General features: G+C 44.6%; 3 protein-coding genes across 4 annotated transcripts; 2 read left to right on the forward strand and 1 right to left on the reverse strand.

The window, feature by feature from the left end:
- The first annotated feature begins 4,733 nt into the window (after window positions 1-4,733).
- Window positions 4,734-12,319, forward strand: LOC127932045 (uncharacterized). The gene is made up of 2 exons (XM_052526220.1): window positions 4,734-5,319; window positions 11,815-12,319. The coding sequence occupies exons 1-2, from the start codon at window positions 5,059-5,061 to the stop codon at window positions 12,301-12,303; spliced, it is 750 nt and encodes a 249-aa protein (XP_052382180.1). The 5' UTR covers window positions 4,734-5,058; the 3' UTR covers window positions 12,304-12,319.
- A 561-nt stretch (window positions 12,320-12,880) lies between these two features.
- rsrc1 (arginine/serine-rich coiled-coil 1) lies at window positions 12,881-197,805 on the reverse strand. 2 transcript variants are annotated; one of them, XM_052526197.1, is made up of 10 exons: window positions 197,653-197,804; window positions 196,587-196,776; window positions 190,783-190,905; window positions 171,997-172,185; window positions 127,876-127,912; window positions 94,024-94,075; window positions 41,182-41,250; window positions 17,388-17,494; window positions 15,905-16,021; window positions 12,881-13,358 (listed from the first exon to the last, which is right to left on the reverse strand). In XM_052526197.1, exons 2-10 carry the CDS (start codon window positions 196,760-196,762, stop codon window positions 13,266-13,268), a joined length of 963 nt encoding a protein of 320 aa, XP_052382157.1. In that variant the 5' UTR covers window positions 196,763-196,776; window positions 197,653-197,804; the 3' UTR covers window positions 12,881-13,265. The 2 variants fall into 2 exon arrangements, with proteins under 2 accessions (XP_052382157.1, XP_052382158.1); XM_052526198.1 differs by lacking the exon at window positions 15,905-16,021 and having other exon boundaries at window positions 197,653-197,805.
- Window positions 197,806-201,014: 3,209 nt separating this feature from the next.
- Window positions 201,015-208,874, forward strand: LOC118386631 (short stature homeobox protein 2-like). The gene is made up of 5 exons (XM_035774318.2): window positions 201,015-201,565; window positions 202,916-203,124; window positions 205,390-205,447; window positions 206,162-206,250; window positions 206,785-208,874. The coding sequence occupies exons 1-5, from the start codon at window positions 201,319-201,321 to the stop codon at window positions 207,076-207,078; spliced, it is 897 nt and encodes a 298-aa protein (XP_035630211.1). The 5' UTR covers window positions 201,015-201,318; the 3' UTR covers window positions 207,079-208,874.
- Window positions 208,875-288,358: the final 79,484 nt, after the last annotated feature.

Raw genomic sequence — 288,358 nt, forward strand, 5'->3', positions numbered from 1 at the left:
CCAAACTTTTGACTGGTACTGTATATATATACTTGAGGAAAGTACCTTGCTTGATGGATATAAAATAGGCTACAGCTTTTACAATAAACTGTGTGATGTGAACACATTGGTTGGTGGTAAAATTGCAATAAACGTGAATCCTCTGTTCTCTCCGCGCCCAATGTTTATGTTTACGGGTGTGTCCATAGATGGCCAGAATGAATTTACGAACAATGAAATGTATTACATCAGAATGCCCAATGCTAGAATGTTCCCAATAGATCTACTGGGTATTAGATAGAATGTGGTAACCAATTAGTTGTATAACGATTCAAACACACCGACAGTGTTATTGCGCAAAATAGTACTCAGCATCATGTGGCTATGTGTACAACAAAAGTTCAGCATTCACCTTCTGCTACCATTTCTGTCAAGCCGTCTACGCATACAGTTTGAGGCGTTTACGTGCGATAAATCCAACGTATGCACCACACCAAACGCACTGCTTCTGCAACGCAATGCTGCAAGGTCAACTTTTAATTAGAAATTAATGTAATTCTGGTGTACCAAAATGCAATGACGGTGTGATCGAAGTTTATACCCTCAGACACCTTAATGCATACTTTAAAATTATATTATGGGAGCTAAACATACTGTAATGACCTGACTAGATCATAAAAGAAACAATTGTCCAGACAGAGGCTTGAGTTTACGAATTGACGGTTTATTACACCAACTTTACACAGGCTACTGTTTGGGCCGTAGCACACGCCAAATAGATGACAGATAACCCACAAGCCAATCGTGACCTTCTCTTGTGAAACCCAGACGTAAGAGAGAGAGAACAAAGGCTGAACCTGGTCTTAACTTCCAATGCTCCACCCCCCTGCCCAACCCCCCTCCACGCCACTCCGCCAACCACCAGGATGCCCGGCATCAGAACATTCCAGGCATTCCCGTGATTGGCAGATAGCAGGTTGATTGACAGGTCGGACCCCGCGAACACCGGGTACTGGTCAGTACAACACAACCACCTCCTAGCCTAACACATAACACACAGCTGTCTGTGCGGGTCGCTACAATACATTTTTTTTTAAAAACTTGTCCCTTCAATATATTTTTTTAGAGAGTACTAATGTTACTGTCTTCACTACAACAAAAACATACTTCAATTAATGTCATTTTGTCCTTGAAACATTTCATTGAAATATTGTAGAATTCCATTAATCCCCATGGAGGACTGCTCCTAGTAGGGAGTGCCAATAGGCCAACCGGAGCCTCATAGCCTCTCAATGGCCAATTCATAGCTTCAGCAATCCAGGGTTTGGTTACCTAGGCTACCCTATTGGCTCAGAGCACAAACGTAACCTTTTTAAAAAGCAATAATCTTGTTGTCTGCTTATTTTAGTCAATTCTAAAACTAACATATAAGCAAATCATTAAGTAAGTGTAAAACAGTAGTGGAGAGGGTAGTAAGTTTTAAGTTCCTCGGCGTACACATCACAGACAAACTGAATTGGTCCACCCACACAGACAGCATCGTGAAGAAGGCGCAGCAGCGCCTCTTCAACCTCAGGAGGCTGAAGAAATTTGGCTTGTCACCAAAAGCACTCACAAACTTCTACAGATGCACAATCGAGAGCATCCTGTCGGGCTGTATCACCGCCTGGTACGGCAACTGCTCCGCCCACAACCGTAAGGCTCTCCAGAGGGTAGTGAGGTCTGCACAACGCATCACCGGGGGCAAACTACCTGCCCTCCAGGACACCTACACCACCCGATGTCAGAGGAAGGCCATAAAGATCATCAAGGACAACAACCATCCGAGCCACTTCCTGTTCACCCCGCTATCATCCAGAAGGCGAGGTCAGTACAGGTGCATCAAAGCTGGGACCGAGAGACTGAAAAACAGCTTCTATCTCAAGGCCATCAGACTGTTAAACAGCCAACACTAATATTGAGTGGCTGCTGCCAACAACTCCAGCCACTTTAATAATGGGAATTGATGGGAAATTATGTAAAATATATCACTAGCCACTTTAAACAATGCTACCTAATATAATGTTTACATACCCTACATTATTCATCTCATATGTATAGTATATACTGTACTCTATATCATCTACTGCATCCTTATGTAATACATGTATCACTAGCCACTAACTATGCCACTTTGTTTACATACTCTAGCTAACGCCCACAGATTAGCAGATTAGCATCACTGTAGTGCTATTCACTCAACTGAACGACTTGATTAGTTTAGTGTTAGCTAGCTACATAGCTGTCTTTGTTTCCAAGATAATTGTGTAGTTTAGAGTGTGTAGTCTTGGAGTGATTATCTTAATTCACTGAGGTTCGCTAGCCAGCTATTTGTCGTCCTTAACGTAGGAGACTCTGCTAGCTAGCCAACAGCTAACAGCTAACAGCTAGCCAACGTCACCACACACACGTCTACTGAATCGAATTCAACAACCCGGTCAGGTAGTATCACATTTTCATTTCATTTCATTACAGTACAACGGTTTGATTTGTTTGATCGTAGCTAGCTACATAGCTAGCTACATAGCCGTCTTTGTTTCAAAGATAATTGTGTAGTCTAGAGCGATTTCCTAGGTTAGCTAGCCAGCTATTGTCGTTCTTTTAACGCAACGTAACGTAAACAACACTGCTAGCTAGCCAGCTAGCCCCGAATAGTAGCACTGTAGAAACTATTACACTCAACGGAACGACTTGATTAGTGTAGTGTCAACAACGCAGCTACTGCCAGCTAGCCTACTTCAGCAGTACTGTATCATTTTAATCATTTTAGTCAATAAGATTCTTGCTACGTAAGCTTAACTTTCTGAACATTCGAGACGTGTAGTCCACTTGTCATTCCAATCTCCTTGCATTAGCGTAGCCTCTTCTGTAGCCTGTCAACTATGTGTCTGTCTATCCCTGTTCTCTCCTCTCTGCACAGACCATACAAACGCTCCACACCGCGTGGCCGCGGCCACCCTAATCTGGTGGTCCCAGCGCGTACGACCCACGTGGAGTTCCAGGTCTCCGGTAGCCTCTGGAACTGCCGATCTGCGGCCAACAAGGCAGAGTTCATCTCAGCCTATGCCTCCCTCCAGTCCCTCGACTTCTTGGCACTGACGGAAACATGGATCACCACAGATAACACTGCTACTCCTACTGCTCTCTCCTCGTCCGCCCACGTGTTCTCGCACACCCCGAGAGCTTCTGGTCAGCGGGGTGGTGGCACCGGGATCCTCATCTCTCCCAAGTGGTCTTTCTCTCTTTCTCCCCTTACCCATCTGTCTATCGCCTCCTTTGAATTCCATGCTGTCACAGTTACCAGCCCTTTCAAGCTTAACATCCTTATCATTTATCGCCCTCCAGGTTCCCTTGGAGAGTTCATCAATGAGCTTGATGCCTTGATAAGCTCCTTTCCTGAGGACGGCTCACCTCTCACAGTTCTGGGCGACTTTAACCTCCCCACGTCTACCTTTGACTCATTCCTCTCTGCCTCCTTCTTTCCACTCCTCTCCTCTTTTGACCTCACCCTCTCACCTTCCCCCCCTACTCACAAGGCAGGCAATACGCTTGACCTCATCTTTACTAGATGCTGTTCTTCCACTAACCTCATTGCAACTCCCCTCCAAGTCTCCGACCACTACCTTGTATCCTTTTCCCTCTCGCTCTCATCCAACACTTCCCACACTGCACCGCCGTCCCAACCTTCGCTCTCTCTCCCCCGCTACTCTCTCCTCTTCCATCCTATCATCTCTTCCCTCTGCTCAAACTTTCTCCAACCTATCTCCTGATTCTGCCTCCTCAACCCTCCTCTCCTCCCTTTCTGCATCCTTTGACTCTCTATGTCCCCTATCCTCCAGGCCGGCTCGGTCCTCCCCTCCCGCTCCGTGGCTCGACGACTCATTGCGAGCTCACAGAACAGGGCTCCGGGCAGCCGAGCGGAAATGGAGGAAAACTCGCCTCCCTGCGGACCTGGCATCCTTTCACTCCCTCCTCTCTACATTTTCCTCCTCTGTCTCTGCTGCTAAAGCCACTTTCTACCATTCTAAATTCCAAGCATCTGCCTCTAACCCTAGGAAGCTCTTTGCCACCTTCTCCTCCCTCCTGAATCCCCCCTCCTCCCTCTCTGCAGATGACTTCGTCAACCATTTTGAAAAGAAGGTCGATGACATCCGATCCTCGTTTGCTAAGTCAAACGACACCGCTGGTTCTGCTCACACTGCCCTACCCTATGCTCTGACCTCTTTCTCCCCTCTCTCTCCAGATGAAATCTCGCGTCTTGTGACGGCCGGCCGCCCAACAACCTGCCCGCTTGACCCTATCCCCTCCTCTCTTCTCCAGACCATTTCCGGAGACCTTCTCCCTTACCTCACCTTGCTCATCAACTCATCCCTGACCGCTGGCTACGTCCCTTCCGTCTTCAAGAGAGCGAGAGTTGCACCCCTTCTGAAAAAACCTACACTCGATCCCTCCGATGTCAACAACTACAGACCAGTATCCCTTCTCTCTTTTCTCTCCAAAACTCTTGAGCGTGCCGTCCTTGGCCAGCTCTACCGCTATCTCTCTCAGAATGACCTTCTTGATCCAAATCAGTCAGGTTTCAAGACTAGTCATTCAACTGAGACTGCTCTTCTCTGTATCACGGAGGCGCTCCGCACTGCTAAAGCTAACTCTCTCTCCTCTGCTCTCATCCTTCTAGACCTATCGGCTGCCTTCGATACTGTGAACCATCAGATCCTCCCTCTCCACCCTCTCCGAGTTGGGCATCTCCGGCGCGGCCCACGCTTGGATTGCGTCCTACCTGACAGGTCGCTCCTACCAGGTGGCGTGGCGAGAATCTGTCTCCTCACCACGCGCTCTCACCACTGGTGTCCCCAGGGCTCTGTTCTAGGCCCTCTCTTATTCTCGCTATACACCAAGTCACTTGGCTCTGTCATAACCTCACATGGTCTCTCCTATCATTGCTATGCAGACGACACACAATTAATCTTCTCCTTTCCCCCTTCTGATGACCAGGTGGCGAATCGCATCTCTGCATGTCTGGCAGACATATCAGTGTGGATGACGGATCACCACCTCAAGCTGAACCTCAGCAAGACGGAGCTCCTCTTCCTCCCGGGGAAGGACTGCCCGTTCCATGATCTCGCCATCACGGTTGACAACTCCATTGTGTCCTCCTCCCAGAGCGCTAAGAACCTTGGCGTGATCCTGGACAACACCCTGTCGTTCTCAACTAACATCAAGGCGGTGTCCCGTTCCTGTAGGTTCATGCTCTACAACATCCGCAGAGTACGACCCTGCCTCACACAGGAAGCGGCGCAGGTCCTAATCCAGGCACTTGTCATCTCCCGTCTTGATTACTGCAACTCGCTGTTGGCTGGGCTCCCTGCCTGTGCCATTAAACCCCTACAACTCATCCAGAACGCCGCAGCCCGTCTGGTGTTCAACCTTCCCAAGTTCTCTCACGTCACCCCGCTCCTCCGCTCTCTCCACTGGCTTCCAGTTGAAGCTCGCATCCGCTACAAGACCATGGTGCTTGCCTACGGAGCTGTGAGGGGAACGGCACCTCAGTACCTCCAGGCTCTGATCAGGCCCTACACCCAAACAAGGGCACTGCGTTCATCCACCTCTGGCCTGCTCGCCTCCCTACCACTAAGGAAGTACAGTTCCCGCTCAGCCCAGTCAAAACTGTTCGCTGCTCTGGCCCCCAATGGTGGAACAAACTCCCTCACGACGCCAGGACAGCGGAGTCAATCACCACCTTCCGGAGACACCTGAAACCCCACCTCTTCAAGGAATACCTAGGATAGGGTAAGTAATCCTTCTCACCCCCCCCCCCCTAAAAAGATTTAGATGCACTATTGTAAAGTGGCTGTTCCACTGGATGTCATAAGGTGTATGCACCCATTTGTAAGTCGCTCTGGATAAGAGCGTCTGCTAAATGACTTAAATGTAAAATGTAATACTCATCTCATATGTATATACTGCACTCAATACCATCTACTCTATCTTGCCTATGCCGCTCTGTACCATCACTCATTCATATATCTTTATGTACATATTCTTTATCCCCTTACACTTGTGTCTATAAGGTAGTAGATTTTGAATTGTTAGCTAGATTACTTGTTGGTTATTACCGCATTGTCGGAACTAGAAGCACAAGCATTTCGCTACACTCGCACTAACATCTGCTAACCATGTGTATGTGACAAATAAAATTTGATTTGATTTTATATGGTATCGACACTGAGGCTACTCTCTGATCCCATGTACAGTACCATCTCCTGTTATTGAGCAAGGTACTTAACCCCTCACAAAGTATAATATCTGTTAAGCAACTATATTAAACATACATGGTCAACCCTCAGTCTAGAGAGCTACTGGGTGAGCAGGCTTTTGATAAAGCCCTGCTCAAACACATCAGACTGTTTTATCAAGGTCCGGTTGAGCAGCTAATTTCTAAAATGTGGTTCGTTAGAGAGGGACAGGAATAAAAGCCTGCACACCGATTAGCTCTCCTGGAAGATGGTTGACCACCCTTGATGTAAAACATTGCAACATTCCTTATTATTACGTGAATACCGACTAGGACTGTGTAGGTCTAATACATTTTTATACATACAGTATATCACAAAAGTGAGTACACCCCTCACAGTTTTGTAAATATTTGAGTATATCTTTTCATGTGACAACACTGAAGAAATGACACTTTGCTACAATGTAAAGTAGTGAGTGTACAGTTTGTATAACAGTGTAAATTTGATGTCCCCTTAAAATAACTCAACACACAGCCATTCATGTCTAAACGACTGGCAACAAAAGTGAGTACACCCCTAAGTGAAAATGTCCAAATTGGGCCCAATTAGCCATTTTCCCTACCCGGTGTCATGTGACTCGTTAGTGTTACAAGGTCTTAGGTGTGAATGGGGAGCAGGTGTGTTAAATTTGGTGTCATCGCTCTCACACTCCCTCATACTGACTGGTCACTGGAAGTTCAACATGGCACCTCATGGCAAATAACTCTCTGAGGATCTGAAAAAAATAATTGTTTCTCTTCATAAAGATGGCCTGGGCTATAAGAAGATTGCCAAGACCCTGAAACTGAGCTGCAGCACAGTGGCCAAGACCATACAGCGGTTTAAACTGGACAGGTTCCACTCAGAACAGGCCTCGCCATGGTCAACCAAAGAAGTTGAGTGCACGTGCTCAGCGTCATATCCAGAGGTTGTCTTTGGGAAATAGACGTATGAGTGCTGCCAGCATTGCTGCAGAGGTTGAAGGGGTGGGGGGGTCAGCCTGTCAGTGCTCAGACCATACGCCGTACACTACATCAAATTTGTCTGCATGGCTGTCGCCCCAGAAGGAAGCCTCTTCTAAAGATGATGCACAAGAAAGCCTGCAAACAGTTTGCTGAAGACAAGCAGACTAAGGACATGGATTACTGGAAACACGTCCTGTGGTCTGATGAGACCAAGATAAACTTATTTGGTTCAGATGGTGTCAAGCGTGTGTGGCGGCAACCAGGTGAGAAGTACAAAGACAAGTGTGTCTTGCCTACAGTCAAGCATGGTGGTGGGAGTGTCATGGTCTGGAGCTACAGTTCATTGAGGGAACCATGAATGCCAACATGTACTGTGACATTGAAGCAGAGCATGATCCCCTCCCTTCAGAGACTGGGCCGCAGGGCAGAATTCCAACATGATAACGACCCCAAACACACCTCCAAGACGACCACTGCCTTGCTAAAGAAGCTGAGGGTAAAGGTGATGGACTGGCCAAGCATGTCTCCAGACCTAAACCCTATTGAACATCTGTGGGGCATCCTCATATGGAAGGTGGAGGAGTGCAAGGTCTCTAACATCCACCAGCTCCGTGACGTCGTCATGGAGTGGAAGAGGACTCCAGTGGCAACCTGTGAAGCTCTGGTGAACTCCAAGCCCAAGAGGGTTAAGGTAGTGCTGGAAAATGATGGTGGCCACACAAAATATTGACACTTTGGGCCCAATTTGGACATTTTCACTTAGGGGTGTACTCACTTTTGTTGCCAGCGGTTTAGAAAATGGCTGTGTGTTGAATTATTTTGAGGGGACAGCAAATTTACACTGTTATACAAGCTGTACACTCACTACTTTACATTGTAGAAAAGTGTCATTCCTTCAGTGTTGTCACATGAAAAGATATACTCAAATATTTACAAAAATTTGATGGGTGTACTCACTTTTGTGATATACTGTACATAGTCCGAGTCGATATTCACGCAATAATAAGGAATTCCCTCGACCACAAATTGGGGAAAAGAAAGAAAAAATCCCATTGACCCCCAGTGTAAAAGATCCAACTTTGTTGTCAAATTTTTTGTTATACAGAAATAACAAAACACTCAGAAAAGCTGCTATGTACATGTAACCAGGTCAAAACCCCTGAAAATGTCATCTTGTTTTCAAGCCACAGTAATACACATTTTAGACCAAACCTTCATCAGCCCCCAATGACGATGCATTGAGTAGGTTGCTCAATTGGTAATCAACCCTAAAACGAACCTTCAAAATAATATTGTGACAACGTGCAACCCAGTCTCCTCATAGCCACGCAGCAAAATTTGCCTACATTTAGGTTAGTGTTTATATATGCATTTCACACTATGTTGAGGTAAAAATCGGAGTATAATGCTTGTATGGATGTCAACCAAAACACGTTTATGGCATCTTTACCAATCAACTGCATTACCGTTAAAAATGGCTGAATACCACCACCGACTTCTGTTTGCTAGCTAATGCTAACTGTCGTATATGAACAAGAGATAGCATTAAGCGGTCAGGTCTTAGAAATCTGAAAAGGGACAACTTCTACACGTTATGCAGCGAAAACAGCCAAATATATCTAAATCGGACTTAAGTCACCACATTGTGGACCTGGTACAATAGATCATTTATGACGGATTTTAAGAATATCCACTTGTTAGATCGGATTTGTTGAATATGCGCCAATCTGGCCAATGGGACGTCGCATTCCATTGCCTACTTCACCGCTTCTATCAATGTTTGAACGTTTTCTGATCAGTCTAATTTGCACAGGGTGAGGTGAGGGTTATCGAATCAGGATCAAATCATCTGATCTTCTCGAGCTCATTGATGATAGAATGTTGAAAACGGTGGAGCATTGCAAATGTAAGGAAGTCATCCATAAAGTAAAAAGGCCAAACAAACTTTTCATTACAGAAAGTAATCTCAAAGCCCATAATAAGCAAACAAGCAACACATTTACATTTCAATGATGAGGATGGAGATTTAATGTCTCTAGTTTATCTGGTAACCGAGCTCCTCTTCTGGAGGCAAATTATGAAACAAACTATAAAAGTAAAATAAAACCCCCTACATTAAACCCTGTGCTTCTAATGATTAATAAGCCATGTAGTCAAGTGTTTGTCAGAAGGACTACTGTAGCGCTCATCACACAAAAATCTGAATCCTCCTGCTTGTAGTTGACAAAAATGACCCTTTGTCTAAATGTTTAGTAACAGCTGACTGTAAGAACACCAGGCTCTCTGGGAGTGGGTTTTGCTACCCGACACTCTAGCATGTGGCTGACTGATGTAAGGAGGACCATCTGCTGAGAGTAACCAACAGACCCTTGAAGCTCACCATCAACATACAACACACACACACACACACACACACACACACACAAAATAGACACAGACGTGTAAAATCATACGTGCTCGAGCATACATATGACAGAGAACACACCCACTTGTACTCATGATGCACATAAAAACACAAATACAAGGCCATATAAATAATAATTCATTCAGAAAAAAAGAAAATGGGAACATTTCCAAATAATTTGCCTTTAAAACCTGAGGTATGTTCACGCTCACAGTGACATTTCACTAGTACACGGGCAGCCTGGGAGTACGAGAGCTAACCACGATCCTCCATCTCTTTCCAAGTCTACCATCTGCCCCAGCCCACAAATAGAGCAGCAGTCTGGACCTGGCCATCCCTCAGCCACCCCACTGCCCAGACAGAAATACAGAACGCTGGGCTCTATTTGTGTACTGTGACTCACCTGACTCTCACAGGCGGATAGGTCAGCATTATAAGTCATCAAAGCTCTATTAAGAACAATGAAAATAGGTCTGACACATCTGAGGAAGCTGGACAGCCATCTTATTGTCATAACACATCTCCTGAAGTTTGCTGACGACACAACAGTGGTAGGCCTGATTACCAACAATGACGAGAACTCCTACAGGGAAGAGATGAGGGTCATGGTGCCAGGAAAACAATCTTTAATTCGATGTCAACACTATGAAGGAGCTGATTGTGGACTTCAGGACACAGCAGAGAGAGCATGCCCCCATCCTCATCGACAGGGAGAAGAGAGGGTGGAGAGGGTGAAAAGCTTCAAGTTCCTCGGCACATCACTGACAATCTGAAATGGTCCATGCACACAGACAACATGTTGAAGGCACAATAGTGCCACTTCAACCTCAGGAGGCTGAAGAAATTTGGCTTGGCCCCTAATACCCTGACTACACCACTCGTGTCATGTGCGCAAGCTTTGCAAAATAAATTCAGAAATCTATTTTATTAAATTATTGCACCCACTGCTCGTGCGCGCCAACGAGCGTCTGTGTTGCCAAGGGCTAAAATAGAAGTCAGTTCAGTTTGTGACACAGATCGCCTAGCTCCTCATTGGTTTATAGAAGCAGGTACCCACGTTCCATTTCCTCATAGGTTATGAGGTGACTTGAAAGACAAAGGTGACTGAAAGACAAACGAGGTCGGTGGCGTTAATGCACCTAATTTATGAAAGTTGCCAATCGCAATATAAAGTCTAGAGAAGAAAAGGGGAGGAGAGATGACTAGAAACGATTCAGTTTACCGTTTTATGTGTGGATTAATTGTCAAGAGTGGAAGACCTTGCGCATTTCAGGTAAAATAACAACTCAATGTTTATAATCCCAGGACAAATTAGCTAGCAACAGCAAGCTAAGCTAAATAGGACAAATTAGCTAGCAATTGCCATAAATGTTTAATGCATTCGACCTGTCCCCAAATTTAATGTGATTGGTTCAGAGTTTGTTTTGATATTTTAACCTGTGTGTGGTGATTTCGTGTGGGGGGGGTAAAAATACACTTATGCATGATGGCGCACGTGTGCAGCCGGTTTGGGTTCTGTGTAAGACCCTCACAAATGTCTACAGAAGCACTATTGAGAGCATCCTGTAGGGCTGTATCACCGCCAAACATGGACGACGCTGGGCCAATTGTGCGCCACCCTATGGAACTCCAAATCACGGCCAGTTGTGATACAACCTGGATTCGAACCTGGGTGTCTGTAGTGATGCCTCAAGCATTGAGATGCAGTGCCTGCGCAACTCGGGAGACCCAAAATGTAGGAACCAAAAAAGTGTTAAACATATCAAAATATATTTTATATTTGAGATTCTTCAAAGTAGCCACCCTTTGCCTTGACAGCATTGCACACTCTTGGCATTCTCTCAACCAGCTTCACCTGGAATGCTTTTCCAACCGTCTTGAAGGAGTTCCCACATATGCTGAGCACTTGTTGGCTTCTTATCCTTCACTTTGCGCTCCAACTCATCTCTATTGGGTTGAGGTTGGGTGATTGTGGAGGTCAGGTCATCTGATGAAGCACTCCATCACACTCCTCCTTGGTCAAATAGTCTTTACACAGCCAGGAGGTGTGTTGGGTCATTGTCCTGTTGAAAAACAAATGATAGTCCCACTACGCGACACTACGGACAACATCCGCAGAGTACGACCCTGCCTCACACAGGAAGCGGCGCAGGTCCTAATCCAGGCACTTGTCATCTCCCGTCTGGATTACTGCAACTCGCTGTTGGCTGGGCTCCCTGCCTGTGCCATTAAACTCCTACAACTCATCCAGAACGCCGCAGCCCGTCTGGTGTTCAACCTTCCCAAGTTCTCTCACGTCACCCCGCTCCTCCGCTCTCTCCACTGGCTTCCAGTTGAAGCTCGCATCCGCTACAAGACCATGGTGCTTGCCTACGGAGCTGTGAGGGGAACGGCACCTCAGTACCTCCAGGCTCTGATCAGGCCCTACACCCAAACAAGGGCACTGCGTTCATCCACCTCTGGCCTGCTCGCCTCCCTACCACTAAGGAAGTACAGTTCCCGCTCAGCTCAGTCAAAACTGTTCGCTGCTCTGGCTCCCCAATGGTGGAACAAACTCCCTCACGACGCCAGGACAGCGGAGTCAATCACCACCTTCCGGAGACACCTGAAACCCCACCTCTTTAAGGAATCCCTAGGATAGGATAAAGTAATCCTTCTCCCCCTTAAAAGATTTAGATGCACTATTGTAAAGTGGCTGTTCCACTGGATGTCATAAGGTGAATGCACCAATTTGTAAGTCGCTCTGGATAAGAGCGTCTGCTAAATGACTTAAATGTAATGTAAATGTACGCGCAAACCAGATGGGATGGCGTATCGTTGCAGAATGCTGTGGTAGCCATGCTGATTACCAACTGGTGCCCTTTGCGAGGTATTGGAAAACTTCCGTTGCCTTTGTGGTGGTTTTATATTCACTGTTCGACTGAGGAACCTTACAGATAATTGTATGTGTGCGGTACAGAGATGAGGTAGTCATTCAAAAAGTATGTTAAACACTATTATTGCACACAAAGTCCATGCAACTCATTATGTGAATTGTTAAGCAAACTGGGGTATTATGTATAGGCCAGTGACAACAGAATCTCAATTTAATCCATTTTAAATTAAAAGTGTAACACAAAATGTGGAAAAAGTAAAGGGGTGTGAATACTTTCTGAAGGCACTGTAGCCTGAGAAACATCAGGTTCAAATAGTCTATTAAACAGGAATCAGTCTACTAATCAAGGCTTTTCTTCACCGGGGAGAATATTTATTCAAATTGAACTCAAACACAATTGATCAACGTTTGATACAGACATTTTCTATGTATCATTTCAACTAATTTGGGATACACAAATCAACTAAATATGAATCTTCTGAAAAAGACAGAAGTTTCCTGACAGTCCAGTGAATGAGAGGTTCAATAGACATTTATAAAGGTTTATGTTTAGGAACAGGGAGTTGTTCCTGACTGTATGACCTGACAATGATAGACTAACTAGAGCCAGGTCACACGGTCAGGAAAAACTCCTGTCCCTACTCATGGTGAGGACAGGTGGATTTAGTCCAGGACCAAAGTTTCCTCAGTTCAGACGATTCTATTGGTCCGGGGAGCTGCTGGTCCAATCAGGGCACAGGACTTCCCATGAGCCTCTCCTGGCGGAGGGACATCAGCCTGTTGAGCCACAGCTCCTCGGCCTTCTCCTTGTCCAGGAACAACTAGAGAACACAGAAAGGAGCAAAGGACACTGGTTAGACACATATGGGTATATAACAGAACACACAAACAACCAGACATGAAAGTTATAGGGGTGAGTGACAGGGTCTGGAGAAAAGTGTGTGTGCATTTCTGCATGTGAAAGAATCTGAGGGGAGATGTGTGGTTGAGAAAGTGAGGGATGAGTGGGTGCAACAATCAGATAACCTCTAGCAAGGTGTACATGTGTCTGTGTGTGCTTGCGTGCATGTGTCTGCAATGGGGGGGCATGGGCGTCTGCAATGATCCTGACTGAGCTCACTCTGGTGTGGTGCTCCGTCATACAGTGCCACCTCTTCCCGGCGCTCGGTGTGCATTTTCACACAGGATGTGTCAAAGTGAAGCCCCCCCCCGCAACCGGTCGGGGCAGCACACCTGTCACAATGGTCATGAGCCTGACACACGTGCCCTACTGAACTAACCCAGCATTGACCCCGACCTGGCACATGGCCATAACTTGACCACGAGTCAGCCACAGACCTGTGTTGATTGAAAGGTGCTTCCTTTAGCTTGCCTGACATGGTCCTACGTGGCTCAGTTGGTATGAACATGGCGTTAGCAACAGCAGGGTCGTGGGTCCGAATCCATATGAGGGCTACCCACACAAAAAATATAAGCACTCACTGCTGTAAGTCAACTTGGATGAGTGAGTGTACCAAACATTAGGAACACCTGCTTTTTCAATGACAGACTGACCAGGTGAATGCTATGATCCTTTATTGATGTCACTTGTTAAATCCACTTCAAAACAGTGTAGATGAAGAGGAGATGGGTTAAAGAAGGATTTTTAGGCTTTGAGACAATTGAGACATGGATGTGTGTGCCATTCAGAGGGTGAATGACAAAATACTTAAGTGCCTTTGAATGGGGTATGGTAGTAGGTGTCAGGCGCACTAGTTTGTGTCAAGAACTCAATGCTGCTGGGTTTTTCACACTCAACAGTTTCCCTTGTGTATCAAGAATGGTCCACAAAGGATTCCAGCCAACTTGACAAAACTGTGGGAAGCATTGGAGTCAACATGGACCAGCAACTCGTGTATATGTGGCTTGCACAGCGTAACCAATGGAATAATCCCAAAAGTGCAAACCCCACTCACCAGGAACTTCGGACAGGCTCAATTGAACGCTCAAAGTATTAAAAAAAGAAATCACTTTTTTGAACCCAGGTCAGATTAGCCATGATGGGATACTACTGGGGCTGCATGGCTGTGGTGAGTGACAGAAGTGCCCTCACCGGACAGTTTATTAGGTACGCCACCCTGTCAATGGACCCGTCCTGCCCGGTACAGGTTGTAGAATCCATGGCGCAAAGAATTCGGGCTATTCGAGGCCATGGGGGGTTCGGGTGTACCTAATAAACTGTCCAGAAATGTGTGTCTCTAGTATATGTATTATGTATGGATTATTGTCTAGAATGGATAATTTATTTTCCCCGTTGAGTATCATGTGCAGTACACTAAGAAGTAGGAACACAAAATTCCGGTATCTTTTCCAAAATTCCCTGGTTATCCAAAATCTTTGTTAGAATTTTGAAACCCTACCAAGAGGCCTACATTCTCTGCCTTGATAAGAACATTTGTCAAGGGAACCATATGATTACAACCTGGTCACACAATTCACTTAAGGCAAATGTAAGTGCAGGTTTCTATTTTTTGTTTTCTACAATTTGGAGGTTAAAGACACCCTAAAGATCCACAGCAGCCTTTCACAGAGCACGGGCCCGCCTGACAAAGAAAAACCCCTTCAAAAGACAGATCACCTCCATCTCTTCATATCCATTGTCTCTGTGTGTATATAATGACGTTTGATTTATCCAACGTGAGTCTGATAGCTTAGGAGAGCTAAATATGCAGTTTCTGGTGTGTAATGGCCTTGTAAATCACTCATTTCTCACCTTAAACACGACGACACACACACACACACACACACACGGCCTAAACCACAGTATGGGGTGTACACCGTTCGCTGTGTGTTATCTAGGGTTCGACACGATGACTAGATCAGCCCCCCCCACTCCCATGGCCCAGGTTCTGGGGAGTCGCAGCAGTAACGAGTTTGAGATGACAGTATCTACAGTAGGGGTAATGGGGAATCATTATTCCTGATTGGCTCTCCCCCGCCTGGGGCATATTGCTGCCATAGATCAGGCTGTCGTGAGCTTGATCTGTATGTGTCAGGGCTAACTCACTTTCCCCCGCGGCGAGATAAATGACTCCACACAGCTCTTCCAAGGAGGGGGGGTAGGGTCTAAAGTTAGGCTTAATTTCCTATTCTAAGGCCTGACTCTGTGTGGATGGAAATGTTTGATCGTCATGGGGTAGGTGTGTGTGTGTGTGTGAGTGAAAGATTCTTAGGGGACATGTGTGGGTGATAAGTGGGCCCAACACCGTGAGACAATCTCTGCAATACTCCAGTAACCTTTCATATTCCTCGGTGTGTGTGTGTGTGTGTGTGCATTTGTGTATCCCAATCAGAAAAGAGTGTGTGTGTGTGATAGGGGAGAACTTACACTGGGGTGTGCTAGCGTGTCGCTGTCGTTGTAGCGGATTGTGGTAGGTAGAGAGCTCACGTCTGTTAGGAGCAGAGGTGGGTCGTCCGGTTCCTGCTCGACTTTCACTGATTCGGTCTAAAAACACATACAGAATGCCAGTTGATCTAACATTACACAAGGGCTGCAAACTTCCCAGGTTCTCCAGATATCCTGGTTAGGTGATTCTACACTTCCTGCTTATTCCCTCCTAATTCCAGGAATCGTCTAGTCGGCATTTCTGGAAAACCTAGGCATTTTGGGAAAGTAACCAGAATTTTGGAATTCTACATCACACCAAGTCAGATTACACATATCAATCACATGGTATAGTAGTGTAATATCCCATTTATTCATCACCTCAAATTGTCTGACAAGAACAACAAATGTGCTGCTTGCACAAACAAGCTAGAACACCACTAGTGCAGAGCAATGACAAATCCAGCAGATGCCGTGTTCGTGTTTGGCCAGAAGATGGCAGTGGGAGTATAGGTCTGAAGTACTAACTGGGTCTTCTGAGCTGTGTGTGTGTGAGCGCAACCATGTTTAACACATTCACTTCCTGCAGCTGGGAGGGACACCGTTTATCTTTGGTGTGAATAAATAAAAACCAAAACTGAGGAGAGTGTATGTGCATGCATGTGGAGCCTGATGGAAAGGGTTTAGAACTTGACTTACACCCTGTATCCTCATTATTTTATTAGGGCCTCTATTTGAAGATGCCGGGTGTACATCGGTGGCTAATTGAGTGCTAACTGGAGAGGGCTGCAGGTGTTTGGCCCCTGGGAGCCTCCGGTTACGGACTGTGCTTCTGAGCTGAGGACCCTTAACTACAAGAAGTATCTCAATTACATTTAAACTTTGGTCATTTAGCACACGCTCTTATCCAGAGCGACTTACAATCAGTGCATTCAACTACACTATCGCCTCCCTTTGCCTATCACACCACTTACACGGGCCAGGTAGAGCCGTGATGAGTGAACGAGAGAGAGAGATAAAGAAAGAAAGAGCAACAGCACAGAGTGGTAGACACAGGTCCCGGTCCCAGTGCCTGGTGTAATCTATCAACCAGCTCCACTTGGACTGTCACCTTTAGTCCTAACCCTCCCAGGATCGGCAATGATTGCCAACAAATCTAATATCCTCCACGTTTTCTCAGGCAGGAGCATTTCAATAATGACTTCTGTGCTTCTGCCGCTGTGTCTGTGGAGACAGAGAGAGAGTGCGAGGGACAGAGGCCCGCCGCAGTGGCTTTTGTGGTGGCCGAGCAGATAAAAAAAAAAATACAGTCCCGGCAGGCCCCCTCTCTCCTCCTGAACAAACGGATGGAGCAAACGGCATTGAATGGGAATGGTTTAATTTGGGTCCGGGAGCCGCCCTCGGACAGATGGAATAAAAACTGGAGGGGGGAGGAAAAAAATCAAATAAGAGAGTGAAAGAAGTGAAGGAGAAAGAGAAAACGCACCTTGACACTGTCTCGGGATGATTTGAAAGCCTGGGGAACAAAGGATTCGCTCTCAATGGCCTCAATGTCCTTTATCCTTCGCACTTGCTCCGCCAGCGACGTCCCCTCTGGAAACAGAAACACAGAAAGAGAGCGCGAGAGAAAGGAGGAAGAGGTTAGCAGTGTTAGGGGGGGAGAGGTCACACACACTGGGATTTGTTAGTCGCCCTCGAGTCACGTTGACACAGCAGGGACATCAGGGGAAGTGAACCAATTACATTTAGGATGCTTGACTCCAGGTTGATGTCCAGGTTCTCTGGTAGTAATGCTCTTTGGCACCTGCTAAGAAATCTCTGATGTGACCAAATCTCTGTATTATTTTAAAGGAGAGATTAGATAGGGGGTCTTGACAGGGGTCAGGGCTGGGGCCTACCTCCATGAAACAAGACAAACAAACAAACAACAGAGAAGGTTGATCTGTCCCAAATGGCACCCTATTGCCTATATTGTGCACTACTTTGACCAGAGCCCTATGTGCCAAAATTAGTGCATTTGGGATGTACCTGAGGATCACAGTATATTTAGGAAAACTATAATTGTGATATATTGGATGATCAGTCATTGCCTCAAAAGCCCTGTCTATGAAATTAAGAGTAGTTTCATTTCACCAGGCTCATCCCTCAGCTGTTTACCAAAACAGAGGTGGGGTATCCTCTATGTTATTGTTTCAACTGTTGATTCCCCTTTAAGCAAATCTCAGTGAGCACAGCCGATTCTCTTACAATGAAACTATTTAAAGTGTGAAAAAATCTAAATAAATCAAAATGTTACGCATCAAATTAAAAAGACATAGGCGGAAGGCACATTTTTGATTTATGAACGTGTGTCTGGAGCTGTAAGAGTCTGAACAATACTTTTCTTCTTTCGCCTGTCAATCTCTCCACCAATCAGTCAATATTCATCCATCGCTTACCTATCCTTTCATCCTCCCCTGCACACTTCCATCTATCTAGCTGTCAATCTGAGAGACACTCCTGTCTGAGTTCCATGTAGGAGAGAGAGGTGCACAGAGAGAGACCTCCAGTGAGTCTGCATATGCTTCAACAACAGAAGCTGTGACTACAGTACCTGGTAGGGAAATTAAAGAGTTTCAATTCACAGGTGTGGGCTGTAATGGCTCACAATGAAAAACACAGATGCGTAAAATTGAGTGCGCACAAGAACACACACACATACACGGACAAATACACACACTCACACCGAAGACGCGCCATTTTGAGCTAATGACAGGAATTAAAATGCATCCATTAACTGTCACAGAGAAATTGTCACAACAGATCTTTCTGGGGAGCGTGTTTAATGAATAGATTCATATTTCATTTGGTAAATGTGAGCGGCACAGTAACACACACACACACGTCTTAATTTTTGCCTCAGTTCACACTGCAGGCACGCACGCGTGCACACACACACAGTGAGGTAAAAGTAACAAAATAGGAGTACATAATGTTGTTCAAACAAACTTTTTTTCCATTTATATTTACTGGGATAATTGGACAACTGACTGACAACTGGAATTAAGCCTCCCATCCATGAAAGTATGTCTTGTTACGTGACGAGAAGAAGAGAAAGAAAAATAGATGTGGCGTCTCCAAAAATAGTTATTACCATGAATGTGCAGCAAGAGGGAGAACGGGAGCGCCGGCCCAATATCCTCCTGAAGACTGTGGCCTGTCCTTCACATGACAGCCACAGCATCATCAGGAGTATTGTGCGCATATGTGTGTGTCCAAGTTTGAAGGAGAGACAAATCCGTCAACTGGTCACCATGAATCCCGTTTATTCAATCAGTGATCGATGAATTCACCCTTTGCACTCTGAGGTAAGAGTCTTAATAAAGGACACACACACACCATAGCCCCCCCCCACCCTATCTGCCCAGATATATCAATGACAGCCCGTCGAGCAGGTGACAGAGTGGATGGACGAGGCCCACGGAATCCATTAAAGCCTCATACTTTTTGACAAACACATTATTGGTAGATAAAATGACTTCCATATGCGGTTTGACAGATGTCAGTGGGGAAAGATATGTATTTCATCGAAAAATTAAAAATAATGGACTTTGAGAGAGAAGGCCGGGACCAGATACAGACCAGACAAAAATCAATACCCGCGCAGGCCGAGCAGCGGAGTGGAGAGCAGAGGGGTCAAAGTTAATATTGAATATTGACACATTATCCGGCTAATTAATTTAGCGGCATGACTCAATTGTCCCCACATTACTGGCAGGGCTCGTCTGTCGGCGATGAGAGAAAGACAGAGAGAAGCGCGTAGGGGGACATAAAGAGACAGGAAAAGACTAGAAAGAATGCCTTCAATGTACAGCATGTTAACGACAGCTCAATATTTTCATTCAACTGCAGTATGATTCTCCATACAGTTATCCATCCAAAAATGGCTGTAAACAGTGAAGTAGGCCTTTAAATGGTTTTATGACCATTATGAGTGACCTGTTGGGGGTGTCAAACCAGAATGATCAATACACTAGACCATATTGAGAGTCCTTACATTTTTCATCCTTGTCTTCACTGGTTATAATGAGCTTAATAATGGTTAGTGATTGATCTGCCTCTTAGGCTGTGTGTGTATGTGCATGTGTGTGTGTTAAGTGTGTGGGACGGGCAGAAAACACTTGCAAACTCATTACCAAAATTAGTCCAACAGCATCCTGATGAGCAACCTGGAATCAATAGCGTATTGTGCCCTCAAAATAGCTGTTTGTCTACTTCATTGATTAAGAAGGTGGAGAGGAGAGAAAATCAGTAACACCAATGAAAGAAAGCAGATTTCCTGAGCCATCCGGGACAGAAAGTGTGTGTGTGTGTGCGTCAGAGAGGGAAAGAGAGAGAGAGGGAGAGCAAGATGTCGTTTCTGCTGCAGTGACAGAATCCAAACAGAGGATAGCGCTGTTTTACTCCAGATTTTTACAGTGCCAGACCGTTTGTCAAGCCTTGTGTCAATCAGTAACAGCGAGAGCAGAATATATTGCTGCTAATGATTAATTCCAGTAATTGAGCGCATACCTCGCAAGCTAAATTACGACGGCACTCATTTTGCCCGAGCAAATAAATAAGAGAAATGAACTGTACGTTGTGTAGAGGTCGGTCACAAATTAAAAGTACATTCAAAAAGGTGCTTTGGAGTTATATTTGCGGTAAAACAAGCAAAGACCACCCTAATGGTGACATTAAAATAAGAAATAAAAAATGTGAGTGGGTTAAAACGGCAAACAAATGTGACTACTGTTGACATGGCGGATGTAGTTGGACAGAGTAGAGCTGGCTTCGGTTGGGATGGCTGGCGCTACCACAGGGAATGATCCTACGTGGTCCTGTCGGTCCAGAGCAAGACCCCTGTTGTTTCATAAAATAACACTGCATTAACACAAACACCATTAAAGAAATTGCATGTGCAGTACATATGGCAAAAGACAGCAGACAGAAACACACAACCTCCCTCATCAGTGTCCCGACTCCAGTGAGTACCAGAGTCCCCCCCTCTTATCACTGCAGTAAAATATGTAATTCAATGCTCAATTTAGGGGAATCGCCTCGCATTCCATTTTTTGTTGTTGCTCGCTAATTGATAGAAATTAAGGCATTAATCAAGCCACTAGCCATCAGTCAAGCTGCGGAAGATGAATACAAACTTTCATAATAACCACCTTCCCCATTTTAGGGCTCATTATCATACATTTTTAATGCAATTATGCTATTCTTTTACACTGAGCTCATAAATTACCCGCTCTTTTGTTGCCGGCTTGGCCTAGTAAAATCTAAAGTAATGCTTTGTAGTCTGATCTTTAAGGCAATTACTGGCTTCTTCAGTCTTTCATCTCCCTGCATTTCCAATAACCCTCGCCTCCAATGATTTATCCCTGCCACAACACACACACGTGCAGATGTACACACACAGTCATGCACATGCACACAGAGAGACATACACAGATACTGTACACACACTTTTACTCACCTCTGTTTACCATCTTCCTTACCGGTACGCCAGGGTAACAGAGCAACCGGAGCAGCTATGTTCCTATTGGTGGATCCCCTGTGGGTCTTGGCCTACCTGTGGGTTGCTCTTGTTGTTTGCGTAACCTCGCGCTAAGCTAAGTACACTGAACACACGGTTCACTTGGCATCAAACGGTTCGTTTCATTCAGCGCTAGGGGGCATTGAGGTGATACTGTAGCACTTCCTTAGGCATCAAAGTGTTCCTTCTTGAGGCCTAAGCATGTTGTTTAATACATGACTGGATCTGGGATTACATCCAAACCAAATTGGATGAACACTGATCTTCTCAGTCCGAAAACATCCAAGTTATCACTAAACCCAAAAATCCACGTTCAACCCAAATGTCCGATTATTGAAATAAAGCAACCAGGCCAACTGTACAATTTTCATATATCTGCCCGAACTCTGAGTTTATGCATGAAGATACATATCAATTCAATAGAATCTTAAAATCCATTAACCAGCATTCACCCTTAAAAGACACATTTTTAATCTATCCATCTGGCCCTGTCTGTTTGGGAGTGTCCCCCAAAGTGAACCCCCAGTGATTTAGCTTAACTCTTCATCAGTGTAAACCAAAGCCATTGTGTGTGTGTGTGTGTGTTAGTAATGTGTGTGCACACACGCACACGTGAGTGCTACCTGCAGGTATTTATCTCCTCACAGATGACTCAGTAAATCTTAAAACACATTCTTAGCCAGCCCATCGCTGCCCAGAGAAAAAGAAAAAACAGAAACAAAGGCTGGGTTATTAAAAATGTGTCTGGCCCGGTGGTCAGGTAATAGTTCTGGACTGCATTGATTACGACGCGCTGACAGCTTCTGATGCTAGCCCTGAAAATGCATCAAGTGCGTAATGAGGAGCTATTAGGCCCATCGATTTGCTGATTTCAATTGATAGCTACCAGGCCAAAGCGGCACGTCAATATTTGCATAACTAATACCCTGCTGCCTGTCTGCTGCTCCCGGCCTTGACAAATGAGATCTCAATGAGGGGAGGAGAGGGAGTTGGATAGAGAAAGCGAGAGAGAGAGAGAGAGCAAGGGAAAAAAGGCAGTGGTAAGCAAGAGAAATGGGAGAGAAACAGAAAGAGTAACACAAAGAAAATAACATCAGATGGGTAAATAACAGCAGATAAAAACCAGTGCAAGTTGACTCAACCCATCATTATATGAACCACATAGAGATGATTTGACTATCATTGCATTCCAAGAACCATCATTGGCAAGAGAGGGGTATGTGTGCAAGCTGTCCCATAATAGTGATAGAGAGGGATCACCCATACACTTGATAACCCAACTCAGGGGGGAGAAATAATAAGACAGATATTGTGATGTGTTGAGCTGTGATATGTGCTATGTTGAGCTGTACTGTGATCGGATTTGTTTGTGTTGTTATATGCTCTTATGTGATGTGTACTGTTTTGCTGTGTTGTCTGACAAGTTGTCTTACGTTGCCGAGCTGTGCTGTTACGTTGAACTGTTGTGTTGTGACAAAGCATGCTGCCGTGGGGTGCTGTTGTGTGATGTTACATTCTGCTTTGTGATGTGTTATGTTGAAGTGTTGTGATCTACAGTGCTGCTGTGCTATGCATGCTAACACATCATGCTGGCCCCTGTGGCTGGGGGTTTTGGGGGCTCACACCAGGGAGACACAGTGGCAGCCTGGGCCAGATGTCCAAGGGAGGGAGGGGACCGCCCAGTACCACAGCAGGTGGCCCGAGCTGTTCTAATGATGCTGCCACAGCCGCATCGCAGGGTCCCCATGGGACCACACACACACAGCTCCTTATCAACCAAGCATCCCCTCCTCCTCAAAATATACACGTCCCATCAATACTTAAGCGACGCGTGCCGAGCTCCCATGATCCTAACATCCTTATCACTGTGTCAATTGCCCTCGGTGGACCCTCTCCTTGATCACTGTCATTTTCAGTGTGACCCCTGAAGTCGCTTGTCACAACACTAATGTCCCACATACACCAATCATGACCACCGACCTCTGTGTAAATCTGGGAGCCCCACTAGCAACTCAGGGGATCCCTCTATACTAAACCCAATGCTCACTCTAAATGCTCACCTATCACAATACTTTAAACTGAACAGCAACAGAAAGACTATGACAGCCCTCTCCTGAGCCCTGAGTTTAACCTGAAGCACAAATGTGTTTAAATGACATTGCTATTAACACAATCTCGTCTTTTCAAATGTTTTTTATGTGTAGCCTACATTTTCAGTAGGGTTTAAGATGGATGGATGTACAGATGGTTGAAGGTTGGAAGGATAGACAGACGGAGAGATAGATGAAGGTTGGATGGATGATCTCCGGCCCAGAATAGTTCCTGAGTACGTGACCCCATATTGACAGCCAGTGTCCTAGTCAGAGTAGCTGAGGACAGACACCTTGTGCGTCCTAGCCTCGCCGATGTTTCCTAGAGAGATAAGCATCATCTCCACTCTTCACTCAATAAAGGGACCAATAATGAATGAATTACCCTAACACAGAGCCTAATGACAGGCAGACACCGCCACCACGCGCCCAGCACCTCCTATCTCCTCCAACATCTCTATTTCTAATTTCCCATCATCCCTCTCTCTCCTCAATCAACCCCTATAATCAGTGGGGTGACACTCCACACCTGTCTGCAGTCTGTTATGGCTATAGACCTTGGGATCAGATAGATAAAGAATGATGCCATGTCACGCACACACACATTTTCACACTCACTCTTTTGCATAGAAATAAGAATTAATATTAAAGGCGTCTCCATTCAAGACAATGGTGGCATGATGGGTGTACTGGCAGCCATTTTGAGGGTACCCATGCCAGGAAGTAAAAGCAGGAACTGTACCCTTCAATCTGTGCTGTGATTTGTCGAGTTAGTATTATTTGAATGAACATTCTATATTACTATGGGAATCCAGCATCAGTTGATAAAACATTGCTAAATACCGTGGAAATTATTGCATTACAATACCAGGCAGCCATTGTGAGTGTACCCACGAGTTTATCAGTCAATTGCCACAGTCAGAGATTCCAAGTCCATTCTTTTCATTCTTATTTCTATGCTTTTTTGGGTAAATTAATAGAGTGGAGGACATTTGATAACGCAACACCTATTATTTGTTTCAATGTGAATTCCCCATTAGCTGTGACTTTAGCGATAGCTTCTCTTTCTGGGACCCACACAAAACACAACAATCAAACATACAGTCGTGGCCAAAAGTTTTGAGAATGACACAAATATTAATTTCCACAAAGTTTGCTGCTTCAGTGTCTTTAGATATTTTTGTCAGATGTTACTATGGAATATTGAAGTATAATTACAAGCATTTCATAAGTGCCAAAGGCTTTTATTGACAATTACATGACGTTGATGCAAAGAGTCAATATTTGCAGTGTTGACCCTTCTTTTTCAAGACCTCTGCAATCCACCCTGGCATGCTGTCAATTAACTTCTGGGCCACATCCTGACTGATGGCAGCCCATTCTTGCATAATCAATGCTAGGAGTTTGTCAGAATTTGTGGGTTTTTGTTTGTCCACCCCCCTCTTGAGGATTGACCACAAGTTCTCAATGGGATTAATGTCTGGGGAGTTTCCTGGCCATGGACCCAAAATATTGATGTTTTGTTCCCCGAGCCCCTTACTTATCACTTTTGCCTTATGGCATCATGCTGGAAAAGGCATTGTTCATCACCAAACTGTTCCTGGATGGTTGGGAGAAGTTGCTCTCTGAGGATGTGTTGGTACCATGCTGTGTTCTTAGGCAAAATTGTGAGTGAGCCCACTCCCTTTGCTAAGAAGCAACTCCACACATGAATGGTCTCAGGAGGCTTTACTGTTAGCATGACACAGGACTAATGGTAGCGCTCACCTTGTCTTCTCCGGACAAGCTTTTTTCCAGATGCCCCAAACAATCGGAAAGGGGATTCATCAGAGAAGATGACTTTACCCCAGTCCTCAGAAGTCCAATCCCTGTACCTTTTGCAGAATATCAGTCTGTCCCTGATGTTTTTCCTGGAGAGAAGTGGCTTCTTTGCTGCCCTTCTTGACACCAGGCCATCCCCCAAAAGTCTTTGCCTCACTGTGCGTGCAGATGACTCACACCTGCCTGCTGCCATTCCTGAGCAAGCTCTGTACTGGTGTTGCCTCGATCCCCCAGCTGAATCAACTTTAGGAGATGGTCCTGGTGCTTGCTGGACTTTCTTGGGTGCCCTGAAGCCTTCTTCACAACAATTGAACTGCTCTCCTTGAAGTTCTTGATGATCCGATAAATGGTTGATTTAGGTGCAATCTTACTGGCAGCAATATCCTTGCCTGTGAAGCCGTTTTTGTGCAAAGCAATGATGACGGCACACGTTTCCTTGCTGGTAACCATGGTTGACAGAGGAAGAACAATGATTCCAAGCACCACCCTCCCTTTGAAGCTTCCAGTCTGTTATTCGAACTCAATCAGCATGACAGAGTGATCTCCAGCCTTGTCCTCATCAACACTCACACCTGTGTTAACGAGAGAATCACTGACATGTCAGCTGGTCCTTTTGTGGCAGGTTTGAAATGCAGTGGAAATGTTTTTTGGGGATTCAGTTCATTTGCATGGCAAAGAGGGACTTTGCAATTAATCTGATCACTCTTCATAACATTCTGGAGTATATGCAAATTGCCATCATACAAACTGAGGCTGCAGACTTTGTGAAAATTAATATTTGTGTCATTCTCAAAACTTTTGGCCATGACTGTACACATAGGCAGAAACAGCACAAGGAGACAGACAGCAATACCTATATTTATCAGGTTATTAAAGATGTGAAATACAAATTCAAAATGTCCTATTTTCACAACACATTCAAATGGCAGTGCTAGAGTCACAAGAGACCGCATTACAGTGCTCCCAGGCTGTGTCCCAAATGACACCATGCCCTATATTGTACTTCTTAGGACCAGAGCCCTATGGATAGTGCAATAAATACAAATAGGTTGTTATTTAAGACGCAGCCCTAATACTTGAGCCATAAGCCTTCTATTTACCATGAAAGGAAGAGGGTTTTCAGATCTGTCCACTTACCCTGCCCAGTGCACTGTCAAGCTGGGTGGGTGTTTAGATGGGGGGGGAAGGAGGGTGGGATATGTGGGTGAGGGGTGCAGACTGCACTGTGGGTTAACTAAAGACAGGTGTGTGTGTGTCCGTGTGTTTGTGTGACTCCCTGTCTGTGTGTGTAAGGTGAGGGTGTCAGCAGACAGCCAGTGTCTGTGCTGTATCACGGTGTGCCACTAAAATGTGAAGCTTTCACAGGCTGAACCGTGACGTCTTCAAGACCAGACCCTCTCTGTGTGTATGAGTGTGTTTTAGTGCATGTGCATTATGAGGGAGTGCAATACTAAAATATTATTTTATTGTAATGTTCAAACATGATTATCTTGCTTAATGGCTGATTCAAATGCATGTTTCAACCGCAGTCCAGCTTTAATCGAAACATGGAGTAATACCCTTTATGAGAAATAAGATACAATTTACCAGTATATTTAATTGATAAAGTTATTTGAACACTATGAGTGTGTAAGTGTGCACTGCTAGCGTGTGAGTATGTGTGTATGCAAGTGTGTGTGTATGTGTGTGTGTGTGTGTGTGTGTGTGTGTGTGTGTGTGTGTGTGTGTGTGTGTGTGTGTGTGTGTGTGTGTGTGTGTGTGTGTGTGTGTGTGTGTGTGTGTGTGTGTGTGTGTGTGTGTGTGTGTGTGTGTGTGTGTGTGTGAGAGAGAGTGAGTGATTTGGAGGGGGTGCAGTGCTCTTCACTCTCATCCTGGTCTGGTCAGCATGTCTGCTCAGCATGTCTTAAGAACAGATCCGGTAATTAAAGAAACACCTGGACAACTAATTACTTAATTGGAGCACGGTCTTTAAAATGAAAATGATGTAATCAAGAATCCAGGAAAACAACATACACACACAAACAACACTGGTGACCTACAGCCTTGTTGACGTCTAACTCCCCCCACCCCATAATTGATTTCCTTTCTCTATTTTCACCCGTTTTCCTCCCTCTCTCCCTCTCCAAACCTGAGGCGGCTCTGGCTGGTTCTATGTAGCCAGATTCAGGATCTGCTTTGGACCATCTCAACTAGCGAAAGGTCATGGCCATGATGAGGGGTGTGTGTGGGTCCTGGGTGGGGGGCTGGTAATTAAACATGTGCCACTCCCTCCCAACCCCTCTTAGCCTAATAAACTTAAGACGGTTAATTGATTACCTTACCGGCATCACCCTGCACTTTACCTTAATGAAGTAGGACTTACGACAGAAACACAGAAAAACACTGACCTCATGACGCATTCAAGCAACTGGGCTTTAGGAATGATAAGTTCCTTTTTCAGTGGTAAAAAGGGTCCATTTTCAAATGACAATTGAATTGTCATTCGAAGCAAGTACGTGTCCCACTGACTAGACCAAACTGTTACCTGAACAACCTAACCGGATTGTGAACCTAAGCCTATTGTGAATATAGATGATACTCAACTAACTACTGTGCCTGTGTGATTGTTTGTGTGCGTGCAAGTCGTTTGTAAATCATTTTCATTTCAGATTTTAAAATAAATAAATAAGTTTAAAATATTAAACTCTTCAATATCTAAAGTGAAACAACCTCTGGATGGAATGACAAACATAAAACTGAGGTTCCCTTCTCGCTGCTTTCGATGAGAAAACTGACAGAAGAGTGACAGAACACATCATATTAGCCCAGTCACTCATTCACACCCTCCCTCCCTAGCCAGGTCTGGGGGTGGACCCGGGCCCTGGCCCTGCGAAGTCCTGGCTGTGAACCTTCCCCTCTACATGTCACCCAATCACAGCCGTAGTGGTCTGCTCTACCACCCCCAGTCCTAGTCCCCCACAGCCCCTTCAGTCTTGTCTGGGACCACCGGTTACATCTTGATGAGGTGCGAATGAGCCCCCCGCCCACACACACCCCACACACTTTAACCCTGTCCCAGGAAACCCCTTTCCCACCTTGAAAACTGACCGGAGCAATGGCATCTACACGCATTTACAAACAGTCTTATACAGGGTAGAAAAACAAGACCCGCCTCCAGGCTCGTCTATGAACTCTGTCTGACAATTAAAACTTTAGAGGGCCACATGGCTGGCTGCCACCCAGGGAGATTTCCACAGCAGCAGTGTGTGTGTGTGTGTGTGTTTGTGAGAGAGCCTGGCCATCCTGCGCCTGCATACTTCTCAATGTGAGTGTGACCCTGTCCAGACACAGACAGGCCCTACCACTCCATCGTCTAGGGGTCCATATAACGGCACACACAATACACACAGTGCCTCCAGAAAGTATTCACACCCCTTGAATTTTTCCTTTTTTTTGTGTCACAGCCTGAATTTAAAATGGATTAAATTGAGATTGTGTCTCACTGGCCTACACACACTGTCCCATAACGTCAAAGTGGAATTATGTTTTTAAATTTTTATTTAATTTTTTACAAATGAATTAAAAATGAAAAGATGACATGTCTTAACAGCCCCTTTGTTATGGAAAGCCTATATAATTTCAGGTGTAAAAATGTGCTTAACAAGTCACATAATAAGTTGCATGGATTCACTCTATGTGCAATAATAGTGCTAAACATGATTTTTGAATGACTACTTCATCTCTGTACCCCACACATGCAATTATCTTTTTAAGGTCCCTCAGTCGAGCAACGACTTTCAAACACAGATTCAACCACAAGGACCAGGGAGGTTTTCCAATGCCTCACAAAGAAGGGTAGATGGGTCAACATCTATTGGTAGATGGGTCTACATTTTGAAAAAGCAGACCGTGAATATCCCTTTTACCATGGTGAAGTTATTAATTACACTTTGGTGTATCAATACACCTAGTCACTACAAAGATACAGGCATCGTTCCTAACTCAGTTGCCAGAGACTAAGGAAACCGCTCTGGGTACTCACCATGATGCCAATGGTGACTTTAAAACAGTTAGAGTTTAACGGCTGTTTAGGAGAAAACTGAGGATGGATCGACAACATTTTAGTTACTCCACAATACTAACCGAAAGGACAGAGTGAAAAGAAGGAAGCCTGTACAGAATAAAAATATTCCAAAACATGCATCCTGTTTGCATTAAGGCACTAAAGAAAACTGCAAAAAACACAGCAAAGATATGAACTCCATGTTCTGAATACAAATCATTATGTTTGGGTCAAATCCAACAACAAGTCACTGAGTACCACTCTTCATATAGTATCACTCTTCACATGGTGGTGGCTGCATAATTTTTTGTTTATCTATTATTTTGTTAATGTCATGGGTATGCCTGTCATCGGCAATGGAGTTTTTTTAGGATAAAAAGAAACAGAATAGAGCTAAGCACAGGCAAAATCCTAGAGGAAAACCTGGATCAGTTTGCTTTCCAACAGATACTGGGAGACAAATGCAACTTTAAGCAGGACAATAATCTAAAACACAAGGCCAAATATACACTGGAGTTGCTTACCAAGTTGACATTGGATGTTATGGCTTGAGAATCTATGGCAAGACTTGAAAATGGCTGTCGAGCAAGTTTGAAGAATTAAAAAAAATAATAATGTGCAAATATTGTACAATCCAGGTGTGCAAAGCTCTTAGAGACTGACCCAGAAAGATTCACCACATGTATTGACTCAGGAGTGTGAATACTTATGTAAATTAGATTTTTGTATTTCATTTTCAATAAATTAGATTTTTCCCTGTCATTGGGTACTGTGTGTAAACCTTTATTTTTTCCAAGAAATCCTGTTGAAGTCAAAAGACCTTAATTACAAGGGAGACCTAGCCAATTATTTCAAATTCTTATGAAATATAATGTACTTGTAGACTTTTACTGGGCAGCAACTAAATATGGAATACCAATGACAATTGATTATTATCATATTAATTACATTATACAAATCAGATGTATTTAATTGAGAGGATATCACTTTCCATGTCTGAATGATAGCAACAAAGATGAATACATTTCTAAAACAGTGACAGAAATGTGGTATCAACATCAATATGTTCTTCTTGTGATTTTGTTGACATATGAAGGAAGGTTCATCACTCCACAGACAACGGGGTAATTGATAAGAGTGACCCGTAAAACGATTAGTGATCAACACGGGTGAAAGGGTGCTGTCAATCATCCATCCACTTGACCTGTGCTGTGCACAGCAGAGGCACGCGCGCAACATCTGAATAATGTGGGCTAATAGGACACTACTAAAGGTATTGGCGGGCTGCTTCCATTTTTGCTTCATAGGGCAAGTTAAACATTTCGGTTGATACCCCTCCATGCACTGACGTTTGGTTGAGTCCCCGGGTGTCCCACACTGAGAAAGCCGTGTGGCATCACATTATCCGACAACAACAGGGGTCGACCCGGGGTTATTAGAATTTGCCACGCGGATCCACTTTTCCGCTTAACCTCAGAGGGAAGGATGGATGGGGTAGAAAGGGGCCTCGCCTCACTTAATCACACACCATGGCTTTTCAAAGAGTGAAAAAAAAACTACTTTAAATTTGCGGTGATGAAAAATCAATAAAGCAGTAATTGCTTGGCTTATCACTGAGCGCGGGAACAAATTGGGAGAAGGCTGGCGTCCGCGCACATTTGGCTGCAGCAGCGCGGGAGTTTCTGGGGTTCACTGGGCCAGCTGAGGGAAAAGGTCTCGCGTGATAATTAAATCTTCTCACACGGATTTTCTGCCAAATGTATTTCCCCAGGGTCCATAACTCTGATTAACTGCTTACAAGCCAGGCATAACTAATAATTTCAATGCGGGGTTGCCCAACAGCAAAACTGAATGGGGAGGGGGAAGAAAATAAAAGGACGTTGAATCGACTGGTGGACACCAATTCGACTCCAAATCAAACATCATTAAGGAGAGACAAAAATGTCGGTGGAATAAGTAGGCTAATAGTCCTACATGGACGACGATATTGTAAAGTCAGTTGTTTCTGCAAAGTCAGCATTTACAACGTTTACATCTACTGTAGCCTATAAATGCGTAAATGATTGGCCACTCCAAATAAGGCAGTATTCATTCACCTTTTTAATCCAAGAATCAAACAAACGCCATACCGGGTGAACTGTCAGTGTAATATTCCTCAACACGGTCAAGACCTTATTGTATTGATATTGAAACATATAAACAACCAAATAAGGTGATCCATCGCAAAGCACTGCCGCTAAACGACGTGATGAGTCCACCCCAGGATCGATAGCAGGTCAATACAAACCAGATTTTCTTACATCAAAATTACTGTGAATGGTATTCTGTCAAAGCCACAATAGAAATTACAGGATGCTTTCTCGGAGCATCAAGAAGATACCCTAGAAATTACGGGAAGAAGAGCCTCATAGGAAAATGTATCCACCATGTATAGCCTACAGTAGCAACATGGCATTAGGCCAAATGACAAGTGCATGACAATTCGTTGACGTTATTCACCGTGTCTCATCATCAGCGCATCTCCCACATTACACTTGATGCAGAGAGATAATCGACACAGGAACACCGATGTTTACCAGGTGCTGAATATCTCTGCTTGTCCTTCAAGTGCTGCTGCAGCAGGATCCTCCTGCCCGCCCGGTAATTAAAACATTTAAAGCAGCAAGAGCCCCAGTGCTCCCCGGGTGTGATAGGGGGGTCAGACGCCTGTAGATTCTAATTTGCGCCCCATTTGTATTCATGACAGGGCGCATGCTAAATATTTAACAGCAGTCCGGTAGGAGTTTGTATTGTTAGGCTTTCGAGGTCAAATAATTTGATTTGCAGGAAGATTACATTAAAGCGTCCAACGTCCGTCCAATCTCACTCTCACTTTCCTCTCATTTCCTGATTTTTTAAATTTGTATTACAACCAAAGATACAAATTGAGGCACATGAAGATTAGGAGTTTGTTATCCAGCAGCCTAATTATTATTTTTAATTAGAATACGGAGCCCATAATTTATTATAAGACGTGATAGCGCATGTGGCCCGTATGCACGCCCACTTTTACGTGCGGTGTAATAAAAGGGGTAGGTTAGCGAAAACATTAGGATGTTACACATGATTAAAATGGGGCAGAATCACACCGTTTTACTTCAACAAAATATGTATTCAAACATTGCAAATTAATGCAGATAGATTGGCCTACTACCAGAGACGAAGGCAAGGCTAACCACTAACCAGCACTCTAATTCAAGCTAGGTGTGTAACGTTAGAACACTAAATGTACGACCGTTTCTCCATGTGGGTACTATGTTCTCCTCTCCAGGAGAAGGTGAAAAGAAAAGGCATCTCTGTTGGTTTGGCCATTTTCTCTCCCAGTCACTTCCTTGTTACTTCGCTTTTTTCTGTTCTACGGCCAGGCCAGAGATGAAGACCATACATTTGCCTCTTTAGCATGGGGCTGGTGATTGACAACAGAGCTAGTTATATGGTGATGATGTGTTAGTGGCCGCAGCAGGGTCGGGAGAAGGGGAGCAACCCCTCTGAATATTTAATCGCCATCTAACTCCAGAACACAGACACACACAGATAGGTACACACCCCAACCCGTGACCCATCGTACACACCGCATAATTAAACAAACAGTTATTTCGTTTTAATGCCAAAAGAGCAAGCCCATAGTATATATTCCTTCTAATGAGATGGGTTAAAAAGCTATTGAACTTCTCATTAAAATATATGATCTTCCAATCTGCCAGCGGTTTGTGATGATAGGGACAGAAGTTCATATGACTCAAATACCTTACCGTTATACCATCGGCATATGAGATATAAACCACAGGAAAACAACACTAGCCTTTATAACATCCTGCAGTCACACACAGGATTCACAATGCCTTTGAACAGGCATGGCTGTGCGTGGGAATGGCTGAGGTTATTAAGCATTTGACACTAATTTCCATATTGACTGCATGATGTTATAGCCTCTGTCACCTGCTCCTCTGAACAACTGCACATGTGAAAAGAAGGGGAATTAACAGTCTAATGAGCCCCGGTTTTGATCTCTCTCTGCCACACACATGCACACGCTACACCTGATTCATCTGCACCTTTTCAAATCTTCACCAAGGAGGGCTAGTGGTGGGGAAATACTGTGGAAAGATCTGATCGCTCTCATTATGAAACATACATTCACTTTTTTGAGTGTGAGCACTGGGTTTGACGACCACAGCCATTACATCTGACAGAGTCAGACTGGCCTGAACCCTGGTATTAGTGTGTAGCATCACACTCCATAGCTAAAACCAAAAGTCAGGGCAGCAATACATACAGCAGACATATACTACATGGCCAAAAGTATGTGGACACGCCTTAAAATTAGTGGATTCTGCTATTTCAGCCACACCCGTTGCTGACAGGTGTATACAATTGAGCACATAGCCATGCAATCTCCATAGACAAACATTGGCTGTAGAATGGACCGTACTGAAAAGTTCAGTGACTTTCAACGTGCCACCATCATAGGATGTCACCTTTCCAACAAGTCAGTTCATCAAATTTCAGCCCTGCTAGAGCTGCCCTGGTCAACTGTAAGTGCTGTTATTGTGAAGTGGAAACGTCTAGGAGCAGCAACGGCTCAGGCAGAAAGTGGTAGGACACACAAGCTCACACAACGGGACCGCCGAGTGCTGAAGCGCGTATCGTGCAAAAATCGTCTGTCCTTGGTTGCAACACTCACAACCGAGTTCCAAACTGTCTTTTGAAGCAACATCAGCACAAGAACTGTACGTCGGGAGCTTTATGAAATGGGTTTGAATGGCCGAAACTAAGATCACCATGTGCAATGCCAAGCGTCGGCTGGAGTCGTGTAAAGCTCGCCCCCATTGGACACTGGAGCAGTGGAAACGCGTTCTCTGGAGTGATGAATCATGCTTCACCATTTGGCAGTCTGACAGACCAATCTGGGTTTGGCGGATGCCAGGAGAACGCTACCTGCCCCAGTGCCAACTGTAAAGTTTGGTGGAGGAGGCCTAATGGTCTGGGGATGTTTTTTATGGATCGAGCTAAACCAGTGAAGAGAAATCTTAATTCTACAGCATAATGACATTCTAGACAATTCTGTGCTTCCAACTTTGTGGCAACGGTTTGGGGAAGGCCCTTTCCTGTTTCAGAACGAAAATGGCCTTGTGCACAAAGCAAGGTCCATACAGAAATGGTTTGTCGAAATCGGTGTGGAATAACTTGACCGGCCTGCACTGAGCCCTGATCTAAACCCCATCGAACACCTTTGGGATGAATTGGAACGTCGACTGAGAGCCAAGCCTAATCGCCCCAACATCAGTGCACAATCTTACTAATGCTTTTGTGGCTGAATGGAAGCAAGTCCCCGCAACAATGTTCCAACTTCTAGTGGAAAGCCTTCCCAGAAGAGTGGAGGACGTTAATAGCAGCAAACGGGGGACAAACTCCACATCAATGCCCATGAATTTGGAATGAGATGTTCAACGAGCAGGTGTCCACATACTTTTGGCCATGTAGTGTACATAGCTAGTGGTTGTCTCTTCCAAAGATACATTTTCCAACTCTACTATTTCCCTTAAACAGACAAGAGACACAAAAATAACAGCCCTTTCAAGTTGAGAATGCTTTGTTAAGTATTGATCTGGATGCCCTCTTGATAAAACCCACTTTGCTCAGGGTCAGTCAGTGTGTACTGCGGTATAATAATAGTGTGCATATCACAGCATCCACATGAATCAAGAATGGTTTTGATTAGTACCACTACTGTCGGACTTGTAAATCTATTTGTGTAGTGTAGGTGGCTGTTCTCGTCATCTCGTTTGGTGTCATTTTGTTCTTCTTAACGGTTCAAGCAGTAACGTTCTTGTCGGGGCTGATCTGTAGGAGCTCCTGCGGGAGTGCATGGAAGACCCCGGTGACACAGCATTTAATAAGCGCTGGGCCCACATCTTCCATTCAGTTGGCCATTGAGAAGCTGGGCTTGGGTGCCGGACGCCAGTGGGCGGGGCCTACCATGTGACGCCAGCTCTCGGTCTTCGTGGTCAGAGCCAAAGCAGCTGTTGGGTTGGCGGAGGCGTTTTGATGAGCTGTATTTGCACCCGACTATTTCGGTCCGGTCTCCCAAAGAGGACCAGGAATTAAAAAAAACAAAGCCTCGCAGCGCTATGTGGGCACAGCGCGTTACTTAATAAAACAGGAACAGTTTGAGAGAGGAATGAAGTGGCTTTGAGCTGGGGGAAGGAGTCAATTGATTCGAAAAAAAGGCGGGATTACAGCGTGAACTCTGCTTAAGAAACCTACTTGACTGGGAGCTCGGCACCGTAGCCTGGAGCCACACACTTACTCAACACTTTGCCAATGTCTCCACTGAGAGAGGGAGAGAGAGAGAGATGGGGAAGGAGAGGGAGGAGAGGGACGGCGCAGCAAGAGAAATGAAAAATAGAATGAGAAAATGAAAGACCAAAAAATGAGCGAAACAGAGAGAGCGATTTAATTTATGTCCTCGCTGCCAACGGAGGAAAGACCAGAGTAGGTTTGCAGGGCTAATTAATTTCTGATGGCCGGGCTTTCATTTGGCTAAAAGGTCACCAAACTTTAAAGGTCATGCACAGTTTCCCACTCTGTTACCAAACCCCTTGAATTACTCTCCAGGATGGATGTGGTGCTACACATAGCCAAGTAAAGACACTAGTAACATGTCATGTACCACAACTCAACAATAATAACACTGAACGTCTTCAGCAATCTGGAAGTTTTCAGTATGTGTGTGTGGTGTAAAGCCATGAAATGCCTTGTTTCTGAAAGACATTGTATAGGTAGGTATGTACGAAATCGAATTAATTCAATTCTAGCTACGTCCGCACACGTACATGGATGGAAGCACAAACACGCACATACACAAAGCCATCACCACCTGCACCCTGACATTTTGTCATTCATTTCAGGCCAACACCAGGACAGGACTGACTTATTTTCATTATCCCATGTGAAGCCTTTTTTTTGTTTTACCGCAAGCACTTTTTGTTGCTCCATAGCAAATTTCTCCTGACTTTACTTGAAAATGTCTGTTGAAATGCTGTCTGCTTCCCAAATGGCACCTCATTCCCTATGTCAGGGGTTCTCAAACTTTTTGGGGCCGGGGACCCCTTCTGTGATAGAAAATTCATCAGGGAACCATGAATGACCATTGACCATGAAGGCCTGATTCATGCAGTCTCTTCTGGACAGTTGATGTTGAGATGTGTCTGTTACTCAAACTCTGTGAAGCATTTATTTGTGCTGCAATCTGAGGTGCAGTTCACTGTAATGAACTTATCCTCTGCAGCAGAGGTAACTCTGGGTCTTCCTTTCCTCTGGCGGTCCTCATGATAGCCAGTTTCTTCATAGTGCTTGAAGGTTTTTGCAACTGCACTTGAAGAAACTTTCAACGATTGAAGAAATGTTCCATATTGACTGACCTTCATGTCTTAAAAGTATTGATGGACTGTCATTTCTCCTTGCTTATTGAAGCTGTTCTTGCCATAATATGGACTTGGTATTTTACCAAATAGGGCTATCTTCTGTATACCACCCGTACTTTGTCACAACACAACTGATTGGCTCAAACACCTTAAGGACAGAAATTCCACAAATTAGCTTTTAACAAGGCACACCTGTTAATTGAAATGCATTTCAGGTGACTATCTCATGAAGCTGGTTGAGAGAATGCCAAGACTGTGCAAAGCTGTCATCTAGACAAAGGGTGGCTACTTTGAAGAATATAAAATAAATGTTTTTTTTTATTTTACACTTTTTTGGTTACTACATGATTCCATACGTGTTATTTCATAGTTTTGATGTCCACTATTATTCTACAATGTAGAACATAGTAAAAATAAAGAGAAACCCTGGAATGAGTAGGCGTGTCCAAACGTTTGACTGGTACTGTATATACACAGTATATATAATGAGATTTGGCAGCGGACCCCCTTGCAGCAGTACACACACTGCGTGTAAGAATGGGAGGAATCGAGGAGGGAGGTACAGGCTGAAACGACAAATGTACTGCCTGTGTAACCTAGCACTTTTCTACTATCCATATCTACTAATGTATGTTATTGTATGTATATTTCAGATGTCACAACAGTTCGTGCTATATGCTGTGAAAAGGGGGAGCTGGAGTGTTTAACCATGTCCAATGTGAGTTTAGGTTGTTTTAAGTAACAGGTTCCTATCACAAATGTATGGCAAATCTCATTTGTAGCCTTCAGAAAGTATTCACACCCCTCGACTTTTCAACATTTTGTGGTGTTACAGTCTGAATCTAAAATGGATTCAATTGAGATGTTATGTTACTGGCCTACACACAATACTCCATAAAGTCAAAGTTGAATTTAGTTTTTTGAAAATTTTACAAATGAATTACAAATGAAAAGCTGAAATGTCTCGAGTCAATAAGTATTCAAACCCTTTGTTATGGCAAGCCTAAATAAGTTCAGGAAACCGTTCAAGGTAACCGCTCAGGGCTTCACCATGAGGCCAATTGTGATTTTAAAACAGTTACACAGTTTAATGTCTGTGATAGGAGAAAACTGAAGATGGATCAACAACATTGTGGTTACTCCACAATACTAACCTAATTGACAGAGTGAAAAGAAGGAAGCCTGTACAGACTACAAATATATATTTTTAAATGCATCTTATTTGCAACAAGGCACTAAAGTATTGCTGGAAAAAAATTGGCAAAGCAATTCCCTTTTTGTCCTGAATACAAAGTGTTGTATTGGATTTGCCACAAACATATTACTCCTTCCCACTCTCCATATTTTCAAGCATAGTGGTGGTTGCATCATGTTATGGGCAATGTTCCCTCAAATTCTCTGGGTGCACTGAGCAAATGTTTGGTCTAGTGAGCGGAAACCTGAACCTTGCAAGAATTTTGTGCAAATTCTGTGCAACTCCCGGCGCATTTATAGTGATCACTGAGGTTGTACCCTTACAGTTTTAGACAGTACACAAAAGGCTTGTGTGGCTATTTGAGCATAATGTAAGCCTACCAACAAAACCAATGGAGCAAATCCCATAACATTTTCAAATGGATATAGCTTTTGATTTCTATGAATAATCCTCCGGTAGCTTATATGAGGTGTTCAATGCAGGCCTACATTGTATTCAACTTTTAAAAATGTTTTTACATTATGAAGGGCTTGACATGAATTAATGATTTTATACTTGGTCTGTGCATTGCATTGTGTTGTATGATGCAAGAAACCACTTTACAAAATAAAATGTATCATTATTACCATACAGAGGACTTAGACGATGTAGGCGACCCTTCTGCCTATTGGCTTATTTGCATATTCAAGCCTGTCTCGAAATAGACATAAGCTTTATACCTGACTGTTTTTTTCAAAGACTAATTGAAATGTAGCCTACACGTTTTGTGCTCTTGTAGGAAGCAGTAACTACCCATTGCGGTACTATACTTATCTATAAATGGGGTTATAAATTGCTAACTAGCAAAGAATAACAACAAATGTGCACCTGCGACGCTCTGATCTGAACTGATCTAAAAATGCGTGTTCACTCGCCGGGTGATTTTGTATTTATTTTATTAAACCTTTATTTAATTAGGCAAGTCAGTTAAGAACAAATTCTTATTTACAATGACGGCTTACCAAAAGGCAAAAGGCCTCCTGCAGGGACGGGGGCTGGGATTAAAAATAAAAGCATACAGTAGGACAACACACACATCACAACAAGACAGACACCACAACACTACATACAGAGAGACATAAGACAGCACAACGTGGCAGCATGGTGTTTTCCTAGATGAAACCTGGTTCAGTTTGCTTTCCACCAGACAATGGAAGATGAATTCACCTTTCAGCAGGTCAATAACCTAAAACACAAGGCCAAATCTACACTGGTGTTGCTTACCAAGAAGACAGTGAAAGTTCCTGAGTGGCCAAGTTACAGTTTTGACTTAAATCTGCTTGAAAATATAAGGCAAGCCCTGAAAATGGTTGTCTAGCAAGTATCAACAACCAATTTGACAGGACTTGAAGAATTTTGAAAAGAATAATGGGCAAATGTTTCACAATCCAGGTGTGGAAAGCTCTTAGAGATTTACCTGGAAAGACTCACGGCTGTAATTGCTGCCAAAGGTGATTGTAACGTACTGGGGTTGAATACTTTCCTAATCAAGATATATTAGTGTAAAACTGTTCATTATTATTATTATTATTTATTATAATTTTTTAATATATATATTTTTTTACAAATGTTCAGATTTTTCTTCCAATTTGACAGACTATTTTGTGTAGCTCGTTGACAAAAACATGACAATGAAATCCATTTTAATCCCACTTTGTAACAACAAAATTTGGAAAAAGTCAAGGGGTGTGAATAGTTTCTGAAGGCACTGTAAGTGAAGACTGAAGAAGTTGGCCAATTGCTCACTGTTCAGCCTGTCTGTCTTTCTGCCTGTACGCCAGCACGTCTGTCTGCTTGCCCATCTGCCTGCCCATCCGTCTGTCACCACCACTCAGCTACACAAACCCAGTATGTATTGATGTTACACAGAGCATTATGGGCAATGTTCCCTCTAAACTGTGCGCATGCGCGGGCAGTGCCACGCAGTTCCCCAGGGACTGCCCCGCAGCGCACAGAAGAAATATCAGCCCACGGAGAGAAGCACTAGATTGAACTTCAACTTTCTAGTTTTCTCCTAGTTAGTTAACACTATCAATGTATCCCTTTACTGTGGCAATAGTGATAAAATCAAAGCAATATTAGCCACTTTCAACAACATACCGGAACAAAAACTATGCAAGAGATGTTGTTATAGACTGAACGCATCGGAGTAGGATTCTATTGCGCAGAGCTCAGCCCGTACTCTACACAGACATGTGCAGCATAACCAAGTAGAGATGCAGTAGGCCTGTATGAAAATAGACCATTGTCATATTTGGATCTGTGCCATTTACTTTGAACTGGACTGTGTTTACAGCTGTGGTCGGGAGTAGATGAACTTGTTTTGAGATCAAAGCGAGAGCTGCATGTAGCCACGTGTGCACATTTTGTTCATATCCTTTGCTAGTTAGTGAGTTATTAGCCCAGTTAAAGACCATTTGTAGTCAGCAATAGGAGAGTGATTGCTTCCTACAAGAGCACAACACGTGTACAGTTCTAGACATCTTTGAAAAGCAAGTCAGGTAAAGAGCTTTTTTTTTGTCTTAAAGGGGCAGTGTTTTATTTTGAAACAGGCTTGGATATGCTAAGTAGCCAATAGGCAGAGGGTAGAATAATTTGTCTGGTTCTCTGTAATAATGGTATGGGAATAATAATGCATTTTCTTTTGTAAAGTGGTTTCATTTTCACATTTTCACATTTTCAGTCACCTCCTTGTCTGAAGTACAGGTGTATAAACAGGTTAGTGTCAAGCCCTGTATGTAAAAATAAATAAATAAATGTAGGCCTATATTGAACGCCACACATTGGCTGCTACTGTAGGCTGCATGATAGAACCGCTATTTCCATGTTAAAATTTTAAGGGATGCATTTTCTCCATTGTTTTTAATGGTAGGCCACTCTGGTAGGCCTACATTATGATCAAATAGCCACAATAACCTACTTGGCCACTGTTAAAACTGTAACTTACAGTGGGTACAGGGTCAGTGTTCTGAAATTTGCTCAGTGCCACATTTTTGTTTTAGGGAACATTGATTATGTGTACACGAACCACCTCCACTACTAAACTGATGACATTGACCAGGCTCACCTTCCAACTTCATCTTCTTGGCCTCCTCGTCCTTCCTCTCCTTGGCTTTCAGCACCTCATCGGTTTTAGCTGGAAGAGAAAGAAACCCTCATGAGCAGAGCAAATAGCACATTTCTTTATCTCTTGTAGCAACAACATAACCAGCACACGTCGCTGAGCAGTGTATTTGTATCAAGTGTTGTTTTCTCTGTTGTTCCCTAACCCCATAAACACGATAACCTCTCTCACTTTTAATATAGAGACCTAGCTAGCTTAGTCTTATGGTGAATAACCCACCTAACTCTTTAGGTTTAATATCTTACTCTTGAATTTAATAACTGAACTCGGGCCTTAGATTTAATTGCTTATCGTTCCTCTTAAACCTATTAACCCATCTCCCCGATCTGGTTTCTTATGGTCTCAGGGGCCACCCAGGCTCTGCTTTTGGCCTGCGTATTATCCCAATGAATTGTTCTCCCAGCGTAGTAATAGGAAATCAGCTCAGAAAAAGCGACTGGCTGTAGAGTAAGAGATAAATCAGATCTGGGGGGGCCTCTTGGTTTGCTAGTTTATTGAATCTAAATTGCAGCCCCCTCGCCCCTCCGGCCCCCTTGTGTGGCGCCCCATGCACATCATCCATCTTGTAGGCTGATAATGGAGCCGGCCCAATTCCACCTGATGTTTGCATTATTACATTTTAGCACGCTAACGAGCTGCGGCTAATCCAGCCAGAGAAGAGGAGGAGGACGGGATTGGATGCAGCAGGCGGGGCCTGCATGGCATTTTTTTGTATTATTCTCTCTTGGTCTTTCCGTTCCTCGATGATGATTTGAATGAAACATAGACCCGGCGTCGCTACATAGCTCTGTAGGCCCCGGGGCTCCCCGAGCTGCAATTACACATATAATCACAATTGGATTTCAACAGAGCCCACAATTCTCATCCCCTCCTTCCAGCCAAGACAGAATGAAGTGTAAATGAAGTGAAAGACTTCTGCCGTCCCCAACACTTTGTTTTATTATGACCTAATTTAATCAAAGTCCCCATCACAGAATTGTCAGGAAGGCAACAATGAACTGGAGTCTCTAATAGACGAAGAGATATACTGCCAACATTGTTCTCTATATGCTGACAGATATTCCCCATAATCTATTCATATTGCGTATATCTGGCCGTGTTTATGCTGTTGTTTATGAGTGTACATTACCAGTGTGCTGGCTATATAACAGTGGCGTGGTAAGCTTGTATTAAGGTTTTACTAATGTTTTCCAGTAGCTCTCCTTATTGATGTAATTAAATAGGATCTGGCTCCGTTGTGAGGCCCGACTTTCATTGTTTGTGGGGGCAGGATCCCCTGGAGGCAGAGCGGAGATGAGAGATTGATAAACAGTTTGATTTTGTGCTATCGCCCCGAGCAGTATACTGGAGAGACAGAGAGAGAGACAGAGAGAGAGACAGAGAGAGAGACAGAGAGAGACAGAGAGAGAGACACAGAGAGAGAGAGAGAGAGACAGAGAGACAGAGAGAGAGAGAGAGAGAGAGAGAGAGAGAGAGAGAGAGAGAGAGAGAGAGAGAGAGAGAGAGAGAGAGAGAGAGAGAGAGAGAGAGAGAGAGAGAAACAGGGAGAAAGTGTGCAAAGCAGAAGGATAAGAGAACCAAGTAAAGGGCTGGAGGGGGGAAACAGAAACAGAAAATAAATGACAAATCACTCTTCACTGTCTCACTTCTTTCAGTCTTTTTTCACCTCTTTTATCTGTCTCACTCCATGGCTAGTGGTGATGGAAGGGAGGTGGTAGCTTGGCGGGATTAGGGAAGTTAGAAGCCATTTGGAGCTAAGTCATTGTGCTAAAGAGGCAGAACGTCAGTCACATCAGACTGTGGCTGTTGAGTTAAGCAGCCGTGGCACTAGTGTGACAGCCGTTTTGTCTACGGCAATTACTAAACAAAAACGGCAGCCGAGGAGTCACAGGGAGAGGGCACAACTTATGGCGTGCATCGGTGTGTGTAAACACACTAGCACGCGGGCGCAAACACACCCCTAGTCCATCCATATGCAGTCACACAAAGACCTGTTCGCTCTACTTCCACATACTGTATGCACTCACAAACAAACACAGTACACCCACATTCATTTCAAATTAGTTCTCGAGTGCAGTGTTCTCCTCTCCCCTCTCTGTTTTGGAAAAGTTTAAACTCATTAAGTGTAGTGTTATTGCAGACTCAATTTTACACCGCTCACTCATCAACTAGTAAGATAGCAATAAAGCCCAATGGCCCCTCGGAGACGTTAATGCTTTGAAATAAATGATATACTGCAACAGAAACGTAATTAATTTACAGGCCGTATTGATAGCCCTGCCATTCTCGGCACTATCTTTTTTAATCTCGGCTAACATCTTCATTATTGGGGGGAAATCACCCGAGTGAAGGAACCGAGTCATCACTGATGAATTGCCTGAGAGAGATGCGGCAGCCCACTCAAATGTTGTGTCTCGGCGCATCAATTTCTCTTAAGCATTTCATTATGGCGAACAATAAACAGCGTTGGCTATGACATATTTTTAACGGTGTAATAAGTAGAGGAAGTGGATTCTAGGTATATGAGAGGGGGATTCAAATCAGTCTGTTCTTATTCTGGTTTATGCGAGGAAGACACGTGTGTGTGATAGAGAAGCATGTTTGTTGTATGCACGTATTAGAGACAGACACACAGGAAAATAGGTTTTGAGTGTGTGAGGTTGGAGGTTACCGTTATTAAGACGGTTACTCACTCTATGGACACTATGTTAACAAACCTCCTTCAATGCCATACAACACTCCTTCCTTGGCCTCCAACTGCTTTAAAATGCTAGTAAAACTAAACCGATTGGTGCCCGCACCCACCCGTCTGACCAGCATCACCACTCTGGACGGTTCTGACTTAGAATATGTGGACAACTATAAATACCTAGGTGTCTGGTTAGACTGTAAACTCTCCTTCCAGACTCACATTAAGCATCTCCAATCCAAGATTAAATCTAGAATCGGCTTCCTATTTCCCAACAAAGCATCCTTCACTCATGCTGCCAATCATACCCTCGTAAAACTGACTGTCCTTCTGATCCTCGACGATGTCATTTACAAAATAGCCTCCAACACTCTACTCAGCAAACTGGATGCAGTCTATCACAGTGCCATCTGTTTTGTCACCAAAGCCCCATATACCAGCCACCACTACTACCTGTATGCTCTCATCGGCTGGCCCTCGCTACATATTCGTCGCCACTGGCTCCAGGTCATCTATAAGTCTTTGCTAGGTAAAGCCCCGCCTTATCTCAGCTCACTGGTCACCATAGCAACATCCACCCATTTGCTTGCACTCCAGCAGGTATATTTCACTGGTCATCCCCAAAGCCAACACCTGCTTTGGCCACCTTTCCTTACAGTTCTCTGCTGCCAATGACTGGAACGAATTGCAAAAATCACTCCAGCTTCTGGAGACATATCTCCCTCACTAACTTTAAGCATCAGCTGTCAGAGCAGCTGACTGATCACTGTACCTGTATACAGCCCATCTGTAAATAGCACACCCAACCACATCATCCCCATATTGTTACAGATTTTTTTGCACCCCAGAATCTCTACTTGCACACCATCATCTGCACATCTATCACTCCAGTGTTAATGCTAAATTGTAATTATTTCGCCTCCATGGCCTATTTATTGCCTTACCTCCCTAATCTTACTACATTTGCACACACTGTACATAGATTTTTCTATTGTGTTATTGACTGTACATTTGTTTATCCCATGTGCAACTCTGTGTTGTTGTTTTTGTCTCACTGCTTTGCTTTATCTTGGCCAGGTTGCAGTTGTAAATGAGAACTGGTGGCCTACCTGGTTAAATAAAGATGAAAAAAATAAAAAATAAAACTGGCAGAGAAAATCCCCCTTAGAGCATGACTCAGAGGCATAGCCCCCCCCACCACCACACTCCTACTCCAAAAACACCCAACTCTACCTATTCTCCTCCATCACATCCATCCATCCCTGAGCACCAGCGCTCTCGCTTTCTTTCGCTCTCTCCTTCAGCCTCAGGCCTCTCAATCAAACCAAACAACACTCATCCTGCTCCTCTGTGATTAATTACTCAAGCCAGAATATCAAAATCAAACACCCCCGTGTGAGGAAAAGGGGCTCCGCTTTAGAGCACTGCGCCCACCGAGGGCAGACAGACAGGGGGACGGGAGGCTACGCTTCCCTGCCTGCCTGTGTGCCTCACACACACACCTCTACCCCCATCCAGCCCCCACCCCCTTAGAGAAGTCCGGTCCATGGGGGAATAACCCTTGCCCCCCTCACACCCCGCTAGTCTCCTCTGCATTTCCCTCTCGTTCGTAAGGTCACTGGTCCATCAGGCGCTCACTCCCCTTTCAACCCAAAAGCAGGGGTTTTACTACTACTACTAAGTCTGTATCATAATGGCACCCTATTCCCTTCGTAGTGCACTCATTTTGATCAGGGCCCCAAAGTAGTGCACTACATAGGGAATAGGGTGCCTTTTAGGATGCATCATACTACTACTGCTAGTAGTGATGGCGGTGGCATTGGAGGTCGTGGTGTAAGGAGGGGGAGAGGGAAGGGTTTTTAGACTGATCTACACTGACTAACTAATCAGATGGGAACACCATCCATCACTTTCCCTCAACAGGGCTCTCTATTACCCCCTCTAACATCCCATTCACATCACCCAAACACCTATAGCTAAGCCACGTCGAGACATGATCTGTGTCCGAAATGGCACCCCATGCACAATGAAGTGCACTACTTTTGACCAGAGCCCCGTGGGATCTCCTACGGGCCCCGGTCAAAGGTAGTGCACTAAATAGGGAATAGGGTGCCATTTGGGATTCACAGAGACGTTAACGAGAGAAGGGACCGGAGGAAATCAACGCAAACAATGGAGTGGACGGAGGGGAATAGATAGAGTGGATTGTGCGAGGGAGTAGCCTGGAGGAAGAGCTCATTTACACACTACAGACTCCACTCGAAGAACCTCCAGGAAATGCAAACAGAACCTCTGGTCTACTGACACAGCTCAATAAGTTTTGCGGAACAACAAAGACTAACAGTAAGCAAATAGTATCAAACCAAAATGGAAAACAGCGAGATAGAAAAACGTAGAGAAGCACTGTTCTGACTGAAATAGAGATGCTAAAAAAAGTCAGCTTCTGAGTATTACCCACTCCTCAACATGTTATGGATGTGTGGGTAGGGGGGGTGTGTGTGTGTGTGTGTGTGTGTGTGTGTGTGTGTGTGTGTGTGTGTGTGTGTGTGTTAGTGATGCGTGGGTCAGCTGTTTGTTCGCCCGCAATTGCTAATAACCCAGGTCTTAATTGAAAGAAAAAAAGAAAAATCAGCAGACACCAAGCCCTCCATGGAATGAGTGACACCCCCTGCCCTAGAAGACTAAATAAACCCTTACTCACCTGAAAATATGTCATACAGCGATAGAATGAAAGCTTTAATCTAGCTGACATCTGGAAAGTTTGTTGTTTCATCTCGGCTTCTCTCTCGCAGCAAAGACGTTTAGGGACAGTTCCCTTGACGTGCCATATATGAAGTCCCCGTCTTTTGACTGTCTAATTTATATAGCACCTCAATCATCACACAACAGCTTTCCCAAGCATTAAGCTACTGTTCAGGACCTCCCTTCTCTTTATTTTCAACTCTCTATTTCGCAGCTTTTCTCTTATTGAATGAAACGCAAACATTGTCCTTTTTCCCTCAGTGGATCGAAGTTAACTTTTTCTGCTCAAAACCATTTGGCGTGTATTTGGCGTGCGTACAGTTGGCCCTAAAGCTTAGGCACTAACACCAGATAAAACATTATGAAAGAAAAACCTCAACGTAGCCTATAGATATGAATTGCACAAGAATTATACATTTATGGATTTTTTTATGCATTGTTTCTACTTAATTCAACACAATATTTTTATGACCCTAAACTCGCCCGCCCCGCAGATATAACCGCGGCAACTGCGGGTTATAAGTCAATCTGCGCATCACTAGTATGTGTGTGTGTGTGTGTGTGTGTGTGTGTGTGTGTGTGGGTGTATGTGTGTGTGTGCTGTATGTGGGTGAGTGTGTTTGTACTGTATGTGAATGTGTGTATGTGCGTTTACAGAATGTGTGTTTGTGTTCGTGGGTGCGTATGTGTGTGTGTTTGGAGAGTAGAAGGGGGGTTCCTGTTATCCACCCGCCAATCAAAGTGAATCTGAATGTCAGGAGAAGAGGAAGCATGATAAATCAACCTTACGCCCAACGACAAACATAATATTAGCAGCAGCACCGCGCGATTGGAGAAATGTCCCATTGAATCAGGAATGCACTTTACAGTGCGCCACAGCCAGGCAACCTGCACAATGCAGACACACATACGAACACACACACACGCGCGCACACACACACATCCATCCATCCATCCATCCAGCCGTCCACAGGCCAGGAGACGAGAGGAGAGACAGATTTAAGTGAATAGGATGAAAGGACAAAATTATCAGCCGTTAAATGAAATTGAACCCTTGCGGCCTCTCTAGGCTTCCTTTAGCACTAGAATGCATGTGGCGTCACAGTTAGGAATAATGAGGGCAAGAGGTGAAGTGTTTCTCACCAGGGCACTGCCACTATCTGCCACTAGGTGGCACAGGATACTGTGTGCCATAGTAACAGATGAGAATTACCAGAGGCCTGTGTGTGGGTGTGTACGTGCAGATGGGCTTAAGTGCATGTAGTCCTATTAAAACCAGTTCATGTACACCTTGTAAGGCATAATTTTGAACAGGGAATCAGGCTGGTGCTTTAATTTAATTGAACAGTTGAACAATAGGTGGGTAGAGAAGCATGATAAAAATGTATTTACAATAATACACAGACAATTATGGACAAAAATACACTGAAACAGTGATGTGATGTATTCATTAGTCCACACTGTAGCAACATTTTTCACAACAGCACACGTTTTGCACTAAAAAACACAAGTTTTAATTGGACAAATTCAGGGAGGTCTCTCCCTGTTTCGTCCTGTTTGATTTTGTTCGGTTCCAAGTGAATACACCCCTGATAAGGGAGGGCAGAGACACCAAACCAACTACACGGCCTGCCATCCAGCCGTGGCCTCTGATCTACTATCAAGAGAATGTAATGACGGCCCATAAAATATTAACAAACAAAACAATTAGAACGAGATATCTTACCAATTCAATCAATTATTCATTGACAATCGTCTCAGAGGCTGCTTTATTCCCTGTGTTTCCTGCTATATTCTTAGAAAAAGCTTCAATTACGAGGCTACACACTGGTTCTATTCCATCCTGATGATGGATCACCCTAGTGCACAACAGTTTATTTCACCTTTATTTAACCAGGTAGGCCAGTTGAGAACAGGTTCTCATCTACAACTGCCACCTGGCAAAGATAAAGCAAAGCAGTGCGACAAAAACAAAAGTTACACATAAACAGGGTTACACACAAACAAATGTTCAGTCAATTACACAATATTTTTTGTTGTTGTTAAAAATCTATATACAGTGTGTGCAAATGTAGAAGAGTAAAGAGGTAAAGCAATAAACAGGCCATAGAGGCGAAATAATTACAATTTAGCATTAACACTGGAGTGATAGATGTGCAGATGATGATGTGCAAGTAGATATACTGGGGAGCAAAAGCGCAAAAGGTTAAGTAATAATATGGGGATGAGGTAGTTGGGTGCGCTATTTACAGATTGGCCATGTACAGTGATCGGTAAACTGCTCTGACAGCTGATTCTTAAAGTCAGTGAGGGAGATGTAATTCTCCAGCTTCATTTTTGCAATTCGCTCCAGTCATTGGCAGCAGAGAACTGGAAGGAAAGGCGGCCAAAGGAAGTGTTGTCTTTGGGGGTGACCAGTGAAATATACCTGCTGGAGTGCGTGCTACGGGTGGGTGTTGCTAACAGTAGTGCCCTACATAGAGAATAGGGTGCCTATGGGCCCCTGGTCAAAAGTTTTGTACAATATGGGGAATATGGTGCCATTTGGGACGCAGGCTGACTGTCGGACTATGGGAGGGGAAGAGGCACAATCAGAGAAATTACGTCTCACTGTGGAGGCTTGAAATAAAAGCAGAGTTCTTCAGGCTGATGAGAAATCCAATTAATTCAAAACCATTTGCGGTGATGAGGAGGAGCCGTTCGCTCTCTCTTTCACCCAAGATTTTCAACAGATGCCAATCAAGCTGCGAGTAGGAGGGGAGTTGGGGGGGGATATGAGGGGTGCAGAGAAGCCAGTTTTCACCGATCTCGGAATCAGACAACACATTTCCAAATGAGGAAAAAAAAGAAAAACTTTTTACGCATTTTCCGTCAGAGAGGAAACAAACTGTGTCTATGTGAGACCACAGGTGATTTTCTACTTAATAATCAGAATGAATCATGAGGTTTAAGGTCAACAGCTTGGTAGAGAGACGGTAAAGGCTAGTTTTCCACATGAGACATCTTAGGCTCTGCTTTGACTGCTTTTATTCAGGACCAGTTAAGAGTTCCAGTGGACTATGCTGCTGTTTGTTTATGGGCTGTTGGTGCTGCTCTCTGTGCCCAGAGATGAGGTGAGGATCCTGGGGTGGTGGAGGCCCCTGTCCTGGGCCACAGCAGGTCTTCACCCACCCAGCTACACCATGGACCTCCCAGGTCCCTGAGCACCCAGTTGCCTAGGCACACGTGCCCCCCCCATGGGTTACAGAGGCGAGGGACCTAGTCTCCTATCCTGGGGCCAGAACCTTCCACAGCAAGGCTAGGGGGCTCACTTCATGTGGGTGCAGGAGTAGGAGAGTGAAGATTGTGTGTGTGTGTGTGTGTGTGTGTGTGTGTGTGTGTGTGTGTGTGTGTGTGTGTGTGTGTGTGTGTGTGTGTGTGTGTGTGTGTGTGTGTGTGTGTGTGTGTGTGTGTGTGTGTGTGTGTGTGTGTGTGTTTCAGCACAGCAGGCCCACATAATTCCTCAGTTTCACCGCTGCCATTTAGGTACGGGGGCCAACATCTTCAGTCAGAAAAAGGGCTTCTGGGAAAGGCATGGAGGATCACAGGCCTCTCGCAGTCAGGGTGAGATGACCTTGTGGACCGTACATAGCCCTGAGGTTGAAAACATAAACACTTACTAAACAGCCAACCACAGTTCAGTTGAACAGCCAACCAGAGTTCAATACCACTATACCAAACAGAGTACATAGAAGTGCCTTGACAAACACTAGAAAATATAGACAAGGTCCTGAAAGGGCTTCATGAAGAAAATACATAATGCAGATATCAGAGTGAAATATTCACGAGGGCTGGGACACTGGATGACACCTCTCCCCCTCCATCCCTCCACCCTCACCCTGACCAGGTCTCTTCGTCACTCTCCTCTGCCCTTTTCTTGCTCCCTTGGTGTATCTCTCTCTCCCTCTACCCCTATGCTGCTCTCCCTCACGCCTCTCTTTCTGCTGTGCTGCTCGCTCTCCTTCTGCTGTTGCAGGAGACTGCCTCTTTGAACTGGTCCACTGCTGGGATTTAGGAGGGATGGAGGGAGGGGTGGGGGGGGGCGCACAATGCATGTCTAACATGCTGTGTTTATTTTTAAGGATGGGGTGTCTTTAAGTGTTCTTGAGTATTTCCGCTAAGAATGTGTGTCTGTGGTAGAGTATCAGCGTGTGTGTATGCATATTGTCATTGTGCACATGGATGGGGAAGGGTGTGCGCGCATGGTGTGTGGGTGTAGTGTGAAGTATACGAGTGTGTAGCAGGGTGTGTGTTCCTGACTTGCTGTGTGGTGAGAGTGCTGATGTGATGAATGGAGAATAATAGGCTGGGTTTCCGCGCTGACAGACAGCGCAGGATCTCATTGTGACTGAGTGGGCGAGAAGAGGGAGGCTTGCAGCTTGAGCCGGACCCCCGCACATGAAACGCAAACTCTGGGCGCTAATCGGCCGGCCGACACAAGGCGAATCAGGAGGGCGGCCACTTAGAAAGAGAAAAGAGGGAGACCCAGGCCCGGTGTAGTCTCAATAGGGCTCAGCAAGACTGTTGATATCAGATAACAAACATGGAGGACAAAGGAGGTGGAGACTTGGTGGTCCTCTGGGCCTGTGTATGTGTGTGTGTGTGTGTGTGTGTGTCCAAAGCCCCCTCTGGAGAAGGAGAGAGATGAGGATGTGGACGTGGCCCCTGGACTACAAACAGCAAGGACAAGACGCTCCACTGAACACTACAGGCTAAAATAGAGAAGGGAGCAGAGAGACAGAACACATCATTAGAAGAGCTTTCTAACGATAGCGAGAGCGATGGGTTTTGACCGATCAGGTATGAGAAAGAGAAATACAGCTATCTAGGTATAGTTCTTATTTTATACAGAGAGATAAAAAGAGTGAAACAATAAGAGAGAAATAATGAGAGAGCAGGGCAGAGAGAGGACTGGCCAGGGAGAGAGAGAGAGAGAGAGAGTGGTAGAAATGAGCCCCCCCCCCTCTAAGGCACCCAAGCAAACCCCCTTCTCTCTCCCGTCTCATCTCTTAATGCTTATTTTCACCACTTTGCTTAAAATATTGATAATCAATTAGGCCCACGTCTGTTTTGCTACAGAATCTGTGTCACGGTCTATCCCACTGTCAGAGCCAATTCGCCGCTCATTCAAAGTTCATTTTTCCCCTTGGCCGATTTCTGCCTTTGGAGGAGTCATTAACCGGGGAACATAGCCCGAGGTGCAATCACCTATTCTCTTTCATTACAGGGGAGATGGAGAAGGTGAGAGAGATTATTAGAACTTTGGAATGATCACAAAGCTTCGGAGTCGCCTGTCAGATCCCCCCTACGTGTAATTCATCTGGCCCCGGCTCCCCACTCACCCTCCTCGGCCCCCCTTTCCTCTCTCCTCCTCCCTCCTTTCCCCCGCGCCAGGGGTTTGGACGTAGACATTATTCATGAACATCTGCAGCGTGCTGAATATTCCCACTGCCTCCGCCATGATGAAAAGGGAGCTGCCCCTTTGACTTTAAAATTAACATGCCGGGCAAAAATATTACGGCCAAGCCGAGCACTTTCATTATTTTTCCTCTGCGCAGTGCGCAGAGATGGGATGGGAGGATGATATAGGTGGAAGGAGGAGTGAGGTACAATACGATACAGAGGGAGAAAAAGGAACACATCTTATATTGGAGATCTTCTAATATGGTTACAACAAAAAAAACTGTACCGACTGGAGAAAAAAATCTACAATGTCATAATTAGGGCAGTAAGCATGTTCTGTAACCATGTTGGTTCTCTGTAGCCAACCCAGCCCAGGGTTGTGTTCATTAGGCACCAAACAGAAGGAATCCAGACTGAAACAGGGGGTTGCAACGTGCACCTGTCCAATAAGAGATGCTACTCTTCGCGTTCCGTTGCAAAACTTTCAGTTGCGTGCCCTAATGAACACGACCCAGGCTGATGCAAGGAGTGTCCGTGCAGCAGGCAGACTTATGCTGTTCTCAGGTATAGCTCCCCCCGGGGGTCTCCACACATGAAAGAACAGCCAGACATATAGACGGACGGACGGACAGGGAGGTGAGCCTTCTTCCTCCTCTCACACCAGTGGAGGAACTGCTGGACAGAAATCAAACTAGACACTGTGTTGTTAATCCTCACGATCACCCTCAGAAAGACTCAACAATTAAACTCCTTGGAGAGCTCCCTTTGGTTTCAAAACACCTTACAGAGGTAATGACATAACGTCATAGCTGGCCAACTATGATGAGTACATCAGTCCAGTTTTTGAGCATGTAACAGCCATTCATTTCACATCGCGCAAAAGGTTTTAAGTATTTATTTGTGCGTGCCGCCTCTTGCAATTTAGCCGGCTACATTTCGGTATGTGATGTGCACCCGTCTCGCCTTGCTGCTCCTCAGCAGTGCAGTATCGGGTGTTTCCATACCGTCTAACGGGCACAACATGAGAATGCCGGTCTGAGCCTTCGCCATCATTACAGCAGCAACCAGCCTCGTTTTACAGCTCGTTAAAAAGCACCCGCTGATTTGACACGTTTGCCAAACGTAAGAACAATCGGATCAAATGTACACAACTTTCGAACTAATCTAATTTGCGGGCGGCTGCTGCAAACTACGGATGGGCCTTTAAACGGCTCCACCTGGGTTGACTTCTATCTCTCTCCTCCTTCTGAGCAACAAATGGGAGTAAATAATGATTAAATGCAGTGATGCAAAACATTTTTTTGTTTACAAACACACTCAAAAAGGTTAAAGTCAGTGGGGTTTGACATGGACTGAAATGGGTGCTTTTTGCCTCGACTCTTGTTTATTGCAAATGGAAGACCAAGTTTTACTCTGGCAGTTAGAGGCAAAATGAGGCTTGACAGCTTTGTCAGGGAATTTGAGTGGTTCAGTGGCAGGGCAGGATTCTGGATGATTCTACGTCTTTCATCTCCAAATCGCGGCCGTACACTCACCAAGCCTCCTCCACAGGAAAACAAAATTAAAACACACACACACCCCGGCCTGCCACGGTTTTTGTGGATGACAGATGATTTTCCAACCCTCGTCAAATTAGAAAAAAGTGTGCCATATAAAAAAATATATTAAAAAATATGCAGACCAGAAGTTTGGATGCTCTGGACTGACACATAGCAAACATGAAAAGAGAAGTTATAACTCTTTCTGAAAACTAGAAATAAAAACACTAACAACTCCTGCTCTCCCTTTCTTGGCCGGTGCTGTATAAGAGCTGATGCCATCCCACTCAGCATCACAGTGTTTGAGGACAGTTCTCTCTCATCCCTTATAGGTTCATTTAAAGACTATGTCTAAGACTGCAGCTCGATTAGCTTGACCCTCCTCTGAACACTGCCTCTCCCAACAGAGAGCTTCCAACCACAGGCTGAGGGCCAACCTACAGGAGTCATTCCACTACCAGACACCCCACCGGCCCACTGCTCAGACCCCACCGCTGGGCACTGGGAGCCAGGCCCAGCTTCTCCATCTCTCCCCGACTCCCACTTGCCTCTAGGAAAGGCCGGTGGAGAGAGCTGGAGCGTGAGGAAGAGAGAGAGAAAAAGAGAAAAGTCAAGGTGATTGAAAGAAAAGGAGGGGACAAAGGAAGGGATAGAAGGAGGCCTTGCCACAAAGGTATTGTAGTAACACTCAGAGCCTTGACTCCTTCTGATCTGCCATATCCGCTCAGTCGCTTTTTCAATTTAGTGAATTTGTTCCTCTGTCTCTCCCAAGCGAGGCGGATGAGGTATGAAATGAATCTTTATCCACTTTTTGTGGCCTTACCTCCAAATGCACAATGTGTGTCGGTAATTAGCCACAGTGCTTCATTCCAGAGCTCTGGCAGGCTCCTCCGTGTGCCAACTTTTTGCCTTTTGTTCTCGCGCCGCACAATGCCGCCCACTCCAGCCGTCTCTGTGCTTCCCTGCTCCACACCCACACAGGGCGTTACACAATTCCCTCCAAATGTGCTTCGATTTAAAAACCCATTACTTAGCCCCTGTTGTTTTGTTCAACACAATTAAAAGAACACCCCCTTCATTTATTTGGTGGAGCAGCCTTTGCGTTCCTTGGCCTTGGCTGGCGTAGCTAGCACGAGCCATGGCCACCTCAGCCTGTCTAATTCGCAGGGTTTTGTTTGGATATAGGCTTAGTTTGGCTTTCCATTTGAAACTACTCTACTCTCTGCCTCGTTTTATTGCCCCGACTTGATCAGCTAGTAACTTAAAAAAACAGGTCAATCAAGACAGATGCCAGCGGAGAACTACTGTCATGATGCAGCAAATTAGTGAATTATCCTGAACAAGGTTAAAACAAGGTTAAAAGGCTACTACTATACATTTCTGAAAAGCATTCCCCAACTCGAACATTTTTAAATCTCGATTTCAAAACATTCAGAGGGACAAAGTTACCTGGCCCAGGTAATGTTAATGATAGGTCTGGAGACCTTTTTGGGAGTGGGCCAGGGCAGGGTGGACAGCTGGCCTGTAATTCACGCTGAGACAATGACTCTGTAAACTACAGGCACACTCAGACACTCTCCCTCCTCCCCTTGATCTAAGCCCTTTGCTTCTAATTGAGTGGTTTGGAGTCTCTTCCCCACTTACATTAGCTCTGGAGTGAGATATGGAAACTTTTTAGGCGCGTGTGTGGGGAGGGTGTGCGTCTGTGTGCGCCTGGCTGAATGTGAGTGTGGACCGTGTGAAAATTGTAGCGTGGAACTCAGGTCACAACGTTTCAGGAGGATTCTGGGAAAAGGGCATGGGTACAGAGGCAATTCCCATAGTGCTCTGGTCAATAGTAGGGCACTATGTGGGGAATAGGGTGCCATTTAGGATGTAGACAGAGCGAGAGGAAGAAGACTAGCATCATTCTTGGTGACTTCTCCTGTTTAACATAGCCAACAACGTCAGACATGTTTTTAACACCCAAGGAAAATAACACATTTTCCATGTACATTGTGATTTTAAGGGCTTAGTTGATCAGAGCATGGTGCTTGCAACAGTTCATTTCCAAGTAGGCTTACTGTTTTCTTATTTTTATTTTTTTTACAAAACCTACGCATGCACAGCAACATTCTCTTACTACTAATGCCTTCATATATTTCTAATAAACTTGAAACTTCCAGTAAACCTCTACTGAGCTAACATGTAGGCATACCCTCCTAATGCTGTACCTCAGTCCACATTTCACCTGGTAATGCACGTCATCTATACAGCAGCCACAGTAGCTGCCACTAGGCCTATAAAGCACCCTTTAACACTTAACCAGTAGCACTCAGTGTGCACACTCATTTCCCTACACTGTGTTTAATAGCCACAATTATCAAGGAACCCTGGGTTTCATTTTCAGCTGACTTGTTGAATTGTCTGTAATTGCATTATGAAATGGAGTGTTGACTTGCTGTAATTGTGAGGTAATACCACTTTAGTGATAATGAGAATGTTAGATATGACCGACTGTGCATATTAATCATTCCAGAAAAATTCAATCCGGCCCGCCTGCTAAAGGGCTTCCGTTTAATCAACTTAATTTATAAAACAACCAACTCATAAGGCAATTACACGTCTATATTTTAATCTAATGAATAATTCATTATGGACAGAATTGTTTATGCTGAAATTATTGTAGTTGCTTTTGTTAATCATCAACGGGAAACTGCACCGATGTTAGATTTGATTTATTCAGTGAAGTGGGTGGCAGAGTCAAGCAGAAGTTTTTGGGTGAACCATCGGTTCTTTCGTTTAGGTCCTGAGGCTCAGGTCCACCACCTGCACCCCACTCTCTACATCCAAAATACACACACACCTACTCATCCACACACACTTCTCTCTCTCTCACACACACACACACACACACACACACACACACACACACACACACACACACACACACACACACACACACACACACACACACACACACACACACACACACACACACACACACACACACACACACAACCAACCCTCTGCATAACTGCTAGCCCTTATCGATCCCCCTTTTAAGCTCCTGAATAATAAATTCCAGCCCCACGCCCCAAAAAAGCCCAACTGTGGCGCAAAACTGGCTTAAACTGGACTAATTACATCAGCGCTGAAAGGAAATCATTGATCAACAGCATTATGGGAAATTTAACTGCCACCCCAAACTGGATCAAAGTAAATGAAGTGGCTTAGCGGGATCTCAGGGGGGCTCTGCTGGGGGAGTCCGGATTAACACCCCTGGACAGGCGCTGACGCTAACACACTCACCAGACCTGTATGAATATACAGTACACACACCAGGGACCCGGGTTGTGGCAGGTGTGAGGTTGTTATTTATTAGGATAATCACAGACTAACGTAAGTCTCTCAGATAGGTGCCTTAAACCTCTGAGTGACAGACCAATATGGAGGGGGAGATAGTCTTATACACCTTTCAAACCAAGATGTCTTTCCGACCAACTGTTTGCAGACTTTTCTTTATATATGAAAGGTATTTCTGGTGACAAAGCCTATATTTTTTTTACTTCCGCCAACATACCTAGTCATGACTGCGGTAAAGCTGTCATAATGCTGTGCTGATAAACATTTACAATACATGTTTAACACCGGAGATCAGTATTGGCACGAGCTACGCTCTTAAGCTCTTGATGGTTGCTAGGCAGCGCCCCTTACTACTATCATCCTGGTGGTTCTAGACTTTGTGAGGCATGTCACTTCACCCATCTCTTCTCATAGCCCACCACATGCACTGTTTTCTTAACCACAACCGGATATACCCATAAAAAATTACTGTGGGGATATCACTGAATGAAAATAAATATTGGAATAAAGTAGGCTAATGCAGTTGAAGGCATCAAATTGTTATAATACATTTGATTGAAGCAATAGCCTACCCGGGTGTGGTCAACTATTTCAGCACCGTTTCGCGCTGCTTTGAGACAAGCGTGGGGTCCTGATAAATCAATCAATGTCCGATTTCCTTTTCACCGAATCTCCGTTTGGATATTGGTAAGGCTAGGTTGCAGTAATGTTAGCTTAGTTGAGGTGAGTGCTGCTCATGATCATCTTGTCTAGTTGGCTCATGTATTAGCACTGACTAGAACATTTTGCCAGTTAGAACATTTTGCCAGTATGTTACGCAAGTTGATTATTTTGCTCTTCACTCGCAGTCGCTTAATAGTCGAGGCCTATTCCAGACCAAAAAGCCTGTGAAACAAAATCAATGAATATGATTTTGTTTCACTTGAATCGCCGTCTGTATATTTGGTTAATTTTCTAGCTGGGCAAATTAGTGGTGATATATAGTAGCCCATCTATGTGTTTGCTCATCTATCACAGATCAGAAACATTTAGCATGCAATAATGAAGCCTAAATCAGGAGTAGGGATATTATTTTGCTCGATCGCGTATAGACCACTCCAAAAGTCCGCTGACGTTGTGAAATATGAACGCGAGACTCAAATGCTTTTGAAAATATAGATCGCTATTCATTTATAAATCGCTTGCCTCGGGCTCTGTTTCAAAACATCACATTTTTTTTTAGATGACAGAGTTTCCAACCAACACGTTGCCATGACACAAGTTGTGTGAGGAAAAATATTTAATTACATCCTTAGCCTACTATAACATGTGTGCTGACTGTGATCAGGGTAGCCTGAGTGTCTCTTGTCTGTGGAATGAACAAAATAACTATTAATTTCATGAGCAAGGCGCAGCCACATAAGCTGCACTGACCAGTAACATATTCAAACTCAAAATATGCCATTCTATGCTTTTAAAAATACATTGTATTAGTCTTATAATGTTTATTAGGACCTGCCTAAAACAAACTAATAACTTGATATCTTTGTGATGGTGTATATTCAATGGGTTTATTAAATCGAAGTCCACCCATGTTGGCCCAATTTTGGCAAGAATGTGGTAAAATAAAATTAAAATAAAAAATAATATATAGAAATATATATATAAATATATATATATATATAGATATATATTATATATATATACACACACACATCCATTCAGCTGATGTTCTGAAAGAGCTGCAAAATCTGGACCCCTACAAATCAGCCGGGCTAGACAATCTGGAACCTTTCTTTCTAAAATAATCTGCCGAAATTGTTGCCACCCCTATTACTAGCCTGTTCAACCTCTCTTTCGTGTCGTCTGAGATTCCCAAAGATTGGAAAGCAGCTGCGGTCATCCCCCTCTTCAAAGGGGGGGACACTCTTGACCCAAACTGCTACAGACCTTGCCTTTCTAAGGTCTTCGAAAGCCAAGTCAACAAACAGATTACCGACCATTTCGAATCTCACCATACCTTCTCTGCTATCTGGTTTCAGAGCTGGTCATGGGTGCACCTCAGCCACGCTCAAGGTCCTAAACGATATCTTAACCGCCATCGATAAGAAACATTACTGTGCAGCCGTATTTATTGATCTGGCCAAGGCTTTCGACTCTGTCAATCACCACATCCTCATCGGCAGACTCGACAGCCTTGGTTTCTCAAATGATTGCCTCGCCTGGTTCACCAACTACTTCTCCGATAGAGTTCGGTGTGTCAAATCGGAGGGTCTGCTGTCCGGACCTCTGGCAGTCTCTATGGGGGTGCCACAGGGTTCAATTCTTGGACCGACTCTCTTCTCTGTATACATCAATGAGGTCGCTCTTGCTGCTGGTGAGTCCCTGATCCACCTCTACGCAGACGACACCATTCTGTATACTTCCAGCCCTTCTTTGGACACTGTGTTAACAACCCTCCAGCCAAGCTTCAATGCCATACAACTCTCCTTCCGTGGCTTCCAATTGCTCTTAAATACAAGTAGAACTAAATGCATGCTCTTCAACCGATCGCTACCTGCACCTACCCGCCTGTCCAACATCACTACTCTGGACGGCTCTGACTTAGAATACGTGGACAACTACAAATACTTAGGTGTCTGGTTAGACTGTAAACTCTCCTTCCAGACCCATATCAAACATCTCCAATCCAAAGTTAAATCTATAATTGGCTTCCTATTTCGCAACAAAGCATCCTTCACTCATGCTGCCAAACATACCCGTGTAAAACTGACCATCCTACCAATCCTCGACTTTGGCGATGTCATTTACAAAATAGCCTCCAATACCCTACTCAACAAATTGGATGCAGTCTATCACAGTGCAATCCGTTTTGTCACCAAAGCCCCATATACTACCCACCATTGCGACCTGTACGCTCTCGTTGGCTGGCCCTCGCTTCATACTCGTCGCCAAACCCACTGGCTCCATGTCATCTACAAGACCCTGCTAGGTAAAGTCCCCCCTTATCTCAGCTCGCTGGTCACCATAGCATCTCCCACCTGTAGCACACGCTCCAGCAGGTATATCTCTCTAGTCACCCCCAAAACCAATTCTTTCTTTGGCCGCCTCTCCTTCCAGTTCTCTGCTGCCAATGACTGGAACGAACTACAAAAATCTCTGAAACTGGAAACACTTATCTCCCTCACTAGCTTTAAGCACCAACTGTCAGAGCAGCTCAAAGATTACTGCACCTGTACATAGCCCACCTATAATTTAGCCCAAACAACTACCTCTTTCCCAACTGTATTTCATTTATTTATTTATTTTGCTCCTTTGCACCCCATTATTTTTATTTCTACTTTGCACATTCTTCCATTGCAAAACTACCATTCCAGTGTTTTACTTGCTATATTGTATTTACTTTGCCACCATGGCCTTTTTTGCCTTTACCTCCCTTCTCACCTCATTTTCTCACATTGTATATAGACTTGTTTATACTGTATTATTGACTGTATGTTTGTTTTACTCCATGTGTAACTCTGTGTCGTTGTATCTGTCGAACTGCTTTGCTTTATCTTGGCCAGGTCGCAATTGACCTTGTTCTCAACTTGCCTACCAGGTTAAATAAAGGTAAAATAAATAAATAAATAAAACATATATTTATTAATTGTATTGGTTTATTTTACCACATTCTTGCTGGGAGAATATATATATATATATATATATATATATATATATATATATATATATACATATATATATATACATATATATATTACACACACACACACCATAGTCTGTCTGTAAGATGTTTTACAGTCTTAGTCTCTCAAAGCATCTCAGAGTGCTGATCTAGTGCTGATCTAGGATCAGTTTGGATAGATCATAATGGAGAAGACTTATATGGACTCTATATCAGCATTCTGAGATGCTTTGTGGATACAGGCTAGGAACTAGTTTAGACAAAGCAACCCTAAATGTTCCATCAGACCCACTCACCATTACTCACTGTACACATCCCCACTAATATTACTCCACAATACTACATTTCCATTCAACCTCATGTCCCTCCTAGGGCTTTCACCATACACCACCATGTCTATACACCTGGGCCTGTATTCATGAAGCTTCTCAGTGCAGAGTGCTGATCTAGGATCCGTTTTATAATTTAGATTTTGAGGAATAAGATTACATGGACAAGGGTGGGACCTAATACCAGATCAGCACTCCCCCCCCCCCTCGGCCCCGTGGGGCACTGGGCCCTCCTGTCTGTCACAGACCTGTTGTTCAGGGGCCCATTGTGGGGGTAAATGCAGGGGCCCCTGCTGGCTGATTTGGCCACCGATTGGTGCCCTGAGACCCCCTAAATCTGTCCCCCCTGTTCCCCCAGGAGCCTCTCCCCTGCTGGCTAGGGACTCCTTCATGCCTAATTAACGGTCCCCACGCTGCCTGCCATACACACACGCAGGCACACGAGCGCACACACACAGCTCAAGACAACCACCTGAGATCAACCTGCCCAGAGCAGACAGGTGTGTGTGAGAGTGGGAGAGAAAGAGAGAGAGAGACGGAGAAAGGGAGAGAGAGAGACGGGGGGAGAGAAAGAGAAAGAAAGAGAGAGAGGACAGAAGGAAAAAAGTTTGCACCAAACAATTACAACCTATAACTGAAAGTGAGCAGTTAATGCAAAGAAGACGAGGGTTTCTTATTGGGCATGTTCAGGTAAGTCCCTCCCTGTTTGCATCCTTGTAAATATACCCCTGTATTTCTCTTTACCAACTGATGCCGCAAACACCAGGGCCCAGAAACAAAAACCCACTCTCTCACCCGGCAACTATACTGTTTGCTGTGCTCACACAAAGTTACAGGAACTACACTTGCACTTACATTGTGCCTCAAATCTACTTACCGGCAAATCCCGGGCTTACATTCAAGTGACATAAGCGGCAGATATTGAGTGAATAGGTTTATATTGGCATTGTTCTAACGGAGCTTTTCTGGGGGAATTTGCAGGAATTTGTTCGCCTACTGTTTTGTCACCAGAGTGAAGAAATTGTAGGGGGAAAAATTAAGTCGTTTTGTTGGCCCCCGTGTTGGTGAGAGGGGGGTTAAGATGATTTGGAGGACTTTCTTTCTACTATCAGATCATCTAAAATGTTGAGCGATTACAACCAATAATCAGGAGGCTAGCCTATACCGAAGATGTCTGTGTTTGGAAGATAAAGAAAAGGTTTGAGACAGATACGTGAACAACAGAAGCCTTCTATGAAAGAGAGGATAGGAGGTGGAGGAGAGATTACTCCTCTCACAATAATATACATTTCTCCCCTTCCCTCGGATTCCAAAATGGCCCTCTCCCTCTCTTTCTCGCTCTCTCTCTATCCAGTGATCCCATTTTTCCCGGGCCAAACTGAAATGGCTGAAAACTGCCTTATCAAAGGGACTTGTACTGTAGCAGGCAAGCGGGGCCAAGTGGAGATGTTTACAAGGCGAGGGCAGAGAGAAGAAGAGGAGGAAGAGAAAGGAGAGAGCCCAAATCCCACCGTAATTCCCCCAGCTGTAATCCACTAGGATTTAATGTGTGGGGATTATATATTTATCATAGATGCTCATCCGCTGCTTCCTCTCTATCACACCCTGTGTGTCTGTGTGTGTGGGAATGGTAGAGCAGGGGGAGACTTAGGAACAGAAAAACCAGGCAGTAATATTACAGGGGCCCGGTATTTAAACCCCTTCCATCTCCCGCGCTCTCTGTTATAACCACGTCTCGGCCAATTCACGAAAACAATTCAATTCACTCTGCCTCCCCCCTTTACAATCCCGAGCCCCCTTCTCGTCATCTCTCCATTTCTCTCTCCAACTCCCTGCCAAAGTTCATGTAGTCCTCTGTTTCTCTCTATTTGTGGCTTGGTGGTGCTGAGCACCGTCACATTTCCCTGCTCCCTGCTCTAGTCTAGATAGACAGCTGCAGGACCAGAGCCTGTATTCACTAAATCCCAGAACAGGAGTGCTGTAGTCCCAGAATTTGAGTGCTGATCTAGGATCAGTTTTGCCTTTTAGATCACTATGAATGAGATTATGGGCAGGGGGACCTGGGCCCATATCCACAAAGCATCTCAGAGTAAGAGTCCTGATCTAAGACCTGTCCATATAATCTTATTCACATTGGGATCTATAGGTCAAAACTGATGCTAGATCAGCGCTCCTACTCTGAGACGCTTTATGAATACAGGCCCTGGACTAGAGGTTCTAGATCCCAACAGCATGTCTGCTCTATTCTGGACACTCATAGAACTAGGCTAATGAGGTAAGCATTGCAGCTGGGAAAACCATACACCGGACCTCCGCTAACCGCTAACTTCTAATCAGTAAAGCTAAGCCAATAGACCCCTATTAGGAGACAAAAGGGTGTGTGTGTGTGTGTGTGTGTGTGTGTGGTGTGTGGTGTGTGTGTGTGTGTGAGCGATAGGCAAGAGAGGGTCAATTAGGGCTCCGCTTCTTTAACGCCACTTTCAACATCCTGTTTTCACCCCCGGAGGATACGAAGCGGCTCCATACTTCAACATGAATACCCATCATGCTATGAACATGCGCTAGGCCTCCATAGATCGAACACACCAGATCACCCATCAGTTCAACAGGCCTCCCATGTGGTTTAGTCGATCAAAACTATCTAGAGGGTTCAAGGTGTCCGTTCCCGGACCGGTCACGTGGTCAAGAAAACCAGGAAAAGAACAGGAAAAGTCAGGAGAATGTCTTGTTGGGTGTGCCACCATTCGCCATCCAGGTTTTTGTCTACTTCTTTCCACGTCTTTACCATGATATTTCAGGTATGAGGCTGTCAGCGAGTAAGATTTCCATCTATAATGAAAGATACATGTTCAAGGTACAGAGAGACCTGTTCCATCATCAAACATTGACCCCAAATATCTTACACCGCAAAAGTATATCCTGGAACCCGCACTTTGGCTTAGACATGTTTACATAGGAGGTCGCACGCACACAGAAGCAAACACACACACACATACATACACACAAAAGGCTGCGCTGCCGAGTAAGAACACATGCCCTGCAGATGTAGCGTGGAAAGAGACCCCGAGTTCTGTGCGAAGGAGACGCAAAGAAATACCTGAAGAATGCAAATATGGGATGGGGGAAAAAAGAGAGAGAGGGAGATTAAACTAGCAATAATTCCTCCACAACTATTCCTTCTTTTCTGTAGTGCGAGAGAGAGAGAGATGAAAGAGCAACAACGTAATTTCTGGTATTTATTTATCCTTTAAACAGTGGGGGAACTGGGCCGCTGGAACTTCAAGGCCCCTTGATTGCCACGTTGGCTAATTAGGTAGAAATATGCAATTTAGGAAAAATGGGGGGATTAATTAAATGTTTATTTCTCTTCACCCCTCCATGGGATTGGTCTGGGGATTCCATGGTGTGTGTGTGTGTGTGTGTGTGTGTGTGTGTGTGTGTGTGTGTGTGTGTGTGTGTGTGTGTGTGTGTGTATGAATTTGTAGCACGTTTCGGTGGTGCCATCAATCTCTGCATTGGGAACGTGGATTTCTCTGTCATTGGAAGAGAATTGTTGTGTCTAATTCTGGACAGCACATCCACACAGCCAAACTATCAGGGAGTTATGGAGGAGGGGAGGTGAGAGGGAAGGAGGAGAAACGAGAGAGGAAGGAAAGGGGGAAGAAGGGAGAGAGGAAGGAAAGGGGTAAATGGGAGAGAGGGAAGCATAGAGGTGGAAGGGAAAGAGGGGGGGAGGAAGTGAGGGAAGAAGGGAAGGAAGACGGGAGATCGAGATGAAGTGAGAGGGGGATGTAGGGAAGGAGGCAGAGGAAGGAGTTGGGTCGTTCCACAAAGTACATTTTGGGTAACTTGGTAAATAAAAAAACATATAGTCATAAACAGCACATGTTCAACTTCATTAAAATGATGTTTTCCCATCTCAAGAAGTAAATATGTTTAATTGACTACAGTGAGTGCCATTGAAGTAACAGGGTTGACAGTCGCATGGTTGAACATGACAGGGTTGCCATCAGTCAACCATAAATCAGCCCGTTCGCACTCCCTCTATCCCGTTCTCGCGCACTCCCTCTATCCCGTTCTCGCGCACTCCCTCTATCCCGTTCTCGCGCACTCCCTCTATCCCGTTCTCGCTCCCTCCAGTTGTCGCTCCCTCCCTCTCTCTTTCTCCAGGTCTCGCTCACTCTCTCTCCAGTTCTCTCGCTCCCTCCCTCTCTCTTTCTCCAGTTATGGCTCACTCTCTCTCCAGTTCTCGCTCGCTCCCTCTCTCTCTCTCTCCAGTTCTCGCTCGCTCGCTCCCTCTCTCTCTCTCCAGTTCTCGCTCGCTCGCTCCCTCCCTCTCTCCCCAGTTCTCGCTCGCTCCCTCTCTCCCAGTTCTCGCTCGCTCCCTCTCCCCCAGTTCTCGCTCGCTCCCTCTCCCCCAGTTCTCGCTCGCTCCCTCTCCCCAGTTCTCGCTCGCTCCCTCTCCCCAGTTCTCGCTCGCTCCCTCTCCCCAGTTCTCGCTCGCTCCCTCTCCCCAGTTCTCGCTCGCTCCCTCTCCCCAGTTCTCGCTCGCTCCCTCTCTCCCAGTTCTCGCTCGCTCCCTCTCCCCCAGTTCTCGCTCGCTCCCTCTCCCCCAGTTCTCGCTCGCTCCCTCTCCCCAGTTCTCGCTCGCTCCCTCTCCCCAGTTCTCGCTCGCTCCCTCTCCCCAGTTCTCGCTCGCTCCCTCTCCCCAGTTCTCGCTCGCTCCCTCTCCCCAGTTCTCGCTCGCTCCCTCTCCCCAGTTCTCGCTCGCTCCCTCTCCCCAGTTCTCGCTCGCTCCCTCTCCCCAGTTCTCGCTCGCTCCCTCTCTCCCAGTTCTCGCTCGCTCCCTCTCACCAGTTCTCGCTGCCTCTCGCTCCCCAGTTCTCGCTCCCTCTCTCTCCCCAGTTCTCGCTCCCTCTCTCTCCCCAGTTCTCGCTCCCTCTCTCTCCCCAGTTCTCGCTCCCTCTCTCTCCCCAGTTCTCGCTCCCTCTCTCTCCCCAGTTCTCGCTCCCTCTCTCTCCCCAGTTCTCGCTCCCTCTCTCTCCCCAGTTCTCGCTCCCTCTCGCTCCCCAGTTGTCGCTCCCCAGTTGTCGCTCCCCAGTTCTCGCTCCCTGTCTCTCCCCAGTTCTCGCTTGCTAGCTTTCACACAGCTCTCTCTCGCTCGCTCCCTTTCTCCCCAGTTCTCGCTCCCTCTCTCCCCAGTTCTCGCTCCCTCTCTCTCCCCAGTTATCGCTCGCTCTCTCTCCCCAGTTATCGCTCGCTCAGTTCCCCAGTTCTCGCTCGCTCCCTCTCTCCCCAGTTCTCGGTCACTCCCACTCTCTCTCTCTCTCCCCAGTTCTCGCTCACGTCTCTCTGGTTCTTGCTCGCTCGTCTCTCTGGTTAGTCTCTCTGGTTCTTTCGCTCGCTCGCTCGCTCGTCTCTCTGGTTATTTCGCTCGCTCGCCCTCTGGTTCTCTCTCGCTCGCTCGCTCCCACTCTGGTTCTCTCTCGCTCGCTCCCCCTCTGGTTCTCTCCTGATCGCTCGCTCCCCCTCTGGTTCTCTCCTGATCGCTCGCTCCCCCTCTGGTTCTCTCCTGATCGCTCGCTCCCCCTCTGGTTCTCTCCTGATCGCTCGCTCCCCCTCTGGTTCTCTCCTGATCGCTCGCTCCCCCTCTGGTTCTCTCCTGATCGCTCGCTCCCCCTCTGGTTCTCTCCTGATCGCTCGCTCCCCCTCTGGTTCTCTCCTGCTCGCTCGCCCCCCTCTGGTTCTCTCTCGCTCGCTCGCCCCCCCTCTGGTTCTCTCTCGCTCGCTCGCCCCCCCTCTGGTTCTCTCTCGCTCGCTCGCCCCCCCTCTGGTTCTCTCTCGCTCGCTCGCCCCCCCTCTGGTTCTCTCTCGCTCGCTCGTGCCCCCCTCTGGTTCTCTCTCGCTAGCTCGTGCCCCCCTCTGGTTCTCTCTCGCTCGCTCGTGCCCCCCTCTGGTTCTCTCTCGCTCGCTCGTGCCCCCCTCTGGTTCTCTCTCGCTCGAGCCCCCCTCTGGTTCTCGCTCGTGCCCCCCTCTGGTTCTGACTCGCTCGCTCGCGCCCCCCTCTCGTTCTCTTTCGCTCGCTCGCGCCCCCCTCTGGTTCTCTCTCGCTCGCTCGTGCCCCCCTCTGGTTCTCTCTCGCTCGCTCGTGCCCCCCTCTGGTTCTCTCTCGCTCGCTCGTGCCCCCCTCTGGTCTCGCTCGCTCGTGCCCCCCTCTCGTTCTCTTTCGCTCGCTCGCGCCCCCCTCTGGTTCTCTCTCGCTCGCTCGTGCCCCCCTCTGGTTCTCTCTCGCTCGCTCGTGCCCCCTCTGGTTCTTTCTCTCTTGCTCCCTCCCCCTCTTGGTTCTTTCTCTCTCGCTCGCTCCCCTCTGGTTCTTTCTCTCTCGCTCCCTCCCCTTCTGGTTCTTTCTCTCTCGCTCCCTCTCCCTCTGGTTCTTTCTCTCTCGCTCCCCACCCCTCTGGTTCACCCTCGCTCGCTCCCTCTCCTTCTAATTCTTTCTCGCTCCCTCCCCCTCTGGTTCTTTCTCTCCCCCTCTGGTTCTCTCTCGATCGCTCGCTCCCCCTCTGGTTCTCTCTCGCTCGCTCCTCCCCCTGTGGTTCTTTCTCGCTCCCTCCCCCTCTGGTTCTTTCTCTACCCCTCTGGTTCTCTCTCGATCGCTCGCTCCCTCCCTCCCCCTCTGGTTCTCGCTCGCTCCCTCCCCCTCTGGTTCTCGCTCGCTCCCTCCCCCTCTGGTTCTCGCTCACTCCCTCCCTCCCCCTCTGGTTCTCGCTCGCTCCCTCCCTCCCTCTCCCTCTGGTTCTCGCTCACTCCCCCCCACACCCTCTGGTTCTCGCTCCCTCCCCCTCTGGTTCTCTCTCGATCGCTCTCTCCCCCTCTGGTTCTCTCTCGATCGCTCGTGCCCCCCTCTGGTTCTCTCTCGCTCGCTCGTGCCCCCCTCTGGTTCTCTCTCGCTAGCTCGTTCCCCCCTCTGGTTCTCTCTCGCTAGCTCGTTCCCCCCTCTGGTTCTCTCTCGCTAGCTCGTTCCCCCTCTGGTTCTCTCTCGCTCGCTCGTGCCCCCCTCTGGTTCTCTTTCGCTCGCTCGAGCCCCCTCTGGTTCTCTCTCGCTCGCTCGAGCCCCCTCTGGTTCTCTCTCGCTCGCTCGTGCCCCTCTGGTTCTCACTCGCTCGCTCGTGCCCCCCTCTCGTTCTCTTTCGCTCGCTCGCGCCCCCCTCTGGTTCTCTCTCGCTCGCTCGTGCCCCCCTCTGGTTCTTTCTCTCTTGCTCCCTCCCCCTCTTGGTTCTTTCTCTCTCGCTCGCTCCCCCTCTGGTTCTTTCTCTCTCGCTCCCTCCCCTTCTGGTTCTTTCTCTCTCGCTCCCTCTCCCTCTGGTTCTTTCTCTCTCGCTCCCCACCCCTCTGGTTCACCCTCGCTCGCTCCCTCCCCTTCTAATTCTTTCTCGCTCCCTCCCCTCTGGTTCTTTCTCTCCCCCTCTGGTTCTCTCTCGATCGCTCGCTCCCCCTCTGGTTCTCTCTCGCTCGCTCCTTCCCCCCTGTGGTTCTTTCTCGCTCCCTCCCCCTCTGGTTCTCTCTCGATCGCTCGTGCCCCCCTCTGGTTCTCTCTCGCTCGCTCGTGCCCCCCTCTGGTTCTCTCTCGCTAGCTCGTTCCCCCCTCTGGTTCTCTCTCGCTAGCTCGTTCCCCCCTCTGGTTCTCTCTCGCTAGCTCGTTCCCCCCTCTGGTTCTCTCTCGCTCGCTCGTGCCCCCCTCTGGTTCTCTTTCGCTCGCTCGAGCCCCCCTCTGGTTCTCTCTCGCTCGCTCGAGCCCCCCTCTGGTTCTCTCTCGCTCGCTCGTGCCCCCCTCTGGTTCTCACTCGCTCGCTCGTGCCCCCCTCTCGTTCTCTTTCGCTCGCTCGCGCCCCCCTCTGGTTCTCTCTCGCTCGCTCGTGCCCCCCTCTGGTTCTTTCTCTCTTGCTCCCTCCCCCTCTTGGTTCTTTCTCTCTCGCTCGCTCCCCCTCTGGTTCTTTCTCTCTCGCTCCCTCCCCTTCTGGTTCTTTCTCTCTCGCTCCCTCTCCCTCTGGTTCTTTCTCTCTCGCTCCCCACCCCTCTGGTTCACCCTCGCTCGCTCCCTCCCCTTCTAATTCTTTCTCGCTCCCTCCCCCTCTGGTTCTTTCTCTCCCCCTCTGGTTCTCTCTCGATCGCTCGCTCCCCCTCTGGTTCTCTCTCGCTCGCTCCTCCCCCTGTGGTTCTTTCTCGCTCCCTCCCCCTCTGGTTCTTTCTCTACCCCTCTGGTTCTCTCTCGATCGCTCGCTCCACCTCTGGTTCTCGCTCGCTCGCTCGCTCCCTCCCTCCCCCTCTGGTTCTCGCTCGCTCCCTCCCCCTCTGGTTCTCGCTCACTCCCTCCCTCCCCCTCTGGTTCTCGCTCGCTCCCTCCCTCCCTCTCCCTCTGGTTCTCGCTCACTCCCCCACACCCTCTGGTTCTCGCTCCCTCCCCCTCTGGTTCTCTCTCGATCGCTCTCTCCCCCTCTGGTTCTCTCTCGTCGCTCGTGCCCCCTCTGGTTCTCTCTCGCTCGCTCGTGCCCCCTCTGGTTCTCTCTCGCTAGCTCGTTCCCCCTCTGGTTCTCTCTCGCTAGCTCGTTCCCCCTCTGGTTCTCTCTCTGGTTCGCTCGCTCGTGCCCCCTCTGGTTCTCTGGCCCCCCTCGCTCGTGCCCCCTCTGGTTTTCGCTCGCTCGTGCCCCCCCTCTGGTTCTCTCTCGCTCGCTCGAGCCCCCCTCTGGTTCTCTCTCGCTCGCTCGTGCCCCCTCTGGTTCTTTCTCTCTTGCTCCCTCCCCCTCTTGGTTCTTTCTCTCTCGCTCGCTCCCCCTCTGGTTCTTTCTCTCTCGCTCCCTCCCCTTCTGGTTCTTTCTCTCTCGCTCCCTCTCCCTCTGGTTCTTTCTCTCTCGCTCCCCACCCCTCTGGTTCACCCTCGCTCGCTCCCTCCCCTTCTAATTCTTTCTCGCTCCCTCCCCCTCTGGTTCTTTCTCTCCCCCTCTGGTTCTCTCTCGATCGCTCGCTCCACCTCTGGTTCTCGCGTTCGCTCGCTCCACCTCTGGTTCTCGCGTTCGCTCGCTCCCTCCCTCCCCCTCTGGTTCTCGCTCGCTCGCTCCCTCCCCCTCTGGTTCTCGCTCACTCCCTCCCTCCCTCCCCCTCTGGTTCTCGCTCACTCCCTCCCTCCCTCCCCCTCTGGTTCTCGCTCGCTCCCTCCCTCTCCCTCTGGTTCTCGCTCACTCCCCCACACCCTCTGGTTCTCGCTCGCTCCCTCCCTCCCCCTCTGGTTCTCTTTCGCTCGCTCGTCCCCCCCCTGTGGTGCTCTCTCGCTCCCCTCCCCCTCTGGTTCTTTCTCGCTCCCTCCCTCCCCCTCTGGTTCTCTCTCGCTCCCTCCCTCCCTCCCCCTCTGGTTCTCTCTCGCTCCCTCCCTCCCCCTCTGGTTCTCGCTCGCTCCCTCCCTCCCCCTCTGGTTCTCGCTCGCTCCCTCCCTCCCCCTCTGGTTCTCGCTCGCTCCCTCCCTCCCCCTCTGGTTCTTTCTCTCTCGCTCCCTCCCCTTCTGGTTCTTTCTCTCTCGCTCCCTATCCCTCTGGTTCTCTCTCTCTCGCTCCCTCCCCCTCTGGTTCTCTCTCGATCGCTCGCTCCCCCTCTGGTTCTCTCTCGCTCGGCCCCCCTGTGGTTCTTTCTCGCTCCCTACCCCTCTGGTTCTCTCTCGATCGCTCGCTCCACCTCTGGTTCTCGCTCACTAGCTCCCTCCCCCTCTGGTTCTCGCTCGCTCGCTCCCTCCCTCCCTCCCCCTCTGGTTCTTTCTCTCCCTCTCTGGTTCTCTCTCGATCGCTCGCTCCCCCTCTGGTTCTCTCTCGCTCGCTCGCTCCCCCTGTGATTCTCTCTCACTCCCCTCCCCCTCTGGTTCTCGCTCGCTCGCTCTCCGGTTCTCGCTCGCTCGCTCTCCGGTTCTCTCTCGCTCTCCGGTTCTCTCTCGCTCGCTCGCTCTCCCTCCAGTTCGTTCTCTCGCTCGCTCGCTCTCCCTCCAGTTCGTTCTCTCGCTCGCTCGCTCTCCCTCCAGTTCGTTCTCTCGCTCGCTCGCTCTCCCTCCAGTTCGTTCTCTCGCTCGCTCGCTCTCCCTCCAGTTCGTTCTCTCGCTCGCTCGCTCTCCCTCCAGTTCGTTCTCTCGCTCGCTCGCTCTCCCTCCAGTTCGTTCTCTCGCTCGCTCGCTCTCCCTCCAGTTCGTTCTCTCGCTCGCTCGCTCTCCCTCCAGTTCGTTCTCTCGCTCGCTCTCCCTCCAGTTCGTTCTCTCGCTCGCTCGCTCTCCCTCCAGTTCTCGCTCGCTCTCCAGTTCTCTCGCTCGCTCTCCAGTTCTCTCTCTCGCTCGCTCTCCAGTTCTCTCTCTCGCTCGCTCTCCAGTTCTCTCTCTCGCTCGCTCTCCAGTTCTCTCGCTCGCTCGCTCGCTCTCCAGTTCTCTCGCTCGCTCGCTCTCCAGTTCTCTCTCTCTCGCTCTCCAGTTCTCTCGCCAGTTCTCTCGCCAGTTCTCTCGCTCTCCAGTTCTCTCGCTCGCTCGCTCTCCAGTTCTCTCGCCAGTTCTCTCGCTCGCTCTCCAGTTCTCTCGCTCGCTCGCTCTCCAGTTCTCTCGCTCGCTCGCTCTCCAGTTCTCTCGCTCGCTCGCTCTCCAGTTCTCTCGCTCGCTCTCCAGTTCTCTCGCCAGCTCTCCAGTTCTCTCGCCAGTTCTCTCGCTCGCTCCCCCTGTGATTCTCTCTCACTCCCCTCCCCCTCTGGTTCTCGCTCGCTCGCTCTCCGGTTCTCGCTCGCTCTCCGGTTCTCTCTCGCTCTCCGGTTCTCTCTCGCTCGCTCTCCGGTTCTCTCTCGCTCGCTCTCCCTCCAGTTCGTTCTCTCGCTCGCTCGCTCGCTCTCCCTCCAGTTCGTTCTCTCGCTCGCTCGCTCTCCCTCCAGTTCGTTCTCTCGCTCGCTCGCTCTCCCTCCAGTTCGTTCTCTCGCTCGCTCGCTCTCCCTCCAGTTCGTTCTCTCGCTCGCTCGCTCTCCCTCCAGTTCGTTCTCTCGCTCGCTCGCTCTCCCTCCAGTTCGTTCTCTCGCTCGCTCTCCCTCCAGTTCGTTCTCTCGCTCGCTCTCCCTCCAGTTCTCACTCGCTCGCTCTCCCTCCAGTTCTCACTCGCTCGCTCTCCCTCCAGTTCTCACTCGCTCGCTCTCCCTCCAGTTCTCACTCGCTCGCTCTCCAGTTCTCTCTCTCGCTCACTCTCCAGTTCTCTCGCTCGCTCTCCAGTTCTCTCTCTCGCTCGCTCTCCAGTTCTCTCTCTCGCTCGCTCTCCAGTTCTCTCGCTCTCCAGTTCTCTCGCTCTCCAGTTCTCTCGCTCGCTCGCTCTCCAGTTCTCTCGCTCGCTCGCTCTCCAGTTCTCTCTCTCGCTCGCTCTTCAGTTCTCTCGCCAGTTCTCTCGCTCTCCAGTTCTCTCGCTCGCTCTCCAGTTCTCTCGCTCGCTCGCTCTCCAGTTCTCTCGCCAGTTCTCTCGCTCGCTCTCCAGTTCTCTCGCTCGCTCGCTCTCCAGTTCTCTCGCTCGCCCGCTCTCCAGTTCTCTCTCTCGCTCGCTCGCCAGTTCTCTCTCTCGCCAGCTCTCCAGTTCTCTCGCCAGTTCTCTCGCTCGCTCTCCAGTTCTCTCGCTCGCTCGCTCTCCAGTTCTCTCGCTCGCTCTCCAGTTCTCTCGCTCGCTCTCCAGTTCGCTCGCTCGCTCGCTCTCCAGTTCTCTCGCTCGCTCGCTCTCCAGTTCTCTCGCTCGCTCGCTCTCCAGTTCTCTCGCTCGCTCGCTCTCCAGTTCTCTCGCTCGCTCGCTCTCCAGTTCTCTCGCTCGCTCGCTCTCCAGTTCTCTCTCTCGCTCGCTCTCCAGTTCTCTCGCTCGCTCTCCAGTTCTCTCTCTCGCTCTCCAGTTCTCTCTCTCGCTCTCCAGTTCTCTCTCTCGCTCTCCAGTTCTCTCTCTCGCTCGCTCGCTCTCCAGTTCTCTCTCTCGCTCTCCAGTTCTCTCGCTCGCTCGCCAGTTCTCTCGCTCGCTCGCCAGTTCTCTCGCTCGCTCTCTCGCTCTCCAGTTCTCTCGCTCGCTCTCTCGCTCTCCAGTTCTCTCGCTCGCTCGCTCTCCAGTTCTCTCGCTCTCCAGTTCTCTCGCTCGCTCGCTCTCCAGTTCGCTCGCACGCTCGCTCTCCAGTTCGCTCGCACACGCACACACACACATAGGGTGTGAGGCAAATACATGACAGGTGCATTGATAGAGGCTCACAGAGGGAGATTTGGAGTGATTGAATGTAACCATCTCTTATCTTTCTGTGCTTCAGATCAATCAAGAAGCAGTTAACAATAACTTTCAGAAAATGCTTATAAATGCTTATAATGTTTATACTACATATATAAGAGTACTCATCAAGTACTAATCTATTAATGGTACGTAACCTACTTGTAAATTGTTTATTAATGCGTATTCATAAAGTCAACAACCGCAGTTTTTACCTAACAGGCCAAATATAGACTCATCCAAAATACAGTAGAGACTAAGCAGAGTTTGGAGGTTGAGTTCTCACGTTTCTCTCGTGCTGTATGTATATGTTTCCACAGATTTGTTGCCAATTTGTTGTCACCAGTGAGTAAAAAAAAATGTAAATACAATAATGAGGGGAAAAATTCATTCAACGACCGTATGAAATACTTTTCAAGTTGAGAGAAAGATTCATGTGGATCTACATCGCATAATCATCCCTCAGTCTGCTCAGCCGGCAAGGGCACAAAACATTTCATCTGGGAGGAGCGCGCCCTCCCTTTCTCTCCCTCCAGCTCCCTCTTTCTCTCTACGTCCCACTCTTTCCACCTCTTATTTTCTCCCTCTTTAGTCCTCCATCACCCTGTTTCTTTCTACCTTCTATCCACCTCCCTCTATCTCAACCTCTTCCTTTTCTTTCTCTTTCACCCTCCATATCTCTCTTTCTCTCACGCTCTTTCTCTGCCACAATCATAAAATTATTAAAACGCCGTTCGGCTGCCATTAATCAGGGGGCCGGCTGTGATAAATCCTGTGCAGTCTCCTCTGACAGTACATTAGTCACCGAGTTCCTGCGCCCTAAGAGACAGCGAGTAATGGGGCGCAAGTCAGACGGGGTCAATCATAAACTCATCAAATGCGTCATTTAATTTCTCCATTTAGTCAAACACAATTTGTTTATGAGATGGATATCAGGTGTTCGCCGATGAGGGACGACGCTGAGGACACAGCTCCATTAATCAGACCCTGATTACGGTTGTTTATTCTAATTTCGTTCATTGCGATCAACAAAGAAAACACACTGGCGGAATACCAGGCCATTAGCGATGGTTTGGGGATGGCACAATTATTTCTCCATATTTAAATAAAGTGATGATGAATGGTCCGATGCTAACTAAAATAAAGAGGTTATTAGTACTTAAATTGTGCACGTGCACACAACCCCACACACACACACACACACCCACCCTCACCCTGTACTGTACATAATAGAGCTAGTGTGAAGGAGGTGCTTTTTCAAACTACCAAAACACAAACAGTTGAACTGTAAAAATATATATATATATATCAACAACAAAAAATCAAATTTTTATGTTGTTAATGAAAAACAAGATCCATGACTTATTTACGCCACCGTAAACTTTCAGCCATGTCTGCCTAATTGAACTCAGTGGGTGAGCGAGTTACATGGTCAGCTAATGTGTCAACAAAGTTAGATGATTTTTTTGATCATGCAAAACTAGGCATCAAATAACCTTACAAGTTTCCCAGTGGCCTGTCCATGCAAGCCTACGCACATGGTGCTTCTTGCTTCACTCTCTCCTCTTCTCCAGTTGAATGAAACACGGACAGGCCGTAAAGAGCTTAGGTTAGCACCCACATGGGTGTTGCCCCGTCAGAGGGAATGGGAGAACCTACAAGAGCCTACCTGGGCCAAAAGTGCACACCCACACTCATGCAAGCAAGCACGCACACACAGACACACAGACACCAGTAATGAGAGTGCAGGGCAGGGCAGACAGAGTGCTGTAAAACAAAGGACGGATTACAACCACAACAAAACAGTGGTACCATACACAGCTGAGGGAGAGGTAGCAGAGATGTCTGCCAACACTGTGGTGATATGGTGGGATTGAGTCAAAGAGTTTTTTGAGGGGCCTACCAAGTGGGGCAGCGGTCTATAAGGCATTGCATCGCAGTACTGAGGGGCCACTAGAGCCTCGGGTTCGATCCCAGACTGTGTCACAGCTGGCCGTGACCTGGGAGCCCCATAGGGCAATTGGCCCAGCGTCGTCCAGGGTTAGGGAAGAGTTTGGCCGAGGGGACTTTGCCTCCAAGCTGAATGGTGTTTCTGCCGCGCCATTGGCTAGCTTCCGGGGTTAAGAGAGCAGCGTGTCCATTTTAGAAGCCCTCCAGAAAACTACACCTCCCTACAACCAATTCAGAAACAACCCCCACCCTGTCCATACCCAAAAAGCCCCCGAGCCACCGCCTCTAGCTGCCAGCGGTCCAATGTAATTAAATTACTTCTCAAAGTTTACTTAACAGTAAATGGTTAGCAAAATTTAAGGTGATTTCAAATTTGCTTTCATTCCACTTCAATGGCAGCCCTGTTTCAGTCTCTGTCTGCAAATAATTAGCACATACATTTGCATCGAAATCGTTTAGACCATATGTTGCAGAAATTATGGAAAGTAGCAAATTAAAAAATATTCGTTCTCGGAAATGTGTACATGTCGAGAGTGGGGAGGAGAGAAAGGAGGGAGGGAGAGAGAGGAAGGAGGGAGAGAGAGAGAGCGGGCGGCATTAACATGTGGCTTTAAATGCAGACAACAAGGAGGAAGAGAAAAAGGGGGAAGAAGAGGAGGAGGGGGGATGGGCAGAGATATTATTCAGTTTGGATTTGAACATACTCATAACGTTCTGTTTCAAGAGCTCACCAGATGCTGTTTGAAATCTGCCAACAGAAGAAAGAGATGGCTTCCATCACCACTCACCCCCCCCCCACGCACTCTTCTCCCTCTCTTCTAAAGTGCTTAACAACCTCTATTACACCGCTCATCTATCTATCCACCTCCTCCTCCTCTCATTTCCAAAACAAGGGGCCCTCCGCAAAAAAAAGTTAAACAACAAATTTCATCACAACTTTACACAAGGGAGATTGAGTTTCCAGGGAAAAAAACGCTGCCTTACTTGAAACTACGGGAAAGTGATTACATCAGGGTAAATGTATGTTTATTTGTGTGAATGCATAAGAAATGTCAATTTACATGACATTTGATGGGACGATGGAAATTATGGCAATCATGAAAAGCAGCAAGCTTGACAAACGGAAAATACAGAAATACGTAGTGTACTCTCAAGGAAGAAACACACAACTCTATTATACACAAAAAAAAACAAATCTGTTTAATTCTCTTCGACAGAACCAGCCTGAAAAAGGCACAGGATGCGTCTCAAATGGCCACCTACTCCCTATAGTGCACTACTCTTGACCAAGACCTATCCTTATCATACCAACTTCTAACACAATCACTCTATAACCACACGATTCAGAGAGCGGTCAGGAGCGTCTGTGTAGTGTGGATACTACACTCATAAAACAAACAGAGGAATCAATTTGACATAAAACCTCTGGTACACAGAATGGTGCCGGAGGGGATGGCTGCCTTTTTACGGGCTCTTAACCAACTGTGCTATTTTGTGTGTTTTTTCGCATTGTTTGTAACTTATTTTGTACATAATGTTGCTGCTACGGACTCTTATGACCGAAAAGAGCTTTCTGGACATCAGAACAGCAATTACTCACTTCGAACTGGACGAAGATTCTTTCTTTAATGAGTCCGACACAAAGGATGTACTGTTTCTCTGAGATGCGTTCTATTGCCCAACGTGCAATCACTGGAGAATAAACTGGATGAGCTCCGTTCGAGACTATCCTACCAACAGGACATTAAAAACTGTAATATAACCAGGTCGCCAGGTGCACAGTGTTTCCTCCGACACATTGGTGCGGCTGGATTCTGGGTTGGATGCGCGCTGTGTTAAGAAGCAGTGTGGCTTGGTTGGGTTGTGTTTCGGAGGACGCTTTCGACCTTCGTCTCTCCCGAGCCCGTACGGGAGTTGTAGCGATGAGACAAGATAGTAACTACTAACAATTGGATACCACGAAATTGGGGAGAAAAGGGTCATATTTATAAAAAAATAAATATATATATGTTTTTTAAAATGTAATATAGTTTTCAAACTCTCAATGACCGAGTCTGTAATACCTACATGTTTTAAGCAGATCACCATGGTATCTGTACCCAAAAAAGTGAAGGTAACCTGCCTAAATGACTATCGCCCTGTAGTACTGACGTCGGTAGCCATGAAGTGCTTTGAAAGGCTGGTTATGGCTCACAACAGCATCCTCCCGGATACCCTAGACCTACTCCAATTCACATACTGCCTCAACAGATCCACAGATGTCACTATCTCAATCGCACTCCACACTGCCCTTTCCCACCTGGACAAGAGGAACACCTATGTCATAATGCTGTTCATTGACTACAGTTGAGAGTTCAACACCATAGTGATCACAAAGCTAATCACTAAGCTAAGGACCATGGGACTAAACACCTCCCTCTGCAACTGGATCCTGGACTTCCTGACAGGGCCGCCCCCCAGGTGGTAAGGGTAGGCAACAACACATCTGCCACGCTGATCCTCAACACAGGGGCCCCTCAGGGGTGCGTGCGTAGTCCCCTCCTGTACTCCCTATTCACCCACGACTGCTTGGCCAAGCACGACTCCAACACCATTATTATGTTTGCTGACAACACAACAGTAGACCTGATCACCGACAACAACAGCAGCAGCAAGCAGGACTCACACGATATTCTTCAAACACCCCACAGGGCAAACATCCCATTTATTCGCAAAAGAAAGCGACGCAGAGGACGAAGAGCCGGATGCCTCGTCCGGACCCGCAGAAGACAACCAGGAAAGCTGCCGTTACTGTCAATATTACTTGCCAACGTGCAATCATTGGACAATAAACTAGACGAGGTAAGATCACGAATATCCTACCAACGGGACATCAAAAACTGTAATATCCTATGCTTCACGGAATCGTGGCTGAATGACGACATGGATATTCAGCTAGCGGGATACACGCTGCACCGGAAGGATAGAACAGCACACTACGGTAAGACGAGGGTGGGGGGTATGTGCATATTTGTAAACAACAGTTGGTGCACAAAATCTAAGGAAGTCTCTAGATTTTGCTCACCTGAAGTAGAGAATATTGTGATAAACTGCAAGGCACACTACTTGCCTAGAGAGTTCTCAGCTATACTTATCGTGGCTGTTTATTTACCACCACAGACATATGCTGGCACTAAGACCGAACTCAGTCAGCTATATGGAAATAAGCAAACAGGAAACCACTCACCCAGAGGTGGCGCTCCTAGTGGCCGGAGACTTTAATGCAGGGAAACTTAAATCAGTTCTACCAATTCTCTATCAACATGTTAAATGTGCAACCAGAGGGTAAAAACATTCCAGATCACCTGCATTCCACACACAGACGCGTACCAAGCTCTCCCTCGCCATCCATTTGGTAAGTCCGACCACAACTCTATCCTCCTGATTCCTGCTTACAAGCGAAAATTTAAGCAGGAAGCACCAGTGACTCGGTCTATAAAAAAATGGTCAGATGAAGCAGATGCTAAACTACAGGACTGCTTTGTTACCACAGACTGGAACATGTTACGGGATTCTTCCGATGACATTGAGGAATACACCACATCAGTCACTGGCTTTATAAATAAGTGCATTGAGGACGTCGTCCCCACAGTGACTGAAAGTATTCGGCCCCCTTGAACTTTGCGACCTTTTGCCACATTTCAAGCTTCAAACATAAAGATATAAAAATTTATTTTTTTGTGAAGAATCAACAACAAGTGGGACACAATCATGAAGTGGAACAACATTTATTAGATATTTCAAACTTTTTTAACAAATCAAAAACTGAAAAATTGGGCGTGCAAAATTATTCAGCCCCTTTACTTTCAGTGCAGCAAACTCTCTCCGGAAGTTCAGTGAGGATCTCTGAATGATCCAATGTTGATCTAAATGACTAATGATGATAAATACAATCCACCTGTGTGTAATCAAGTCTCCGTATAAATGCACCTGCACTGTGATAGTCTCAGAGGTCCGTTAAAAGCGCAGAGAGCATCATGATGAACAAGGAACACACCAGGCAGGTCCGAGATACTGTTGTGAAGTTTAATGCCAGATTTGGATACAAAAAGATTTCCCAAGCTTTAAACATCTCAAGGAGCACGGTGCAAGCGATAATATTGAAATGGAAGGAGTATCAGACCACTGCAAATCTACCAAGACCTGGCCGTCCCTCTAAACTTTCAGCTCATACAAGGAGAAGACTGATCAGAGATGCAGCCAAGAGGCCCATAATCACTCTGGATGAACTGCAGAGATCTACAGCTGAGGTGGGAGACTCTGTCCATAGGACAACAATCAGTCGTATATTGCACAAATCTGGCCTTTATGGAAGAGTGGCAAGAAGCTCATCACCAAGCTAAGGATCATGGGACTAAACACCTCCCTCTACAACTGGATCCTGGACTTCTTGACAGGCCGCCCCCAGGTAGGTAGCAACACATCTTCCACGCTGATCCTCAACACTGGAGCTCCCCAGGGGTGCGTGCTCAGTCCCCTCCTGTACTCCCTGTTCACCCACGACTGCATTGCCAGGCACGACTCCAACACCATCATTAAGTTTGCTGACGACACAACAGTGGTAGGCCTGATCACCGACAACGACGAGACAGCCTATAGGGAAGAGGTCAGAGACCTGGCCGGGTGGTGCCAGAATAACAACCTACTGCTCAACTAAGACTAAGGAGATTATTGTGGACTACAGGAGAAGGAGCACCAAGCACGTCCCCATTCTCATCGACGGGGCTGTAGTGGAGCAGGTTGAGAGCTTCAAATGTCTTCGTGTCCACATCAACGACAAACTAGATTGGTCCAAACACACCAAGACAGTTGTGAAGAGGGCACGACAAAGCTTATTCCCCCTCAGGAAACTAAAAAGATTTGGCATGGGTCCTGAGATCCTCAAAAGGTTCTACAGCTGCAACATCGAGAGCATTCTGACCGTTTGCATCACTGCCTGGTACAGCAATTGCTCTGCAAAGCTGCCCGAAAAATTGTCAAAGACCCCAGCCACCCCAGTCATAGACTGTTCTCTCTACTACCGCATGGCAAGCAGTACCAGAGTGCCAAGTCTAGGACAAAAAGGCTTCTCAACAGTTTTTACCCCCAAGCCATAAGACTCCTGAACAGGTAACCAAATGGTTACCCGGACTATTTGCATTGTGTGACCCCCCCAACCCCCCTTTTACGCTGCTGCTACTTTGTTTGTATTATATGCATCCTCACTTTAACTATACATTCATGTACATCGGCTAACATTGGCTAACCGGGCTAGCTGCATTGTGTCCCACCACCCGCCAACCCCTCTTTTTACACTTCTGCTACTGTTCATCATATATGTATAGTCACTTTAACAATACCTACATGTACATACTACCTCAATAAGCCTGACTAACATGTGTCTGTATATAGCCGTGCGACTCTTTTTTCAAATGTCTTTTTACTGTTGTTTTATTTCTTTATTTACCTACACACACACACAACTTTTTTTCCGCACCATTGGTTAGAGCCAATAAGTAAGCATTTCACTATAAGGTTTACACCTGTTGTGACAAATAAACTTTGATTTGATTTGACAACTTATAGCAAAGGATGTCAGAGACCTGGCAGTGAGGTGCCAGGACAACAACCTCTCATTCAAGGTGAGCAAGACAAAGGAGATGATCGTGGACTACACAAAAAGGAGGGGTGAACATGCCCCCATTCACACCAACGGGGCTGTAGTGGAGCGGATTGAGAGTTAAGTTCCTTGGTGTCCACATCACCAATAAACTATCATGGTCCAAACACACCAAGACAGTCGTGAAGAGGGTACGACAATGACGTTTCCCGCACAGGAGAAAATACTTGGCATGGCTCCCCAGATCCTCCAAATGTTCTACAGCTGCACCATCGAGAGCATCCTGACGGGTTACATCACCACCTGGTATGACAACTGCACAGCATACAACAGTAAGGCGCTACAGAGGGTAGTGTATATGGCCCAGTACATCACTGGGGCCAAGCTTCCTGCCATCCAGGACCTATATATTAGGTGGTGTCAGAGGAAGGTCCAAAAAATTGTCAAAGACTCCAGTCACCCAAGTCATAGACCGTTCTCTCTGCTACCACACTACAAGCCGTACCGGAGTCTAGGCTCCTTAACAGCTTCAACCCCCAAGCCATAAGACTGCTGAACAATTAAGTAACCACTTCACGGTAAGGTCTACCTACACCTGTTGTATTCGGTGCATGTGACAAATAAAATTTGATTTGTCATTCCACAACAAGAGAAGAAAACCAGCTCCATTCCCAGTCCTCCCTCCCGTATTACTCTATTAAGGAATCCTATCCCTCTATCCTTCTATTCCGCTATCCCTCCACCCATCCATCCCTTTATCCACCCACCCATCCCTCCATATGGGTATCAGTCAATGTGCCACAGTGTCAATCTCAATCAGTCTAATTCGGTTAAGTGCGTCTGGGGGGGGGGGTGCCCCCTCATCCTCTTTGATAAAAGCTTATTCAGGTATTTGGTGGGGCTGCGCGGCGGGCTGAGCACTTCTCCTTTGAAGGGCATAATTACGACTGTTGACTGGAACAGTGAGGTAATGGCACATAAATCCAGTCTGATCAATGGTTACAGGCCACAAATTACAGACTGTCACTCCTCTATTATCCTTTCAAATAATCACAGAACCAGCCTTTAACTGACGGGAGAGGAGGAATTCCGACGTCAAGGGGCTTTTTTTTTGCGATGTTGGGACAAATATGGTGGCAGAAAAACAATGTAGCTTGGGTTGTTGTCACAGAGGGGAATGAAGCGAAATTACTGGTTTAAGGAAACTGAAAAAAAGAGCATTGAATCAAATCGCTTGCTAGATATTTAAAAGGGAACTATCCTGTGTGATTTAGCAACTAAACATTGGAACTTCTTTATTCAATGGCTTTGGGTTGAAACATGACTGTATGTCCTCTCTCCGTGGGAACATACTCAAACTGATTATGAAAATATTCTGAATGTGAAGACTTGTGTGTCTTACTATTGCTCTTCACAAAACTATGACAGGACACCCTATCGAAAAGTTAATTTTACAAACCTGTATAATAATCAGAATCTGTTTTTCAGATCTCGTGTCAGTTCACTCAATGACTGATTATGACAATATTTTGAATGTGTGTGACTGGTCTTCTCAAAACTCAAACAGCTCCAATTCAAAGTTGTTGGATTTTTGCCACAATGTGGTTTATTTGCCACAATAATCATAATTTATTTTTCACCTCGTGACTGTTCAGGTACAGTGTGGAGTTCAGATATGGAGCATCATGTAAGGGGAAACCCCCCAAACCCCACACCTCAGATCAATTGCTCTCCCGATAATAATCCTGCTAGTACAAACTTATGATGACATAGTTACAGTTATTACAATGGGCTTCTCCTGCATTTGGAAGGTAGGAGGGGGACATATCTTCAAGGGAAATCCCTGGGTTGCGTTCCAAATGGCACCCCCCTTCCTGTGTAGTGCAAAAAGGTACCAGGCCCTGATCAATGTAGTGAACGACATACTGTAGGCAAAATGGTGCCTTTTTGGGACACAGACCTTGTGAGAGTGAGGTAGTAACTACTGTCTGAAGTTTGTGACAACCATGTCCAGAGTGCAGCTAATAATCACACAGCTTCAGCTATACCGTGTGACAGAGAGAAGGGGATGGAATTGTATGATTGTGATATAGGGACATCGTGAAGATAGAAAATGTACTGACAAGCAAAAAAAGGGAGAGGAAAGTGTGAGTGTGTGTATGTTCGGTGTGCATGTGCGTGTGTGTGGACGTGCGTGCGTGCGTATGTACAGTACCAGTCAAAAGTTTGGACACATTCAAGGATTTTTCTTTATTTTCTACATTGTAGAACTATGAAATAAAATATATTTTATATTTGAGATCCTTCAAAGTAGCCTCCCTTTGCCTTGATGACAGCTTTGCACACTCGTAGCATTCTCTCAACCAGCTTCATGAGGTAGTCACCTGGAATGCATTTCAATTAACAGGTGTGCTTTGTTAAAAGTTCATTTGTGGAATTTCATTCATTCGTAATGTGTTTGAGCTAATCAGTTGTGTTGTGACACGGTATAGGTGGAATACAGAAGACAGCCCTATTTGGTAAAAGACCAAGTGCATATTATGGCAAGAACAGCTCAAATAAGCAAAGAAAAACAACAGTCCATCATTACTTTAACACATGAAAGTCAGTCATAACAGAAAATTTCAAGAATTTTTACAGTGTCAAGAGCAGTCGCAAAAACCATCACGCAGTATGATTAAACTGGCTCTCATGAGGACCGCCACAGGAAAGGAAGAACCAGAGTTACCTCTGCTGCAGAGGATAAGTTCACTAGAGATAAACTGCACCTCAGATTGCAGCCCAAATAAATGCTTCACAGAGTTCAAGTAACAAACACATCTCAACATCAACTGTTCAGAGGAAACTGAGTAAATCAGGCCTTTGCTGCAAAGAAACCACTACTAAAGAACACCAATAATAAGAAGAGACTTGCTTGGGTGAAGAAACATGAGCTATGGACATTAGACTGGTGGAAATCATTCCTTTCGCCTGATGAGTCAACATTTGAGATTTTTGGTTCCACCCAAAAATTGTCCTTGTGAGACGCAGAGTAGGTGAACGGATGATCTCTGCATTGTGATTCACACTGTGAAGCATGGAGGAGGTGGAGTGATGGTGCTTTGCTGGGGACACTTTGATGGTGCTTTGCTGGGGTCAATGATGTATTTAGAATTCAAGGAATTCAATTTAACCAGCATGGCTATAAGCATTCTTCAGCGATATGCCATCCCATCTGATTTGCGCTTAATGGGACTAACATTTGTTTTTCAACAAGACAATGACCCAAAACACACCTCCAGGCTGTGTAAGGGCTATTTGACCAAAAAGGAGAGGGATGGAGTGCTACATCAGATGACCTGGCCTCCACAATCACCTAACCTCAACCCAATTGAGATGGTTTGGGATGAGTTGGACCGTAGAGTGAAGGAAAAGCAGTCAACGGGTGCTCAGCATATGTGGGAACTCCTTCAAGACTGTTGGAAAAGCATTCCTCATGAAGCTGGTTGAGAGAATGCCAAGAGTGTGCAAAGCTGTCATCAAGGCAAAAGGGTGGCTACTTTGAAGAATCTCAAATATAAAATATATTTTGATTTGTTTAACACTTTTTTGCTTACTACATGATTCCATGTGTTATTTGATAGTTTTGATGTCTTCACTATTATTCTACAATGAAGAAAAAAATACAAATAAAGAAAAATTTGTAGGTGTGTCCAAAATTTTGACTGGTATTGTTTGTGGAGAAGGGAGATGGATATAAAGGGAGTTAAATTAAAAAAGAAGAGAACAGAGAGAGATGCTCTGTCCTAGTGGTGTCTTAGCATCTTAGTTACCACTCCCTTCAGCCCTCTCTCGCCTTCACCCTGCTCCTCAACAAAGGGCGGCAGTTGCCTAAACGTGCCGAATTAGCCCATTAGTTCTAGAAGGGGGTGAGGTGACACCCCTCAATGTATGTGGTCTGTTCAGCCCACATCTGTTCGGGCCCTGCTAGCGGGCCACAGGACCCCTGGAGGGGCCCGAGACCCCTAATGCTCCCATTTACTGTGTAAGAATTAGTCAAATCACATGCCCCTAAGCCTCGACCTTGCTCTCTATATAGCCCTGTGTGTGTGTGTGTGTCTTGCTACTGCTTCGCCACCTATTTTGTTTTCAATCGCAAATCACCAAAGGGGAGTAGGGGACTCCCAACTTTCCCATTTAAAGACCTGTCTGCTTAGCACGCACGCACGCGCACACACACACAGTGAAAGACCATGTTAGTGTTCCAACTATAGCTAGCTATACCACTAGCAGTGAGGTATGGCCGCTGCCAAGTTCACCACTCTCCTCTGAAGAGATCTTAAGGAGTGTTTGTTTTCTCTGTCATCAATGGTTCCAATAGAGAAAAAAAGGTTTTGATGACCTTTAACCCCACTGGGTGTTCTGCAAACACGTCCTATTGATGAGGGGCTAAGGAGGGACTAGCGAGCAGTGGTTTATTTGAGTGGAAGCTGATAACTGCGTCCCAAATGGCACACACAGAGCTCTGGTCAAAAGTAGTGCACTATGTGAGTAGGTTGCCATTTAGGATGCAAGCCTTAATGCAATAGAGGAGCTGATAGATCAGGGAGGACAAGTGTAGAAGTGCACATGGATGTGTTGGTGTGCATGTGTCTATGCGCATGTCTTAAGAGTGAGATATTACTTGAGTGTTTGCCTGTGCGCGTGCCTGTACATGCGCACCTGTGTATGATGTACCCGCATGTGTACGCCATGTGCGTATGTGTGTTTGTGTACACGTACACATATGGGTCTTTCTATAACCTAGGGTACAGTGAAGATTTCCTATGCCGGACAACTTGTTAAAGCTGTTGATAAGTATTTTTTTCATGTCATTACATTAAGATATAAGGGGGCTCATATCTAGTCAATAAAATTCACAACTTTATCATGGTTGGTGTCTTGACAGATTGTCCAAAATCATGTGACATAAAACATTACTTTCCTGGCAGTGTAAGTTGTCCTATCATATATTCAATTGAACACTACGAATGCTGGATCTAGCTGTCAGACAGTTTTATTTTATAGAGATCTCAGAAATGCTGTGTAACTATCACAATGCTGTGTAAAGTCACCGTATCTTGATACTTAAAACTGAAATTGATACGGTCATTAACGTGGTTCTTCAATCATTTTGCATCATACTTGTGTCCAGTTATTTACGGTTGATATTTTCACACATCATCATCTGATCCAGGAAGGAATTTTCCGAATTACAGTCAAGTAATGAACAGCTGCGAGGACACCCCGAGTGCTGGAAAAAAAGGTGTTAGTGAGGAATGTCCAGAATATGTTGGTGTCTCATTCGTTACGCTGTTGAAGACAGTTGTGCCTGGATCCACGTTGGATCTAATGTCCCTAGCCAATTGATGTTGATCATCATATGTTGTTCTCCGCATGGGGCGGAAGGGTAGCCTAGTGGTTAGCGTTGGACTAGTAACCGGAAGGTTGCAAGTTCAAACCCCTGAGCTGATAAGGTACAAATCTGTCGTTCTGCCCCTGAACAGGCAGTTAACCCACTGTTCCTAGGCAGTCATTGAAAATAAATATTTGTTCTTAACTGACTTGCTTAGTTAAATAAAGGTCAAATAAATCAAATAAAATTTACAGCAGGGTCTCATTGGATTTAACAGGGAAAGCGTCAAAGTAATGTGTTCATGTTTTCATGCCTCGGATTGGACACCAAGTCTATTGTGCACAATTGGGTAGGATAAACTATTGTACAACACCCAACGCTATTCCTAGGACACCAAATTACAGTGCATAGCCTAGTGTGCTTATTCACAATATGAAAAATACATTTTGGTTTCCATGGTACACCTGCAATTTGGCTCGAAGTAGCCTACTTGAATTTGGAGCTCAGAAATTCAAGTATTGGAATAGGCCTACCTTGAAAATCAGACATTTTCTCAATTTGGTGCTTGAAAAGTCCTTGTTGCCAATTTACAAGTTCTCCTGCTTCCTTATAATCATCTGGGATAAGATTTTTTATGTGTTTTTGTGAAAGATGGCCACTTATGTTTGTTTCCTACCATTTCAATTGAAGGGTGTTGCGATACTCTGTTGCGGTAAAACCACGTGTGGTTATTATGAGGAAGACAACATCGAATGTTGGCTACAACTTGGCTTCCCATACAAATCCTAACATTAAAAAAGGTACCTGGTTTTTTGGTCACTTTCTCATTCTAAAAACATTGATGGTGAGATTCAAATGGTGAGATTATTGTCACCGCTACTCATGGCTTTATTATGTGTGCCTGTGTCGGCCACATAAGCGTCAGAAAATGGCCATGCATGCATCCAATCTATTTAGGCAATGTCCATATTATTCTCACATATTTTAGAATGCAATGCTAATTTGATTATCAATGCATTGGCAAGGCCTTAAAAAAAACATTATTTTTAAAGTGGTAATTGGACAACTTTCTTGGACTTTTCTGCATGTATTTTTTGGGGAGGGTTCTATATTAGGCCCTATACGTACAATTACATAAATTGCACAATTTTAGGACATTGAGGTCCTTGACAACTACAATAAAGTGCTTGAAAAAGTCCCTGAAATTCATTGAATTTGACATGCCAATGTCTGTTTGAACCCTGCTTAAAGGACGTATAGTTCTATGCAGTTTAAATATAGGTGAAGTTATTTGCATATATTCACTTTTATTCCTCCAAGTACACATGTGGAACTGCATGAAAATCCTTTTTTAATTTTGTTTCAAACTCTTTTGAAATGTTTATCCCGATGTCACACATTGGCCACATTATTTACCGAAAGACCCATATGTGTGTTCACGTGCATGTGTGTATTGGTGTGTCTTTCAGAAGGAGTATTGACAGCCACTCTGGGTGGAGGGTGGAGAGTAGAATAGAGGCACATGTGTCTGAGGGGAGTGAGCAACAGAAGGCCATCTAAAGGCCTAATGTTGACACTGGGGATTAGTGGGCAAAGACACAGACAGGGAGAAATATCACGCTACACAGGGCATATGTGGGAACCTGGCACTACAGACACACAAACATACTTGCACGTGTACAAAAACACACATAACGCGACTATCGCACACACACACATTGTTTTTGGGAAAAAATAAATCCTCTGAATCTTGAATCGATTAGATTAGTGCGTGTGTGTGTGCGTGATTGAGAGAGGAATAGCCGAAAAAACAAGGGGTGTGGATGAAGCCCCCCCAGCTCAATGCTCAGGCCAGGCAGGAAGTGACCCATAAACATATCTTTCCAGCTCTTTCATAGGGGGCCAGTGTTGCCCCCCTACTACCCACCTCCTGGCCCTCCCTTACCACCCCCCAGGCCTCAGTGAGCATTAAGCGGGCCAGCGGCCCAGCCGAGAGCGCTCATTACAGGCCCACAGAGCCCACAGAGCTCCCGCTCAACAAAGGCCTGAGAGGCTTTAGCCAGGGGATGATCTGCTTTCTACTGACTAGAGAGAGTCCTGGAGTCCATCGAGTGACAAAGAGAGGCGCAGAGGGGAGGAGGGGGGAGGGAGAGTGAGCGGGTGGCTTTAAGGATCTCTGGGGAGGCAGGAGGGAGAGCGAGAGAGAGAGAGCGAAAGACTGGCGGCCGCTCAGAGAGGAGAGGAGGAAAGGAGGAGAGAGCAGGGGCTTATGTGACCGTGGGCAGGCGACAACGTCAGGACATTAACATTCACAAACCTCCAACATCTGCTCTACCATACTCACTGGAACAAAGACAGAGAGTGAGCGATGGAGGGAGAGCGAGAAAAGGGGAGGGAGAGAGAGAGAGAAAAGGAGAGGGAGGGAGAAAGAGAGAGATGGGAGGAAACAGAGTGAGAGAAACAAGTTGAGAGAAAGACAATGAGAGAGATGGCATATACAGAAGAATGAGAGGGTGAGAACGGGAGATGGTTCATTTTTGGACTCTGTCATCATCCTGCATGTGCTTCCCTATCAATTAGAGTATCCACTCAGCGGCTAAAAGGGTGAATGGAGTAGAGACAACAGATGCTCCTGATGTAATGACAAATTCATAAACACACACACTGACAAATGCACGCACGCAAGTACAAACACACACACGTGAATGGCTCACATGCACAGACAGTGTAAACACTGAGCTAATGGAATGGGTGAGGACAGGCCATGCTCATTACAGACATTATAATTACAAGGCCTAGCTTCTGGTGATCAGTCAGGGCCTGCAGTGCAGATGGACCCTAGAATAGTCTGTGTGTGTGTGTTTTTTTGCGTGTGCGTGTGCGTGTGTGTGTGTGTGTGTGTGTGTGTGTGTGTGTGTGTGTGTGTGTGTGTGTGTGTGTGTGTGTGTGTGTGTGTTTTTGTGCATGTGTCCCCAAATTCACCAGACCACACCTAAATAGTAGGATCCATCCTTACCTCAGCCCTCATAATATATATGTGTCCCACCTGGCACCCCATTCTACAAAATGTGGAAAAAGTGAAGGGGTATGAATACTTTCCAAATGCATAAGGAATTATGCATTCGGAAAGTATGCAGACCCCTTCACTTTTTCCACATTTTGTTACATTACAGCCTTATTTTAAAATGGATTAAATTAATGTTTCTCTCTCATCAATCTATACACAATATCCCATAATGACAAAAATAAAAACTGAAATATCACATTTATATAATTCAGACCCTTTACTCAGTAGTTTGTTGAATCACCTTTGGTAGCGAATACAGCCTTGAGTCTTCTTGGGTATGACGCTACGAGCTTGGCACACCTGTATTTGGGGAGTTTCTCCCATTCATCTCTGCAGATCCTCTCTGTCAGGTTGGATGGGGAGCGTCGCTGGACAGCTATTTTCAGGTCCCTCCAGAGATGTTCGATCAGGTTTCAGTCCGGGCGACTCAAGAACATTCAGAGACTTGTCCTGAAGCCACTCCTGTGTTGTCTTGGCTGTGTGCTTCGGGTCGTTGTCCTGTTGGAAGGTCAAACTTCACCCGAGTCTGAGGTCCTGGGCGCTCTGGAGCAGATTTTCATTAATGAACTCTGTACTTTGCTCTGTTCATCTTTGCCTCGATCCTGACTAGTCTCCCAGTCCCTGCTGCCTAAAAACATCCCCAAAGCATGATGCTGCCACCACCATGCTTCACCGTAAGGATGGTGTCAGGTTTCCTCCAGGCCAAAGAGTTCAATATTGGTTTCATCAGACCAGCGAATCTTGTTTCTCATGGTCAGAGAGACTTTAGGCAAACTCCAAGCAGGCTGTCATGTGCCTTTTACTGAGGAGTGGATTCCATCTGGCCACTCTACCATAAAGGCCTGATGGGTGGAGTGCTGCAGAGATGGTTGTCCTTCTGGACGACCCTCCCACTGTCTGCCCGAATTCTTTCTCTCTGCTCTTGTTTTCCATAATAGGATGTCAGTGGGTGGAGCTGTGAGGGTCGTCAGCTAAATAGGACACACCTGGGCTCGGGTGTGTCCCGAGGATAAATCCACCTTCCCCCATACATCGAAGAGGCTCTCTCCACGCAGACACACCGTTCGGTTTTTGTTGTGGCATTTTGAAGCTTCTTTGTGTTAGTTTATTTCGGCACCTCTCAACACCCCTCATTATCACCATCTATGCATGCATCCACTCACTTACACTACTGGCTACACACACCATTGTCATTTGTATACAGGTTACTTTATTTAATAAATATATTTTTGTTATTTCTTTATCTCCGCGTTGTCTCGCGTTGTCTCCCTCTTTGTTATGGCCAATGAGCCTTCCATTTAAGAATGATGGAGGTCACTGTGTTTTGGGGGACTTTCAATGCTGCAGAAATGTTTTGGTACCCTTCCCCAGATCTGTGCCTCAACACAATCCTGTCTCGGAGCTCAACGGACAATTCCTTCGACCTCATGGCTTGGTGACATGCACTGTCAACTGTGGGACCCTATATAGGCCGGTGTGTTCCAATCAATTGAATTTACCACAGGTGGACTCCAATCAAGTTGTAGAAACATCTCAAGGATGAACAATGAAAACAGGATGCACCTGAGCTCAATTTCGAGCCTCTTGGCAAAGGGTCTGAATACTTATGGAAATAAGGTATTTAAAAAATATATATAATACCACCACCACAAACACACACAGACAGACTTGTCCAGCTGTGTGTCATCCCTCTCTGACCTGAGAGGAAGTGGAACGTCCATTGGATCGGCAGTGCAGGTGTCAGAACTGGCCTTACCTCAAGAGACACTGTCTGTCCCAAATGGCACCAGATTCCCTATATAGTGCACTACTAAAGAAATAGGGCACCTATAGGCCCTGGTCAAAAGTCGTGCACTATGTAGGAGAACAGGTTGCCGTTTGAGACGCAACCACTGCCTTGGTGAGAAGGCCTGGGAAGGAATGGAGGGAAACACAGCCTAAAGCCAAGCATGGCCCAGCTCACCGGATAACCACCAGTTAGAGAAGAGAGAGAGAAAGGGGGGAACGAGAAAAAAATAGTAAATTAAAGAGAAGAGAGAGAGATCCAAGATCCTGCCCAAATCTGAGAAGGCGTCAGAGGAATGATGGCAACATTAGAATGTCGACTAAAAGAGTGAGGCGGCCGGCTTCCTTTCTATTGGGTCATACAAGGCTTATTACGGATGTGGTTCTGTGGAGAGAAGAGGAAAGCCAGAGACACGGTGGGTGCATTAAACACGCTGTGTGTGTGCGCATCTGGCCGTCTGTTATCTGCTCTGCTGCCCAGAGGTGAACTGCACTTAAACCCGGGGTTCTTTTATGACGGCCCGCTGGCATTAGGAGTACATTAGTATCGCCTGGGGGGGGGCTGGAGGTCGTGAGTCTCTAATAATGTGCACACAAGCTCACACACGGACGCACACACACGGACTATAGCCTCTCTCCCAGACAGAGACAGGCATCACTATTAGCACACAGTCATGCAGGCGAGGCCAGGGAGACGATAGGAGCCTGCTATCCACTGATACTCAGGAGTAACGTTCACGTCCAGTGACACTCACTGTCAGCCTATGATCTACACACACACTCACCAGACAACGTTATGGGGCTGGAAAGATGATGATGACATTAAGGTAAATACTGTTGATTCTACAGGTAGAGTAAGTACATTTCACAGAATAGTATAGAGAAGACAGAGTTTTCCCTTAAACTCCTGGCCCTCCATTAAAAAGACACTTGCAGACACTTTTCCAGGCAAAGATTGAGCCTGGTCCTAGACTCATGGAGGTGATCTATTGAGTATGCATTTAACAGGGAGACAAGTCTTCATCTGTGTCTGGGACAAAGCACCGAAGTTATTTGCTAACTAATTCAGTGGTAGTTGCCTTACTGGCCTACCACCACCAGCGTAGTGTTTAAAAATTCCCAGAAATACCAGTTGGAAGATTCCTGGATTTAGAACGCAATAACCAGGAGATCCGGGAATTATCCAAATAGGATTTCTGAAAAACATGGTTAAAAGTAGTGCACTATAAGGGGGAGACAGACAGGTTGTGTTGCCGTGTCAGTGTCCATATTAACTCCATAGTAACCACAGGCCTCTGATCAGCAGCAGTGACAGTACCATATAAACACAAATTACTCAACTCCAGACACTCAACATAGCAGCACCATTCATATCCAACGGAAATTAGGAAAACATGGAGAGACTGGGGAGGCTGGCCAGCATTCATCCTCTTGCTCTCTCTTTCACTCTTTTCCTTGCCTTCTCTTTCTCTTCCCTCTCTTTCCCTCGTTTCCTTCCTCTCTTTCCCTCGTTTCCTTCCTCCCTCTTTCCCTCGTTTCCTTCCTCCCTCTTTCGCTCGTTTCCTTCCTTCCTCCCTTTCCCTCGTTTCCTTCCTCTCTTTCCCTCGTTTCCTTCCTCCCTCTTTCCCTCGTTTCCTTCCTCCCTCTTTCGCTCGTTTCCTTCCTTCCTCCCTCCCTCTTTCCTTCGTTTCCTTCCTCCCTCTTTCCCTCGTTTCCTTCCTCCCTCTTTCCCTCGTTTCCTTCCTCCCTCCCCTTTCCTTCGTTTCCTTCCTCCCTCCCTCTTTCCTTCGTTTCCTTCCTTCCTCCCTCCCCCTTTCCTTCGTTTCCTTCCTCCCTCCCTCTTTCCCTCATTTCCTTCCTCCCCCTTTCCCTCGCTTCCTTCCTCACTCTTTTCCTCGTTTCCTTCCTCACTCTTTCCCTCGTTTCCTTCCTCTCTTTCCCTAGTTTCCTTCCTCTCTTTCCCTAGTTTCCTTCCTCTCTTTCCCTCGTTTCCTTGCACTGTCTCTAAATCTTTCTTTCTGCCTCCTCTCTTTCTCACTCCCTCCTCACCTCTACTCCTCTCTCTACCTCCCTTTCTCATCTCCCCCTCTCCCTATTTAGTGTGATGTCACAAGTTCCACAAGGTTGTGTGTGTGTGTGTGTGTGTGTATGTATGTATGTGTCTGTCTGTATGGGACTTGGATGTTTAGGATGTCTTTCACAGGCCTGTGCAGCAGACAGGGGTGGGTGGTTCTGAAATGATGCATGGCTGTCGGGGCCTTTCATATGTTTCCTGTGACGCAGACACACACACACAAACCTAATTGCACTCACACACACACACACTCTCTCTCTCTCCCTCACATAAAAAAACATGGGGCCTGACAGCCAGGCCTGACTGTAAACACGTCGCAGTGGTTTCCCTCTGCGCAATTTCAGCCCGTCACATCTGGTTCACAATATGACTCCTCAAAACACAAGAGTGTAATGTACACACAGCTCAGATGATGAAATATGACTTATGCGTGTTTGAAAGGCGCTCGCCTACAGGAAGAACATGGGCCGGAAGTAGTGGAGACTGGGGAGGCTAGAGTGAGTGAGTGAGTGAGTGAGTGAGTGAGTGAGTGAGTGAGTGAGTGAGTGAGTGAGTGAGTGAGTGAGTGAGTGAGTGACGCATTGGAAAGAATTTACAAAAAAAAAACAGAGCAAACTAGAACGCTATTTGGCCCTAAACAAGGGCCAAATATGAATGTATGAAGTAGTGTGAAAGTATGAAAAGGTGTGAATGTATGTACACACTACTTACTGTAAGTCGCTCGAGTTAATAGCGTCTGCTAAATTACCAAAAAGGGCAAAAGTATTGCTGTGTAAATTTGAAGAGGTAATTATATGGGCAGAAGTGTGTTTCCTCGATACAGGATAGGGTGCCTGTGTAAGGACTGTACTTGGATCAGCCACTGACCTGCAGCCTGGAGCACCAGCTGGAGTCGAGCCCTGGCCTGTTCTGCAGGTGTCTGCAAGAGAGAAGAGAAAAAAACCTTTAGAATCACACTGGATAGCTTTAACACTGCTATAATTTATTCAGTGTTTATTCGTTACTATAATTTTCCAATATATTTTTCAATTAATACGGGAAAAAAATATTTAGTGTGTTTTTTTTTCCCGGTGTCTGAAACATATTCTCTGGTGTGAACATTTAACACTTAACTAGCCTTATGTATAAATAGCTTTTTTCAGTTGTGGTTATTACTTATTTGGAGTACAATGATTACACCCCTATGGCCCTTGGAACTTGACGGAGGAGCGTTTACTGTGGGTTTCAGACGAGAGTCAACAGAACAGCACACTGGGGGCAGAGCATCTGCAGCACCACCAAATAAAAAGCACTTTTCTCTCTCTGAAAAGCGACGCGCTCAAGGGGTATGAAAGGAAAGATGAAAGAAAAGCGGCAGTAACAAGTCTTTCGAGAGAAGAAAAACACAGCACATTTAAGTGGGAGATATAAAAGAGTCATGATAGTTCTGTCCTGTAGTGGGTGTGTGGGTGTGAATTTGAACATATGAGTATACATGTGGGAGCATGTGTGTGCTTGCGTATGCATAGGTGTGTGTGTGTGTGTGTGTGTGTGTGTGTGTGTGTGTGTGTGTGTGTGTGTGTGTGTGTGTGTGTGTGTGTGTGTGTGTGTTTGCGTGCGTGCGTGCGTATGCATAGGTGTGTGTGCCTGCGTGTGTGTGTGTGTGTGCTTGCTGCTTTGACAGCTGTATCAGGAGGCGGGCTGAGCAGCGTTTTGACATGCCTCAAAGGGCCGGGTGTAATTCCAATATCTCTGCTATTAGATTTGAGAAGTCTTAATTGTCAAGGAAGAATGATAGTCATCGGGGTGAAAGTGTTATAAAGCCCGGCCCGCTGCTTCAGATTGCTCTCTGGGAAGCAAGGTGCGGTCTTGTTATACTGCAAGCCACAAACGCGCACACAAACAGACACACACACACACACAGGATGTGTAGGATTAGAGGAGAAATTAAATGCTAATGGGATGGAATTCGAATGTGGTGCCTGGGAGTATCATTTAGCGGGCGAGAGAGGTGCGGGCCCCACCGCTGACAGCCCGCCATGCATTCTCCTCATCTCGCATAAATTTGATTTATCAAACTGTAAACTTGTCACTTTGTAAAAAACGTCACTTTTCGTGGCAGCCGGGAAAATATAATGACCCCCTTTAATGTAAAAGTGTCACTCGGCTATGTCTTAGATGACAAACACGTCAACCCCCCCCCCCCCATCTCTTGATATAAAGAAACTTGATATTCCCCACCTTTTTAAAAACATGGGTTAGTCTCCGAGTGGGTCTTTGAGAGTGGCGGTGTGCAGGGTTTTGTTCCCGTTGGTGGAGGTGACAGTGTGGATCAAACTCAGTAGGACTGGGACTGTCAGACAGCTGTAATTATCAATCAGCCTGGGAGAGATGACTGAGTGGCAGGAGAACACCCAGGGCCCAAACATACACACAAGGGCGCCCGCGCCCACCCCTACACCCACCCACACGGACTGTGACGATACCAGTATTGCAATATTTCTTCCATGGCAAAAACTTCAACACGAAGCAGACCAAACTCTTTGGTCCTTTTAAACACCTGCTGTATATAAAATATTGCGTGCTATAGCTTGGAAAATAAATAAATGTGACTCTGGATGACAACATAATGTTTGTTTCCTACATTAGGGCTGTTTTCCTAAAGAAGTTAAGTCCACTTCGTGTTTTGTTTCCTTGCCACAACACTAACAAGCACAACCCCCCCACCATCCAGTACAACAGTGATTACAATAACACTTCGTCGTGATGCATAACAACCAGTCGGCAGAAACATCACAGAGCTTAAGTTGTCCTGGATAATAATGGTGCATTTCAATCAACTTAGTTACAGTCATTAAAACCATTTTTTTTTTCTTTAAAGCCATTTGTTTACATTGCCCCCCAGGCTTCTGCCATATAACACCATGTGTATTTACACACGGGGAAGAAAAGAAGAGGGAAATGATATAAAGAATAGCCGGCCCCTGTTTGGTTCGTAACGTGACAAATGCAGAGCTTAATATAACAGTTAAATAAACATGTCAAATGATGAAAATGGATCCTGTGCCAAGAAAGCGCGTGGCTTGGCGCGGCAGTTATTCCAGTTGAGTTCCAATCAAAGTTACTCGATGGCCAGGAGAACAGAGATACTGACAGAGGTAAAGAGAGAGTGAGAAAGAGAGACAGTGGGGGAGACAGAGGCTGAAAGAGGAAGGGAGAGGGAGAAAGATTACATTGATTTAACAACAGGACAAAATACAAACCCTCCAACCAAAAAACGCCTGTTGTGTTGATGGTATCCTCAATGAAATTATAAAATATACAGGCCACAATTTCCAATTGGCTATACTTAAACCATTTAACAACATCCTTAGCTCTGGCATCTTCCCCAATAGTTGGAACCAAGGACCGATATGCGTCAACAGCAACCTTGGGGAAATCCTTTGCATTATCATTATCACAGCAGACTCGTACATTTCCTCAGTGAAAACAATGTACTGAGCAAATGTCAAATTGGCTTTTTACCAAATTACCGTATGACAGACCACATATTCACCCTGGACACCCTAATTGACAAACAAACAAACAAACCAAAACAAAGGCAAAGTCTTCTCATGCTTTGTTGATTTTGACTCAATTTGGCATGAGGATCTGCTATACAAATTGATGGAAAGTGGTGTTGGGGGAAAACATACGACATTATAAAATCCATGTACACAAACAATAAGTACAGGAGCATGGGGTGAGACAGGGATTCAGCTTAAGCCCAACCCTCTTCAACATATATATCAACGAATTGGCGATGGCACTAGAACAGTCTGCATCACCCAGCCTTACCATGCGAGAATCTGAAGTCAAATGTCTACTGTTTCTGATGATCTGGTGCTTCTGTCCAACCAAGGAGGGCCTACAGCAGCACCTAGATCTTCTGCACAGATTCTGTCAGACCTGAGCCCTGACAGTAGATCTCAGTAAGACAAAAGAATCGTGTTCCAAAAAAGGTCCAGTTGCCAGGACCACGAATACAGATTTAATCTAGACACCGTTGCCATAGAGCACACAAAAAATTATACTTACCTCGACCTAAACATCAGCGCCACAGGTAACTTCCACAAAGTTGTGAACGAGCTGAGAGGCAAGGCAAGAAGGGACTTCTCTGCCATCAAAGGGAACATAAGATTTGACATACTAATTAGGACCTGGCTCAAAATACTTTAATCAGTTATAGAACCCATTGCGCCCTTTATGGTTGTAAAGTCTGGGGTCCGCTCACCAACCAAAAATTAACAAAATGGGATAAACACCAAATTGAGAATCCGCATGCAGAATTCTACAAAAAATAACCTCTGTGTACAACGTAAAACACCAAATAATGCACCCAGAGCAAAATTAGGCCAATACCCACTAATTATCCAAATCCAGAAAAGAGCCATTAAATTATACAACCACCTAAAAGGAAGCAATTCCCAAACCTTCCCATCACCTACAAAGAGATGAACCTGTTCACAAACAGACCCCACATGGCCACAGGACAGCAACACAATTAGACCCAACCAAATCATGAGAAAATAATTTTAAAAATTACTTGACACATTGGAAAGAATTAACAAAAAAAACTGAGCAAACTAGAATGCTATTTGGCCCTAAACACAGAGTACACAGTGGCAGAATACTGGACCACTGTGACTGATGCAAAATTAAGGAAAGCTTTGACAATGTACAGACTCAGTGAGCATAGCCTTGCTATTGAGAAAGGCCGCCAAAGGCAGACCAGTTTCTCAAGAGAAGACAGGCTATGTGCACACTGCCCACAAAATGAGGTGGAAACTGAGCTGCACTTCCTAACCTCCTGCCAAATCTATGACCATATTAGAGAGACATATTTCCCTCAGCTAACACATATCCACAAAAAAATTGAAAACCCAATTTTGATAAACTCCCAATGTGTGCAATCACAGCAGCTAGATTTGTGACCTGTTGCCACAAGAAAAGGGCAACCAGTAAAGAACAAACACCATTTAAATACAATGCAAATGTATGTTAATTTATTTAATTTTTTGTACTATTTGCACATATGACATTTGAAATGTGTTTATTCTTTTTGGAACTTTTGTGAGTGTAATGTTTACTGTTCATTTATATTGTTGATTTCACTTTTGTTTATTATCTCCTTCACTTGCTTTGGCGATGTTATCATGTTTCCCATGCCAATAAAGCCCTTAAATTGAAATTGAATTGAGAGAGAGAAAAAGAGAGAGAAAGAGAGAGAACAAAAAAGAAAGAGCAATAGGGAGAGAGCTTAACTGACCAAGACAAAGTAGGCCTAAATGACGCACACGCCCAGACATGCCTTTAAACACAAACCGACTAAACATATCAAGCAAACATTCTAATACACAGCCAATGGAATCCAATAGCTTCATACAATATACTGTTTTTTTGTGTTGGACTGTCTAAAACATGTCCTCTAAATGACCTTGTAACAAAATGCATTTTATAGTTAATTGAACACTGAGGGGTATATATGCAGCGTCAGGTACAAGGCCAGAGCCTCCCAGCTGTGTCTGTATTTGTGATACATCTGTCATCCCTATCTGACATCAATGAGCTCAATCACAAAAAGGCTTGTTTGCGCCACAACCTGTTCAATTGCTCTCTCATTCAACCAATCTACTACAATGCCTTCACCTTTGATCCTTGATCCAACTTTCATTTTGATGCTTGCCCGTGTGTGTGTGTGTGTGTGTGTGTGTGTGTGTGTGTGTGTGTGTGTGTGTGTGTGTGTGTGTGTGTGTGTGTGTGTGTGTGTGTGTGTGTGTGTGTGTGTGTGTGTGTGTGTGTGTGTGTGTGTGTGTGTGTGTGTGTGTGTGTGTGTGTGTGTGTGTGTGTGTGTGTGTACCATGCTCTCTCTGGCTTAGGTAGAGCACAGACCACAGGCTCTTCTGCGTCCGTATTTCACACAGACAGCCAACGAACGAGAGAGAGAGAGAATGAGCGAGAACAAATGAGAGAACGCGATTCATTCTGCGTAATTCATTAACAATAAAAAAAATATAAACCTTTAATTGTCCTCCCCAGAGGCAACGCTCGCCTCCCAAACTTCCAAACCTCCAGCTGGGTCCCTGCGATGCCCGCTGCATCTGAAATTGCTTGGCCCTTCAATTAGACTCTGGCCAATCAAACGGCAATAAAAAAAACAGTAGAAAGAGAGGAAAAAAAGAGAGGTAGAGTAGCCCAGTTTGTCTCTCTCTCCCTCCTTCGTGAAAAATCACACCATGAGAGCCGCAGGGGCGAGTGTGTGTGTGTGTGTGTGTGTGTGTGTGTGTGTGTGTGTGTGTGTGTGTGTGTGTGTGTGTGTGTGTGTGTGTGTGTGTGTGTGTGTGTGTGTGTGTGTGTGTGTGTGTGTGTGTGTGTGTGTGTGTGTGTTTGTGCGTGCGCGTGGCCCGCCCAACAAGAGAAAAAGTTTCACTTCTCCTCCTCACAACTCCCCGCAGATGAAAAGCAGGAGAACGGGGAGAGAGAGAGCGAGAGGGAGAGCGAAAGGGAAAAGAGGCTTTCATGTCGTTTTAATGGTTGTCTGATTGTTGTTATTGTCGTTTCAAATGGGGGGGCGACGCCATCTGACAGCCTGATCAGATCCTGGTTTGATTGACAGGAGCCCGGGAGAACAGTCCTGCTGTGACCCGCCTCTCACCGGTACACACATCCTCTCTGTTACAGAGCACACATCTAACCTGCCTCACTCACTTACACACACACACACGTTTATTTTACTATGCCTTATGGGGAGAAACAATAGATTCTAATTCAAAATCTTATTTTCCCTTAAACCTGACCCTAACTTTAACCCCAAACCTAAAATAGCCGTTTTCCTTGTAAGGACCGGCAAAATGTCCTCACTTTCCTTGGTTTACTATTCTAGTGAGGACTTCTGGTACTCAGAAGTATAGTAAAACAGGAGCATACACACAAACATGTAGGCGGGAACACAAACACCCCCCACAGATAGACAATCACCAGATAATCACCAAACTAAACACAATTTCAATAGATTAAACCTGTGAACACCTGGAGTAGATGTATCGGCGTCATTTAGATTTAGTTCAGGGTTTCGTTACTTCAGGGCTCGAGGTACAGCTAACCACCACTTTAGATAGCTACTGTGTGTTAAACAAGAAAAATGTATTTGTTCAACTATAAAAATGTGTGTTCAAGGTTAAATAAAGCCTATAGTGTGAAGAGCAGGGTGTGAGGGCAGGGAGGAGGATGGTGTGTGTGTGTGTGTCCATGCGTTCGTTCATGTATGCACATCTACGCGCCTGTGTGTACTTGCGTGTGTGTTCATCCAGGTGTAGGGGCCTAAATGAGGAGGGGTGGAGGTCCATCTATGCAGGACCTGGTAGACCTGGTAGGGGCCTCTTCTCCCTCTCTCTCTCTGCTGCTCCAGTCCTCCAGCCTCCCTCTAGTCTATTATCTCCACACACAGAGGACACTGATCCGCTCGGCAGCCTAAGCCAATTACACACACACTCATCATCAGGTTCACGTGCCATCAGGTTTGCACCTCTCGCTCTAACCCGCTCTCTCTCTCCAGGTCTGTCTGGCGTGAGGCCCTCTTCTTGGTCACAGCAGTGGGGATTTCTCTCCATTGTCTCAGCGGATCCTCTGGCTGACCGTGTAAAGACAGTGAAAGGTCCTTTCATCCCTCCCTGCCACCTCCCCTCTCTCTTCTTCTACACCACCCCTTGCTCTATCACTATCCCTCTCTCTTCCACTCTCTACCTCCCCTCTGTTCCCACCTCTCCCTCTATCCCTCCAGTATTTATCTCTGTTCTTCTCACCCATAGACAACCAGTACCAGTGGGTTGAGTGGGAGACTTAAGCCATTATTCCAGCTTCAGTCTCCTAGCAAACCGATCAGACGGCCAAAAAAAAAACAGGTTAAGACTCAACTGGCACCCTATTCCCTATGTAGTGCACTACTTTTGACCATGGGTGCTATTTGGGACTCAGATTGACATTTTCATTTTAATTTGAGTCATTTAGCAGAGCGACTTACAGGAGCAAGTGGGGTTAAGTGCCTTGTTCAAGGACAAATCAACAGATTTGGGATTTGAACCAGCAACTTTTTGGTTAATTTAGGTTACTGGCCCAACGCGCTTAACCACCAGGCTACCTGCCGACCCATGCATCTTGGCACGCGTCATTTCACTCACTTTACATGAAAAACTAAATCCAAATGTGAATATTATTATAATATAATATTATTCTTCCACTTCTTTTACTGTATGTACAGGTCACTGCCAAAATAATAGAAACACTTGAGTAACTTAGGGATACAAAATATATTGAAAGCAGGTGCTTCCAGAGTTAACTAAGGGGGCAGACCATTATTTTAGCTACCATGGCTATGTCCCCGGTGCATGAGTGGTCAGTGAACGGTTAGATGAGCATGAAAACGATGTAAACCTGGCTGTCTCAGCCACCAGATCTCAACCCAATTTGACATACGGGAAACTCCTATATACTCATGCAGTTACCTGTATATATACTAGAGGTCGACCGATTATGATTTTTCAACGCCGATACCGATTATTGTGGGGCCAAAAAAAAGCAGATACCGACTAATCGTACATTTTTTTTAACATTTATTTGTAATAATGACAATTACAACAATACTGAATGAACACTTATTTTAACTTAATATAATACATCAATAAAAATCCATTTAGCCTCAAATAAATAATGAAACATGTTCAATTTGGTTTAAATAACGCAAAAACAAAGTGTTGGAGAAGAAAGTAAAAGTGCAATATGTGCCATGTAAAAAAGCTAACGTTTAAGTTCCTTGCTCAGAACATGAGAACATGTGAAAGCTGGTGGTTCCTTTTGAAATGAGTCTTCAATATTCCCAGGTAAGAAGTTTTAGGTTGTAGTTAATATAGTAGTTTAGGACTATTTCTCTCTATACCGTTTGTATTTCATATACCTTTGACTATTGGATGTTCTTATAGGCACTTTAGTATTGCCAGTGAAACAGTATAGCTTCCGCCTCTCTCCTCGCCCCTACCTGGGCTCGAACCAGGAACACATCGACAACAGCCACCCTCGAAGCATCGTTAACCATTGCTCCACAAAATCCGCGGCCCTTGCAGAGCAAGTTGAACAACTACTCCAAGTCTCAGAGCGAGTGACGTTTGAAACGCTATTAGCGCGCACCCCACTAAACTAGCTAGCCATTTCACATCGGTTACAACAGCCTAATTTCGGGAGTTGATAGGCTTGAAGTCATAAACAGCTCAATGCTTGGAGCATTGCGAAGAGCTGCTGGCAAAACGCACAAAAGTGCTGTTTGAATGAATGCTTACGAGCCTGCTGCTGCCTACATCGCTCAGTCAGACTGCTCTAACAAATATCAAATCATAGACTTAATTATAACATAATAACACACAGAAATACGAGCCTTTGGTCATTAATATGGTCGAATGCGGAAACTATCATTTCGAAAACAAAACGTTTATTATTTCAGTGAAATCGTTCCGTATTTTATCTAGCGGGTGGCATCCCTAAGTCTAATATTGCTGTTACATTGTACAACCTTCAATGTTATGTCATAATTACGTCAAATTCTGGCAAATTAGTTTGCAACGAGCCAGGCGGCCCAAACTGCTGCATATACCCTGACTCTGCGTGTAATGAACGCAAGAGAAGTGACACATTTTTACCTGGTTAATATTGCCTGCTAACCTGGATTTCTTTTAGCTAAATATGCAGGTAAAAAAATAATAATACTTCTGTGTATTGATTTTAAGAAAGGCATTGATATTTATGGTTAGGTATAGTCGTGCAACGATTGTGCTTTTTTCACAAATGCTCTTTTGTTAAATCATCCCCCGGTTGGCGAAGTTGGCTGTCTTTGTCAGATAGAAATGGTCTTCACACAGTTCGCAACGAGCCAGGCGGCCCAAACTGCTGCATATACCCTGACTCTGTTGCAAGAGAAGTGACACAATTTACCTAGTTAAAATAAATTCATGTTAGCAGGCAATATTAACTAAATATGCAGGTTTAAAAATATATACTTGTGTATTGATTTTAAGAAAGGCATTGATGATGTTTATGGTTAGGTACACGTTGGAGCAACGACAGTCCTTTTTCGCGAATGTGCACCCCATCGCTTATATGCAACGCAGGACACGCTAGATAAACTAGTAATATCATCAACCATGTGTAGTTAACTAGTGATTATGATTGATTGATTCATTGATTGTTTTTTATAAGATAAGTTTAATGCTAGCTAGCAACTTACCTTGGCTTCTTACTGCATTCCCGTAACAGGCAGGCTCCTCGCGGAGTGCAATGAGAGGCAGGTGGTTAGAGTGTTGGACTAGTTAACTGTAAGGTTGCAAGATTGAATCCCTGAGCTAAGAAGGTAAAAATCTGTCGTTCAGCCCCTGAACAAGGCAGTTAACCCAACGTTCCTAGGCCGTCATTGAAAATAAGAATGTGTTCTTAACTGACTCGTCTAGTTAAATAAAGGTGTAATTTTTTTAATAAATTGGCCAAATCGGTGGCCAAAAATAACGATTTCCGATTGTTATGAAAACTTGAAATCGGTCATTCCGATTAAATCGGTCGACCTCTAATATATACTGTCCATGGCCTCAGTGTATCATCAACACATAAATGTACACATAAATCATATATGTAGAAAGAAACCCATCAGCTCTCAGGCCTCTGCTTGTATAACATTATATACTAAACAACAAAGATGGCATTAAGAGTCAAAACAAAGGCGGGAAACGAGTAGACTATTCCTGTCCACTGTCTCTGAAGCTATTAGGGCCTAAGAAAGTTGAGTCAGACAACAACACAATATAATATTCTTAAAGGGGAAATCCGCAGTTCAAACAACAACAACACTGAACTAAGCTCATGAGGCATTATTTATAAGTTACATGGAAGCAATGGATATATATAATTAATTTAAAAGTCAAAAAATGGATGTAACAATCACAGATTGACCCTTTAAGCTTTTCAAAGCTTTTAAACCAGTAAGAGGGGTCAGGGTAGGTCAGGGAGGGTTAGGCCACAGACACTGTCTGCAGACAATGTTTTCCTGCTCACTGGTATTATCTATCGACCCCGCTGTCCACCAGAAGCACAACAAGTGTCAATTTACGGCGGTGTGGGGAGAGAGAGAGAGTAGTCTGAGAGGATAATACAAGTGTTTTTACATTAGGGAATAAGGACCCAGACCACTAAGGAGATCACGGAATACACACAAACGAACACGCACACACAGAGAGACAAACTAGCACACATACACAGGGTGTACAAAACATTAGGAACACCTTCCTAATATTGACATGCACCCCTCCCCGTTTGCCCTCAGAACAGCCTAAATTCGCCAGGGCATGGACTCTACAAGGGGTCGAAAGCGTTTCACAGGGATGCTGGCCCATGTTGACTCCAATGCTACCCACAGTTGTGTCAAGTTGGCTGGACTTCCTTTGGGTGGTGGACCATTCTTGATACACACAAGACACTGTTGAGTGTGAAAAACTCAGCAGCGTTGCAGTTCTTGACACACTCAAACCGGTGGGCCTAGCACCGTACCCCGTTGAAAGGCACTTCAATCTTCTGTCTTCACCCTCAATGGTACACACACACAATCCTTGTCTTAATTGCCTCAAGGCTTAAAAATCTTTCTTGAGTGGCACAGCAGTCTAAGGCACTGCATCTCAGTGCAAGAGGCGTCAATGCAGTCCCTGGTTCCAATCTAGGCTGCATCACATCCGGCCGTGATTGGGAGTCCCATAGGATGGCGCACAATTGGCCCTACATCGTCAGGGTTTGACCGGCGTAGGCAGTCATTGTAAATAAGAAGTTGTTCTTAACTGACTTGCTTAGTTAAATAAAGGTTAAATAAATACAAAGTCCCCTTCATCTACACTTCAAGTGGATTTAACAAGTGGCATCAATAAGGGATCATAGCTTTCACCTGGATTTACCTGGTCAGTCTGTCATGGAAATAGCAGGTGTTCATAATGTTTTGTACACTTAATGTATATATCAGGACAATTTTTCTCTACCTTTGGTCAGTCTGTTTTTGAATTACTTTTGGGACTATTCCATTGCACCAGCCAGGCAAGCTCAAACAGCTGGGTTACGACAAACTGTCTGGTCTGTCTTCCCTGTTCACTCAGCCATCAAGGTGAGCCTCTCCCTCTCTCACTCCTCTATCCCTCTCTCACTCCCCCCCTTCTCTCTCTCTTGCACTCCCTTTATTTTAACGGATGGACACCTCCACGCCTGTCCGCCACACCACCTCCTCTATCTCCCTCTGTCAGTCCTTAGATTTTTATTAGACTATATTCAATTTTGGCCGCTCCACTTGGCAGGGGAAGAATGGAGGAGTGAGAGAGGACGAAAGAGAGAGGCTCATCTTGATTAGTTGAGTACTGGAGTCAGCAGAAGTCATAACCTATAACCCCCCCCCCGCCTTCCCTTCGACAGACCCGAGAACAGAGGAGAGAGGGAGGAGAAGAGGATAACAGAGGAGAGAGGGAGGAGAAGAGAAGCAAAGAAGAGAGAGGAGAGATCACTCCTTTATTTCAACCACACTAACACTTCATAATCCAATACCGGACTGCCTGTGACCATAACACACGCACCCACATGCACATACAGTACAAGTCAAAAGTTTGTAAACACCTAATCATTCAAGGGGTTTCTTTATTTTTAAAGAAGCAGGGTTCCAGTTCTAGTAAAGAAGTGGGGTTTTAGCGGGGTGAAGGCGAGAGAGGGCTGAAGGGAGTGGTAACTAAGATGCTAAGACACCACTAGGACAGAGCATCTCTCTCTGTTCTCTTCTTTTTTAATTTAACTCCCTTTACATCCATCTCCATTCTCCACAAACAGTACCATTCAAAAGTTTGGACACACCTACTCATTCAAGGGCTTTTCTTTATTTGTACTATTCTCTACAATGTAGAATAATAGCGAAGACATCAAAACTATCAAATAACACATATGGAATCATGTTGTAAGCAAAACATTTGTTAAACAAATCTAAATATATTTTATATTTGAGATTCTTCAAAGTAGCCACCCTTTGCCATAATGACAGCTTTGCACACACTTGGCACACTTGGCATTCTCTCAACCGGCTTCATTAGGTAGTCACATGGAATACATTTCAATTAACAGGTATGCTCAATCAGTTGTGTTGTGACAAGGTAGGGGTGGTATACATTTTTTTTTCAAGATGCCATACCATCCCTCTAACATTAACGAATGTCCCGAGATGGCATAGCAGTTCAGACGTCTTTTGTCCTCGTCTTGTCGTGTCCTGTATATATACATATTTACAACTTTTTTTCACATACAATTTATTTTTATTTTCCATCAACTCATCTTCAAAACACTCTCCTGCAACCCGCCTCACCAATTTATTTTTTATAAATAAGTATTATTTACCTCAAATCTGCAATCCTCCAAGAAGCTAGCCAGAAGCTAGCCAGAAACTCCAAGAAGCTAGCCAGAAACTATCCAGAAGCTAGCCAGAAGCTAATCAGAAGCTAGTTCAGAAGCTAGTTAGCTTCTTTACTGGCAAATCGTTAGTATTCAGCTAACCACGGTTTGTGGTCATCAGCTATCCTTTAGCTCGTCAATCAATCCTGAGCTCGGAACATACCAATCACTCCTGGGCTGCAGTCACCTATCCGGACCCGTTTTATCTGCCTACGATTCCGGAGCAAACATCCACCGGGCTAGCCCTTCAATCAACTGGAGCTGCCGTTATCTACCTGCAGAAGGAGATACGCGGGCCCCACCGGGCCTTCACAACTGGACTGCCGTTATCTACCTGAAGGAGATCCGGCTGGCTCCTCCGTCGCGACGTTACCTGAACGCCCATCTGCAGCCTGCTAACCGTTAGCTGTCTTACCGGCTGCTCTCAGAATAGACAATCGGACAATTTATTTATTTTTATTATTATTATGTTTCTTCTTGGGCCTCTATAACTATATCTATTGTTTTTATTTTTTTTGTTGTTGTGTGATTTGGACTAATCCCCTCTACCACACGGAACCCCTCTAATCTACTGACGGAACGCAAGAGGTGGTTAACAACAGACCTCCATCCTATGCTAGCTTGCTACCGATGTCCTGGCTAGCTGTCTAAATCGCCGTGACCCCCAAACCAACCACTCCACTCACTGGACCCTTTTGATCACTCAACTAAGGATGCCTCTCCTTAATGTCAATATGTCTTGTCCATTGCTGTTCTGGTTAGTGTTTATTGGCTTATTTCACTGTAGAGCCTCTAGTCCTGCTCACTATACCTTATCCAATTTATTAGTTCCACCACCCACACATGCAATGACATCTCCTGGTTTCAATGATGTTTCTAGAGACAATATCTCTCTCTTCATCACTCAATACCTAGGTTTACCTCCACTGTATTCACATCCTACCATACCTTTGTCTGTACATTATACCTTGATGCTATTTTATCGCCCCCAGAAACCTCCTTTTACTCTCGGTTCCAGACGTTCTAGACGACCAATTCTTATTGCTTTTAGCCGTACCCTTATTCTTCTCCTCCTATGTTCTTCTGGCGATGTAGAGGTGAATCCAGGCCCTGCAGTGCCTAGCTCCACTCCTATTCCCCAGGCGCTCTCTTTTGATGACTTCTGTAACCGTAATAGCCTTGGTTTCATGCATGTTAACATTAGAAGCCTCCTCCCTAAGTTTGTTCTATTCACTGCTTTAGCACACTCTGCCAACCCGGATGTTCTAGCTGTGTCTGAATCCTGGCTTAGGAAGACCACCAAAAATTCAGAAATTTTAATTCCAAATTACAACATTTTCAGACAAGATAGAACTGCCAAAGGGGGCGGTGTTGCAATCTACTGCAAAGATAGCCTGCAGAGTTCTGTCCTACTATCCAGGTCTGTACCCAAACAATTTGAATTTCTACTTTTAAAAATCCACCTCTCTAAAAACAAGTCTCTCACCATTGCCGCCTGCTATAGACCACCCTCTGCCCCCAGCTGTGCTCTGGACACCATATGTGAACTGATTGCCCCCCATCTATCTTCAGAGCTCGTGCTGCTAGGCGACCTAAACTGGAACATGCTTAACACCCCAGCCATCCTACAATCTAAACTTGATACCCTCAATCTCACACAAATTATCAATGAACCTACCAGGTATCCCCCCAAAGCCTTAAACACGGGCACCCTCATAGATATCGTCCTAACCAACTTCCCCTCTAAATACACCTCTGCTGTCTTCAACCAAGATCTCAGCGATCACTGCCTCATTGCCTGCATCCGTAATGGGTCAGCGGTCAAACGACCTCCACTCATCACTGTAAAACGCTCCCTGAAACACTTCAGCGAGCAGGCCTTTCTAATCAACCTGGCCGGGGTATCCTGGAAGGATATTGATCTCATCCCGTCAGTAGAGGATGCCTGGATATTTTTTTAAATGCCTTCCTAACCATCTTAAATAAACATGCCCCATTCAAGAAATTTAGAACCAGGAACAGATATAGCCCTTGGTTCTCCTCAGACCTGACTGCCCTTAACCAACACAAAAACATCCTATGGCGTTCTGCATTAGCATCGAACAGCCCCCGTGATATGCAGCTGTTCAGGGAAGCTAGAAACCGTTATACACAGGCAGTTAGAAAAGCCAAGGCTAGCTTTTTCAAGCAGAAATTTGCTTCCTGCAACACTAACTCAAAAAAGTTCTGGGACACAGTAAAGTCCATGGAGAATAAGAACACCTCCTCCCAGCTGCCCACTGCACTGAAGATAGGAAACACTGTCACCACTGATAAATCCACCATAATTGAGAATTTCAATAAGCATTTTTCTACAGCTGGCCATGCTTTCCACCTGGCTACTCCTACCCCGGTCAACAGCACTGCACCCCCAACAGCAACTCGCCCAAGCCTTCCCCATTTCTCCTTCTCCCAAATCCATTCAGCTGATGTTCTGAAAGAGCTGAAAAATCTGGACCCCTACAAATCAGCCGGGCTAGACAATCTGGACCCTTTCTTTCTAAAATTATCTGCCGAAATTGTTGCCACCCCTATTACTAGCCTGTTCAACCTCTCTTTCGTGTCGTCTGAGATTCCCAAAGATTGGAAAGCAGCTGCGGTCATCCCCCTCTTCAAAGGGGGGGACACTCTTGACCCAAACTGCTACAGACCTATATCTATCCTACCATGCCTTTCTAAGGTCTTCGAAAGCCAAGTCAACAAACAGATTACAGACCATTTCGAATCTCACCATACCTTCTCTGCTATGCAATCTGGTTTCAGAGCTGGTCATGGGTGCACCTCAGCCACGCTCAAGGTCCTAAACGATATCTTAACCGCCATCGATAAGAAACATTACTGTGCAGCCGTATTCATTGATCTGGCCAAGGCTTTCGACTCTGTCAACCACCACATCCTCATCGGCAGACTCGACAGCCTTGGTTTCTCAAATGATTGCCTCGCCTGGTTCACCAACTACTTCTCCGATAGAGTTCAGTGTGTCAAATCGGAGGGTCTGCTGTCCGGACCTCTGGCAGTCTCTATGGGGGTGCCAAAGGGTTCAATTCTTGGACCGACTCTCGGGGTCGCTCTCGAGGTCGCTCTTGCTGCTGGTGAGTCCCTGATACACCTCTACGCAGACGACACCATTCTGTATACTTCCGGCCCTTAACAACCCTCCAGGCAAGCTTCAATGCCATACAACTCTCCTTCCGTGGCCTCCAATTGCTCTTAAATACAAGTAAAACTAAATGCATGCTCTTCAACCGATCGCTACCTGCATCTACCCGCCTGTCCAACATCACTACTCTGGACGGCTCTGACTTAGAATACGTGGACAACTACAAATACTTAGGTGTCTGGTTAGACTGTAAACTCTCCTTCCAGACCCATATCAAACATCTCCAATCCAAAGTTAAATCTAGAATTGGCTTCCTATTTCGCAACAAAGCATCCTTCACTCATGCTGCCAAACATACCCTTGTAAAACTGACCATCCTACCAATCCTCGACTTTGGCGATGTCATTTACAAAATAGCCTCCAATACCCTACTCAACAAATTGGATGCAGTCTATCACAGTGCAATCCGTTTTGTCACCAAAGCCCCATATACTACCCACCATTGCGACCTGTACGCTCTCGTTGGCTGGCCCTCGCTTCATACTGGTCGCGAAACCCACTGGCTCCATGTCATCTACAAGACCTTGCTAGGTAAAGTCCCCCCTTTTCTCAGCTCGCTGGTCACCATAGCATCTCCCACCTGTAGCACACGCTCCAGCAGGTATATGTCTCTAGTCACCCCCAAAACCAATTCTTTCTTTGGCCGCCTCTCCTTCCAGTTCTCTGCTGCCAATGACTGGAACGAACTACAAAAATCTCTGAAACTGGAAACACTTATCTCCCTCACTAGCTTTAAGCACCAACTGTCAGAGCATCTTACAGATTACTGCACCTGTACATAGCCCACCTATAATTTAGCCCAAACAACTACCTCTTTCCCAACTGTATTTCATTTATTTATTTATTTTGCTCCTTTGCACCCCATTATTTTTATTTCTACTTTGCACATTCTTCCATTGCAAAACTACCATTCCAGTGTTTTACTTGCTATATTGTATTTACTTTGCCACCATGGCCTTTTTTGCCTTTACCTCCCTTCTCACCTCATTTTCTCACATTGTATATAGACTTGTTTATACTGTATTATTGACTGTATGTTTGTTTTACTCCATGTGTAACTCTGTGTCGTTGTATCTGTCGAACTGCTTTGCTTTATCTTGGCCAGGTCGCAATTGTAAATGAGAACTTGTTCTCAACTTGGCTACCTGGTTAAATAAAGGTGAAATAAAATAAATAAATAAATAAAATACAGAAGATAGCCCCATTTGGTAAAAGAGCAAGTCCATATTATGGCAAGAACAGCTCAAATACGCAAAGAGAAATGACAATCCATCATTACTTTAAGACATGAAGGTCAGTCAATCTGGAAACGTAAGAACTTTTGAAGTGTCAAGTGCAGTCGCAAAAACCGTCAAGCGTTATGATGAAACTGGCTCTCATGTGGACCGACACAGGAAAGGAAGACCTCTGTTACCTCTGTTGCAGAGGATAAGTTCATTAGTTACCAGCCTCAGAAATTGCAGCCCAAATAAACGCTTCACAGAGTTGAAGTAACAGACACATCAACATCAACTCTTCAGAGGAGACTGCGTGAATCAGGCCTTCATGGTCGAACTGCTGCAAATAAACCACTACTAAAGGACACCAATAGGAAGAAGAGACTTGCTTTGACCAAGAAACATGAGCAATGGACATTAGACCGGTGTAAATCTGTCCTTTAGAATTATGAGTCCAAATTAGATTTTTGGTTCTCTGCATGTGTGGTTACCACCGTGAAGCATGGAGGAGGTGGTGTGATGGTGCTTTGCTGGTGACACTGTCTGTGATTTATTTAGAATTTAAGGCACACTTAACCAGCCTGGCTACCACAGCATGCTGCAGCGATACGCCATCCCTTCTGCTCTTAGTATACCATCATTTGTTTTTCAACAGGACAATGACCCAAAAACACACCTCCAGGCTGTGTAAGGTCTATTTGACCAAGGAGAGTGATGGAGTGCTGCATTAGGTGATCTGGCCTCCACAATCACCCAACCTCAATCTATTTGAGATGTTTGGGATGAGTTAGCCGCAGAGTGAAGGAAAACCAGCCAACAAGTGCTCAGCGTATGTGGGAACTCCTTCAAGAATGTTGGAAAAGCCTTCCTCATGAAGATGGTTGAGAGAATACCAAGAGTTTGCAAAGCTGTCATCAAGGCAAAGGATGGCTACTTTAAAGAATCTCAAATATGAAATATATTTTGATTTGTTTAACACTTTTGTGGTTACTACATTATTCCATGTGTTATTTGATAGTTTTGATGTCTTCAATATTATTCTACAATGTAGAAAAGAATACAAATAAAGAAAAATCCTTGAATGAGTAGATGTGTCCAAACTTTTGACTTGTACTGTACACACAAACGTGTGCACAATCACTAGAACACATATGCACATAATATACAAATTGCATTTGTCTCCTGTTTTGTTTCTCTCAATTGGCTCAATCATTGTTGTCTGTTGTGCAGCAGCCTATTTGTGAGTCAATTAGAGCTATCAGTTGTATTCATGACGTGTTTCAAATGTAATCTAATTTTTTTGGGGGGGGCCTCGTTTTTGTATTTAAATATTGTGAGTATGTTTGACACATAACCACAAATTTGCTTAATCAACTGTTACATTCTAACTGTAGGCTAACAAAGACACCCAATCGCATGCAAAAAGATGAACATAAAATATAGAACATATTCACAATATTTAAATACTTAAAAACTGAGTCCAACTAAAAAAAAATAGGATTACATTTGATACACCCATCATGAACACATTTAATAGCTCTGATTGAGTGACAAATAGGCTGCTGCACAACAGACAAGAATGAAGACAATTGAGAGAAACAAAACTAGAGACAAATAAAGGACACCCCAGTGTTGCGTCCCAAATAGCGCCGTATTCCCTAGTGCACTACTTTTGACCAGGGCCCATATGTCTCTAGTCAAAAGTAGTACACTAGATAGGGAACAGGGTACCATTTTGGAAGCAAGCCAGATGGTATCATAGGAACCATCTAAATGATAATAAAATGGCCCAGTCTATATAAGACAAAGGCCAAATGGTAAATGGCTGCATTTGTAAAGACCTTCAGAACCGATGCCAAATCCCCACTAACCACAATGCTTTTTATTTATTGATTTTATTATTTATTCATCTCATTCGATTTTTTAAGTCGTCATTTATTTTCAGTTTTGCATTTGTTGCTCCGAAATCCAGCCAGCCACCCTGTGCCTGAAAGAAGCGGTAAAAACAACAGCAGCACCCCTTGAAAATGTAATATTCCTGTTTTTAATATTGCGGTCTATAAGATCAGGGCAGAGATGGGGTTCCACAGCAATATGTTTATTTATATATTTTATAGATATGGGGGGGTATATCCCTGCGTTATCAGCAGTGGAGCCTCCACACCCTTATGCACCCCTGCCGAGGCTCTCATCTTATATAAAAAATAATGTTGTATATGGATATACTTTTATATATAATCGCAATATGGAACCCGAGTCTCTTTTACCATGTGCCATACTTCAGGCTGGCGCTAACAACATTTTACGGGCCGGGAGCTGTTCATCTTCATGTCTCCAGCAGGCATGAACACTGCATAATAATGTCGTTTCCTGCCCCCAAATGTTATTTCACAGACCCCGGCTCATTTCTCAAACTTCACCACTTTTACAATTTCCCAAACTTTTATTCCTTTCATTATTAGGAACAAGATTTCATTAGGTATTTAGAATGTAAACAAGCCTGAGTAATGACACCCTCCATCTCCCTGAAATCATTCCCACTGATGCCTGCCCCCCTGCAGCCCGCCTGCCGCGCTGGCCTAATCTTGTGTGCGCGCACACAGGCAAACACACACACACACACAACTTGGGTCAAGATGGAACACAACAATATAAATGTACCACCCTGTGTGTGTTTGTGAGTGAGTGTGTGCGCACACGCCTGTGTGTGTGTGTGTGTGTGTGTGTGTGTGTGTGTGTGTGTGTGTGTGTGTGTGTGTGTGTGTGTGTGTGTGTGTGTGTGTGTGTGTGTGTATCCCCGTCGATAAAGGAGGTGGGGGAAAGTTTTATACTCAACTCACATAAATCATGTACAAGAAAAATGAGCAAATGTGAGGGTTAACTCATCTTCTCCCCATCCAGAGAAAATGAAATTCACTGGAATACCTATCAAAACTGCAATCATCAAGAGATAATATCTTCTTTGGTCTATCTGCACTTTCCGATTTAATTTACGCCATGCCCTTGACATCCACCGATACCATTAAGATGAAGCGCGTACAGTAAGAGAGTAGTTCTCACGTTTTGATATATGATGCCTCCCCGCTAAATGTAATATCATCATTTGGAAATTAATGCAATATGTCTTTTGTTAGCTTTTTTCCCCCACAGAGTTTTACTCAAGCTAGCGATACGCCGGAGCGAGAGGGAGAGTATGTTGGACGAGAGGAAAGAGAGCGAGTGGAGAAAGAGAGAGGGCGAGGGAGAGGATGACAGACCAATAGAAAAGGGGGGCGAGGGGAGGGAGGTGGGGTGGGTGAATACTTTGGTTTCATGGCAGCTATCTCCCCACTGTCAGAATGACATGCAATTACGTGTGGGCAGGCCCCGATCAGGGGTCAGTCAAATTACTCCATCATTTAGCGGCACGGTGGAGATGAGAGGACCCCCTCCTCCACCGCCACATCAAATATAATGGCAATCATTAGTGTAATAAGCATGGAAATCTGTTTGCAGATTATCGCGCCGTCTCTCTCCCCCTCTTTTATCTGCTGAGTCTATCGCTCTCTCAAAAGAGAGGGGATGGGAGAGAGAGGGGGGGTGTGTGAGACTGCCCATTGGCTATATCACAGTGTGGTTAGGGGGATCTCCCCTCCCTGAAAACCTCCTTTTGGCGAGGAAGCAAACGTGTATCTTACCACAGAAGAGTTTTGATATCTGCCACACTTCCTCTGTATTGGCTGTCGTACTGTCGGAGGAGAAAACCATGCACTCGTTTAAAAACAATATGCTAGTTTTACCCATAAAAATGTCAGTTTTTTGTTTTGAGCACTTTACACATTTATTTTGGGATCCACCCCTGTAAATGTAATTTGCCTAACGATGCGCGAGTGGAGAAAGACCATCTCAATTCAAGCAAGCGCATTTCCATCCATATTCACTCTCCTTGCCAACTCTCCTTGATTAACTTTGACCTTTTTCAAAAGGCGAGAGAGTATGCAGGAGGTGAGAGGACGCAGAAGGTGAGCAAATCAAATTCATAAAAGGCCATCCTTCTTCATCCTCCTCTCCCCTCATCCCTTGCTTTTCTTACTCACCAGTTACATGCAATTTTTTTTTTTACCCAACAGGGAGATATAAATATCCTGAAATACTCAGTAACACTTGACATTAAGTCACTCTAACACCTGTGTCGCAACACTGTAATTACTCTAGAAATTACATAGGAAAGTGGACTAAGAAACTGCAAAACAATTTTGTTACTCGAGGAATTTCGCAACATAACAAAATGTGTTACAAAGAAAAAACAAAAGATCACTACCGAGCAAACAGGTGACATCCTGAGGACATTAGGCAACATTCCCATTAGGTACCATTAAGGGTTTCGGCGAGATGTTATCCCACTGACGTTCTGAGAACATTCAAGGAACATTAAAACATGTTTGTTTTTTTGTCGTTCCCTGTAAGTTCCCAGGACATGTTCTAAGGACTTACTAGTCCTTAGGAATTTGCGTGATGGTTCCAAGGGAATGTTCTCTGGGGGAGCTTTGTCTAGTTACCAGTACTTCAATGTCGAGGACGTTTTTAACACGTTCTCTGGACATTAATTTTGCCAGTCATCTGGACATCGTGTGTTGGTCCCAGGTGTCCCAAACCATTTTAAGTGAAGTAATGAAATGGTATTGGGGATTTAAGGTAAGTGATACAATACGCTGTTCAGCTAAAATAGTGTAAAAATCTTTAAATCAATGACAATATGATTCCATACTGACTTTTCAATAAGATCCCACCTGGGATTTGAACTCGCAACCTCTGGATTTCGGGTACATTGATTTTTTTCCTGCTGCGCCACAAAGTCTATCATATTTTCACAAGTTCCCTACACATTCTTCACCTATAATAGATTGCTGCATTTAGCAAAAGAGTGCCATCTTCACTGCTATTTTAGTTATCAAGTCAATCTGACTATTCTCTCATCATTGACTTCCTTTACTTATTTCAGCAATTTGAGTGGTTTTTTTTATAGTCGTTTAATGTTAGCGGGCATATTATTTAGTTTTAATGTCACTCCTTAATCACTATGATACATAGCTTTTCTTGAGTGTGTTTTCAACAGAACTGAGATTTACAAATTACAAAGTGTAGGAATACAGGTGAAATCAGTCATTGATTCAGACATGGAGGCGAAGCAGGAAGATTGGAATGCCGTGAAGCAAGAGTTGTGAGCATAAATCCTAGGTGAGGACATGTTGAATAATAATGACTGTATAAATAAACACTCAATGTAATCATATACATCAAAGTGTCAAATATGTACCGTGCCTTCGGAAAGTATTCAGACCCCTTGACTCTTCTCACATTTTTGTGACTACGTTACAGCCTTAACCTCTTGAGACTCTAGGGGCAGTATTTCATTATTGGATTTTTAAAAACGTGCCCGTTTTAAGCGCAATATTTTGTCACGAAAAGATGCTTGACTATGCATATAATTGGCAGCTTTGGAAAGAAAACACTCTGACGTTTCCAAAACTGCAAAGATATTATCTGTGAGTGCCACAGAACTCATGCTACAGGCGAAACCAAGATGAAACCTCAAACAGGAAATGAGCAGAATTTTTGAGGCTCTGTTTTCTATTGTCTCCTTATATGGCTGTGAATGTGCCATGAACGAGCCTAAGCTCTCTGCCCTTTGTCCAAGGTGTCTGCAGCATTATGACGTATTTGTAGGCTTATCATTGGAAGATTGGCCATAAGAGACTACATTTGCCAGGGTCCGCCCGGTGTCCTTTGTCTAAATTGGTGCGTAATCTTCAACTGGAGGCATTTTCCATTGAGATTCAGAGGAGAACGCACACTTCCACGAACGATATATCATCGAAGAGATATGTGAAAAACACGTTGAGGATTGATTCTAAACAACGTTTACCATGTTTCAGTCGATATTATGGAGTTAATTTGGGAAAAGTTTTGGCGTTTTGACGAATACATTTTCAGGTTTTTTTGGTAGCCAAAAACAGAAAACGGACCGATTTCTCCTGCACAAATAATCTTTCAGGAAAAACTGAACATTTGCTATCTAACTGAGAGTCTCCTCATTGAAAACATCCGAAGTTCTTCAAAGGTAAATGATTTTATTTGAATGGTTTTCTGGTTTTTGTGAAAATGTTGCCTGCTGAATGCTAACGCTAAATGCTAATGCTAGCTATCAATACTGTTACACAAATGCTTGTTTTGCTATGTTTGAGAAGCATATTTTTGAAAATCTGAGATGACAGTGTTGTTAATCTAAAATATATGGAAAAAATAATAATAATAATGATCCTTAGCAATCTACAAACAATACTAATATGACCAAGCAAAAATGACACATGACAGCCTGCTTGGAGTTTGACAGAAGGTACATAGAGACTCTCAGACCAATGAGAAACAAGATTTTCTGGTCTGATTTTCTGGTCAGAAACTCTTTGGCCTGAATACCAAGCGTCACGTCTGAAGGAAACCTGCCACTATTCCTATGGTGAAGCAATACCTCTTACGCCATTTGGTCTGGACCCCTCGACACAGAGCCCCGCCAATCCATCACGACTGGTCTGCCGACATAATTCCCTCCGATGTGCCCTCAACCGGCCTTTGCCGGACATCGGTGAAGACGCTTTTGTTTATCTGTCGGCCCCAGCCTCGAACTCAGGCCCTGTGTGTAGTTAACTGACCCTCTCTTCCCATTAATCGCCATTTTACCTGTTGTTGTCGTCTTAGCTAATTAGCTGTTGTTGTCTTACCCGTTGTTGTCTTAGCTAGCTCTCCCAATCAACACCTGTGATTGCTTTATGCCTCGCTTTGTCTCTCTCTGTCAATATGCCTTGTATACGGTTGTTTAGGGTAGTTATTATTGTTTTATTTTACTGCGGAGCCCCTAGTCCCACTAAACATGCCTCGGACACCTCTTTTGTCCCATCTCCAACACATGCAGTGACCTCAACTAGCATAACTAGTGCCTCCAGAGATGCAACCTCTCTTATCGTCACTCAATGCCTAGGTTTACCTCCACTGTACCCACACCCTACCATACCCGCCCAGAAATCTGCTCCTTTTATTCTCTGTCCCCAACGCACTAGACAACCAGTTTTGAAAGCCTTTAGTCGTACCCTCATCCTACTCCTCCTCTGTTCCTTGGGTGATGTAGAGGCTAACCCAGGCCCTGTGTCCCCCCAGGTGCTCTCATTTGTTGACTTCTGTAACCATAAAACCCTTGGCTTCATGCATGTTAACATCAGACGCCTCCTCCCTAAGTTTGTTTTACTCACTGCTTTAGCACACTCCGCCAACCCTGATGTCCTCACCATGTCTGAATCTTGGCTTAGGAAGGCCACCAAAAATTCAGAGATGTCCATCCCCAACTACAACATTTTCCATCAAGATAGAACTGCCAAAGAGGGAGGAGTTGCAATCCACTGCAGAGATTGGGTTGTGCCGTGGAGGAGATGTTTGTGGGCTATACTCGGCCTTTTCGCAGAATGGTAAGTTGTTGGTTGAAGATATCCCTCTAGTGGTGTGGGGGCTGTGTTTTGGAAAAGTGGGCGGGGTTGTATCCTGCCTGTTTGGCCCTGTCCGGGGGTATCGTTGGATGGTGCCACAGTGTTTCCCGCCCCCTCCTGTCTCAGCCTCCGGTATTTATGCTGCCGTAGTTTATGTGTCGGGGGGCTAGGGTCAGTCTGTTACATCTGGAATTTTTCTCCGGTCTAATCCGGTGTATGCTCTCTCTAATTCTCTCTTTATTTCTCTCTCTCGGGGGACCTGAGCACAAGGACCATGCCTCAGGACTACCTGGCCTGATGACTCCTTGCTGTCCCAAGTCCACCTGGCCGTGCTGCTGCTCCAGTTTCAACTGTTCTGCCTGCGGCTATGGAACCCTGACCTGTTCACCGGACGTGCTACCTGTTCCAGACCTGCTGTTTTCAACTCTCTAGAGACAGCAGGAGCGGAAGAGATACTCTGAATGATCGGCTATGAAAAGCCAACTGACATTTACTCCTGAGGTGCTGACCTGTTGCACCCTCGACAACCACTGTGTTTATTATTATTTGACCCTGCTGGTCATCTATGAACATTTGAACATCTTGGCCATGTTCTGTTATTATCTCCACCCGGCACAGCCAGAAGAGGACTGGCCACCCCTCATAGCCTGGTTCCTCTCTAGGTTTCTTCCTAGGTTATTGTCTTTCTAGGGAGGTTTTCCTAGCCACTGTGCTTCTACACCTGCATTGCTTGCTGTTTGGGGTTTTAGGCTGGGTTTTTGTACAGCACTATGTGACATCAACTGATGTAAGAAGGGCTTAATAAATACTATTGAGATAGCCTGCAAAGTCCTTTCATACTTTCCAGGTCTATGCCCAAACAGTTCGAGCTTCTAATTTTAAAAAATTCTCTCTCCAGAAATAAGTCTCTCACTTTTGCCGCCTGTTTATAGACCCCCCTCAGCTTCCAGCTGTGCCCTGGACACCATATGTGAATTGATTGCCCCCCATCCATCTTCAGAGTTCGTTCTGTTAGGTGACCTCAACTGGGATATGCTTAACACCCCGGCCATCCTACAATCTAAGCTAGATGCCCTCAATCTCACACAAATTATCAAGGAACTCACCAGGTACAACCCTAAATCCATAAACATGGGCACCCTCATGGATATTATCCTGACCAACATGCCCTCCAAATACGCCTCTGCTGTATTAATTCACGGTATCAGCGATCACTGCCTCATTGCCTGCATCAGTTATGGGTCCGCGATCAAACGACCACACCTCATCACTGTCAAACGACCCCTAAAACACTTCTGCGAGCAGGCCTTTCTAATCGGCCTGGCCCGGGTATCCTGGTAGGATATTGACCTCATCCCGTGAGCAGAGGATGCCTGGTTGTTCATTAAAAGTACTTTCCTCACCATCTTAAATAAGCATGCCTCTTTCAAAAAATGTAGAACTACGAACTGCACTAGCATCGAATAGTCCCCGCGATATGCAACTTTTCAGGGAAGTCAGGAACCAATACACACAGTCAGTTACGAAAGTAAAGGCTAGCTTTCTCAAACAGAAATTTGCATCCTGTAGCTCTAACTCCAAAACGTTTTGGGACACTGTATAGTCCATGGAGAGAATAAGACCACCTCCGCCCAACTTCCCACTGCACTAAGGCTAGGAAACACTGTCACCACCGATAAATCCACAATAATTGAGAATTTCAATAAGCATTTCTCTACGGCTGGCCATGCTTTCCTCCAGGCTACCCCAACCAACAGCTCCGCACCCCCCGCAGCTACTTGCCCAAGCCTCCCCACCCAAATCCAGATACCAGATGTTCTGAGAGAGCTGCAAAACCTGGACCCGTACAAATCAGCTGGGCTAGACAATCTGGACCCTCTCTTTCTAAAATTATTTGTTTGTTGCAACCCCTATCAATAGTCTGTTCAACCTCTCTTTTGTATAGTCTTAGATTCCTAAAGACTTGAAAGCTGCCACGTTCATCGCCCTCTAGACCCAAACTGTTACAGACCTATATCCATACTACCCCTGCCTTTCTAAAGTCTTCGAAAGCCAAGTTAACAAACAGATCACTGACCATTTTGAATCCCACCGTACCTTCTCCGCTGTGAAATCCGGTTTCCGAGCTGGTCACGGGTGCATCTCAGCCACGCTCAAGGTGCTAAACGATATCATAACCGCCATCGATAAAAGACAGTACTGTGCAGCAGTCTTCATCAAACTGGCCAAGGCATTCGACTCTGTCAATCACCATATTCTTATCGGGAGACTCAACAGCCTTGGTTTCTCAAATGACTGCCTCGCCGAGTTCACCAACTACTTCTCAGATAGAGTTCAGTGTGTCTGTCCGGACCTCTGGCAGTCTCTATGGGGGTACCACAGGGTGCAATTCTTGGGCCAACTCTTTTCACCGTATATATCAATGATGTCGCTCTTGCAGTGGGTGATTCCTTGATCCACCTCTACGCTGACGACACAATTCTGTATACATCTGGCCCTTCTTTGGACACTGTGTTAACAAACCTCCAAAACGGGCTTCAATGCCATACAGAACTCATTTTGTGGCCTCCAACTGCTCTTAAACACTAGTAAAACTAAATGCATGCTCTTCAACTGATCGCTGCTCGCACCTGCCCACCCGACTAGCATCACCACTCTGGACGGTTCTGACTATGTGGATAACTACAAATACCTAGGTGTCTGGCTAGACTGTAAACTCTCCTTACAGACTTCATATTAAGCATCTCCAATCTAAAATTAAATCTAGAATTGGTTTCCTATTTTGCAACAAAGCCTCCTTCACTCACACTGCCAAACATACCCTCGTAAAACTGACTATCCTACCGATCCCCAACGTCATTTACAAAATAGCCTCCAACACTACTCAGCAAACGGGATGCAGTCTATCACAGTGCCATCCGTTTTGTCACCAAAGCCCCATATACCAGCCACCACTGCGACCTGTATGCTCTCATCAGCTGTTCATCGCTACATATTCGTCACCACCAGACCCACTGGTGACCCTACCTAGTCTTTGCTAGGTAAAGCTCCTGTAAATAGCCCATCTGTAAATAGCCCATCCGACTACCTACATCATCCCCATATGATTTTTATTAACTTTTTTTTGTTGCTCTTTTGCACACCAGTACTTCTACTTGCACATCATCATCTGCACATTTATCACTCCAGTGTTAATTTGCTAAATTGTAATTACTTCGCTACTATGGCCTATTTATTGCCTTACCTCCTTACTCCATTTGCACACACTGTAAATAGATTTTTAGATTGTGTTATTGACTGTGCTTTTGTTTATCCCACGTGTAACTCTGTGTTGTTGTTTATTGTCACACTGCTTTGCTTTACCTTGCCCAGGTCGCAGTTGTAAATGACAACTTGTTCTCAACTGGCCTTAAATAAAGGTGAAATAAAAATATTAAAAACCTACGTAAATGTGATATTTAAACATTTCTAACAAACTGTTTTTGCTTTGTCATTATAGGGTATTGTGTATGGATTGATGAGAATAAACAAACAATTGAATGTATTTTTGAATAAGGCTGTAACCTAACAAAAATGTGGAAAAAGTCAAGGGGCCTGAATACTTTCCGAAGACACTATGTTAAAAGCACTGTTTGTGTGTGGGTGTCCCTAACATTGCCAACTGACAAAGAGCTGTGAATGGATCAGTGGTTCACCAATCAGCGCCTTGATGGGCTTGGCAACAGTAACAAGGGGTGATGTGTAATGAAACTAGGGTGTGAGTGCGCTGGGCCCCATCAGATGACAAAAACCTCCAGAGGACCATGACACAGCTTCCCAAGGCGTCCATGGAAAAAAACAGGAACTAGAAAAAACCTCCAGGGGACCATGACACAACATCCCAAGAAGAGGGATTCCTCAAGCCTGGAATGAAGTTCACAGCACAACACGGTTCTACTGTACACTAACTATGGACTCTACCTAAAACCATACATTATTTGATCCTACACCCCACCCAAACATAATAAATAAACACACATACAGAAACATTTACCCAATCCTACCCCAAATCCTTAATACCCTCTCCCCAGCCTGTGAATAAACTGAGCTAACTAAGTGCTGATTGAGGCAGTAATCCTGATGAATCTGATGTTTTATGTGTTGATTGATCAGACTCTTTTATCCACTTCTCCTCTTTAAGCAGCTGTGCATCTGGGCTGATTAGCACCAGTCAGCTCTCTCCCAGGACTAGTACACAGAGCCACGCTGTGTGTGCCCGTCACCTGGGACTCAAGCCTCTGTGTGTGTGTGTGTGTGTGTGTGGGGGGATTTGGATGGTGGCGTGTGCGCTTGCTAACACGCGTACACCCACAACCACGTGTGTAAAAACAGAAACTAAGGCAGAGCACTGGGAGCAATTAACGTTGGCACTCTTCTCTCCTCATTCCTACTGATCACATTCATTCAGACAAAATAACACCACCACAAACTAAACCAAACAAATAAGACAAACCCCGTACCACAGCACTAATTGCGAACCTAATTATTGCACCGGCTGCGACTGGTGGCGTAACAAAGCACGGCTCTGTCAAACACTGAGCATCTCTTCATCGCAAAGGAATCAAGGTGCACAGTGATATATTTTGTCTTAACTTAATAATATTCAAAACTGGAAATTAATTCTGATTTGGGCGGAGTGGTGTGTATTGATAAACAAAAACAGTGGGTACTTTGACGGAAACAGACAAACAACATGTTACAAGACAAGCAAGTATAGTGTAGAGAATCATTATACCATCTAAACCGCTGTGAAATATCTTTTCAATAACCAAAAATATTGTATTTTCATCTGTTTGAAGCTGGTGTACAAAACCACAAGTAAAAGATGCAAAAATAAAACTTAAGAACGGGAAGTATAGACATAGCACACATAGAACAGATCTACCTCTTTTTAGACTTTCCATGAGAATGACATATCTATAACTCGGGTTGTCCATAAAATTACATATTGCAGCTTTAATTCTGAACTTAGATTCAATACTAGTGAGGGGTTATAGGCCAAAAAATAACAGAAGATAGAAAATGTGTCCCCTTCATTGCCCTGGGCAATTGGGATTTCATTAGACCAGAGGGCGAAGGTCCTTAGACCAGAGGGCGAAAGTCCTTAGACCAGGGGGCGAAAGTCCTTAGACCAGAGGGCGAAAGTCCTTAGACCAGCGGGTGAAAGTCCTTAGACCAGCGGGTGAAAGTCCTTAAACCAGCGGGTGAAAGTCCTTAGACCAGAGGGTGAAAGTTCTTGTAAATGAGGGGAAAAGTCCTTAGACTGGAGGGGGAAAAGTCCCTATATCAGAGGGAAAACGTGCATGCATGCGTGTCGCCACTTATTACCACTCCGCATACAACTTTCTGTCACTTGGCACAAAAAAAAACTGATGACTGTTGAGGATAAAACGGACGTACATTCATCTCTTCTTTCATCACGGAGAGTCTCTTCTGATTCACTCTAAAGCCAGGATGGGCAACTCCAGTCCTCGGGGGCCGGAGTGGTCTCACACTTTTTCCCCATCCCTAGCAAGCCCAGCTGATTAAACTACTTGCATTCTAAACTGAAGATCATGATTAGTTCATTATTGGAGTCAGGACCACACGCATTCAAGACAAGGCTTCCTATAGTGGTCCTCTTGCCCCAGCTAGATCTGGATGTGTTTCTGGCAGTGTTTGGAAGAAGACTGTGATCCTGGTGGTTGGTTTGGTGTACTTGGGTGCATCATCTATAGCCTCTCGTAGGGCCTGATCAGAGTTAAACCTCCACACAGAGCCCAGAAGACAACAAAGAGCTGAGGAAACAAGAGTTTAAAGGGCAAAGAGGCCCTTTATCTACTTCCCCAGAGTCAGATGAACTCGTGGATAGCATTTTTTATCTCTGCTTGCAGTGACTGGAAGTCTATGGGTATCTGCCATCATTTGACCCATATCCTTCAGAGAATTTGTTTTATCACTTGTTAAACAAAATCTCTTTCTCTCAGCAATTGTATTAGTATAAAATAATATAATGTTCCCATTTTGTTTTTGCGTACAATATTGCTAAGTATTTGTGTGATTTATTTTATACAGTCTTTTTGGTCATCTTTATGGAGGGTGCCAATCATTTTGGACATGACCATCTGCTCTTCTCTTAACAGTGATACATATTGAGGGGATGATAAATTGTTGTTTATGGGGGTACATTTAGAGGGGTGTGCCAAAGGGTGCTATAACACCAAACCCCCACTCCAGGGGGACAGGATTTTATTTACTGTCCTCTGTCCCGAATCGTAATCAGATACTTCCACACACCCCGGCTTTCCTGACGACTGGAACACAATCTACCCATGTACATAAACACCCACCATAAATAAGCCACACACACATTCAATATTCACATATATTTCAAATATCCAGCAGGAAATGGAACTGAAATACAGTTGCACATACAAGCAGAACACACGTGCGTGTGATGATTAGTGTCTTAAAAATCAGGCTCTGGCATTAAAAGGTCAACTAAAACACAAACACTGTAGCATTGCTGGAGTTTGTTCACACACACACCACATTCGATACTGTGGAGAAAACCTTTTTTATGGGTAACTCCAAAAACACGTGTGAACAGGCACGCACAGACACCCCACACCCAAACACACACAGCCAGGCCGTGGCTGTCTCCGTCCCTGCCCTCTTGGGGGTTAGGTCCAGCTCACCATGGCCTCTGACCCCTGGGTCAGGGTCAAGAGGGAGTCTGACTGACCGACTGCTGAGTGAGCCCCCACACACCTCTAAAGACAGATTATCCTCCAGCATCTGGGGCTGGACTCTACAGGTCTGATTACCAGAGGCCTGAAGTCCCACTGTGCTCTTATTGTGATCCTACTGTGGTCCCATTGTGGTCAATAAGCCGTTAGAGCTCTTCAAAGTAATGCCGTCATACGGGCAAACCACTCTGGTGGTCTAGAAAAAAAAGATAAGATACAGTTGGTGCTAATCGTGTGTGTGTGTGTGTGTGTGTGTGTGTGTGTGTGTGTGTGTGGTGTGTGTGTGTGTGTGTGTGTGTGTGTGTGTGTGTGTGTGTGTGTGTGTGTGTGTGTGTGTGTGTGTGTGTGTGTGTATGACATAGCGTTGCCTCTTGAAAACACAGAGATGAGGCCTGTGAGGTCTATGCAGCCCAATCCATCAGCCATATAGTGGAGTTCTGTCCAGCCAAGCCAACCAGAGACAGCCTGGTCTTTACATTAGGAATATATAGCTAGCTACCTCCTGTTTACCTAAATGCAAAAGTGCCTACACAGAGGCTGCATCCCAAATTGACCCTATTCCCTATATAGAGCCCTACTTAACACTGCTTTTGACTAGGGCTCATAGGGAATCCCTGGTCAAAAGCAGTGCACTATAAAGTGAACAGGGTGCCATTTGGGGAACGACCATATTGATTCCTGCTGTTTATGCATGTAATCTTCTTTTGAATAATTCACACAGTCCTTTTATAGAGTAGTAAATCAATGACCACCTCCCTGCCTGCGCCCCCCCCCCCCCCACCTGCTCGTCCTCCTCTCTGCTGATTTTCCCGTTCAGTCAGAGGAGCGGGACTCATAACTTCTCACTGCAGAAGGTAGGGTGTAGAGGCAGGTGAAGGAAAACAGGATATTACCGGTGAAGTCAATAAAATCTTCTTGGAGTTTTTAGTCCACCACCCTCTCCAGTCTACACTCTGTTACATGGTGTTGCCAACTGTTATCTTTCTCCATCTCTCCCTCACCGTCTATCCATCTCTCTCGCTTCCTCTTTTCTTCATCTCTCTCTCCCTCACCGTCTCACCCTCCCTCACCCTCCTTCCATCCCACTCCCTCTCTCAATGTATCTCTCCCTCCTTTCTTCTCTCTCAAGTGAGCTAGTGTCCTCAACTGGTTGGGAGCACCATAAGGACAGACGTAAGGGCTGGGTGTCTGACACAACACCACAATAAGTACACAGACCATACACAAACTGTACACACCCAGAAATGCACCATGAACCAACCAACAGAATTAGGGATGTGGCCTGTGTACTCCGAGCCTAGGCTAACCAGTTCGAATCCCTTCTGACTAATTATTCTATATCTCTCCTGTATCCTCGACACTGTACTATCACAAAAACATTTTTTTTAAACATTTAAAAACACAAAGAATTAGGGAATATGTACATTTGGGGGCACTTGAATATGATTAGCAACGCCGCTAAAGTTTGTTTGCTTCCCTAGATCATCTGTAAATCCTAGAATCTAGCTTTGGGGTCATCTGCTTTCGTGGTGCTGGGGGTCGTTGAGAAAAAAAAAACATTTACGTTTCATTTTGTGGGTAATTTGCGTAGGATGGTGCCTTAAATGCGGTGGTTTAGTATGCAAGGAGCACGGCTACTCTAGGCTAAGGGAGTTGACTCTGACTGGCTTTACATCCAGAGTGCCATCACCCCCTTTGACCTATTTCTATTATTCATCCCACCATCATCAGGAAAATGGAGAAAAAAAAGGCACCTGGAATCTGATGTTCGTTACCACCCAAAAAAGAGAAGAAAACCTTTTCACTTTGTTGCATGGCACTCTGACCCCGGTAATAGAGAGAGAACAGAAGAATCCCAGAGATGTTGGTCATAAAATTTTCAGAACCGTCCCAGGGGTCTTTTTCAGGGGGCCCGACTGACGCACCGGAGCGGCCCCGTGTATATACTTCATATGAGAGAGAGAGAGAGAGAGAGAGAGAGAGAGAGAGAGAGAGAGAGAGAGAAAGTAGAGAAAGTAGAGAGAGTGAGGGGAAGAGGGAAAAGGATAGGTACCAAGGAAGTACTGCCAAAATATGTCAAATGCAGAGACATTCAATGAGATAACTGATGAAATGTGTAGAAAGGTACATTGGAGTGTGTGTGTGTGAGAGGGGAGACCGAGTTAAATGTGCCTCATCAAGTCATCACCAACGTCAAGAGGGCGAAAAAATGTCAGTCTCTCTCCCCTCCCGCACACATTTCAACCCCACATCAAAGAGTAATTTAAAACATAACAAAAAGACCAAGGGAGACCGAAAAAAAAAAACAGAGAAGGGTGGGAGTGGGACAACCAGAGGTCCTGGGGAAGTGACCCCCCCTACCTGACTACTACATCCCTCCTTCCCTCTCTATCTGTCAGCTCGAGGTATTCAAAGCCCATTCCGATGCATGTTCATTTGGGATGCAGATATCAAAGATGGCTGTGAACAGCGAGGGGTATAGTGAGGGAGCAGGAATTAGAACTTACCAGATGTTCTAATGCTGCTTTGATGCAGGTGCTGTCCCTGCAACACAAGAACACATTTCCTCCTCGTTAAATAAAGTGTGGGCTACGACTCTTTAAATATAAAAAAGGGATCACACAAAAGCTACAACAGGCATGCGCACGCACGTGCACAGACACACACACAGAGCGAGAGAGACACACGCGCACACACACACCCCACTCCTAACCCCCCACCCCCCACCCCCTCTTTCCATCACCGGTGTAATGTTCATAATTGCTGTTTATCAAGGGGTGTTGTTCATTTGGTGTTTTAAAGGGAGAAGCATTTCAAAGGAGGTCTGTCTTTCTCTGTCAGAGACTGTGCTATCATTTCAATACAGAGTGTTATAGAGGGAACACACACACACACACACACACACACACACACACACACACACACACACACAAACACACAGGGAACAAACAATCGCTCTGGGCAACCAAAATGTGATACCATTAGGATAAAGATAATACTGTGTGTGTGTGCGCGCGTGTATTCTGAAGGTATAGTAATTGCTGTACAAGACATGATACTCAGCTGGTTACAGGTAACTTTCCATGAAATTGTCACTTTCCCCTGATCTCATCTGTTTGAACATTTACAGGCTACATTCTGGCCATTGAGCAAAGGCTCTTATCCAGAGCGACTTACAGTCAGTGCATTCGACTTACGGTAGCTGTGTAAGACAACCACATATCATAGTCATAACAAGTCAACTTTTCTCAATAAAGTGGCTCATCAGCAAAATCTGTGCGAGTAAGAAAAAACAACTGCAAGTGAACAAGGGCAGGCACAAGTTACCAAACACCCTACATCCAGTCAGAGAGGAAGAGACGAAGTGAGAGGTTTTACTCTGTCCATGAAGCACACGGGATTTTTGTATGGAGGTCAACGACAGTGCCGAATTTGGTCATCGAAACAAATAAGCTCTATTTTTCTACGTAAGGCTTATTTGATCGAATAGAGGTTCCGTAATGGTTAGGTTGTTAGGAATGCACTGATATAAGTGGTATTTCGGCAACATACCCAACAACAACTTTATATTGGAGTTGTGCCCGTTGTCATAGAGATAGATAGAGGACTCATCATGGATATAACCCATATAGCATGGACATTGGAATTGAGGGCTTCCACCATTTTAAAAGTAGTCAACTGGGTGGGGATTGCTATGAGATGGGAGCAATCAGCCAATTAAGAAGAACATTTACTACTACATTTACTACTCAGTCGCATCCTGTGGGGCAGCCTAGTGGTTAGAGCGTTGGACTAGTAACCGAAAGGTTGCAAGTTCAAATCCCTGCGCTGACGAGGTACAAATCTGTCATTCTGCCCCTGAACACGCAGTTAACCCACTGTTCCTAGGCCGTAAATAAGAATTTGTTCTTAACTGACTTGCCTTGTAAAAATAAACGTAAAATAAAATAAAAAATGCTTTCAAAGACACTATATTGGCGCAGATACAAAGATGAGTGCTCTATCTACCTCTATGCCTCCTCCTGCCTGACTTCCATCTATGAGGACATGTATTTCCATTTTTATTTATAAAAAAATAAAAAAAATTACCCCTTTTTCTCCCCAATTTTGTGGTATCCAATTGTTGTAGTAGCTACTGTCTTGTCTCATCGCTACAACTCCCGTACGGGCTCGGGAGAGACAAAGGTTGAAAGTCATGCGTCCTCCGATACACAACCCAACCAGCCGCACTGCTTCTTAACATAGCGCACATCCAACCCGGAAGCCAGCCGCACCAATGTGCCGGAGGAAACACTGTGTACCTGGCAACCTTGGTTAGCGCGCACTGCACCCGTCCCGCCACAGGAGTCGCTGGTGCGCGATGAGACAAGGACATCCCTACCGACCAAGCCCTCCCTAACCCGGACGACGCTAGGCCAATTGTGCGTCGCCCCACGGACCTCCCGGTCGCGGCCGGTTACGACAGAGCCTGGGCGCGAACCCAGAGTCTCTGATGGCACAGCTGGCGCTGCAGTACAGTGCCCTTAACCACTGCGGCACCCGGGAGGCCTGTATTTCCATTGTTGAGTGGTCACTCAAATATCTTGTCAATATAATAGACAATCTTTGATCTAATTCCCCCTATGCCGCTCTCAGTTCTCTATCAATATTACAGTCAGTGTCCCAAATGGCACCATAATCCCTTTAAAATGCACGTCAAAAGTAGCGCACTATAAAGGGATAAGGCTGCCTTTGGGATGCAACCATGACCAAAATTGGTCCTGTGAGTGAGTGAGTGAGTGAGTCAGTATGCATGTGTCTCCCAGAAAGTCATCGACCAACAGACACACAGACACACAGACACACAGACACACAGACAGACAGACAGACAGACAGAGTGAGTGTGTGTTGCCCTGACATTTCCTGAACTTTGCCATGCTAATAACCCTATCACTACAGAAGGGAAAACGGTGTGCTTATTACCGAGGAATAATTAATAAAAATGTATGCATTATTATTATTATCAGTGAAGCAGCATCCACCGAATGGAGAGAGGAGGAGAGGGGGGAAACAGTCGATTTAAAAGAGCAAATTGGCAGTAAATAATAGATGCATTTTTGGCACATTTCAAAATTGTAGCAGAGGAAATCAAAAGATCAAGAGAAAGCAAACAGTTCCCCCCTCCCTCTCCTCCCCCGCACTGCCCCCCAACCCATACGCTGGCCATGGCAGGCCTTTCGGTTTGTGTGCGTGCGTGCTCATGCGAGTGTGTGCACGTGTGAGAGAGAGAGAGAAAGAGAGTGAAAGACAGGGACGGAGGGGGAGAGAGAGAGAGGAGAGAGAGAGAGGCTTATCGACAGACTTCAGCTCCTAATGTAGCCAGCAGCATCACAGTGTAAATCTACACCATTTCTAAAATTACCACTAGCCGTCTTGGCAGGGAAACTCAATCAAATCTCTCCTCTCTCTCTGCCACCCTGTTGACCCCCCCCCCATCCCTAACCACCTTTCTCCTAATTATCACGATGGTACCCCGATACTACCCCCCCAAGTGGCACAAAGCTAATCTGTGATTTCTCATCTCCTCCACAACAAAAGACCATTCAGTCGAGTTGTTCATTCCTGCGCCAGTCACAGGCAGAGGCTGTATGTCAACACGTAAGAAAACCATCATCTAGTTTTTATTACATTACATTGACCGTAACACACTGCCCGCATTTATTATACATGAGCTGCCTGGGAGGAAAGAAAAAGGCAGACATTTGTTACCAAGGTGACAGTGTGCTGTAATCCCCTAATGAAGCGCAATTAACGGGAAACAATTTTACATGGAGCAAGAGCTGGGGCCGCAGTTAAATTATGCTCCCACACTCTCATTGTCTTCCTACTCTCTCATCGCTCTTTCCCCCTCCATATCTGTCCCTCTCTCTGTCTATATACTGTATCTCGAGGCATAGTCTCTCTCCCTCCCCCCTCTCCCTCTCAATGGCTAGTGCTGTCATGACTTCATCAATAACCCCCCCCCATCCCATCCCAGGACCGAAGGGACAGCTCATTCCATTAGAGGCCTCTAGGCCAGAGGGAAACACAAGACAGGAGGATCATGTTATTGGCAAATGAATACAGAACAAGCAGTACACAGAGAGAGGAGGACTCACACAGGGCCCTTTAACACTCTCCATCTCTTTTTCTAAACATCATATTCTCTCACTCTCTCTCATCAGGTCTGTAGGGACTCCCGGGCTTTTTCCTTTTCCTTCCCTCACCACTCCATCCATCCATCCCTGTCTCCCTCCATCCCTCTGTCCCTCCCTCTGCCTTCAACGCGGCCGCATCGATTTCTGAATTAGGCCTGCAATATTAAATAATTAATATATTTGCCATGATTTATGTTTTGCATTAGCCCAATATTAGGTTATCAATCAACATCCACTTGGTTTAATGTAATAATATTGAAAAAGTGTCCGGGGCTGTTCATCCTATTTGTATTTGAGGCAGCGCAGATAGTAATGTTGGTGTAACACAGGGCCGCCAAGATGGAAGTAGCTGGTTCTACATGCACAGGAGGCAAACTAGAGGAGAGGAAGAGAGGAAGAGAGGGAAAAGAGAGAGAGAGAGAGAGAGAGAGAGAGAGAGAGAGAGAGAGAGACAATATAAAGAAAGAGAAACATGAGGAGGATGAGAAGGAAAGCAGACATAGGAGAGAAAGAAAGAGTGAGTGATGGAAAGACAGAGCGGGAGGTAGGTGTTGGCACTATGGACTCCACCCTGCACGAGCTCTGACCGGTCTCGAATGTTTCATAGTGGTTTGTTTAATGTTATTTTAATAACGATCAGTGAGACATAGTGTAGGGGTGACCTTGTAACATCACCTACCCTTTAGGTAAAACTAAATCAGGCACGGCCACACCACCGTAACACACACACAGTATGACATACGAGGGTTGCAAATTCCGGTACCTTTCTCATAATTCCCAGGTTTTCCGGAAATCCCGGTTCTTCAGTCATTTCTGGATAAGTTCATGGAATTTTGCAACACTGTGGGATACTAATAACATGCAGATATTCTTATATGGTTGAATAGCTTATTTATGACCTTGTCTACATTAGTCGTGAGCCACACAGAATAACTACGCTGAACAAAAATATAAAACACAACAACTTCAATGATTTTACTGAGTTACAGTTCAAAACAGTAATTGAAATTGAAATGAATTCATTAGGCCCTAACCTATGGATTTCACATGACTGAGAATACAGATATGCATCTGTTTGTCACAGATACAGTATCTTAAGAAAAAGTTGGGGTATGGATCTGAATACCAGTCAATATCTGGTTTGGCCACCATTTGCCTCATGCAGTGTGACCCATCTCCTTCACATAGATCAGGCTGTTGACTGTGGTCTGTGGAATATTGTGCCAATCTTCAGTGGCTGTGCGAAGTAACTGGATATTGGTGGGAACTGGAACACGGTGTCGTACACGTCGATCTAGAGCATCCAAAACATGCTCAACGGGTGACATGCCTGGTGAGTTCGCAGGCCATGGAAGAAACAGGGACATTTTCAGATTCCAGGATTCGTGCACAGATCCTTGCGACAGATCCTTGTCATGCTGAAACATGAGGTTATGGCATCCGATGAATGGCATGAAAATGGGCCTCAGGATCTCGTCACGCATCTCTGTGAATTCAAATGGCCATCGATAAAATGCCATTGTGTAGCTTATGCCTGCCCATACCATAACCCCACCATGGGGCACTCTGTTCACAACGTTGACATCAGCAAACCACTCACCCACACAACGCCATTTACTCTGTCTGCCATCTGTCCGGTACAATTGAAACCGGGATTCATCCGTGAAGAGCACACTTCTCCAGCTTGCCAGTGGCCATCGAAGGTGAGCACTTGCCCACTTCAGTCGGTTAAGACACCGAACCGCCAAATTGGGCAACCCCGGCAACAGAGCATGCTGCCCTCGCAAAATCAGTAAACCAACAGCATCAAAGGAAAGGAACAAATAAATCAATCAAATAAAACTTGGTCCTGTGTTTGTTCCCGTAAAAAGTGTAATTATTTTTTCCCTACTTAACGTAGTAAAAGAGGACAAACAAGTCAACGCGTTAGAAAGAGCTCCATTTAATGCTCGGCCCTTTTGCTGTCGGTCAATATTAGCAAATTGGAGATGTCGGGTGTATTCATCAGCTGGAGGGAGAGAGGGATGACGAGGAGTCTGTCTGGGGGCTGAGAGGCTGAAGATCTGTCTAACATGCAGACCACACCACTCGCGTTGCAAAAGAAATGTACACATACATGTTATTCAATCATTGCGCGCGCGCTGCTCGCGCCAACGATCGTCTGCGTAGCCGTGCGCTAAAATAGAACTTAGTTCTGTTTGTGAAGCTTGACGCGCTGCAAGTCCCGCCTGATCCATCTCCTCATTGGTCTTTAGGTCCATATACCCACGTGGGTGATTTAAAGATGAACTGAGGTCCACACTCCAGTCGGTGGTGATAATGCACCTTAAAGTTGGTTGCCAACAAGTTAAATAAATACATATATAAATAAATAAGTCCAAAGAAGAAGAAGAAGCCTTGAAGGAAGAGAGATTACTAGAAACAAACTCGTTTTATCGTTTTATCTGTGGATTAATTGTCAGAGTAGAGGACCTTGTGCATTTCAGGTAAAATAACAACCCAATGTTTATATCCCAGGACAAATTAGCTAGCAACAGCAAGCTAGCTAGCTAGCTAGCTAAATTACCATAAATGTTTCATTCTTTTCGACCTGTCCCAAATTAATATAGTTGGTTCAGAGTTCATTTTGATATTTCAACTTGCGGTCCTGATCGCGTCTGGTGTGGGTGGACTAAATCAACATGCGAGCGATAGAGCAGGCGGATAGAGCTGGTTGTCAGCAACATTAGCCCACATCTACATTTCTCGCTCCATCTACCTTGCTCACCCTCTCTCTCCCCATCTCCCTCGCTCTCCCCATCTCCCTCGCTCTCCCCATCTACCTCGCTCTCCCCATCTACCTCGCTCTCCCCATCTACCTCGCTCTCCCCATCTACCTCGCCCTCCCCATCTACCTCGCCCTCCCCATCTACCTCGCTCTCCCCATCTACCTCGCTCTCCCCATCTACCTCACTCTCCCCATCTACCTCGCTCTCACTCTCTCTCCCCCATCTACTTCGCTCTCCCCATCTACTTCGCTCTCCCCATCTACCTCGCTCTCCCCATCTACCTCGCTCTCCCCATCTACCTCGCTCTCACTCTCTCTCCCCCATCTACCTCGCTCTCACTCTCTCTCCCCCATCTAATTAATCTGTGGATTAATTGTCAGAGTAGAGGACCTTGTGCATTTCAGCTAAAATAACAACCCAATGTTTATATCCCAGGACAAATTAGCTAGCAACAGCAAGCTAGCTAGCTAAATTACCATAAATGTTTCATTCTTTTCGACCTGTCCCCAAATTAATATAGTTGGTTCAGAGTTCGTTTTGATATTTCAACTTGCAGTCCTGATCGCGTCTGGTGTGGGTGTACTAAATCAACATGCGAGCGATAGAGCAGGCGGATAGAGCTGGTTGTCAGCAACATTAGTCCACATCTACATCTCACGCTCCATCTACCTCGCTCTCCCTCTACCTCGCTCTCCCTCTCTCTCCCCCATCTACCTCGCTCTCCCTCTCTCTCCCCATCTACCTCGCTCTCCCTCTCTCTCCCCATCTACCTCGCTCTCCCTCTCTCTCCCCATCTACCTCGCTCTCCCTCTCTCTCCCCATCTACCTCGCTCTCCCTCTCTCTCCCCATCTACCTCGCTCTCCCTCTCTCTCCCCATCTACCTCGCTCTCTCTCCTCATCTACCTCGCTCTCTCTCCTCATCTACCTCGCTCTCCCTCTCTCTCCCCATCCACCTCGCTCTCCCCATCCACCTCGCTCTCCCCCATCTACCTCGCTCTCCCTCTCTCTCCCCCATCTACCTCGCTCTCCCTCGCTCTCCCCATCTACCTCGCTCTACCTCGCTCTCCCCATCCACCTCGCTCTCCCCATCTACCTCGCTCTACCTCGCTCTCCCCATCCACCTCGCTCTCCCCATCCACCTCGCTCTCCCCATCCACCTCGCTCTCCCCATCCACCTCGCTCTCCGCCATCCACCTCGCTCTCCGCCATCCACCTCGCTCTCCGCCATCCACCTCGCTCTCCCCATCCACCTCGCTCTCCCCCATCCACCTCGCTCTCCCCCATCTACCTCGCTATCCCCCATCTACCTCGCTCTCCCCCATCTACCTCGCTCTCCCCATCTACCTCGCTCTCCCCATCTACCTCGCTCTCCCCATCTACCTCGCTCTCCCCATCTACCTCGCTCTCCCCATCTACCTCGCTCTCCCCCATCTACCTCGCTCTCCCCCATCTACCTCGCTCTCCCCATCCACCTCGCTCTCCGCCATCCACCTCGCTCTCCCCCATCCACCTCGCTCTCCCCCATCCACCTCGCTCTCCCCCATCTACCTCGCTCTCCCCCATCTACCTCGCTCTCCCCCATCTACCTCGCTCTCCCCCATCTACCTCGCTCTCCCCCATCTACCTCGCTCTCCCCATCTACCTCGCTCTCCCCCATCTACCTCGCTCTCCCCCATCTACCTCGCTCTCCCCCATCTACCTCGCTCTCCTCTTTGTCACGTATTCCCTCTAATTGACCTGGCGGAGATGAATACCTTGAGTCAGAGTGAATGAAGGCAACAGAGGGACTTGAGGTGCAAAGGAAGGAAAGCCATTGGATTTTCCAGAGGGGTAACAGAGGCGTCCATTAGTTCAGTGCTCATCTGTGTAAAGACATCATGTATTAGGAGGACATCTTGGATCATATGAGGACATCACGTATTAGGAAGACAAAACGCATCATACGGACACCCATGTATTACAAGGACAGTGCACGCCCCTCGCAACTAACCAAACAGTAGAAAGCTATGCCACACACACACCTGTATAGCTGATTCAAAGCTCTGTAGAAGTTTGCTCATGCTTCGTACACACTCTCCCCTCACCATGAGTTAAACACTACACAACCCACCACACAGAGTAACCACAAGGTACCAATATATCACCAAGCAAGGCATAAAAGCAATAAACTTGTCACCACAAGACGGGGTACCCTCCAAGAAGGCAGACGCAGAGAGACAACTCCTAGAAAATGAATCGGGGGTGGGTAAGATGACTGCTGTCAAATATCAGAGGAAAGAGATATATTGTTAGGCACCTGATTAACAGATGTCGGGAATGTGTGTTAAAGGAGAGAGACAGAAAGAAAGTGAGAGAAAGAAAGAAAGAAAGAATGAGAGAGAGGGAGAGAACGAGAGGGAGCGAAAGCGTGAAAGAGGGTGACAGACAGAAAAAGACAGAGAGGAGTGGGTGACGGTATGTAGGAGAAGTCATCATATTATCAGTCAGGGCGACATCACACCTCATCAACCAAGCATGTCATTGAGCATTCATATGTTGTTAGACACCTGATAAACACGGCGGGAATGTTTAGAGAGAGAGAGAGAGAGAGAGAGCGAGAGAGCGAGAGAGAGAGAGAGAGAGAGACAGAGAGACAGAGAGCGAGAGAGACAGAGACAGAGAGAGAGAGACAGAGACCGACGCAGGGTCCACTGCTCAACACCCTCCTCACATTCAAGTAATCTGATGCCGGTGGCGGCAGCATGTTGGTGAATTAACGGTGTCTGTGTGCATTTGTGCGTGCATGTGGTTTGAACGGAATACAGTGACTAGAGGAGGTACTAGGCTGTCCTGTACAATAAGATATGAACGACTCTGCTCTCAACCCGATTGTCATCTCCATAGCTCCGCTTGAATAGGTCCCCACCAATTTAAATTGTACTCCTGTGCGTATACACAGAGATAGTAGCTCTTAGTTGTACAACTGACTAGGTATCCCCCTCCTGTTTAAACTGTTAAGAAGATAGGAGAAGGAGGAAGGGTTGGTGGGGCTAAGATAATGAATGGTAGGGCTGGAGCAGACAAAAGTCAGGGGGGGGCGTCCCAAATGGCACCACATTCCCTTTATAGGGCACTACGTCTGACCAGAGGCCTATGAGTCCTGGTCAAAAGTTGTGCACTATATAGGGAATATAGTTCCATTTGGGACTCAGTTAATGTTTTTAAATCAGATCAGTGTACCCCCACCCCCCTGACACAGGGTCACACCTCTCTCCAAGCTCACTGGACACAATGTACTTTTCTTAGCAACAGCAACAAAGCATCATCCCCAAAATAACTCCATTAAAAGTGGGATAACCCATTCTCCACTTTAGGTTGCTCCCAAAAAAGAGGGTTAAGTGCAGTCAATAAGGGGGGGGGGGGTTACCAAATAAATTACTGGGAGGTTATACATATGTGACTGAGTATGTGACTGTCTGTTTTTTTTTTTATAGCTTACAGTTGAAAAAAATGATACCAATATAATTAGTTTGAGAGTTAGAGGGAGTTATGAGGGCGTTTAAGAGTGAGCAGGTCAGTAAGAGGGTTAGAGAGAGCGTTACCAGGGGAGACCTGACAGTCCACTCAGGTAATGTCTGATAGTTCACAGCACATTAATAGTTCAGCGAGATGAGGGAAGCGCTGCTTAATAATAAAGCAGGATCATAGCCTTATGACAACTGCTCCAGGGTCAAACTGGTCACCTTCATCATCACCATAGTCATTATCACTATCCTTCTCGTCATCATCATCAATATCGCCATCATTCTCATCATCTATACTAGCATCTCATCTCTCGTTAGTTTCTCCATACACTCCCATCCTTCTAATCACTACCTGTAAGTGTAACTGAGGCACTGGTGAGGCACTGGTGGATCATAGAACACAGTATAGACAAGGAAGTCTATCCGAATGAATGACGCAGGAGGCTAGTGTTTTCCTGTCCCTCTTCTTCTTTCCCTCTCCCTTCGGAAAGTATTCAGAACTCTGAGGCACAGATCTGGGGAAGGGTACCAAAACATTTCTGCAGCATTGAAGCTCCCCAAGAACACAGCGGCCTTCATCATTCTTAAATGGAAGCAATTTGGAACCCCCAAGACTCTTCCTAGAGCTGGCCACCCGGCCAAACTGAGCAATCGGGGGAGAAGGGCCTTGGTCAGGGAGGTGACCAAGAACCTAATTTTCACTCTAACAGAGTGACAATCTCTGTGGAGATAGGAGAACCTTCCAGAAGGACGAAAGCCACTCCTCAGCCCACTTGGAGTTTGCAAAAAGGCACCTAAATACTCTCAGACCATGAGAAACTAGATTATCTGCTCTGATGAAACCAAGATTGAACTCTTTGGCCTGAATACAAATTGTCACGTCTGGAGGGAACATGGCACTGTCCCTAAGTTTCAGCATGGTGGTGGCAGCATCATGCTGTGGGGATGTTGTTCAGCAGCAGGGACTGGGAGACTAGTCAGGATCAAGGCAAAGATGAACGGAGAAAAGTATAGAGAGATCCTTGATGAAAGCGCTCTGGAGCAGGTTCAGGACTTCAGACTGGGGTGAAAGTTCACCTTCCAACAGGACAACGACCCTAAGCACACAACCAAGACAAAGCAGGAGTGGCTTCGGGGGAAAGTCTCTGAATGTCATTGAGAGGCCTAGCCAGAGATCGGACTTGAACCCAATCAAACATCTCTGGAGAGACGCGAAAATGCCTTTGCAGCAATGCTCCCCATCCAACCTGACAGAAGTTTTTATTTCTCCACAATTTTGTGGTATCCAATTGGTAGTTACAGTCTTGTCTCATCGCTGCAACTCCCGTACGAACTCGGGAGAGGAAGGTCGAGAGCTGTGCATCCTCTGAAACACAACCCAACCAAGCCGCAATGCTTCTTGACACAATGCCCACTTAACCCGGAAGCCAGCCGCAACAATGTGTTTCGGAGGAAACACCGTACACCTGATGACTAAGTCAGCGTGCACTGCGCCCCGGCCCGCCACAGGAGTCGCTTGCGCACTATGGCACAAGCACATCCCTGCCGGCCAAACCCACCCCGAACCCGGGGGGACGCTGGGCCTATTGTGCGCCGCCCCATGGGTCTCCTGGTCGCGGTCGGCTGCAACAGGGCCTGGACTCGAACCCAGAGTTTCTAGTATTAGACCAATTTTTAATTTTTAGTAAATTAGAAAAATAATCTAAAAATCTGTTTTTGCTTTGTCATTATAGGGTATTGTGTGTAGGTTGATGAGGGAAAATAACTATTTAATCCATTTTAGAATAAGGCTGTAACGTAACAAAATGTGGAAAAAGTCAAGCGGTCTGAATACTTTCCGAATGCACTGTAGGAGACCATCACAGTCACAGTGGAGCCCCATTGAAAAGCCACTGTGTCACACAAATACTGCACAATAATCTGGAGGCGAAAGAAGCGCACACCATCTGTGATCATGGCCGGGTGTGGCTTGATATCATTGGTTAATTGACAGATATAAATAGAACATATAAAAACATAAATGGATAGCATACGAACACAGACACAATTTGGTCCAGAAACATTTACAATGAAAAGCAAAATCACAAGATACATTCTATTTATATCTGTAAATGAATCAATGATTTCAAGCCACACCGGGCCGTGATTACAGACCCCCGTGTGTGTCCTTTGACACTATATAAACCAGTGACCCGCAGTGTTCGTCATTATACCCTGATGAAGACAGCTTGTCTACCAAAGCGTTGGTTATTAGGTTATTCAGTTACTGCATCTGAGCTTCTAGAGTGTGCGGCTCTCCTTTTCTCTTACACAAATACTGAACACTAACCACTCAACCCTGGACCGAATCACACATTATTCACCCCAGGCCACGGAGCCACAGAGAGAATAGACCCAGGCATCAAGACTCCTTTACTACATCAGTCCATTGGCTCCATCTCACTGGTGCTGGATGGATGTAAAGCTATGTTTTATAGAAAATTCACTTATTTTTAAAGGAAAGGATGGGGAGAAGGAAGCAGGAAGGACAAAGAGCAAAAAAGACAAGATAGGAGGAAGAGAGAGAGAGCGAGAGAGAGCGTGAGCGCGCGCGAGAGAGAGAGAGAGAGAGAGAGAGAGAGAGAGAGAGAGAGAGAGAGAGAGAGAGAAAGCACGCAATCAATCCCCTCCCTGGTTCCTTCAATAGCCAGAGTCCGTTTCATGTCGCCTCAATTAGAAACTTTGCCTAATCAGGAAAAAAAAAACTCCCTATTATGGAATGAGAAACAATGCTAAAAAAAAAAACTACTCCATAGATTGAAAACACTTTTCGTACACAAAGAAGAACACGCACGGTGAAGAGGAGCGGAGGGGATGCTTCGTCGTATTGAAATCACACGTGGAAATCTTTTGGCTTGCGTACGTTGCAGACCCCAAAAACTGATGGGGAACAATGGTGCACCGAGCACAGCATCTGTCGTGGCAGAATATAAAAAGATTATCTTGGCAAAAAAAAGGAAGAAGGGAAAAAAGAAAAAGGAAGGGAGGGAAGGGAAGGAAGGAGTGGAGGATGAGGACTCTAATTCATTAGCAAACCAGGCCCCACTGTTCGGCTTCTATTTCAGGCTGCCGGTGAGTGCCAGGATTTAACAAGTAATCAGTTTCAAACCTTCCCTTCAATTGTACACTACGCCCTCATATGACTCTCTACAGGGGCAGAGGGGGGAATAGCAATCTGCTGAGGCAGCATACGCACGCAAATATCTTAACGCACAGACAGACACACACCTTAACACACACAAACACAAACCTTGACATGCGAACACACACAGGCCTAGTATGTACTGTACAATACACACTGACACGCACACACACACACACACACACACACACACGATGGAGACAACGTGACAAAAGGAGGCAACAGATAAAGAAAACATCAACTGGGAGCTGAAAGGATGTGACGGTGTGGATGTAGAAGAGAAAGAGGAGGTCCCTGAACAGAGGTGTTCTTGGCCTGGTGTCTGCTTGGGGCCGTTGCCTGAGAGGCTGTGTTGATGACTACTGCAGAGTCCATTGTTTTCGCTCTCTCTGCCTCTCTCGTCTCTTTCTTTCTTCCTCCCTAACTCTGTCTCTTTCGGTCTTTCTTTCTCTCTCTCCCTCCTGACCTGTGCAGGCCCGAGGCCCTCTGGGGCCCCTTGTCAAGGAGTGTTCATTCTCCTTCTCCTCTCAGTAATCTGGCAGCTCCAACATGGTTCTACTGGACAACCTGCCACACAGCAACACCCCCCTCCCCTCCCATCCTTTCTGCCACTCACTCTCTCCCTGGTCAGGTAAACAATACACTAACCTCAGGCCTACTGTGTGTCTCTATGTGCAAGTGTGTTTGTGGAAGTACACACACTCACAAACACACCTGATTTAGCCCAGCAGGCCTGCCCAGCTGAGTGACTGAGCAGCACTCGGTGGCCATATTGTTTTGTCTCTCTGACCGACGGACAGAAAAAGAGAGACTTATGGTGCCTGCTGAGTGCATGCACCGCGGAGAGAGAGAAAGGCATCGACTAGGTCCAGATGATATGAATAACAATAAGGCTGAGGCGCGATATGGTCTCTCTCGGTCCTGCAGACCGTCGGGCCCCCACCCGTCCCACTCACAGTGAGTCAGGCTTTTGGGCCACTTATCCTGGCTGTACACTTGTAAGGGAGAGCCGGGATAATCACCCTAATCTAATTAGGGTTAAAGAAGGCCATGACTGACGCGCTGCGCCGTCCAGCCGACACCTCCACTGGCCCAAATCCTGTTTGCATCAGAAAAAGAAGGTTGTCATATTGATTATGCAAATGACAGGCTAACGGGTATAGCCCCTGTCGCTACCGGGCTCTCCTGCCAGACGGCTGCAGCTGACAGCGGACTAGCTGGGCAGCAGCAGGAGAGAGAGGGAGGGAAAGAGTGAGAGAGGTGGTGGGGAGGGGGGGATTAGCCTGTTTGGTTTAGTGGTTTAGGCCAATGAGTCCTCCATCCCTCATGCCCCAGTTTTTTCCCAACATTTCCAAAAATATATACACATTTTCCTTATGCATCTCTTTTCTTGTCTAAAGAAAGTATTTGTAAAGCCTTTTAACCTACTGCAGTAGAGTATAGGCTATACAGTGGATTGGGAGAGGAAAGACGTTTTCCAGTCCTTTTCCCCTCTATCGTCATGGAGATTAGGAGTAGGCCTATACGTGGCTGTTGGTCGGGAGATAAACTCAACAAAGCAGACGTATCACTCTCTCTCGTATTACCCCCACAACCTTCATTAACCTCAACCCCTTTTTCTTCCCCCCCCCCCATTTCTCCTACAATAAAAATGACAGCCCCTCTTTCAGTAGAAGAATGACACAGAAATACGATGAAAGGAAGTCCCTCTTCACTAATGCAGCCAACCAGGGCCCTGTCACTCCCCTCCCATACAATCACACAATAACCAATTAGCCTTAGCATGTTCAAACACTGCCGCTAATTATCCCTGCTCATGTGACAGGGGACTTTGTGTCATCTTTGTCTTATTAGAATTGATCAATTTGAAGAAGACAATCGAGGATACTTAATTAAAGAATGTTGGGAGGGGGGTGAGAGAGAGGTAGAGTAAAAAATTTAAAAAAATAAATAGAGAGATAAGGAGAGTGAGTCTGTGCGAGACGACAGTAGGCCTGAGGTTAGTGTTGTTTTTAGATGACCAGGGAGAGAGAGGGAGAGAGTGGCAGAGAGAAAAGAGGGAGGCGTCAGTGTTGCTGTGTGGCAGGTTGGACAGTAGTACAATGTCGTGGTGGTGCCATATTACTAAAGGGAGAATGAGAATGCTCAAACCCTACATCCCCAACCCAAAGCGCTCAGTTCCGCCACCTCTGGTCTCTTGGCCCTCCCACCCCTACAGGAGGGCTGCGCCCGCACAGCCCAGTCAAAGCTAAGCTGTTCTCCGTCTTGGCACGCCAAGGACAGGACAGCGGAGTCCCTGCCCATCTTTCGAAAATGTCTGAAACCCTACCTTTCTGGAGAGTATCTTAAATAACAGCTTCCAACCCCCATCCAAAATGTATTATTATTTTTTAAAGTATGTATTTTCCCACTAGCACTGACTTTGCAGATAGTAGCTTTATTGAGGAAAAGCTTTACTTACTATGAATGTGATATGTGGTTGTCTCACCTAGCTACCTTAAGATGGATGCACTATCGGTCGCTCTGCTAAATGGCTAAAACGTCAATGTAAAAATAAACAACCCTACATACACACAGTCATAATTGGTGTCCTACATGCAATTCAATGCACAAAGTAGTGTACGTGAAAACAGGAGGAGGGAGCTGGACTCGGTCCCTCTGAAGCTGTGTGTGTGTGTGTGTGTGTGTGTGTGTGTGTGTGTGTGTGTGTGTGTGTGTGTGTGTGTGTGTGTGTGTGTGTGTGTGTGTGTGTGTGTGTGTGTGTGTGTGTGTGTGTGTGTGTGTGTGTGTGTGTGTGTGTGTGTGTGTGTGTGTGTGTGTGTGTGTGTGTGTGTGTGTGTGTGTGTGTGTGTGTGTGTGTGTGTGTGTGTGTGTGTGTGTGTGTGTGTGTGTGTGTGTGTGTGTGTGTGTGTGTGTGTGTGTGTGTGTGTGTGTGTGTGTGTGTGTGTGTGTGTGTGTGTGTGTGTGTGTGTGTGTGTGTGTGTGTGTGTGTGTGTGTGTGTGTGTGTGTGTTGCAGTAACTCACACGTGTTGACACCTAAAAGACAGAGCTTGTTAATAATTCTGCATGCCACCCAGCTCATGGCTGATTGCATTCATAGAACGTGCTAATCCCCACAGGCGGCACCTTGTAAAAAGACGACTCAGATCCTCTAGTGTGTGTGTGTGTGACGTGCAGACTCGCACACAGATTAACAAACACACACAACACCTGGGATGGGGTGTGTACCTGATATTCATAGACCACTAAGAAGGCCCAAACACTCCAGACTGTGTGTGTACGCAGTGTGTGTGTGTTTGTGCACGTACGTGTACCTGTGCGCGTGTGTGTGTACAAGTGTGTGTTCTGCTCACTCACTGAAGTTGTCAGGTGTCATAACACCAGCTTTTGCTTAATTTATCAATTTGATATATGTCTGTGTGAAATTAAAACTTGGCCCTGTGTTTTCCTTAGGGAAATAAAACCGATATGTGTGTGTGTGTGTGTGTTATGGTGACGTTGTCCGAAAAGGGCTCCCCTAGACCGATGTCTGAAGTCTGTCTACACTAGCAAACATATACATAAGGAGAAGTAGGTGAATAATGTCTCTGTTGATTAGGGAACTGAATCACATGCATAATATTTATAAACTTCATACTTTCCCTCCAAAAGTTCTAGCTGTGAATGGGAGAGTTAGCGAGGGGGAGACAGGGTCATGAAGAAATAAAAGAGTTGGGGAGGGGGGAGGATGAAGAACAACAAGAACACCCTAGCGTCAGAACTACACTAGTCCATCTCATACAGGGCATTCGGAAGTATTCAGACTCCTTCCCCTTTTCGTTACGTTACATTTTTTTTTATCCCTACACACACACACACTAACCCATCATGACAAAGCGAAAACCGGTTTAGAAATTTTTGCAAATAAAAAAAAATAAAAACTGAAATATCACATTTACATAAGCATTCAGACCCTTTGCTATGAGATTCTAAATTGAGCTCAGGTGCACCCTGTTTCCATTTATCATTCTTAAGATGTTTCTACAACTTGATTGGAGTCCACCTGTGGTAAATTTCATTGATTGGATATGATTTGAAAAGGCACACACCTGTCTATAAAAGATCCCACAGTTGAGAGTGCATGTCAGAACAAAAACCATGACATAAGGTCAAAGGAATTGTCTGTAGAGCTTCGAAACATATCTGGGGAAGGGTACCAAAATATTCCTGCAGCATTGAAGGAAACAGTGGCCTTCCATTATTAAATGGAAGAAGATTGGAACCACCAATACTCTTCCTAGAGCTGGCCGCCCAGCCAAACTGAGCAATCGGGTGAGAGGGGCCTTGGTCAGGGAGGTGGTCACTCTGACAGAGCTCCAGCGTTCCTCTATGGAGATGGGAGAACCTTCCGGAAGGACAACCATCGCTGTAGCACTTCACCAAATCAATCCTTTATGGTAGAGTGGCCAGACGGAAGCCACTCCTCGGTAAAACACAGAGCCCGCTTGGAGATTGCCAAAAGGCACCTAAAGGACTCTCAGACCATAAAAAACAAGATTCTCTGGTCTAATGAAAATAACACTGAACTCTTTGACCTGAATACCAAGCATCACGTCTGGAAGAAACCTGGCAGCATCCCTACGGTGAAGCATGGTGGTTGAAGCATCATGCTGTGGGGAAGTTTTTCCAGTGGCAGGGACTGTAAGACTAAAGATGAAAGTAGCAAAGTACAGAGATACCCTTGATAAAAACCTGTTCCAGAGTTATCAGGACCTCAGACTGAGGCGAAAGTTCACCTTCCAACAGGACAACGACCCTAAGCACACAGCCAAGACAACACAGGAGTGGAAAAAGTGAAGGGGCCTGGATACGACTATGAGATCAAACTATTGCTCTTCTCTTCTGTATCCTATTAAACCTGGTTCCTAACACTCCCCTCCGAATAACTAACAGAATAAAACACAAACCAAGGGGGGCCAGTTGGGAAAACGTATCGCTTCATAAAGCAGTGCTCCATTGATATCAGACGCCTCTATCCCGGGCCGTGTAATATTCTGTCACGCGTTTGTGTGCATTAGCGCTGTTTTATCATGTGGGAATATGATTTCATATGTCTCGATGTCAAGGCAGAGTAGAATTTATGAAGTCAGGGTTAAGTATGTGTGGTGCAATAACTCTATTAGTGGAACCATCAGGATGGGAGGAGATGAGCGGAGGGAGGAAGAAAGGGAAGGAGAGACAGAAGCATTACCCCACGTGATGAATTAAACATTGGGGAAAGAAATCTAAACTTGAGTGGGACTGTGGGACTGGGAGAGAGGGAGGCAAGCTTCATAAGTTGAGTGTTAAATGTTCAATAACGGCCGTGTGTGTTTGTCTGCCACAGAAACGAAACAGAGGCAATTTGCTCAACACACTCCCATACACTCCCACACCGGTACATACACGATACACAAGTTAGTTTGGTAGACAGCTGGATGCAGATTCGCTGTGAATAAAATGGTGATGGGTTTGTGCATCTGTGTATAATGTGGTTGAGCGCGCGTGTGGTGTGTGTTAGGGATATGACAAATATAAATACGCATATTATCGGTTTCGTTAAAAAGAAAAATTAATAAAATTCCATGTAAATTCACAATGCAACTGCACTGCTGCCAGCAACAGATTGGGTCTCATGGTGGGTCTCTTTCAGATGGTTAAGCATTGTACTTGTACTACCATTACTGTACCTGAATTCCACCTCGCAAAGTTTGCATTTCCGTCTCAAAGTACAGGACTTTGCTGCTGTCGCTTGCCTTTCTCTGCCATTTTTCCAAATGACGATGACGCAGTGGCGGAGAGTCGACTCCAAAATAAAGTATTCCTCGACTCCTAGTGTCGACTTCCATTTCTGAGTGTCAAGACTCGAGATTCACTATTTCTGGAACTGATGAGACTGATTAGTTGCTGTACTTCCGAGAACACAAACTTTCATAGCGAGCTTGCGAGGGACAGAGAGACAGGGGCACAGTATAGGCAGGTCGGCCACGAGGCAGACAGAGTCAGAACCGTGACCAAGGCCAATCTATCGGCAATCAAAAGCTGTATCTCGCAACGGAATGCTGTATATCACAATTTATTGGCTTGCAATGTCTCACAACTTCCGTAAAGCAGGGCCTATCATCAATGAATAGGCTAGGATATTGAGATGCAACACCTTTTCTCTCACACAGTCACACACAGTATCTGCGCATGTGCACGGATTAACACTGTTCAGAGGCTTTTGTTGAGCGTCGCACTTCAACGCTCTTCGGGGTTATTGTTCATTTGGAAGACCCATTTGCGACCAAGCTTTAACTTCCTGACTGATGTCTTGAGATGTTGCTTCAATATATCCACGTAATTTTCCTTCCTCGTGATGCCCTCCTGCAGCAAAGCACCCCCACAACATGATGCTGCCACCCCCGTGCTTCACGGTTGGGATGGTGTTCTATGGCTTACAAGCCTCCCCCTTTATCCTCCAAACATAACAATGGTCATTATGGCAAAACAGTTATATTTTTGTTTCATCAGACCAGATTCAAAAAGTATGATCTTTGTCCCCATGTGCAGGTGCAAACTGTAGTCTGGCATTTTTATGCAGGTTTTGGAGCAGTGGCTTCTTCCTTTCAGGTTATGTAGTCTGGCTATAGGACTTGTTTTACTGTGGATATAGACACTTTTGTACCTGTTTCCTTCACAAGGTCCTTTGCTGTTGTTCTGGGATTGATTTGCAATTTTTGCACCAAAGTACGTTCATCTCTAGGAGACAGAACGCGTCTCCTTCCTGAGTGCTATGACGGCTGCGTGGTCCCATGGTGTTTATACATGCATACTATTGTTTGTACAGATGAGCGTGGTACCTTCAGGCATTTGGACATTTCTCCCAAGGATGAACCAGACTTGAGGTCTACAATTTTTTTTCTGAGGTCTTGGCTCATTTCTTTAGATTTTCCCATGGTGTCAAGCAAAGAGGTATTTTGAAGGTAGGCCTTGAAATACATCCACAGGTACAATTGACTCAAATTGACTCAAATTACGTCAATTAGCCTATCAGAAGCTTCTAAAGCCATGACATAATTTTCTGAAATTTTCCAAGCTGTTAAAAGGCATAGTCAACTTAGTGTATGTAAACTTCTGACCCACTGGAATTGTGATACAGTGAATTATAAGTTAAATAAATTGTCTGTAAACAATTGTTGAAAAAATTACTTGTGTCATGCATAAAGTAGATGTCCTTACCGACTTGCTAGTGTATGTAAACTTCCGACTTCAACTGTATGTTAAGAAATCCATCCCCCCTCTTAGTTCTGTGAAGACCAGTATTGCATGGCAACTGAGCAGTGTCATGACAGTCATAAATACCTCTTCCCCCCTTTTTCCTCACCCTACTGATGTTACATTTGCAAACCCTTTGGTTAACATAGAGATTCTGGGAACATCAGAAGGTGGGGGGAAATGAACTATATTCTGGTAATCCGACCAATTGAACATATGCAGTGGTACTTAACCTGTTGATCCTACCCCCTACTTTTTCGAACATTCTGTTAAAAATCGCCCAACATTTCAGCGCCCTGCTACTCATGCCAGGAATATAGTATATGCATATGATTAGTATGTGTGGATAGAAAACACTCTGACGTTTCTAAAACTGGTTAAATCACGGCTGTGACTATAACAGAACGTGTGTTTCATCGAAAAGCGCAGGAAAATCTGATCACTGAAAACTGGAAAATATATCAATGCGCCACTTGAATGTATTGTTGAATAGAAACCACATTACCTGGAGCCGAGGTTGCAATTACCTACAGCTTCCACATGTGTCAAGTTTTGTCATTTGCCTAGGATTTGTTTCTTGGTCAAACGAACAAGAGACAGCCCATTTCTTCTGGTCTCCAACAGGATATTTTGGTTGAGATTTATCCGGACATTATTTCAAGATGTAGAGCTATAGAATATACATCGCCCCGTGAACAATTTGATCGATTAATTAACGTTTACTAATACCTAAAGTTGCATTACAAAAGTATTTCGAAGTGTTTTGTGAAAGTTTATCGTCGACTTTTTTAATTTAAAAAAATGACGTTGCGTTATAAAACTCAGTTTTTTTCCTTGATCACACAGTCTTCATAGATCGATGTCTAGGCTATATATGGACCGATTTAATCGGAAAAAAGACCCAATAGTGATGTTTATGGGACATCTAGGAGTGCCAACAAAGAAGATCGTCAAAAGGTAATGAATGTTTTATATTTTATTTCTGCATTTTGTGTAGCGCCGACTATGCTAATTATTTTGTTTACGTCCCCTGCGGGTCTTTAGGGGTGTTGCATGCTATCAGATAATAGCTTCTCATGCTTTGGCCGAAAAGCATTTTAAAAATCTGACTTGTTGGCTGGATTCACAACGAGTGTAGCTTTAATTCTGTACCCTGCATGTGTGTTTTAATGAACGTTTGAGTTTTAACGAGTGCTATTAGCATTTAGCGTAGTGCATTTGCATTTCCAGATGTCTAGATGGGACGCCTGCGTGTCGGGTGGAGGTAAGAGGTTAATGAATACGATGTCAGTTCGGTTGTCATCCGAGACATTCTCATCAATGATAAGAAGACAAACTCTACAGTGTAAAGTCTACACATTAGAGTTATCGGATTCACATGGAATTGTTGTTCAATTTAAATGTTTGAATATGAAATTCTTCGTGATGGGATGAAATGTGATTTGGGTTTTCATAAGGTAGCGCTCTGCTCAATCAATCAATGGCCCGCCCCCGTGAAGGGACATGGGCTATAACACTTTAACACGCCCTCCTCTCCCTTCCTATATAAAGCCTTGACGACAATATAACCTCCTATTCCGAGGATGTGGGGACGACGGTCCGATGTCAGAATGGTTCAGAAAATAACTACAAAACGAAGCCAACATCAGCGTGCGAATGGTATGACCTTTGAACTCATTCACTACAGAAGTGATACCTCCTATCCATTGAGTTAGCAACAGCCGCTGCAAACCAGGGATAGGAAGGAACAGACAAGAGTATCCCGTCTATTACACAACGACGTTACTACAACGTATCCAATTGACAACCAGAGTTTCTTCAAAGGACTCGGTATGGCAACACCGCCTTCCATCTACCACCAACCTACCGAAGCTCAGAGTAAATATTTATTGCATTTTCCTTTTCCAAATGGCCGGTAATTTAGAATGCATTAGATAATGTATATACAAAAGCACAGCTTCGCCCTTTGTTCCTCAGTCTTCCCGCTCTTTCACTCAAACCCAGCCCCTTTTCTTTTGTGTAACCAGCTGTCATATCTGTTCCGCCCGTTAGCAACGTTTTCCTCTACGACGTCATTTGTAATCAAGTTATGATTTAAATATGTGTATGTGTAATTCTGTGTGATTAGTAAATTATTTATTAAATAAATAACTAAACCCAATTTTGCATTGCTGATTCAACATGTTAGCCAGGGTTCGTGCAGATAACCAAGAATGTACAACTTTCAGATGAGACTGAATTAAGATGACGATTAATATTGACTGCTTTTGCTGTAAAATATTACAAGGTCTTTAAGACTTTATTTGGAAGATAAGAGCTCTATAAATATTATTTCGTGGTGCCCGACTCTCTAGTTAATTACATTTACATGATTAGCTCAATCAGGTAATATTAATTACGGGGAAATTATTTTATAGAATAGCATGTCATATCACTTAATCAGGCATAGCCAAAGACACGACACAACTGATGTCTTTTTTTTACCTTTACAATTTCAATGTCATTATTGGGAGCTCACTGGTGTAAATAACAGAACAGGGCTAGCGAGCGGGGCGGCCCGCTTGGAGACCATTACAGCGGGGCCAGACTTATCTACCTACCCGATATAGGAGTGTTTTTCTTCGCTTTAATGCCTGGGAATATCATATTACAGGAGAATGAACTCAAGCATTAATCATTAAAAAATGTATAGAGACTATTGATAATAATAGCTTGATTTCTTCAGCCTCCTGAGGTTGAACAGGCGCTGCTGCACCTTCTTCACCACACTGTCTGTGTGGATGGACCAATTCAGTTTGTCCTCTGCGTACACATCACGGACAAACTGAATTGGTCCACCCACACAGATAGAGTGGTGAAGAAGGTGCAGCAGCACCTGCTCAACCTCAGGAGGCTGAAGAAATTCAGCTCGTCACCAAAAGCACTCAAACTTTTACAGATGCACAATCGAGAGCATCCTGCCGGCCTGTATCACCGCCTGGTACGGCAACTGCATCACCGGGGGCAAACTACCTGCCCTCCAGGACACCTACACCACCTGATGTCACAGGAAGGCCATAAAGATCATCAAGGACAACAACCACCCGAGCCACTGCCTGTTCACCTCGCTATCATCCAGAAGGCGAGGTCAGTACAGCTGCATCAAAGCAGGGACCGAGAGACTGAAAAACAGCTATCTCAAGGCCATCAGACTGTTAAACAGCCACCACTAACATTGAGTGGCTGCTGCCAACATGCTGACTCAACTCCAGCCACCTTAATAATGGAAAAATTGATGTAAAAATGTATCACCAGCCACTTTAAACAATGCCACTTTTATATGTTTACATACCCTACATTACTCATCTCATATGTATATACTGTATTCCATACCATCTACTGCATCTTGCCTATGCCGTTCTGTACCATCACTCATTCATATATTTTTATGTACATATTATTCATCCCTTTACACTTGTGTGTATAAGGTAGTTGTTTTGAAATTGTTGGGTTAGATTACTCGTTGGTTATTACTGCATTGTCGGAACTAGAAGCACAAGCATTTTGCTACATTTGCATTAACATCTGCTAACCAAGTGTATGTGACAAATAAAATTTGATTTGATTGGTGTCATATCATGATGGTATGATATTAGCTAGTATAGTAGCTAATAGAGGGATTGGTGTGATGACTTGCTCTCATCCCTGTCGTCTCCTATAGCCCTGTTGTCTCCTGTAGTGAAATCCAGTGTCTCGGCTCATCCTCTAAGCAGCAGCGCTGCGGCAGTGACAAAACTGACAGGTGGATCAAAGTCCCCGCTAAGCAGCTCCAGGTGGCTGTTTAGAGGTGTCGAGCACTTCGCCGTCTCTAGTTTAGTCCCTCTTTAACCCACTCATTTGTGGATGATACACGTTGCTCCGTAACAAGTGTTTCAAGGCTTATGTAAAACAATGCTTTCACTCAGGTTTAGGTTGTTTCTTGTTTTTGACAGCCCTAGCACCTTTTTCCTCCTCTCCCCCCCTCGATTATTAGAGCCTGAGCAGGAAGTTATAATAATCTCGACGTACGCATGCACGCACTTACACCTTCCACCCCTAATTTGCATCCAGGTTGCCGTACCGGGTGATGGGAGAGGAGCGGTGTGATACTAGGCGGTGTGTGTGTGTGTGTGCATGTGTGCGTGCATGCGTGTGCATGGGGGGCTCGGCAGTACAGCCCTTTAGAGTGTCTGTCAAGATCAAAGCCCTTCCAGAGCTGCTGGCTGACACGGAGCCGTGTGTGGTGTTGTTTTCATTAAACATTTATCGCACTCCTAGTATGACAGCAGGCAACTTGGATCTCGGGCAACATGTATTCATGCAAAATGTATTGAAAAAGACGAGATCTTGTTGCCATTCACACCTCTGGCAAAGGGTAAACGGGTGATTGTGGAGGTGTATGAGTGCGTGCAAGTGCGAGTGTGTGCGCGTGCTGGATAGGGCGATATGGCCTAAAAATCATATATATACAGTGCCTTGCGAAAGTATTCGGCCCCCATGAACTTTGCGACCTTTTGCCACATTTCAGGCTTCAAACATAAAGATATAAAACTGTATTTTTTTGTGAAGAATCAACAACAAGCGGGACACAATCATGAAGTAGAACGACATTTATTGGATATTTCAAACTTTTTTAACAAATCAAAAACTGAAAAATTGGGCGTGCAAAATTATTCAGCCCCTTTACTTTCAGTGCAGCAAACTCTCTCCAGAAGTTCAGTGAGGATCTCTGAATGATCCAATGTTGACCTAAATGACTAATGATGATAAATACAATCCACCTGTGTGTAATCAAGTCTCCGTATAAATGCACCTGCACTGTGATAGTCTCAGAGGTCCGTTAAAAGCGCAGAGAGCATCATGAAGAACAAGAAACACCAGGCAGGTCCGAGATACTGTTGTGAAGAAATTTAAAGCTGGATTTGGATACAAAAAGATTTCCCAAGCTTTAAACATTCCAAGGAGCACTGTGCAAGCGATAATATTGAAATGGAAGGAGTATCAGACCACTGCAAATCTACCAAGACCTGGCCGTCCCTCTAAACTTTCAGCTCATACAAGGAGAAGACTGATCAGAGATGCAGCCAAGAGGCCCATGATCACTCTGGATGAACTGCAGAGATCTACAGCTGAGGTGGGACACTCTGTCCATAGGACAACAATCAGTCGTATATTGCACAAATCTGGCCTTTATGGAAGAGTGGCAAGAAGAAAGCCATTTCTTAAAGATATCCATAAAAAGTGTCATTTAAAGTTTGCCACAAGCCACCTGGGAGACACACCAAACATGTGGAAGAAGGTGCTCTGGTCAGATTAAACCAAAATTGAACTTTTTGGCAACAATGCAAAACGTTATGTTTGGCGTAAAAGCAACACAGCTCATCACCCTGAACACACCATCCCCACTGTCAAACATGGTGGTGGCAGCATCATGGTTTGGGCCTGCTTTTCTTCAGCAGGGACAGGGAAGATGGTTGATGGGAAATTGATGGGAAGATAGATGGAGCCAAATACAGGACCATTCTGGAAGAAAACCTGAGGGAGTCTGCAAAAGACCTGAGACTGGGACAGAGATTTGTCTTCCAACAAGACAATGATCCAAAACATAAAGCAAAATCTACAATGGAATGGTTCAAAAATAAACATATCCAGGTGTTAGAATGGCCAAGTCAAAGTCCAGACCTGAATCCAATCGAGAATCTGTGGAAAGAACTGAAAACTGCTGTTCACAAATGCTCTCCATCCAACCTCACTGAGCTCGAGCTGTTTTGCAAGGAGGAATGGGAAAAAATTTCAGTCTCTCGATGTGCAAAACTGAGAGACATACCCCAAGCGACTTACAGCTGTAATCGCAGCAAAAGGTGGCGCTACAAAGTATTAACTTAAGGGGGCTGAATAATTTTGCACGCCCAATTCTCCAGTTTTCGATTTGTTAAATTTTTTTTGAAATATCGTTCCACTTCATGATTGTGTCCCACTTGTTGTTGATTCTTCACAAAAATATACAGTTTTATATCTTTATGTTTGAAGCCTGAAATGTGGCAAAAGGTCGCGAAGTTCAAGGGGGGCTAATACTTTCGCAAGGCACTGTATATATATATATATATATATATATATATATATTTATTATTTTTTTTTTTAATGTTAGGTATTCACAATACATGTTTATTTTATTATGTTTTCTTTATATTTCAAGTTTAGTCAAAACTCTATTTTGCAAGCTAAAAATGTTGAACAGATGAATTGCTATGAACACACCCTGTCTCCAACTGTTTGAAAAGCATGTTAGCCTGTCCACTTTGTTCATATGATGAAAATCAAGTAGCCTAACTTATTTCTCAGAATGAGCTGCTAATTCCTTATATAATTGTGTTTTATGCGTATTGCACATATACAAAAACACAGACTAGGCAGCTTGTATTAGAGTATTTGGCTAAAATGCTGCTAGTGGTACGTGGTACCCCTGGTACAGACAATATTCATTGATACTCTCGTTTTAGTAGTGTATGCTCTGCGCGCAATCTAAGTACTTGAGACATAAAAAGAGCATCGTTAGAAAAGAGAACTTCTCTATTACAGTAAAATAATGTCTCAATGTGTTTTGGTGTCCATTCTGAGGGACCAAACCTCAAATGCAAATAGCGAGTAGAAACCGCTTTTCAGAGAGGAAGATGTGACCTCTCAACTTTGTTGGCTAAAAATTATTGCAATACAGGCATTTGAAATATCGAATGAATTCAATATAAATCGCCCAGCCCAAGCATTGGAAGGGGGGCCCTAGAATCCCTATTCTGAATGCCTAGTTGAGGGTTGATAACGGCCAGAGATTGTGTGGTGGAGGGTGATGCATGGTATGTTTACCGGGAGGAGTAAATGCAAACTGAAGGGGCGTGCATGTGTGTGTAGGACGCAGGGCCATGTTTACCCAGGCTACCCAATAGGGTCAGGAGGTTGGCAAAAATCCAGTCCTCATATTTGCTGACCACCACTGACACACGGACGCATGCACTTCACTGACAGCTTACTCTTAGGATTTTTAAAAAAATGTACAGGTGCAATCTTTTATTTTATTTTTTGTGTATCACAGCACAGCTTACCACACCTGCCTGGGTCAAAATCCCCAGGGGAAATATTTCATTTTAATGCAGTAAAATATAACAAATGCCACGCGTCCTAGTCATCATCACCAGGTAAATTGAAGTGATTTGGTGTCTGCCTTTCTCTCATGGATTTTGACCCAGGCGTGTGCAGCTTGATGTGCTGTGCTTTGAGTCGAGCAAAAAAAAGAATGCACCTTGACTTGTTTCATTCAATGATTCTGAACTCAGACTTAAAATGAGTAGATAAGCTAAATAGTAGACGCAGGGCCTAGTCCACAATGTTTTCAAATCCCTGAACCAAACATACTCTACTTCGACTTACTACCAGCCCAGAGGTCGATTCCACTGAAAGACTCTCTCCCTCTCTCCCTACTATCAAACCACTCCCCAATAAACTCTTCGCTCTATACCTCCCAAACCCAGTCTGTCTGGAGAAAATTATATCTTTAGGGTCCATCTCTTCTATCACATCGCTCTACATAACAATCCAAACCTGCATCCCGACTCGATCGCACTGCTCACCATCTAACCCGACAGACAGAGAGAGAGAGAGAAATACAGAGACAGCATAAAAAAAAAACATTTTGTTGACAAGCACATTTTCATAACCCTCCTAAATCCGAGGTTGGCCTGTCATGTTTGCCACTAATAACCTGCTGCTTATAATCCTCGCCTCATTTTTCCTCCCTGATCCATAAAACCAACCGGGCCCAGCAAGCCAAATTAATATCCTCCACTTCTCCCCATCACTCCAGCCAGCCCCATGAAACAGCCATAAAGTGGAGCTAGGAGGTAGATATTGATTATGTGGAGCGAGGAGAGAAGAGGGGAGAGGAGCGAGGGAGGGAGGAAAAAGGAGAGGAGAGAAGGGCTGCTGGAGCTCCCAAACCTAATTGGATTGTGGATAGATTTTATTTGGCCGGGTCTGGGCTCTATCATCACACTCCAGGCCTGGCTCCGCTCAGTGCCTATGCAGCCCGCTCACACACACACGGATAGTTAATACACAATGGTACACATGTTAGAGCAGTGAAAAACTGCCCAGTTCACAGAGTAGCATACAGTGCCTTCAGAAAGTATTCACACCCCTTGACTTTTTCCACATTTTGTTGTGTTACAGCCTGAATTTAAATAGGTTACATTTAGATGTTGTGTCACCGGCATACACACAATACCCATAATATTAAGTGGAAATATGTTTTTAGACATTTTTACAAATTATTTTAAAATGAAAAGCTGAAATGTCTTGAGTCAAAAAGTATTCAACCACTTCGTAATGGCAATCCTAAATAAGTTCAGGAGTAAAAATGTGCTTAACAAGTCACTGTGCACAATAAGTGTTTAACATGATTTTTGAATGACCTCATCTCTGTACAAACAATTATCTTTAAGATCCCTCAGTTGAGCAGTGAATTTCAAACAAATTAAACCACAAAGACCAAGGAGGTTTCCAATGCAAATAAAACAGACATTAAGTATCCCTTTGAGCATGGTGAAGTTATTAATGACACTTTGGATGGTGTATCAATACACCCAGTCACCACAAAGATACAGGCGTCCTTCCTAACTCAGTTGCCGGAGAGGAAGAAAACCATTCAGGGATTTCACCATGGGGCCAATTATGATTAAACAGTTACAGAGTTTAATGGCTATGATAGGAGAAAACTGAGGATAACATTGCAGTTACTCCACAATACTAACTTAAATGACAGAGCGAAAAGGAAGCCTGTACAACATTGAAATATTCCAAAACATGCACCCTGTTTGCAATAAGGCACTAAAGTAAAACTGCAAAAAATGTGGCAAAGAAATATACTTTATATCCTGAATATACTTTATGTCCTGAACATATGACTATGTTTGGGGCAAGTCCAACACAACACATCACTGAGTACCACTCTTCATATTTTCAAGTATGGTAGTGGCTGCATCATGTTATGGGTATGCTTGTCATCAGCAAGGACTAGGGAGTTGTTTTTTAGGATAAAATAAGCGGAATAGAGCTAAACACAGACAAAATCTTAGAGAAAAACCTGGTTCAGTTTGCTTTCCAACAGATACTGGAAGACAAATTCACCTTTCAGCAGGACCATAACCTAAAACACAGGGCCAAATATACACTGAAGTTGCTTACCAAGATGACATTGAATATTACGACTTGAAAATCTATTTATTTTTCATAATTTCTTTTAAAATGTATCATTTGTCTTCCACTTTGACAGAGTGTTTTGTCTAGATCATTGACAAAAAGGGACAATTAAATCCATTTAATCCCCTTTTGTAACAACAAAATGTGGGAAAAAGTAAAGGAGAGTGAATACTTTCTGAAGGCACTGTATCATGTGTGCCCCTAAAAACCTGAAACCCCCGCATGAGTGTGTGTGCCCTCCTTTAACTAGTACTAATGGCTAAAGAGATTACAGAGCATGCTAAGTGGATTGTCACAGTTCTCCATCGCAAACTCAGGGTGTCTCTCCTGTGATTAGTGGTGGCCAGGCCTCTCCAGCACACAAAGAGAGCTTGTGTTAGGCCTGCCACAGCCACTTCAGGCCCCAGCAGCTAATACTGTATATCTCCCGCAATTAGTCTATATCAGCGACATAAGACTGACTCAAGCCTTATTTTTCTCTTTCTCCAGCCCTGTCCTTTTCGGGGCCCTCTCCCTCTCCTCTCCATTCTTTCCTTTCTCTCTCCCTCACTCTCTAGATCTGTGAGTTTCCCCTCCAGATTTTGGCTCCCCAGGTTAAGAGGAGAGCCTGGTTAAGACAGGTTTCCCTCCAGGGGACAGAGGGGAGACAGGACAGATAAACATGTCAACGTCTTCGGGGGAAATGACATCAACCTAATCGCTCTGGCCTTCATCACCAATCACTCTCCCTCTCCTAACAGACAGAGGGCGGGAGAGAGATAGACCTAATAATAACTTTATCTAGTAATACAATAAGAAGCCTTAGCAGCCCGGTTGACTGAAAAATACAGACAAACAGACGAACAGACAAAGTTTTCCATTTATAATTTTTTCAGCTTTGTGGCTAAACCTCTGTTTTTAAACCTGATCTTAACTTAAGTTACTTTTTTCAACTTTACGTTTATCTAGGCCCATGTCATGCATTACATGCATGTATCAGGAATGTATTATGGTATATTGTAAAGTATATTCTCAGGTTTTTCTCAATTGCTTTAACACTTTTCTCAAAACAGGGCTAACTTTTGCAACAACAAAAAATGTTCAAAAGCTTCAATAAATTGCTAGTGGTCATCCAATGTGACGGAAAAGTAGCAATATTGCGCCTCTAGCCTGCCTGAGAGCCGCTGTATTCATTGGTTTTAATTTAACCTGTCGGGTTGGATTTTCACGCCTAATTTTGTGCTGCATGAAGTGTCTCCGTCAGTGAGGAGGCAGTGCCACAGCTCAGGGATATTCTAACGAGTAGCCAGCCGTATGAAAGCTAACCAGCTTGGCTAGTGGCAGACGCAAGGGGCAAACGATCTGACCAGCTACTCCTCCATCTAAGGCAAAGAAACAGAGAACTTTGGAGAGCAGACAGGTGAAAAGGGAAAGCGCTACAGCCCGTGTCAAGATGAGAGTAAACCGAGAATTTGAGTTCACGCAGTGGAGAAAACTTGCGTGGGGAGTTGAAGAGATTGAAACCGAGCCAGAGTTAGCATTTTTTTCTGCTGAATAGACATAGCAACTTGGTAATATAATCCACCTTCTCCTCCCTCCTCAATCCTCCTCCCCCTCCCCCCTCCTCCCTCTCTGCAGATGACTTCGTCAACCATTTTGAAAAGAAGGTCGACGACATCCGATCCTCGTTTGCTAAGTCAAACGACACCGCTGGTTCTGCTCACACTGCCCTACCCGGTGCTCTGACCTCTTTCTCCCCTCTCTCTCCAGATGAAATCTCGCGTCTTGTGACGGCCGGCCGCCCAACAACCTGCCCGCTCGACCCTATCCCCTCCTCTCTTCTCCAGACCATTTCCGGAGACCTTCTCCCTTACCTCACCTCGCTCATCAACTCATCCCTGACCGCTGGCTACGTCCCTTCCGTCTTCAAGAGAGCGAGAGTTGCACCCCTTCTGAAGAAACCTACACTACACTTCTTTCTTTTCTCTCCAAAACTCTTGAACGTGCCGTCCTTGGCCAGCTCTCCCGCTATCTCTCTCAGAATGACCTTCTTGATCCAAATCAGTCAGGTTTCAAGACTAGTCATTCAACTGAGACTGCTCTTCTCTGTATCACGGAGGCGCTCCGCACCGCTAAAGCTAACTCTCTCTCCTCTGCTCTCATCCTTCTAGACCTATCGGCTGCCTTCGATACTGTGAACCATCAGATCCTCCTCTCCACCCTCTCCGAGTTGGGCATCTCCGGCACGGCCCACGCTTGGATTGCGTCCTACCTGACAGGTCGCTCCTACCAGGTGGCGTGGCGAGAATCTGTCTCCTCACCACGCGCTCTCACCACTGGTGTCCCCCAGGGCTCTGTTCTAGGCCCTCTCCTATTCTCGCTATACACCAAGTCACTTGGCTCTGTCATAACCTCACATGGTCTCTCCTATCATTGCTATGCAGACGACACACAATTAATCTTCTCCTTTCCTCCTTCTGATGACCAGGTGGTGAATCGCATCTCTGCATGTCTGGCAGACATATCAGCGTGGATGACGGATCACCACCTCAAGCTGAACCTCGGCAAGACAGAGCTGCTCTTCCTCCCGGGAAGGACTGCCCGTTCCATGATCTCGCCATCACGGTTGACAACTCCATTGTGTCCTCTTCCCAGAGCGCTAAGAACCTTGGCGTGATCCTGGACAACACCCTGTCGTTCTCAACTAACATCAAGGCGGTGGCCCGTTCCTGTAGGTTCATGCTCTACAACATCCGCAGAGTACGACCCTGCCTCACACAGGAAGCGGCGCAGGTCCTAATCCAGGCACTTGTCATCTCCCGTCTGGATTACTGCAACTTGCTGTTGGCTGGGCTCCCTGCCTGTGCCATTAAACCCCTACAACTCATCCAGAACGCCGCAGCCCGTCTGGTGTTCAACCATGGTGCTTGCCTACGGAGCTGTGAGGGGAACGGCACCTCAGTACCTCCAGGCTCTGATCAGGCCCTACACCCAAACAAGGGCACTGCGTTCATCCACCTCTGGCCTGCTCGCCTCCCTACCACTGAGGAAGTACAGTTCCCGCTCAGCCCAGTCAAAACTGTTCGCTGCTCTGGCTCCCCAATGGTGGAACACACTCCCTCACGACGCCAGGACAGCGGAGTCAATCACCACCTTCCGGAGACACCTGAAACCCCACCTCTTTAAGGAATACCTAGGATAGGATAAGTAATCCTTCTCACCCCCCTTAAAAGATTTAGATGCACTATTGTAAAGTGGATGTTCCACTGGATGTCATAAGGTGAATGCACCAATTTGTAAGTCGCTCTGGATAAGAGCGTCTGCTAAATGACTTAAATGTAAATGTAAATGTAAATGTAATATATCTTGCTAAATAAAGTGAAATGCTGTTTTTGCTATTTAGTTGTAAATTATGTATGTGACTATTGTATTTTGGATTGACAAGGTAAAAATCTGTCATTCTGCCCGAACAAGGCAGTTAACCCATTGTTCCTAGACTGTCATTGTAAATAAGAATTTGTTCTTAACTGACTTGTTTAGTTAAATTTTAAAAATTGAATAAAAATAAGATGACTGCGACAGTGGTTTGTTTCATTTTAATATAAAATGTTGCTTCACTAGTTAGTCGTAACTAGCTAACTTATGTGTATACCATTACTTGACCTTGTGTTATATTTCTTATGTCTGAAAGCCATACTGATATTGGCTAGCTAGCTACTGCACTCCACACTAGTCTACTGGCACGGAATAGTCATGATCATAAAGCCCAGTTAAGATGAGACATCGCGTAACGGGTTGTTTGATCTGAACAGTCTAGTTTTAGAATGAGTTTTAGAACCCTTTAGCCAAAGTCTTGCGACGAGACAATCAAAGGACAGTGTCTGATCAGCCAAGACGATATTTAGCAGCGCGCTAGCTATTCTGCTGCATATAGCTAGCCTAGCTTGCTGATCATTTTCTGACAAGTCGGTTTCTGGTGCATATATTTCATGACACTTGTTTGCTACAATGCCTGGCAAGCCTGTGTTTCCAGCCCCACCATTATCAAGTAACGGAAGCCATTCCTCAGTAAAAGCCACATTGAAAGCACATTACATTACATTACATTTAAGTCATTTAGCAGACGCTCTTATCCAGAGCGACTTACAAATTGGTGCATTCACCTTATGACATCCAGTGGAACAGCCACTTTACAATAGTGCATCTAAATCTTTTAAGGGGGTGAGAAGGATTACTTTATCCTATCCTAGGTATTCCTTAAAGAGGTGGGGTTTCAGGTGTCTCCGGAAGGTGGTGATTGACTCCGCTGTCCTGGCGTCGTGGGGAGTTTGTTCCACCATTGGGGGCCAGAGCAGCGAACAGTTTTGACTGGGCTGAGCGGGAACTGTACTTCCTCAGTGGTAGGGAGGCGAGCAGGCCAGAGGTGGATGAACGCAGTGCCCTTGTTTGGGTGTAGGGCCTGATCAGAGCCTGGAGGTACTGAGGTGCCGTTCCCCTCACAGCTCCGTAGGCAAGCACCATGGTCTTGTAGCGGATGCGAGCTTCAACTGGAAGCCAGTGGAGAGAGCGGAGGAGCGGGGTGACGTGAGAGAACTTGGGAAGGTTGAACACCAGACGGGCTGCAGCGTTCTGGATGAGTTGTAGGGGTTTAATGGCACAGGCAGGGAGCCCAGCCAACAGCGAGTTGCAGTAATCCAGACGGGAGATGACAAGTGCCTGGATTAGGACCTGCGCCGCTTCCTGTGTGAGGCAGGGTCGTACTCTGCGGATGTTGTAGAGCATGAACCTACAGGAACGGGCCACCGCCTTGATGTTAGTTGAACACACTTGGAGTTTGCCAAAAGGCACCTTAGGATCAACTCCTAAAGCAGGAAGAATTTCACTAAAAGTTGTAGAAAACTAAATTTGATACTATTTGTAATTGTTGGTATTGAGTAAATACATGCACACATTTAGAAACATTTATCCTGTGGCATCAAACATTTACAGGCACTCTCTCTCTTGTTCACTTATCCTGTGTAAACCAGTCAGCCTGCTAGTTAGTTAGCCGTTTGCGTTGTGTTGCATGGCTAACGTGTTCAGGCATGGGTCGGGGCATGGCTCTCCACACAAACAGACAGAGAACTGGGCTGTTAGGTTGGAACTACAAAGCTCTTTTTATTTTCTGTCTGTTTAGCAGTTTTGAGTTTTAATGTGAGCGGAGGTGGGTTTGTGAAGCTACGGGTGTGTTTTGAGGAGAGTCTTGCCTCATTATTTGTGGGGGGGAAAAGCAGCTAAATTACAGTTACAGCAGCAGCAGTATTGCCACAGGGCAGCATCGTCAACAGAATAACGCTCGCTCCTCTGTGTATGAGTCTGGAGGGATACCCCCCCCTTGATGTGTGTGTTCCTGACCAGTCTACCGCTATGCCCATCTGCAGGCGGAGTTCACTTCCAAACCTCCTCGCCCCTCCCCCTCTCGGGAGCCTCAATGGAGAGCCACCACGCCCACCTGGAGGAACGGGATGTACCCCCCCACACCTCCCCCTTTCTCCCACCTCCCCCCACTGCATCCAGATCGCTGCCGGCCCCAGTGCTTTAGTGCCCCCCCCCCCCCCTCAACCCCGCCACACTTACAGTTACGCATTGATTTCATTCAATCAAACCCTCAGCGCCACGTTTGAAGTTTTCCTCTCTCCCTGGCCTACCCAGACACAGCCTAGAGTCCTGCAAAACAGCCCAACTAACACACACACAGACTGCCAAAGGTTCTCCAGACCGATCCACTCACAGACACAATCACAACAACACCATCCATGGCTGGGGGGCAGGACTCTGTACTGAAACATAGGCCAAACACACACACACTGCTGGCTCTGTGTGTATTACCAGCACTAATGAGCTGATAGATGTTGAACTGATGAATGGAGAGCAAATGTTTAAGGGCCACATCTCTCTTACTCATAGCTAGGCCTAGTTTGAATGTTTTGGTACACCTACTGGAAAGCTCTTTTGTCTACACCCATTCAGCATTGTTCACACCCTCTTAAGCCTTAGCCCCACCCATCTCTTTAAGGACTCACATGTGAGGTCATGTGCTAAACAGTGAGTAGTGTCGTAAAGATTAAGACTAAAAGCGGTAAAAGTAGTTGCCTACAATTAGGAAACATTCCAGGTAAACAGTGTCCAGATAAAAAATATTTCATAAATATTAGACAACGCGTACCCAGACACACTTGTCTAAATTGACGGGTCATGTGAAAGAAATTGAAATAACCCCCAGCCACATCTTACTAAGTAGATGGGTCTCTACAGAATGTGTAAACAGTTCAGCGAAATGGTTACTTGCATAGTAGCAATATCAAAAATAGAGTGTCAATAAAGAAAAAAAAAATACTTTCTCTACTGTCAATGCCAGTAGAAAAAGAACCAATTAATATACAGTACGTACAAGAACAATATCAATATCAATAACTAGCTAGCTAAACAATGAACCATTATCCCAATTCATAGAATACTAGCAATACAAACCGATAGTCATAGCTAGCTAAAGTAAACCAAATAGGTTCAATGTTAGCTATTTAGCTAGCTAACATTAGGCTATAACTAGCAATGCAAATGGCCTTCTGAGATAATATTCCTACACAGATCATACACTTAATGCTAACACTAGCGATCCAGCCACCTAACGTCAGCTAGCTAGCTAACAGTAAGCTTTAACTTGCAATAAAAAAACAACTTTCTGACAAAATTAGAAACGTATATTATCTGAAACTGTAGCTAGACTCTAGACCCATATACATGGATGAACGCTTCACGTCGGACTGAAACCCCTTTCATTAAATAAGATGTCCTATGTCGTTTCCGTTTTGTTTGTACAGCTTGCTTGGCCAGTTGTGTCAAGCCACTCTGGTTCACACTGACCGTGTGAAATGCCATAAGAATCAGATCTTTCTCCCGCTCTGTCACGGATGACATGGTTGCCCTTAGTTTGAAGATGTCATCCGGAGACAGGTGTTTTAAACAACAGCCTTCCGCGTTCTCTTTTCGACTCCCTCTGCAATTGCAATCAAACACCAGAATTGTATTCATCTCATCATCTCCTCTGCTCCTACCAGACATTCCACTGATTTCTTAACTCGGTCAACTTCTTCCGTGACAACACTGTTGATCGCCGTTTCTTCCCCATCAATGTCATCAGAAGACTCTACAATGTCTTCATCAATGAAAATGTTTTTACCTCATTGTCTGATTCATTTTACAATTCAGAGAGAATCAGCATGGTACAACCGTCCTCCTGAAAGCAGTCCATCATAACTTTTTCCCACTGAACTTTGTCAATAGCACCTGATAAATTCAGGGCAATTTTGTCTCATCGCGCACCAGCGACTCCTGTGGCGGGCCGGGCACAGTGCGCGCTAACCAAGGTTGCCAGGTGCACGGTGTTTCCTCTGACACATTGGTGCGGCTGGCTTCCGGGTTGGATGCGCGATGTGTTAAGAAGCAGTGCGGCTTGGTTGGGTATCGGAGGACGCATGACTTTCAACCTTCGTCTCTCCCGAGCCCGTACTGGAATTGTAGCGATGAGACAAGATAGTAGCTACTAAACAATTGGATACCACGAAATTGGGTAGAAAACGGGGTAAAAATTCAATTAAATTAATAAAGAAAGGAAAGGGTTATTATTGAAGAAAAAAATCAAAATCAGGCTTTTTCTTTGGTGGTCTCTGGGGAGATACATCTAGCTAGCTATGATCCTTGACTAGTCTCTCAAAGCACTTCATGATGACAGAAGTGAGTGCTACTGTGCAATAGTCATTTAGTTCAGTTACCTAGGCATTCTTGGGAACAGGAACAATGGTGGCCATCTTGAAGCATGTGGGGACAGCAGACTGGGAGAGGGATTGATTGAATATGTCCGTAAACACACCAGCCAGCTGGTCTGCGCATGCTCCGAGGACGCGGCTAGGGATGCCGTCTGGGCCCGATGCTTGTTTTCCATCATTATTTAAATAGTAAGCCAACATGTTTTCAGCACTTTTATTTCCCTGACTGATCAAAACTCATTGTCTCATACTCCATTTCTCTCCAGCAGACAAAGTGAGCAATATGTTTGGAACATCAAAATTCTATAAAATCACAGTATAGAAGCGATTCATGAGAATCGCAACACATATTGTATCGGCACCTAAGTATCGGCACCTAAGTATCATGACAATATCGTATCATGATGCCCCTGGCAATTCCCAGCCCTTCAAACAGCACCAATGCACCTAATGTCAAGCCATTTAGCCCAAAGTCAACATCTGGTGCCAATATCTGATTTAGGATCCGTTTTATCTTTTAGATCACAATGAATATCATTGTAGCACTCCTACGCTTGAGACTTGAGGTCGACCGATTAATCGAAATGGCCGATTAATTAGGGCCGATTTCAAGTTTTCATAACAATCGGAAATCTGTATTTTTGGGCGCCGATTATGCCATTTTAAAAATTAATTTTTATACCTTTATTTAACTAGGCAAGTCAGTTAAGAACACATTCTTATTTTCAATGATGGCCTCGGAACGGTGGGATAACTGCCTTGTTCAGCTGCAGAACGACAGATTTTCACCTTCACCTTTCACCTTTCCAATCTTGCAAACTTACAGTTAACTAGTCCAACGATCTAACCACCTGCCTCTCATTGCACTCCACGAGGAGCCTGCCTGTTACGCGAATGCAGTAGAAGCCAAGGTAAGTTGCTAGCTAGCATTAAACTTAACTTATAAAAAACAATCAATCAATCATAATCACTAGTTAACTACACATGGTTGATGATATTACTAATTTATCTAGTGTGTCCTGCGTTGCATATAAACGAAGCAAAGCTGGGGGATGATTTAACAAAGCGCATTTGCGAAAAAAAGCACAATCGTTGCATGACTGTACCTAACCATAAACAAATGCATTTCTTAAAATCAATACACAGAAGTATATATTTTTAAACCTGCATATTTAGCTAAAAGAAATCCAGGTTAGCAGGCAATATTAACCAGGTGAAATTGTGTCACTTCTCTTGCGTTCATTGCACGCAGAGTCAGGGTATATGCAACAGTTTGGGCAGCCTGGCTCATTGCGAACTAATTTGCCAGAATTTAACTTTTACTGTAATTATGACATAACATTGAAGGTTGTGCAATGTAACAAGAATATTTAGATGCCACCCGTTAGATAAAATACCGAACAGTTCCGTATTTCACTGAAATAATAAACGTTTTGTTTTCGAAATGATAATTTCCGGATTCGACCATATTAATGACCAAAGGCTCGTATTTCTGTGTGTTATTATGTTATAATTAAGTCTATGATTTGACATTTGTTAGAGCAGTCTGACTGAGCGGTGGTAGGCAGCAGCAGGCTCGTAAGCATTCATTCAAACAGCACTTTTGTGCGTTTTGCCAGCAGCACAGTGCTGTTTATGACTTCAAGCCTATCAGCCTAATGGTGGGGTGCACGCTAATAGCGTTTCAAACGTCACTCGCTCTGAGACTTGGAGTAGTTATTCCCCTTGCTCTGCAAGGGACACGGACTTTGTGGAGCGATGGGTAACGCTGCTTTGAGTGTGGCTGTTGTCGATGTGTTTCTGGTTCGAGACCAGGGAGGGAAGCTATACTGTTATACTGGCAATAATAACATCCAATAGTCAAAGGTATATGAAATACAAATGGTATAGAGAGAAATAGTCCTATAAATACTATATTAACTACAACCTAAAACCTCTTACCTTGGAATATTGAAGTCTCATGTTAAAAGGAACCACCAACTTTCATATTTTCTCATGTTCTGGGCAAGGAACTCAAACGTTAGCTTTTTTTAAATGGCACATATTGCACTTTTACTTCTCCAACACTTTGTTTTTGCATTATTTAAACCAAATTGAACATATTTCATTATTTATTTGAGGCTAAACGTAATTTTATTGATGTATTATATTAAGTTAAAATAAGTGTTAATTCAGTATTGTTGTAATTGTCATTATTACAAATAAATAAATAAATAAATGGTCCGATTAATCATTATCAACCTTTTTTGGTCGTCCAATAATCAGTATCGGCGTTGAAAAATCATAATAGGTCGACCTCTACTTGAGACCTATACACCCCATTGGCACCATTTATAACGGCTACGTAAATTTCACACTTAATATCTGCGTTCTGAATAGAATACGTAGAGTAGTGGCCAAAAATATTGGTACTGTTGCACATCTCAATTAACTCACAATATTCCCTAACATTAAGAATAAATAGTCAAGTATTTAGTCTCCACAATTCTTTATTTCACTGTTAATATTACAGAACCTTTGTTTTTGATTCAGAAATTAATATATCCATTTATATGCCATTGACACTCTACACTTAACATTTGGTAGCACAGCCTTTGGACAAAATAACTGCAATCAAACGCTTCCCTATAGCCATCGATGAGTTTCCTGCACCTCCGTGCAGGAAGTTTGGCCCAATCGTCTTGTGCAAACTGCTCCAGTTTAAGGGTGCCTTCTCCCAGCTGCCGTTTTCAGATTCCTCCAAAAAGGTTAAATGCAATATAGATCTGGACTCAGCATGAATCTGTGTGGCAGTGGATCAAGGTGCTTTCTCCACCATTTATAACAGATGTACAGTCGTGGTAAAAAATATTAAAATAATGCACCACACCATTTCTTCCAGAAAACTGTTGAAATAAATATTTTGGTATCCACATACAGTACCAGTCAAAAGTGTGGACACACCTAGTCATTCACGGGCTTTTCTTTATTTTTACTATTTTCTACATTGAAGGAAAATCAGCCAACAAGTGCTTGGGATATGTGGGAACTCATTCAAGACTGCTGGAAAGCATTCCAGGTGAAGCTGGTTGAGAGAATGCCAAGAGTTTGCAAAGCTGTCATCAAGGTGGCTACTTTGAAGAATCTCAAATATTAAATGTATTTTGATTTGTTTAATACTTTCTGGGTTACTAGATGATTCCATGTGTGTTATTTCATAGTTTTGATGTCTTCACTATTATTCTATAATGCAGAAAACAGTCAAAATAAGTTGTGTCCAAACTTTTGACTGGTACTTTATGTACAGTGAAATCAGAAAAGATTTAGACCCCTTGACTTTTTCCACATTTTCTTACAGTACAGCCTTATTCTAAAACAGATTAAATAGTTTTTTCCCCCTCATCAATCTACACACAATACCCCATAATGACAAAGCAAAAAAACAAACATTTTTAACATGTATTGGTTAAAACCGCATTCTAGCCAGTGTCTATTCCACAAACTCTATGACGTTAAAATGCCTATTTACTCTGTTCCATCTGATTGTGCAATCCACGGTCTCATCAGCCCAGCCAGGCAAGTTATAAACTTTATCTCCACTGGAAAAATAACATCTAGACATTTCCTTCAGACAAACATTGGACTTTCAACAGCGGAGATTTGTATATAAACCTTGCTGTCCGTCTCTCCGACATCTGCAACATTGTTTCAATATTCAAATTCGATCTCCAGCTGTCCCATAATAAATGTGTAGAGGTCGTGATGAGAGACAGGCAAACAGCTTTTCTCAGCCAGTCGAAATCATGAATCAACTGGCATAATTTTTATGGATATTTACAGAGAAATGTCAATTGAAAAAAGGTCAAACGGAACAAAGTGCAGCTTGTTTGCAGTCTTTCCAGCTTCAGTTTGAAGTTTTGTGTTAGCTGTGTTGTTGGCTAGCTCTTCTGTACAAGAGTGTCCTGACGAGAGCATATTTTTTTATGCCAGGCGAAATCATGCCTCATTAGCTCATTGTTTTAGATGCGTCCACATAAATGTCACGTAAATGGACTATATCTTGTGGAAGGATGAAATAGTATGAATAAATTAATCAAAGTAACGTTTAATGAAAATATGCCACTCACTATTTGAATATGTTGGTAACCTGTTGTATAAAAGTGATGGTCCTTCTGTAGCTCAGTTGGTAGAGCATGGCGCTTGTAACGCCAGGGTAGTGGGTTCGATCCCCGGGACCACCCATACGTAGAATGTATGCACACATGACTGTAAGTCGCTTTGGATAAAAGCGTCTGCTAAATGGCATATATATATTATTATATATAATGCCCTCGAAGCCGATGTTTGGATGATATATTGGCATGGTTTGCCGGGCCAAACACCACCTGTGCCAATTTATCCTCCAAACTCCGGCATTATCACTTAATTATACACTGCTCAAAAAAATAAAGGGAACACTAAAATAACACATCCCAGATCTGAATGAATGAAATATTTTTATTAAATACTTTTTTCTTTACATAGTTGAATGTGCTGACACCAAAATCACACAAAAATTATCAATGGAAATCAAATTTATCAACCCATGGAGGTCTGGATTTGGAGTCACACTCAAAATTAAAGTGGAAAACCACACTACAGGCTGATCCAACTTTGATGTAATGTCATTAAACAAGTCAAAATGAGGCTCAGTAGTGTGTGTGGCCTCCACGTGCCTTTATGACCTCCCTACAACGCCTGGGCATGCTCCTGATGAGGTGGCGGATGGTCTCCTGAGGGATCTCCTCCCAGACCTGGACTAAATGCTGACACACTTCAGCCACATGAGGTCTAGCAATGTCTTGCATTAGGAGGAACCCAGGGCCAACCGCACCAGCATATGGTCTCACAAGGGGTCTGAGGATCTCATCTCGGTACCTAATGGCAGTCAGGCTACCTCTGGCGAGCACATGGAGGGCTGTGCGTTCCCCCCCAAAGAAATGCTACCCCAGCCCATGACTGACCCACCGCCAAACCGGTCACGCTGGAGGATGTTGCAGGCAGCAGAACGTTCTCCACGGCGTCTCCAGACTCTGTCACGTCTGTCACGTGCTCAGTGTGAACCTGCTTTCATCTGTGAAGAGCACAGGGCGCCTGTGGCGAATTTGCCAATCTTGGTGTTCTCTGGCAAATGCCAAACATCCTGCACGGTTTTGGGCTGTAAGCACAACCCCCACCTGTGGACGTCGGGCCCTCATACCACCCTCATGGAGTCTGTTTCTGACCTTTTGAGCAGACACATGCACATTTGTGGCCTGCTGGAGGTCATTTTGCAGGGCTCTGGCAGTGCTCCTGGTCCTCCTTGCACAAAGTCAGAGGTAGCGGTCCTGCTGCTGGGTTGTTGCCCTCCTACGGCCTCCTCCACGTCTCCTGATATACTGGCCTGCCTCCTGATAGCGCCTCCATGCTCTGGACACTACACTGACAGACACAGCAAACCTTCTTGCCACAGCTCGCATTGATGTGCCATCCTGGATGAGCTGCACTACCTGAGCCACTTGTGTGGGTTGTTGACTCAGTCTCATGCTACCACTAGAGTGAAAGCACCGCCAGCATTCAGAAGTGACCAAAACATCAGCCAGTAAGCATAGGAACTGAGAAGTGGTCTGTGGTCCCCACCTGCAGAACCACTCCTTTATTGGGGGTGTCTTGCTAATTGCCTATAATTGCCACCTGTTGTCTATCCCATTTGCACAACAGCATGTGAAATGTATTGTTAATCAGTGTTGCTTCCTAAGTGGACAGTTTGATTTCACAGAAGTGTGATTGACTTGGAGTTACATTGTGTTGTTTACGTGTTCCCTTTATTTTTTTGAGCAGTGTATAACGGTGTTATAAATGGATTATGGTTATTCTGGTTATTTTCAGAAATGGCAGATACAGATATTTGGTTAGAAATTTGCACAACGATTATAAATGAGGCCCCCGAACGCATGCCTTGATATGTGGTCACGGTCTAGATAGCCTAAATGGGGAATATGGATATGTTATATTTGGACAGGGTTGCGCCTCCACAGTCCTCTCGACGCCTAACTGACGAGTCTGAGACACGCGACACTCAATATGAGACAACGACTCCCCAGCAATCACATTACCCCGCCCTCCAATCACATTAGGACACAGCGCTTGGGGGCGGGATATGGGTGAATCAAGGTGCTATTCTGGTGGAAAGTAAGGCCCCCTGAGTGAGTTAGGGCCATGGCCGGCTGGCACATATTGCACCTGGGATGTGTGTGTGTGTGTGTGTGTGTGTGTGTGTGTGTGTGTGTGTGTGTGTGTGTGTGTGTGTGTGTGTGTGTGTGTGTGTGTGTGTGTGTGTGTGTGTGTGTGTGTGTGTGTGTGTGTGTGTGTGTGTGTGTGTGTGTGTGTGTGTGTGTGTGTGTTAACATATTGCACCTGGGCCTAGGCAGATCAACAGTAGAGAGATAAAGAGATCAACAATGTTCAGGTGACGCAGGTACACTTAAGGATGCAACATTAACGCAGAGAATGTAATATATTCCGAATGAGAAGATACCAGGAGAAAGAGCTAAGGAGTGATGGATGGATGAGGCCCAGCCGAGGTGACCCTGCTGGATACTCGCATAACATACCTGGGGGGGTGCAATGTCAGAGTGAGTATGCCATAAACTCACAAAGGATCTTTTCACTCACCCTTGTTTGTCGGGTCTCTTGTCTTTGTCCTTGGCTCTGTCCTTGTCTCGGTCCCTGCCATTGTCCCTGTCCTTCTCCTTGTCTTTGTCGCGCCCCTTCCGCCTGCTGTGGTCTCGGCTGTGGCTGCGGCTCTTCTTGCGGCTGGACCGGCCGCTGCTCCTGCTGCGAGACCGCCGCCGCTCACGAGACCTGGAGATGACGACATAACACACGATCAGAATCGCAAAAATAGCGCTAAATTTTTTTTTTAAATTTCTTAATTTGATTGTTTCACTGTAAAGTACATTATGTTGTGATTTTGATATTCGAACCAGCAACCTTTCAGTTACTGGCTTAACTTCAAGGCTACCGTAGTTAGCATTGGCGCAGACACTATCCAGCCTGATTCTGACATGCAACCAAAATCACCCCAAGCAGGGTAATCCATCTCCCGTATGTGATGACTCCCAAAGCCTTGAGTCAGACTGTTAGACATGGCTTCATGTACTGTAGGCCCTCTGTAACTTGTGTGTGTGTTGTGTTGTGTTGTGTTGTGTTGTGTTGTGTTGTGTTGTGTGTTGTGTTGTGGTGTGGTGTGTGTGAAAGAGAGAGACAGAGCGAACGAGAGAGACAGAGCGAACGAGAGCGACAGAGCGAACGAGAGAGACAGAGCGAACGAGAGAGACAGAGCGAATGAGAGAGAGAACACGAGAGAGAGAACAAGGAGAGAGAGAGAGAACAAGGAGAGAGAGAGAACAAGGAGAGAGAGAGAGAGAGAGAGAGAGAACAAGAAGAGAGAGAGAGAGAGAGATCAAGGAGAGATAACAAGGAGAGAGAACGAGAAGAGAGAACGAGAAGAGAGAGAGAAAACGAGAAGAGAGAGAGAAAACGAGAAGAGATAGAGAACGAGAAGAGAGAGAGAACGAGAAGAGAGAGGTAGGAACTAGTTGCCGGCAGTTAATTTACAGCTTCTGGTTAGGGCAGCAGCCTATTGGGAAACCCGAGTCGGCATTGATTAGAAACAGACGTTTGGAGATGGGCGACTGGCTGGAGATGGGGGCAATTAGGGAGGGCTTTAGATGGTGGCCATGGCAGCCTTATTGATCCTGACAGTCAGTGGGATGGATCCCTGAACACACACACACACACAGGGACTAGTATGAGATTTAGTGGGCTACTTATAGAGACAGGCTAGGCTGGCTGGGCCGGCCTTCAGAGCCATCGCTGCCTGTCACCGCCTCTCACGCACACCTCCGTGGAGTGGAGAGACTACAGTGTGTCTGTTTTTTTACGCATTCACACCTCTATTGATTCAGATAGGTCATTTTCAATGCGCTGTCAGTTGGAGGCTGATGGGTGTGTGTATGTGTGTGTCTGACTATGACAATATAAAAAAAGAAAAGGAGGAAGCTACGGTTGTTATATTCTATCATTTATCATTGTATTGATTTGTCTATAAAAGTGGTCAAACCTGCTGTCCGAGAATCATTATTGCTTCCTCCCCTCTTTTGACATAAAACTAATAATAGTTCTGTCACAAAAGTCTGGACAACTGTTGAAAACAGCCCCCCTTTAATATAATCTAATGCTAAAATGCTAAACTGATCCTGGATCAGCACACCTACTGTGAGATGCTTTATACATACACTATGGACCCTGGAGAATTCTACAATGTGTTCTAGTGTTGAACAAAGCTGGGTGTCAATGATGAGTAGATGATACATGGAATACTGTAAAAAAAAAAAATACAACTAGCTCTTAATACAACACAAATGACATTAAAAATGTCTTCCTAATACTGAGCATGCACAATGACATGGCCATTTTCAAGGACACAGGTCTTAATAAGCAGCACATGAATACATCCTTCATAAAATAAATATCATATTTTAATCTCATAAAACTATTATTTTATGAAGGATGTATTCATGTGCTGCACTGTCAACACTAGTAATGGTGGTAAATCATTTGCCTGGCTACCCAAACTCCTTTATCTGGGCAAACGCTATGCCCACAGACGTTAGCTTCTTCTCCGGAATGAGTCTGGATTCCGATCCACTCGTCGGGCAAAACACTCGTCAACAATTTCTAGAATGCAAACACATTTCAACTGTTCTGATTGGTCCCAGAAACCAATTGGTTTGGCTAGAGCCAGAACACACATGGATAAAGCAGCATTTAGAAAAAGTTGTCATTGGCTTTGACACTGATTGGTTAGAAATGATCCAATCACCGATGACTTTGTTTTGCATAACACCCATCATTTTGACATCACCACAAATTACTTCAATGAAGTCAGTCTCAGACTGAAGTATGTAGCAAACATACAGCAGCAGAAGAATTCAGTATGAGTCGTCAGGCAAGTAAATAATATCGATATTCTACGTAACAATACTGCACACGTGCAAGAGGGAGAGAATCCCCTGTGGTTTGCAAAGCCTTCTCAGAATTAGAGCTACATGAATACAATACATCGGAGAGTTGTGTGTAAGGTGGTTATATCACCAGAGAACTGGCAAACCACCCAGCATTAATGTCCTGGGGGAATATGGATAGGTTTATTACTCGAAATCTGCCTTCCGTCTGGAAGATCCTCAGGCCAACCCACAGACTTTGGTGTGTGAAACTGGGCGTGTGGTACGATGACGTATGTGAGAAGAGAAATTGGACACTGTTCATTTTCTGTGTTGGTCTGTGTGTGTGCTTGTGCGTGTCCAATAGCTACATATGGAGAAACACAAGTGCAGTCTCATTTTAGCAGCCAAGCAACTTGTGGCAAGCAGATGCAATAAACACCAAATCTGTGGTTGCTTTTCTGAACGGGAAGGGGGGGACACACACTTCTGGGGTCTGTACCAAATTACATTTACAGTAGTTAATAGAGTGAGGCTATGCTGTTAAATGTCAATTTCATTACCGAGCCCTTCCCCTTGGAGAATGATTAGCTCGTTTAAGGCCAGGGGTAAATGTGTTAATGCAAGAGACACAGATAAACAGCATCAAGCCCTACCCCATGCCAAGGCCCTGCCTACTTTACATTTTATTTGGGTTATTATCTCAGGAGAAAATGGTTCCCCTATGGCCTAAACATATTCTCATTTCTATTAAAAAGGGCCTTGCTGTTTTCTCCCCCCCTCCTATTCGCCTAGCCAATCCATTAAATCGGGCTGCCGCTATTGGCTAGAGCAATTTTCTCAGTGAATTATCAATAAAGTAATTACCAGTGTGTTGGAGCAAGGTTGGGGAGCTTATCGCTGGGTGACCCCCCGCGCTCACCCTGGATATGATCCCTAACCACAACCCATTTGGGTAATTATATCGTCGGGGGTGTGTAGCCTGGATAGTGGTGTCGTCGCCCCGCGTTATCTGTCTGTATTATATTTCGGAGGCTAAACATGTTTTTCATTGAAAATTGGACATTAATGGCAGCCACATGATACCACTAGTGCTGGAAAACAGGCTAAAGTCTCGACTGGAATCCGACCCTGGTCCAATCATTATTCATACCCCCTCCTCCATGGCCCCCTGCCTCCCCCTCTCCATCCCCATCCCAGCAGCGACAACAGCCTGGAATTCTCTCTCATCCATCCATCCTCTCTATAGGTCTTCCAGTTGGGGACTGTGGACCGCTACTCCCAGGAGACTACAACCACTACTAACAATCCATACTCGTAGGGTACAGTAGACAAGCGTAGGCAAAAATGCTAGATCCACAGTGCTATGTAGGTAAATGAAATGGAAAGTATTCAGACCTTTTTCCACATTTTGTTACAGCCTTTTTCTAAAATGGATGTTCCTCAATCTACAAACAATACCCCATAATGACAAAACGAAAACAGGTTTAGAAATGTTTGCAAATGTATAAAATAAAAAAAACTGAAATATCTTATTTACTTAGACTCGAAATTGAGCTCAAGTGCATCCTGTTTCCATTGACTTTCCTTGAGATATTTCTACAACTTCTTTGGAGGCCACCTGTGGTAAATTCAATTGATTGGACATGATGTGGAAAGGCAGACACCGGTCTATGTAATGTACCACATTGGACAGTGCATGTCAGAGGAAAAACCAAGCCATGAGGTCAAAGGAATTGTCCATCATTCGTCCTCCATCATTCTTAAATGGAAGAAGTTTGGAACTACGGAAGACCATTCCTGGAGCTGGCCGCCCAATCAAACCGAGCAATCGGGGGAGAAGGGCCTTGGTCAGGGAGGTGACCAAGAACTCAATGGTCACTCTGACAGAGCTCCAGAGTTCCTCTGTGGAGATGGGATAAACTTCAAGAAGGACAACAATCTCTGCAGCACTCCACCAATCAAGCCTTTATGGTAGGGTGGCCAGGGCAAAAGCTGCATTACAGCCCGCTTGGAGTTTGCCAAAAGGCACCTGAAGGACTCTCAGACCATGAAAAACATGTCACTGGTCTGAAGAAACCATTGGCCCTCAGGACAAGTCTCTGAATGTCCAGGAGTTTTCCAAAATGCACCTAAAGGACTCTCAGACCATGAGAAACATGTCTCTGGTCTGATGATGACCGTTCCATGATCTCGCCATCACGGTTGACAACTCCATTGTGTCCTCCTCCCAGAGCGCTAAGAACCTTGGCGTGATCCTGGACAACACCCTGTCGTTCTCAACTAACATCAAGGCGGTGGCCCGTTCCTGTAGGTTCATGCTCTACAACATCCGCAGAGTACGACCCTGCCTCACACAGGAAGCGGCGCAGGTCCTAATCCAGGCACTTGTCATCTCCCGTCTGGATTACTGCAACTCGCTGTTGGCTGGGCTCCCTGCCTGTGCCATTAAACCCCTACAACTCATCCAGAACGCCGCAGCCCGTCTGGTGTTCAACCTTCCCAAGTTCTCTCACGTCACCCCGCTCCTCCGCTCTCTCCACTGGCTTCCAGTTGAAGCTCGCATCCGCTACAAGACCATGGTGCTTGCCTACGGAGCTGTGAGGGGAACGGCACCTCAGTACCTCCAGGCTCTCATCAGGCCCTACACCCAAACAAGGGCACTGCGTTCATCCACCTCTGGCCTACTCGCCTCCCTACCACTGAGGAAGTACAGTTCCCGCTCAGCCCAGTCAAAACTGTTCGCTGCTCTGGCCCCCCAATGGTGGAACAAACTCCCTCACGACGCCAGGACAGCGGAGTCAATCACCACCTTCCGGAAACACCTGAAACCCCACCTCTTTAAGGAATACCTAGGATAGGATAAGTATTCCTTCTCACCCCCCCTAAAATATTTAGATGCACTATTGTAAAGTGGCTGTTCCACTGGATGTCATAAGGTGAATGCACCAATTTGTAAGTCGCTCTGGATAAGAGCGTCTGCTAAATGACTTAAATGTAAATGTAATGAAACCATGGCCCTCAGGACAAGTCTCTGAATGTCCAGGAGTGGCCCAGGTCTGAATATTTTCCATTTAATTTACCTTTTACCATAGCACTGTGGACTTGAACCTCTGGAGACATGAAAATAGCTGTGCAGCGACACCCCATCCAACCTGACAGAGCTTGAGGATCTGCAGAGAAGAATGGGAGAAACTCCCCAAATACAGGTGTGCCAAACTTGCAGTGTCATATCCAAGAAGACTCAATGCTGTAATCGCTGCCAAAAGGTGCTTCAACAAAGTACTGAGTAAAGGATCTGAATATTATGTTTTTCTTTTTAAAACATTTGCAAAAAAAATCTAAAACCTTTTTGTGCTTTGTCATTATGGGGTATTGTGTGTAGATTAATGAGGGGGGAAAACGATTTAATACATTTTAGAATAAGGCTGCAACGTAACAAAATGTGGAAAAAGTCAAGTGGTGGGAATACTTAACGTATGCCGTTTAGCAGGCACCTTTATCCAAAGTAACTTCTATTACAGTGAGCGCATATATTTGTTGTATATGTGATCTCTGTGGGTGTTGAACCAACAAAGTTGCAAGCACCAAGCTCTTAACACCTGAGCAACACAGGACTAAAGTGATGGTTAGCCTTTATCTTGACTTTAGATGATATTTCCTTTGCCAGTCTGCTCGATCTTTCATTAAATTGTCTATGCCTATGTGAAAGAGAAGTCTCCGATTCCACTGGCAATTGTCATGTCTTCAATCTGCTTCGATAAGTGGCTCTAAGCACCTGATGGGGCTGCTGTACTATGACTGGATCTGAGAGAGACCAGGGAGACCACTATACCAAATCCTAACTTGGGATCTGTGCAGGCAACTCAAATGTTTGTCCTTTAATATCAATACACAATTGAGGAGAAAGTCAAAAGTCACACGTAAGGACTCGGACTCCGACTAGGACTCTTCCCACATCATACAAGTACTGGTTCTTCAACCAAACCTCCAAATATGCAAGATATAAAAACCACATCTGAAGGAAAAATATATATTCAAAAGACAAAAATACTTATTTCAGGAACTTCATTAAAGCATTTACCCCCGCAGAGTTCTTCCAGAGAGAGAACACACACGCAAGAGCACGCAGCAGCAGTTTCCCACTTAATTTAAAAGTGATATTCGTGATACGGCTCGAATGCAAAGCACCTTGAATGAGCAATAGCTGCATTTCCTGCTGCCAAAAGACATCCAAAACAGCTGGTCCTCCCCAGCGCTGTCCGCCGAACGCAATGCAAATATGTTAACCATCCAGCATTTATTACTTTTCAGTGCTCTTCAAACGCTGTGCCAGACACAAGTCTAATTTATGATATTCTCCTAATTACGATAGCTGTTGAAATCATTTCCCAAGCTGTTTCCCTCTTCCAAGCAGCTATATTATCTGTACTCTCTCACACACACACTCACACACACACACACACACACACACACACACACACACACACACAAAATAAAAAGGAAAGCACATCAAATTACAAGCGATGTAAAGTAGCTGATTTGCTAGCACAATTAACACAGCAAAGAGCAACCATGAAAGATTCCCCATAAAGTTTCTTTCTCCTTCCCCTCAAAACCATGAAAGGGGACGGTAAAATCCACAATCATCAGTCTACTTTAAATTAGCTCACAGCTGGCAACTGTCCAACAGTCTGCTGGACCAAGAAAGAAATCGGCACCCATTTAAGCCCACCCGCACAGCCCATAGGTCAAGTCATTTAGCCAAGTTTAAAGGCCTTCAAAAGGCTTCTCAGATCTACATGAACTCACATGGCTAACTGGTCAAAAAATTACAATAAAATAGAAAAAAAGTTACTTTCTACGAGAGAAACAACATTTTATGAAATCATCATCTCTCTTCGGCGCGGTTGACTTCCAAGCTATCCCTGCTGGCACCATGTGCCCACTGTCACTCACTGACGACACCACAATTCTAAACTGACCTGTCTGGTGACCCCTGGCATCGCAGCACATCATGACGCCATTCAGCAGCTGGAGTGAAAGGCATGATGGAGCGAATGTTCAGTCACTGAACCCAAACACAGGGTCAAGTGGAGGTCAAACCCCAAGACGAGGTGCTAACTCAAGAACTCAACAAATTTCACCAGAGCCTGTCATTCAACAACTCATTTATTTTCTTATATTTGGGTTTACTCAAAAAAAAACATTTTTTGGGGGGGGGGTTACAAACTCCAGTATTCCTTTTTCAATTTTTCATGTTGCTTCCTTTTATCTTGGTTGCAGCAGACAGAGGAATTAGAACACAGATATTTCAGTGTCAAACCTTAACTGTGTGTATTTAAGAATTCATCAAAAATCTAATCAACATCACATTTTATTAGTCACATGCCAAATACAACAGGTCTAGCTAGACCTTACAGTGAAATGCTTACTTACAAGCCCTCAACCAACAATGCTTTGAGAAGTTAAGAAGAATAAGTGTTAAGTAAAAAATAGATAAGTAAACAAAAAACAAAAAAAGTAACAAATAATTAAACAGCAGCAGTAAAATGACAATAGCGAGGCTGTATACGCTGTACCGGTACAGAGTTAATGTGCGTCGGCACAGCCGAGGTAATATGTACATGTACGCAGAGTTAAACTGACTATGCATAAACAATAAACAGAGAGTAGTAGCAGTGTAAAAGAGGGGTCTGGGTAGCCCTTTGATTAGCTGTTCAGGGGTCTTATGGCTTGGGGGTAGAAGCTGTTTAAGAAGCCTTTTGGACCTAGACCTTGCGCTCCGGGTACTGCTTGCCATGTCTATGACTATCCACATCGAAGGGACAGTAGTGGAGAAGGTGGAAAGTTTTATGTCTCTGGGCATACACATCACAGACAAACTGAAATGGTCCACCCACACAGACAGTGCTGAAGAAAGTTAGCTTGTCCCCCAAAATCCTGACAAACTTGTACAGATGCACAATCGAGAGCATCCTGTCGGGCTGTATCACAGCCTGGAACGGCAACTGCACCGCCCTCAACCGCAAAGTTCTCCAGAGGGTGGTGCGGTCTGTACAAAGCATCACCGGGGCAAACTACCTGCCCTCCATGACACCTACAGCACCCGATGTCACAGAAAGGCCAAAAAGATCATCAAGGACAACAACCACCCGAGCCACTGCCTGTTCACCCCGCTATCATCCAGAAGGCGAGGTTAGTACAAGTACATCAAAGCTGGGACAGAGAGATTGAAAAACATCTACCTCAAGGCCATCGGACTGCTAAACAGCAATCACTAACTCAGAGAGGCTGCTACCTACATTGAGACCCAATCACTGGACACTAATAAATGGAACACTAGTCACTTTATTAAACAATGCCACTTTAAATAGTGCCACTTTAATCATGTTCACATATCTTACATTACGTATATACTGTATTTTATACCATCTACTGCACCTTGCCTATGCCGTTCAGCCATCGCTCATCCATATACTTACAGGTACATATTCTCATTCACCCCTTTAGATTTGTGTGTATTAGGTAGTTGTTGGGGAATTGTTTGATTACTTGTTAGATATTACTGCACTGTCGGAACTAGAAGCACAAGCTACACTCGCATTAACATCTGCATGTGACAAATACAATTATTTGATTTGAGTAGGGTGCCTGGATTCTGACAATTTTTAGGGCCTTCCTCTGACACCGCCTGGTATAGAGGTCCTGGATGGCAGGAAGCTTGGCCCCAGTGATGTACTGGGCCGTACGCACTATCCTCTGTGCCTTGGGGGTCTGAGGCCGAGCATTTGCCATACCAGGCAGTGATGCAACCATGCTTTTGATGGTGCAGCTGTAGAACCTTTTGAGGATCTGAGAACCCATGCCAAATCTTTTCAGTCTCCTGAGGGGGAATAGGTTTTGTTGTGCCCTCTTCACGACTGTCTTGGTGTGTTTGGACTATGATAGTTTGTTGGTGATGTGGTCACGTTCTGTTGCATAATTCAACAAGTGTGCCAATAGCAGGATACACTCGGATTAAAAATCAACACGCTTGGATCTAGAATACATATATCTATACATACTTTACATCGTTTGCGAGATCAGACATTATATCACACAGCCCGGTCGTTGAGAATGGGGGCGTGCTCGGTCCTCCATTTACTGTAGTGCACAATCAACTCCTCCGTCTTGATCACGTTGAGGGATATAGATTGTTGTCCTGGCACCACACAGGCAGGTCTCTGACCTCCTCCCTATAGGCTGTTGTCGTGCCTGGCCATGCAGTCATGAGTGAACAGGGAGTACAGGAGGGGACTGAGCACGCACCCCTGATGGGCCCCCATGTTGAGGAACAGCATGGCGGATGTGTTGTTCCCTACCTTTACCACCCGGGGGTGGCCCGTCAGGAAGACCAGGATCCAGTTGCAGAGGGAGGTGTTTAGTCCCAGGGTCCTTAGCTTAGTGATGAGCTTTGAGGGCACTATGGTGTTGAACTGCTGTCGTCAATGAATAGCATTCTCACATAGGTGTTCCTTTTGTCCAAGCGGGAAAGGACAGTGTTGAGTGCAAGAGATTGCATCATCTGTGGATCTGTTGGGGCGGTATGCAAATTGGAGTGGGTCTACGGTTTCTGGGATAATGGTGTTGATGTGAGCCATGACCAAAGAACGTCATGGCTACAGATATGAGTGCTTCGGGTCGGTACTCATTTAGCCAGGTTACCCTAGTGTTCTTGGGCACAGGGACTATGGTGGTCTGCTTGTAACATGTTGATTACAGACTCAGTTGAAAATGGCAGTGAAGACACATGCCAGTTAGTCAGCGCATGCTCAGAGTACACGTCCTGGTAATCCATCTGGCCTTGGGAATGTTGACCTGTTTAAATGTCTTACTCACATCGGCTACGGAGAGCGTGATCACATAGTCATCTGGAACAGGAGAGGGAGACTACTCAGACAGCCACGCTTCAGACATAACGTGTTCTTAATTAGCAGGTGTGCTCTTAAGAGGCAAGATGATGGGGAGTTTTTTTTCGCCTCTGTCCTTTTTATTTATGTGTATTTATGAAGTGGTGGAAGATCTGAGGCCCTTACCATAATAGTGTTTTATTGTTTAAATGTGGACGGTTATGCTGTGTGCTTAAGTGATTTCAGGAACCTCACAACTGTAGTATAAGAAATATCATAAACGCTGAGACGAAACATGTGGGCTCACGGTAAAGGGGGGGAGAATGAGCGACACAAAGCAGATACGCATTCCACCTCGGAGGGGGAAACCACACATAATTAAACAAATAAGTGCATCTGAAATATTGCCTCGTAAAACCACCAAACGATTCGCTTTACTCCGACAGAGTGAAACAAAAGAAAGAGAGTACACCCCCCCCCTCCCCCCCTCATAAATAAATTCAGAGGTGATGTTGAGAACACGGTATCTCAAAAAATATAACAATAATAATAATAATACGTTCAGAGAAAACTTCTCTGCGACATCTGTCGCTGCGGATCATGAAAGTGTCTGAAGCCACATTTTGTAAAAACAGATGCAGACAGATATTACATTTTATTACTGATCAATCTGGGGCTTCTTACAAGACGGCTCTCTAACTGATGGGATTTCATCAGGCCGTACGACACACTGCAGCCGATTGTTGATAGCCCAATAACCATGGGGCTCACTTCAAAGAGGGCCGCATCAGGTCCCTTAAATCAACACACGCATGCGAGCGCACACACACACTATTCACTGACGAAGCTTTGACTGCCTGAGCAATATACTGGTCCTGCGTAGAAGCACTGAGGTACTCCAATGCACTCCTCCAACCAATCACAGGGAGGAAGGGTGGACACGTGACAGGTGATGCATTCCTCCACGTGTCTCCGACTTGGCCAGAAGCTCCATCACGGGATGCCCCAAGCCGGACGGACAGAACGAAGGAAAAGAAAGAAAGAAACACACTCTCCAAAACTCAAGCTCGTTGAGAAAGTGTTTCATTACTTTTCAAAGTGTCCGGATTTCAGTCAAGAAGCACATGATCCCAATCTATTTTTTCATTTTGCCGTCCTTTTTTTTAAAATAATTAAAATATTAGATGGATAAGTGAAACCACATTTCCCCCTGCCTGTACACGGGTAGAAGACAAGTGATGCCTGCCTGGGAGATTCCATTAGTCCATAATTTGCATGGCGGCTGTTCTAGGGAGGGTGGAGAAGGGGGTGACAGTGGTTCTCCTGACAGGCCAGAGCACATGGCTCTGCTTAGCACGCGCACACACACGCATAAATGTATGCACGGACACACAGGCATGCAGACACACAAAGAGACAAAATTGGGAATATAAGTATATGAATTGTTTTTAATTATAACAACTAGCATCACTAGTTGTCTAGAGGAGGCCTAGCCTAGGGGAGACATGTCCTGCAAAGTATTCAAACAAAGCTGTCAGTGAGTCATAAGTAAGATGCTGGTAACTGGGCTCCCAAGTGGTGCAGCGGCCTAAGGCACTGCATCTCAGTGCTAGAGGCGTCACTACAGACCCTGGTTAGATTTCAGTCTGCATCACAACCGGCTGTGATTGGGAGTCCCATTGGGGCCCAGCGTCGTTCAGGTTAGGCCGTCACTAGCCAGAACAGGCTAGTCAGTTAAGAACAAATTTATTTACAATGACGGCCTACCCCGGCCAAACCCGGACAGCGCTGTGCTAATTGTGCGCCACCGTATGGGACTCCGAATGACGGCCGGATGTGATACAGGCTGGATTCTAACCAGGGACTGTGGTGATGATGCCTCTTGCACTGAGATGCAGTGCCTTAGACCTCTGTGCCACTCGGGAGACTAGTTAAATGCAGGTTAAATAAAAAAAAATTAAAGGGCCCAATCGTATGTTAAGTCACAGAAAATGGCTATTGAATGGAGCAGCGTGTGTATCATACCATACGGCTGCAGAAATGTGTGTAGGCGGTCAGGGAGGTAGAGGATGGACATACAGTGGCCGTTCATCTAATAATATATGCCATTTAGCAGACGCTTTTATCCAAAGCGACTTACAGTCATGTGTGCATACATTCTACGCATGGGTGGTCCCGGGAATCGAACCCACTACCCTGGCGTTACAAGCGCCATGCTCTACCAACTGTGCTACAGAAGGACCACATCTAAGCTTAATTGAGAGGAAGCCATGGTCGTTCAATAAAGAAAAAAGAAAAACTGAAAACTCTGCCGGTCGGCTACTTCATGGGGTGACCTCCTGAGTCAGACAGGGGTGCCCCCATCGGGAGTGAGTGGCGAGACCAGTCTGGGCTGTGGGGTACGGCGTGAGATGCCCCCTTTCCCCCCCCACAGCGCCATTAAACCCAGGGTTCTTGAAGCCACTCGCTCCAAACAGCTCAATGACAACACACGGCCTGGCAATTAGAAATAATTAGGCAGTCATTTTGGTGGCAAGTCTTTTTAAGTGCATATATAACGACGCAATGATGCTTATTAGCCGGCCCGAGCGAGCCGAGACTCAAACGGCCACCGAAATAATTATGCCACTGATCACAAAGCGTCTGCACATCTCTGTACTTCACCTTAATGCGTTTCAAAAATCCACTTCATTACCTCCAGTAATTAATCCTCCATTAATTGCAGGAAAAGCCCAGTTTACCTCCCTTCGTTTCTAATTATCATCTTATAAATAGTTATGGTTCTAATTAATGTGTTCATTAGGCAGGATATTTTTCTCAAAGCCGCGCTCGGAGCCAAAGGTTCAGCGTCTCTCTCAGAAGCCTAACCAGCCAGAAGGTGAGGCCATTCTGGTTGCATTTGCTTTTATTTTACTACATTCAACCTCCTAATTGGCATTTAAAACCCAATTTGGAAGAACTTCAAGAAGCTTAAATGGAGGAGAAACGTAGGGAAGGGAGAGATTCATTTTGTATTCAGCTTTCCGATACCAGGGCAAAGAGTCTTTCTCTCTGTCTCTCTCTTGTTCTCACACACTTTCTGTCTCTATCACACTCTGGCCAAACGGGCGAGCTCTTTTCGACATGATGAAATGAACGTACAGCTCATTGTGTATTAGGAGCTGCTGCCATCTTTCTCCAAACCGGCCCAAATGTTGACTGACGGGTGAATGACACGTCTGTTTATTGAGGGATTTCTTAAGAGGTAGGAAGCTGCTAGTACTACAAAGTGAAAGCAGAATCCTGAGCTCTCCGTTTGAAGGCCAGAGTGCCGTGAACAACAGAGAGAACTGAAAGGCCCAGTCAAAGCGAAAGCCTCTGGACAATAAATACATTATCCGAGCGAGGTCAAGGCAGAACAACAGCCCCTAATATTTACAGAGACAAACCAATCTGACGGGCAATATTGGGTGATTAAAATACATTGTTGTCAAGGTTTTCTTCAAGTTTCGCATTCAGGAGCCGTTGCTGTTTGGCGGACCAATCGGTCATAATTTCTGACACGGAATGAATTTAGAGCAACGTCTAGTCGAGCTCTTTAGTGTCAGGAGGTTCCTACGAGATGCTCAAAGACCGTCTGAGTTTTCTGTGGCACGGTTGTTTTCTGAACAAAAATAAAACAACAAAAAAACATTTTTGCAGAGGAAAACCTAAAAGCGAATGAACCCTTAAAAATCGGTCTACTCCAAAGCGTTGGCAAATTGGATTATTGCATTTGGGCTTTCACAAAGCCTTGTCTGTGTGTGCATGTGTGTGTGTGTGTGTGTGTGTGTGTGTGTGTGTGTGTGTGTGTGTGTGTGTGTGTGCATGTGTACCTGTGCATATACATGCGCTCGTGTGTGTACATGGGCTCGTGTATGTGTTTGTTTAGCGGTAGAACAGACTCTGGCTGATCTACTGCGCGGCTAGGTTCCCACCCAGGGGAGTGGGGCTCGGGGCTGGTGCCGAGTGTGTGCCTGGAGGAGGGTGGGTGGACGGTGGTGGACGGGGGGGGTTTGGCAGGAGAGGGGAACAGAGCCTCGCGGCGAGCCAGGGATGAAAGGGCCCATCCGTGTCAGTCACTTACTCCTCTCTTTGGTAAATAAAGGTTTCTGACAACAAAGCAGCGAGCAGCGCTTGACTGGCCTTTAAAGGGGATAAATAAAAAAGACTGGATGCAGAGGGGAAAAACCTCTGAAAAAGCCTCTCAGATTCTCCAAAATGGAAGCATGTTGATTTGTATGAAGTAAAGAGCACGCACCACAACCAAACCGGGTAATTTTTCAGCTGAAACCAACATTTTGTATAAAATCGGGTATAATGAGAGAACTGGAGGAAACATATATCCCTCGCCACCAGTCTAGGAGGTGAATGAGAGGAGAAAGCCCAGTGGTATAACAGACATGTATAGAGGAGCAGGTTGTCCTGTAAGCAGCATTCAAACACACACACACACACTAAACAGGTTAGGCTACACACTCATTGCTGACAGTAGAAAAACTATGATGGAGAACTGTGACACAAAAAAATAAAAACATTTGAGTTGTTATTTTCTGCTCTTACCAGGTACTATACAAATTCACATCTTTCTTTTTCTACATCCTATTCTCAAGCTCTGGGGTAGAAACCCAGATTTGGGTTGTCATGTCCGCAACACACACACACACTCAGATCGGATCCCCATAGCACACCACTGGGCTCAGACCCACCAGTAGTCATCAACACTGATGGGTTATCCAGATTCTGTGTAAACAGTGATGACCAGAACTTTCTTAGCACGTTTTCAAAGCCCCCGTCCGCCTATAAACTCTTGACTTTTTTTTTCCTTCCCTCTCTCAGAAAGGCCTGATTCTCATTCCCCCTCCTCTCTACACTTGGTGACCTTTGCACAGGCCCCTAAAGTGGTGCAGTCAGGAAAAGCCATCAAGCAGATGTACTGTGGCCGCCCCGCAGTAGATTAACCCGGAAAGTTGCTACACAAAATAAATATTGGGCCATCACTTACGTCTTGTGTGATCTTCAACAGCGATCCGAGCAAGCGACTACTACGCCAACGAGAGGGTTTCCCATTCTGATACCTCCGAGCTACGGCATATGCACTATCCCAACATGCACACTAGTGCAGTCCGAGGAGCTCCTAGCCCCTCCAGAGTGCCAGAGCGACAGTGTTTCCTGGATGAGTTCACTATCCTTAGGGAAGGAGGGCATGATAATTAGGGGCTCCTCCGTTTGATGCAGATGACAATCACAGTGATCCAACAACTCTGCAGTTACCTGTGGGCTAAAACCTTACACAAGCACTATGCTCCCCGAACGGAACATGTCACTGAAATATTAATGAGAGAAATGTAAGCATCTTTGCGTGCATGTATATGGTACGTGGGTGGGTGGGTGCATGCGTGCGTGCGTGACGTCTGGTGTTTGAGGTCAAGTGGTAGATTAGTAACGCTATGATGGCCTCCAATCCCTTCCCGTGAACCTGCCATTGATTTAACACTGACTAACTGACTGACAGACAGCCATGGCTTTAACCTGTGACTCTCCTGCACCTCCATAACTTCACAAACTTCCCCTAAAATGTTCCTATGATCCCATCCGTAATTCTTAATCGTGTTGTCTTCGTTGGAGCAGGTTTAGGTGAGTTCAGATAGACGTGTGCTCGGTGCCTAGCCGTCCCCAGTGAACTGGAGCCGGAGCGGTGAACTGAGCCATAACACCTCTCAATATAACGCTGGCTTGGAGATCTGACTTCTCTGATCAAAGGGAATAAACATTAATGACTAATGGATAATCTGCTACACTTGTCTGTTTTGCATTTCGGGGTTTAGATTGGCCACCTCTGGGGGGGGAATCTCCACTCTTCAAATCATTTTCTGATTGCAGATGGAGTCGCTTTGGAATAGTAAACACATAAGAGCTTCATAGAGCATTATTCTTATTTCCTATATATATTTTGTATTTATACATATAGGATTCTAAAGAAAGTAATATCCCCCCCCACCAACTGTCCTAACCTTTTCCCCTGCAATATTTCTATGCAGCTGTTATCATTCTCATTCCTCTGAATAATATCCCTCTCGACCCATCCTTTTTCTCTCCCCTCTCTCATATTCTATATCACATGCCACGCGGGCGTCCCGGGCTGCTGCGAGCGAGTGCCTCATATCCTGTCAACTTATCAATCACAGGGGCCCTGTCCACTCAATCCACCTCTGATTTATCAGGCAGCCTCGACCCAAACCCTTTTAACACGACAGTGACAGATAGCAGCCCAGACCATGGCAACCTGTTCCACTTTTATCAAGTCAAACATTACGAAACTTGCTGTGCTCCCCCCACCCCCACTGTTAACCCCCTGCTTAATCGCATTGCTTCATTTTTGGATTTTTCTCAAGCTTTCGCCTGCAATATCAGTTCTGTTATACTCAAAGACAATATTTTTACAGTTTTGGAAACTTTAGAATGTTTTCTATCCTAAGCTGTCAATTATATGCATATTCTAGCATTTTGTCCTGACAAAATAACCCCTTTACTTTGGGAACGTTATTGTTCCAAAAATGAAAATAGTGCCCCCTAGTTATAACAGGTTAAGCCGTTTACTGGAGGCTTCCCTCTTTAATCGCATTGCTTTTTAATCGCATTGCTTCACAGAGATATTATCAACTGTAATTCCAAATCTCCCTACCACATTGATGTGACACTGGCATTACATAACGCTCAGGAAGGAGCGCTTTGTGTCTCCTAGAGATGAACGTACATTGGCGCGAAAAGTGCAAATCAATCCCAGAACAACAGCAAAGGACCTTGTGAAGATGCTGGAGGAAACAGGTACAAAAGTATCTATATCCACAGTAAAACAAGTCCTATATCGACATAACCTGAAAGGCCGCTCAGCAAGGAAGGAGCCATGGCTCAAAAACCGCCATAAAAAAGCCAGACTACGGTTTGCAACTAACTGCACAATGGGACAAAGATCGTACTGTTTGGAGAAATGTCCTCTGGTATGATGAGTAGAACTGAAAAAGCAAGTGCGAGCAAGGAGGCCTACAAACCTAATCCAGTTACACCAGCTCTGTCAGGAGGAATGGGCCAAAATTAACCCAACTTATTGTGGGAAGCTTGTAGAACGCTATCCGAAACATATGACCCAAGTTAAGGAATTTAAAAGCCAATGCTAATTGAGTGTATGTATACGTCTGACCAACTGGGAATGTGATGAAAGAAATAAAAGCTGAAATAAATAATTCTACTATTATTCTGACATTTCACACATTCTTAAAATAAAGTGGTGAACCTAACTGACCTAAGACATGGAATTTTTACTAGGATTAAATGTCAGGAATTGTGAAAAACTGAGTTTGAATGTATTTGGCTAAGGTGTATGTAAACATCCGACTTCAACTGTACAAACAATGTAATTCTCCATTTAAGAAGAGCACCTCCACCCAATCAGGCTCCCCTGCTAGCTCCGGCAGTCCATAGCCTCCGTCACCAGTTTTCTTCATTACTGCCATCTTATCTAACCTACTGAAGATATGAAACCGCTCATTTGTGACTAAAATGGTTCGCCAATTTTTTCCCCATAGCAATACAAAAAGAAAATAAGGTGCCTTGTGCGCATAAAACATATTTTTAAAAAGCCTTTTCTTATAGTGCTAACAGATTTAAAACAGTCAGTCAGTCAGTCAACACATGATAATGATGATAATAATATTTCAATAAACCATGAATGGATAATTATGTTTTAATTGCATTAATTAATTAAAGCAGGTTTCCCCTATTTTCTTGTGTTCCCCAAAGAGGGGCGGGGAAGCAAACAAAATGTGTCTGACCTCCTGGGTCTGTGTGTGAGCCTGTACTTCATTAACACAAACCAAAATAAAAAAGGTGTTTTGTGTGTGTGTGTGTGATTAGCTGTCACAGTAGTACAGAGTGGCTCAGAGAGTCTCTTTCAATGACAGTCTTCCACGTTATAATGGCCTTCGCCACAACAGCAAACAAACCACACTGAGCTGCTGGCTGGCTGGCTGGCTGGCTGGCTGGCTGGCTGGCACACACACACACACACACACACACACACACACACACACACACACACACACACACACACACACACACACACACACACACACACACACACACACACACACACACACACACACACACACACACACACACACACACTCCAAGTCCCTACAAATGTTGTTTTTGTTGTTTGAATATGTTTTTCTGTAAATTGAACTGCAAGCAAAATGGCAACATTCAGTTTGTGGTTGCTGGAACCAATCATAATCAAATGTCATTACATTGTGAAATTCAGCCAAAAATCAGGGACAAGAACAGGGTATGGGTACGGTGAAGAGAGTATAGTGTGGGGTGTGTGTGTGCATGCATGTGGTAGTCAGACACCTATTGAAAGCCAGCACCTTCTACTGTCCATCCTCATACCCACAAAACTATAGTAGTGCTACTGTACTCTCTTGAGCCCTTCTCTCCCCCCACCCAGCCCCCACCCATCCCCACTACCTCAGTCCCCATCATACCTGCGGGTGCGGCTGCGTGACCTACGGGAGTGGTTGGTCCTGCCTCGGTCTCTATCTCCACTACGACTCCTCCTCCTGCGAGACGAGCCGTGGGACGAGCTGCTGCTGGACCGCCGCCTGCGTCTGACACACACAGATACACACACACAGAGGATAATTCCAGTCATTGATTAACCCACGCTAGAATGACTCACTGTGCTGGTCTGAGTTTAGCAGCTCAAACTAGTCTTCTTCTTAACCACATATTAACCACTCGCTCACCCCCTCGCACCCTCTCCCGTGTTTCCACTCCAAGCAGTATATTCTCTATTATTCTCGGTGTTCTTACCCGCCTTTCACAACACGTTAAGACTGAGCAACAGAGAAAACATGTCTCCCAGTCCCATCTTATACATAAAATGATTTATATATCCCTCAAAATAATAATTTAGTCTGTTGTTAATTTCGGTAATCAAATAATTCCCTCATTTACTTTCCATAACTAGCCCCCTAGAAGTGCCGGTGGTTGTTCATCAAATCTATCAAATACTTTTGTTGTGAGTGAAAGAGCGCGCGAGAGAGAGCGCTGTATTAGTATCTGCCCGGGTTGGATGGATCGCAGAAGCGGGTTGGTTCAGGAAGAAAGCTTCCATCGTGGCCTTGACTCAAGCACTTCACACACGGGTTCAGCAGAAGAAACGTGCAGGACGAGACATGTTATTTGAACTTGCGGTATACACACACACACACACACACACACACACACACACAGGCGTGTGACGATAATGTTAAGAAAACACGGCTGGTTCACTCAAAGCGAAAGCTGCCACTACGGCACATGAGAGGGAGGCTGCCTGTGTACACCGACATGATGGAAGCCATCCAAGTGAATAGTGGGAGCAGGTTTGACATGTGCACTAACACTGACTGTGTGTTCCATGTCAACCCAATGGGTTGTGTGGGGGAGCTCTTTAATGCCTGGTGAACAGCTAGTGAACACGTGCTGCTCTTCACTGGAGACTTCAGTTAACGATTATCTTTCCACGTGTAGTGTGCATTCCAATCGGCACCATATTCCCTATATAGTGCACTACTTTTGACCAGGGCCCATAGGCAGATGTAGCCTCATACATAAAGGCCCAACTTAATCCATAGACCCTGTATCTATTTTCAACCCAATGTCCATTCATTGGCCATGTCCAACTCCTTGATTTGTCAGAAGCATTTCCTCGGCAGCTAATGAATGGCTGACTGAGTAGGAAGACTGAAGGCTAAGAGGTTAAACGGCTACAACCAGCCCCACCTCACACCGCCCAGCCGGCCCCAGATCAGCGAGCCATTCTCTCAAGAACACCAATGATTTCCCATCTCGCGTAATGGACCCTGACCAAAGTGCATAAGTAATGACCATCAACCGGCCTGGTCTAAACAACTGCAGAGGGAGTGTCGAGCGTGTGCGCGTGTGTAGGAGACTGTCCAGTATCCTCTGTTAAAGAGACCCTCAGCGACATCATCAGCAGTCATTTACTCACAGACACATTCTCTCACACACAACCTGGACAAACACATTTAAAAAAATAAAAAAGCCTGTGGGTCTAAATGATGGCAGTAACATCAACTACTAACTACTGGTAATTACATTTATTCATTGTAATAGCCTATGTCCAACAGGTAAACACATGTAAAGTGTTGGTCCCATGTTTCATGAGCTGAAATAATCACTAATCTGGCTTTTAAGTCTATAAAAATTTGCTTTTTTGTTACAAATTTAACTAGAACCATGCATAGTGCACTAATTCACTAATAATGACTAACTTCTTGTAGCAGGCATTAGGCTATAGAAAATTAAATTAACAATCTCTCAAGCACACGTGCTTGTAATTATCCTTATATAATTATCCTTATATAATTATGTTTCATGCTTATTGCATATGTATAATACATAGACTAGACAGTTAGTATAACTGGTTAAAATGCTACGAGTGGTACGTGGCACCCCAATGCCGCGCGCGACAAACTGAGCATTTATTTTCCAGAATCCAGAATAATACACTCATTTTAGTAGTGACTTCTCTGCGCGCAATCTGAGTAGTTGAGACATAAAAGGGGTATCGTTATAAAAGTTAACTTCTCTATTACAGTGAAATAATGTTGGACCAAACCTCAAATAGCGAGTTGAAACCTCTTTTCAGAGAGGAAGATGTGACCTCTCAACTTTGTTGGCATGAGAGGGCAGGGGGAGGGGCTTGGTGTGTAAACCATAGAGGAAGAGGTAAAGCGCTAAAACCTGTCCAAAATAAGGCCAATGCGTTTCTAAGAGCTCATTTTGGCGGTGGGGTTATGGTATGGGCAGGCATAAGCTGCGGACACCGAACAGAATTGCATTTTATCAATGACAATTTGAATGCACAGAGACGACGTGACGAGAGCCCCATTGTCGTGCCACTCATCCACACTATCACCTCGTGTTTCAGCATGATAATACACGGCCCCATGTCGCAAGGATCTGTAATCAATTCCTGACAGGCTGAAAATGTCCCTGTTCTTCCATGGCCTGCATACTCACCAGACTTGTCAACCATTGAGCATGTTTGGGATGCTCTGGATCAACGTGTACAACAGCGTGTCCCAGTTCCCTCCAATATCCAGCAACTTCGCACAGCCATTGAAGAGGAGTGGGACAACATCCCACAGGCCACAATCAACAGTGAACTGTAACTCAGTAAAATCTTTGAAAATGTTGCATTTATATTTTTGTTCAGTGGAATAACCATATTATCAAGTTAAAACATCAAGTTCTTCGCTCTGATCCTATGTTGTGACGGCCATATCATTATTATCAGAGTATCAGTTGGTCATCTAACCTCTGTTCCAGACAATCTTTAGGAGAATCTCAATTGGTTTTGCTTGATTTCTCCCTCTCCTCAGTCCTCGTCTGCTTTTGAAAAAGGTCAAAGGTAATCGAGGAGCAGAGCCGAGGAGAGGAAACAAATGCGCTTGTATGAAATGAGACTCCTTCTCCTCTCGCAAATCATCAGGCAAATTATGTTTACAGGGGTAGAATCCCAAAATAAATGTCTACAGTGATAACTAATTTAGCCAGTTGTGCAAGTAATTTTATAGATAAACAGATAAGTATTGTTTTTAAATGTGTGCATGCTTTTATCCTTTGAGACAACAGCTGATTCAAAGGGGGTGTTACTGATTTTAAAACACTTCCCGCTAGCTGCCAGGAGCATACTCTTGTGCATCCTCTGCTAAAGTAGGTAATCGAGGAGGTGAGCATACTCCTCTGTTCACCTACTAATGAATTTACAATCTTCTTGACCACTCAACCACTTATCGGTTTCAAGGTCACGGAGGAGAGTAGCACAGAGGAGTTGCAGCGAGGACAGACTTTTTCCCAATGAGTATCTCCCACTAGCAAACCACTGTGGGTACTTCCTTTTCTTGTTGTACTCTGTCGTAAGGCCTGTTAGTGGTGTAGTTGAATGTAACAGGTAGTGGATGTGTGGTGCTGAGTACAACAGGAAAAGGAAGTACCCACAGTGGTTTGCTAGTGGGAGATACTCATTGGGATAAAGTCTTTCCTCGCTGCAACTCCTCTGTGCTACTCGCCACCGTGACCTAGAAACCGATAAGTGGTTGAGTGGTCAAGAAGATTGTAAATTCATTAGTAGGTGAACAGAGGAGTATACTCACCTCCTCGATTACCTACTTTAGCAGAGGATGCACAAGAGTATCCTCCTGGCGGCTAGCGGGAAGTGTTTTAAAATCAGCCACACCCCCTTTGAATCAGCTCTTGTCTCAAAGGATAAAAGCATGTACACATTTAAAAACAATATGCTACTTATCCGTTTATCTATAAAAATGACTTGCTCAACTGGTTGACCACACTAATAGCCTATTACGTACAGTATCTGGCAAACCAAACCAAATGTTGTTTAGGGCCAAGTTTGGCCCGCGAATTCCACTTTGGGCAGCCCTGCTTAAATATTAAAAAAATAAATAAATAAAGTAAATAAAGTGATGGAAGACAGTGTAAGTACCGTGATGAATGAAGTAGTATAGGGTGCCCACCCACTCTGCCCAGAGTTGGTGGAAAAGAGCATTGGTAATGAAATTTCACTTCCTTATGTTATAAAATATATTTTATCAAGACAAATATGATTATTCATGTTCTGAATTGTTCCGTGGGGTCTTTAAGAAATCATTAACATTATATCCAAAAAGTCCAATTTCATAACCTAAAACATCCAATAATAAGCACCAAGCTCTCTTGACATAGCGGTGCAATTTTTTGTGGTAGTCGTCTTCAAAGTTGTTTCCAAGGGTCGCAATTTTTTTTGTTGCATGACATGACCGGAATTAAACGTACAAGGCTTTAAAAAATAAAAAGCTTTGTATACGCTTTGTGCTCTGTTGACAAGGCATAAAATTAACTTTTTGGTCCACCAGCCACTGTGGCAGGTAGATTGAAAAAATCTTTAAAAAATGTTTTCTTTTTTTTTTTAATCAGCCAAAATATTTGTTTTGCCACTAAAATTATACCAACAAAACACAACAAAAAAAGTGATGAGCATGGTTTGTGATGTTTCTAAAACAATAAATGTATTACTAGTAAGACATAACGTGGCATATTGTTTAATTTCATTTTTTGTGACCTGAGCCTTTTAACCAAAATATCACAGATGAGACAAAAAATGCCACCTTCCCCTTTAAGGGCGGGAGATTAACATGGTAACGCGACTCGAGTCGTGTTTCTGCCTGTGAGATTGAGTCTGACTAGTAGAAGCGTTGTCTTTTCTTCCCTAGCAGTTGAAACTCAAACATAGAACAACTTAGCTTGTGAACAAAACAATGTAAATTACCAACAAACACAGCCCCTAGCCAAGCAGTGTTGAAGCGCGAGGTGCAATAGGCTATGTCGGGTTCGTAGTTCTTTAACTGTCTGATTCATTTACCAGCTATGAAACAAAACGGCAGAAATACTTTGAAAACAGCTAATGTTGTATTTACTTTGCTATAAGTATAATCATACTTGACTATTTTTATTCACAAATGCGAGTGAAATGCTTGCACTGTGGAGCACTGACCACCCGCCAACGTGGCTGGTGAAATGGACATCTTTACCCACCAAGGCCAAAATCAAATTTTAGGGCCTGTCCGTTGTCATTTCACAGAGATACTTCTTTCATATTAATTCAAAATGAATACAAGAGTATACTAAAATATGAAAATACTACATGTATCAAAATCGATATCCATCTTCCCTCTATTGTTTTTTTGGCCTGCAGATTTACCCATTGGTCAAAATAAGTGTTTTTGATTGGACACCCTTAGTAAGTAGTTCTATAAAGTAGTATTATCCTATTCAATTAAAACTGTCTTTCAAGAGTGGTGGCTGATTTTTGAAAATATATATTTTAAAGGCACAAGTTTCACTGACAGATTTAGGATAGCTATCTATGTAAATAGAGGAGAGGGATACAGGATACAAAATGAGTGGCAGGACGGGGGATCCAACCGTCGCCTCCATAGGCATATGTGGTCCGCGATGGTGGGACTACTACTAGACCAGCCCCCATTACAGCTTTACACATCCAGTTTGCTCCTTCATTCATGCACCTCTGTTAAAGGCCGAGGTAGCGACAGTATACCTGTTCCTCTAGTGTTGCACACAGTACACCTACCACGCATGTCTGTCCTTTCTGTCTGTCCTTTCTGATGTTGTGATGTAGGTCTGCTTCCTCCTATATTTGCCAGTGAAGTAGTTCTCTCATCTACCGATCTCTGTAAATTGCAGTATTTCTATATAGACCTACCTCCTGTCTCTCTCTCTGGAGCGACTCCGCGAGCGGCTGCGTCTGCTGGACCTCTTGCTGCGGCTGGTCACCCGGCTGCCAGAGGAGCTGGAGGAAGAGGAGCGCCTTCTGTGCTTCTCCTTCTTCTTCCTCCTGCTACGGCTATCCTCCTCGCTGTCAGAGGTGTGGCGACCCATTATCCCTCACTAAACTGGGTTGGAGGAGAGAAAGCATAAGAGGACGTCTTATTTAATCAAACACTCATTTATTGATTGCTCAGATGAAACAGTAGGCCTACATCTAGCCGATTAAACTTTACTCCACAATTTTTTTTTTTTTTAAACGACTGATTTCAGCACCCAGAGAATAGCCTGCAAATACACACGACATTGTTATGTGTAATTGCAGGCTATTTTTGGGGTGCTGAAATCAGTTGTTTTCAGAGTGCGCTCCAGTCCGCCAACACTAGTCGCCTCTCAACTCCATTTTACATCGTTGAGTTAAGTCAGCCAGCTTAAATCCTGCAATGCGTAGCTATACTGTGGCTAGTGGCTTCATTGTTTAATGTCCCCCTTCCATCCTCCAAGACTGACATGTACTGGATAAATAACCGTTATATTCTGAATATACATGAGCAGTCAGTATGCCAGAGAGCTACTATAGCTAGCTAACTTCCCCAACTCGGCTCCACCTGCCTAGTAAGAGAGCGTGGACAGAATGTAAACAATGAACAGACATTATCATAGAGCTTAACTTGCGACAGTTGACGAGCATAATGGCTAGCTTCCCATTCTAAAACAATTGTTCAAATAGCTATCGCGTATGCCTGTGTTAAAAATATACTGTGAAGTTTTAATTTGCAGGTTATAGCATGCAGACAGAATGTGCACTTTCAGGACTGCTGGCATGCTAGCTAACGTGTTAGCTTTCGTTTGCAGCTAAACACAGCTGACTCTATTCTAGGCATTTCTGTGTTACGCGCGCCCTTCTGATCGGTAAATCGCTACAACGTTATTACCAGCGTCGACGTATTTCAAACATTACTTATACAGTGGCTGTAAATTGGGGGGGAAACAACAATTCATACCAGGTATCTTGCTACATATGTCTCTTCTTCTTCTTCTTCTTCCTCCTCGTTTTTCTTCTTCTTCAGTGGTGTTTATCGGCGGTTGGCATCCAACGTTATGGTGCATTACTGCCATCTACTGTACTGGAATGTGGGCCATAGACAGGGAGAATTTAATCCTACCTGCCAGCCCTGTTGCTCTTAAAAAGTATATATTTGAGACTGTATCTAATGACGTTTTACTCTATATAGTCTTTAAACTAATTTCCTGTATCCCCTTCTCCCTCACACTAGATATCAGCCTCTCTTTTTCCGTCTGTTACTGCCCACACTGTAGCAATACATGCTACTCCTGGCAATAATGATACTTTCCTGTTGGATACTTTCCTATCACATTTGAGGTCTTATTCAACTGGCTGTCTCCCACCCTTAATCTAGAACAAATAAATATCCCCCTTAATTTGAAAAGCACTTGAAATACACCACCATGCACTGCTCAAAAGACTACTCTAGTAGACCAAGAGCACATCGATTGGAGAACGTTCAGATGAAACATGCAGTCAAGAGAATCTACAACAGAGCTATCGTTCGTGTATATCTCAATCAATGATCTATAGGCTACTGTAGAGATCCTACTCTTGTCATATTTTGCCAATTATGTATAGCCTACATTTCGTGAAGTTGCATTTTTTTTTTTTACAATATATAGTATATAGCCTAGGCAATTGGGGAAAAAGTAGGCTAAAGTTGTAGGCCTATACTAAAACGTGCATTTTTTATTTTAGGTTATTATGAGTGAACAATCATCTGTGAATGCTGAATAATATCCTAATTGGTTATTATTACAAATCTTACTGCTCGTGTAATTTGAGAAAAAAAATTGAATTGTAGACCTATCAGGTCTGCAATCAATATTACATTTTTACATTTAGCCTACATTTTAGTCAATTAGCAGTCGCTCGTATCCAGGTATTCTTACATTCGTAAGATGCATTCATCTGAAAATAGCTAGGTGGGACAAACACATATCACAGTACAGTCACGTTTAGCCTCTCACATACCAGTATAAGTTATATTTAGGCCTATTTCAAAAGAACATCGCCTAATCAAATTTCGCGTAACTTGCCGCATTAGCACCTGAAGTTCATTATAGGGCAGATAGGCAACATACAGGCTACATACATTGTCTTTATTTATGGTTAAGATTGTCGCATTGCATGAAAATAGTAGGATATGAAAGTCATGTCAATGATGTCAGACTTTTCCAAGTTTCGTCTTTTAGCCTACTTTTAATAAAGCACTCTTCCCAAATAGACTACCTCTCAAATAAATGAGTGAAAGAAAGCATTTAGGGTTGCTCGAAGAACAACATTCGTTTGTGCACCCCATGCATTTGCTCACATTAGGCCTACGTTGAATTAATAATAATAATTCGTAGGTTTATGAATGATTTATGCCTAACATGTATTGTGCTGTAATGAATTGAATAGGAATGTTGCTCTTTGGTCCATAGGTTTTCTCTTTACGCGCAACACACATACACACACACACACATATATACACACACACACACACCTAAACGTACGCACAAGGCACACACATACCCATACATACCCACACAAAAATAGCCTACAATTGTTTTGGGTTGATTTTCCATTTAGGCCTATTGGAGTGAATGCAAGTTATATAGCATATCAACTGCTAAAATACAGTAGGCCTAGTCTAAATAAATGTCCGATAGCCTATAGTTTTTTTGTCTCTCGGTTTTCCTATGTTAAAACTTTACCTCTGAGATGTTTCAGTGGTAGCTTACCTATGCGGAATGCTAACTTGTTATTACCTTTATGGAAATTGTGTTCTATTAGTAGCCTAACCTTCAAGACATCCCACGTTGAAATGGATCGAACATGTTTATCTTTGCAATTTATAGAACTTAAACTACTAAAATGTGTAGGTATTTGTACTTATTTTGATATAAATAGCATGTTGCAGATTAACTTGAATTCTCTAGCCTAATAGCAGCCTATAATTTCTGCTGCTTTTCAGAGGACACAGAAAAATAATGAATGCCTAAGGTTCAAGAGCGGAGACATCATGAATTTTTAATAAGGGGAATTGTTCGAGCCTGTGTGTGGAAATAGTATTTTATATAGATTATCAATAAATGAGCTTAATGTTGCATCAAATGTACAAGTGATAGCCTATCATACCGCTGTAATCCCATCCCATTCCGGCTTATGTTTAGCCTTTTTCAGTTCACTTAATTGCTTTGTCCCCACGGCATCCAGTAACCTTCACCATAAGTGAACCATTGTTTATTTATTTTGCAAATATGCAATAATTTCAATAGGCAGTCAACTTAAGAAACCATAATTAACACGCCCAATGGCAACGCATCACATGAAACGCTTTAATTAAACGTTTAGTTGCTGTTTAACATTCTAATGGCGTGAGAAAGTCTATCGAGATTTGATATTAACCAATAAAGATAGTTTCCCTAATGACTTCAGATTCAAACATAGCCTATAATTGCTGTTTTGAAAAGTAAATACATTCTCTAATAAATTATGACAAAAAATGTGAGATCAGTTTTGGCATTTCAGTTGTCATTTTAAGGCATTTGAAGAAACAACTATTGATCATAATTATTTGGCCATCATTAGCCTAAATTAAAAACAGGTTAGCAAAAAACAAAAAAAGAGACGAATAGTTCATATCTTCCAAATCAAGGAATACTATTATTATATATTATTATTATTATTATTATTATTATTATTATTGTTGTTGTTATTATTAGTATTATTGTGATTATTATTTATCTGATAGCTCCTTATCAAATTGTTTTTCTTATCATGACAAATTCCACACACAAAATGACTAACAACTAACATACACAAACTATCAACATGCTGCACAGTTGATCTGTTCTTGCTTCAACTATGTATTTAGTCGCTCTTATTCGAGTACATACAGAACAAACATATCGTTGCATGTTAGTCAAGGTGTGTGTCTGGCTATGGTGAGCCTCCACCATCAGCCTCCCAGTTGGTCCTCTCTTTACCTTTCTCTCTCCGTATCACTGTCAGTGTCTTTTTTTTTCCCAGATCGCAGAGATTTGGAGGAAGCTCCGTTATGTGCTCCCCGAACAAGCTTGTCATTTTCAGTTTTAGCCACACCCCTGCAGAGATCCTGCCCATCTCCCTGGTGTTTAAAATACTAACTCAGAACAATAGCAACGAATCCACGCTTAATTAAATTAATGAGTCCTTCTTGTCAATCTTGGATTAATGGCCAATAGCAACCTCGTAAGAATGATGTGAAATCTGAAGGGCTGCTAATGTGTTTTTCGAGGCTGTCGGTATATGGCGAAGGGAAGGGGGCTCATCCAGGCATCCTGAGGGGAGGTAATTTGCACGGATCAAGGGGCAGGCGTTACAAAGTATAAATACTGTGACTTCAATAGCTGATCACCAGCAGGTTGGAACTCCGCAGCAAGAAGACATTTGTCCGAGATCTTATACATTTAGCTGCAGCACGAGATACAGAGTTGGCAACAACACCACCTTGCATTTAGGTCGACTAAAATAAACACTCTTGATGTCTTAAGCTGTGGTGCAACTGAGAGAGAGAGCGAGAAAACGAGAGAAAGCGTGAGAGAACAAGACGGGGAGATTTCTTGGAGCAGTGATGGAAGAACTTACCGCATTTGTGTCGAAGTCTTTTGATCAGAAAGTGAAGGAAAAGAAGGAGGTGATCACGTACCGGGAGGTGCTGGAGACCGGATCCGCGCGTGCCAGGGAGGGTCTCGCCAACGAACCGAATCGCGAGGAAATGAACGATATCGCTCGGGTAGACGCGCGATCGCCAGGCAGGGAACCGGACATGCTGGGACCAGAGAGGACCAGGGATGTGGGAAGCCCGAAACCGATCGATGGTAAACTAGCCTAATGCTTTGCGTTCATACGGTTTTCTTATGTGATTTACTCAAATATAACTGCTTTGAGGTTATACAAAGTTAAATGTTCTTGAATTATACTTTAGGAATATCCCGTGTGCTAAAACAATAATAACTTTGACAAACATGTCGCGTGCCTAGTCAAAGAAAATAAGCATGCATGTTTTTGTGTATATCGCTTAGAAAAAAAGGGTATACGTTTATAGGCCTACGTGCTTGGTTTATCATTCTTTTGTATTTGGAATGTTTCCCAATTACCGGTTTGGCTTCAAATGACTGGGTGACACTAAAAGTAAGCTCAAGTTTATAGCCTGGTTGTTGTCATGAGGTGTAGTCACTGTGTAATGCAATGTTGTGTGTAATATCAGGCCCATGATTGAATTAGGTAGGCCTATCCGGTTAAGTGCTTTTCTGTTTGAAGATAAATGGTATAGCATGCTTTTAAAAGATCAACGCATTTATTTTGGAATTGACTAATTATCATGGCTGGTCACTGTGTAACCCACTCTGACGCTCGATGCAATTTCAGTAGCAAGAAGAAACGTGTAGAGATACTCATCAACCGCATAAAGACAAAAAGGCTGGAGAAAAAAATATGGCTATTTAAATGATCCAATAGCACCAAAATCAACAGGCCTATCAGAAATGATTCATATTAATCTGTGTATATGTCTTTTCAATAATCATTTCATTTGATTATGTAATAAGTAATTATACATTCTAATAATAATCCAACTTTTTTTTAAATAGAGTGTTAATAACTCAAGATGTTGCTTTAAAGCATGCAGGCTCTTTCGCTATATCATATTGATCACTAATTTCATTAGCCTAAAAAAAACAAATAGCCTAATTGTTCCATTAGCTGGGATGGGAATCTTTTACATCTTCAAACGTTAATCACAGTCGTTTCACTTTATACAACCGTGGAGAGTTGCATTGGGCAGATAAAATGAGATGAACCCCACACTTGCATACCCGGTAGGCCTAAATCATATCCTAGTGGTTACAATACCATTGTAGTGACATCATGAAAATATCAACCGAGCTGCTGGACCTATATCCAATATAGGACACAGGAAAACCCTAACTATGATGAGCGATCGGACGTACAGTAGTGGGCACCTTTATGCATATTTATAAGGAATTAATCATTGAAGACCATTCTGTAGGACCACGAAACATTCGAAGCTGATATTTGTGTAATGCTTGGGAGGATGGATCCACATGTTCGCTTTAGGAATTTCGTTGTGTGATGCCTCCTCCTCTACCCTTGTATAGCTGAGGCCTTTTTCCTCACCCTCATTCATTTGCTGCTACCCCTCTCTGTAGGTACCACGCACATGAAAGAGAGAAAAGAGGACACAAAGCAAATGGAGGACGAGGCACAGACTAAAATCAAGCAGAGGAGAAGTCGGACTAACTTTACACTGGAGCAATTGAACGAGCTAGAGCGGCTATTCGATGAGACTCATTACCCTGATGCCTTCATGCGCGAAGAGCTGAGCCAGCGGTTAGGGCTGTCCGAGGCTCGAGTACAAGTAAGGGGCTCTCTATCTTATTTTCGTTTTTACTCTGTGTGTAAAGATATAGTTTGTTGCTCATATTGGGAATATTTTACAAAAGCGAACCCGATGATGTTATGCATGCTGGCTAGAGAGGAACAGTTGTCCCCATGTTCTCGACTATACTTTAAGCACAGAGGGAAACCATGTATCAACTACAGGTCTCTAGAGAATGGGGTTTATTGACATGCTTCTTGTGGCTTGAAGTTATTTGGGATGACATTTTTGGGGGGCATAGCACCATTCTAAAATGTGATACTATAAGCAATTGAGCAACATTTGATCATGGATGTAGTATTAGCCTGGCAAAAAAACCTCAAATTTAAATGGTTAAATTGATGTAATTTCATTTTCTGAAAATGCTGTGCGTGTGCGTGTGAGAGAGAGAGAGAGAGAGAGAGAGAGAGAGAGAGAGAGAGAGAGAGAGAGAGAGAGAGAGAGAAGTAAGAAGGAAAGAATGAATGAAAGAAAGAAAGAGAGATGTTGTTCCATTAAAAAATTATAATAAAGCTATACAGAATCTCAATTAGGGCCTAGAATATTTTCATATAGATAGGCCTATTCTGCGCTCCACGTTTTAGATTACAGTTTGTTAAAACTGTTATTATACGATTATTTTGATTAAGAAGCGCTTTTTAAAATCAGATATTCAAATTCCTGAAGAAAACAAACACAATATTTGTCTTCGCTTTATTTGTAGCCTATATGTTGCTCGCACGAGATACATCTGTCTTTTATTTTTTCCACCGGGAAAGACCATCTGTACTACTGAAACCCAATAAGCCGTTTTGGAGAGGGGGGGCTTCAATCTCTGTGTAACGGGAGAAGAGCGACTGAGCCGGGCAATGACAATGAACATAGACATCGGTTCTGATTTGATTTATCAAACCCCATAATATCTTATTTCAGCCCCTTTCATCCCTTATGCCTTGGCCCAGGGAGACAACGGAGCGAGTATTTATTCACTGAATATGTCGGTTCTTTCTAAAATATCATAAAACGGGCCCAAAAGACCTCCCTCCCCCCCAAAAAAGTTAAAGCAAGCGCTTTTTGCAACGTCTCCCGGCGAGAGTTGGAATTTTACCAAGGCGTATTGTGTCACAAGCAAGGCGAGTGCAAGGAGCACAGCTCGAGGATTTACATAAATTATGTATTATTTTCCTCCCAAATCAAGATCTGCCGCTCTTTCTATTTTCAGTACATGATGTAAACGACCATGCGATTTATGAGGCCCTTTTCTAGCCACAGTTGCATGCAGGGATGAAAGGACAATTTCCTGCACAAAGGACAATTTATTTTTGTTTAAAAAAAGTAGTAACATATTTACTCACTTCATGGTGGGCTTCTTGCCTCTGTTTTCATTCTACGACCATAACATAAAGATTTATAATAAAACCAATAAGACACGAGATGTATGTTATATTGCTGTGTTGACGCGGCTACGTGGTCAAAATGTGAGGTTGGAGCGTAATATATATTGATAGACGTATCAATATAATTTCTATTCTATCCATAATGAAAAAGGAGAATTGATCAACTGTGTTGTGGGATAATTTATCCACAGCTTTGTAGGGGATTCAAAGTAGATTATCATAGTAATGAGACGCCTTATCTCCGTTCTAAGATAGCCTACTACTCGGGGAATTATGCTTTTCATGAACAGAAATAAAATAAAGGAGCTATCCTCAAAAAGAGCTTTGTGTAGGGCGTGTTATGGCAGTAATTAAACGAAACTGTAAAGCATGTAAATGCTTCAGTAACATAGATTTTCCTGCAGATTAAGGTAATTAATTTCACCAGCTATTAACGAGAGAGAGCCTTTCTCAGATCGCGTTGCTCAGATGTCCAAAGCCGTAATCACATGCTGCTATCCGATATCAGAGAAGCAATTCGGTTCTTCTGGGACGCTAATCTATAGAAATATGAAACCGGTGCTGAGAAGGTAAATTATTTCGGTCCAATATAGCCTGCAAATGTCGAACAAGCGTGTTTACACCGCTATAATATGATAATAATGCCCCCCCCCCATCTCGTTGTGGTCTACTTTCTTACGTTGTATTTAGCTTGCCCCCATGTTGTAAATGTAATAATTAAAATCTGGTGTTAAGCGCCTCTGCATTAATATTTCAGGGCTCCTGTGGGATATTGTTTTTCTGCGGTTGTAGTCATTTTGAGCGGAATTACACATGCCCTCACAAGCAGCTGCCAATCACGGTCACTAATTAATTTCTCTCCCCGCAGGTTTGGTTTCAGAACCGGAGGGCCAAATGCAGAAAGCAGGAGAATCAGTTACACAAAGGTGCGTTTCTATTATTTGTCCACCTGCAATATCCTATTTTAGGCGTGATGATAATACGGGTTTACATTTGGAGAGGGACTTTTTTTTCATTTCATTTTACCTTTATTTTACTAGGCAAGTCAGATAAGAACAAATTCTTATTTTCAATGACGGCAGTGGGTTAACTGCCTGTTCAGGGGCAGAACGACAGATTTGTACCTTGTCAGCTCGGGGATTTGAACTTGCAACCTTTTGGTTGCAACCACTAGGCTACCCTGCCGCCCCGATACAAGAACATGTATGAAAACCATAAGCGTGCCTACAAATTGAAATGCATCAAATGCACAACAACTACTATAGGCCAGAGCTTTCCAACCCGGTTCTGCTACGGGTTCTGTAGGTTTTCACTGCAACCCTAATCTAGCGCACCTGATTATAATAATTAACTGGTTGATAAACTGCATCAGGTCAGTTGCAACTGGGGTTGGCTCGAAAACCTACAGGACGGTAAGCTCTCCAGGAATAGGGTTGGGGAGCCCTGCTATAGGCTATATATGCAAAACATCTAGATGGAGTTTTCATGGCAGTAAGCTCCCTGCATCTTTATCCTGTTGTGCTATTTTAACTCCATTGTTTTGTATAATGGAATTATTCGTTGTTTTCAGAGTATAAATATTTGCCTCAATTATAATATGAGGACTATTTCCCTTACAGATGTCCTATCTTTTCTTCCAGGAGTTCTCATTGGAGCCGCGAGTCAGTTTGAAGGTTGTCGCGTAGCGCCATATGTCAACGTGGGGGCCTTACGGATGCCATTCCAACAGGCAAGTTACTTTGAAGCATGCAGTCTTTGACTAAATCCCCAGACTGCTGTCTTGGCACAGGCCTTGTCCAAGTGGAATGGACAACATCAGTGTTCTAATGATAGGGGGTTACAAAAATCGTATTCAGGTAATCTTATAAGGCCTTTAAGGCTTGTTATCAGACCCTCGAGTGAATACCCATTGTAGCCAATGCCACAAAACATGTTGATAGAAAAACCCCCGGTTGTAAGGGATTTTTAAATGGTGTTCTCAAATGGTGGTAGATTTGATTCAATGGATATAGTGTACTGTATATGGGCTTGCATTAAACATGTTCTCCCTTAACATACAGACGGGTTGGATTCAATTCCATCTAAATTCCAGCAGAAAAGGACTTGAAATATGAATTGAAAATTCCCTTTTCATATTCATATTATTGGATGTAATGTACATGGAATTGGACCCGACGAATACTTGATGAAATGAATACAAGACAGCCTTCCACAAGTTAGCTAATGTGTTTCTCCCCTCTCTTCCTCTTCCGTGCGTCCGTAGGATAGTCATTGCAACGTGCCGCCCTTCTCCTTTCAGGTCCAGGCGCAACTGCAGTTGGACAGCGCGGTGGCCCACGCGCACCATCACCTGCACTCTCACCTGGCAGCGCACGCTCCTTACATGATGTTTCCGGGCCCGCCATTTGGTTTGCCCTTGGCTACGCTCGCGGCTGAATCCGCCTCTGCTGCCTCGGTTGTGGCCGCAGCTGCAGCCGCCAAAAACACCAACAAAAACTCCAGTATTGCAGATCTGAGACTCAAGGCCAAAAAACACGCGGCAGCTCTGGGACTGTGACTAGGCGTGCAACAAGGCGTCTATGGCGTCTAAAATGCCTACATTATTATTGACTGAGAGTAATCGACAAGGCAGAGCGACTTAAAAAAAAGGCTTACAAAGTGAAAGCAAGGACATATTTATGTTTTTTTTAAATGAAGGACATCATGTATAACTATAGAAATAGGCTATTTATGAGATTAAACAAAGATAACAGACTGTGAAATCGATAATAATTGTGGATCTCAACGAAAAGGGCGGGAGATGATGTAGGCTACATTTTCACAATGCAACGTGGGAACTGCACCAACGTGAAACAAGGGTGTTGTCAACGAGCAAGATTGCCAAGAGGAACGATGCCGCTGGGACGTTCGATTTTTTTTGTGTGTAACAAGTCGAACTATTCTGCGTTGTTTTTCGTTATTAGGCTATATTATTATTTCCTTTTGAAACTATAGAGGCTGGCCTCGCTATATTTAAAAGAAAAATATCTGTAAAGGAAACAGCAGATGTTCGTGAACGGATAGAGAGACAAAAAAAGACCCTTATGTGACAGGTTTTTTCTGTTCTTCTTCTTGTCCAAATGAAAACTCCTCTGCAGTGTTGCATGAATGTCTTTCCTCACAGATGACGTAATTTGAGTCGGTTCCATTTCACTCTCGTGGCTCTCCCCCCATGGACAGCAGACATACAGACACTCTGAGGAACTACCGAAGCTCTCACTTGAATGTCACAGTATTTGGACCTCATGGCTTCTAGCCATGCATGGATGTGTGGAATTCAAACATTTGCCACAAATGTTCCATTATTTTGTAAATGGTGAACTTCAGTTAATCTATGAAGTTTGTATCCAATGCAATGAGTGAATTTGCGAGTGATTCGACCTACTGAAAGGGCAATATAATGTCACTTTTTAAGAACAACAAATATTTGGACAATAATTGCATTAGGCTATATGTGAGACGGTACGGGTCATATGTAAAATATGTTAATACACAAGAAACATGCATTATTTTTGTTGTTGTTATTTTGTGGCTTATGAATGCATTGTGAGAGCATTCATGTTTTCTATTTTACTTTCCTTCCGTGTGTAAAAATAATGTGCATTCTGTAGGCTATGTAATGTTGATTTTTTTATAACAGTGAAAGTGAACGTAGCCTACCCGAGGCACGGATTTCTAAAAATATAGAAATTCTTTAACTTTTTTCATCACTTATGTGAAACGTGAACTCACCTAAAACAAAATGTTTTCGGTTCATAGAATAAATCAACTGAAGTTTCTTTTTATGATAGCCTCTGTTTACATTCCTTTTTTCATTACATTTTTTTCTATAGTGTGGGGTGTAGCCTAGTTTCGATGGATAAACATTTAAAAAAATCATAATTTCAGATTGTTATTGCTGTATAATTATTCCATATTATTTTTACACTAAGGGTATTATTACAATTTTGAATAATAGGCTAAGATGTATTATTATTATTAAGCCTATTACTTATACTACTTCTGCTACTACAATCGATTGTATTCAGGTCATAAGCCTAGCCTATACAGACTTTTATGGGAGGCTACATCAATTATTAATGTTTTGATATGTTTGATCCAGTTGTGTCAGGCCCGTTTAGCCACGTGTTATTTTTCTCTCAAGACCATGGACATCTTTGTCATAGTCCCTAACCTCTCCAAACCAATACATTATTCAACATTTTTTGTTATATTTTAGCGCTCTGTGGGAGAAGGTGTCAAATGTTACATTGAAGACGATAGTAAAAGGTTTACAGCCTATTAAAAGACTATTGAATATACCGAAAAATCCCTAAAAGACACGAAGACTGTTTGATGGTGGGTAATGCCGGTGTGTGGTCATTTAGCTGTTATGATGTGTGCCTAACTTTTCACTGGTCTAGCCTTACAGTTGTTTCTAATGTAGGCTTGTTCGTTTTTAAACACGTCTTTACATTTACAATAATTGCTTTATTCCAGATGCTTTCAAAATATAGCGTAGGCTACATTTGAAATAGGTTCATTATTTTCTGAATTAGGCTACCATTGAAATATCCATGTTAGAATTGTTTTATGGTGACCAAAATCATTATTGTCTATTAAGCCACTGTCACGACGTTGAGATGAATTAGTTTTGTTTTTACAGACAGATTGGGATTTTCTACACAGTTTTATATGTTTAATTGAGAATGCGCGTCATGTATAGAGACCCCTTTACTTCCAGGGCAAATTTGCCTGGGTTGTTTCCGGACATCTTAACCGGCCATTACTGAGGATTTAATAAACACCTGACACGGGAGCCGATTTTAGAGCAATGCGGATCACATTACCAGCCGATATTTCCATACAAAACGCAATGTATTTTGCTATTAATTATTACCGCTCTCACAGATCCACTGCAGTCTAGAGGGCTTGGGTAGCTTGCCGTTTTGGGTTGGATTCAGACGCCAAAACTATTGAATTATTGATTGCTCCCCTTACTAGTAATGGAGGAGAGAGACGGAACTGCAAGCTCGTGCGCTGCCTTGGAACGATACCGTGCCTGCTAATTGAGGCGCGCGCACTTGCACTCATGTAAATGAGTAGGGCCATTCCCATTCCATGTCCCTGCTACATTAGGCCGTTTTTTAGTGAGTTAGACATGACCATTCTTTTGACTTGCACGTGCTGGGATAGACAAATATTGTTTAAGAGTACAATTATTTTTAGTTGATATTTTTATGTTTCTATAGACTATTTCAATAGACCATATCTGGTCCATTACTGCTATGCTGGGGGTCACCATGCATGTTTTGCATGCAGCCTGTTGGTGTTTCTCTCCGGTCCTGCATTGCTCCCTCTCTCCAGGTATCCATATACCTGAGGGCCTGAGAGGGTCCAAGGAGACAACGAGACAGGGACACAAGTGCTTTTCTAGATTAGCCATGGGGCAAACAACAACTCTCACCCTCCATTCCACACACTCTCAAGACACATGTCCCACACCGCCACCGAGGAGCCAGACATTCCTCCTCGCTGTCTGTCTTAATCTTTGCTGCACCCCATACCCTCCCTCCCTCCCTCCCTCCCTCCCTCCTATAATTCTCAGGCTCTCTCTCTGTCTCTCCATTGTTATCCATCTCCATAGATTGAATCACAGGACGGAGAGTTCAGCAGCAACGGTGTAATCAAGACTCAGGTGTCCTTGGTGCATGAAAAGACACCAGAAAACACATCACCACACCAGACAAGTCCCCCCTGGCAAAGACACAACACCAGTCCTTATGAGTCACGCCATGGCTGCGTCTCAAATGGCACCCTAAAAAATCCTTCATAGAGAAACGTTCACGACCTGTTGCTAAATTCACCTCTCTATAACGCTGCTGCAGACAATTACATTGCTGTATCATTTCCTGTGTGAAGGCACTTGGAGCCGTTATCAAATGAGCTCTTGTTGAACAGTTGTGGATAAAATGTTCTTCGCTCACAGTGGTGTCGGTTTTATTGTCACATACACTGGATAGGTACAGTGAAATGTGTTGTTTTACAGGGTCAGCCATAGTAGTACTGCACCCCTGAGCAAACTAGGATTAAGTGCCTTGCTCAAGGACACATCGATAGATTTTCCATATTGTCTGCTTCGGTATTCCAACCAGCGACTTGTCAGTTACTGGCCTAACACTCTAACTGCTAGGTTACCAGCCACCCCTAATGGTATTGGTTAGTGGGTATGTAGTGAATGACACCCTGGGTTGACATCTCATGCTTAGTATCGTTCTGTTTCTCCAAACATCAAATGTCAAAGTTGCTCCAATACTCAAATTTAGAAGGTTAAGGGTTAAGGATTATGATCGGGTTAAAACATTAAAGGGATAGTTCGGGATTTTAGTAATGAGGCCCTTTCTCTACTTTCCCAGAGTCAGGTGTATTTGTGGCTACCATGTTTATGTCTCTGTGTCCAGTATGAAGGAAGTTAGGTAGTTTCACATGCCAATGCTAACTAGTGTTAGTGTAATGACTGGAAGTCTATGGGTGTCTACTAGCAAGCTAGTTAAGGTAAGGGTGAAGGTTTGGGATAGACTGGGATTGCAGCCAGGTTACCTGTGATACAAGTCAGTATTAGACATCCATCTATTTTTGAGGACCTAGTGCGATTACGTGGAAACTGGCCATAAAGTGAACACTTTTACCTTGAAGTAGGTTTCAGCTTTGCTAGTGCATTGTGGATGGGAATGGCGGATGGGCATACACCTCTGCCTCTGTTGCCAGAAGTTGCATATTTGAATCCAGGGAGAGAAAGATGTTTTTGAGATTTTGTAATAGCATCTGCTTCTGGTGCCAAAGGTCACATGTTTGAATCCAGGGAGAGAAAGATGTTTTTGAGATTTTTGTTTTAAGCCTATCCCAAACCTCGACCCTTACCTTAACCAGTAGGAGATAATGCCTAGCTTTAAGATTTTGGATGTAATGCCTGAGCATAACCCTAACCTTAAAAATTCAGAGTTAATGTCTAGTCTTAACCTTAAACACTTTGAAATTTGAAGTTTGAGAAACATGGATGAACGTCTAATTCTGATGTGAGAGCTTGTTGGGCATTGAACACGCAACCTTCTGATCTAGATTTATGAGATTACGCCCATCCCGTCTGTGTGTGCATCTGTGCAAAACTGAAGAGCTAAAATGGATGAAATCGAATTTTCTGAAGTTGCTGTGTGTTCCATGTCTGTGTGTGTTCCATGTCTGTGTGTGTGTGTGTGTGTGTGTTCCATGTCTGTGTGTGTGTGTGTGTGTGTGTGTGTTCCATGTCTGTGTGTGTGTGTGTGTGTTCCATGTCTGTGTGTGTGTGTGTGTGTGTGTTCCATGTCTGTGTGTGTGTGTGTGTGTGTGTTCCATGTCTGTGTGTGTGTGTGTGTGTGTGTTCCATGTCTGTGTGTGTGTGTGTGTGTTCCATGTCTGTGTGTGTGTGTGTGTGTGTGTGTGTTCCATGTCTGTGTGTGTGTGCTTGTGTCAGAGGCGAAGACGCTCGAGAGAAACCAGTAGGCCTTCACCCAAAAAAACAAAGCTAGAAAAAGTTTGCAAAGGTTTTGCCTTTGTTATGTATTAAGTGTGTTTGAAGAGCAATGTGCACACACACGGCCAGACAAAAGACAACAGACATCAGGATCATCGTAAGATGAAAGAAGGACTTCAAAGGCATCAAATGGAGTGAAAGTGAAAAAGAAACCTCCCTCCAACAGCACACAGACCAGCAATTAGGCCTTCATATCACCCTGTTATCACACATGTGGACTGTAGGCCCGGGTAGTTAAACTGGTGTATGTTGTACTCATACGACAACGCAGCATTTACCCAATATATTATTTCATTTGGATGAAAACGGGGTGTTGTTTCACACAGATTTGAACTCTGCATGGAGAGAAAAAAAAGGATTGTAGAAGAAAACCATAGTCTCCTAACTCATTCTATTTGGGTAACTAAGTGGATACGAAACAAAACAGGGCATAGCAAAACAAGAAGTCAGATTGTTACTCCGTGTCCTGTTTAGGTACCCCCGGGCCAATCTGCACATTTTTATGTACTCATTGTATTGATTTGTTATTAATTCATTTCCAGTTGCAGCTGGTGAGGCGATGGCTGCAGATAACACGTAGCTCAGCCTTTGAGAGAGTCAAAAACAGAGGTGGGGAACTTTTGCGCTCTCTCAGACATTAGCCAGGCATTATGGGAAATTCTCCATGGTAGAAGGGACACACGCACACACTGTACTAAGGGTATGAAGACTTAGAACAATACCCTCTCGTAAGTGCTTGACACGTACTCTTTCTCTATACCTCGCGAGTGTTCAAAGCCAATCAAATGTGTATGAGTATGATACCATTTCTGCTTTTCAATCATCATCTGATATTTGTGCACAGAGTTTTGAATTACAAATACTTTTTTTCTGAACACCATGGGTTGATTGTAGTCCATGCTTCAGAATGTAAACCATGCTATTCCACAAAGGGAGACATTTGGCGTGTCCTTTGAAGTTGTGGAAAAACGTCATTTTGAAATGTCAAAAATGACAAAATACTACCTGTAAATGACTCTATATTTGTATCCGCATGCTAAATTGTCTTTTAATGAGGGGAACTCACCACAACTATCCTTCATACTGTGTTGTTAAATATCATGACAACACCAAAATACTGTCCAGGGGAGCTGTTAGTGGAGCGTGACAATTAATGTCACTGCATCTATCAACTCCATTTAAATAGGCTACAGCACACACAAACTTCCTCTCTATGGTTCCTCCATATGGGTGGCCGAAGAAACAACGTGGTGTTTGTAGTGAAAAATATGGAGGCCAATTTTCCTTCTGAATTACATGCCATTGTAGTTCCTTCCTTTTAGTTATTTCTGCCTGTGTTGAGGAGAGAGAGGGGACAGTGGAATGGATGGCAGCAGTGAGGTGACACTTTTTAACAAATAGGATATAGACACACCAGGGGCCTTTGTCATGCAGGTAATTTTATTCCCATGTATTTATTGATCCTGCTACCCCCATCTCCTCATTCTCACACTAGTATTGACAGGTGTGTCGCTATGGTAATTCACAGCGCTTGTGCTGGTTGGATTAATGCATAAAAGACAGACACACACACACACACGCTTGTTATGGGATAATATGATGAGCGTGGTAAGTAATGTATAATGGTAAGGGCCCGTGTCAAGTTCAACATAGAGTGCTTGGTTGAGGGAGGGCCTGAGGGGGTGTCACTGGAGAAGAGAAAGAAGAGAATGCAACGAGTTGTAATGAAATGTAATGTAAATTGATGTCCCGAGCTTAGAAAGGACAGATAAAAAGGAAAGAGCTGCTTGGAAATGCATTACGGGGGCCAACTGGCTCTTTGAGGAGACAGGACTTAACAGGGGCCTCTGTGGCTCTATTGGATTACAATGTTGGCTCAACATTCTGGTAACGTCTAATTAAATAGCCCAGTATTAGCTTCCACCACAGTTGGGAGTGTGAGAGAGGGGCACTATCTCATTCTGAAATGGATGAAAAAATAGATCCTCGCGGGTTAGCCTGTACTCTTGGTCTCTTATCCCCCCCCCCCGGCCTTGTACACACACACACACACACACACACACACACACACACACACACACACACACACACACACACACACACACACACACACACACACACACACACACACACACACACACACACACACACACACACACACACACACACACACACACACAGAAACACAAAGAGACAGACAAACAGACAAGCATGCATGTCTCAGACAGAGAAAGCTAAGCTCAAACTGGAGTATTTCTACGAGAACCCTATAAAACTGATTGTACATATGTTGCTTACATGAACACAGCCAATGTTTATTCAAAGGATTTGAGATTTGCCCTTGAAATTGACAAAACAATCAACAAATACTTTAGTCTGGTGGAAGGATATGTCAATCCAAAGCTTTTGTGAAAGTATGTGAAAGTTTTTTGAGTTCACCACCAGAACACTGGGTGGCACTGTGTGCAGCGGACAAACTTTTCTCAACTTGTCTTTTTTAATCAAAAGAATTCAAGGATGTGACACATGAAGGGGGAACTAATATCAAGTGAATGCAAAAACTACCTCAGACAAATTGTCTTGACTGTAGACTGTGTTCCTAAAGAGATCGTTGGTTAAAGAAATGAAATGAAAGATGACATATAATTCCCCAACTACGTGTAATTTTAACTAAACGTTTGAAATATTAACTGAACTGAGTGAGGTACATTCAACCCTCAACATCTTTGACCAAGAGGGCCAAGGCCGGCAGAATGTTGGGGGTTGAGACGAGTTGAAGCAGGGCAAGGGTGATAAGAGGTGAAAAGATAGTGGAGTGAGTTAGAGAAGGAGGGGGGAGAAATAGAGTAGGTGGATACACAGTTGAAGTCGGAAGTTTACATACACTTAGGTCAGAGTCAATAAAACTCATTTTTCAACCACTCCACACATTTCTTGTTAAAAAACGATAGTTTTGGCAAGTCGGTTAGGACAACTATGTGCATGACGCAAGTCATTTTTCCAACAATTGTTCACAGACAGATTATTTCACTTACAATTCACTGTATCACAATTCCAGGGGGTCAGAAGTTTACATACACTAAGTTGACTGTGCCTTTAAACAGATTGGAAAATTCCAGAAAATTATGTCATGGCTTTAGAAGCTTATGATAGGCTAATTGACACCATTTGAGTCAATTGAAGGTGTACCAGTGGATGTATTTCAAGGCCTACCTTCAAACTCAGTGCCTCTTTGCTTGACATCATGGGAAAATCAAAAGATTTTCACTCCCCAAAATAGATGGGATCATGAGGATGGAAAATCATGTGAATATATTGAAGCAGCATCTTAAGACATCAGTTAAAGCTTGGTTGCAAATTGGTCTTCCAAATGGACAATGACCCCAAGCATACTTGCAAAGTTGTGGAAAAATGGCTTAAGGACAGCAAAGTCAAAGTATTGGAGTGGCCATCACAAAGCCCTGAGCTCAATCCTATAGAGAATTTGTGGGCAGAACTGAAAAAGCGTGTGCGAGCAAGAAGCCTACAAACCTGACTCAGTTACACCAGCTCTGTCAGGAGGAATGTGCCAAAATTCACCCATCTTATTGTGGGAAGCTTGTGGAAGGCTACCCAAAATGTTTGACCCAAGGTCATTTAAAGGGAATGCTACCAAATACTAATTGAGTGTATGTAAAGTTCTGACTCACTGGAATGTGATGAAAGAAATAAAAGCTGACATAAATATTTCTCTCTAATATTATTCTGACATTTCACATTCTTAAAATAAAGTGGTGATCCTAACTGACCTAATACAGGGCATTTTTCCTCGGATAAAATATCAGGAATTGTGAAAAGCTGAGTTTAAATGTATTTTGCTAAGATGTATGTAAACTTCCGACTTCAACTGTCGGTGGCAAAGACACGAGAGGTGCAAAGAGGAAGCACTTTGTCATTTTGAAGAAAGTTTTTAATGACAGCTTGTTTTCTTAAGGAGTACAGCGACCCCTTTAAAAGGTCACACGTCCCCATGCAACACTGTCCGGACCAACAAGCTTATTAAATAAGCTCATATGTTGGGTTGTGATTAGGAAAGACAGTTAAACCTAGCTCATGAGACAATATAAGGTATATTCTTCAAGAATCAAATTATATATCTATCATAACACAAGGCGAGACCCAGATTCAGACACAGGAGGCAGATGGTTGAAGTTTAAGATGTTTGATAATCCAAAAAGGAGTAGGGAAGAGAATGGTTGTGGACAGGCAAAAGGTCAAAACCAGTTCAGAGTCCAGGAGGTACAGAGTGGCAGACAGGCTCGATGTAAGGCAGGCAGAATAGTCAGGCAGGCGGGTACAGAGACCAGAACAGGCAAGGGTCAAAACTGGGAAGACTAGAAAAAGGAGAATAGCAAAGGAAGGAGAGCGGGAAAAAACGCTGGTTGACTTGGAAACAGACAAGACGAACTGGCACAGAGAGACAGGAAACACAGGGATAAATGCATTGGGGGAAAACAAGCAACTCCTGGAGGGGGTGGAGACAATAACAAGGACAGGTGAAACTGATCAGGGTGTGACAATATCTGGGATATTCAACCAAGGGATCCATGGAGGTACTGCAGGGGCCCTTGAAAATATATAAAATAAAAACATTTTTTTAAATGAATATCGCTAGCAACAACAGACATTCTATAATTAATTGAAAAGTTAAAAAATGGCATGTATCAATCCCCTTTAAAGCACAACTTCATACCAAACAGTATGGTAGCACTTTACTCAAAGCAGGCATAATGCTTTATTACTTGTTATAAGCATGTATGAGCCTTTCTAAAGTCTTATTATAATAATTATAATATGTTAATCCTCGCTATGTATTACATTTCCAACCCAAAAGGCTTAAAGACAATTTCAAAATCTTTCAACTTGATATTCATCATCTCGAGCACCACCCCAACATCAACATACAGTGTGTGAAAATAGGACGTTTCTATGTTTTGTAGTAAAAAAAGGTAGAGAAAGATAAGTGTTTTCAATGACATCATCAACCAATTCGTAGGCAATTAGTAGGAAATGCCTACTCACAATTGATCAAAATCATACGATGCACACCGATGATGTCATTGGAAACACTTATCTTACTCTCTCTTTTTTACTATACAAAACATAGAAATGTGCCATTTTCACACATGTTGATGTTGGTGCTATGGATGATGTTGGTGCTATGGATGATGAATATGAAGTAGAAAAATGGTGAAGTTTCCCTTTAAGTTCCATCCCAGGTCAGGATCATTATGAGATGATAATAAGATATTAAAGGGGGTCAAATATTATACTATGACAAGCATTATACCTGTTGGCCTCAAGTGTTACTGATATACATACATTTGAATAGAATCCCAGTTTCATAAACATAAAACAATTCCACACAGAGGAGACTATGTACTCACACCAACTGAGATACACAACCCATAACACTCCCTTCCAAGCTATCTCTTTATACACAAGGCTGCACGGTGCAGTAAGTGTGTGTTCACCTCTGTGCTCCAACAAACAATGACAGTTCCTAATATATTTGAAGAACAAGCATTTTATTTCACCAGATGAAAAAAATCCTATGGGTGTATATCTGCTTTCTTTGGGTGACGCTCCTAACACTCTGCATACACAGTGATATTCCTAAATACTATTCATTAGAATATAATTGGAGAAGATATTTAATATCAACATGCTAGAGGAACTCCTGGGGAAGGTATTGTCCTATATAACCCCTCAATTGCCTTTATCACCAAAATGTGAATTGAAAAGTGCCACACAACCTGTAGCCCTGAGAGAGATGTACGGTGTGGTCAAAAAGAAGAGCGGACAGGAGCCAGAGGAGATTCCCCCACTGTAAAAGTTGATCCCTCCGGCGCCATTATATAAGCGTACATATGGGACGGTAAAAATGGAAGACGACACTTTAAATGACATTATTATAAAATGCAATACTCCTGGAATGATCCCTTTATCAAATTAGGCCCTATGATCCAAGATGAATTTCCTGCTTCCCTAATCCATCAAGGGGGGAATATTAAAAGATAGGGCTCAACTGGCATTAGAATCTCACTCAGTCTTGACTTTCATTATTCTGCATTAGGCCGCTGCTAGGGGAGAGCCTCTTAATGAGAATTACAATGATTCACTGGCCTCGGCTCCACTTCTGACAAGTAAAATATTAACTCCTCAGTCACAGCTGTCTGAATTAAAATACTTTGTAGGCGCGGACGCGCTAAATTAAATTGGCCTTTTATGTTCCTTACACGGTTGACCCCCGTGGGGGTGCAGCATAAGGGCCATCACCGCCACTAAGCTACACCACAAGAGGGAGAGATGAATCGCACCTTGACTGAGAAAACAGATACAGTCGCATACACATAGGCACCTACACACACACAGATTTATTTAGGCTACATACGTACACGCACGCACACACACGCACACACACACACACGCACACACACACGCACACACACACACACACACACACACACACACACACACACACACACACACACACACACACACACACACACACACACACACACACACACACACACACACACACACACACTACGCACACACACAATCTATCTATCTATCTATCTATCTATCTATCTATCTATCTATCTATCTATCTATCTATCTATCTATCTATCTATCTATCTATCTATCTATCTATCTATCTATCTATCTGTCTATCTATCTATCTGTCACCTTTTTCATTCTCGTTTTCTCACCGGAGGCAGTTTCTCAGCAGACATCCTTTATATGTTGTTTGTTTGATAGCCACTGTCTAGCATCGTCTGTGTTTGTTTGTTCGCGTTGCACTTTTCATTAACCACCGGGCCACATACACACAGCATGCCCCTTACCTGTTTCTGGATATACAGACTCAACATTCCACCACATTAACGAAACATAACAAGCCTTTTAAAGTCAGAGGAACTCAAGTAATCGGGACTTAGTATGCAAAAACCCAATCCAATTTACATCGACCTTTAAAAGTTTTATTTCAGTCAATTTGCACTCACTTAAGCCGGGGCCAGGGCTTGCACTGCAGCTCGGATCCGGCTGCCAAATTCCTCCGCCTGTGAATGGAACAGAGCCTACGCCGGAACCGGGGCCGTTCCACCCGCTCTCTCTGACTCCAAGGTCACGCAGCTGATGCTCTGATGGGGAGAGGAGCGGGGAGTTTTTCTCTCTGCCCGCAAGCCTGCGTCCCCAGCAGAGCTTTCGTTCCGCCCGTGTTGCCAGAGCACCCCTGAGTCCACCCTCTCTGTTTGAGTGCTTCACAAACAATCGATTTCAGGGGGGAGAGTGGAAAAAAACACAGTAGTGACCCTTGAGTCTGGAAATGTTACACTTTAAATCATTGGAATTTTAAAAAACAATACGCCCCGGGACATGTCACCTCTTCCCCTTTCAAAGTAAACCGAATGAATAAATAAATAGAGGAAGCTAATAAAGAAACAACCACAAAATCAAAACTAAATGGAGATTAATTCAGTGGGCATACAGGTCTCACTGTCAATTTGAGCTATTCTGATCCTGTGATTTGAAATTTGATGAGGGCCAGTGCTTCAACCGTAGCCTTACCAAGTCACCTTTAACCCCCATTGACCCCCCAGATACACCACTGTACTACAGGATGCATTTTGTTCCTTTTTGATGTTAACATTGTTCTGTCCAAAACCACCACGAAGAGGACTTTCTCATCTGGTCCAACTTGCAACCCTACTAACCCTCTGTACAAGATCTTCCTCTTCAGTCATTACCATAACACTGTGCACTCGAACACTGAGTATGATGGACAGTATGCTACCAGCTCCACAGCTTGCTATTGTAGCTAGTGTTACCGCTCTGAACCCTTGCCATGAAAACACATATTTCTCAATTTTTGGAAAATGTTGGTGATATGACATATTTCTAGATGTATCAATATGATTCACCAGAGGTTTTTCATTACATACAGATGTAAAATACGTTTCCATGCAAGTTTAGAACTCTGGATATTACAGTAAACCTATAATAAGATGTACAATTCAGTAATCATGTGAAAATACAAAATGCACATATACTGTACAGTGATTATCTGTCACACCCTGATCTATTTCACCTATCCTCGTTATTGTCTCCACCCCCTCCAGGTGTTGCTTGTTTCCCCCAGTGTATTTATCCCTGTGTTTCCTGTCTCTCTGTGCCAGTTCGTCTTGTATGTTTCCAAGTCAACCAGCGTTTTTTCCCGTTCTCCTGCCTTTGCTATTCTCCTTTTTCTAGTCCTCCTGGTTTTGATCCTTGCCTGTTCTGGACTCTATAAATGCCTGCCTGACCATTCTGCCTCCTTGACCTTGAGCCTGTCTGCCACTCTGTACCTCCTGGACTCTGAACTGGTTTTGACCTTTTGCCTGTCCACGACCATTCTCTTCCCTACTCCTTTTTGGATTATCAAACATCTTAAACTTCAACCATTCTGACTCCTGTGTCTGCATCTGGGTCTCACCTTGCGTCATGATATTTTTTCATTACATACAGATGTAAAATATATTTTCATGCTAGTTTAGAGGTCTGGATATTACAGAAAACCTATAATAAGATATAAAATCAGTTATCATGTGAAAATACAAAACACACATATACTGTACAGTGCATTCGGAAAGTATTCAGACCCCTTGACATTTTCCACATTTTGTCACGTTACAGCCTTATTATAAAATGGATTACATCATTTTTTTTGCCCCTCATCAATCTACACACAAACCCCACAATGATAAAGCAGAAACATTTTTTTTTTAAATGTGCAAATTTATAAAAAATAAAACACAGAAATATCACATACACATCAATATTCAGAGTCTTTACTCAGTACAGCAATTACAGCCTTGAATCTTCTTGGGTATGACACTACAAGCTTGGCAGACATGTATTTGAGGAGTTTCTCCCATTCTTCTCTGCAGATCCTCTCAAGCTCTGTCAGGTTGGATGGGGAGTGTTGCAGCACAGCTATTTTCAGGTCTCTCCAGAGATGTTTGATCAGGTTCAGCTCTGGCTGGGCCAATCAAGGACATACAGAGACTTGTCCCGAAGCCACTCCTGCGTTGTCTTGGCTGTGAACTTAGGGTCATTGTCCTGTTGGAAGGTAAATCTTCGCCCCAGTCTGAGGTCCTGAGCGCTCTGGAGCAGGCTTTGGTGCCAGGTTTCCTCCAGGCGTGATGCTTGGCATCGGGCCAAAGAGTTCCATCTTGGTTGCCTCAGACCAGATAATCTTGTTTTCCTTTTGGCAAACACCAAGCAGGCTGTCATATGCCTTTTACTGAGGAGTGGCTTCTGTCTGACCACTCTATCATAAAGGCCTGATTGGTGGAGTGCTGCAGAGATGATTGTCCTTCTTGAAGGTTCTCCCATCTCTACAGAGGAACTCTGGAGCTCTGTTAGAGCGACCGTCGGGTTCTTGGTCACCTCCCTGACCAAGGCCCTTCTCTCCCGATTGCTTAGTTTGGCCGGGCTGCCAGCTCTAGGAGGAGTCTTGGTGGTTCCAAACTTCTTCCATTTAAGAATGATGCACAGGCCACTGTGTTCTTGGGGACCTTCAATGCTGCAAAAAAATATTTGGTACCCTTCCCCAGATCTGTGCCTTGACACAATCCTGTCTCGGAGTTCTATGGACAATTCCTTCGAGCTCAAGGCTTGGTTTTTGCTGTCAACTGTGGGACCTTATATATACAGGTGTCTGCCTTTCCAAATCAGGTCCAATCGATTGAATTTACCACAGGTGGACTCCAATCAAGTTGTAGAAACATCTTAAGGATGATCAATGGAAACAGGATGCACCTGAGCTCCATTTCGGGGGTCTCATAGCATAGGGTCTGAATACTTTTCGTAAAGTAGGTATTTCTGGTTTTTCTAAAAATCTGTTTTTGCATTGTCATTATGGAACATTGTGTGTAAGTTGATGAGGAATAACAATTATTTGATCCGTTTTAGAATAAGGCTGTAACTGAACAAAATGTGGAAAATTCAAGGAGTCTGAATACTTTCCGAATGCACTGTATTATTCACATAATGTGTATGCTGTATAGAGGGTTATTGTCAATGTGAGGGCCCGTGGTGTGAACGGTACATTTAACGAAAACAATCAATGCTTGACCTCAGGATTACCATTAAGATTCTTAATTGGCACCGTCACGTAATTCTAAGCTGTTTGCCCATTGCATATTTGTCTGTACAACTGGCGGTAAGGTATTTACATCGAGGCATCATCACGCATCAGAATCAAAAGCCAACATGGTGTTGACCCTAACATTGTCTCAACGTTACGTTTAAACCCTCCTCAAGGTTTCATTATCAAATTATAATTAGCTTTAAATTAGAAAAAAAAACGTCCACACATTATGTCTACAGACTTAGCCAGCAGTCAATATGGAAATCGATAGGGCCCACTTCCCACCCATTGGCCTATAGCTGCATTGCTCCCGAGTAGAGTGGTCTAAGGCACTGCATCTCAGTGCCACAGACCACGTCACTACAGTCCCTGGTTCGAAAAGATTGAATCATATCCGGCCGTGATTGGGAGTCCCATAGGGCAGCGCACAATTGGCCCAGCGTTAGCCGGGGTAGGCCGTCATTGTAAATAAGAATTTCTTCATAAACTGACTTGCCTCGTTAAATAAAGGTTAAATTAAAAAATATATATAATAAACTGCCACCTACCCAACCCTATGTTGTTTTTCTATAGGACCACTGGTGCCTGGGCCATGCGCTGGAGCTAAACCTGATAGTGGAAATGTACCAATTGATGCCCATGTGATTTAAAAGACGCCTGTGTGCTCCAGCACCAGTCACTGTTTGAGCCTTAAATAAGCCTTGTGAATGACTAGTATCCTTACTGACTTAAAGACTCATTAATCAGTCCACTTCACATGTCGATAAATCCACTGGCTCCAATCAAACCACCATTAGAGTGAAGAGCATCCCGATTAACTAGATCTTTGTATCTTATTGAGTTAATCAAGGCGACACCCTTTTTACATCATATTGTCAGGGTTTTCACGGCAGGGGGGCTAGTTCCACGACAGGCTGCATGGGTGCGTCCCAATAATATCTCCTTTCTCCTGAAGTGTACATGGGTTCACCACTTCCCACAATTCTAAAAGCATTGCATTGGTGGAGGCATGGGCCTAGTGTGAGTTTCCACCATATTCTTTTTGTTTTACCAGTCATTTCCTTTCAAATCAGTGAAGTGAAGATAATTGGTACATGGGGACATTGCCCTTGTTAGAAATGCACTGCACAGACAAACTGTACTTGCTTGAATACTTCCTTTTCACTTTGTCACTTTGTCCTTCTCAGCACGGTTGCAGCAACTGGGGGAATGCGTAACCAAGCCAATCCTGTGGGCTTGAGTAGAGAGGACTGACTGACTGACTGATGTACAGACGGACAGATGGACAGACTAACGGACGGGCTGACGGAGAGAAAGAAGGCAGGACTTTGATTGACTGACACGTCCTCTCCGGGAGGGGTTTGGATGTAGCTCTGAGCATGTGGAGGTCTGCGGCCGCTGACAGCGGTCTTCAAAATGACAAAATCCATCCTTACATATTGATCAGTTGTTCTTCCATCTTTCAGCGGCCACCTCCAACTCTCTTCCCCTCCTGGCCGGCCGGTCCCTATTGATCCCTGCCCGTGATTGGTTGAGCAGTAATTTGAGACGGACATTGATGGATGGCTGCGAACTGTTTTTCTTCCCTCTCTTCCTCCTCTCCGGGGTGATGAAGTCATAATGCAAGTGACACTGCCAGACTGGGACCAACTGGAAAAGCAGTAACCTTTACAGCCAATAGAGGATGTCTTTTTCGCTCTTAAGGCTCTCGTCTCTGTCTGTTACACATGGCCTCTGGGCGTGTTGTGGATAGGTCTCGTAAATACTCTCGTACAGTTACAACAGAACAGAGAGACCTCAGTCACGGCAGCAGACAACAGCTGCTGAGATACAAGGACATCAGAGCCATGCCCAGCGATGACTAGGGCCAGGAGTTTATCCTGGTTGGGTCAGGTAGTCGGGAAACACTCCTAGCCCTACATAAATTACCTGCTAACTTAAACATGGAAAAGAAAAACAAACAAGTGTCATTCAGAGAATATAGGTTTTAAAAGGGACAAAGTCACAGAATTGGAATCTTGTAGGTGGTGAAACTGTCTCTAAGATGTAGGCCTATTTCTTTTGCATGATATAGATATATTTTTAAGGATTCTACTCAATTTCCATTCTGTCTCTCAATCTAAGGTGATAGAACTCCACCGTCTCCCAATGTGACCCCTTATGTGAGATACATATCCTACCCTTTATACCCCGTCTGATTGGCTCAAAACAATCTCTTCCTGCTGAAAACGTCTTTACAGGCAAACTAATATATTATTTTGGAAAACAGATCAGCATGGAAATGTTGCTGATACAACTGCAATCTGAAAATTAGTTTGGACTTTTTTTGTCCAAACTATGCAATATCTGTCCCTGGACAGTCTCTCCTAGATAGCAAACGTCCCTTTATAAATTCCTCCGTCTTACTCAGTCTGTGGATAATGCCGACAGTCCCCTTTAAGAGCTCCGTCTCAGTCTCTGTAATTGCGTGCGTATTGGATTTTAATAATGGTGTAGAATATTATCAGACAGTTAACAGCCTGATAAAGCGTACTGAGCTTGGACTGTTTGACATCTCCGTCTTTCAAAAGCTTTTAGTTTCCTCAATGCCATTACACGTGGAGGAGGGGAGAAACGGCGATGTTTAGAAACATCACTCCGTCCTTGTTTGTCTTTGTTCCACATAACAGTGGTTGGAGTACACTTGGATTGAGCAATCTGAACCATGTGAGGCAAAACGAGTCCCGGCTCTGCACTGCTGATTAGAGAGGTTTAGAATGAATTATACCGCAAGGCTCACACACGCAAGCAAACACACACACACGCGCGCGCGCGCGCGCACACACACACGCACATACATTATTTACACAAATGTAGGCCTACTTATGTCCTACCCAGTGCAGGGGGGTTGCAGACTGGAATTGGTGGCAGTAGGAGATGGATGGTGCATGTGGGAGGCTGAAATGTAGCTGGGCTCACTGGAGGAGTACTTAAAGTATCTGCTCTTGAATTAAGTTCACATGGAGGACTGCCACATGGGCGGCACTCCTATTTCTACTTTACAGGACATTAGTGCAACTTTCATAAAGGGTCTGGTAATTTTACATAACTTCCCACTAGTCCGCAATTACGTTTTGTCAAAGTCTACCTGGACAATAACGTCATACCCCTGATGTTCCCTCATAGGCCTTATAAGTCCGACATGATTTTGATTCCCTTTTAGTCCATTGCATTTGTGTTTTATTGCTTCTATGAACAATACGAGTGATTACAGAAAGAATACTTCTCAGCTGTAAGAATTGCCTTTCCCAATAGTTAAACATTGGCCATTTTGATTAATATTTCCTATTTGATAAGTGGTGTCTTGAGCCGGTTAGCCTACTTTTTCGACAGCAGTGACTTTGGTTCTGAGGCGCACACTGGCTTCCAGGGAGGGCTCGCGCGGGAGTAATTTCAGGGGCTTGCAAGCGGACAGTATCTCCACTGGGAGAGCTGGCAATCATGGGGGAAACAATGTTTACATCGATCAGCTGTCATGAAGATTTATGGCTTCATTTTGCTGTAATGGAGAATTAGTGGGTAGATTATCAGGGACTCAACACTGCCGCTTGTTACCCGTGTCCAGGCCGGCAATTTGTCCCCCCGAAGCAGCCAAACACTTGTGACAGCACCAGCACTTGCCCTAATTCTATCAAGAGAAAATGTTGGAATTAATTTGATACAAGAACATTTAAATATGTTCAGCAAACAGTAGCCAGGGACCAAAGAACAGGGGAAAGACAGAGCGTCTGATTTATTGTGCTGGGCAAGATATCGATCCTCGTTCGATCCTGCCTGGCGTTGAGGGTTTAACGTGTAATAATTTCCAATTTAAAGCTCCTTCTCAAGATCACCCCTTTAAAGAGAGAGCAGGCCGGTGATCCGCAGCTGATTAAGGAGCCTGTTGCTAAGGCTTTGTCAGAAGCCCTGTTTGAATGTAGATGTGGGGTTATCTGTGCCGGCATCTCCAATGCGCCTGACACAGCATGGCTGCCTGCTAGACCATGTAATAAGACACGTGTAGGAAATAAACCCAGGTAACCCGTCCGTACGCAGTAATTACACAGGATCACAGGGGCTAAATGCAAACCAGCATGGGGGGGGGGGACGACGACAACAAGCCATCATGCACAAATGTGCACCTGCCCATGTTTAGACCTACCAGCCCATGTTTAGACCTACCAAATGTAAACAGGAAATAGCATAGGAGGCTTACCCAGGCATCCTCTTTTATCCAGGACCTATAATAAGCAGCAATCTGCAACAATGCTATCTAAGAATTAGGATGCTGCCAACAACAATGCCATGAAGATGATGATGATGATGACGATGGTGATGACAACAATAATGATGATGTAGTCAAAAGAAAAATACAGAGCAAAATGCAGCCAGGAATTATGTTGTTCATTCAATATAACGGCTATTCAACAATGGTGCCAAATTCTGTTAGTTACTGTATCTATTGATGCTGAGAGAAATTTTGGTTAATAATCGGCCTCTGGTAAAGCTGTTTGTCTGTGGGTGTGTAACCATGCTGGTTTAGATCCACGATCATTACCCTCTGCTCCTGCGGCCTGCACAGCACAGCACACTGACCTACCCATCAAGCTGTCAGCAGGCTGCTAAGGGTTCAGGAGTAGAGAAGACACAATACCATCAGAGCTCTGGCTATGGCCCAAATGGCACCCCATTCCCTATGCAGTGCACTCGTTTTGACCAGGGCCCATTTGAGACACAGACCAAGCACTGTACTTGTGTCAGACCTGGAAAAATCACAGCTTTATTCCATCCTCTTTGGTCCAAAGTGGAAGAATCACTCTGAAGAAATCCAGCAGCATACCAACCTGCATCCCACTGCTGGCTTGCTCCTGATGCTAAGCAGGGTTGGTCCTGTTTGGTTCCTAGATGGGAGACCAGATGCTGCTGAAAGTGGTGTTGGAGGGCCAGTACGAGGCACTCTTTGCTCAAGTCTAAAAAAAAATATATCCCACTGCCCTGTGTAGGGTGCTGTCTTTCGGATGGGATGTTAAACGGGTGTCCTGACTCTCTGTGGTCACTAAAGATCCCATGGCACTTATCGTAAGAATAGGGGTGTTAACCCTGGTGTCCTGGGTAAATTCCCAAGCTGTCCCTCATACCATCAAGGTCACCTAATCATCCCCAGCTTACAATTGGCTCATTCATCCCCTTCCTCTCCCCTGTAACTATTCCCCAGGTTGTTGCTGTAAATGAGAACGTGTTCTCAGTCAATTTACCTGGTAAAATATGAATAAATAAATAAATAAAGATCCAGAGCCTTATGCTGTATATAGGCCTATACCGTACATAGCATTCTTGTTATACTTTTTTCAGAAATCCATGATTTCAGCGCAGACACTGGTATCTCCCAAATATCTTTGATTACCACCATTGTAGGCCTACTATAAGGCAATAATTCAGCAGTTCCATTGGCCATTTTTCATGTATTGCCCACGATAGTGTGTGACGTCGTAGAGCTAACGACCTAGACTTTGCATGTTGGTGTTTAAGTATTCTTTCTGTCGGCATAATGTACAATGGATATGGATAGGATGGGATCTCATGTGTTTTCTCTCAGACTGAGAACCAAATGCTTTTAACTGTTATGGTTGATATTAGCAGAAGAGCTGATGGACTCCTTCTGGCAAATGTCTGGGGCTGGGATAGGCATAGCACGCACATACACACGCACACGCACGCACACGTGCACGCACACGCACGCACGCACGTGCGCGCACACACGCACGCACGCACGCACGCACGCACGCACGCACGCACGCACGCACGCACACACACACACACACACACACACACACACACACACACACACACACACACACACACACACACACACACACACACACACACACACACACACACACACAGGCTTTCTCTAAAACTACCTTTGGGGTTTCCCCACTGCAGTGTCTGTTTAGAACGAAGCAACAAATAAACGCCTCACTTCCCCCCTCCTCATTCTCTCCTATTTCTATCCCCCTCTCGCTGTCTCAGTCTCTAGTAGCCTACAGGCCCTTTCAGACTGAGCTACTGGTAAATTGACAGTAAAGCTGTGCTCCGATGCTCTGACCTCCTCCAAGGGACCAGATTCTCTCTGGTCAAATTGCTTTGTTTATTTTCTTTCCAGTTTTTCCTTTTTTCTCTCCATCTTTTCTGTTTTCATGTTTCTCTCTTTCGCTTTTGAGATACTGTTCCCCACAGTTGACGTTTACTGTGAAACAGTTTTTACAAATTACTTAACAGGCAGGCGGCAAAATAAATTCAATGCATACAGATTAGCATGTGCTAATTGATGCCTAATTAATTTCTGCTGCCATGCATAAATTTGGGTTTCCTACCCCCGCCACCGGAGACCCGAGACAAGTGCGATGATTTTCAGGCTTCACATACATAAATGAATAAACATTGAGACAGGGCAGAAAGGCACAACAAGAGGCTCATTTCACCGAGTAGCCAGGTGTGGAGGTGGATGGGTGGGGACGTGGGAGGATAGGCGGGGGTTAAAGACCCACACACGAGCACACACACGCATGCCCGTGCACCCAGACACACACACATTGTAGGTATTGTAGGGGAACAAGTGGTGCAAATAACACCAAATATGATTGGCCTAGACACAAAACCAAGAGCAGCACATGCACATACACACTCTCTCTCACACACACACAAAACACAAACTTCCCTGGACAGACCAGAACAGGAAGTTGTCACACCCACAGCACATGTTCTTCAGATTATAACGTAACCCGTTTTGTCTTATTTTCTTTAAGGCTTCATGTGACTCCTGGGTCATGTGATGATTGAGCAGGACACCTCCGTCAAGTGACCATTTATCCCCCACACCACACTGCCCCACCTCCACCCCAAGCAGGTCCCCCATCCCTGACCCTCCCTCTGTCCCTCTGTCCAGGAGGAGTGGGGAGAAAAGATGACACTGACACTGACACTCTCTCCCCTAATTTGTTTTAATTGGTACTCATTACGTGAACCAGGTCAGTGTCAGGGAGAGCAGCCTGTCAGGGCGCGAGGTTAATGAGAGGGAGAAGACGCAGATAGATTAAAAACTCTTCCTGGCTCCCTGTTGGCTCATCTGCTGGTCCCTACCAAGCCAAAGAACCAGCCAGACAGCTAGAGGTCCAACTGCTTGCCTCTCTGCCCCTCTGCCGCAGACCCTGTCACTTTAATGGCTGAATCACCGAGGATCAACAGGGTCTCAGTGGCTCAAAGACAGTACTAGTGGGACAGAGCACTTGCAGAAACTGGTTGAGGAAATGTGGAAACTGATCCCACTCACTGAGTCACCACACACCTCCATTATGGTTCTAAATACAGTAAACCAAATGGTACACATGTACAATTGTGCGTGTGTGTATGTGTTTGTGTGTGTGTTTGTGTGTGTGCGTTTTTGTGTATTTGGATCCAATGGGCCCAGAAGTGACCACAAGTGAGACATATCAAAATTAAACGGTTAGAAACTGTACTCAGACCTGGGCCACTGAGGTAATTAGCCATCCGGCCACTGGTGCTTATGTACACAGTCAGCTTTTAATTCTGAAACACAGTCCCATCAGTCCTGGAGGAGTGAGGTCACTTTAAGAGGTGAAAAATCTGATCATCATGGAAAAGAAGAGAAAGAACGATTCAATGACTGAGAAAAAAACTGAGCTTGTAAGAACTCTTACCCAGAATATATCCCGTTGTATTCCCATCATTCTGTGTAATGGATTACCTGTCTCTATTTAATCAGATTACATTTTTTTGGTCAAAGAACTGAACCTCAGGCAAGAAATGGCTGGTAATTATCATGTGGCAGATTCTCCAACGTATCTAGGTGAGGTTTGACAGGTGAGTTATTAAATTGTCCCCCCACGCTGATAAATATATTAATTTACGCCGCGGCAGATAATTTCATTGACGCCGTCACATAAAGCCCAAGGTTGAAGGCACCTCTCCCAAAACTCTCCTTTGTGATTGTACGAAAAACGACACAACATCCATAATACATTGGAACATAGACATTTCGTATGCATTGAATTCTCAAAAATTCAAATTAAATCAAATATTATTGGGTGTCACTGTTTAAAAGGTCAATTTGCAATTGGTACATGGATTTTTGTTGTCGATTTAATAGATATCCATTCTGTCATGGTTCCACCTGTCAACAGAGGGCGGCAGAGACCGTCCTAGAGACATTGACGACACTCAGGTGTGTCCAATTTACTCATTATATTTATTTCCCTGTTAAAAGAGGTGTGTTTCTGTTGTCCTTTGCAGAAGCTTAAATCATTTACCGTGTGTGGTCATTTCCTGAGTGAGTTTCCGTGACTTAGTGTTTGTAGTTTACTTCCAAGTGTACTGTGATCCTGCGGCTAGCATTTCTCAGTGAACTATTATGTTTATCCTTAACCAGTGATCTGGTCTCTTCTCTGCACCTGGGTCCAACCTTACCACATCACACATTCATTCTTGCACAATTACAACTAATACATGCCTCATGAGCTTAGTTCAACTGTCTTACCCCATCAGATCCCAAAATATAAGCTCGTTTTGCTCCCCCTTTAAGAACGGCACTGAAAGGAGAATGCAGAGACAGAGAGTGAGTGGATTCCTCTCTAGCTGTCATCTCGGCTGATAGATTCACATGGAGTTCTCAACCAGCCCTTCGTTTAAACACTGTGATAAGTAATCAATAGGACCTTCTGAAGTACTGTGTAGTTGCAAGCCTCCACAGTCAACATTTGTGTGAGACAATATACTATACAAAAAATTATTTAGATTTGAGTCGGATAGGTCCCACTTCCCTTCCCTTTTGAATTTTGTATTTCTATCCCCCCTCATTTATTGCAAGAGCAGGGCATCCATCTTGAATGTACCTTTCAGCGTCAGCAGACAGAGCTCTCTCTCTCTGAAGGAGGATGCCCATAGGGAAATACCAACAGGCCCCATGGCAATACATCACATTTCAGCAAGAGGTATAAAGGATCCTGCAGCACATGCACTCTCTGTGTGTGTGTGTGTGTGTGTGTGTGTTTGTGTGTGTGTGTGTGTGTGTGTGACTACATGCAGTACAATCCTTCATAGACAGTCTGTCATAGGCACACTTACATGATAATACCGTTGCCTTTAAAAAAAAATCTAGGATCCTTACACAGCTAGGTTTTATATATATATATATATATATATATATATATATATATATATATATATATATATATATATGATATTAGAATTACTACAATACGAAGATTGGTCTTTTGTACAACTAGCTCTCAGTCTCACATCAAAATTAGACGTTCATCCATATTTCTCAAATGTCAAATTTCTAAGTTGTTCCAAATGTTAAATTCCGATGTGTTTAAGGTTAGGGTTCAAATGTAGGCATTAATCCCCGAAATCGTAAGGTTAGGCATTAACGGCAAATTGTTTAAGGTAAGGGTTAAGGTTTGGCATAGGCTTAAAGCAAAAATGTCAACTACTTTCTATCGCTGGATTCGAACTTTCAACCTTTCAACCGAGGGACAGTAACACATCTTCTCTACTAGGGACAGTAACAACCTTTGGAATCATCTGTATGCTTACACCCATCCGCCATCCCTGTCCACATCGCCTAGCAAAACCTGAACTTACTTGAGTGGCCGGTTTCCACTTCATCTCCCGATGTCCCCAGACATGGATGGATGTCGTATTTTGACTTGTATCACAGGTGACCTGGCTGATTTTTTACCACCAACATTTGACAACATTTCACAATGACAGCTCTTGGTAATATTTTCCAAGTTACAGCATATTACATGAATTCATTGTTTTGACTAGTAAAAACTCAATGTTAAATGTATATTTGATAACCTTATGCGGATGCACCAGGCTCTATGTGAACACACCAGCTGTGTGTTCCTTTGTCAAGTCATCGCCCGCCATATTATGATGACTGTCCTGAACAATGCGAGTCTGGGATCAGATGTTTTTACAGCTCGTCAGCTGTGTTAGTGTCAGCCCAAGTCCAGGTTTAACACGGATCTTATCACCGTGACACACACACATGTGGACACACACTCTCGGACACACTCGCAGATACACACACACACACGCACGCACTCACTCACACACACACACACACACACACACATACACACACACAAAATCGCCTACACACACACACACGCACGCACGCACGCACACACACACACACACACACACACACACACACACACACACCACAGATGTGTCAGATGGATGCACTTTCTTCCTCGGGCAGAACGAGAGTCATCTGACAAGATGAGACCCAGTTATAACAGAGAATCCCTTCTGTACACACACATCTTATTTATAGTACCGGAGAGCTGCAATAGGAGGGCTGATGATGAGGGATCTGTCCTATATTTACAGTTTTATCAGTTAAAGAAACTCAAATATTAGTGGTATGTGAATACAGTATCTGGATCATCATGATAACGATTGTAACTTAGGCAGGCAGGCATATAAATTGACACTCTAGTATCCTATCCACACGTTTTTCAAAACCTGGAACTGTATAGCACCACAGGATTAGAGTACAATATATACAGAGTGTGTATCACTACTGAGACATACAGTGCATTTGGAAAGTATTCAGTCGTCTTTTTCCACATTTTGTTATGTTACAGTCTTAATCTAAAATGTATTAAGTAAAAAATGTTCCTCATCATTCTACACACAATAATGGCCCATTATGAAAAAGTGAAACAGGTTTAAAAACATTCACTATGAGACTCGAAATTGAGCTCAGGTGCGTCCTGTTTCCACTGACCATCCTTGAGATGTTTCTACAACTTGATTGGAGTCCACCTGTGGAAAATCCAATTGATTGGACATGATTTGGAAAGGCACACACACGTCTATATAAGGTCCCACAGTTGACAGTGCATGTCAAAAACAAAAACAAAGCCATGAAGTCAAAGGAATTGTCCGGAGAGCTCTGAGACAGGACATGCAGGGACAGATCTGGGGAAGGGTACCAAAAAATGTCTGCAACATTGAAGGTGCCCAAGAACATAGTTTAAAAAAAATGTATTTCTCCTTTATTTAACCAGGTAGGCCAGTTGAGAACAAGTTGTCATTTACAACTGCGACCTGGCCAAGATAAAGCAAAGCAGTGCAACAAAACAGTGGCCTCTATCATTCTTAAATGGAAGAAGTTTGGAATCACCAAGACTCTTCCTAGAGCTGGCCACCTGGCCAAACTGAGCAATCGAGACCCGTTGGTCACTCTGACAGAGCTCCAGAGTTCCTCTGTGGAGATGCCAGAACATTCCAGAAGGACAACCATCTCTGCAGCACTCCACCAATCAAGCCTTTATGGTAGAGTAGCCAGACAGAAGCCACTCCTCAGAAAAGGCACATGACACCCCACTTGGAGTTTGCCAAAAGGCACCTATAGACTGAATATCAAGCATCACATCTGGAGCAAGCCTGGCACCATCCCTATGGTGAAGCATGGTGGTGGCAGCATCATGCTGTGGGGATGTTTTTCAGCGGCAGGGACTGGGAGACTAGTTAGGATCGAGGAAAAGATGAACGGCGCAAAGTACAGAGAGATCCTTGATGAAAACCTGCTCCAGAGCCCTCAGGACCTCAGACTGGGGCGATGGTTCACTTTCCAACAGGACAACGACCCCAAGCTCACAGCCAAGACAACACAGGAGTGGCTTCGGGACAAGTCTCTGAATGTCCTTGAGTGGCCCAGCCAGAGCCTGGACTTGAACCCAATCAAACATGCAGCGAAGCTCCCCATCCAACCTGACAGAGCTTGAGAGGATCTGCAGAGAAGACTCGAGGCTGTAATCGCTGCCAAAGGTGCTTCAACAAACTATTGAGTAAAGGGTCTGAATACTTATGTAAATATGATATTTCAGTTATTATTATCATTTTTTTTGCAAAAATGTCTAAAATCCTGTATTTGCTTTGTCATTTTGGGGTATTATAGAATAAGGCTGTAACGTAACAAAATGTATAAAAAGTCAAAGGTTCTGAATACCCCCAGCCAGGATATCAATCAAGAGAGCTGGCTAAATGGCCTGGGCTTGGCCTGTTGATCTGAGGCAGAACAATGTTGGACGTCACAATGATTGACAGGCCACTCTGGTCTCATCTGTGGTGATTCTTAGACCCAGTCAGCCGCTCCCAGAGGACTGCTCCCCATCACCATCAGACAGGCCCGAACACATGCACACATACACACCATCAAACGTTCCCAGATAATGGTGTCCTGTGTTAGGTAGGCCGCGTTATGAAGGATGAAACCCTCTCAGATTTAAAATGATTCAACACCTCTGTAGCAGTAGTTCAACAGAGGGGAGACAGAGTAGCAATAATGGTAACACGCAGATATATATATATATATATATATATATATATATATATATATATATATATATATATATATATATATATATATATATATATATATATATACATACTGTATCACTATATAATAATCACTTATAGACTAATGAGAAAAAACAGAGAAGACAATTGACCTGTCAGAGTAATTCTATTATTTTTCCTCTGAGAGCATGTGAGCGCTAATATGCAGGTAATACACGATTCACTTTGAAATGAAAGCGTAGCATAAGCTTTGTGATGGTGATCGTTTATGTATCAATTTAATCACTCAATTATTGAATGAAAATAATGAAATAATCCAAACTTTTTTTTTAATACCGCCACTGTTTTAAAAAGGCTCTGATCTAAAGAGAGCAACATCAGTTGAAGCCATTAATGAACGGAGCAGAATTCACCATGAAAAAGGAAATAATTAACAAATGTGTCTTGGGGGAATACTTCAAACGAGCCTCAAAAGTGCTTTGGTTTAGAGATGCTTCCCTTCAACACAACGTAACATAAACACAACACTATCCTTCCCCTAGCCTGTGAAATCTGTCCTGCACATCTTTCATTTTGACACGCAAAAAAAAAAAGAAGAAAAAAATGCGATTTGTCACTTTTTTACAGAAATGTTTCTATTTCGTATCAGGAGCAGCAACCTTTAATTGTTGTCTGGATTAAAATGACATTAAGGGAAAGCATGCCTTGCTTTGCTTTGTGGGAAAGTGAGTTTGTTGGTTTTGAAGCTCTACTGGGACTGATGTGACAGACAGAGGCAGGGTCTGAGTAGGCTGAAGGATCACTAAATCTATAGTCCAAAATGGCACCCTATTCCCTTCATTCCCCTTTACAGTGCACTCCTTTTAACCAGGGCCTATAAGGGCTATGGTCGGGCTCTGGTCAAAAGTAACGCACTATGTAGGGAATAGGGTGTCATTTGGGACTCGGCTTAGGGCTCCATTGCCGGGGAGCGTAAATGTAATTAAAACGACACAAACAAAGTGAATCTAATTAGGGCTCCCACCGCACACACTCGTTAGCGCCCAGCGCTTGGTCAATTATTTTCCTGCATGGACATAAATGAGGCCACTTGTCTTTGCAGATTTGGGCACAAGCTGAGAGTCATTATAAAGTTTAACTAGCGGAGCAGGGCACATACACATGCTTAAAACATACACACACACCCAGTATACACACATATTGTACACACACATGCACATCCAGACAGACATACCAGAGCACAAACATGCATGTAAACACACACACACACACACACACACACACACACACACACACACACACACACACACACACACACACACACACACACACACACACACACACACACACACACACACACACACACACACACACACACACACACACACACACACACACACACACACCCGATACACATCCTACACAATACACGTTACACATACAGCTAACTACCAAAATAAAGGAAACACCAACAGAAAGTGTCTTCATCTAGAAGCTCTCACAGTCTCACATCAGAATTAGACATTCATCCATGTTTCTCAAAAGGTACATTTCAAAGTTGTTTCAAACGTCAAATTTCAAAGTGTTTAAGGTTAAGTGGAGGCATTAACTCCGAATAGTCAAGGTAAGGGTTAAGGTTTGGGATAGATTTAAAACAAAAATAACTTCCTGTCGCTGGATTTCAACTTGCAAACCGTCAGAATCAGACTCTTAGACCCAGACACCATCTCCAATCTCAATGCTGTAGATAAACCACAACCTACTTGAAGGTAACACACACACACTTTAAACCCCCTACGATCCTCTGAGACACCTCTTCCAACGTCACTGAGATCGTGTCTAGACATGGTAGCCAAAATAATTGGCAACTGGGCATTTTTATACATGACCCTAAACATGATGGGATGTTAGTTGCTTAATTCATTTAGGATCCACACCTGTCTGGAAGCACCTGCTTTCAATATACTTTGTATACCTCATTTATTTTGGCAGTTACCTGTCTATGCACATACATACACACACATACGCACACATGTACACACATGCACACACACATACAGACATAATTACGTATAAACACATACATGCGTGTATACACACAGACCCACACATGGACTTACACACGTGCACATACTGTACACATGGACTTACACACGTGCACATACTGTACACATGGACTTGCAAGTATAAACACACCAACAAAACCACATATTTCACAGACACAATGACACACGTATATAAATATTGTGACACTCTGACATGCATAATTACAGCAACATACAGTACATGAATGAATCAGGATGAGTGGGTTGATGTGAGAATATACTGTCTGCTTTAGTTTTCAACTTTCTCATCTACCACCTGTGAAAACGCCTGCTCATCAAAAACAGCTCAACACATTCCTTCTCTCTGCACACAGACACGCACACAAACACACAGGCACATGCACACGCACACACAAGTGCGCGCGCACACACACACACACAAGTGCGCACACACACACACACAAGTGCGCACACGCACACACACACACACACACACACACACACACACACACACACACACACACACACACACACACACACACACACACACACACACACACACACACACACACACACACACACACACACACACACACACACGCACGCCGTTTAGGAGTTTTAAGTGTCCAGACCTCACACATCCCCAGTTAACAATGGGGGTAAGTGAATCCAGTGGCTGATAGTTTTCTGCGAGCCTGGGGAGCCATTGAGAGCCCATTAAGAGGTTAAGTGTAGGAAGCCCTCCATTGTTCGACTGTTTGATTTCCACACAGCTACCTAAACGCTCTTCAAACCATGGGAAAGCCACTCGCTGATGATGTGCAGGGATTAAAGCAAACCACTCCGATTCCGAGTGGAAAATGTCTAACGTGAAAGTTGGATGGCTCTCCACGGACCAGGGGTGGCTGGGAACGATTCCGGACAGACGAGGCAGGGGCACAGAGGGCAGCTGGAGGGCAAAAAACACCCGGCTGTCTCGTCTGTTCGCTCAGCATGTTATGTTCTCACAATGCTAGCTAATGGGTAACACAAGGTAATCCTTTTCTTGGTTCACACAGAGACGTTAGGGAGTGTCATCAATGTCCAGACCAGATCAGATCAGACAACTCTCTCTATCTCTCTGTGTTTGGACTACAGCATTACTATAGCAACACACAAAGCTGCGGATGATGGGTGACATCATTATCGTCATCATCACTAGCATTCTGCCATTTTGCCCTCTCTGCCTCTGTGCCTCCTCCCTCTTCTTCTCCTCAATAAACTTTATTTAATCTTTGCCCTCTGACCCCTGGGGTGGAACAGCTCAGAGGGAGAGCGTTAGGGGGGCCACCCGTGTCGGGGGCAGGGGATAAATTAATGGGCTTGTTTGGGTGATTGTAATCTGACAACCATTAGAGAAGAGAGAGAGAGAGAGAGAGAGAGAGAGAGAGAGAGAGAGAGAGAGAGAGAGAGAGAGAGAGAGAGAGAGTCAGGGGCTGAGGTGGGTCTTGGAGGTTGTGTGTGTGTGTGGGTGTGGGTGTGTGTGTGTGTGACACCTGTCATACTCATTAGACTCACCCCTCCATGGGTAGCTTGGGGGGCATAACATGAGACGATGTAAGAGAAGGGAGGAGGGGTGGCGGCTGATGGTAGGACAGAGGGGGGAATCCTTTCAGCCTATTCTTCTCCATCCCTTTCTGTCTCATCCTCCACATCCCCTTCGCATTCCCCGCTCCCTCTTTCCCTCTCTCTTTATCTCTCTCTTTCCATCTCCGTCCTTTCTCCTCTGGTAATGTCACTGTACATTTCGGTGTCTCGCCGCGTTACAAGGCTGCCCTTAATTTGACAGTGTCACAGGGATCCATCTTCATTCTCTCACTCTTTTCATAATCTAATCCTCCTCTCTAACATGCAATTAGTGGCCCCACAACCCCGCTCCCCCTCGGTGGAGGGCCACTGAACAGCAGAGTGCCCCCGCCGGATCAGGCCTGGATGATTGCTACAGCTTTCCCTGTGCAATCCATTTAGCGGCCGGGCCCTGTAATGAATATGTACATTTTAAGGACCTCGGCAGGGGGAGGGTCACGAGCAATCAACCTTGGATTCAATTATGCCAGTCAAGGTTAATGACTCTGCACAGTGGTCAGAGGGGCGCACGCCACCGCCACCCGCCACCGCCGTGCTGGCCGATTAAATCGGCTTGTCAGAATTGACAATGTATGGGTGGAGGAATGAAGGGAGGGGAGGAGGTAGAATTGTGTTGTGCAAGTGGTAGGACAAGGGAATAGAAAAGAGAGAGAATGAGCGAGTGAAAGAGAGAAGAGAGACTGTGAGAGGGAGAGAGAGAGAGAGAGAGAGAAGAGCGGGCGAGCGACACACGCCTGCACGTGTAGGAGATAGATGGATAGATAGATAAAATGGTGTCGGTCGTCGGTGGTAGATTACATTGAGTTCTCCTGGGCAAATCAGATTGTAAAGCACACAGCCCCCCTTCCCTCTCCCTCCCCGGTGAGGCTCACCTCGCCTGCTGTAATATGATTAGTCTACATAAAGACGTGTCTGGAGTGTAATTCAGTGCTCACTAATGAGGCGCTGTCTAAACCTAGCCCATCCATATCCCCAAGGTGTCACCCACTCACCTGCTGCCTCCGTCTCTCTCTCTCCCTCGCTCCTTCCCTTCCTCCCTACCTCCAACACTCACTGCTCCATCACAGGGAAAGGGGAGGGGGAGGAAGAGAGAGAGGGGAAACGGGGAGAGAGAGAGGGAGAGAGAGAGAGAGAGAGAGAGAGAGAGAGAGAGAGAGAGAGAGAGAGAGAGAGAGAGAGAAAGAAAGAGAGAGAGAGAGAGAGAAAGGGAGGGAGAGAACGAGGGGTATTAAAGAGAGGGAGAAAGAGTGGGAGAGAGAGAGAAGTGAGAGTGAGTGGTGGGAGAGAGAGAGCGAGAATGAGAGAGAGGGAGAGAAAGAGAGAGAGAGATGGAGAGCATGAGAGAGAGCGAGAGAGAGAGAGAGAGAGAGAGAGAGAGAGAGAGAGAGAGATGGAATACGAAAGGGGGCGGCAATGATAAATTGCCATGTGAAATTCAATATTGAAGGCTAAGAGATTCTCTCTGATCCAGTGTGCTCCAAGTACCTGTTACTATAGAGATGATTGTGGACTACAGGACAAAGAGGACCGAGCACTCCCCATTCTCATCGATGGGGCTGCAGGGGAGCAGGTTGAGAGTTTCAAGTTCCTTGGTGTCCACATCACCAACAAACTAACATGGTCCAAACACACCAATACAGTCATGAAGAGGTCACGATCAAACCTATTCCACCTCAGGAGACTGAAAAGATTTGACATGGGTCCTCAGATCCTCAAAAGGTTCTATAGCTGCACCATCGAGAGCATCCTGGTTGCATCACTGCCTGGTATGGCAACTGCTTAGCCTCCGACCACAAGGCACTACAGAGGATAGTGCGTACGGCCCAGTACATCTCCGGGGCCAAGCTTCCTGCCATCCAGGACCTTTATACCAGGCGCTGTCAGAGGAAGGCCCTAAAAATTGTCAAAGACTCCAGCCACCCTAGTCATAGACTGTTCTCTCTGCAACCGCATGGAAAGCGGTACCGGAGCGACATGTCTAGGTCCAAGAGGCTTCTAAACAGCTTCTACCCCCAAGCCATAAGACTCCTGAACATCTAATCAAATGGCTATCCAGACTATTTGCATCACCCCCCTCCCTCTTTTACACTTTTACACCGCTGCTACTCTCTGTTATCATCTATTCATAGTCACTTTAAAAACTCTACCTACATGTACATATTACCTCAACTAACCGGTGCCCCCGCACATTGTACCCCCCTCTAATGGTACCCCCCCTTAATGACTTGTTACCTTTATTTCTGAATTCTTATCTGTATTTTTTTAACTGCATTGTTGGTTAGGGGCTCGTAAGTAACTATTTCACTTTTCACCTGTTGTATTCGGCGCATGTGACTAATACAATTTGATTTGACTATAGTGATTGCCAGGTTTTTCTAAATGCCAGGTTATTGACAGACACGCACGCATGCATGCACGCATGCACACACACACACACACACACACGCACGCACGCACGCACGCACGCACACACACACACACACACACACACACACACACACACACACACACACACACACATACACACACACACACATACCACTTCATATATTACAGGCAGCCATAGACACAGAGATAGAGAGAGATGTGTTGGGCTAAGGCCTATCTGTTTGTGGGGAACAGGTTGGGAGGCCATCTGGCCACTGGATGCTTTAAGAGAGAAAAATGTCATTCTACAGGACAGTGGCATTTGTTGGAAGAAATACTGGCTGTATTGTTCCCAGGCTGCATACTGGTGTCTCTAATTACCAGCATCTAAAAAAGATCCCACTCCCCTCTTCTCTCTCTCGGCCCCATATAGATCATTCTGTCAGTGAGGCTCTCATAGTAACATACACACATACTCGCACAGCACAGTGTTTAGAGATGTGTTCGCACACTATGGCATGGACATACAGATGGACACAGGCACTTCACACACGTGTGCATGTGTATGGACGTACACACACTCGCACCCACCCACCCACCCACCCACTCGCGCACACACACACACACACACACACACACACACACACACACACACACACACACACACACACACACACACACACACACACACACACACACACACACACACACACACACACACACACACACACACACACACACACACACATGCCTGTGTTCAGACATCCATCCATCTGGTGAGGCCTATCTTGTGTTATAGACATTCAATGCCATGGAGGGCTGATGGGGCTGGTCCTCCATCCCTGCGTGAGTAAATGTCAGAGCAGAGAGAAAGACTGAAACACGAGGAGTCTCCACACTGCTCTTGACCTTTTTCACTGTCCTCTACAGAGGAAACACACACACACGCACACACATGCAAACACACACCCACGCCAACACACACATACTTGTATGCACAATGCATACTTCTCACAAAAATCTTTTAAAGACAGTTAACCAAGCTTTTGTAGTGGGAGCAGCAACAGAAAGTTACAAGCTGAAATGAACAAATGACTCATTAGTAATTAATCATGGAAATGGTGCAGGATAAAAATTCTGTAGATCACTGCAATTGCATGCATCAGGAAATTCCCTTATTAGGTATTTTCGTTGAGACTGGCACTCTCTTGGGGGCAGTCCTTGTCTTAACTTGGGGACCTTATTTAGTAAACATGCAGGGGTGTCCTTGTATCTGTGTGACACCAGACATACAAGGCATTATTTTGTGTATATTTCATTGTTCCGGCCATTCGGACCACTTCTTGGTCCTTTCTCAAATTGGCGTCACCTCACATCTTCCCATTACATAATGTAATTGCACTGAGGTTCCCCTGCTCATTACACATGCTCAACGCTAAACATTCCAGGACTGGGACTTAATGCAAGACGTGTTATAATGCAACACTCTAGACAATGCGCCATTTAAATACGCTTCCCCAAACGGTCAAAGAGATTGCATTCAAATTCAAATGCATTTCGGATCGAGCGTAAATTACCTCCAAAAGTCTGTTTTAGAATGCTGCGTTATTGCCGCCTTGCAGGGAATTGTGGCCCATATTTGTACGTTGCCCCCCCAAAAAAATCCAGTAAATCAGGAATTAAATTAGCTTCTGACGCGTTCTCTCTCCTGATGAGCTAGCGGACCATTGGAGGACAGAAAAGTAATGGATCTTTACTTTATCTGAGCTGTAAATTGTGTCCAGGTCAATAGAGGAGCATCACCACCCAACTACATTATGTCTGGAGCTGAATCTTGGCTGTGGGCCAAAATGGCACCCTAATCCCTAAATTGTTCACTACTATGGGCCCTGGTCAAAAGTAGTCCACCAACCAGGGAGGGAGTAGGGTGCCATTTGGGTGCCATTTGCGACGTAGCCTCCAAGTGTAGGTGTAGTCAGTGAATCAGAACGTAGGCTCGACTCCGCTGAGGAGATAATGGAAGGCTAAGCACTTAACGATAGAACAATTACCCCCATGCTGCCTCGTATTGATGGAACAATTATTTCGCCATTTTGGTCAACATAATGTCGAGACATAATGTATCACAGAGAGACCATTCCATTGTAATGACTCAGTAATAACACTTGATGATCAGGCCAATCTACTAAAAGGACACAGTAACAATTACTCAATGATCTTTCTGTGCTGTGGTGTATGACAATTAGGAGTTGTTTGTGTCCAAACCATTCTATCCTATTGTAATAATGCGGTAATATTAAATACAGTGATCAGCCCATTCTACTGTAATGACACAGTAATAACACTCAATGATCTTTCTGTGCTGTGATGTCTGACAATTAGGAGTTTGTATGTGTACAGGCATGTTTTCAGTGAGAGAATCTGAAAAGGAGGTTGGAAATCGCTTCAATGAAGTAGTTATAATCTCAGGGCATCCTACTGGTTTTGAGAAGCTGATTTTCAATGTGAGGACCAGTTTAGCTCCCTAGTTTGCTCCCCACAGAAGCTAAGGGTGTTATCCATCACCGGGGCGATACAACTTGCTAATTTAAGGTTGGTGGAAAAAGTTTGGCACACCAGCATCCTCTTTAAATAGTTTATGTTGTTCACCGATGAGAAAAATATCACATTTGAAATGAAAATGTATGGAAATGATATCAATGCTATTACGGGTGCGACTTTTTAAAGCAATATATTCTTCCCGGCGACAGTCTATGTCGGATGATAAATACGAGCCAGCCTCAAAGTGTTTCCAGGGCCCTTTTTTCCCAGGGAGCAGGCCAACATATTTGTTATTGCATTTTATCTTAACAGAATAAGCGTGCATACTAAAATCCAGAGCTCCTTACGAAATCCCCATTTCTCCTCCTCAGACCGACCCCTTTCTCCTCTCCACGACTCTCCCCTCTTTTAAAAAAATTTGCCATCAAGAATCTAATAACAATTTTTGGGGGTGAAGTGTCAAGTTATTGTAAATAAGATAGAATATTCAGTGTGGGGGGGATTGTGGTAGGGTGGTGGTGGGATGGGGGCGGGGGGTGCAGACAGTCAGTAGATGTGCTTTTATAATGCTTATCTATCAATGTGTCAGAGCAGGGCCTCTCTCTCCCATTAATGGGGCATGGATCGCCGCTCACCACACATCTCCAGTATATTTGATGGCATCAGAATCACTTTTGGCTGCCTCACCTCGGCGGCGATTGGTTCAGTCACATCAAAACAACATTAATTCCTATCATTTATGGCCTGGCCACATCACAGAGGCATTAATTCACGTGAGCCGCTTGCCTGAGCGGTATTGGCTTTCCAATCAATGCGCTGATTGTTATGGAAGGGGCTATTATTCAAAATGGAATGCTTTGGCTGGCTTTACAACCTCCTTTTGATTGGGCAAAATATTGATTTTGTATTCCTCACAAATAGCTATTAAGTCGCTTCATTCGCAAACAATCAGCCGTGTATATAAAGATGACAATAGCAACTCCGATGAGGTCTCTCCTGATCACTTGTCTTCCCCCATGCCTCTCTGTGTGTACATATTTCTCTCTCTTGATGTGTGTGTTTGTGTATTTGGAAATAAGGAACATGGATTGAAAATCCCTCAACGGAATGATGGGGGTTGTATTTCCTGGAAGTAAGTGATAGAGAAAGAGAGGAGAGGAAGAGCAGGAGATGCAGGGGTGGAGGGAATTGTGTGTGCACTGCCTCAGGTTGACTGAACAGATGGCACAGCTGCCTGTCTTAGGCAGCAAGATCAGCCCTCCAGTCACCCAGGCTTTCCGCACGCACGCACGCACGCACGCACGCAAACACGCACACGCACGCACGCACGCACGCACGCACACACACACACACACACACACACACACACACACGCGCACACACACATTCACACATACACACATAGACACACACAGGTTGAATCTCGCGGGACAGACAGACATGCAGAAAGTCTGCACATATGGGCTTTCACAGACACACAGACAGACACACAGACAGACGGACAGACGGACGGACGGACAGACAGACAGACAGACAGACAGACAGACAGACAGACAGACAGACAGACAGACAGACAGACAGACAGACAGACAGACAGATCCTAATAGGGCAGATAGACGGGTATTTGACAGGTGGACATTCAAAAGGACAGATGGACCGGTTCACCATCACAGGACTGCTAGACAAGTTGTACTCACAAATAGGTTTACACCGACAAGTGACATCAACTGTTTGAAAACGTAGACATAACATCTGAGCCCATCCCAATGACCCGTCATTCTTTCATTGGTTTATGCATGGGGGCCCCCTCACGGGAATGACAACGCACTAAGCATCTCACTGACTCCTGGGACTCATCTGAGAGAGAGTGCTACTGTGTTTCAGAGATCCATGATTAGCAAAAGAGAAGAAGAAGGGAGTTGAAGGGAGGAGGGAGCAGAGAGGGTTTACGAGAGGACGTCGTGGAGGAGGAGATGAGAGGATCTCGGCTGCAGACACATCCACTTAGAGGAGTCTGTCAGTCCCTGAGAGGCCGGATCAATATCCGCGGGCCTCCCTCTCAGCCTTGCCAGCCCCACTAGCCCCACTAACAGCACAGGTCAGCGCAGTCTGACAGCAGCCCAGCCACGGGGCTTGATTAGGGGCCTACGGACAGCTGTCCACCCTGCCCGGGCGATCAGGAAGTGAATTACTCTCAACAGCTACACTGATTGGTCCGGAACCTGCTTCACCCACATCCCCCCAGTCACCAGCCAGCACTCTCCCTCCACCTTCCATCCCCCAACGCCTCGTCTTGATCACTAGCCTGACCCGTGACACACCAATTTACCCTTTCAATAGAAAGGTGGTTAGTGTGCTGTGGAGCACCGGTTAAAGAGGAAGCAGATATAAAAACCCACTGGTCCTCAGGACCGCATTCCACTGGAATGGTAAGGGTGTGGGTGGTGCTTCTAAGAGGGCAGGAGTGGGATCTCCATAACACGCAAAGAGAATGAGTGAATTGAAGAGAAAGAGGGGGAAGACAGAGATAATATGAAAGTGTGTGGAGGAGAGAGAAAGAGAGAGAGAGAGTGAGAGAAAGAAAGTGTCAAAAAGAGCGAGAACCTCCACCCTCTTAGAGATCCATTATGTTTTATTGTGTCGCTCCTAACTGCAGAGAGTAGTTTATAAAACACAGCGGGCTAATTCTTCTCCCGACTGCTTGGTTTCCTCCTCCGGGCTGGGAGTGCAGGGCCTGTGAGGAGAGCCTGGCTTCCGGCCGGCCTGAACAGGACTGCTGCAGCAAACCTCCCCAGCCGGGACAATGAGGCCCTCTGAAGAATACAGGGAAGTGTGATAATTACTGCTATTCTGAGAAACAGCAGCCGAACCAGACAGAAGGAGGGAATTATTGTTCTGTGTTCGGGGAGGGGAAATACACTGGTCCCTTCCTGGAGGTAAATATTTACCCTGCGTTGGTCAGCTGACTAATGCACATGCATGGCAAGGTGCCCGGAAAGGCCCCAGCTAGACCTAAAACAGGCCCCAAACACATCCAGCGTCCGTCCACCCCCCCTCCCAAAAACATCAGCACCATTAACCCTCCTCTAGGTGCATAACGGGTGCACTCGCCCCCGTTTCCAGATCTGATTAGCAGACTGCGGCGCCCTGTTAAAGTGATGACAGCCCATTTCCCATCATGCCGTAGGTTCGCGAGTGTCGCCTGTGGGAGGAACTGAGATGACAGCAGGGTGTAGGCGAGAAATAATGGTGTGTGTGTGTGTGTGTGTGTGTTTCTGTGTGTGTGTCTCTATGTGTGTGTACGTGTATGTGAGTGTTTGTGTGTGTGTCGTGCACGCTCTTCCACAGGAAGTGTCAATAACAGAAGGAGGCTGCATGGGGCGTAAACAGAACAACAGGAAGTTTTGGTCATCATGGCGACTTCTGAGTGTTCGTCACACTGACACCCGACCCATTACAGTCAATCCTATCTATAAAGTTACGAGGTAACCTGAGAGAAAATCACTACATCAATATCTGTGTCTGCCATCTTAGAGTTATCTTAGAGTACCTCTTAAGACTACAGTATTTTAGTCATCTTAGTTGGAAGTTATTGGGCTTAGTTTGAATAGTTCTGAAGAGTAAACACAAATGTTGATCTATTTTCCAACGTGCATGTTATTCTCTTATCAAACAATCGAGGGTAATAAGTCAGCATATTGGAAAACAACATGAAAACAAGCGTCTTTTGTTAAAAACATACCTCGCACCTGCAATTGTATAATATCCTTCCTTAACACATATCCTAGTTTCCCAGACTTTAAGAATAGTTGAGAAAACAGTTGACAAAACTCTTAGCGATTCTTCACAGTTTCTTTATTGAGTTCTAGGTCTGTATTGTTGGGAGGGAATAAAAACAATGGAAGCTGCAGGTAAGTTGCTAGTTGACCCTGGTGACCTGCAGCCTGTGTCCTTCTGTGGCAGTCTGCATCTCTCCTCATCTCTCCTCACTCTCTCCTCGCTTCCTCCCGGGGTGGCCAATCTGTCTGGGTGACCTAGGTCAACCCTACGTGATCCCGTTGTAACTCCACCTGGAGCCGCCTCCTCTTCTCCGGCAGCCAGGCTTTCTGCATGTCCTCAGGTGCCACCAGCAGACACGGGGATGGAAGGCATGGAAGCGCTCAACTGTGACATCCCTGTCCTCCCCACCCCCACACCCTCTCCACACCCGCTCCCACATCTCTGGCCGGTCCCACATCTCTGGCCGGTATGGTCAGGCAGCACGGGGACGGAGATTGGGGTGGGGGTGTCACGTAGGTGTGTGATGGAGGATTGTGTGTTTGTTTGTGTATTTGTATGCGTGTGCGAGTGGTGTGTGTGTGGGTGTGTGCAGTGGAAGTTATGAGAGGCCCATACCCACACTTTAATTCTCACTCCTACCAGGCTCAGCACCTTCTCACTGAGGCCTCACAGCCACATTGTTCTTCAACATCCAGCTAACATGCACACACACACACACACACACACACACACACACACACACACACACACACACACACACACACACACACACACACACACACACACACACACACACACACACACACACACACACACACACACACACACACACACACACACACACACACTCAAATGGCACCCTTTTCCCTTTATGGTGCACTCATTTTGATCAGGGCCCATAGGGCTGTGGTCAAAAGTAGGGCACTATATAGGGGATAGGGTGCCAGTCACGACTCAGCCTGTATCAAGCAGAGTTGTGCTGTGGAGCCGAGACCTGAACATCTGCTTGCCCGCTTCACCCCGAGCATCTGGAAACGTTCGCAGAATAAAGCGCTCCTCAACCATTTATCAAGAACATTATTATTATTATTATCCTCTCGCTCTCTGCTTCCTGCTCTATGTGTGTGTGTGTGTGCACTCGTGAATGTGTGTGATTGTGCATGTGTGTGTCCTGTGTGTATCTACTCTGTCTGCATGATCTACAGTATGCTGTATCACTCCTGACAGCTTGGTTACGGTGGACTGACGGGGGCTGACTAGCAAGCTTTTCGACTAAATTTACTAAAACAGCACAACTTACACGAAAGAAACGCTAAATAATAAATGTTGTTCCTCACACTATATGCTGAACATCAAAAAGTAATGCCTTCGCTTTACTGAATATTTTGTTCTCGGATTAAACTAATGAATAACATAACTGATAGCAATTATGCACGGAAAGTTACTGTTAATTACATTTATCTAAGCTCTATTGTGTAGTTAGGATGCATTAATTAATCACAATGTTATTTTTCTAAAGCCTGCTTACCATTTCAACAGAGTCAACGTGTATTTGTAGAATATCAGGCCCTGGGAATTGTGTATTGAAGGCCCATAGGAAAGACTGAAACTCCAAACATGGAGCACTACAATGACTACTACATGATCACAGTATGTGCATAACAACAAATTACTGATCAACAAAATAAAAACAATATTTGCCAGTGAACTTCAAAAGCAAAAAAAAGAGACAAATCTTTTTCATTCACAAATTGTCCGAAACATTTGTAAGAGAGGGTAATTCGAGGAATTGGACGCTGTTGTGCCAGTATTTTATCTAGCCAACAAAAAAAAAACACCCTTTTTAAGTGTATTTTGGGGTGCTATATTTGAAAAGGCCTCTCCCCCTATGCTTGTGTTAGCTATAGCTCTCTTCAGCTCTCTCACCCACGGTGAGGGAGTGTCCCATGTGCGTCCCAAATGGCACCCTGGCATTCTATTCCCTATACAGTGCACTACTTTTTACCAGGGCCAAAAGGGTCTCTGGTTAAAAGTAGTGGAATATGAAGTGAATAGGGTGCTATTTGGGATGGAGACCCAGTGTTTCCCATGCAGTGCCAGGCCTGTTCTTCACACACTCTGCTGCTGCTGTCTCTAATCCCAATTAGACTAATTAACACAGGCTGTCAGTTCCCCTCTCCAAACACTGGAGGAAGCCCACTTCCTGTTTCACTCACTGGAGAGAGGGGGAGAGAGGGAGGGGGAGAGAGAGGGAGGGGGAGAGAGAGAGGCAGAGAGAGAGAGAGAGAGAGAGAGAAAGAGAAAAAAGAGAGGGAGAGAGCAGAAGAGGACAGGAGAAAGGGGAGGGAGGGAAGGAAGGTGTTATTGACTTGTTTATTGTTTACTCCATGTGTAACTCTGTGTTGTTGTCTGTTCACACTCTGCTATGCTTTATCTTGGCCAGGTCGCAGTTGTAAATGAGAACTTGTCCTCAACTAGCCTACCTGGTTAAATAAAGGTGAAATAAAAAATAAAGAAATAAAAAAGGAGGAAGAGGGAAATACAAGTGAGAGCAGGGGTGGATAGGAGAGGATGGGGAGAGACGAAGGGGAGGTAGCAAGAGAGAAAGGGGAAATCGAGGGGAGATGGAGAGGGCCAGAGAATATGGGAAAAGGGAGAGGTGGGATAGAGGTAGTGGGGGGAAGAACGGGGAGGGGGATTGCTTTCCCCAAGTCAAATGGAGAGGGGGAGGAAGAGAGCGCGCGAGAGAGAGAGAGAAGACATGATGTAACTACTTTTATTTAGTAAAAAAACAACAACATCAGAGCAGTCTGAAATGTTATCTTTTTCACCAGGCCGACACAGAGGGCACGGATATACACCAGGAAGTTAAAGTTCTAAAGTTATGAAACATATGGGCTCTTCATTCCACAGTGTCCCTCTAGTGGCTGGTGATTTAAAGTCACAATCTCAAAGATTGCCAACTGTTCAATGGCTATTTCAATAATTCTCTAATTCTCTCCTTCTCTCTTTCTTTCTCTCTCTCGGAGGACCTGAGCCCTAGGACCATGCCCCAGGACTACCTGACATGATGACTCCTTGCTGTCCCCAGTCCACCTGGCCGTGCTGCTGCTCCAGTTTCAACTGTTCTGCCTTATTATTATTCGACCATGCTGGTCATTTATGAACATTTGAACATCTTGGCCATGTTCTGTTATAATCTCCACCCGGCACAGCCAGAAGAGGACTGGCCACCCCACATAGCCTGGTTCCTCTCTAGGTTTCTCCCTAGGTTTTGGCCTTTCTAGGGAGTTTTTCCTAGTCACCGTGCTTCTCCACCTGCATTGCTTGCTGTTTGGGGTTTTAGGCTGGGTTTCTGTACAGCACTTTGAGATATCAGCTGATGTACGAAGGGCTACATAAATACATTTGATTTGATCTGATTTGATTCAATAATTCATGATATATTTCCAATGATTCTTGAAGAATATAATATATCAATGCCTCATGAGCTAAGTTCAACCACTTATCGCAACCTCACATCTATAGTTCGGTCTATGAATTTGAGCGTGGGGTGCACTTCCTGATAATGTTCTGTTCCAAACCAAGTGGCCGAGGCGATGTTGGGCAGGAACACAGCTTTGCTGTAACAAGCAGGATGAGGCAACAATAACAGCCATCCACTCACCCACTCTAACTGCTTGTTCACCTCTTTTCTCTCCAAAAACATCATTAAAACAGGAAGATTGTTGAGACAGACCAAGATAGGAAGAACGAACAGACAAACAAACGGAATTTATTTGGGGAAAGATAAATAACAAGTCTAGAAACAAAGAGAACAACTTTCTCCCCAAGGAAATCAGCTGTCATGCACAATGGGTACTTTTACACAATGGGTCAACATTTAGAAAAAGTGGAAGTCTACTATATGGGAGTGAATGGGGCAGGCTGCAATTTCTGATCATTTCCCCCTTTGGCCTCCATTCTAAATGTTTTCACAGGGAATATACTGTTTGTTTGTTCAATTGACCTTTCCTTGGTAAATGGCATAGGTAGATGGGGAGAACCATATATAGACAGTAGCTAGTGAAAGTCTCCACACCCCTTGCACAGTTTTCACATTTTGCTGCCTTACAATGTCATTATATTTTTTTGTTATTGATGTATTGATTAGGTATGTCTTTACACCTGTCTGTAGTGTAGAGAGGAGTAGGCAGGTGGCAGTCGCAGGTTTAGAACTACTGAATTTATTTAAGCACCATGGATCAGAGCGGGACGAAACCCAAAGGCTGTTGTGCTCAAAATATATCTTCTTAAACAAAAAGGCACAGGGCGAAACCAAAATGCAAAATAGAAAGTACTCAGGGAATAGTAGGAGAGATTCCTCTCAGGAAAACAAGTAACATACACAATGACTGACAAAGACAAATGGCAGAGGGAGTATATATACAGTGATAGAGTGGGGATTGGAATCAGGTGTGTGTAATGATGACGAGACAAGTCCGGGGTTGATGAGTAAAGGGCGTTTGCCAGCAGTAGGTTCGGCAGCAGCTAGAAGGCCGGCGACGCCGAACGCCTGAGTTGGACAGGGCGGGAGCCAAAGCGAAGGCTGGTGTGACAACACCCAAAAGTTCATTTGTTCATTTTACCTTTATTTAACAGGGAGTCATTATTGAAAGCTGGGGCGGTTTCACAAGGGAGCCCTGCATATACAATTCATAAGACAAAATCAAAATCAGATACAAATTTTCAAGAAAAAAATAAATTTCTCAGTAAGAAGATTCCAAGTCAATATTTTAAATTGCCCCATCAGCACCATAACATCCAATTTTGTAGTTGGTTCCAGCAATGAGGTGCATTTAAACAAAAAGCAAATTTACTAAGTTCGGTGGAGACCCGAGGAACCGGTTCAGTATCTCATGTTTTTATGCTTTTAACAACAAAGTTAGGTAAATTGGAACCTTAGTGAAATATTTGGTGAAAGCACCTTTGGCTGCCATTACAAATTAGATTTAAAAAAAAAAAAGATTCTACCAACCTTGAAAATCTCGTAAGGCAACGTATATCCATTGTTTTAGGTTGTGTAGATCTGTAGGAAAAACATATCAAATGTAATCCCTTTGAGATTGAATTTTAAGGCAACAAAGATGGTGCAAGGGGGTGTGTAGACTTTCGCTAGTCACTGTATATACCAGTTTTAATTTTTTTATGTTGGGGCAGCCCCACTCTTAACATAGTTTGTGTTTACTGAATATGACAGCGGTAGAGTGGAAAGACAGTGCAGTTGGATTTGAACCCATGCAGTAGCAGTAGCATGCAGTAGCACCGATTTGAACCGCTATACCACCGTAAACCTTAGGACCCTCACTTGACAACACATTTACAAAAGAGCTTTCAATCCGGGGACTGAACATAAGTGTGTAAAAAAACCTACTTTACAGGAAAATATAAGGAAATAATATAAACAAAACAAAAGCTACCTGTCCCAGATCCCTCAATCCCCAAAGACAATGAGCCTGCTATCCATCCATAAACAGGAAATCCTCTACCAACAAGACTAAAACAATATATTGACATCCACCAATCCACCGATCAGCCGATCAACTCTTTATCCATGACGGCCCTCAATACCTCTCCATACCTCTCTATTCGCACATCCATCACTCCCAATGGTCCCCAACCAGCCCCACCCATCACTCCATGTCTCTAAGCCACGTCCAAACCCCATCCATATATGCATGCGTGTGCAGAGGTGTGATGGCAGCGTGTGCAGAGGTGTGATGGCAGCGTGATGGCGGTGTGTGCCACCGTGTGATGCTCTGTCTCGTGATTGACGTGTAATCCTCCACAAAGTAAATCAATTAAGCAGCCATGTTCCCCAGGGAGAGAGTGTCTGAGGAGAGAAGGGAATGGGGAGGTAGGGAGAGAGAGAGAAGAGGGAGGGAGGGAGAGAGAGAGAGAGAGAGAGAGAGAGAGAGAGAGAGAGAGATAATGAAATAAAGAAATAAAGAAGTAAAGAGTGAGTGAAAGAAAGAAAGAAAGAAAGAAAGAGGGAGGGGGGGGCAGTACTGTTCTGGGCTCGGCTGCCTACCTGTCTGCCTCCCATTTGCCCCCCTCCACCCCCACCCAAAGCCCCCTAAACAACTACAGTCATAATTCAACCTCAAGAGGAGCTGGTACTGTATCATCACACCCAGGGGCCAAACCTAGGGGCCATATCCAATAACACCACTATGGGATATGACAGAGTTAGAATCCACACTCTTCCTAAGTGCCTCTTTTTTTAATGACCTTTCTATCTATTTCACTGGTGGCCTTTCCCTCAATCTTCTTCTTTTGCCTCTTGTCGCTCCCTCTCTTTAAGCCTTACCCCATTCCTCTCTCCTTCTCTCTCTCCCTTCTCTCTCTGTCTGTCTCATAGTGAAATAAGAGCAGCAGTAGTATATACTAGATCAGACTGTAATCAGATTAGTCAGTTTAAAAGCACAGAGCTGAGTACATTTGGCCTAATCCAATCCCCTGGCTCCCATTCATGAAGCGTCTCAGAGTAGGAGTGCTGGTCTAAGATCAGTTTTAGATCATCATGAATAAGATTATGGACAGGTATTACCTGATTCTAGATCAGTGCTCCTACTCTGCTTCACGAATACCTGATTACATTTGTTTTTCTGCTAAAACTCTATGACTCTACAGTATATTAACGCCGGGAGGGGGATGTGTGTCCCCACCTCCCACACTGTTTATACATTACCTCCATTGGCCTTGGAAGTGAAATATCCACAGTATTATTTTCATTAGAATTAGAATCAGACAATCTTTATTATCCAAAGCTTGGGAAATGTGTTTGGCATAAGCCTCACAACATCATTTTAATGCAGAATAGAATGAAACATCACACCCACGTCATACACATCATTGTATCTATTGAACCCCCCCAGGTCGTCGACTAGAGAACATGATTCTCATTTACAGCAATGACCTGGGGAAGAGCTGTATTATATTATCCTAAGTATCGTGGCATATTATTAGTAAGGATGGAGTATGATGACGGGAATGAGGGACAACTACAATTAAACAGACTGACTGACTGAACATGTTCCCTCCAATCCCGAGGAGCTGGAAGGGAGCACCATATCTGTTTTAACACATGAATCAGTCCACTGCTTCTGTGGGGATGTCATTTGTGTTTTGATTGAATCTTTAGTGCCGGAGAAGAGAAAATTAAATGCTTGTGACCCCTCCCCCCCATCACCTCCCTTTAAGCACTCTAAATGCCCTAAAGCGCCCCCCACCCCAAAGAACCTATCCCACCCCTCATCTGCCTCCCACCCTGAGCCTTCACCCCATATGTGTATTATGGATGGAGCGGGGAGAAAAAAAGAGCTTGGTTTTAATCGACACCCTTTAAGTTATCTGCGGGATAATTATGGCCAACAGCTGTAGCTGGTGCAACATGTAACAATGGGACTCATTAATATTCTCAATGAGCTGTGAACATGGAAGAGAGAAGACAGCATGAGAGCCTGACCACAGTGTAGCGAACAGGCTATAGGATAATGGCCCATATTGGGCATAGGGCATAAAGACCACAATCAAACAGGAATACACACACATAAACACACATACACACACACACACACACACGCACACGCACACGCACACACACACACACACACACACACACACACACACACACACACACACACACACACACACACACACACACACACACACACACACACACACACACACACACACACACACACACACACACAATGCACAAAGGCTAGCATGCACACTGACGCACACGCACAGTTACACACACAGGCACACACACCCATGCATGCACATACACCCACACAAACTGGAGCATAGAAGTGTGGCTGTTCCTGAGATAAAATGCTGGAAAGACAAAAAAGAAACCTGGTATTGATGACTTTTAGAGTTCTGTTATTTTTGTAATAGAGAGAGGGGTCACGGCTCCTTTAAACCACCTTCTCTCCCTTTCCCTTAGAGCTACAGCAGATCCCGCTGTGCCATAAAATATCTGCATCCCATTTCGGTAGTAATTTAAGAATTAATTGTGAATGAATTAACATCAAGCATCATTTTGATTTAGGAGTACTTCTGAGTCGTTGTGTGTGAGAGAGGGAGAGATTGAGAAAGAATGAGAGAGAGAGAGGATCTTCAGGATATGAATTAGAAAATGTGTATAGAGTTTGTTTCTCCCGGCACAAGCCGTTAAATATTTAATGAAGGGGGGATAAATGCTGAAAGAATGCCACAGCCTCCCAATCCCAGCCTCGCCAACAATTAGGAGGCTATTATCTGCTCACAACCTCCAGACTAGGAACAAACTCAGCCTCAAAAGGTGCAATAAACAGGGTTATGATGAGATGGGACACAGAATTGATGGGTAGAATACACATCATTACAATTTTAATGAAATTACATATTTCGGTAGCCCCATATTTTAAGGTCATTTCCTCTCATCAGAGAACTCCCAGCTTCCCACTATTGGGCTCCAGTCATTTGATTTGACATATTTTGCCTGGGTACCTTGGCAATGAGGACACAACATTGCAGCATATTGGAAGGCTCATTTGCTTTTCATTGGGAGCGTTGTGTCCCAAAAAATTGCCCCCTGGGAGTAACACGTGTATGGGGACTGTGTGCGTGGCGGCCCCAGCAGCAGGTGGCCCATTGCTGCCTAATGAACACGGCAATCTGTTACTATCGCAGAGGCGCTTTTCACCAGACAATTAGGCGACTAAGCGTGTCATTATTCTGGGCCAACAAGAAGAGGCTCTCCTCTAATTTCATCTTTTCATTCCTGTTTACTCACCCACACTCCCCTCATTAATGAGAGATTTTCCAGTCTATGCTAATTGGTTTCAATAACATTCATTTTAGTTGAAAGCGAACGATTCTGTTAATTGAGGAGCGGGAGGGGGAGAAGAGAAAAAAAAAAGACTTCTTTTCATTTTCAAGTGCGTCCGCGAAACGACGTGTTTGAAAAAGCGCTCAACAGGTTCGCTGCTAATGAAATTAAGTGACGCCGGCCGTGGCAAAAAGGAAAGCCCCAAATTAAAAGCAATTTATTTTCATTGAGGCATGTGGCACTGTTCGGGCACAATTAATGCTCGGCGCAGAGACAGGGTAGGAGGGAAGGAGGAAAGAAAAGGAAAGGCGCACCGGTGATTTGGTTGGTGTACCGCGGCAGAGTCACGCTCACATCTCTCTGTCATAGCAGTGTTGCTGTCAGTCAGATGCGGTCAGTCGGCTGCCTAACCAGACGTTCCTTTGTCCGTTTAGTGACGGCAGAATGAGTCCGCAAACGGCCTGTCTCCACAGTGGTCGATGACGCGTGAGAAGGGAGTAGGCTCAGGGTGCTTAAACTTATCTTTCCATCCATCGACTGGCTGTGACGGCATCTGGGGACCCTTGTTGAACACAACCAAGGTGTGTCCCAAATGGCACCTTATTCATTATATAGTACACTACTCCAGACCAGGGAACATAGGGGTCTGGTCAAAGTGCACTGTTTTGGGAATAGAGTGCCATTTGGGACACAGATCTTCCTGCAGTAGAAAACTCAGGTGGATAATAATGATTTCAACTATATGTCACATCAACATCCCCCAATGTCACTTGAGAAGAGAGCGCTTTAGCACAATGATCTATAGTCCTTACCTCATAGTAACCTGCCCATCAGCTGAGCTAGGCTATATTTACTTTCCTGTGTTTTTTATTAACCAATGATAGGCCACTGTGCCACCCTTATGGAAAGTCTGACTCAAAGACCAGGGATTGTGCAGCTAGCAGAAGATCAGTCGAGTTAATTTTCATAGCATTTGCATTATGTCAGGACATGAGCTACAATTAGGTATGTGGGTGTCGTCATTAACACTAACCACACTTTTCAGAAACACACGATTGCGTCATAATTGAGTCAGTGAGTGCTTGCATGAAGCAGTGGAGGAAAGATTCCTGTTTTTGGATGTGTTCAGAGATGTTTGGTAATTTAAGCCAATCACAGTCTCTAAAAAAGCTAGCATCACTCGTCCTATGAGGCCAGGAGTATTTGACCTGACCAGGAAAAGCTCTAGGCCCCAATGATAAGCTATTACTGGGGCATGTCGTTTTTCATGGTCAGGTCAGGTGGTCAGGAAAAACTCCTGGCCCTTTCTAAATTGTCACCCATAAGCAAGGGGTTATCCAAGTAGTGACCTGGAGACTTTGGGGTCATTCGTGTGTGAGCTGTTCGTGATCTGTCCAATAACCTTGTCCATCTAAGAAAAATATCTATCCATAGTAGTTCAGACAAGGACATCAGCAACACCTAGATGATTATTAACACGATGATAGTGGTGGCGATGATAATCCTGCTGTATGGTGTCCATATTAGGACAGCCTCACAGCTGTGTGATATAAGTCATGTTCACTGTCCTTGAGCTACCAGAGTTCAGACTGCCACCTCTCTGTCAACTGAGGCACCCCCCCTCTCTCCTCCCTCTCTCTCCACACTGCTATCGAGCCAAGAGAGCACGAGTTATCCATCCATCTGTATTTGAGATTTTTATACGGCTAAAGGAAGAAGGGAGGGCTTGTTAGAATTAAAGAACATCACGCACATTTGAGAATGCACAGTTATTAGAGCTTACAAGCCAATTAACGTTTATCTCTCCTTGTGAAGTAGTGTGCCCGCTAATTGATGCACGAGGAAATGTATTCCGGAGCGCTGGGATATAAGAGCACCTGAGGTTGCCAAGGTTACCAAATTGAATCCTTCCTCAGACATCCCTGATCTGCATAATTCCGTCATATCGTTCAGTGCATTTCAAAGTGAGCTTGATGAATGGCACTATCAGGAGATAATATTTCTGCTTGGATGTAATAAATCTTATGGTAAGTGTTCAGAATTTCATATGCCAGTGTGGCACAAAAAAAACCCACCATCGATATACCCCTCCTCTCTCTATCTAGCACTGTGACTAGATTATGACAACAGGAAGTGGCTGCTCTCCCCCTCTTCTTCTCTAGTACAAACATTTGAGTCATTTCCTGTCACAAAAAATATGGCTCCCATAGCAGCTTTCGCCAGTAGCACGGCTCACCATCGAAAACGACACATTTTTCAAAAACGTGGATACAGTAACCGCTGCAATAGAGTGAGATCGATACTTGTGGACGGTGGTAGTGTTTTGTTAACATATACACACGCACACACACACAGTATAAGTACGCATGTGATCTGTGTGTGTGTGTGTGTGTGTGTGTGTGTGTGTGTGTGTGTGTGTGTGTGTGTGTGTGTATGTGTGTGTGTGTGTGTCTGCGTGTGCGTGTGTGTGTGTGTGTGTGTGAGTTGAGGCTGAGGGGTCTACCGAGACCTGCCTGGCCCAGATACCTATCTTATTGATCACCCTCTCATCCATGCATCCAGCCCAGCCCTGCGCTAGCTACCGAGCCTCAACACAGACAGCCTGGAGTGTCGTGTTATTTTGCAAATCCCTATTAATAAAACAGCTCTGGGGTCACGCCCCTACGACTTCTGCGACCCCTGTGACCCAGACTGCTCTACAGGGCTTTGGTTGGTTGACCTCAGTGCCTCAGTGTGTCTGAATCTCCTGTGTGGCTGTTCACTTATTCATAGCCCCGGTCATGTTTTGTTTGCTCTTAGCCTGTGCATGTGTTTACCAATGCTTTAAGAGTCATTAAGTGGTAATCGAGGCAGGGCCCGGTGAGGCTGCTGTTAAGAGACTGGGACGGTGGTGATGAGAGGAGAGGGAAATAAAGAGAGATGTTTATGGGGTGGTTGTTTTTTTCTTTCTTTCTATGGAGGTGAACAGCTATCATGTTATTTTTTCTCTAACCTGTGTTGTGGTTTTTAATTAAAGGATAAGTGTGTGAGTTGATTCTTCATTCGGTGTGTGTGTGCGGCTTTGACACTAATCTTTCGGAAACAACAAAAAAAGTCAAAAAGTGTGTATTTTTGCCAGGGAGGGGATTGACTAATTACATTTGTTTACTAATGATGTTTTTCCCCCCATTATTAATGTTTTTAATAAGCTCAGAGTCAGGTGTAGTGGACTGTAATAAATTGCTGATTTCAACTGATCGTTATTGCGTCTCTGTGGCTCCCTAATAAAGGGGATAATTACTAAATTTTTGCTTGCAGAAACAAAAATAACTGTTTATTGACTTTATGACAGGCTGTGATAGCCACATGGCTAATGGCTTTGCCAATTCTACCTTTATATCCATCAGGTTACAGAAACTGTCCGTCAAAAGTTCCCATAGTTAAAAAGGCAGTGTGATACAAGGTAGAGAATGTTCACACTCAAATGTGCACACAAGGACAAACACACAGCACACATGCGCGTATGATCATACGCACAGGCATTTACATGCACGCCCACACACACACACACACACACACACACACACACACACACACACACACACACACACACACACACACACACACACACACACACACACACACACACACACACACACACACACACACACACACACACACACACACACACACACACACACACAGGCAGTTTGTGCGACACACTACTCCAAGTTCGCTTCAGGTTTGATGTGTGCTCGCGGCTGAAGTTCAGGCCCTCATTTTGTAATCATTATGTATATATTCCAGCGACGGGCCTTCCTAATTTGGGCACGGCTCCCTTTCTTTGTGTTTGAGATAAAGGGAAGCTTCCGATCTTTTCTCGGTGAGAGATAGTGAGGCCCTCCAAGTGAGACAGGAAATTACAGAGTAAGTGCCTTTCTGGGTGATAGTGAAATTAAGGGAGGACTGTATCGTGGCTCTAATTAAATGCCAGGTTGCAGCGCTGCGTTATCAGGAATCTCACCGGCTAATCCGCTGACAGGGGCCTGGGTGCACACACACACGCAGGCACGCACACACACACACACACACACGCACGCACGCACGCACGCACGCACGCACGCACGCACACACACACACACACACACACACACACACACACACACACACCCCTCTCTCTCTCTCTCTCTGACTCTATATCATCACTCTTCCGTCTGTGGACTTTTTTTTCTGTCTGTGTCCTCTGTATTTCTCTCTTGTTATTTCTTCTCTATTCCTCTCCCTCTCTCTATCTTTCTCTTTCTTTCCCTTTCTATTTCTATTTTTCACAACTTTTATTTTACTCTACTCCATTCCTAAATAAAATAATGTACTTTTTAATCCCATACATTTTCCCTGACACCCAAAAGTACTCATTACGTTTCGAATGCTTAGTAGGACAGGAAAATAGTCCAATTCACACACTTATCAAGAGAACATCTCTGGTCATCCCTACTGCCTCTGATCTGGCAAAATCACGAAACGCAAATGCATACTTTGTAAGGGATGTCTGAGTGTTAGAGTGTACCCCTGAATATCCGTAAAATAATAATAATAATAACAACACTAAGGAAATCATGCTGTCTCGTTTGCTTAATAAAAAGATTTATTGCATTTACTAGGCTATACGTATAACAATGACATTTACTTTTGATACTTTTTCCACCACTGCCCCCCATCCCCAACAGACACAGTCCCATGCAATCCTTTGGCTCTTAAAGTCAGACACGATGCCAAGATTAAATCAATGTCATGACCTTTGACCACAGGCTTTTGCCATTAAGTAACTGGTGATGTCACCATAGAAGAATAAACACAACGGCACCTAGCTCCATTTCCTCTTTATATGTACCAAAAACAAACATGGAGAATGAGAGATACATTTTTTGTCTTTTTTAATTTATTTAAAAAAAATGTAATTGAATATCCAAAACATACAATATAGTTGCAGTGAAGCCGCTCAACAACTACACCATACCAGTCATCCAACAGACTCCCATTCAGAGCGACACACGGAAGCATCCAGAGTCAATGCCCTGCTCAAGGGCACGTTGACAGATCTCCCACCAGGCCAAAAAACGTGAACCTGAACCCTCCAAGACAAACGAACAACAGTCATATTGTAGCTAATTGCCTACAGTTTCCTACGGGAAAATGAAAGGAAAGAGGAAATGAAGGGATGAGAGAAAGGCGAAGTCAGACCTGTGCTTTTAATCACGCCACAGCTCGGCGCTTAATTTATTATTGTTTTGTGACAGCCGTTCGCTCTGCATACAAATGCCTCGCTGTCTTTAATGACGGCACGTCGCAGCAATCTCCCAATCATATCATCAGGCGCATTATGAAGTTCATTTAAAATGATTGACAGTCTTTTATATGCATGTCACTGATCTTCTGTAATTTTCCATTTTCTTATTTGACGGAAAATAGAGGAAAAGGAATTGAGTGGCAGGATCTGGTTAGCAACAGGGTGGGAAGACAAGAAGTTGAAATGAAGAAGGATGCACAGCTGAATGCAAATAATATACATATGTATTTGGAGTGAATATTCATAGACACTTAATTCTATGCTAAATAGCCTCTTAATAAGACTCTAGTGTTATGGACAGTTTTACATCTAGAAGTGACTTTCATTCAAATATCAAGTTTTCTTATAGTGTATATTATAGTCAGTCTTGACTCTATAACTGAACATTTAGCCCCAAAATCATACACACTCTCCTCTCCTCCTCCAGTCTTCCATCACACTAGCAGTCTTCCGTACAGAGATATCCCAGAGTAGATTGAGTTGTCTGGCTGAATGAAGGATAGGGCCTGAGCTCCACTCGTCCCCCATGGGACAGGGATGCAGAGGGGGAGGGACGATCACTGAGAGAGTTTCCAGCTGTCACCCTGCTGGTCTCTGTCAGAACTGTGTGTGAGAGAGAGAGAGAGAGAGAGAGAGAGAGAGAGAGAGAGAGAGAGAGAGAGAGAGAGAGAGAGAGAGAGAGAGCATGTGTTCGTGCACATGTGTGTGATTGTGTGTGTGAGCACACGTGCGCCCATGTGCGTATGTGTGTGGGTGTGTGTGTATGTGTGCGAGAACGTGTGTGAATTCGTGTGTGTTTATAGGCAGTGCTGATTACTTAATGATGGAACATGGGGTTCCCCTAATAGTGTCTTTGGTGCCCCCAGTGATGTGTAGGTTAGGCTGGTTGGATAGGGAATTGTAATGAAGAGAGACTAAGCTGCTAAAGAGAGTCTATAGAAGACCTGCAGATGGAGAGGCAAAAGAATTCCCCAGGTTGTTGCTGTAAAATAGAATATGTTCTCTGTCAAACTTACCCGGTAAAATAAGGGTAAAACATTTTTATATAAAAATGCTGCTTGCATGTCTGGACCGAAATCCATTCCATTTTATGTTACCATTTTGGTAATTTAGCAGATGTTCTTATCCAGAGTTTACAATCAGTGCATTCAACTAAGGAAGGTAAGACAACCACAGTCACTACAAGGAAAAGCTTTCCTCAATAAAGCGGCTATCAGCTAAATCAGTGCTAGTAAGAAAAGACAAGTGCAATTGTTTACAGCATTGATGACGGTGATGGCCTTTTTGCAGACACATACAGTAGTGGAACATAATTGGTGCATACACTACCGTTCAAAAGTTTTGGGTCACGTAGAAATGTCCTTGTTTGAAAGAAAATGATTTTTTTTCGTGCATTAAAATAACATCAAATTGATCAGAAATACAGTGTACACATTGTTAATGTTGTAAATGACCATTGTAGCTGGAAACGGATTATTTTTTAATGGAATATCTACATAGGAGTACAGAGGCCCATTATCAGCAACCATCACTCCTGTGTTCCGTTGTGTTAGCTAATCCTAGATTATTAAAAGGCTAATTGACCATTAGAAAACCCTTTTGCAATTATGTTAGCACAGCTGAAAACTGTTGTTATGATTAAAAAAAGCAATAAAACTGGCCTTCTTTAGACTAGATGAATATCTGGAGCATTAGCATTTGTGGGTTCGATTACAGGCTCATAATGGCCAGAAACAAAGACCTACTTCTGAAATTTGGCAGTCTATTCTTGTTCTGAGAAATACTGTATAACCTGTGCTTGTCCACCATTTCATTCTGGTTGGGGAGAACATGTCCTGTGTGTGTGTGTGTGTGTGTGTGTGTGTGTGTGTGTGTGTGTGTGTGTGTGTGTGTGTGTGTGTGTGTGTGTGTGTGTGTGTGTGTGTGTGTATGTGTATGTGTGTGTATGTGTGTGTGTGTGTGTGTGCGTGCCTGTGCGTGCCTGTACGTGCCTGTGCGTGCCTGTGTGTGCGTGCCTGTGTGTGTGTGGAGGGGGCAGTGCAGTGGATTGAGTGTAGTGTATGGGGAGGGGGTGTGTAGGAGGAGAAAGGGGGCAGGGTGGAGAGGAGAGGAGAAAAGCGGAAAGGAGGGAGGAGATTTATACTTCTCTCTGTTTAATTTACTGTTCCAAATCAACCGGTGATGTCATGTGAAAGTGATCTAAGAATAGATGGCATTCTGATTGCATTCTGGGTAAAGATGGCTGGGCTGTGATATTCCACAGGTATTATGGCCACTGTTTATTGTACGTGAGCATATAAAACATTGGACGGATGAGTTGACATTTCTCTTCAACATGCGTTTATGTTTGACACGCCTACAAAGATATTTATCACATTGCACAGTTGGACTGGCCCAACACTCTAACCACTAGGTTACCCTGCCGCCCAGGCTATCCTACCTACATGTTTGGAAAATGTTTGATAGGTGAAACGTATATATTTAATTTCGCTGGCATATTCAGACGTCACACATACCTCCATTTCCCTAACAGACAGAACATTTTAGAGAGAGACGTTAAAACAACAACAGTTCAGGATAAATGCATTTTCATTATTACAGATTCTCTCCACTTCTCCCTTGGCAGCGAAAGCAACCTCTGTTTTAACATCTCATATCAGGCCCATTGGCTATTTTACTGTGTTGAATGCTGGCCAAAGGCAAAAAAGTCATTTCAATGTTACAGGAAATTAAATCTCACAATTCAAATGTCGGCCTTAAGTTAAATACAAATGAAAATGTCCCCTCATGAATTATTGAGTCAAACCAAATTTCTTCTCCAAACTTTAAACTGTGGAAATAAACAGTCTTGACAGGGCAGGCTCTCCGATTTGAACACGTCGTAGCTTATAGGCCAGTTCACAACATATATATATATATATAAAGAATAGCAATATAGACTAAATGGATTCCAATGAATGGCGCATATGACCTGGTCATTCCAGGATGTCGCCATCTCACTTCAAATAAAGGGTTTTGGCATCCAAAGGGACAAAACACTGAGCTCATGCCCAATGATATTTATATATAAGGAATACGTTTCTTCATTCGAATAGGTTCCAATGAATGGCACACCTGGCCACAATGTGCCATTCCAGGATGTTGTCATCTTGCCTAAAATCACCAGTTTCTGCACCAAACTTACGAGACAACAAATTGAGCAATGACGTGAACCAGTAAGCCTAAACTGCTCATGCCTCGTGATATAAATGATAGGCCTCATGCCCATCAATAATTTGATACATTTCTGGGATAAAACATTCAACATATAATGTAGTTCATTTAAGACCGTATAAATTCCTAGATATTACATTTGGCCATCAGTACTCAAAAACACTAAGGCGCATGATGCCCTCTTACATTACATGTAAGGGATTACAACAACAAAAAACGGTAACTGTAATCCGTTTTGTTACAAGCAAAAAAAATATTGTAATCAGATTACAGATACTTTTGAAAAACTAGATGATTACTTCAAGGATTACTTTTAAATTCAGAAAGGATGTTTTGCAAAAAAAATCTGTGACACTTCTGCTTTCTCAATGACATTCAAAATCAGCAATGAAAAAAGGCTATGATTGACACAACAAATGTGTTTGATGGATCGCGACAAAAGAGCAGGAATTGGGCTTTTACAGGCTACAGTCCAAGCACTCCAATGGTGCGACTGCTGTCGGCATCCAAAGATTATCCAACTTGAATAAACAATTGGAGGTAAGGATGACAGCAGTGGTGTCGTCTACGGCGATACGGATATCACTTATTATTGATATATACATTAGGACATTGATGTGAATCACACTGCTGCTCTTTCATTTAGCTATTTGCGCCTTATGGATTGTGGCTGTTGTGGATGGCTGTTTAGAGATCTAAATGTATATTTGAACCCAATAATGGTTGAATTCAATATGTTTAAGCTGCCTATCAATCATTGTTTTTGAAACTAGTGGACAGCCAGTGAAACATTTTGCATATCCCAGGCTATGGAACAAAAGTAGAGCATTTTTTCCAATTCCAATTCTAATGCTGATAAAAAAAATATACATCCCAAGGCCTAATTGACACATGCTCAAACTTGCACACTTTTGATAGACTTAAAGGAGCAGTCTGTAGTTGCTACATCCATTTTTGGACTTATAAATTATATATATTAATATAAAGATATAGTTGATTTGTATTACTATATGTAGTAGAAAGCGATGGGTTAGAAGAAGCCTACACAACAACCCATAAAGTCAAATGTAACATCCATGTATGACCAGCTACAGTATGTAAACGTTAACATTGATTTATCCTGCAATAGATGTCGTTCAATTGGTAACATACATTTTTGTCTTCTTCTAATGCCTCTTAAGGGGAAAGTAATACAAAAGTAACTATGTTCTGAGATTACGTTACTGAGTTTGGGTAATCCAAAAGTTATGTAACTGATTACAGTTTTTGGACCGGTAACTAGTAACTGTAAAGGAATACATGTACAAATGTTTTTCTTGGCCCTGTGCAGTTCTAAGTCAAACAAATACATGTGAGTACACCAAAAGTTTTGTTTAAACTTATTTGAGAAGAAATAGTGAATCCTAGAAGGGTGCAAAATAGAGAATAAGCCTTAATGTGTGCCCTAATACGGATCGATCAAATCCTTAAATAGTCATAAGGTCCAGTGTTACCGTAACATTGCCTGTTACGTTAATCCTTTGTGATTTTTCATATTTTTTGTCCAGGGACTGAATACGTACACACACACAACCGCATATTCGCTCCATCTCGCAGCTCATGAAACCCAAATCTATTTACTTCTAAATCACATTTTTTTATGGCAGTGTTCATCTAAATTTACGTGTAGCGTGTGATTTATGTTAGGGGCGAAAGGGGGCAAAAAACGGCAGGTGAGATGAAATCCTCCAGATTGCTACAGATGTCAAATCTTAATTTGAGACATTTTTCTACAGCCGGAAAATAATCCTGCAGCAATGGAATATGTGTATTATTAGGTGGGAAATTCTCAGCGACAAAAAGAGTGGTCAAATTAAGATGCTACATCTGTAGTTGTGTCAGTCGCTCTCTCTGCCAATCCCCAACCTCCTAAGTGTGTGTGTGTGCATGCGGGTGTGCGTGTGTACGGGCATGCGTACACGTCTTTGTGTTGTATATTAAAGGGACGTCTCTACACGCTAGAGGAATGGGCCAGCCGTAATTAAAGTGTGACTGAGGTAAATGCATCAGAAAACGCCTGACAGTGTGTTCCATGTGTAGATTATTTTAATTTGCGGCCCCGCACTCAGGTGAGCGATTCGTTTGGCCTTGACCCGCTGCTGACTGCAGGGATTAATGCCGGGTAATGACTGCTGAGGCTATCATTGCGGCAGGCATCATTAATTATCCTTATTGATTGTTGCTCTCAGAGATAAAGCGTTCTGCTGACTGGAAAATACCCTCCACCAGCAAGGTCAAGGAAGAAAACACACACACACACACACACACACACACACACACACACACACACACACACACACACACACACACACACACACACACACACACACACACACACACACACACACACACACACACACACACACACACACACACTATTTCCTGTTGACCTCTTGTGTCCCCTCTTTTCTACATGGGGACTGTATGCCACAATGTGAAACCTTAGTAGGTCCCTGTAAGGTGTATTTGTCTCATCACTGTAGGTAATCACAAGCACGCACCGCCAGATCATGTGTCCTCCTCCACTGGACACACATGCACGCAAACATGCACACACACACACACACACACACACACACACACACACACACACACACACACACACACACACACACACACACACACACACACACACACACACACACACACACACACACACACACACACACACACACACACACACACACACACACCTATTACGTTTCCCTCTCCCCTCTGCCATAATGGATCTGTAGAGGATGGTTCAGGAAGTGAGGGTTTTAAATATACTGTACACAACTGTACATCACTCCTCTGTATGGGTACTCTCTCTTTCTAAGTGTGTGTGTGTGAGAGAGAGAGATAGAGAGAGAGATAGAGCGTGTGTGTGGGTGTGCATCCCCACGAAGGAGAGAGGGCAGAAAGACACTCTATGTCTATGTGGTTAAGTGTGCTGTGTGTTAGAGAGGCTGTCTGTGTAGTGTGCATGTTCACCATGGAAGAGGCTAATTGGAGTGCTTGCTGTATGTCCTCCTCCATTACTGCTTGGTGCTAACTGTATGGCTGCCCTGCTGCAGTAAGCACCGGGCAATGTCTCAAATGGCACCCTATTACCCATATTGTGCACTAGACCAGGGTAGTGTATATGTGTACCGTTGAAGTCGGAAGTTTACATACACCTTACATTTAAACTCAGTTATTTCACAATTCCTGACATTTAATCCCAGTAAAAATTCCCTGTCTTAGGTCCGTTAGGATCACCACTTTATTTTAAGAATCTGAAATGTCAGAATAATAGTAGAGAGAATTATTTATTTCAGCTTTTATTTCTTTCACCACATTCCCAGTGGGTCAGAAGTTTACATACACTCAATTAGTATTTGGTAGCATTGCCTTTAAATAGTTTAACATGGGTCAAACGTTTCGGGTAGCCTTCCACAAGCTTCCCTCAATAAGATGGGTGAATTTTGGCCCATTCCTCCTGACAGAGCTGGGACAGGTTTGTAGGCCTCCTTGCTCACACACGCTTTTTCAGTTCTGCCCACAAATTTTCAATGGGATTGAGGTCAGGGCTTTCTGATGGCTACTCCAATACCTTGACTTTGTTGTCCTTCAGCCATTTTGCCACAACTTTGGAAGTATGCTTAGGGTCATTGTCCATTTGGAAGACTCATTTGCGACCAAGTTTTAACTTCCTGACTGATGTCTTGAGATGTTGCTTCAATATATCCACGTAATTTTCCGTCCTCATGATGCCATCTATTTTGTGAAGTGCACCAGCCCCTCCTGCAGCAAAGCACCCCCACATCATGATGCTGCCACCCCCGTGCCTCACGGTTGGGATGGTTTTCTTCGGCTTGCAAGCCTCCCCCTTTTTCCTCCAAATATAACGATGGTCATTATGGCCAAACATTTCTATTTTTGTTTCATCAGAACAGAGAACATTTCTCCAAAAAGTAAGATTTTTGTCCCCATGTGCAATTGCAAACAGTAGTCTGGCTTTTTTATGCCGGTTTTGGAGCAGTGGCTTCTTCCTTGCTGAGCGGCCTTTCAGGTTATGTCTATATAGGACTCATTTTACTGTGGATATTGTCACGTTCTGACCTTAGTTCCTTTGTTTTGTCTTTGTTTTTGTGTGGTCAGGGGGTGAGTTGGGGTGGGCAGTCTATGTTTGTTTTTCTATCTCTACCTGCACATGACCATCTGATCATTTATCACTCCAGTGTTAATCTGCAAAATTGTAATTATTCGCCTACCTCCTCATGCAATAATTGTGAAATAATTGTTGAAAAAATTACTTGTGTCATCCATAAAGTAGATGTCCTAACCGACGTACCAAAACTGTGGTTTGTTAACAAGAAATTTGTGGAATGGATGAAAAACATATATATTTTTTTACCCCTTTTTTCTCCCCAATTTCATGGTATCCAATTGGTAGTTACAGTCTTGTCTCATCGCTGCAACTCCCGTAAGGACTCGGGAGAGGCAAAGGTCAAGAGCCATGCGTCCTTCAAAACACAACACAACCAAGCCGCACTGCTTCTTGACACAATGCACATCCAACCCGGAAGCCAGCCGCACCAACGTGTCGGAGGAAACACCGTACACATGGCAACCTGGTCAGCGTGCACTGCGCCCGGCCCGCCACAGGCGTCGCATGTGCGCAATGAGACAAGGATATCCTTGCCGGCCAAACCCTCCCTATCCCAGACGATGCTGGGCCAATTGTGCGCCGCCCCATGGGCCTCCCGGTTGCAGCCGGCTGCGACAGAGCCTGGGCTCATACCCAGAGTCTCTGGTGGCACAGCTAGCACTGCAATGACCACTTAGACCACTGCGTCACCTGGGAGGTGAAAAAAACTAGTTTTAATTACTCCAACTTAAGTGTATGTAAACTTCCGACTTCAACTGTAGTTTATATGTTGGGCCCTTGTCAAACATGGTGCAATTTAATTACATTAGTAGCTTGGTGGTATTTGAGCTAAATTCTAATCTAGGTATTGTTTTCAGTATGGGTGATGTAGGCAATAATTTCCTTTATTTTTTGGCATCAGACCTTAATTCTCACTTAAAACATTGTTTTTGTGTTTAATAGGCTAAATGACATATTCTGTTGTGACCCCAAAGTGATCTGTTCTTGCAATTTGTGGTCTATTTCAGGTTAACATATGTATGATAATCACTCACAGTAGTGTAGTTTGGATGTAGTGAACTACTACTATAAATTATAGGTTAGCTTTAGTGTAGCTTACCTTCTTCCAATGTGAAGTAATTGGTAGCTTGGCAAACCACATTTTCAGAGTAGCTTCCCCAACACTGCAATAGGGTGCCATTTGGGATACGGTCCTGGAGTGTTGGGTCAGGGAGGAAGTTGTCTGGAGCCTCATCCCTCATATTCCATTGCCCTCTCACCTGTCTCCCTGGCACCCAACTGCTCACACAGGACACCATGCAGGGCCTTCCCAAACACACACAGTCTGGCCCCCTATTTCCTATATAGTGCACTACTTTTGACCAGGGCCCGTAGGGTTTTGGTCAAAAGTAGTGTACTGAATAAGGAAAAGGTTGCCATTTGGGATGCACACACAGTCACAGTCACCACTACCACCAGGGCTATTACAGGGCCAACATGGAGACACCACAGGGCCCCCAGAGGGCCACGAGGGAGAGGGTCTCTATGGTCTTGCGGCTATCCACGTAGTAATGTTATTTATAGTGTGTGTGTGTGTGTGTGTGTGCGCGTGCTTGCGTTTGTGTATGCGTGCGTCTATATCAACGTGTCTTTGTGGTTTTATGGGTGCACCTCGCAGTCTTTTATCACCAAGAAAAACACAGTGTATTTTCAGAACCTCAGTGGCTCTCCTCGCAGTGTTTACTGAGCCCCTCATTCAGAGCATTTCAAGACGTGAAATGAGTGTGACACAAATATATTCGCTTTTCAAATGGCCGTTTGAGGGGATCCAGCAGCACTCCAGTCACTTGGCGCTCCGCTCTTCACATCCCGGGGCTAGTGATTGGCATGTCTTCATATGTGGATTGTGTTTCCCCTCCGACTTGTTCCTTACAACTGTCTCTTGTCAAACACTGGAAATAAATATAAATATACTGAGAGAGAGAGAGAAGGAGAGATGGAGGGAGGGAGGGAGAGAGAGAGGGAGAAAGATAGCGAAACAGACTGAGGGAGGGAGAGCTATAAGGTATTTTCAAGAGGAAGACACTTTGATAGCTAGAGGAAGAAGAACACACATTCACTTATCCATCCAGGCCTCAGTCTCACCAAAGCAAGACAGACAGTCATGTTTTTTACATCTCTGGTTTCACGTGGAGGATGAGGGCCCCCATAGGGCTTGAGTCAAAAGTAGAGCACTACATAGGGAATAGAGTGCAATTTGGGACTCAGCCTTAGAGTCTGTTGATCTGGGCTGACCCTTCGTCTGTGGTGTTTCATGGTCGGAGAAACGGAACTGTGAGGAAGCGAAAGACAGAAAGATGGGGGAGGAGGAGGGAGAGATGAAGGGATCGTTTTTTCTTTCTTTCTTACCATGGTGTCTGAAGTGTATCAGAATGAGCCTCCCAAGGTCTGGAAATTCATTACTGAACAGGAGCTTTGAAACAGGCATGCTATGAGCAGGGTGTGTGTGTGTTTGTTTGTGTGTGTGTGTGTACACGCGTGTTCGTGCGTGGGTGTGTGTGTGAAAGGCTGTGAGTGAAAGTATTGTATTCAGAGTGGAATTGTTAAACAGTTGCCCCAGGCTACAAGAAAGTCAGCTATAGCCAGGTATGGGCAGCCGTTACTGCAGGGCTACAGACTCCCAGAGGACATATAACACACAAGGATATAGGTGGTGTGTATGAGAGAGAGAGAGAGAGAGAGAGAGAGAGAGAGAGAGAGAGAGAGAGAGAGAGAGAGAGAGAGAGAGAGAGAGAGAGAGAGAGAGAGAGAGAGGCGCAACGGCCCATCTTTCTCTGTGTGATTTATACATTCCTCAGATCTGCAGTATTTGTACACAAATTCAAATCGTATTAAGAATCAAACTTTGGCTCTTAATCAAACCAGAGGGTGGCCGTGGGATAAGTTTCTCTGAGCCTGAAAATGGAGACGAAGGAAAAGAGCGTCTGACCGTTGTACTACAGCTACACAATCAATACCTGACCACAACTAACATACACACACCCAATCAGCTACCAGAGGCAACACCAACAGGCTGGAAACTCAGAGGCGGCATGCCAAATGGCACCATATTCCCTACATAGTGTACTACTTTTGACCAGAGCCATATGGGCCCTATTGTAAAGTAGTGCACTATATATAGAGAATAGGGAGTCATTTGGGACGCAACCGGAGACACATTTCTATGCGGAAGTAAGAGGGTGGCTATTTCATTGAGTTGTCAACAAATGTGAATTCAAGAAAATATAAACCAACTCTTGTTCATGTAATGTTTGTTAAATTCAACCCCAAAACATCCAACATCAGTATGTTGAAAAAATGACATGTTGATAGAACATTCCACATTCGACTAACCGTTTGGCCTGCAGGGTAGTGATTGGAGCAGATAAAGAAAAATGAATGTCAGCATTGGGGATAGCATTCTGCCAGGGGGAGCTCCTGGAGATCCTTGGGGCCACGCAGATATACCTTCTCCCCAGACACCCATCACAGAGAGGGGCTCGGCAGCTGGAGACCCAGGTTGCTCCATCACGTAAGCCTGACCTAACGGAGAAAAACCAATAGAACCATTTCAAGAATGTTACTTTGTGCTTTTGTTCTTGTGTATATGTATGCTCACCTGCATTTAGCTATATAATGATTGCATTATTACTGCAAGGTATTGTGTAACATTTCTAAAATGTTCTTTCTTATGGACAAAGATTATACAGTATATTTTATATATACACAGTGCCTTCAGAAAATATTAACACCTGTTTTGACATTTTGTTGTGTTTCAAGGTGATATTAAAATGGATTTTATAGTATTTTTTTGTTATGATCTACACAACATACTCTGTAATGTCAAAGTGGAATTAAAAAAAATCACTGATATGTCTTGGTTAGATCGTCTCAGATGTGTGCGTACTGGTAGCGAAGTCAGGTGCAGGAGAGCAGAGATTTGTGAACAGGCGCAAACTTTATTTAGGCAAAAGTGCAAAACGTGCAAAACAGTCACAATAATTATGTTTAACAATAAACATCTTTGTGGAAAAATAACACGGAAAAACAAGCCAGTCTGGCGCATCAACAATACACACGTAACACAAACAATCTTACACAAAGACATGATGGGGAACAGGGGAATAAATACATGTAGATTGATTGGGGAATGAAAACCAGGTGTGCAGGGAACAAGACAAAACAAATGGATACATGAAAAATGGAGCGGCGATGGCTAGAAAGCCGGTGACGTTGACCGTCGTCACAGATAATGTTAGAATCACCTTTGGTAGCGGTTACAGCTGTGAGTCTGTCTAGGTAAGTCTCTAAGAGCTTTGTGCACCTGGATTGCACAAAATATGCAGATTAATTAGTTTTAATTCTTCAAGCTGTGTCAAGTTGGTTGTTTATCATTGCTAAACAGCCATTTTCAGATCCCGCCATCGATTTTCAAGCCGATCTTAGTGTAACTAGGCCACTCAGGAACGTTCAGTGTATATTTGGCCAAGTGATTTAGGTTATTGTCCTGCTGAAGGCCCTGTACATACTGTATACGCCTGTATATACAGCATATAGTAGATTATAAATGAAAATATGAAAATAAACGTTACACCTATAGCTGTATTTCTGCTCAATCATAATGGTTAGGCCTACGGCCTGTGTGTATAATAAATGTTGTCCTCGTACAGAAACACACAAGGATTTTAAATGTTATGTAAAATGTATGCGCATGTGATATTTTGTATTAGATACCTACATCCATACACACACATGCAAAAGTATTTTGGGGGGAGTGGTGGTGGGGGGGTGCTCTAGCTTGATGCCCATCTATCTTTTTGACATCTCCTAACCCAATCCCACTGGGGGTAACTGAATTTAATCCTGAACATTAGATAAGCACATACCCTCTCTGCTCGACTTGTGTGTGTGCGCGCTTGTGTGTGTGTGTGTTTGCGTACACATGCGTGTGTTCGCGCATGTGTGTATGTGTGTGTGGTGTGTGCAGCACCACAGAGCCAGGCTGAAATTGTGTCTGGAGTATAGTGTTGGTATGCAGGTCACATCCTACAAGGGGGAATGAAGGGGGGAATACGAAGGGGAAAAAATGGTAAAAGACCAGGCCGACAGAGGGAGGAGGAGGCTGCAGCACCCTTTCATCCAGAGGTACCCTGTCCAGCGGGGGCTGCAGTGCCCCTCTTCCCTGCCCACCCCGCCCCATCCCAACTCCACCTCCCCCATCCCGACCCCACCTCCCTCCCGCTTGGCCCATGCCCCCCACGTGCCGCCCTGTCCCCCCATATCAGCTGCTCTCTGCTAATTGTTTGGCTTGCTCGAGTCCCTATCAGCTGTATCACTTTATGTTTCCATCAAACACTGCATTTATCTTATCATTTCCTTGACAACTACCTATTAGTCCAAATGGAAGGTTGCCGGGCCGACAGGGTGTGCGCTCCCATGGCGATGACACCATGACATTCCCAGGGCGGCTCTGGAACGCCTGCTGTGATAGCATCCACCCTCCCTTCCTATCTCCTCCTCTCCTCTCCTTCTGCTTCACTGTGAATATCCCAGGGCACCCCAGACAACACACGCGAATGCACACGCACGCACACGGACACACAGACACACACATATACACACACTGCAGGACACAGCTCTAGAGCTGTCATTCTCCACAGGTAACTTTGTGACATCCTTGGCACACTTTACTCCCTGTCTGAGTGACAGCAGTGAGGGGTATCCCTCTTTTATCACTCTCTCTCTCTCTCTCTCTCTCTCTCTCTCTCTCTCTCTCTCTCTCTCTCTCTCTCTCTCTCGCTCTCTCTCTCCCTCTCTCTCTCCATGTAAGAGGAAAGAGGTGCCAGCCTCCAGTGAGGGAGAGGGGAGGTGGAGCAGGGTGGAGAGGGGAGGTGGAGCGGGGAGGTGGAGCAGGGTGGAGAGGGGCTCCAGGAGTGCTTAACACAGATCCACCAAAGTGAGCCCAGGCGCCTATAGTCTTCTCATATACCCATATCTCTCTGTGCGCGTGTGTGTGTGTGCGGGTTTGTGTGTGGTTTTGTGTGTGTGTATGCACTCGTACTTATAATGTATATTCACGACGCACATTGAAGAAGCCAGACCCGATCACAGGGCGTTTCTCAATATGCATACTACCTTGCTCCACACTCCCATTCCCCGAGTGCGTTCACCGAGGGAATTCTCTTGAGTACGGTCTTTTTAGTATGAGAGTGTAGAGATCACGTACATTTGACATGTGAGAAGCACTGCGCACTCCTATGCTACTGCATTGCATTGAAGATCTGAACATAAGATTTAGTCTAATATCGCATCATTGTCAGTAAAGCAATTGAGTGTTAATCTGTTTGTGTTTTGTATTGCTTAGCTGCATAGAAATTTGGTTAAGAAAAGTAGCTAGCTAGCTAACTAAGCTAGCTAACTTTAACAGGACAAGACTCGTGTTTACATTATAGGCATTAGCTTGCAACGTACTTGAAATAAAGTTAACATTAGCACTAGGTAATGTCCCTACTTGTCTATTAGAAAAATATAATCTGCTAACATTAGTGCAGCACCTACCCCTCGTCATGATCCATGGTTATTCAGCGGGAGGAAGCACTTAGAGCTGCTGTCGTGGCGCTGTCTGTTAGTGTAGGTATCTCTTTGGGGTCTTCACAATGACTACAGGTGATCAGTTGTGGTTTGCTGATTTAATAAAATGGAAGCGAGAGAGGGAATCGGGATGCGAGTCCCTCACAGTCACCTCAGCACAACTATGCCCTGTCATGTTACTGCCTGTTAATGGCAACACAGACGACACAAGATAACTACATAAACAAACTTCTAACTTCATAATTATCAGCTAGCTATATGTGAATCGTAATAATGTAGCTAGCCAGTTAGTTTAACAGGCTAAAAACGACCTAAAAGGAATGTAATGAGAGGTAGATGACTAGCTGTCAATTATTTGTGGCTAGCTACAGTAAATGTATTTATTAGCGTATCAAGATAAAATATTGCAGTCGGGCGTCATATTTATGTGCATACTTACCGTTGAAGCTTGCATTGGTGTGGAGTACACACCTCCGTGCTCCATTTCGCATACTTTGATTTAGACTGATGCGTGCTCCAATTTGCGTGCTCGGAGAACGGTGGTATGCATTTTGAGAAGGCCCACAGACACACTCACACACACGCACGGACACACACACACAAACTAAATAGTGTTAACTGTCCACACAGTAGCCAATTCCCTTCACTAGCGGAGGCTGATACTGAGTGTCTTTAATAGAGTTGTAGGTGCTTCAGACAAAGGCAGCTCTCTGTGCTCACACTGGGTTGCCTGTGTTGGGTGACATAGAGCGGGACCAGGGTGGAGCCGTGTACGGCCGCAGGGAACGGGAACGGATCCACCCCCACCTGATTTATGGTTTTAATGGGACGGGAGCTGGGCCACCTGCTGCCTGCACGGGGCTGCTTCAGGGCTCCTGGTCTGGAGCAGTTTCCTTATTTAAAGGGAAAAGTACATGGTTTTGATTCAGGAGCACAGTGAATATGTAGTGAGAGGTTATTCCTCAGTTACTCTTGGAGAAAAAAACAGACGTTGATAGCAAAGCAGTTGATTTAGATGTTTGATGTTTTAAGTTTGTCCTCTATACCGGAATGGAAGGGGGAAGATACGTAGGATCTGTGAAGTGTAGTGTTGTGTTGCGTTGTGTAGTGTTGAGCTGTCTTGTATTGGGTTGTGTAGTATCGTATGAATGGCCTAGTCATCAGTCATCCCTGGGGAGAGAGACTCACATGCCAACATGGCAACAGAAAAGCTAGATGAGATGGGTGGTGAGTCAGGAGAGAGACTCACATGCCGACATGGCAACAGAAAAGCTAGATGAGATGGGTGGTGAGTCAGGAGAGAGACTCACATGCTGACATGGCAACAGAAAAGCTAGATGAGATGGGTGGTGAGTCAGGAGAGAGACTCACATGCCGACATGGCAACAGAAAAGCTAGATGAGATGGGTGGTGAGTCAGGAGAGAGACTCACATGCCGACATGGCAACAGAAAAGCTAGATGAGATGGGTGGTGAGTCAGGAGAGAGACTCACATGCTGACATGGCAACAGAAAAGCTAGATGAGATGGGTGGTGAGTCAGGAGAGAGACTCACATGCCGACATGGCAACAGAAAAGCTAGATGAGATGGGTGGTGAGTCAGGAGAGAGACTCACATGCCGACATGGCAACAGAAAAGCTAGATGAGATGGGTGGTGAGTCAGGAGAGAGACTCACATGCCAACATGGCAACAGAAAAGCTAGATGAGATGGGTGGTGAGTCAGGAGAGAGACTCACATGCCGACATGGCAACAGAAAAGCTAGATGAGATGGGTGGTGAGTCAGGAGAGAGACTCACATGCCGACATGGCAACAGAAAAGCTAGATGAGATGGGTGGTGAGTCAGGAGAGAGAAGCCTGATGGGTTAGCTATTTGTCCTGCCAGAGCTATCTCTGCGGCCTGCTTTGTAATTACGAAAGCCTGTCTTCAGCAACAATAGACAGACACACACACATGGGCATGCACACACACACTCACACACACAGACAGGAGGCCACTGTGGGGGCTGGGAGAGAGAAACTACACATTTGTATACACAATAAAATCTGCATTGTTATACACAAGAATACATGAAAAGCTAAACATTACACATTCTTCAATAAAAAGGTCCCATAACAAACCGTTCGAAATACCTAGAGCAGTGGTCACCAACCTTTTCAAAAAGTAAGCTGAGATCTACTGCTCAGAGTTTTTTTTTTTACATGAACCTCACACAAACTGTTTTGTAGGAATGAGGTTTGGGCAGTAGGCCTAGTACATTATCACAGCATATTGGCTACATGATTGGGCTGCCAATACTGTTAATCCGACCATATTATATTTCAAAACTCGAGCTTTGACAACAAAATAGATCAGTTGGTTTAGCAGTTGTGAGGCACTGAGCATGAATTGAAATACTAATAATAAATCATACAAAATCATTTGCTTTTTTTATTTTACTGGACTGATGGTACCTGCATCTGATGGTCAACGAGGTCCAATCACGACGTCAGTGATCTTCAGGTCGAAAATTTGGAGCTCTAGAAAGATGCCCGAGTTTCCAACTTGGAAATCCGAGTTGGATGACCGTTCACACCGATTTTTCCCAACCGCCTCTCACGGTCCCTGCTCTCTCCTTCCTTTCCTCCCAGCCGCCTCTCACGGTCCCTGCTCTCTCCTTCCTTTCCTCTCAACCGCCTCTCACGGTCCCTGCTCTCTCCTTCCTTTCCTCCTCCGGTGAGACTGACCAGAGAGAGGAGACGCCGTCTTCCACCTGATTTCGAAACTCGAGTCGAACCGCATCTACCTCATGCACAAATTCATGTTGTTCCTATGACCAGAGAAAGTTAAATATCCCTTAATATTAAAACCGACATGGCGAGCTGCTAATAATAATAAAACGCAGGGCTATCGATACTTGGCTACTCATTCATTGCAGCTGCAGCCCGAGTGGCGTTTTGTAATAAGGTTGAATAAAAACAGTGACAATGCTGAATATAAACTTAAACATGAACTCACTCACAGCAGCTCTTTGCTGCATTTGTTGACAGTCTCTCTGTGGTCATGGTTTTAAAAGTTCTTAAATCTTATGTAGGCTAGTAGCCTATTAAACTTGGCTGTGGCCAGGGTCATGGAAGCCATGGTGATTTGAGCTATCGGATTGGGCAGTGCAGTAGGTGCACTCGATTTAGTCACAGATTTGTTATCGTTCGTTGGCTTTTCTACAGAAATATTTGGTGATCGAAGAGGAATGCCTTGAAGATCGACAATAGACCGGTTGGCGACCACTGACCTAGAGGCAGTGAACGGGCTGGATAATAGGTCATTTTAAATCTTAACAGTGATGTTAGGTAAGTCTGACATTTGTGGAGCAGGGCTTTGTAAACAAAAAGAGAATAATGATGTGATCTACGTTACTTCAAAGAGGTCCAACCAACATTTTGGTAAAGAATAAAGTGATGAGTTTTAAATCAGTAAGGGCTTCTTGCACAACTGCAAAATTGAACTGTAGCTTTGTCACAGCCAGGTCAGAAGTCGGGGAAATTGTGTACATAATAGTACCTGTAGAAGTACAAGAGACGATGCGCAAGCCTCGCTGAGCTGATTGTCTCAACTTGTTACAATGGTCCCTCAGATTTTCCTCTTATTTTTTTAGGTTATTTATTGGCTCAGCATTTATTCTAATGCAATAGATTGCATTGTTTAGATGAAATTTGCAATTTGTAACAGATTGACCTATAGCATTCATATATATAGTGAAAAGAATAGGTCCTAGTATTTACCCCTGCGGAACGCCTTTATGTACTTAAACCCATCAATCACAACGGCCTGAGATTACTGTAAGATATTACTGCACTGTCGTAACTAGAAGCACAAGCATTTTGCTACACTCGCAATAACATCTGCTAACCATGTGTATGTGACCAATACATTTTGATTTGATTTGATTTGGTCGCTGTAATAGTTCTATTTTCAGACCTAAACCTTGATTAGTTTACTTCCAAAATAAAGTTTCTCATATAAAAAAGAGCAAAGTACCAAGGTTTCAAAAATCATAGATTAAAATAAAAAATAATATAGTACCTTTATTTAACTAGGCAAGTCAGTTAAGAACAAATTCTTATTTACAATGACGCCCTACCCCAGCCAAATGCTGGGACAATTGTGAGCCGCCTTATGGGACTCCCAATAACGGCCGGTTGTGACACAGCCTGGAATCAAACCAAGGTCTGTAGTGACACCTCGAGCAATGAGATGCAGTGCCTTAGACCGCTGTGCCATTCGGGAGCTTGTAGAGAGAGAAAGAGAGAGATAGAGTGGGTGAGAGAGGGTGAGGGAATGGGAAGGCTTGTCCTTAGTCAGGAAAAGTGCCGTGCCAGCGTGTGTATGTGTGTACATGTACTGGCCGTGCCAGCGGCAATCAGAGAGCGCCTGGCGAGTGTGTGCATGTCGAGCAGAAAGACACAGCTGCCTAATGAGAGGGGCACTGACAATGACAGTGTTAAAGGCTGTGCTATTTTTGTGTGTATGCCTGTGTGTTGTGTGTGTGTGCATCCGTGTGTGTGTGTGCGAGAGCATGTGCACATGCGTGAATGTGCATGTGGGCGTATGTGTGTGTATGCGCCTGCGTGTGTGTGTGTGTGCAGCCACATGTTCCTACGACTGGGGTTGAGGTTGTAATTATACTGGGGGTAAACAGTGTGCATGCACACTAAAGGGCTTAGTCACCCAGCCAGTCTCAGTGTGTGTACTCAGAACATAGCTCTGTTCTCACCATGGCTAACTTCTGGGCTGGAGATGCCCTGTGACAATGGGTCGGCAGGCGTAGAAACACAAACGTGCGCACACACACACACACACACACACACACACACACACACACACACACACACACACACACACACACACACACACACACACACACACACACACACACACACACACACACACACACACACACACACACACACACACACACACACACACACACACACACACACACACACACACACTTGTGTAATAATTGTCCACTTATCTGTCTGGCCCCTTGCACTGCTAACCTGAGGTCACTATAAGGCAGTACATTAGCTTTGATGTGCACTCTATCTAAAATGATGGGGACTGTTAGCACCACTCCCCGACAGGCAGCTGCTCTAATAATAGTGTGTAAATCACTGTGATTATTGCTCTGACAGCAGACCATGTCATAGACTAGGCTGTATGACTCTCGTGGTTTTAGGTTAAGTATTGTTTTTAAGAAGTCCTGGCCATTGTAGTTATAAGAAACATTATAGTTTGGTAATAACGCAAATCGACTGGAGAGGAGCAGTCGAAGCAGTCTTTCCACAGGGTACTGTGGTGTTGGGTGTTTATAGTTTGGCTAAATGTAGACTGCAGTTACTGATGTGGACTACAGTTATGCTGATATCACTGTTCTTGAGAGGGCATGGTTAAGGAGGGCCATATGAGACATTTTTCACACACTGAGAGTATACTTACTGTGTGATGAAAAACTACTGTATCAATAAAGAGTGGTTATAGGATCAATACTCAGAGAGAAAAAAGACCTGCTTTTTTTATTTCTTGACTTTTTTGACACACGCGCTCTCTCACTCTCTCTCTCTCTCTCTCTCTCTGCTCTCCACCCTCTCTGCATCTCCCTCTGTCTCCATTTATCTCTCTATCTGTCTCTGTCTCTCTCTCTCTCTGTACCTCTCTCTCTCTCTCTCTCACTCTCTGTCTTTCCCTCCCCACGGGCAGTGTAGCTGACATTCTTGCTTCCTGTTGCGCAGGAAATCATCGTTCGTCTCAATAATGGAGGGCCATAAAATCACATTTCAGCACCATCGATTTTTATTTCATAGTAAATGGCAGTGGGGCCCCGCTGACTGGCATGTAAATGTTTATCCGATAAGCCCGGTTAAAGAAGTTCACCGGCTCAATAGTTCAGCAACCCGGCAGCAGAAAAATCAACGCTAATTCGATGAGAGGCAGCAAAACAAATTCCAGCTGCATTGTTCCCTGTTAAACCCAGGAGAGGACGGGGGTTATGAGAATTTGCAAAGACATTCTGCAAACAAGTCTTGTGCCGTTCAGTGGGGGTTGAGAATCAAAGGTTCGAAGGCTCTAAGCACGGTCCCCTGTTGAGGACTAATGTTTTAATATGTATGTCAAATTGACATTTTATCTTATGTGACGGAGATGAAACAAGAATCCGACAGTGTTGTCTCAGTCCTGAATAATCAAACAAGGTTAGCGAGAAGAACATATTTAATCTATGCATTGGAAAGAGGACAAATTATAAATCTGCATCCTGTTACTGGGCTACTGTTACTGGCAAAATGTATGGTAGCAGCGTTAGTTTGTTTTGTATGAGATGTTCTTTTAACGTTTCATAATATCGTTCATGAATAAGGCTTTATAAATGCTCATGAAATGTGCATAAATGTTTACAAATGATGGAATACTTATTCATTAATTGTGTATAAATCATTTATTAATGCTTATTCAACTTCAGTTATTATAAAGTGTTACAGATGTTCTGAGTTTTTCAAAAGTTCTCTCCATTTCTCTTCTTCTCTTACACACTCACATTGTCTCTTCCTCTCTGTCTTACACACTCATATTAGTGTTCACACGTCTAGAACACACACACTCACGGATGTATTGCTTTGTGTTTAACATCAGAGCCCATATGAATCAAGTGTCTCAGAGTTCTGATCTAGGATTAGGTCATTCCTGTCTTATTCATTATATTCGAAATGGAAACACTGACCCTAGTTCAACACTCCTACTCATGAGTACAGATCCCGTCTGTATGTGCGTCTGATTTTCTAAACAGGAAATAACCACAGTGCACACAGACCTGCTTGGGAATAACCACTTTGCCAAAAAATGTATCCTGCTATTGCCCCAGTCCGATAATCTATTATTAATTGTCAGAGTACTGCTGCCTCCTGGCAGGGCTCCTTTGAGAGGGACCGGAGGTGGAGGAGGTGGTGGAGGGCCTGGTGGTGCTGGAGGAGGTTGGAGGAATCAGTCTGCGGGGCTGTCTGGCACACCCTCGGCCTGGAAGAGACTGGACCAGCCTGGGTAGGGCATGTAGGGGAGACAGGGGATGATTGGGGTTGCTGGCAGATCCCCCTAACTCTACAGATGTTGTACCTCACACATCGGAATGCTCTGGTGTTTCCTCTACGTCTCTGACGTCTTTTCCGGTCACAACTTGCAGACTTGTTTTAGAGTTGCTGTGCGTTTTGTTGCCAACCTATTTTGCTACCTGACAACTTTACGGTTTTTACTTTTTAATTACCGTTTATATTTTTGTTTTTTTTCCTCAACTTTTTCACTCCGGACGCTTTATCTGGACACGATTCGTCAGGACCTCCATCAGCCGAAGCTAAGTAGTAACATTAACATGATGCCTTCTAATTGCAGTCGCTGTACTCGCCTTACGGCGAGGATAGCTGTGCTACAAGCCCAGCTTCAGGCGCAATCGTTAGGCAAGGGTAATTTCAGTGTAGGAAAGGCTGAAACAGCGTCTGTGCCACCAGTAAGTACAGATAGTAGTATAAATCCCCTGGCACAGTCCCCGCAGCCGGACAACTTTCTCACGGTTTCTGGAAGGAAATGCTGTAGGAACGCTCAACCGGTGTCGCTCATTCAGCCGACAGAAACTTTCAACCGGTTTTCCCCATTAAGCAGCAGGTCGGAGTCAGAGGCCGAGTCTTCTCTGGTCTCTACTCCTCCCGTTACGGGGTCTGAGACGCCTAAGGTTCCCACCATTAGCTCTGACAAATTGAAAACTCTAGTTATTGGCGACTCCATTACCCGCAGTATTAGACTTAAAACGAATCATCCAGCGATCATACACTGTTTACCAGGGGGCAGGGCTACCGACGTTAAGGCTAATCTGAAGATGGTGCTGGCTAAAGCTAAAACTGGCGAGTGTAGAGAGTATAGAGATATTGTTATCCACGTCGGCACCAACGATGTTAGGATGAAACAGTCAGAGATCACCAAGCGCAACATAGCTTCTGCGTGTAAATCAGCTAGAAAGATGTGTCGGCATCGAGTAATTGTCTCTGGCCCCCTCCCAGTTAGCGGGAGTGATGAGCTCTACAGCAGAGTCTCACAACTCAATCGCTGGTTGAAAACTGTTTTCTGTCCCTCCCAAAAGATAGAATTTGTAGATAATTGGCCCTCTTTCTGGGACTCACCCACAAACAGGACCAAGCCTGACCTGCTGAGGAGTGATGGACTCCATCCTGGCTGGAGGGGTGCTCTCATCTTATCTACCAACATAGACAGGGCTCTAACTCCTCTAGCTCCACAATGAAATAGGGTGCAGGCCAGGCAGCAGGCTGTTAGCCAGCCTGCCAGCATAGTGGAGTCTGCCACTAGCACAGTCAGTGTAGTCAGCTCAGCTATCACCATTGAGACCGTGTCTGTGCCTCGACCTAGGTTGGGCAAAACTAAACATGGCGTTGTTCGCCTTAGCAATCTCACTAGGATAAAGACCACCTCCATTCCTGTCATTATTGAAAGAGATCATGATACCTCACATCTCAAAATAGGGATACTTAATGTTAGATCCCTTTCTTCAAAGGCAATTATAGTCAATGAACTAATCACTGATAATCTTGATGTGATTGGCCTGACTGAAACATGGCTTAAGCCTGATGAATTTACTGTGTTAAATGAGGCCTCACCTCCTGGCTACACTAGTGACCATATCCCCCGTGCATCCCGCAAAGGCGGAGGTGTTGCTAACATTTACGATAGCAAATTTCAATTTACAAAAAAAAAAATGACTTTTTCGTCTTTTGAGCTTCTAGTCATGAAATCTATGCAGCCTACTCAATCACTTTTGATAGCTACTGTTTACAGGCCTCCTGGGCCATATACAGCGTTTCTCACTGAGTTCTCTGGATTCCTATCAGACCTTGTAGTCATAGCAGATAATATTCTAATCTTTGGTGACTTTAATGTTCACATGGAAAAGTCCACAGACCCACTCCAAAAGGCTTTCGGAGCCATCATCGACTCAGTGGGTTTTGTCCAACATGTCTCTGGACCCACTCACTGTCAGTCATACGCTGGACCTAGTTTTGTCCCATGGAATAAATGTTGTGGATCTTAATGTTTTTCCTTATAATCCTGGACTATCGGACCACCATTTTATTACGTTTGCAATTGCAACAAATAATCTGCTCAGACCCCAACCAAGGAACATCAAAAGTCGTGCTATAAATTCACAGACAACACAAAGATTCCTTGATTTCCTTCCAGATTCCCTCTGTCTGCGGGGCCAGAACTTGTCAGTGTAGACCAATTTGGGTTTCCAATCTCTCCAAAAGAATGTGGTGATCGATGGTATCAAAAGCAGCACTAAGGCCTAGGAGCACGAGGACAGATGCAGACGCCAGAGGACAAAAAATCAGCTAACTGAGGAACTCAATTTAACCTTGCGCAATACCCTAGATGCAGTTGGACCCCTAAAAACTAAAAACATTTCTCATAAGAAACTAGCTCCCTGGTACACAGAAAATACCCGAGCTCTGAAGCAAGCTTCCAGAAAATTGGAACGGAAATGGCGCCACACCAAACTGGAAGTCTTCCGACTAGCTTGGAAAGACAGTACCGTGCAGTACCGAAGAGCCCTTACTGCTGCTCGATCATCCTATTTTTCTAACTTAATTGAGGAAAATAAGAACAATCCGAAATTCCTTTTTGATACTGTCGCAAAGCTAACTAAAAAGCAGCATTCCCCAAGAGAGGATGACTTTCACTTTAGCAGTGATAAATTCATGAACTTCTTTGAGGAAAAGATTATGATTATTAGAAAGCAAATTATGGACTCCTCTTTAAATCTGCGTATTCCTTCAAAGCTCAGTTGTCCTGAGTCTGCACAACTCTGCCAGGACCTAGGATCAAGAGAGACGCTCAAGTGTTTTAGTACTATATCTCTTGACACAATGATGAAAATAATCATGGCCTCTAAACTTTCAAGCTGCATACTGGACCCTATTCCAACTAAACTACTGAAAGAGCTGCTTCCTGTGCTTGGCCCTCCTATGTTGAACATAATAAATGGCTCTCTATCCACCGGATGTGTACCAAACTCACTAAAAGTGGCAGTAATAAAGCCTCTCTTGAAAAAGCCAAACCTTGACCCAGAAAATATAAAAAACTATCGGCCTATATCGAATCTTCCATTCCTCTCAAAAATTTTAGAGAAGGCTGTTACGCAGCAACTCACTACCTCTTGGGGATGTTATTCGAAAACATAATGTTAACATTCACTGCTATGCGGATGACACACAGCTGTACATTTCAATGAAACATGGGGAAACCCCAAAATTGCCCTTGCTAGAAGCATGTGTTTCAGACATAAGGAAGTGGATGGCTGCAAACTTTCTACTTTTAAACTCGGACAAAACAGAGATGCTTGTTCTAGGTCCCAAGAAACAAAGAGATCTTCTGTTGAATCTTTCAATTAATCTTAATTGTTGTACAGTCGTCTCAAAAAAGACCGTGAAGGACCTCGGCGTTACTCTGGACCCTGATCTCTCTTTTGAAGAACATATCAAGACCATTTCAAGGACAGCGTTTTTCCATCTACATAACATTGCAAAAATCAGAAACTTTGTGTCCAAAAATGTGGCAGAAAAATTAATCCATGCTTTTTGTCACTTCTAGGTTAGACTACTGCAATGCTCTACTTTCCGGCTACCCGGATAAAGTACTAAATAAACTTCAGTTAGTGCTAAATACGGCTGCCAGAATCCTGACTAGAACCAAAAAATTTGATCATATTACTCCAGTGCTAGCCTCTCTACACTGGCTTCCTGTCAAAGCAAGGGCTGATTTCAAGGTTTTACTGCTAACCTACAAAGCATTACATTGTCTTGCTCCTACCTATCTCCCTGATTTGGTCCTGCCGTACATACCTACACGTACGCTACGGACACAAGACGCAGGCCTCCTAATTGTCCCTAGAATTTCTAAGCAAACAGCTGGAGGCAGGGCTTTTTCCTATAGAGCTCCATGTCAGAGACGCAAACTCGGTCTCAACCTTTAAGTCTTTACTGAAGACTCATCTCTTCAGTGGGTCATATGATTGAGTGTAGTCTGGCCCAGGAGCGGGAAGGTGAACGGAAAGGCTCTGGAGCAACGAACCTTGCTGTCTCTGCCTGGCCGGTTCCCCTCTTTCCACTGGGATTCTCTGCCTCTAACCCTATTACAGGGGCTGAGTCACTGGCTTACTGGGGCTCTCTCATGTGCGTCACCTGAGTGAGTTGCCGTGGCGGAGATCTTTGTGGGCTATACTCAGCCTTGTCTCAGGATGGTAAGTTGGTGGTTGAAGATATCCCTCTAGTGGTGTGGGGGCTGTGCTTTGGCAAAGTGGGTGGGGTTATATCCTTCCTGTTTGGCCCTGTCCGGGGGTGTCCTCAGATGGGGCCACAGTGTCTCCTGACCCCTCCTGTCTCAGCATTCCAGTATTTATGCTGCAGTAGTTTATGTGTCGGGGGGCTAGGTCAGTTTGTTATATCTGGAGTACTTCTAAGTGTGCGTTCTCTAATTCTCTCCTTCTCTCTTTCTTTCTCTCTCTCGGAGGACCTGAGCCCTAGGACCATGCCCCAGGACTACCTGACATGATGACTCCTTGCTGTCCCCAGTCCACCTGGCCGTGCTGCTGCTCCAGTTTCAACTGTTCTGCCTTATTATTATTTGACCATGCTGGTCATTTATGAACATTTGACATCTTGGCCATGTTCTGTTATAATCTCCACCCGGCACAGCCAGAAGAGGACTGGCCACCCCACATATGCTCTCTCTAATTCTCTCTTTCTTTCTCTCTCTCGGAGGACCTGAGCCCTAGGACCGTGCCCCAGGACTACCTGACATGATGACTCCTTGCTGTCCCCAGTCCACCTGACCGTGCTGCTGCTCCAGTTTCAACTGTTCTTCCTTATTATTATTCGACCATGCTGGTCATTTATGAACATTTGAACATCTTGGCCATGTTCTTTTATAATCTCCACCCGGCACAGCCAGAAGAGGACTGACCACCCCTCATAGCCTGGTTTCTCTCTAGGTTTCTTCCTAGGTTTTGGCCTTTCTAGGGAGTTTTTCCTAGCCACCGTGCTTCTACACCTGCATTGCTTGCTGTTTGGGGTTTTAGGCTGGGTTTCTGTACAGCACTTTGAGATATCAGCTGATGTACGAAGGGCTATATAAATAAATTTGATTTGATTTGATTTTGGGCACTAGAGATGGAGGTAAGAGGGGGAAGTGGTAGGGCTGAAGGTGAAAGGGGAGTGCATCGAGCATGGAAGTAAGGGGGTTATGGTATGGATCGATTTTGGTCCCTACACTTCCTCATTCTCCCTCCCTTTCCCCCGCCAAAACATCAATGTGCATCCCAAATGGCACCCTATTCCTTATATAGTGCACAACATTGGACAATATGGGACTTGGTCAAAAATAGTGCACTCTATAGGTTATGGGTGCCATATCTCTATCTACAATGCATTCGGAAAGTATTCAGACCCTTTGACCATCCCTACGTTGAAGCATGGTGGTGGTAGCATCATGCTGTGGGGAATTCTATCAGCGGCAGAGACTGGGAGACTAGTCAGGATTGAGGGAAAGATGAACTGAGCAAAGTACAGAGAGATCATTGATGAAAACCTGCTCCAGAGCACTCAGGACCTCAGACTGGGGCGAAGGTTCACCTTCCAAAAGGACAATGACCCGAAGCACACAGTCAAGACGCTCCCCATTCAACCTTGAGAGGATCTGCAGAGAAGAATGGAGAAGCTCCCCAAATACAGGTGTGCCTAGCTTGTAGCGTCATACCCAAGACGACTTGAGGGTGTAATCGCTGCCAAGGGTGCTTCAACAAAGTACTGAGTAAAGGGTCTGAATACTTATGTAAATGTAATATTTCAGTTTTTAATTTGTAATATATTTGCAAAAATGTCTAAAAACCGGTTTTTGCTTTGTTATTAGTGTGTGTAGATTGAAGAGGAGAAACAACAATTTAATCGCGGAATAAGGCTGCAATGTAACAAAATGTGGAAAAAGTCAAGGGGTCTGAATACTTACTGTATCTCTATTTTCCTTCATGCC

This window comes from Oncorhynchus keta, chromosome 1, assembly GCF_023373465.1.
Source record: "Oncorhynchus keta strain PuntledgeMale-10-30-2019 chromosome 1, Oket_V2, whole genome shotgun sequence".
In the NCBI taxonomy this organism is placed as follows: Eukaryota; Metazoa; Chordata; class Actinopteri; order Salmoniformes; family Salmonidae; genus Oncorhynchus; species Oncorhynchus keta.

Excerpts from the sequence above, each read along its gene's own strand:
- LOC127932045 (XM_052526220.1), top strand. The coding sequence starts at position 5,059 with ATGACGGATCACCACCTCAAGCTGAACCTCAGCAAGACGGAGCTCCTC. Across the intron at positions 5,320-11,814 it reads TCACACAGGAAGCGGCGCAG|GTCCTAATCCAGGCACTTGT; the intron begins GTCCTAATCCAG and ends GAAGCGGCGCAG.
- rsrc1 (XM_052526197.1), bottom strand. The coding sequence starts at position 196,762 with ATGGGTCGCCACACCTCTGACAGCGAGGAGGATAGCCGTAGCAGGAGG. Across the intron at positions 172,186-190,782 it reads TCACGCAGCCGCACCCGCAG|GTCTCGTGAGCGGCGGCGGT; the intron begins GTATGATGGGGA and ends CGTCATCTCCAG. Across the intron at positions 17,495-41,181 it reads CAAGAAGATGAAGTTGGAAG|AGGGGACGTCGCTGGCGGAG; the intron begins GTGAGCCTGGTC and ends TTCTGTTTCCAG.
- LOC118386631 (XM_035774318.2), top strand. The coding sequence starts at position 201,319 with ATGGAAGAACTTACCGCATTTGTGTCGAAGTCTTTTGATCAGAAAGTG. Across the intron at positions 205,448-206,161 it reads GGAGAATCAGTTACACAAAG|GAGTTCTCATTGGAGCCGCG; the intron begins GTGCGTTTCTAT and ends CTTTTCTTCCAG. Across the intron at positions 206,251-206,784 it reads TACGGATGCCATTCCAACAG|GATAGTCATTGCAACGTGCC; the intron begins GCAAGTTACTTT and ends GTGCGTCCGTAG.